General features: G+C 47.1%; 1 protein-coding gene and 1 long non-coding RNA gene across 2 annotated transcripts; both read right to left on the bottom strand.

Annotated features, from left to right (window-relative positions):
• Positions 1-55,747: 55,747 nt before the first annotated feature.
• Positions 55,748-58,695, bottom strand: LOC146020417 (uncharacterized). Its single transcript, XR_014450785.1, has 8 exons — positions 58,264-58,695; positions 57,601-58,181; positions 57,380-57,518; positions 57,130-57,305; positions 56,910-57,032; positions 56,690-56,812; positions 56,470-56,592; positions 55,748-55,894 (listed from the first exon to the last, which is right to left on the bottom strand). It is a non-coding gene; the product is annotated as an uncharacterized LOC146020417 (long non-coding RNA).
• A 36,818-nt stretch (positions 58,696-95,513) lies between these two features.
• LOC146020419 (CD63 antigen-like) lies at positions 95,514-227,726 on the bottom strand. The gene is made up of 7 exons (XM_083153540.1): positions 227,548-227,726; positions 198,879-199,067; positions 197,893-197,967; positions 169,546-169,641; positions 144,244-144,384; positions 96,353-96,436; positions 95,514-95,722 (listed from the first exon to the last, which is right to left on the bottom strand). The coding sequence occupies exons 1-7, from the start codon at positions 227,617-227,619 to the stop codon at positions 95,657-95,659; spliced, it is 723 nt and encodes a 240-aa protein (XP_083009666.1). The 5' UTR covers positions 227,620-227,726; the 3' UTR covers positions 95,514-95,656.
• Between the last annotated feature and the right edge of the window lie 60,632 nt (positions 227,727-288,358).

Raw genomic sequence — 288,358 nt, 5'->3', positions numbered from 1 at the left:
AAATAAGAGAAATGGGAGCATTGACTACTGCCAAAAATATCACTCATTGATTATTGCAATAGTCTCCTTACCGGTTTTCTTAGGAAAATACTCTCCTTTTAAATACAATCCATTTTAAATTCAGCTGTGAGGCATTCAACATCTGCTGATCTGCTCTATCAATCCCTCCACTTGTTGCCTATATTCTACTGTATTCAATATAAAATATGGTACTTATATGTTAGTTGGGCACCCACTATAGTTAGTACGCTCTTACGCCCACTATCCATGTCGGCATGGAGTTGATCTTATATAGTGTGGCGAGCACAGCGAGCTGCCGAAGCGTTGCGAGCAGACGCGTAAAACTAAGCAAATAGCTTAGTGGGCGCCCAACTAACATATAAGTACCTAAAATACTTCTACTCACATACAAAGTAATTAACCTGGCTACAATACAGTACTGTACATCTCTTTGCTTATCTCAAAATATATCCACACCCAACCTCTCCACTCTGCACAAGATCTGCCTCTCTCATCCTCACTCATTACTAGATCCCATTCACCATTGCAGGACTTTTGTCAGGCAGTACCCGCCCTATAGAATGCCCTTCCATGCACAATTATTTATTTATTAACAGTTTCTTATATAGCGCAGCAGATTCCGTAGCGCTTTACAATAGTAGACAGTGATAAAAACAAAGTGGGTAACAACAGACAGACTTGGAAGTAGGAGGGCCTTGCTGCAAGCTTACAATCTATAGGGATATAGGAGGGAAACACAAGGACATGCACCAGTAATAGCATATCAGTCCCACCAAGTTACATGTCCACAAGGGAAGCTATATAATACATAAGTGCCTCAGAGGGTTATGTGTGTAAAACTTAAATATGATAGGCTTGCCTGAAAAGGTGGGTTTTCAGGGAACACTTGAAAGTTTGGAGACTAGTGGAGAGTCTTATTGTGCGTGGAAGGGCATTCCATAGGAGGGGAGCAGCCCAATGAAAGTCCTGTAATAGTGAATGGGAGCTAGTGATCTGTGCAGAAGAGAGATGCAGATCTTGTGTAGAGCGGAGTGGTCGAGATGGGACATTGAGACTCTCCTCTAGGTGTGTGCCAGTGGTGCAATCGGGCCCAAATAGCATATCTCCCCATCTAATTGACACTGTCCCCACTTCAGATTTTCCTCTGAAAGGCGGTGCAACATTCTATACCATCCCCCAGTATATACTATATACTGTTGATAACTTAAACACATATCTCTACCGTTGTCTTAATAGATTACAGCTTGTAATCACTATCCAAGAGTGCCCCAAAAAAAGAGAGAGTCTTTTTCTCCTTCGTTCCCATATACATTTACTCTCTAGGGTGCACCTCCACGCTACCTACCTTGCGAGAACCTGTCTGACAGGCCTCCTTTACTATGTTCGAATTGTGGATTATTTGAATTGAATTAACTTGTACCATTTATACTGACCTCTGTTTACCTGTGCACTGATCTGTCCCCCACTTTCCCCTTCCCCTCACAAATATCTCCCAACAGTTCAGCTTAACGGAGCGGGACAGCGATTTTTGGGGGTGTGGACTGACAAAAAAGGGCGTGGCCTATACTCGCAGCACTGCTGCAAGGCCACGCCCCTGTTTTATTCTGCTGTGGTGGCATGCCCAGCAGCTCTGTAAGCTGCTGGGCAGCCCCCAGCCACTCTGCCTACAAGAATAGACGCTGTGTGCATGCGCACAGTGTGTATTCATGGATGACAAGCGGGGACTCCCAACTGTCCCCCACCCCCCCGGGTGCGGGACACCGTAAGACCAGGATATTTCCGCGATAAGCGGACAGTTGGGAGGTAGGAAATAGCATAGTGTATTTGGGTCCTTAAGCTTGCAAGCAGAGCCCTCCTACCTCTATATTGGCCTGTTACTACCCAGTTTTTTTTCCTATTGTTTACAATTGTAAAGCGCATGTAACTGCCCAGACAGCTCTGTCCTGGACCACTTCTTCTAAGGGAAGTGCCCTAGTGGTCCAGTGGTTTATGCGGCTGCAGCAGTGACCACAATCACAATGTTACTGTTAGACCAGCCGTGGCACATGATCAGGGCTGGATTAACAATGGGCCTGATGGAGCTACAGCTCCAGGCCCACTCTCCAAATAGACCCATTTTGTAGCTGAGGGCCAACTAGCCCAGCCCCGTGTCGCTAGCCCCCCGGGGACCGGAGATACCGCCAGGCAAACCTGGAAAGTTTTCCCCATAGGATAACATGGGACCCACTAATTCCGTCCTCCACCCGGTTCCAACGGCTGCCAGTTCCCCCTCCGGCATCACAGAAGCTCGAGGTTGATCTCAATCGAACCCAAATCACTGGGCCTTCAATCTGATACCTAGTCCATATGGTTTCATTGGTTCTAGAGATATTGCGGGTAAACCAATTTTTTTTTCAAGGCTAATAATGCAGGTGTACACTTGTAGGCATAGTGTGAACAAGATAGCGTTGAAAATTCGGGTCCAGATAATTCCGCTTTGGAGCAAACCGCGTTGATATGTATACCAAATGCCTTGCAATATCTCCTCAGCGAAAAGAGCTAGAAGGCCAATAATGCAGATTTACACTTGTAATCATAGTGTGAACAAAATAGCATTGAAAATTCGGCTCCAGCTCATTCCGCTTTGGAGCAAACTGCGTTGATATGTATACCATATGCCTTGCAATATCTCCTCAGCGAAAAGAGCTAGAAGGCCAATAATGCATAATTATGCTTGTAGGCATAGTGTGAACAAAATAGCATTGAAAATTCGGGTCCAGCTAATTCCGCTTTGGAGCAAACCGCGATGATATGTATACCATATGCTTGCAATATCTCCTCAGCGAAAAGAGCTAGAAGGCTAATAATGCAGGTGTACACTTGTAGGCATAGTGTGAACAAGATAGCGTTGAAAATTCGGCTCCAGCTCATTCCGCTTTGGAGCAAACCGCGTTGATATGTATACCAAATGCTTTGCAATATCTCCTCAGCGAAAAGAGCTAGAAGGCCAATAATGCATTTTTTTTTTTATTGCGTCTTTATTTTTATTTTTTTTCAATTACTCACAGAGACAACATAAAACATTGTACAGTGGTTAGAAAAAGAATTTACAAATATGTATAAAAGGCTCACATTCCAACTTTCGCTGTACAAAAAACATATACATGACAATCAACAATAACATATACATAGACAAGTTCATATTTTCCGTACCCCCTGACCTAGCCCGACCCCCATCTTCCGCCCCTCCACTACCCGTTGCACCTATCCCTTACTCCCTTTCCCTTCACCCCTCAAAACTCCACCGTACCAGGCTATATGGGGAACTCTTAAAAATACCGTATAGTGCCCTTGCACCGTTTTCCATAGCATTAGTGATTACTAGCCAATCAGATTATTCGTGCCTTATAAAACATGCTTATTGTTATTGATGTGTTAACTTTCTTTTTTTTTCTGTATTAAATAGTGTTGATAATTACTAACCAAACCTTTTTTACGTGACCTTCAAGCTTGTGGTTATCAAAAAAAAAAAAAAAAAAAAAAATTTTGTGAAATGGGATCCCTACTTTCTAGGGAAGTGATATAAGGCCTCTCTATTGTACGGACACTGTGTCTACATCTACTAACATGTTCTGACGTGCCTTACTATTCAATCTCTCACTATCTAAGACTCTGTGATTATTAGACCTATTCCAGTGACCCCATATACCATGGTACTTAGTAATCGTTCCCCGGGATGCATAAACAAATTTCTCATTTTCACTAGTCTGATTGACTAAATTCACCCATTCCCCATGGAGCGGAGCAAGGGGGGACATCCATCGACGGGCTATTATAACCTTTGCAAGTGCCGCTAGATTCTTTACCAATTGATTCATTTCCTGGCTGGTTGCCCTATCTTCCCCTGTCCCTAGAATTAGATTAGGTTTATTTAGGGCTCCTCGTGGGGCTCCTATTTGAGCCAGGGTTTTAATAATTTCTTCCCAGAATCTACTAACCATCTGGCAGCTCCATAGCAAGTGGTCAAATGAGGCCGCCGCCTCGCCACATTTTGGGCAATTATCGGACGCTGACCCTGCAAATTTTTTCTTTTTGACCGGTGTTATATAGGTCCTATGCAGGATGTTAAATTGGACCTGTTGCGTCCGCATCAAATTGGTCGCTTGCCGGGGACCTGCCAGGGCCTTCCTCCACCTATTCTCATCTATCTGGGGAATATCTTCAGTCCATTTAGCCCGAAGAGCTTCAAGTTCATCTGCTTGGGTGAATGAGTGTAGGTAGTGATACATTTTAGAAAGGCGCTTGCCCCCTACTAGTTGTTTAACACATTTTTTACATGGGGCTTCTTCCACCGTCCAGAATACAACCTTCCCGAATTGAGTCATGGCGCTTCTTGTTTGGAGGTATCTAAAAAAGAATTCCTTCGGTACCCCATACTCTGCTTGCACCTGGGAGAATGATTTTAACACCCCATCTTGACACCATTGACCTATTGAGCATATGCCATACAGTTTCCATATTACCCCCCCCTGTTGCTCCTTCAAATCTCTCATCGCAGGCAAAGAGAGAATGGAAGTGTCTGGGTCCAGCCCTACTGCCTTTGTTAGTTTACATGCCCATCTCCACACCTTGATGGCCTGGCTAACTATCGGGGGTAAGTCCCTTCGGAGCCCCCCTGCAAGGAGTCTCTGGAGAGGGGTGTAGTCTCGATCCAGACACTCCACAAGGTCTCGTAGCTCCGCTGGTTCCTCCCCGGGCCTAACCCATGCACACAGATGAACCATCTGTGCAGCCATGTAGTACGTTTTAAAATCTGGAAGGGCCAGACCGCCTTCTCACGGCTTGCAAGCTTCAAACAGGCTATCCTTTTAATAAACACCTCTCTTAGATAGGCCTTAAAGGCATCCCACACCACAATGTTTGAGGAGGACCCATCATTCTCCTCAAAGGATGTCCATTCTAACTCTGGGCTGTTTGTCCTTCCAAATAAATGTCGAGACCACACTCTTTATTTTCCTAAAGTGCTCATCCACGATAAACACCGGGGCATTTTGCACTATATACAGAAATTTGGGCAACACTGCCATTTTCACCAGATTTACCTGGCCTATTTGTGACAGCAAAAGCCTAGACCAACTACGGCATTTGGACTTGAGTTCCTTAATAAACAGGGTTAGGTTCTCAGCGATAAAATCTGCTGAGTTCCTAGTGAGCCATATACCCAGGTATTTAAATTTATCCACCTTGTTAAGTTGCAGCCCGTTCCCTTGATCTAGCCCCCCTTCTTTTTCTATCTGTATATAATTGGATTTGTCCCAGTTCATTGTAAGGCCAGAATATCCCCCAAACTCCTGTATAACCTTCAACACGCCCGGTAGCTCACCAGGCTCTTCCAGACCCACCATTAAATCGTCCGCATAGAGTGATACTAGATTTCTATTAGGAGCTCCACCCCCTTTCATCTCCCCCAGGGCTGTTCTCAGGACACACGCCAGGGGCTCCACCACCACCGCAAACAGCAGAGGGGATAGAGGACACCCCTGGCGCGTCCCCCTAGAAAGAGTGAAGGCGGAAGATGTAAACCCATTAATGGTCACTCTGGCTCTAGGCTTTTGATACAATACCGAAACCCGTTTAACAAAGATTTTGGGGTGCTTTTTCTCCTTCATACCTTCTGAAAATGAAAAATTTTGAGCCAGAACTGCATTTTTGTGTAAAAAAATGTAATTTTTCATTTTCACTGCCCAGTTGTATCAAAATTGGTGAAACCCCTGGGGGTTTGAAATGTACACTATACCCCTAGATGAATTCCCTGAGGGGTGTAGTTTGCAAAATGGGGTCACTTGTGGGGGGCTTCCACTGTATTGGTGCTTTGGGGGTCTTGCTAATGCGACATAGCACCCACCAACATTCCACCAGAATCTGTGCTGCAAAATCCAAATATCACTCCTTCCCTTCTGAGTCCTGGCACTTTTTGGTCACACATGAGGCATTGCCGTACTCGGGAGAAATTGGGGCACAGATTTTGGGGTGCTTTTTCTCCTTCATACCTTCTGAAAATGAAAAATTTTGAGCCAGAACTGCATTTTTGTGTAAAAAAATGTAATTTTTCACTGCCCAGTTGTATCAAAATTGGTGAAACCCCTGGGGGTTTGAAATGTACACTATACCCCTAGATGAATTCCCTGAGGGGTGTAGTTTGCAAAATGGGGTCACTTGTGGGGGGCTTTCACTGTATTGGTGCTTTGGGGGTCTTGCTAATGCGACATAGCACCCACCAACATTCCACCAGAATCTGAGCTGCAAAATCCAAAAATCACTCCTTCCCTTCTGAGTCCTGCCATGCACCCAAATGGTATTTTTTGGTCACATGTGAGACATTGCCGTACTCGGGAGAAATTGGGGCACAGATTTTGGGGTGCTTTTTCTCCTTCATTCCTTGTGCAAATGAAAAATTTTGAGCCAGAACTGCATTTTTGTGTAAAAAATGTAATTTTTCATTTGCACAGCCCAGTTGTATCAAAATTGGTTAAACCCCTGGGGGTTTGAAATGTACACTATACCCCTAGATGAATTCCCTGAGGGGTGTAGTTTGCAAAATGGGGTCACTTGTGGGGGGCTTCCACTGTATTGGTGCTTTGGGGGTCTTGCTAATGCGACATAGCACCCACCAACATTCCACCAGAATCTGAGCTGCAAAATCCAAAAATCACTCCTTCCCTTCTGAGTCCTGCCATGCACCCAAATGGTATTTTTTGGTCACATGTGAGACATTGCCGTACTCGGGAGAAATTGGTGCACAGATTTTGGGGTGCTTTTTCTCCTTCATTCCTTGTGAAAATGAAAAATTTTGAGCCAGAACTGCATTTTTGTGTAAAAAATGTAATTTTTCATTTGCACAGCCCAGTTGTATCAAAATTGGTGAAACCCCTGGGGGTTTGAAATGTACACTATACCCCTAGATGAATTCCCTGAGGGGTGTAGTTTGCAAAATGGGGTCACTTGTGGGGGGGTTCCACTGTATTGGTTCTTGGGGGGTCTTGCTAATGCGAAATAGCACCCACTAACATTCCACCAGAATCTGAGCTGCAAAATCCAAAAATCACTCCTTCCCTTCTGAGTCCTGCCATGCACCCAAATGGTATTTTTTGGTCACATGTGAGACATTGCCGTACTCGGGAGAAATTGGGGCACAGATTTTGGGGTGCTTTTTCTCCTTCATTCCTTGTGCAAATGAAAAATTTTGAGCCAGAACTGCATTTTTGTGTAAAAAATGTAATTTTTCATTTGCACAGCCCAGTTGTATCAAAATTGGTGAAACCCCTGGGGGTTTGAAATGTACACTATACCCCTAGATGAATTCCCTGAGGGGTGTAGTTTGCAAAATGGGGTCACTTGTGGGGGGCTTCCACTGTATTGGTGCTTTGGGGGTCTTGCTAATGCGACATAGCACCCACCAACATTCCACCAGAATCTGAGCTGCAAAATCCAAAAATCACTCCTTCCCTTCTGAGTCCTGCCATGCACCCAAATGGTATTTTTTGGTCACATGTGAGACATTGCCGTACTCGGGAGAAATTGGGGCACAGATTTTGGGGTGCTTTTTCTCCTTCATACCTTCTGAAAATGAAAAATTTTGAGCCAGAACTGCATTTTTGTGTAAAAAAATGTAATTTTTCATTTTCACTGCCCAGTTGTATCAAAATTGGTGAAACCCCTGGGGGTTTGAAATGTACACTATACCCCTAGATGAATTCCCTGAGGGGTGTAGTTTGCAAAATGGGGTCACTTGTGGGGGGCTTCCACTGTATTGGTGCTTTGGGGGTCTTGCTAATGCGACATAGCACCCACCAACATTCCACCAGAATCTGTGCTGCAAAATCCAAATATCACTCCTTCCCTTCTGAGTCCTGGCACTTTTTGGTCACACATGAGGCATTGCCGTACTCGGGAGAAATTGGGGCACAGATTTTGGGGTGCTTTTTCTCCTTCATACCTTCTGAAAATGAAAAATTTTGAGCCAGAACTGCATTTTTGTGTAAAAAAATGTAATTTTTCACTGCCCAGTTGTATCAAAATTGGTGAAACCCCTGGGGGTTTGAAATGTACACTATACCCCTAGATGAATTCCCTGAGGGGTGTAGTTTGCAAAATGGGGTCACTTGTGGGGGGCTTTCACTGTATTGGTGCTTTGGGGGTCTTGCTAATGCGACATAGCACCCACCAACATTCCACCAGAATCTGAGCTGCAAAATCCAAAAATCACTCCTTCCCTTCTGAGTCCTGCCATGCACCCAAATGGTATTTTTTGGTCACATGTGAGACATTGCCGTACTCGGGAGAAATTGGGGCACAGATTTTGGGGTGCTTTTTCTCCTTCATTCCTTGTGCAAATGAAAAATTTTGAGCCAGAACTGCATTTTTGTGTAAAAAATGTAATTTTTCATTTGCACAGCCCAGTTGTATCAAAATTGGTTAAACCCCTGGGGGTTTGAAATGTACACTATACCCCTAGATGAATTCCCTGAGGGGTGTAGTTTGCAAAATGGGGTCACTTGTGGGGGGCTTCCACTGTATTGGTGCTTTGGGGGTCTTGCTAATGCGACATAGCACCCACCAACATTCCACCAGAATCTGAGCTGCAAAATCCAAAAATCACTCCTTCCCTTCTGAGTCCTGCCATGCACCCAAATGGTATTTTTTGGTCACATGTGAGACATTGCCGTACTCGGGAGAAATTGGTGCACAGATTTTGGGGTGCTTTTTCTCCTTCATTCCTTGTGAAAATGAAAAATTTTGAGCCAGAACTGCATTTTTGTGTAAAAAATGTAATTTTTCATTTGCACAGCCCAGTTGTATCAAAATTGGTGAAACCCCTGGGGGTTTGAAATGTACACTATACCCCTAGATGAATTCCCTGAGGGGTGTAGTTTGCAAAATGGGGTCACTTGTGGGGGGGTTCCACTGTATTGGTTCTTGGGGGGTCTTGCTAATGCGAAATAGCACCCACTAACATTCCACCAGAATCTGAGCTGCAAAATCCAAAAATCACTCCTTCCCTTCTGAGTCCTGCCATGCACCCAAATGGTATTTTTTGGTCACATGTGAGACATTGCCGTACTCGGGAGAAATTGGGGCACAGATTTTGGGGTGCTTTTTCTCCTTCATTCCTTGTGCAAATGAAAAATTTTGAGCCAGAACTGCATTTTTGTGTAAAAAATGTAATTTTTCATTTGCACAGCCCAGTTGTATCAAAATTGGTGAAACCCCTGGGGGTTTGAAATGTACACTATACCCCTAGATGAATTCCCTGAGGGGTGTAGTTTGCAAAATGGGGTCACTTGTGGGGGGCTTCCACTGTATTGGTGCTTTGGGGGTCTTGCTAATGCGACATAGCACCCACCAACATTCCACCAGAATCTGAGCTGCAAAATCCAAAAATCACTCCTTCCCTTCTGAGTCCTGCCATGCACCCAAATGGTATTTTTTGGTCACATGTGAGACATTGCCGTACTCGGGAGAAATTGGGGCACAGATTTTGGGGTGCTTTTTCTCCTTCATACCTTCTGAAAATGAAAAATTTTGAGCCAGAACTGCATTTTTGTGTAAAAAAATGTAATTTTTCATTTTCACTGCCCAGTTGTATCAAAATTGGTGAAACCCCTGGGGGTTTGAAATGTACACTATACCCCTAGATGAATTCCCTGAGGGGTGTAGTTTGCAAAATGGGGTCACTTGTGGGGGGCTTCCACTGTATTGGTGCTTTGGGGGTCTTGCTAATGCGACATAGCACCCACCAACATTCCACCAGAATCTGAGCTGCAAAATCCAAAAATCACTCCTTCCCTTCTGAGTCCTGCCATGCACCCAAATGGTATTTTTTGGTCACATGTGAGACATTGCCGTACTCGGGAGAAATTGGGGCACAGATTTTGGGGTGCTTTTTCTCCTTCATTCCTTGTGAAAATGAAAAATTTTGAGCCAGAACTGCATTTTTGTGTAAAAAATGTAATTTTTCATTTGCACAGCCCAGTTGTATCAAAATTGGTGAAACCCCTGGGGGTTTGAAATGTACACTATACCCCTAGATGAATTCCCTGAGGGGTGTAGTTTGCAAAATGGGGTCACTTGTGGGGGGGTTCCACTGTATTGGTGCTTGGGGGGTCTTGCTAATGCGACATAGCACCCACCAACATTCCACCAGAATCTGAGCTGCAAAATCCAAAAATCACTCCTTCCCTTCTGAGTCCTGCCATGCACCCAAATGGTATTTTTTGGTCACATGTGAGGCATTGCCGTACTCGGGAGAAATTGGGGCACAGATTTTGGGGTGCTTTGTCTCCTTCATTCCTTGTGAAAATGAAAAATTTTGAGCCAGAACTGCATTTTTGTGTAAAAAATTTAATTTTTCATTTGCACAGCCCAGTTGTATCAAAATTGGTGAAACCCCTGGGGGTTTGAAATGTACACTATACCCCTAGATGAATTCCCTGAAGGGTGTAGTTTGCAAAATGGGGTCACTTGTGGGGGGGTTCCTAAATTTTAGCATCTTATAGTGCCTAGAAACCTACATGGTGCCTAAAAAATAATCTCATAAAAAGGAGGCTCCAAAATCAAGTAGGTGCTCCTTCTATTATGAAGCCTGTGGTTTGGTCAACGTGCACACTAGGGCCACATATAGGATATTTATGAAAACAAAAGAATTGGGGGAATCAATTTTTAGTCACATTTCTCTAGTAAAATCTACTGTGTCCTTAGAAAAATGTATTAAAATTGCAAATCTGCAAAAAAAATGAAATTTTGAAATTTCACCTACACTTTGTTTTAATTCCTGTGAAACACCTAAAGGGTTAACAAACTTCCAAAATGTTGTTTTGAATACTGTGAGGGGTGCAGTTTTTGAAATGGCATCATTTATGGGGGTGTCTCACATACAAGTCCCTCAAAGTCACATCAGAACTGAACTGGTCCCTAAAAAAATCAGTGTTTGAAATTTTCTTGAAAATTTGAGAATTTGCTATTCATATTGTAAGCCTCCTAGTGTCCAAAAAAATTAAAAGGAAGTTGAAATAATGATGGAAACATAAAGTAGACATATGGTCTATGTTAGTTATTAACTATTTTGAGTGGTATGATTATTTGTCTCACAAGCAGAAAATTTAACATTTTGCAAATTGCTAAATTTTCCATTTTTTTACGACATTTTGGTATTTTTCACAAAAAAACACAGACTGTATCGACCAAAATTTACCACTAATTTGAAGTACAATGTGTCACGAAAAAACAATCTCAAAATCACTGGGATAAGTAAAAGCAAAAAAAAGTTATCCCCACTTAAGTGATACATGTCAGATTTGAAAAAAAGGGCTCTGTCAGGAAGGCAAAAACTGGCTCTGTCAGGAAGGGGTTAGAGGGGGGAATGTGATCGATCATGAAATATCTGAGGTCATCCACGACATGTCCCGCATCCCTATAATGCCTGCGAACGGGCTGATCAATATCCTTCCCTCTCAACATCATGCAAATGGAAGACCTATGAGATCCCATTCTCTCCTTCAATTTTCGAGACATTTGACCCACGTAGTATAAGTGGCAAGGGCATGTAACCACATAAACAACATGGGTCGAATTGCAGTTAAGGACATGGCGAATGTCATACATTTTTTCAAAGTGGGATGTTTGAATGATTTTACTGCAATCATAAATTTGCAGGTCACACAGTGACATTTATAACAGCCTGGGGGCTTTCAGCTCACATTAGGTAAAGGCACATCACTAATGGACACGTCAGCATGCACCAAACGGTCTCTGAGGTTCCTCCCCCTCCTGTAAGCCAGGAGAGGTCTGACACCTAACAGAGAGGGTAGGTCACGATCGGTGCCCACAATGGGCCGTAATGGTTTCATGGCCCGACCTAGGATGGGACTGGCAGTTGTGAAAGAGCTGACAAAAGGAATAGTTTTGCCCTGTTCCTTCAATTTAGTTGTGAACAATTCCTGCCTGTTCTTAGAGAGGACAATGGCTTTTTGTTTGTTAAGGAGGTTGTAGCCCCATGCCACAAATTTAATAATCATCTTGTCCAGTTCTCCAGGGATCAGCTCCACACAATTAGTGATACGTGCCACCCTCATCATCTGTGAAAGAGGGAGGCCACGTTTCAAAGCTGGAGGGTGATGACTAGTGGCCCGGAGTAGCGTGTTACGGTCTGTTACTTTACTGTACACACTGGTCATAAATTTACCTTCCTGTAATGTTATAGAAACATCCAAAAAATTAGCTCGAACAGCATCATATGTACAAGTAAATTTAATGGGAAAGTCCCTATCATTCAGATCGGCCATCAATCTAGTGAATGCTGCAGCAACCCCTGTCCAAAGCAAAAAAATATCATCGATGTATCTCGTATACATGATGATATTACGAGATACAGTACATCGGGGTCAGAAAAAAACATATCATGTTCTACCATAAACATGTAAACATTGGCGTACGTGGGTGCTACGGAAGACCCCATAGCACACCCACGCCGCTGGAGGTAGAAGGACCCATCAAATAGAAAAAAATTGATTTTGATTAGGTCAGTGGTCCGCTTTTTGCTATATATGTAATGTTTTGTTCACTCATTATATGTATTTGTATGTATGTCTTCTCACTGTATATACCATATATACTCGAGTATAAGCCTACTTTTTCAGAACATTTTTTATGCTGAAAAAGCCCCTCTCGGCTTATACTCGAGTGAGGGTCCCACTTGAGTCAATAAGTTTTCCCAGTTTTTTTGTTGTGAAATTAGGTGCCTCGGCTTATATTCGAGTCGACTTATACTCGAGTATATACGGTATATAGACTGTCAGATATGCTGATTCCGCATGCTGTTGACCTGGTCCTGCCCAGCCTGTCTCGGCTGTCTAAGGCGGTGGAACGCACAGCAGGTTAACCGTGAAACGCAAGCTTGCGGTCACCACGGTAACGCTTTAGCGGCAGCCGGAAGTCCAGCTGAGAAGGCTTCCGGTAGATGGTGCACGCTGCGGGAGACGCTATGGACAAGTAAGACCTGGGGTGTATACATATGCACACTTTGTATGTGTCACTTTGCTGTAGGAGGTTCTGAGGAAAGGAGTACGCTCCTGAAAGTACTAAACCCTTAATACAGTTTTCACTGCAACTATACAGTCTCCGAGTGCCCTTCCTTTTGGAGTGTTATGGATTGTCTTTGAATGGCACTGGAGCAGATGCTGATTTAGAGTGCCGGCATAATGCAATATATTACAATGGGAGGCGCTGCTGAGCGTCACTAAGTTGCATGGCACCTAACTTTTGTCTTATTGGACTTTGAAACTAGCACAAGTCTGTGTGCATTACAGACATTACTTCACGCAACAGCCTGTCTTTCATTCACCGTGTCAGCAGCCGGCTGCATGGTGTTTGCTGTTTTTAAACCACAATTTTTTTTGGTGTACTGTTTTTCACAAATTTTTGTGTGGCACCTATTCAAGGCATCTCGGTTCAGCATGGAGCCGGACACTGAGTCGACATCAACCCAGGGTGCAGGATGCAATTTTGGGCCCACGTCCACACCAGCTGGGGACACCTTCAGCTTCACGTCGGCAGAGATTGACAACATTCTGTCCAAGGAATCAGTGGATCATACAGACCCGGGGTATAATGCAGAGGATGCATATTACCAACTGCTGAAAGCCAAAAAACGTGAAATTGATTACCAATTGCACAGTATTTCTTTATCGAATTATTATCGCGACCACAAGGTACCATGCGGGTTTAGGGTTAGAAATGTACCCACGATTGGAAGGAGCAATCCTGACTTCACCCGACGTTGGATCGCAATTTTGAATAAATGTGCATATGATCTGATGATCCTGGTAAATCATGAGGCTAACAGAGAATTGGATCTTACCCATTCTAAAATAACCACCTTGGAAACAGAATGCATGAAAATCTTGCAAGATGATAAAGAGAGCAACTGGCTGACTAAGCTTAAAACCCAATGCAATCAATATCGTACTGATTTGATGCGATTTAAGCGTAATAAGAAAATGGCTGTGGATAATGATTATGAGGAAAGCAAAGTTTAGCCATGGCTATATGGTGTAACGATCCATCTTCCTCTTTTCAGGGACAGGGAAGGAGACGGAGACCCACTTGCAGCCGCCCAAAAAGAAGTGTAATTGCAGCCGCCCACAAAACAGTTTAGCCGCCCAAAAAGAAGTTTCATTGCAGCCGCCCAGAAAACAGTTTAGCTGCCCAAAAAGAAGTGTAATTGCAGCCGCCCACAAAAAAGTTTAGCCGCCCAAAAAGAAACGTAAATTGCAGCCGCCCAAAAAGAAGTGTAATTGCAGCCGCCCAAAAAGAAGTGTAATTGAAGCCGCCCAAAAAGAAGTGTAATTGCAGCCGCCCACAAAACAGTTTAGCCGCCCAAAAAGAAGTGTGATTGCAGCCGCCCACAAATCAGTTTAGCCGCCCAAAAAGAAGTTTCATTGCAGCCGCCCACAAAACAGTTTAGCCGCCCAAAAAGAAGTGTAATTGCAGCCACCCACAAAAAAGTTTAGCCGCCCAAAAAGAAGTGTAATTGCAGCCGCCCAAAAAGAAGTGTAATTGCAGCCGCCCAAAACGAAGTGTAATTGCAGCCGCCCAAAAAGAAGTGTAATTGCAGCCGCCCACAAAACAGTTTAGCCGCCCAAAAAGAAGTGTGATTGCAGCCGCCCACAAAACAGTTTAGCCGCCCAAAAAGAAGTGTAATTGCAGCCGCCCACAAAAAAGTTTAGCCGCCCAAAAAGAAGTGTGATTGCAGCCGCCCACAAAACAGTTTAGCCGCCCAAAAAGAAGTGTGATTGCAGCCGCCCACAAAACAGTTTAGCAGCACAAAAAGAAGTGTAATTGCAGCCGCCCAAAAAGAAGTGTAATTGCAGCCGCCCACAAAACAGTTTAGCCGCCCAAAAAGAAGTTTCATTGCAGCCGCCCACAAAACAGTTTAGCCGCCCAAAAAGAAGTGTAATTGCAGCCACCCACAAAAATGTTTAGCCGCCCAAAAAGAAGTGTAATTGCAGCCGCCCAAAAAGAAGTGTAATTGCAGCCGCCCACAAAACAGTTTTGTCGCCCAAAAAGAAGTGTGATTGCAGCCGCCCACAAAACAGTTTAGCCGCCCAAAAAGAAGTTTCATTGCAGCCGCCCACAAAACAGTTTAGCCGCCCAAAAAGAAGTGTAATTGCAGCCGCCCTCAAAAAAGTTTAGCCGCCCAAAAAGAAGTGTGATTGCAGCCGCCCACAAAACAGTTTAGCCGCCCAAAAAGAAGTGTAATTGCAGCCGCCCACAAAAAAGTTTAGCCGCCCAAAAATAAGTGTAATTGCAGCCTTCCTGCCCCAGCCCTGACTCCCCCAGGTCAGGGAGATCACATTCTCACCCATGAAGATGGTGATGGTGACACAATTCTAAAAGAGGGCAGAGAACAATCTCTTGCACCTTAGACCACTGTGCTTGATACAAGACAGACCAGAGTCCACCTAAAGGTGTCGGCTAGTACAGCATCCCTAAAAGTTTCAAGGCTCCAAAAAAAAAGGCTGCAGTGGCAGACTCCCAAATTAATGCAGGGTGAGAGCTGCAACCAGCAGTGGGCGATTGGTGCAGCAATCAGTGGAATGCAAACAGGTTTATGCATTTCAAAGACAAGTACCTCATACGAATGACTCTCAGCAGTGGGCACCAGACCAGACAGGTAAAAAAAAGTTAAGCCGCCCAAAAAGAAGTGTAATTGCAGCCGCCCACAAAAAAGTTTAGCCGCCCAAAAAGAAACGTAAATTGCAGCCGCCCAAAAAGAAGTGTAATTGCAGCCGCCCAAAAAGAAGTGTAATTGCAGCCGCCCACAAAACAGTTTAGCCACCCAAAAAGAAGTTTCATTGCAGCCGCCCACAAAAAAGTTTAGCCGCCCAAAAAGAAGTGTAAAGGAGCCGCCCAAAAAGAAGTGTAATTGCAGCCGCCCACAAAACAGTTTAGCCGCCCAAAAAGAAGTTTCATTGCAGCCGCCCAGAAAACAGTTTAGCCGCCCAAAAAGAAGTGTAATTGCAGCCGCCCACAAAAAAGTTTAGCCGTGGTAAAAGAGAAAACTACACGGCGCTCGGAAATGGGAACCCCTAGCAGCCCTCACTCCTTGGGGAAAGTCTCGGTCCCCCTAGTATTATAGAAGTCGAAGTAGGAGAGGGGAGTGTTGGCGCTCTGGGGTTGTTTGGGGGAGGGAATAGTCTGATGTATGGGAAGTGGGGAGCTGGGAGCAATAACTGTGGGCTGGGTGTTGTGATAAATGAAGCAGGTAGCAATAACTGTAGGCTGGGTGTTGAGATGATGTAGAAACTGGAAACAATAACTGTAGGCTGGGTGTTGCTGGTGGAAGTGGTGGGGCGGTCCCCGAGTTGGGTTGAGGAAATGATAAACTGTCCCACGGTTAGGCAATGCCTGCTGGCTCACCGGTAGGTGATGGTATCACGGTACTCAGATCCCTTCACGTCAGATCCTGAAGTGGATGTGTGTACCTCCAAAAATAATATGAATGGTTCAGGGTATGCAGGTGGTAAGTAGGAAAAGGTAGTAGTAGCTTACTGTATGGTATCGATGTATCGGCTGGTGTCGATGGTACGTGATTGCCCCGGGTCCTGGCACGGTTCCGGAGTCTAATGTATCCGTGTGGTGAGTGAAAGAGGACTTGGGGGTGCACGTGTAGTAAATGAAAGGTGGACCGGTAGTATTTTAAAAGGTGCTAATTTATTGTGACTATTACAGACAGTTAGTACAACAAATTAATACCATTGAAAAGAAATTACCAGTGACAACTGGAGCAAATTAAGGTATAAGAAGGTAAGCAAATATTTACCAAATGAGGTGTAGCCAAACGCGTTTCATCCCAGATTGGGACTTTTTCAATGGCAGAACTGGAGTGCTGTGTCCTGCGGTTTAAATAGGCTGAATGTCTTCATTGCAGCTGAGGTGCCTGGCGTCCTAATCACTTCCGGGGGCGTGGAAATGAATTGCGCATGTGCACAGTCCTGGGCGCTAGAGCCACTGTCAATAAAGCTTACCAGGATCTGAAACAAAAAGATAGATGCGAACTCCTCAAGTACAAAGAGAAACATCTTCCCACACCCACCAGTGATAAAGTCTTCTTGATAACTGGCTACACTGATGCAGCACCACAATTCAAAGCCATTATCCACAAACATTGGCATCTCCTGCACCTAGATGAAAAACTACAAACCTTTCTACCACCAAAACCAGACATCGTCTTCAGGAAAGCCAAAGACATAGGGAGACAAATCACCAAAAACCATCTGACAACCAATGACACATTAACACAAACCACCCTAGACGGACACCCCGTCACCAAAGGCTTGCAGCACCACAATTCAAAGCCATTATCCACAAACATTGGCATCTCCTGCACCTAGATGAAAAACTACAAACCTTTCTACCACCAAAACCAGACATCGTCTTCAGGAAAGCCAAAGACATAGGGAGACAAATCACCAAAAACCATCTGACAACCAATGACACATTAACACAAACCACCCTAGACGGACACCCCGTCACCAAAGGCTTGTGGCAAATGCCATAGTTGTCAAATACTTCAATATAGGCACACCAAACCCACCACCACTTTCACATCAAACCAAACAAATGAACAGTTCACCATCTCCAAAACTCTCACCTGCAATACTAAAAACATCATCTACCTCCTAGAATGCCCCTGCCAAAGACAATATGTGGGCCGTACCATTCGCAAACTGCATACCCGAATAAGTGAACACATCCGCAATATAAAAAATGGACGACAACAGCACAGTGTCTCAGAACAAATTAGACTACAACACAACAGTGACCCTCAAGGCCTGAAATTTTTTTGCTATTGACCAAGTCACCCCACTCTGGCGTGGAGGGGACCACATCCAGAGGATCAACCGAGTTGAAAGCAGGTGGATCTTCAACCTGCAAACTTTGAACCCACAAGGTCTGAACATAGACCCTTAACACACATCAATTACCCTGAGGATCCTACCCCCTGTCTCCCTCTCCCACCTCCATCTGGTCCATCCCCCTCCCGCTCCCCTTCCCCATCGCCTCAGGCCCCCCCCCATTCCTCATATTATCACAGCACTATAATACCAATATGGTCATAGCTTCCCACCCATTGGTTCTGCTCATCACCCATCATCATTAAATCATTTATTTAATAATTTAAAGTATTTCCTCTATTATTCATCATACCCCATCATCTTATAGGTTTTTCTTCCCCCTTCCTTTACACTAATTGCCCTTACCACCGTATTTCCACACACCCTCTGCCATCGTCACCATTGCTCCGTCAGCTATACTCTCCCCCCTCCCCCCCTTTCTTATATTCCCATCATTAATATTTCCTTCATAATCCTATATCGCTTCCATCTCCGTTGTCACCCTCATATCAGGCCATTTAATTACATCCACAGTCTGCACAGTCCATTTACATTTTACTGGCCAGCAGCAGTCTCACTGCGCCCCTCACACACAATCAATTTATGTGCCTCAGTTACGCAGGCACTTCCAATCATTTACATTACAATTCAACCCTTTATACTACAACTCCCGGCAGCCACCGCCCGACACAGGCGCACTGCCCAGCCTCATCACCTTTGATACGCGCAGTTCGCCTTCCAACTACAATTCCCGGCAGCCACCGCCCGACGCAGGCGCACTGCCTGGCCTCATTATCCAGCATACGTGGAGGTCCTTTACTACATTTCCCAGCTACCCCTGCCCTGCACCACGTGCGATCACATCCGGCCGTCTCCTCCCGTCCTCCTAGCCCACCATCATTAACTACTACAATTCCCAGCTACCCCGGCCCCCTACACACCTCTGACCACATCCGGTCACTTCCCCCGTTATCATCTTAGCACCCGGGCGCCTTAACTGGTGCCCGCACATGCGCAGTCCACACCACATCCGTGATTAGACTACACTCCACAATTCGGGCTCTAGCGCCCAGGACTGTGCACATGCGCAATTCATTTCCACGCCCCCGGAAGTGATTAGGACGCCAGGCACCTCAGCTGCAATGAAGACATTCAGCCTATTTAAACCGCAGGACACAGCACTCCAGTTCTGCCATTGAAAAAGTCCCAATCTGGGATGAAACGCGTTTGGCTACACCTCATTTGGTAAATATTTGCTTACCTTCTTATACCTTAATTTGCTCCAGTTGTCACTGGTAATTTCTTTTCAATGGTATTAATTTGTTGTACTAACTGTCTGTAATAGTCACAATAAATTAGCACCTTTTAAAATACTACCGGTCCACCTTTCATTTACTACACGTGCACCCCCAAGTCCTCTTTCACTCACCACACGGATACATTAGACTCCGGAACCGTGCCAGGACCCGGGGCAATCACGTACCATCGACACCAGCCGATACATCGATACCATACGGTAAGCTACTACTACCTTTTCCTACTTACCACCTGCATACCCTGAACCATTCATATTATTTTTGGAGGTACACACATCCACTTCAGGATCTGACGTGAAGGGATCTGAGTACCGTGATACCATCACCTACCGGTGAGCCAGCAGGCATTGCCTCACCGTGGGACAGTTTATCATTTCCTCAACCCAACTCGGGGACCGCCCCACCACTTCCACCAGCAACACCCAGCCTACAGTTATTGTTTCCAGTTTCTACATCATCTCAACACCCAGCCTACAGTTATTGCTACCTGCTTCATTTATCACAACACCCAGCCCACAGTTATTGCTCCCAACTCCCCACTTCCCATACATCAGACTATTCCCTCCCCCAAACAACCCCAGAGCGCCAACACTCCCCTCTCCTACTTAGCCGCCCAAAAAGAAACGTAAATTGCAGCCGCCCAAAAAGAAGTGTAATTGCAGCCGCCCAAAAAGAAGTGTAATTGCAGCCGCCCACAAAACAGTTTAGCCGCCCAAAAAGAAGTTTCATTGCAGCCGCCCACAAAACAGTTTAGCTGCCCAAAAAGAAGTGTAATTGCAGCCGCCCACAAAAAAGTTTAGCCGCCCAAAAAGAAGTGTAATTGCAGCCGCCCAAAACGAAGTGTAATTGCAGCCACCCAAAAAGAAATGTAATTGCAGCCGCCCACAAAACAGTTTAGCCGCCCAAAAAGAAGTGTGATTGCAGCCGCCCAAAAAGAAGTGTGATTGCAGCCACCCACAAAACAGTTTAGCCGCCTAAAAAGAAGTTTCATTGCAGCCGCCCACAAAACAGTTTAGCTGCCCAAAAAGTTGTGTAATTACAGCCGCCCACAAAAAAGTTTAACCGCCCAAAAAGAAGTGTGATTGCAGCCGCCCACAAAACAGTTTAGCCGCACAAAAAAAAGTGTAATTGCAGCCGCCCACAAAAAAGTTTAGCTGCCCTAAAAGAAGTGTGATTGCAGACGCCCACAAAAAAGTTTAGCCGCCCAAAAAGAAGTGTGATTGCAGCCGCCCACAAAACAGTTTACCCGCCCAAAAAGAAGTGTAATTGCAGCCACCCACAAAAATGTTTAGCCGCCCAAAAAGAAGTGTAATTGCAGCCGCCCACAAAACAGTTTAGCCGCCCAAAAAGAAGTGTGATTGCAGCCACCCACAAAACACTTTAGCCGCCCAAAAAGAAGTTTCATTGCAGCCGCCCACAAAACAGTTTAGCCGCCCAAAAAGAAGTGTAATTGCAGCCACCCACAAAAATGTTTAGCCGCCCAAAAAGAAGTGTAATTGCAGCTGCCCACAAAACAGTTTAGCCGCCCAAAAAGAAGTGTGTTTGCAGCCGCCCACAAAACAGTTTAGCCGCCCAAAAAGAAGTTTCATTGCAGCCACCCACAAAACAGTTTAGCCGCCCAAAAAGAAGTGTAATTGCAGCCGCCCACAAAAAAGTTTAGCCGCCCAAAAAGAAGTGTGATTGCAGCCGCCCACAAAACAGTTTAGCCACCCAAAAAGAAGTGTAATTGCAGCCGCCCACAAAACAGTTTAGCCGCCCAAAAAGAAGTGTTATTGCAGCCTTCCTGCCCCAGCCCTGACTCCCCCAGGTCAGGGAGATCACATTCTCACCCATGAAGATGGTGATGGTGACACAATTCTAAAAGAGGACAGAGAACAATCTCTTGCACCTTAGACCACTGTGCTTGATACAAGACAGACCAGAGTCCACCTAAAGGTGTTGGCTAGTACAGCATCCCTAAAAGTTTCAAGGCTCCAAAAAAAAAAGGCTGCAGTGGCAGACTCCCAAATTAATGCAGGGTGAGAGCTGCAACCAGCAGTGGGCGATTGGTGCAGCAATCAGTGGAATGCAAACAGGTTTATGCATTTCAAAGAAAAGTCCCTCATACGAATGACTCTCAGCAGTGGGCACCAGACCAGACAGGTAAAAAAAAGTTTAGCCGCCCAAAAAGAAGTGTAATTGCAGCCGCCCAAAAAGAAGTGTAATTGCAGCCGCCCACAAAACAGTTTAGCCGCCCAAAAAGAAGTTTCATTGCAGCCGCCCACAAAAAAGTTTAGCCACCCAAAAAGAAGTTTCATTGCAGCCGCCCACAAAAAATTTTAGCCGCCCAAAAAGAAGTTTCATTGCAGCCTTCCTGCCCCAGCCCTGACTTCCCCAGGTCAGGGAGATCACATTCTCACCCATGAAGGTGCAGCAATCAAGTGGAATGCAAACAGTTGTATGCATTGAAAAGACAAGTCCCACATATGAATGACTCAGCAGTAGGAATAATGAATGGTGATGCAAGATGGAATTGTCCTTGGGCCCTCCCACCCACCCTTATGTTGTGAAAATAGGACATGCACACTTTAACAAACCAAACATTTCAGCGACAGGGCCTACAAAACTGTTGCTAAAATGATTGGTTTGTTTGGGCCCCCACACCAAAAAAACTATTCATAATATCTCCCTGTATAAACTGGCTCTACAGCAACAAGATGTCATCATCACTCATCATCATCATCCTCCTCCTCCTACTCTGATTCCTCGCCCCCTTCAGTGTGTACTTCCTCATTCTCAGAGATTATCAATTTGTCCCCGCTGGACTTCACAATCACAGGTCCGTTATAATCTCTGGAGGCAATTCCTGGTCTTCATTGAATAAGTGATAATTCATTTTTATAAACATCATTTTCTCAACATTTTTCGGAAGCAACCTCCTTCACCGCTCACTGACCAGGTTCCCCGCTGCACTGAATACTCTTTCGGAGTACACACTGGAAGGGGAACAACTCAGGTAAAATAGAGCCAGTTTGTACAGGGGTTTCCAAACTGCCTTTTTTTCCTGCCAGTACAGGTAAGGACTGTCTGACATGTCTACTTGGATGCTGTCACCAAAGTAATCATCCACCATTTTATCAATGTTGACAGCATCCAATGCACCGACAGTAGACATGTCAGCAATCATTGGCAGGTCCTTGAGTCCGGACCAGATGTCCAAACTCCCTCCTGCCTGCCCTGCATCCCCGCCAGCGGTTTGTGTGTATTCCTCTGACTTTAACAGACTGACCACCCTCGTATCCTGGCAAAGCGTATGGAGGGCTTCATCCACAATAGAGACATGCTTTGCGGAATAGCTCCACTTTAGCTCCTCCTTCACTTTCTCCAGCTGCTTTTGTAACAGCCTGATCAGGGGAATCACCTGACTAATGCAGGCAGTGTCGGAACGGACTTCACGTGTGGCTACTTCAAATGGCTGGAGAACCTTACACAACACGGAAATCAGCCTCCACTGTGCTTGAGTCAGGTGCAGCCCCGCTCCTCTGCCTATGTCGTAGGTGGCCGTGTAGGCTTGAATGGCCTTTTGCTGCTCCTCCATCCTCTGCAGCATATAGAGGGTGGAGTTCCAGCGCGTCACCACCTCTTGTTTCAGCTGATGGCAGGGCAGGCTGCGGAGTTTTTGCTCCCGCTCCAGCCTTTGGCAGGCAGTGGCAGAATGATGAAAGTGTTCACAAATTTTGCGTGTCACCACAAGCATCTCCTGCACACTCCTGTCATTTTTTATGAAATGCTGCACCACCAAATTTATTGTGTGGGCAAAACATGGCACGTGCTGGAAATTGCCCATGTTTAATGCCCGCACAATGTTTCTGGCGTTGTCCGACACCACAAATCCCCAGGAGAGTCTAAGGGGGGTAAGCCACAGGGAGATGATTTCCCTCAGTTTCTCTAAGAGGTTGTCGGCGTTGTGCCTCTTCTTGAAACCGGTGATACACAGCGTAGCCTGCCTAAGAAGGAGCTGGCATGCAGGAGATGCTGCTGCTGTTGCTGCTGCTGCGAAAGGCGATGCATCTACCCAGTGGGCAGTCACAGTCATATAGTCCTTAGTTTGCCCTGATCCACTTGTCCACATGTCTGTAGTTAAGTGTACAGTGGGTACAGCTGCATTTTTCAGGGTACTGAGGACACTTTTTCTGACCTCCCTGTACATCGCGGGTATCGCCTGCCTAGTGAAGTGGAATCTAGACGGGATTTGGTACCGGGGACACAATACCTGCATCAACCGTTTAAATCCAACTCCATTGATGGCGGACACCGGACGCATGTCTAACACCAACATAGCTGTCAAGGCCGCTGTTATCTGTCGTATTTCATCCTCATGGAAAATGACTGTTGGACGGTCAATTGCTTAATGAAAGACATAGTGGTCTTACGACTTCCCCTCTGGGATGGTGACTGACTTCCCCTCTGGGATGATGACTGACTTCCAGGAGCAGCAGCAGTAGTAGTAGGCGTAGCGCTGCAGGACCCTCCGGAGGAATCTATGGAGTCATTCATGCAGGCGAGATGGACTGCAGGACTCCCCCCTATCCGGATCGAGGAGGAATTTGTTGAGGAGGGAGTTGGTGGTGTGCTTTTCAGGCACTTGGCTCCAAACGAAGGACCAAGTGATTTAGGTGTCGCTGGACTGCTAGCTGCACTTTCTGGACTAAACACTGAACCATGACGCGTCTTTAGGTGACGTTGAAGGGAGGTTGTCCCTAGGTGGGCAAGATCCTTACCCCTGCTTATTGGAGTTTTACATAAGCTACAAATGGCAATACTTTTGTTGTCCGGATGCGGATAAAAAAAATTCCAGACCGCAGAGGTGGATTTATTGGTCCTTTGTCCAGGCATGACGATGGGCTTTTTCGTCCCATGGACAACAACTTTTTCCCCCACAGGTGCCTCATTCCGCCCTGGTGCGTCATTTAAGCAAACCAAGTCTCCATCCTCCTCGACAACTTCCTCCTCAGTGCCAGCTACATCAATATCCTATTCCTGGTGTACAACATCACCTTCACTAATAAAATCTGGAACTAGACTGTGGGTGATCCTTCCAGCATATGCAGAGGGCGTACTGCAAATGGTGGAAGGAGCCACCTCTTCATGTACAGTGATGGGAAGGTCCGGCATCACAACCACCGCCACCCTAGGACTCTCAGTGGGGATTTGGGATATGTCTTTAGAAGGATGAGTTTTTTCCAGATTTATTTTCTGAATTTTTTTCTGTTTTTTTTTTCTGAAATTTTTTCAGACTTTTTTGAGTCGGTGTCAGCCTAACTCTCTTTAATTTCCTATTGGGCAGGGAGAGAGGAGGAGGACTTTCCTCGTCATCTGAAGCTGCACCACTAGTCATGAAGTTAGGCCATGGCCTTAGCCGTTCCTTGCCACTCCGTGTCGTAAATGGCATATTGGCAAGTTTAAGTTTCTCTTCCAACGATTTACATTTCATATTTTTATTCCTTTTATGGAAGTTTGGTTTCGATTGTACATGCCCTCTGCTTTCACACTGGGCATCGGCCATGGCAGACGACGTTGTTGGCATTTCATCGTCTATGTCATGACTAGTGGCAGCAGCTTCAGAACTATGAGGAAGAGGATCTTCATCTTTTCTTTGTTTGTTAACCTCCATATTTTGGATCTCCATTATTATTGTGGAGTTATGTCACAGAACAGCGCCACTGGAGTGCAATTAATATATGTCAGTGAGTATGCACCAGCAGGCAGTTATACAGATACAGCAGTATTAGGCAATCCCCAGACCACAAAGGTAGATATACGGCAGTATTTATTAGGCAGTGAGCCCCAGACCACACAGGTACGGCAGTATTAGGCAGTGAGCCCCAGACCACAAAGGTAGATATACAGCAGTATTTATTAGACAGTAAGTCCCAGACCACAAAGGTAGATATACTGCAGTATTTATTAGGCAGTGAGCCCCAGACCACACAGGTACGGCAGTATTAGGCAGTGAGCCACAGACCACACAGGTATGGCAGTATTAGGCAGAAAGCCCCAGACCACAAAGGTAGATATACGGCAGTATTTATTAGGCAGTGAGCCCCAGACCAGACAGTAGATACAGCAGTATTAGGCAGTGAGCCCCAGACCACAAAGGTAGATATACGGCAGTATTTATTAGGCAGTGAGCCCCAGACCACACAGGTACGGCAGTATTAGGCAGAGAGCCCCAGACTACAAAGGTAGATATACGGCAGTATTCATTAGGCAGTGAGCCCCAGACCAGACAGTAGATACAGCAGTATTAGGCAGTGAGCCCCAGACCACACAGGTAGATATACTGAAGTATTAGGCAGTGAGCCCCAGACCACACAGGAACGGCAGTATTAGGCAGTGAGCCCCAGACCACAAAGGTAGATATACAGCAGTATTTATTAGGCAGTGAGCCCCAGACCAGACAGTAGATACAGCAGTATTAGGCAGTGAGACCCAGACCACACAGGTAAATATACAGCAGTATTTATTAGGCAGTGAGCCCCAGACCACAAAGGTATGGCAGTATTAGGCAGTGAGCCCCAAACCACAAAGGTAGATATACGGCAGTATTTATTAGGCAGTGAGCCCCAGACCACAAAGGTAGATATACGGCAGTATTTATTTATTAGGCAGTGAGCCCCAGACCACAAAGGTAGATATACGGCAGTATTTATTTATGATTTACACTTGTAAGCATAGTGTAAACAAAATAACGTTGAAAATTCGGGTCCAGCTCATTCCGCTTTGGAGCAAACCGCGTTGATATGTACACCATATGCCTTGCAATATCTCCTCAGCGTAAAGAGCTAGAAGGCCAATAATGCATATTTACACTTGTAGGCATAGTGTGAACAAAATAGCGTTGTAAATCCGGGTCAAGCTCATTCCGCTTTGGAGCAATCCGCGTTGATATGTATACCATATGCCTTGCAATATCTCCTCAACGAAAAGAGCTACAAGGCTAATAATGCAGGTGTACACTTGTAGGCATAGTGTGAACAAGATAGCGTTGAAAATTCGGCTCCAGCTCATTCCGCTTTGGAGCAAACCGTGTTGATATGTATACAATATGCCTTGCAATATCTCCTCAGCGAAAAGAGCTAGAAGGCCAATAATGCAGATTTACACTTTTAAGCATAGTGTGAACAAAATAAAGTTGAAAATTCGGGTCCAGCTCATTCCGCTTTGGAGCAAACCGCGTTGATATGTATACCATATGCCTTGCAATATCTCCTCAGCGAAAAGAGCTAGAAGGCCAATAATGCAGATTTACACTTTTAAGCATAGTGTGAACAAAATAAAGTTGAAAATTCGGGTCCAGCTCATTCCGCTTTGGAGCAAACCATGTTGATATGTATACGATATGCCTTGCAATATCTCCTCAGCGAAAAGAGCTAGAAGGCCAATAATGCATATTTACACTTGTAGGCATAGTGTGAACAAAATAGCGTTGAAAATTTGGGTCCAGCTCATTCCGCTTTGGAGCAAACCGCGTTGATATGTATACCATATGCCTTGCAATATCTCCTCAGCGAAAAGAGCTAGAAGGCCAATAATGCATATTTACACTTGTAGGCATAGTGTGAACAAAATAGCATTGAAAATTTGTGTCCAGCTCATTCCGCTTTGTAGCTAACCGTGTTGATATGTATACCATATGCCTTGTAATATCCCCTCAGCGAAAAGAGCTAGAAGGCCAATAATGCAGATGTACACTTGTAGGCATAGTGTGAACAAGATATCGTTGAAAATTCGGCTCCAGCTCATTCCGCTTTGGAGCAAACCGCGTTGATATGTATACCATATGCCTTGCAATATCTCCTCAGCGAAAAGAGCTAGAAGGCCAATAATGCATAATTATGCTTGTAGGCATAGTGTGAACAAAATAGCATTGAAAATTCGGGTCCCGCTAATTCAGCTTTGGAGCAAACCGCGATGATATGTATACCATATGCTTGCAATATCTCCTCAGCGAAAAGAGCTAGAAGGCTAATAATGCAGGTGTACACTTGTAGGCATAGTGTGAACAAGATATCGTTGAAAATTCGGCTCCAGCTCATTCCGCTTTGGAGCAAACCGCGTTGATATGTATACCATATGCCTTGCAATATCTCTTCAGTGAAAAGAGCTAGAAGGCCAATAATGCATATGTACACTTGTAGGCATAGAGTGAAAAAAATAGCGTTGAAAATTCGGCTCCAGCTCATTCTGCTTTGGAGCAAACCGCGTTTATATGTGTACAATATGCCTTGCAACATCTCCTCAACGAAAAGAGCTACAAGGCTAATAATGCAGGTGTACACTTGTAGGCATAGTGTGAACAAGATAGCGTTGAAAATTCGGCTCCAGCTCATTCCGCTGTGGAGCAAACCACGTTGATATGTATACCATATGCCTTGCAATATCTCCTTAGTGAAAAGAGCTAGAAGGCCAATAATGCATAATTACACTTGTAGGCATAGTGTGAACAAAATAGCGTTGAAAATCCAGGTCCAGCTCATTCCGCTTTGGAGCAAACCGCGTTGATATGTATATCATATGCCTTGCAAAATCTCCTCAGCGAAAAGAGCTAGAAGGCCTTATAATGCAGATGTACACTTGTAGGCATAGTGTGAACAAGATAGCGTTGAAAATCCGGGTCCAGCTCATTCCGCTTTGGAGCAAACCGCGTTGATATGTATACCATATGCCTTGCAATATCTCCTCAGCGAAAAGAGCTAGAAGGCCAATAATGCAGATGTACACTTGAAGGCATAGTCTGAACAAGATAGCATTGAAATTTCGGCTCCAGCTCATTCCGCTTTGGAGCATACAGCGTTGAAATGTACACCATATGCCTTGAAATATCTCCTCAAAGAGCTAGAAGGCCAATAATGCAGATGTACACTTGTAGGCATAGTGTGAAAAAAATAGCGTTGAAAATTCGGTTCCAGCTCATTCCTCTTTGGAGCAAACTGCGTTGATATGTATACCATATGCCTTGCAATATCTCCTCAGCGAAAAGAGCTAGAAGGCCAATAATGCAGATGTACACTTGTATTCAAATTGTGAACAAAATAGCGAGCTCATTCCGCTTTGGTAGCAAACCACGTTGATATGTATACCATATGCCTTGCAATATCTCCTTAGCGAAAAGAGCTAGAAGGCCAATAATGCAGATGTACACTTGTAGTCAAAGTGTGAACAAGATAGCATTGAAAATTCGGCTCCAGCTCATTCCGCTTTGGAGCAAACCGCATTGATATGTATACCATATGCCTTGCAATATCTCCTCAACGAAAAAAGCTAGAAGGCTAATAATGCAGCTGTACACTTGTAGGCATAGTGTGAACAAGATAGCGTTGAAAATTTGGCTCCAGCTCATTCCGCTTTGGAGCAAAACGCGTTGATATGTATACAATATGCATTGCAATATCTCCTCAGCGAAAAGAGCTAGAAGGCCAATAATGCAGATGTACACTTGTAGGGATAGTGTGAAAAAAATAGCGTTGAAAATCCGGGTCCAGCTCATTCCGCTTTAGAGCAAACCGCATTGATATGTATACCATATGCCTTGCAATATCTCCTCAGCGAAAAGAGCTAAAAGGCCAATAATGCAGATTTACACTTGTAATCGTAGTGTGAACAAAATAGCGTTGAATATTCAGGTCCAGCTCATTCCGCTTTGGAGCAAACCGCGTTGATATGTACACCATATGCCTTGCAATATCTCCTTAGCGAAAAGAGCTAGAAGGCCAATAATGCATATTTACACTTGTAGGCATAGTGTGAACAAAATAGCGTTGAAAATCCGGCTCCAGCTCATTCCGCTTTGGAGCAAACCGCGTTGATATGTATATCATATGCCTTGCAATATCTCTTCAGCGAAAAGAGCTAGAAGGCCAATAATGCAGATGTACACTTGTAGGCATAGTGTGAAAAAAATAGCGTTGAAAATTCGGGTCCAGCTCTTTCCTCTTTGGAGCAAACCGCGTTGATGTGTATACCATATGCCTTGCAATATCTCCTCAGCGAAAAGAGCTAGAAGGCTAATAATGCAGATGTACACTTGTAGGCATAGTGTGAACAAGATAGCGTTGAAAATCCGGGTCCAGCTCATTCCGCTTTGGAGCAAACCGCGTTGATATGTATACCATATGCCTTGCAATATCTCCTCAGCGAAAAGAGCTAGAAGGCTAATAATGCAGATGTACACTTGTAGGCATAGTGTGAACAAGATAGCGTTGAAAATCCGGGTCCAGCTCATTCCGCTTTGGAGCAAACCGCGTTGATATGTATACCATATGCCTTGCAATATCTCCTCAGCGAAAAGAGCTAGAAGGCCAATAATGCAGATGTACACTTGAAGGCATAGTGTGAACAAGATAGCATTGAAAATTCGGCTCCAGCACATTCCGCTTTGGAGCAAACAGCGTTGAAATGTACACCATATGCCTTGAAATATCTCCTCAAAGAGCTAGAAGGCCAATAATGCAGATGTACACTTGTAGGCATAGTGTGAAAAAAATAGCGTTGAAAATTCGGGTCCAGCTCGTTCCTCTTTGGAGCAAACCGCGTTGATATGTATACCATATGCCTTGCAATATCTCCTCAGCGAAAAGAGTTAGAAGACCAATAATGCAGATGTACACTTGTAGTCAAATTGTGAACAAAATAGCGAGCTCATTCCGCTTTGGAGCAAACCGCGTTGATATGTATACCATATGCCTTGCAATATCTCCTCAGCGAAAAGAGCTAGAAGGCCAATAATGCAGATGTATACTTGTAGGCATAGTGTGAACAAGATAGCGTTGAAAATTCGGCTCCAGCTCATTCCGCTTTGGAGCAAAACCGCATTGATATGTATACCATATGCCTTGCACTCCTCAACGAAAAAAGCTAGAAGGCTAATAATGCAGGTGTACACTTGTAGGCATAGTGTGAACAAGATACCGTTGAAAATTCGGCTCCAGCTCATTCCGCTGTGGAGCAAACCGCGTTGATATGTAAACCATATGCCTTGCAATATCTCCTTAGCAAAAAGAGCTAGAAGGCCAATAATGCATATTTACACTTGTAGGCATAGTGTGAACAAGATAGCGTTGAAAATCCGGGTCCAGCTCATTCCGCTTTGGAGCAAACCGCGTTGATATGTATACCATATGCCTTGCAATATCTCCTCAGCGAAAAGAGCTAGAAGGCCAATAATGCAGATTTACACTTGTAATCATAGTGTGAACAAAATAGCGTTAAAAATTCGAGTCCAGCTCATTCCGCTTTGGAGCAAACCGCGTTGATATGTACACCATATGCCTTGAAATATCTCCTCAGCGAAAAGAGCTAGAAGGCCAATAATGCAGATGTACACTTGTAGTCATAGTGTGAACAAGATAGCGTTGAAAATTCGGGTCCAGCTCATTCCGCTTTGGAGCAAACCGCATTGATATGTATACCATATGCCTTGCAATATCTCCTCAACGAAAAAAGCTAGAAGGCTAATAATGCAGGTGTACACTTGTAGGCATAGTGTGAACAAGATAGCATTGAAAATTCGGCTCCAGCTCATTCCGCTTTGGAGCAAACCGCGTTGATATGTGTACAATATGCCATGCAATATCTCCTCAACGAAAATAGCTAGAAGGCCAATAATGCAGATTTACACTTGTAAGCATAGTGTGAACAAAATAAAGTTGAAAATTCGGGTCCAGCTCATTCCGCTTTGGAGCAAACCGCGTTGATATGTGTACAATATGCCATGCAATATCTCCTTAACGAAAAGAGCTAGAAGGCCAATAATGCAGATTTACACTTGTAAGCATAGTGTGAACAAGATAGCGTTGAAAATTCGGCTCCAGCTCATTCCGCTTTGGAGCAAACCGCGTTGATATGTATACCATATGCCTTGCAATATCTCCTCAACGAAAAGAGCTACAAGGTCAATAATGCAGGTGTACACTTGTAGGCATAGTGTGAACAAGATAGCATTGAAAATTTTGCTCCAGCTCATTCCGCTTTGGAGCAAAACGCGTTTATATGTATACAATATGCCTTGCAATATCTCCTCAGCGAAAAGAGCTAGAAGGCCAATAATGCAGATGTACACTTGTAGGCATAGTGTGAAAAAAATAGCGTTGAAAATCCGGGTCCAGCTCATTCCGCTTTAGAGCAAACCGCATTGATATGTATACCATATGCCTTGCAATATCTCCTCAGCGAAAAGAGCTAGAAGGCCAATAATGCAGATTTACACTTGTAATCATAGTGTGAACAAAATAGCGTTGAATATTCGGGTCCAGCTCATTCCGCTTTGGAGCAAACCGTGTTGATATGTACACCATATGCCTTGAAATATCTCCTCAGCGAAAAGAGCTAGAAGGCCAATAATGCAGATTTACACTTGTAATCATAGTGTGAACAAAATAGCGTTGAATATTCGGGTCCAGCTCATTCCGCTTTGGAGCAAACCGTGTTGATATGTACACCATATGCCTTGAAATATCTCCTCAGCGAAAAGAGCTAGAAGGCCAATAATGCAGATTTACACTTGTAGGCATAGTGTGAACAAGATAGCATTGAAAATTCGGGTCCAGCTCATTCCGCTTTGGAGCAAACCGCGTTGATATGTGTACAATATGCCATGCAATATCTCCTCAACGAAAAGAGCTAGAAGGCCAATAATGCAGATTTACACTTGTAAGCATATTGTGAACAAAATAACGTTGAAAATTCAGGTCCAGCTCATTCCGCTTTGGAGCAAACCATGTTGATATGTATATCATATGCCTTGCAATATCTCCTCAGCGAAAAGAGCTAGAAGGCCAATAATGCAGATTTACACTTGTAAGCATAGTGTGAACAAGATAGCGTTGAAAATTCGGCTCCAGCTCATTCCGCTTTGGAGCAAACCGCGTTGATATGTATATCATATGCCTTGCAATATCTCCTCAGCGAAAAGAGCTAGAAGGCCAATAATGCAGATTTACACTTGTAAGCATAGTGTGAACAAGATAGCGCTGAAAATTCGGGTCCAGCTCATTCCGTTTTGGAGCAAACCGCGTTGATATGTATACCATATGCCTTGCATTATCTCCTCAACGAAAAAAGCTAGAAGGCTAATAATGCAGGTGTACACTTGAAGGCATAGTGTGAACAAGATAGCATTGAAAATTCGGCTCCAGCTCATTACGCTTTGGAGCAAACCGCGTTGATATGTGTACAATATGCCTTGCAATATGTCCTCAACGAAAAGAGCTAGAAGGCCAATAATGCAGATTTACACTTGTAAACATAGTGTGAACAAAATAACGTTGAAAATTCGGGTCCAGCTCATTCCGCTTTGGAGCAAAACATGTTGATATGTATACCATATGCCTTGCAATATCTCCTCAGCGAAAAGAGCTAGAAGGCCAATAATGCATATTTACGCTTGTAGGGATAGTTTGAATAAAATAGCGTTGAAAATTCGGGTCCAGCTAATTCCGCTTTGGAGCAAACCGCGATGATATGTATACCATATGCCTTGCAATATCTCCTCAGCGAAAAGAGCTAGAAGGCTAATAATGCAGGTGTACACTTGTAGGCATAGTGTGAACAAGATAGCGTTGAAAATTGGGGCAAGCTCATTCCGCTTTGAAGCAAACCGTGTTGATATGTATACCATATGCCTTGCAATATCTCCTCAGCGAAAAGAGCTAGAAGGCTAATAATGCAGATGTACACTTGAAGGCATAGTGTGAACAAGATAGCATTGAAAATTCGGCTCCAGCACATTCCGCTTTGGAGCAAACAGCGTTGAAATGTACACCATATGCCTTGAAATATCTCCTCAAAGAGCTAGAAGGCCAATAATGCAGATGTACACTTGTAGGCATAGTGTGAAAAAAATAGCGTTGAAAATTCGGGTCCAGCTCATTCCTCTTTGGAGCAAACCGCGTTGATATGTATACCATATGCCTTGCAATAGCTCCTCAGGGAAAAGAGCTAGAAGGCCAATAATGCAGATGTACACTTGTAGGCATAGTGTGAACAAGATAGCGTTGAAAGTTCGGCTCCAGCTCATTCCGCTTTGGAGCAAAACCGCATTGATATGTATACCATATGCCTTGCAATATCTCCTCAACGAAAAAAGCTAGAAGGCTAATAATGCAGGTGTACACTTGTAGGCATAGTGTGAACAAGATACCGTTGAAAATTCGGCTCCAGCTCATTCCGCTGTGGCGCAAACCGCGTTGATATGTATACCATATGCCTTGCAATATCTCCTTAGCGAAAAGAGCTAGAAGGCCAATAATGCATATTTACACTTGTCGGCATAGTGTGAACAAGATAGCGTTGAAAATCCGGGTCCAGCTCAGTCCGCTTTGGAGCAAACCGCGTTGATATGTATACCATATGCCTTGCAATATCTTCTCAGCGAAAAGAGCTAGAAGGCCAATAATGCAGATTTACACTTGTAATCATAGTGTGAACAAAATAGCGTTAAATATTCGGGTCCAGCTCATTACGCTTTGGAGCAAACCGCGTTGATATGTACACCATATGCCTTGAAATATCTCCTCAGCGAAAAGAGCTAGAAGGCCAATAATGCAGATGTACACTTGTAGGCATAGTGTGAACAAGATAGCGTTGAAAATTCGGGTCCAGCTCATTCCGCTTTGGAGCAAACCGCATTGATATGTATACCATATGCCTTGCAATATCTCCTCAACGAAAAAAGCTAGAAGGCTAATAATGCAGGTGTACACTTGTAGGCATAGTGTGAACAAGATAGCATTGAAAATTCGGCTCCAGCTCATTCCGCTTTGGAGCAAACCGCGTTGATATGTGTACAATATGCCATGCAATATCTCCTCAACGAAAAGAGCTAGAAGGCCAATAATGCAGATTTACACTTGTAAGCATAGTGTGAACAAAATAACGTTGAAAATTTGGGTCCAGCTCATTCCGCTTTGGAGCAAACCGCGTTGATATGTGTACAATATGCCATGCAATATCTCCTCAAAGAAAAGAGCTAGAAGGCCAATAATGCAGATTTACACTTGTAAGCATAGTGTGAACAAAATTACGTTAAAAATTCGGGTCCAGCTCATTCCGCTTTGGAGCAAACCATGTTGATATGTATACCATATGCCTTGCAATATCTCCTCAGCGAAAAGAGCTAGAAGGCCAATAATGCAGATTTACACTTGTAAGCATAGTGTGAACAAGATAGCGTTGAAAATTCGGCTCCAGCTCATTCTGCTTTGGAGCAAACCGCGTTGATATGTATACCATATGCCTTGCAATATCTCCTCAACGAAAAGAGCTACAAGGTCAATAATGCAGGTGTACACTTGTAGGCATAGTGTGAACAAGATAGCATTGAAAATTTGGCCCCAGCTCATTCCGCTTTGGAGCAAAACGCGTTTATATGTATACAATATGCCTTGCAATATCTCCTCAGCGAAAAGAGCTAGAAGGCCAATAATGCAGATGTACACTTGTAGGCATAGTGTGAAAAAAATATCGTTGAAAATCCGGGTCCAGCTCATTCCGCTTTAGAGCAAACCGCATTGATATGTATACCATATGCCTTGCAATATCTCCTCAGCGAAAAGAGCTAGAAGGCCAATAATGCAGATTTACACTTGTAAGCATAGTGTGAACAAAATAACGTTGAAAATTCAGGTCCAGCTCATTCCGCTTTGGAGCAAACCATGTTGATATGTATATCATATGCCTTGCAATATCTCCTCAGCGAAAAGAGCTAGAAGGCCAATAATGCAGGTGTGCACTTGAAGGTATAGTGTGAACAAGATAGCATTGAAAATTCGGCTCCAGCTCATTCCGCTTTGGAGCAAACCGCGTTGATATGTGTACAATATGCCATGCAATATCTCCTCAACGAAAAGAGCTAGAAGGCCAATAATGCAGATTTACACTTGTAAACATAATGTGAACAAAATAACGTTGAAAATTCGGGTCCAGCTCATTCCGCTTTGGAGCAAAACATGTTGATATGTATACCATATGCCTTGCAATATCTCCTCAGCGAAAAGAGCTAGAAAGCCAATAATGCATATTTACGCTTGTAGGGATAGTTTGAATAAAATAGCGTTGAAAATTCGGGTCCAGCTAATTCCGCTTTGGAGCAAAACATGTTGATATGTATACCATATGCCTTGCAATATCTCCTCAGCGAAAAGAGCTAGAAGGCCAATAATGCAGATTTACACTTGTAAGCATAGTGTGAACAAGATAGCGTTGAAAATTCGGCTCCAGCTCATTCCGCTTTTGAGCAAACCGCGTTGATATATATACCATATGCCTTGCAATATCTCCTCAGCGAAAAGAGCTAGAAGGCCAATATAGAAGGCCAATAATGCATATTTACACTTGTAGGCATCGTGTGAACAAAATAGCGTTGAAAATTCGGGTCCAGCTCATTCCGCTTTGGAGCAAACCGTGTTGATATGTATACCATATGCCTTGCAATATCTCCTCAGCGAAAAGAGCTAGAAGGCCAATAATGCATATTTACACTTGTAGGCATAGTGTGAACAAAATAGCGTTGAAAATTGGGGCAAGCTCATTCCGCTTTGAAGCAAACCGCGTTGATATGTATACCATATGCCTTGCAATATCTCCTCAGCTAAAAGAGCTAGAAGGCCAATAATGCATACACTTGTAGGCAAAGCGGAATGAGCTGGACCCGAATTTACACATGATCTGGTATTTCTGAAACCTGTTGTAACTCTTCCACTCAAACACCAAAAAGCAATGAAATTACAATTATTAAGGCTGACGCCTTAATGGATGTGTTCCCTGCGCAATACAGATATGGTAATCACAGCCTGTGGGTAAGTGCAGATTTAGCACTCTCACAGAGTGAGATTGCTGTCACTCACACAATGGTGGATCTGCTAATTCAAAGATTTGTGTGCTCATTGGAATACACACATGCAGTCTATGCAACTGAAGGTCTGAGCAGTTATGTGGGGCACTCATCCTAATAAGTACCTGCAATCATCTAACACTGTATAGCCCACTGAATTACTATAGTGTTCATTCTAGCACTCGCCATCTTTGAAAACACATGCAGTTTCTCTTCCCTGACTGGGATGTAGCTGTCTGCTGTAGTAATTCTAGCACAGTGTGGTCTGTATATCAGCACTGCAAACCAGACCTGTGCTAGAAACACTACAGCAGACAGCAACACCCCAGGCAGGATAGAGGAACTGCATGGGTTTTCAAAGATGGCAGGTGCTAGAATAAACACTATTACAAGAACTATCCCACTCAGGGTCCAACATCTTTCACACTCACTACATATATTCATTTCATTTAGTATTCACATGCAGTTACAAGAAACTTCTTTCATAATTGCAAAAACTATAATAAAACAATCACATCACTGTCTTACCTCCCCAATCTGTGCCACTGTTTTCCACCCATCCGCATTTGTTAGTCTCCCATCAGTGCTGCTTAGCCTTCTCACCATCTACGCATTTCTATTCCTCCTCATCTGCACCACACTGTCTCCTCCCCCAATCAGCACCACTTTTACCCCATCCGCTCAGCTCTGTCTTTTGCTCAGACTTTCAGTTGCATAGACTGCATGAGTGTATTCCAATGAGCACACAAATTTGTGAATTAGCAACTCCACCATTGTGTGAGTGACAGCAATCTCACTCTGTGAGAGTGCTGAATCTGCACTTACCCACAGGCTGTGATGGCGTACCATATCTGTATTGTGCAAGGAACACGTCCATTAAGGCATCAGCCTTAATCGGAATTTCATTGCTTTTTGGCGTTTGAGTGGAAGAGTTACAACAGGTTTAAAAAATTCCAGATCATGTGTAAGAAGCCTTAATGGGACATGTGAAACCATAAGGTTTTTTGTCAATGGAATTTCATAGCTTTTTTTCAATTTTTTATTTTTTAATTCAGAAATGTAAAATTTCACTGTAAGAATAAACATTGGGTTTTTTAAAATGTTTAACCATAACACACCCTTGGCAACAAGCATTACCACTGGCTACAAGCATTACAAACCCCTGGCAAGGAGCATGACACCCGTCCCAGAGCATGAAAGCTTTGGCAATGAAGACACCCATCCCATGAAACCCCTGGCAATGAGCATAACACGCAGTGTGTAGAAGCTATACTGTAGGACATAATGTATCACGGGCATTGCAGTGTGGGGCATATGGTGCAGGGGACATTACTGTATGGGGCTTAATATGGTGAAAAAATGTTCCTCCTATGGTGGCAAAGGTCTGTTGGTGCAGGGCCAAAAACTGGGGTGTAAGGTAGTCTTCTCCGGTGAGGCCATGCCCATTTTAATGAGACCACGCCCCTTGCCTGGGGCAAAGTTCAAATTACAAATGATATATACATGACACGATGACCCTACCAGGTCATGGATCAGCTTCGGGTGTGTGAGTATGTATGGATAGGCTACATGTATCTGTGTGTGCGCGTGTGTATGAATGTATGGATAGGCTATGGGTGTGTGTGTGTCAATGATGCCTACCTATACATTACATGCTGACCCTACCAGGTCATGGAACTTTACCAGGCTGGGGGTTCCTCCCGGAGGTGGCTACCAGTCTGCTCCGTCTGTCTGACTTGATGGTGTCCCCTCCAGCATTGAGTTCCAGGCAGCCACTCCCCTCTTCCCCGGTGTCCGCAGATGCTGAGCGGGAACACAGAGCCAGGCCTCCCCCTTCTGGCATGGCAGTGGTGCTGTCTCCAGAATGGATCGCCGGAGTTAAGGGAAGTGTCGATGGGGTGACCAGGGCGCCAGGCTCCCTGTGGAGGCTGCTGCGCATGTGCCTCCTCCCATGGTCCTCCCTGCAAAGGACCATGAGCGGAGCTACACACAACTCGTGCATGCTTAGCAGCCTTCCCGGGGCCATTTTGGTTTTGTGCAATGATCAAGTTTGTTTTTTTGGATATGATCAAATTCTGCTAAGAGAAATCAGACCTATTTTAATCTTAAAAAAAGGGAGGGAGGTAGTGAGTCACACCATACCTCTGGTGATATATTGAATAAAATAATAATAGCCAAGTAAAGCCGCATATGACAACAAGCAAACCAGATTGTAAGAAATAAAAGAAAACAATTGGAAAGCTGTCACAGCATTAGCAATTATACCTTTGATTAAAAATTTAAATTAAATGTAATATAGGTACCCTTTTCAATAATGGCACAAGACTCAGTTCAATTGAAATAACAAAAATATTTTATGAACACATAATAAAGTCATATACAAAAATATACATAAATCACATGTAATTAATGGTAAAACCATGTAACTTAAGGTGCTGGCGTCCCAATTACTTAAAAGTAATGAACGTATCAGCAGCAGACCTCACTTGATGCTCAGGTAGGATGGTGATGGAGCCGGCGGAAAAGAGCTGGGTCATGGTCAGAGCCCACAGCGGGCATAGGAATCCGCACTGGTACAGGCCGGTGCAGTGCCGGGGGTGCGGGAGTAGAAGCAGGGGTTAGTTGAGGTCTGACAGAGCAGGCAGTAGTAGGGAGGAAGCCGCAGTGAGAGACCAAGGCCTACACAGTTTGTGCAGGACGGGGAGGCAAGGTCGGCGGATGAGAAGTCCCAGAGCAGATGATGGCTACCGGTCACTGGTCGGCCGGGTGAGCGGTGCAGCAGGAGGTGTGGAGGGGAGAAGGCCGCAAGGGCCAGGGAGAGGGGGGACAGCGTACACATGGGGCACTTATGGGGTTATAGGCTGCGAGGTGTGTATGGTTAGGGTAATAGGCTGCGGGGGGGGGTATGGTTAGGGTTATAGGCTGCGGGGGGTATATGATTAGGGTTATAGGCTGTGGGGTGTGTGTATATGGTTAGGGTTATAGGCTGGGGGTGTATGGTTAGGGTTATAGGCTACGCGGTGTGTATGGTTAGGTTTATAGGCTGCAGGGTATGTGTGTGGTTAGGGTTATAGGCTGGGGGTGTATGGTTAGGGTCATAGGCTGCAGGGTGTGTGTTTATGGTATGGGTTATATGCTGCGGTGTGTGTGTGTATGGTTAGGGTTATAGGCTGAGGGGTGTGTGTGTATGGTTAGGGTGTTAGGGTTATATGCTGTGGTGTGTGTGTATGCTTAGGGTTATAGGCTGCGGGGTGTGTGTGTATGGGTAGGGTTATAGGCTGCGGGGGGTGTATGTTTAGGGTTATAGGCTGCGGGGGTGTGTGTATGGGTAGGGTTATAGGCTGCGGGGGGTGTGTTTGTGTATGGTTAGGGTTATAGGCTGGGGGGATGTATGGTTCGGGTTATTGGCTGCGGGATTGTATGGTTAGGGTTATTGGCTGCGGGGTGTGCATGGTTAGGGTTATTGGCTGCGGGGTGTGCATGGTTAGGGTTATAGGCACCGGCGGGTGTGCATAGTTAGGGTTATAGGCTGGGGGGGTGTATGGTTCGAGATATAGGCTGCAGGGGTGTGTGTGGTTAGAGATATAGGCTGCGGGGTGTGCATGATTAGGGTTATAGGCTGCGGGTTGTGTATGGTTAGGGTTATATGCTGTGGTGTGTGTGTATGGTTAGGGTTATAGGCTGCTGTGGTTAGGATTACAGGTTGCGTGGTGTGTATACGTGGTTAGGATTATAGGCTGCAGTATGTGTGTATGGTTAGGGTTATAGGCTGTGGGGGGGTGTATGGTTAGGTTTACAGGCTGCGGGTGTGTGTATGGTTAGGGTTATAGGCTGCGGGGTGCGTATGTGTGGTTAGGGTTATAGGCTGCGTGATTTGTATGTGTGGTTAGGGTAATATGTTGCGGGGTGTGTGTATGGTTAGAGATATAGGCTGTGGGGGGGGGTGTGGTTATGGTTAGGCACCAGCGGGTGTGCATAGTTAGCGTTATAGGCTGCGTGGTGTGTATGGTTAGAGATATAGGCTGCGGGTGCAGTGGCGGAACTACCGTGGGTGCAGGGAGTGCAGCTGCTATGGGGCCCGGCGGGTGGGGGGGCCCGGGCCCCATAGACAGCTAGCAAGCACTACCTGCATCGTCAGTGCACTGACCGCCAATATAATACTATCGCCGGCGCCGTCCGCCATTTTAGCCCCACTGTGAGGTGCTCTGGGCTGGCCGGGGGAGAAGTCAGGCAGTGGTGGACGCAGACGAAGTACACTTTGACCCGCGAGATGAAGCGTCATCATCTCACGGGTCTTCTGCTGCAGCAGCAGCTGCTGCTGCTGGTTATAGCCCCGGCCGCTTGTCCTGCTGATGAGGGAGAGAGTCTCGCGAGATGATGACATCATCATCTCGCGAGTTTGTGCACGCTGTGCTGCTGCTGCATACTCTGCTATGCAAGCCCGGCCGCGCGTATAGGGGAAAGACGCGCGAGATGATGACGACATCATCTCGCGAATCCGGAAGGGTGGACCCTCACCCTCACGTGCCTGCTGAGTACTGCCTGGCCCCTGGACCCACGTGCAAGAAGGACGCTGCCACAAAGGGATCTGGTGGAATCCAGATTCATCCTCCGGATCCGGCTGCAGTTGGGAGTGAAGACACCTGCTGTGTTCCCAATGATTCTGCTGAGGCAGAAGATGGGCCAGCTGCCTGCTCTCCTCCAAATGCCTGTTGGTGGAGGGGCACATAGGAGGTGCTGGAGTCCAGCCGTTCCATGAGGCTATGGATCTCTTGCTCTCCCTCAGAATGAGAGCCAGCCATGTTTGCAACACCATTTTGTGGTTCTAGCTCACCTTTATTTGTGTCTGTGGCGTACTTCATCCCCACCCTGTTTTTTTTTTTATTCGCGGCAGCATTCCGTATGGCAGCGTACGCCGTGCTGTTTGTGCGGCGCATAGGCCACGCCCATAGTAGCGGCAATTCGAATTTACAAAACCTGACGTACCTTCAAAGTCTAATTTCTGTGAAATGTTGTAAGATTTACTATAATGGCCACCTCCAACATTATAAAATCATTAATGCTATCTGTGAATGTTCATTAGTACTGTGCTGTTGTTGTGAATGTACAAAAAATCTAAGTAACCCAATCCATTTGGAAATCCACCCCACAAGTCATGAAATAGTCATAACTGATCAACGCGGTTTGCTCCAAAGAGGAATGAGCAGGACCCGGATTTTTAACGCTATCTTGTTCACACTATGCCTACAAGTGTACACCTACATTATTGGCCTTCTAGCTCTTTTCGTTGAGGAGATATTGCAAGGCATATGGTATACATATCAACGTGGTTTGCTCCAAGCGAAATGAGCTGGAGCCGAATTTTCAATGCTATCTTGTTCACACTATGCCTACAAGTGTACACATGCATTATTAGCCTTCTAGCTCTTTTCGCTGAGGAGATATTGCAAGGCATATGGTATACATATCAACGTGGTTTGCTCCAAAGCGGAATGAGTTGGAGCCGAATTTTCAACGCTATTTTATTCACACTATGCTTACAAGTGTAAATCTGCATTATTGGCCTTCTAGCTCTTTTCGCTGAGGAGATATTGCAAGGCATATGGTATACATATCAACGTGGTTTGCTCCAAAGCGGAATGAGTTGGAGCCGAATTTTCAACGCTATCTTGTTCACACTTTGACTACAAGTGTATATATGCATTATTGGCCTTCTAGCTCTTTTCGCTGAGGAGATATTGCAAGGCATTTGGTATACATATCAACGCGGTTTGCTCCAAAGCGGAATTAGCTGGACCCGAATTTTCAATGCTATTTTGTTCAAACTAGGCCTACAAGCGTAAATATACATTATTGGCCTTCTAGCTCTTTTCGCTGAGGAGATATTGCAAGGCATATGGTATACATATCAACGCGGTTTGCTCCAAAGCGGAATGAGCTGGACCCGAATTTTCAACGTTATTTTGTTCACACTATGCTTACAAGTGTAAATCTGCATTATTGGCCTTCTAGCTCTTTTCGCTGAGGAGATATTGCAAGGCATATGGTATACATATCAACGCGGTTTGCTCCAAAGCGGAATGAGCTGGACCCGGATTTTCAACGCTATTTTGTTCACAATATGCCTACAAGTGTAAATATGCATTATTGGCCTTCTAGCTTTTTTCACTGAGGAGATATTGCAAGGCATTTGGTATACATATGAATGCGTTTGCTCCAAATTGGAATTAGCTGGAGCCGAATTTTCAACGCTATCTTGTTCACACTATGCCTACAAGCGTAAATATGCATTATTGGCCTTCTAGCTCTTTTCACTGAGGAGATATTGCAAGGCATATGGTATACATATCAACGCGGTTTGCTCCAAAGCAGAATGAGCTGGAGCCGAATTTTCAACGCTATCTTGTTCACACTTTGACTACAAGTGTACATCTGCATTATTGGCCTTCTAGCTCTTTTCGCTGAGGAGATATTGCAAGGCATATGGTATACATATCAACGCGGTTTGCTCCAAAGCGGAATGAGCTGGACCCGGATTTTCAACGCTATCTTGTTCACACTATGCTTACAAGTGTAAATCTGCATTATTGGCCTTCTAGCTCTTTTCGCTGAGGAGATATTGCAAGGCATATGGTATACATATCAACGCGGTTTGCTCCAAAGCGGAATGAGCTGGACCCGGATTTTCAACGCTATTTTGTTCACACTATGCTTACAAGTGTACATCTGCATTATTGGCCTTCTAGCTCTTTTCGCTGAGGAGATATTGCAAGGCATATGGTATACATATCAACGCGGTTTGCTCCAAAGCGGAATGAGCTGGACCCGGATTTTCAACGCTATTTTGTTCACACTATGCTTACAAGTGTAAATCTGCATTATTGGCCTTCTAGCTCTTTTCGCTGAGGAGATATTGCAAGGCATATGGTATACATATCAACGCGGTTTGCTCCAAAGCGGAATGAGCTGGAGCCGAATTTTCAACGCTATCTTGTTCACACTTTGACTACAAGTGTACATCTGCATTATTGGCCTTCTAGCTCTTTTCGCTGAGGAGATATTGCAAGGCATATGGTATACATATCAACGCGGTTTGCTCCAAAGCGGAATGAGCTGGACCCGAATTTTCAACGTTATTTTGTTCACACTATGCTTACAAGTGTAAATCTGCATTATTGGCCTTCTAGCTCTTTTCGCTGAGGAGATATTGCAAGGCATATGGTATACATATCAACGCGGTTTGCTCCAAAGCGGAATGAGCTGGACCCGGATTTTCAACGCTATTTTGTTCACACTATGCCTACAAGTGTAAATATGCATTATTGGCCTTCTAGCTTTTTTCACTGAGGAGATATTGCAAGGCATTTGGTATACATATGAATGCGTTTGCTCCAAATTGGAATTAGCTGGAGCCGAATTTTCAACGCTATCTTGTTCACACTATGCCTACAAGCGTAAATATGCATTATTGGCCTTCTAGCTCTTTTCACTGAGGAGATATTGCAAGGCATATGGTATACATATCAACGCGGTTTGCTCCAAAGCAGAATGAGCTGGAGCCGAATTTTCAACGCTATCTTGATCACACTTTGACCACAAGTGTACATCTGCATTATTGGCCTTCTAGCTCTTTTCGCTGAGGAGATATTGCAAGGCATATGGTATACATATCAACGCGGTTTGCTCCAAAGCGGAATGAGCTGGACCCGGATTTTCAACGCTATCTTGTTCACACTATGCTTACAAGTGTAAATCTGCATTATTGGCCTTCTAGCTCTTTTCGCTGAGGAGATATTGCAAGGCATATGGTATACATATCAACGCGGTTTGCTCCAAAGCGGAATGAGCTGGACCCGGATTTTCAACGCTATTTTGTTCACACTATGCTTACAAGTGTACATCTGCATTATTGGCCTTCTAGCTCTTTTCGCTGAGGAGATATTGCAAGGCATATGGTATACATATCAACGCGGTTTGCTCCAAAGCGGAATGAGCTGGACCCGGATTTTCAACGCTATTTTGTTCACACTATGCTTACAAGTGTAAATCTGCATTATTGGCCTTCTAGCTCTTTTCGCTGAGGAGATATTGCAAGGCATATGGTATACATATCAACGCGGTTTGCTCCAAAGCGGAATGAGCTGGAGCCGAATTTTCAACGCTATCTTGTTCACACTTTGACTACAAGTGTACATCTGCATTATTGGCCTTCTAGCTCTTTTCGCTGAGGAGATATTGCAAGGCATATGGTATACATATCAACGCGGTTTGCTCCAAAGCGGAATGAGCTGGACCCGAATTTTCAACGCTATTTTGTTCACACTATGCCTGCAAGTGTACACCTGCATTATTGGCCTTCTAGCTATTTTCGCTGAGGAGATATTGCAAGGCATATGGTATACATATCAACGCGGTTTGCTCCAAAGCGGAATGAGCTGGACCCTAATTTTCAACGCTATTTTGTTCACACTATGATTACAAGTGTAAATCTGCATTATTGGCCTTCTAGCTCTTTTCGCTGAGGAGATATTGCAAGGCATATGGTATACATATCAACGCGGTTTGCTCCAAAGCAGAATGAGCTGGAGCCGAATTTTCAACGCTATCTTGTTCACACTTTGACTACAAGTGTACATCTGCATTATTGGCCTTCTAGCTCTTTTCGCTGAGGAGATATTGCAAGGCATATGGTATACATATCAACGCGGTTTGCTCCAAAGCGGAATGAGCTGGACCCGGATTTTCACCGATATTTTGTTCACACTATGCTTACAAGTGTAAATCTGCATTATTGGCCTTCTAGCTCTTTTCGCTGAGGAGATATTGCAAGGCATATGGAATACTTATCAACGCGGTTTGCTCCAAAGCGGAATGAGCTGGAGCCGAATTTTCAACGTTATTTTGTTCACACCATGCTTACAAGTGTAAATCTGCATTATTGGCCTTCTAGCTCTTTTCGCTGAGGAGATATTGCAAGGCATATGGTATACATATCAACGCGGTTTGCTCCAAAGCAGAATGAGCTGGACCCGGATTTTCAATGCTATTTTCTTCACACTATGCCTACAAGTGTAAATATGCATTATTGGCCTTCTAGCTTTTTTCGCTGAGGAGATATTGCAAGGCATTTGGTATACATATCAACGCGGTTTTCTCCAAAGCAGAATTAGCTGGAGCCGAATTTTCAACGCTATCTTGTTCACACTATGCCTACAAGTGTACACCTGCATTATTAGCCTTCTAGCTCTTTTCGCTGAGGAGATATTGCAATGCATATGGTATACATATCAACGCGGTTTGTTCCAAAGCGGAATGAGCTGGACCCGGATTTTCAGCGCTATTTTGTTCACACTATGCTTACAAGTGTAAATCTGCATTATTGGCCTTCTAGCTCTTTTCGCTGAGGAGATATTGCAAGGCATATGGTATACATATCAACGCGGTTTGCTCCAAAGCAGAATGAGCTGGAGCCGAATTTTCAACGCTATCTTGTTCACACTTTTACTACAAGTGTACATCTGCATTATTGGCCTTCTAGCTCTTTTCGCTGAGGAGATATTGCAAGGCATATGGTATACATATCAACGCGGTTTGCTCCAAAGCGGAATGACCTGGACCCGGATTTTCAACGCTATTTTGTTCACACTATGCTTACAAGTGTAAATCTGCATTATTGGCCTTCTAGCTCTTTTCGCTGAGGAGATATTGCAAGGCATTTGGTATACATATCAACACAGTTTTGCACCAAAGCGGAATGAGCTGGACCCGATTTTTCAATGTTATTTTGTTCACACTATGCTTACAAATGTAAATCTACATTATTGGCCTTCTAGCTCTTTTCGCTGAGGAGATATTGCAAGGCATATGGTATACATATCAACGTGGTTTGCTCCAAAGCAGAATGAGCTGGACCCGGATTTTCAATGCTATTTTCTTCACACTATGCCTACAAGTGTAAATATGCATTATTTGCCTTCTAGCTTTTTTCCCTGAGGAGATATTGCAAGGCATTTGGTATACATATCAACGCGGTTTGCTCCAAAGCAGAATGAGCTGGAGCCGAATTTTCAACGCTATCTTGTTCACACTATGCCTACAAGTGTACACCTGCATTATTAGCCTTCTAGCTCTTTTCGCTGAGGAGATATTGCAAGGCATATGGTATACATATCATCGCGGTTTGCTTCAAAGCGGAATTAGCTGGACCCGAATTTTCAACGCTATTTTATTCAAACTATCCCTACAAGCGTAAATATGCATTATTGGCCTTCTAGCTCTTTTCGCTGAGGAGATACTGCAAGGCATATGGTATACATATCAATGCGGTTTGCTCCAAAGCAGAATGAGCTGGACCCAAATTTTCAACGTTATTTTGTTCACACTATGCTTACAAGTGTAAATCTGCATTATTGGCCTTCTAGCTCTTTTCGCTGAGGAGATATTGCAAGGCATATGGTATTATTATTTATTTATTTATTAACAGTTTCTTATATAGCGCACACAGATTCCGCAGCGCTTTACAGAGCAAAGTTATAATCAAAAGCACATAACAAATTACAGTACAAGACAGTTTAGGACAAGTACATGGTTAATATGGATAGGTGCACCAGGGGACAGGACACTGAAGCAATTATCAGGGTGGCAAAGGTTTATATATTCTAAGAAAGGCACATAAGGAGAGAGGGCCCTGCTCGTGAGAGCTTACATTCTAAAGGGGAGGGTTAGACAGACTGGGGTGACACAGAAGGCGAAGAAGTGAGCTTAGACAGGTTAGGTTGAGAGATTGTCAGGTTTTATGCAGGAGGGTGGGAAGAGGTCAGCTTAGTCTTTAATATTTTAAGTCTAAAAAAGTGCTGGGTCATCCAAGAGTAGACAGCAGAGAGACAGTTGGAGATATGAGTGAGGATAGAGGGAGAGAGATCAGGAAAGGATCGGTAGATTTTAGTATTATCAGCATAGAGGTGGTAGTGGAAGTTAAGTGAGCAAATAAGCTCACCCAGAGAGGACATGTAGAGATAGAGAAGAAGAGGGCCAAGAATAAAATGTTGGGGGACACCTATTATCAATGGAAGAGCAGGAGAGGTGAAGTCATTAGAGGTACAGCTGTGCATTTTTAAAACAGACAGTGCATATGCAAGCAGAAAGAGTAATATTCAAAGTTTTAGCAGTTAAGAGTTGCACTTATGTTGATTGTAGTTTTCTTCAGTTTCTGTCCAGTTTAAGTCCAGGCTAAGTCTAGGCGACAGTGTGCGGTTGTATATTCCTACTTAGAATCTTCCTACTTTGAATTCTGACAAAATTTCTAAAGCCAGATTTCTATAGCCAGCCAAGGCTTAGTCAGCCTCCAATACTCTAATAAGTAGGTCTGTAAAAGCTGTTTCTAACTTCAGTAATTAAGACCGCACCCAATGCCCCTCTCCCACTAGAGAAAGTGAGCAATAAAACTGAGATAAGCAAATGGTGAGATGTTACAGACCATGTCCAAGTCACTAGTCAATTTTAAGTCACTATCTAATTTTAAAAAGAAATTTGTACATTTACCGAAGACAAAGCAGTATACTAATCACACTGATGCTAGTTCAAATATGACTGTTGCATGAATGGAATTTTACCTGCTAAGACAAAGCAGTATACTAATCACACTGATGCTAGTTCAAATATGACTGTTGCATGAATGGAATTTTACCTGCTAAGACAAAGCAGTATACTAATCACACTGATGCTAGTTCAAATATGACTGTTGCATGAATGGAATTTTACCTGCTAAGACAAAGCAGTATACTAATCACACTGATGCTAGTTCAAATATGACTGTTGCATGAATGGAATTTTACCTGCTAAGACAAAGCAGTATACTAATCACACTGATGCTAGTTCAAATATGACTGTTGCATGAATGGAATTTTACCTGCTAAGACAAAGCAGTATACTAATCACACTGATGCTAGTTCAAATATGACTGTTGCATGAATGGAATTTTACCTGCTAAGACAAAGCAGTATACTAATCACACTGATGCTAGTTCAAATATGACTGTTGCATGAATGGAATTTTACCTGCTAAGACAAAGCAGTATACTAATCACACTGATGCTAGTTCAAATATGACTGTTGCATGAATGGAATTTTACCTGCTAAGACAAAGCAGTATACTAATCACACTGATGCTAGTTCAAATATGACTGTTGCATGAATGGAATTTTACCTGCTAAGACAAAGCAGTATACTAATCACACTGATGCTAGTTCAAATATGACTGTTGCATGAATGGAATTTTACCTGCTAAGACAAAGCAGTATACTAATCACACTGATGCTAGTTCAAATATGACTGTTGCATGAATGGAATTTTACCTGCAATGAGAAGAGAATAAGACGGGAGTTATGCCACAGCAAGTCCAGGCTAAGTCTAGGCGACAGTGTGCGGTTGTATATTCCTACTTAGAATCTTCCTACTTTGAATTCTGACAAAATTTCTAAAGCCAGATTTCTATAGCCAGCCAAGGCTTAGTCAGCCTCCAATACTCGCTGGTATACAAATCAACGCGGTTTGCTCCAAAGCGGAATGAGCTGGACCCGGATTTTCAACGCTATTTTGTTCACACTATGCCTACAAGTGTAAATATGCATTATTGGCCTTCTAGCTTTTTTCGCTGAGGAGATATTGCAAGGCATTTGATATACATATGAACGCGGTTTGCTCCAAATTGGAATTAGCTGGAGCCGAATTTTCAACGCTATCTTGTTCACACTATGGGCGGTATTCAATGACCTGAATCGTTGGTCACAGCGATTCCGATTTTACATTCGCCAGCCATTCGCCGTTTTTTTGACGGCGATTCGCCACGCGTAGGGATTCTTCGGGAGTCGCCGGGACTAGCTGTGTCACCCTATTCAACGAGGCTGAGAATCGCCGCCCCCAACGGCGATTCTCAGCCGATCCAGCGTATCTGGTGACTGGGTGGAGGGCGGGTGTATATATTCCCGCTCTTCCATCGAATATATAAGTGACTTCCCTGCTGCGTAGCTCTGCTATTAGCTTTCAGCAGGGGTGGAGTGAGTTGCTGCAGCTAATAGTTCTCCCAGGACCCGTGGAGAGAGCGGAGTGTGGAGCGTGGAGCGGAGTGTGGAGTACATATTTTCTTTTGCAGGTGAGTATTGAGATGTATTTGTACTGCATTGCTATGGGGGTTTGTTGTATGGGGTGGGTGAGTGTTTGTTTGTTTGTTTGTTTGCAGTATGCTGTGTGTGTGTTATTCATTTTTTTTTTTTTTTTTGGTGCATGTAGCGGGTAACTTAGCTTGTGTGGGTAATGGTGTGTGCCCCCCGTTTTTTGGGGGGGATTTAAACTTTTTTTTGCTTGTTTGAGTGTTTAATTTTTTTTTTAACTGTGCTTGGTGCAATGTGCAGCCATGCTGCATGCTTGTTTGGGGTGCTGGAGTGTTGTGGCGGGTGCCCTTCATGCTTTGGGCGTGGTCGTGTGTCCCCATTTCAAAATGACTGCAGCAAAAACAAAGTAAAAAAAAAAAACCCTGCAGCCATTTTGAAATGGGGGCCCTGGGTCACGCCCATAGCATGTCGGGATCCCCCCCACTACACCCCAGCATCCCTGACAAGCATGCCTGCACTGTGCACCCCACTTGGGTTTGTCTCGCCCCTAAATGTCATTTTGACAAATTGCCTGTTTGGGGTTTTTTATTTGTAAATCATGTTTTTTTGTAAGTGGGTGCTTTGTACGGCCATGCTACATGCTTGTTTGGGGTGCTGGAGTGTTGTGGTGGGTGCCCTTCATGCTTTGGGCGTGGTCGTGTGTCCCCATTTCAAAATGACTGTAGCCCAAAAAAAAGAAAAAAAACAACCCTGCAGCCATTTTGAAATGGGGGCCCTGGGTCACGCCCATAGCATGTCGGGATCCCCCCCACTACACCCCAGCATCCCTGACAAGCATGCCTGCACTGTGCACCCCACTTGGGATTGCCTCGCCCCTAAATGTCATTTTGACAAATTGCCTGTTTGGGGTTTTTTATTTGTAAATCATGTTTTTTTGCAAGTGGGTGCTTTGTGCGGCCATACTGCATGCTTGTTTGGGGTGCTGGAGTGTTGTGGTGGGTGCCCTTCATGCTTTGGGCGTGGTCGTGTGTCCCCATTTCAAAATGACTGCAGCAAAAAAAACGAAAAAAAAAAAACCCTGCAGCCATTTTGAAATGGGGGCCCTGGGTCACGCCCATAGCATGTCGGGATCCCCCCCACTACACCCCAGCATCCCTGACAAGCATGCCTGCACTGTGCACCCCACTTGGGATTGCCTCGCCCCTAAATGTCATTTTGACAAATTGCCTGTTTGGGGTTTTTTATTTGTAAATCATGTTTTTTTGCAAGTGGGTGCTTTGTGCGGCCATGCTGCATGCTTGTTTGGGGTGCTGGAGTGTTGTGGTGGGTGCCCTTCATGCTTTGGGCGTGGTCGTGTGTCCCCATTTCAAAATGACTGCAGCCAAAAAAAACGAAAAAAAAAAACCCTGCAGCCATTTTGAAATGGGGGCCCTGGGTCACGCCCATAGCATGTCGGGATCCCCCCCACTACACCCCAGCATCCCTGACAAGCATGCCTGCACTGTGCACCCCACTTGGGTTTGCCTCGCCCCTAAATGTCATTTTGACAAATTGCCTGTTTGTTTTTTTTTATTTGTAAATCATGTTTTTTTTGCAAGTGGGTGCTTTGTGCGGCCATGCTGCATGCTTGTTTGGGGTGCTGGAGTGTTGTGGTGGGTGCCCTTCATGCTTTGGGCGTGGTCGTGTGTCCCCATTTCAAAATGACTGCAGCCAAAAAAAAAGATGAAAAAAAAACCCTGCAGCCATTTTGAAATGGGGGCCCTGGGTCACGCCCATAGCATGTCGGGATCCCCCCCCCCACTACACCCCAGCATCCCTGCACTGTGCACCCCACTTGGATTTGCCTCGCCCCTAAATGTCATTTTGACAAATTGCCTGTTTGGGGTTTTTTATTTGTAAATCATGTTTTTTTGTAAGTGGGTGCTTTGTGCGGCCATGCTGCATGCTTGTTTGGGGTGCTGGAGTGTTGTGGTGGGTGCCCTTCATGCTTTGGGCATGGTCGTGTGTCCCCATTTCAAAATGACTGCAGCAAAAAAAAAAGATGAAAAAAAAAACCCTGCAGCCATTTTGAAATGGGGGCCCTGGGTCACGCCCATAGCATGTCGGGATCCCCCCCACTACACCCCAGCATCCCTGACAAGCATGCCTGCACTGTGCACCCCACTTGGGTTTGCCTCGCCCCTAAATGTCATTTTGACAAATTGCATTAAAGTTGGGTAAATTCACAGTAAAGGTACAAAAATGTAAATTAATATTGCTTTATCTGTGTTTATATTCCGCAGGAATGTTTCATCGGACCAGGAGCGTGGAACCCCTTTCCCCTCTTTTTTCTATTTCAGGTGAGACGAGTCCAGTGGAGATGACTACAAGGGAGGAAGATGGTGATAGGATATCCACAAGTAATCCTGGCCGGCCGGTGCAGGACGAAATGGAACATGAAGGACGAGAAGGAGCACCTCAAGCAAGACAAACAACTAAAAGGAGAAGGACCCAGGTAACTTGTTTAAAACTTGATGAATACACATGGTTCGCAAAAACGCGCTATAGCGCGTATTGTACCCTAAAACGGTCCCAGGGGACTCAGTTTTCAAAACTAAAGGGGTCCTCGAGGACGCGCTGTACTAATCCTGTCAGCTGCCGCTGCGAGCCAATCACTGTGACTGCAGCGGCCGCTGGGACCCAATGAACAGTGGCCGCCGGCAGCCAATCACTGTAGGTTTTATACAGTTTGCTGCCGCTGCGCACCACGCACCCTGCATGAGAGCAGGTTAAGTTTTCAAACTCTGCATCCTAAGTCCACTCCGCTGCTGAGAGCGCGGGGGGGGGGCAGGATGGGATGCTGTAACAGCCGCTCTCAGCAGAGTAGATGAGCGCGCTGTCAGGGTGGCGGGGGACTGGATGTGGCTAATGTGACTCAGAGCAGCGTGTCAGCTATTCCAGTCCCCCGCCGCGTTGATAGCCCGCTCACCTACTCTGCTGAGCAGCATTGGTAGCCCCCCCCCAATGGCAACCAGCATAAAACGTCTCCTCCCCATGTGGCAACCAGCATAAAATGCCCCCATCCCCCGCAGCATGTGATCCAAGCAAGGAGCATGTAACCCCTAGAAACAAGCATGTAAATAACTAGCACTTATGTGCTATAATATATACTGGGCAGTACAGTGTGTGCTTTAATGTGTACTGGGCATTACGGGGTGTGTGCTGTAATGTGTACTACTATGTGACACCACTTCCCCCCCAAAAAACCTGCCATAAATTTTTAGCGCACGCCTTCGGCCCACACTATCCCTTTTTCAGGTTAAGTTAGTTTCTAGTATATATATGTACCTTTATGCGAGTGGGCCAATTGATACTCTCCCCCCCCCCCCCCCCACGACCCATATGTGCCATGCTAGGGAGAAGGGGAGAGGAGGATTTATTCCGTAGGGACCCACAAAAGGTCCGGTAGGACCCCAGTTTTTAGAAGTGAAGGTTCCCTGGGACCCACTTTTTTGGGTGGTTTTCGGGAACACTGCATACATCATGATGTTAATGTTTACTATATGCCAAATCCATGTGTCATTTTGCTGACACTGTTTGTTTTATAAAGGCTACAGACAGAACACTGGATGAACAACCCAGTGGTTCTGGGGTGCAACCACCTGTAGCAAGAAAGAAACCTGGCCGGAAAAAAAAGGTTCCCCTAGACCAACTTGCCGAGGGAGAAGAGAGCAACCCGTTCAATACTGCAGAAAGCAACGTGCTGGTTGAAATGGTCCACAAGTTCTATGACAAATTGTGTGGACCAAGAAGACAAGAAACAAGCAATAGAGAGCGAAAAAGAATATGGGCCTCGATTGCAGAGAAGGTTCATTTCATTATTTTTTTAACATAAATCCATGTAAAAAAAGTGCATTATTTTATTATTGTTTATAATGTGATGATTTGCATCTTCGATTACAGCAGTGAGTGGCAACGTAAGGCCGATCGACAAATGCCACAAACGATACAATGATTGTCGTCGGCAAACAAAACGGAAAATGGGACAAGTCAGGCAACATGCAATCGAGACTGGAGGCGGTTCTCCATTACAAGTTTCATGGCAGCCGTGGGAACTAGCCATCCAGGAACACATGAATCCAATCATGGTGGAAGGTGTCCCAGGCTCTGTGGAGTCCAATGTCCGCAGAGCAGAAGTGTTAAATGCTCAGGAAGCGCAAATTCCGCCAGCACAACGAAGAAGACGGAAGACAACACCTGCAGGAACAGCGCCTTCGCAAACTCAACAGCAGGGTAATTAAATGTACTACTTTGCTCTCTCTAAAATTATTTTGCAACTTTATAAAATGTGTATTCTCATTACAACAGTTGTCCATGCTGAAGAACGGACAGAAGACACCCATGTAAGCCAACCGGCTGAAGAACCCTCAACACAGGATGAGACCATCACCCTGGATCTGTACTCGGTCAGTCAGTTTGAATCTTCCATTCAAACAGAAGACACCTATCCAGGATTAGAAGACAGCAGTTTGCAAACCCCACTGGGAGAAGAAGGATCTACAGCAAGTGGAGGATTGGCCCATCAGCTTCCCAGCTATCATCATTCCATCCAGGACATCAAGGAAGCGTCTGAAGAAGAGGAGGAGGTGGATCCCACCAGACCAACACTGATGGATTGTAAGCTTTTGCCATTTGTTTGTAACCTTGGGGTTTTTTTTTTTTCTTGGATTTTTTTATTAAATTGTGTGGAATTGATCAAATTATTTTTCTTTTCCATTTTTTTTAAAGCCGGAATGCAGCTCGTGGAGGACATCCAGAGAGAACAGGCTCCAACGCGCGTCCATAGAGTCCGGCAATTGGCATCTGAAATAGAAGATCATCAGAACCAGTACCGGATCATGATGGAGCAGAGGATGACAGCCATGGAGAAGCATCTGGAAACACTGGCCACAACGATGTCCGACATCGAGCGAAGACGCCAGGAGGATTGGGCCGAAATAGAGCGAAGACGCCATGAAGACTGGGTGGAATCAGAACGCCGACGTCGAGAGGATAACCAGGTGATGATGACCGGGATCTACAAGTTGGTTGAGAATGCAGCGTGTCAACAGGAGACCCTAAGGCAAATCTCCACCTGCCAGACGCAAATTGCGGCAAGCTGCATGATGATCGCCAGTTCCCTGCAGCAGAGATACAATCCGGACAACGTGGGACAACCAGCGAGAGCCACCCCTTCAACGTGGATTCCACCATCTTCAACAAGTCGGCATCAGGAGCCTGCGCATCTCCAAACATCGTGGCCCGGATCTTCTCAGGCATACCAAGGGTACGCTGGAATGTATCCACCTCCTCCACACTCCAGCCAAAGACCAAGGACGCCACCACATCGCACATCTCCTGCACGAGCTTCAACCGCCCAAAGGCCGGGACCGGCAGAGGAGGACCCTGCACAGTGAACACGGTCGCATATTTCCATTTATTTTATATGTTGTTTGTTTTTATGTTAATATACAAAGCTTTCTTTTCTCCTACTTTCAGTTTGTCTTTTCTTATGATTATTTAACCCTTGCAAATTATTTTTACAGCTGTGTTCACTAAGGAGTTGGGCGTAACAGTTATGCAATGCATGCGCGTGCATGCATTGATAATTGTTGGGAAATGATGAAAGCTCCTTACATTTGGTGGATGTAATAATGGGCCATAAAAAGAGCAATCTGATCCCACATTTTTACCCTTGCAATGCAATCTTTAAACCATTTGCTCACATTTATCAAAATTACACCCAGTGCAGACACCATTTTTTTTTTTTTTTTTTTTTCAGTGGCGGTGCATTGGAAATTGATTGTCACCTCCTGAAATAACAAACCGGGAGAATGCCAAATCTACATGCCTATTGGTGAGTAATATGCAAGCACACCCTCTGAAATCTTTCTTGTCCCCAAATCATGTCCCTTGTGCTAACGCACAGTCCAGTCGCATTTGAAGTGTGGCTGGCTTGTGCGTTACCACAACGCTTACTCAGCACCGGTGCCCACAACTTGCAAGTGACATCTTGTCCCCAAATCATGTCCCTTGTGCTAACGCACAGTCCAGGCGCATTTGAAGTGTGGCTGGCTTGTGCGTTACCACAACGCTTACTCTGCACCGGTGCCCACAACTTGCAAGTGACATCTTGTCCCCAAATCATGTCCCCAAATCATGTCCCTTGTGCTAACGCACAGTCCAGTCGCATTTGAAGTGTGGCTGGCTTGTGCGTTACCACAACGCTTACTCAGCACCAGTGCCCACAACTTGCAAGTGACATCTTGTCCCCAAATCATGTCCCTTGTGCTAACGCACAGTCCAGTCGCATTTGAAGTGTGGCTGGCTTGTGCGTTACCACAACGCTTACTCTGCACCGGTGCCCACAACTTGCAAGTGACATCTTGTCCCAAGCAGGTTTTTTAAACCAATAATAAATTTTTGCTCTCCTTTTTTGTCATACCGACAGTAAAGATGAATAATTGACACCGGGATAATCTTTACAATGGTATTAATTTATTTTGCAATAAAGTTAAATAAAGTTTTTCAAATAAATGGACTGGTTTATTGCTTATGAATGTTATTAAAAAGGTTTCAGATGAGTGTTATTCCATTTTTCAGTTGTGAACCTTTTCTTTTGAAACGCCTGAAAAAAATGATAAAGGGTCAGTGTTAGATAAATAATAAAGGAATTTTTTTTTTTTTTTTTACAAGCAGTCAAGCTAGGAGTTTCCAGATTGGTGCTGGTTTACAGTCACTGCTTTTTGGGTTTATATTTCACTGACACTCCTGCTTCTAAGCTTTTCCTAAAATTTGTCTTTGTTGCAAAATACACCAAAATAGATTTCTGAAGGTGTGTCAATGAAATATTTGGAGCAATCACCGCCGTCTCATGACAGTGGCGATTGAGCAAAATAGCAAATTGCTGGGCCAATTATAGGGTGATAGTTTCAGAAAGCGAATGATTTTGGGAGAGTGTTCCCATAGCTAAGAATAATCAATCAATTATATGGTCAAATCAAAGTGATCGCTATTTTCAAATGTGAAAACTCTCCCAAAATCCGACAAATACTCAAGCTAGCCATATTACATTTGACATGAACTGGTTTCATGGACAATAGGTAAATGAACATGGATAATTTATTGATGACAAACACCATTCCTTAACACCAACACTAGTCATCATACTTATACAGGATAGCCAAGTGGAGCCATACTCACCCCAGATTTGGTTTTAATGAATGTGCTCGCTCATGACAGGTACACCCTTTGGTCCAGCAGGTCTTGTACACTTTAGGGGTTCACCCGCAGCAGACTTCCCCGGCCAGAGACCAGCAAAAGAAACTGCAAAGAAGAAAGAAGGGGTTAATGATTAGTGACTGTATCCTATAGCCTCCCACCACCAGTCCCCCACCCATCACCCACGTAGAGCCATACTCACCCCAGATTTGGTTTTAATAAATGTGCTCGCTCATGACAGGTACACCCTTTGGTCCAGCAGGTCTTGTACACTTTAGGGGTTCACCCGCAGCAGACTTCCCCGGCCAGAGACCAGCAAAAGAAACTGCAAAGAAGAAAGAAGGGGTTAATGATTAGTGACTGTATCCTATAGCCTCCCACCACCAGTCCCCCACCCATCACCCACGTAGAGCCATACTCACCCCAGATTTGGTTTTAATAAATGTGCTCGCTCATGACAGGTACACCCTTTGGTCCAGCAGGTCTTGTACACTTTAGGGGTTCACACGCAGCAGACTTCACCAGCCAGAGACCAGCAAAAGAAACTGCAAAGAAGAAAGAAGGGGTTAATGATTGGTGACTGTATCCTATAGCCTCCGACCACCAGTCCCCCACCCATCACCCACGTAGAGCCATACTCACCCCAGATTTGGTTTTAATGAATGTGCTCGCTCATGACAGGTACACCCTTTGGTCCAGCAGGTCTTGTACACTTTAGGGGTTCACCCGCAGCACACTTCCCCGGCCAGAGACCAGCAAACGAAACTGTATATCCACCAGATTTTAGGGTCCTGCAGAAAGTATTAAGCAGGAATAGGCTGCGGACAAGAAAGAAGGGGTTAGTGACACCTCACAGGGCCCAAACCCTTCCCCCAGGTGGAGCGATACTCACCGGGTAACTGCACAGTAGCCCTGGGAAAGGCATCACACACCCACACCTGCCTGCAGCCGTCACACATCAGGGGTTCATCCGCTGCACACAGGATCCAGCTGCTTTTAGGGTCCTGCAGAAACTATTAAGCAGGAATAGGCTGCGGACAAGAAAGAAGGGGTTAGTGACACCTCACAGGGCCCAAACCCTCCCCACCTTCCCCCTGGTGGAGCGATACTCACCGGGTAACTGCACAGTAGCCCTGGGAAAGGCATCACGCACCCACACCTGCCTGCAGCCGTCACACATCAGGGGTTCATCCGCTGCACACAGGATCCAGCTGCTTTTAGGGTCCTGCAGAAAGTATTAAGCAGGAATAGGCTGCGGACAAGAAAGAAGGGGTTAGTGACACCTCACAGGGCCCAAACCCTCCCCACCTTCCCCCTGGTGGAGCGATACTCACCGGGTAACTGCACAGTAGCCCTGGGAAAGGCATCACGCACCCACACCTGCCTGCAGCCGTCACACATCAGGGGTTCATCCGCTGCACACAGGATCCAGCTGCTTTTAGGGTCCTGCAGAAAGTATTAAGCAGGAATAGGCTGCGGACAAGAAAAAAGGGGTTAGTGACACCTCACAGGGCCCAAACCCTCCCCACCTTCCCCCAGGTGGAGCGATACTCACCGAGTAACTGCACAGTAGCCCTGGGAAAGGCATCACGCACCCACACCTGCCTGCAGCCGTCACACATCAGGGGTTCATCCGCTGCACACAGGATCCAGCTGCTTTTAGGGTCCTGCAGAAACTATTAAGCAGGAATAGGCTGCGGACAAGAAAGAAGGGGTTAGTGACACCTCACAGGGCCCAAACCCTCCCCACCTTCCCCCTGGTGGAGCGATACTCACCGGGTAACTGCACAGTAGCCCTGGGAAAGGCATCACGCACCCACACCTGCCTGCAGCCGTCACACATCAGGGGTTCATCCGCTGCACACAGGATCCAGCTGCTTTTAGGGTCCTGCAGAAAGTATTAAGCAGGAATAGGCTGCGGACAAGAAAAAAGGGGTTAGTGACACCTCACAGGGCCCAAACCCTCCACACCTTCCCCCAGGTGGAGCGATACTCACCGGGTAACTGCACAGTAGCCCTGGGAAAGGCATCACGCACCCACACCTGCCTGCAGCCGTCACACATCAGGGGTTCATCCGCTGCACACAGGATCCAGCTGCTTTTAGGGTCCTGCAGAAAGTATTAAGCAGGAATAGGCTGCGGACAAGAAAAAAGGGGTTAGTGACACCTCACAGGGCCCAAACCCTCCCCACCTTCCCCCAGGTGGAGCGATACTCACCGGGTAACTGCACAGTAGCCCTGGAAAGGCATCACGCACCCACACCTGCCTGCAGCCGTCACACATCAGGGGTTCATCCGCTGCACACAGTATCCAGCTGCTTTTAGGGTCCTGCAGAAAGTATTAAGCAGGAATAGGCTGCGGACAAGAAAAAAGGGGTTAGTGACACCTCACAGGGCCCAAACCCTCCCCACCTTCCCCTTGGTGGAGCGATACTCACCGGGTAACTGCACAGTAGCCCTGGGAAAGGCATCACGCACCCACACCTGCCTGCAGCCGTCACACATCAGGGGTTCATCCGCTGCACACAGGATCCAGCTGCTTTTAGGGTCCTGCAGAAAGTATTAAGCAGGAATAGGCTGCGGACAAGAAAGAAGGGGTTAGTGACACCTCACAGGGCCCAAACCCTCCCCACCTTCCCCCTGGTGGAGCGATACTCACCGGGTAACTGCACAGTAGCCCTGGGAAAGGCATCACGCACCCACACCTGCCTGCAGCCGTCACACATCAGGGGTTCATCCGCTGCACACAGGATCCAGCTGCTTTTAGGGTCCTGCAGAAAGTATTAAGCAGGAATAGGCTGCGGACAAGAAAAAAGGGGTTAGTGACACCTCACAGGGCCCAAACCCTCCCCACCTTCCCCCAGGTGGAGCGATACTCACCGGGTAACTGCACAGTAGCCCTGGGAAAGGCATCACGCACCCACACCTGCCTGCAGCCGTCACACATCAGGGGTTCATCCGCTGCACACAGGATCCAGCTGCTTTTAGGGTCCTGCAGAAAGTATTAAGCAGGAATAGGCTGCGGACAAGAAAAAAGGGGTTAGTGACACCTCACAGGGCCCAAACCCTCCCCACCTTCCCCCAGGTGAAGCGATACTCTCCGGGTAACTGCACAGTAGCCCTGGGAAAGGCATCACGCACCCACACCTGCCTGCAGCCGTCACACATCAGGGGTTCATCCGCTGCACACAGGATCCAGCTGCTTTTAGGGTCCTGCAGAAAGTATTAAGCAGGAATAGGCTGCGGACAAGAAAGAAGGGGTTAGTGACACCTCACAGGGCCCAAACCCTCCCCACCTTCCCCCTGGTGGAGCGATACTCACCGGGTAACTGCACAGTAGCCCTGGGAAAGGCATCACGCACCCACACCTGCCTGCAGCCGTCACACATCAGGGGTTCATCCGCTGCACACAGGATCCAGCTGCTTTTAGGGTCCTGCAGAAAGTATTAAGCAGGAATAGGCTGCGGACAAGAAAAAAGGGGTTAGTGACACCTCACAGGGCCCAAACCCTCCCCACCTTCCCCCAGGTGGAGCGATACTCACCGGGTAACTGCACAGTAGCCCTGGGAAAGGCATCACGCACCCACAACTGCCTGCAGCCGTCACACATCAGGGGTTCATCCGCTGCACACAGGATCCAGCTGCTTTTAGGGTCCTGCAGAAAGTATTAAGCAGGAATAGGCTGCGGACAAGAAAAAAGGGGTTAGTGACACCTCACAGGGCCCAAACCCTCCCCACCTTCCCCCAGGTGAAGCGATACTCACCGGGTAACTGCACAGTAGCCCTGGGAAAGGCATCACGCACCCACACCTGCCTGCAGCCGTCACACATCAGGGGTTCATCCGCTGCACACAGGATCCAGCTGCTTTTAGGGTCCTGCAGAAAGTATTAAGCAGGAATAGGCTGCGGACAAGAAAAAAGGGGTTAGTGACACCTCACAGGGCCCAAACCCTCCCCACCTTCCCCCAGGTGGAGCGATACTCACCGGGTAACTGCACAGTAGCCCTGGGAAAGGCATCACGCACCCACACCTGCCTGCAGCCGTCACACATCAGGGGTTCATCCGCTGCACACAGGATCCAGCTGCTTTTAGGGTCCTGCAGAAAGTATTAAGCAGGAATAGGCTGCGGACAAGAAAAAAGGGGTTAGTGACACCTCACAGGGCCCAAACCCTCCCCACCTTCCCCCTGGTGGAGCGATACTCACCGGGTAACTGCACAGTAGCCCTGGGAAAGGCATCACGCACCCACACCTGCCTGCAGCCGTCACACATCAGGGGTTCATCCGCTGCACACAGGATCCAGCTGCTTTTAGGGTCCTGCAGAAAGTATTAAGCAGGAATAGGCTGCGGACAAGAAAAAAGGGGTTAGTGACACCTCACAGGGCCCAAACCCTCCCCACCTTCCCCCAGGTGAAGCGATACTCTCCGGGTAACTGCACAGTAGCCCTGGGAAAGGCATCACGCACCCACACCTGCCTGCAGCCGTCACACATCAGGGGTTCATCCGCTGCACACAGGATCCAGCTGCTTTTAGGGTCCTGCAGAAAGTATTAAGCAGGAATAGGCTGCGGACAAGAAAGAAGGGGTTAGTGACACCTCACAGGGCCCAAACCCTCCCCACCTTCCCCCTGGTGGAGCGATACTCACCGGGTAACTGCACAGTAGCCCTGGGAAAGGCATCACGCACCCACACCTGCCTGCAGCCGTCACACATCAGGGGTTCATCCGCTGCACACAGGATCCAGCTGCTTTTAGGGTCCTGCAGAAAGTATTAAGCAGGAATAGGCTGCGGACAAGAAAAAAGGGGTTAGTGACACCTCACAGGGCCCAAACCCTCCCCACCTTCCCCCAGGTGGAGCGATACTCACCGGGTAACTGCACAGTAGCCCTGGGAAAGGCATCACGCACCCACAACTGCCTGCAGCCGTCACACATCAGGGGTTCATCCGCTGCACACAGGATCCAGCTGCTTTTAGGGTCCTGCAGAAAGTATTAAGCAGGAATAGGCTGCGGACAAGAAAAAAGGGGTTAGTGACACCTCACAGGGCCCAAACCCTCCCCACCTTCCCCCAGGTGAAGCGATACTCACCGGGTAACTGCACAGTAGCCCTGGGAAAGGCATCACGCACCCACACCTGCCTGCAGCCGTCACACATCAGGGGTTCATCCGCTGCACACAGGATCCAGCTGCTTTTAGGGTCCTGCAGAAAGTATTAAGCAGGAATAGGCTGCGGACAAGAAAAAAGGGGTTAGTGACACCTCACAGGGCCCAAACCCTCCCCACCTTCCCCCAGGTGGAGCGATACTCACCGGGTAACTGCACAGTAGCCCTGGGAAACGCATCACGCACCCACACCTGCCTGCAGCCATCACACATCAGGGGTTCATCCGCTGCACACAGGATCCAGCTGCTTTTAGGGTCCTGCAGAAATTATTAAGCAGGAATAGGCTGCGCACAAGAAAATAGGGGTTAGTGACACCTCACAGGGCCCAAACCCTCCCCACCTTTAGCCAGGTGGAGCGATACTCACGGGATAACGGAACCGTAGCCTTGGGATAGCAGCCACGCATCAACACCGGCAAACATCCACAACACTGGAAAAGAACAGTAGAAAACCGAAGGAACAACGGCAACAGGCCAAAAAACTAACGCGCCCAAACGGAACTCTGGAAAACATAAATTAATGAAAAGTGTTAAATATCATACAACTAATCAAACAAGCAACACACTTTGGACTACAAATACTCACATTGGGCAAAATACGACCGGATGAGTCGAGCTCTCGCATCCACTCGTTCATTCATACCGGCGAGCAAAGCTGTTGAAAGGTCCCCATGCCGGAAAACCGCAGCATCCACGGTCACCGGCAAACGGTTTGCAATGCAAATGTTGTGTAAAATACAACATGCATTAATTATGCCGCAAACCTTTGCCGGTGAGTATAAAAGGGCTCCGCCGGTCATGTCTAAACATCTGAACCGGCTTTTAAGGACACCGAAGGTTCGCTCAATTACAGCCCTCGCTGTCGTGTGAGCCCTTTGGTACCTTTCAGCAGCTTCGCCCACAGGATCAGATAATGGGGTCAGGAGCCAGTCCTTATTGGGGTAACCCGCATCACCTATGGAAACCAAAAAAAAAAATATTACATTATAAACAATGTTTGGATTTGAAGACAAATCAAACCCCCCCCCCCGCAAAAAAAAACTACTTACCTAACAGCCAGCCGTCCGGCATTCGGCCGTGCTCGAAATCGGCATACAGGGCGGACTGGCTTAAAATTAACGAGTCGTGGGCCGACCCAGGAAAACCCACAAGGAGGTTGGTAATCTTCATTTGGTGGTCGCAAACCACCTGAACGTTCATCGAGTGGAAGTGTTTTCGGTTCCGAAAACATTCCTCTGATGCACGCGGTGGTTTGAACGCCACATGGGTGCAGTCAATCGCGCCCAAGACACTGGGAAACTTCCATTTTGGGAAAAAAACAAATTTGATCTCATTCCATTCGCTGTCTTGATCAGGAAATTTAATATACTGGGTCGTTAATTTGCGGAATGCCTTTATGACCTGTGCTATACAGCGGGAGAGGGTTGGCTGTGAATAACCGCATGTTTGGCTTAAAGTGGGCTGGAATGTGCCCGACGCAAAAAAATGCAACGCACCCAACAGTTTCTGGAAACCGGTGAGTGCGTGATTGCCCCGTTTCCGTGCTACCAGGTCTGGCTCCATGAGATCGTACAGCATATGGATTGCCACAGACGAAAGGCGATAATTAGAAATCACCTCCGCCTCGGTGAGATCACCCAGTTCACGCCTAGTACGAAAGTGGCGTGGACGTGGGACTGAAACCCGCACAGACTCACCTAATGGAGCTATCGCCGGAATACTAGTGTCAAGTTCCATCATATCTGCCTCCTCCTCCACACTGGCATTCAGCATGAAAACAACAATAGTATCCCTGAACAGCTCCATTACTGTAGTCAGTGTTAAAGAAATTGCAGTGAAATGCAAAAAAACGCAAATTACCCTACAAAAACGTTTCCAATACAGCAGACTGCAAAAGGTGGGGAGAAGAATCATGGGTAATTGAGGTGAACCATGGGTAAGAACAGTGCTTTGTGGGAGAAAAAAAAAATACCAGAAAAAAATAAATATATATTTATATAGCACTTCTACAACCATCAAATCACACAAGGGCAGCAAATAATAATAGATTACACTTGCAGAGTTAAATTGAACACTTAAAACCAATTATTTCACAGGTTCATATAAAAGTTCACCATAAAAAGATGACGAGGGACACTCGGTGAGGAACGGCGATATCAAACAAGAAATAAGAATCGCCAACTTCTCATTGAATACACTTTTGGCGATTCATGGCGAATCCCGTCGACTCCCGGCGAATCCCCATGAAAATTCCTATTGACAAAAACCGGCGATTTGTAGCGAATCACATATGGCGAATGGTGCTTCATTCGCCGGTCGTCATCGGCGAATAGACGTCGTTGAATAGGGTGATTCGCTTTTTCTGCTCCAAAAATCGCCGGCACGCACGAAAAAAACACAGATTCGCCATAAAACTTGGCGAATCTGCCTCATTGAATACCGCCCTATGCCTACAAGCGTAAATATGCATTATTGGCCTTCTAGCTCTTTTTGCTGAGGAGATATTGCAAGGCATTTGGTATACATATCAACGCGGTTTGCTCCAAATTGGAATTAGCTGGAGCCGAATTTTCAACGCTATCTTGTTCACACTATGCCTACAAGCGTAAATATGCATCATTGGCCTTCTAGCTCTTTTCACTGAGGAAATATTGCAAGGCATATGGTATACATATCAATGTGGTTTGCTCCAAAGCGGAATGAGCTGGACCAGAATTTTCAATGTTATTTTGTTCACACTATGCTTACAAGTGTAAATCTGCATTATTGGCCCTCTAGCTCTTTTCGCTGAGGAGATATTGCAAGGCATATGGTATACATATCAACGCGGTTTGCTCCAAAGCAGAATGAGCTGAACCCGGATTTTCAATGCTATTTTGTTCACACTATGCCTACAAGTGTAAATATGCATTATTGGCCTTCTAGCTTTTTTCGCTGAGGAGATATTGCAAGGCATTTGGTATACATATCAACGTGGCTCCAAAGCAGAATGAGCTGGATCCGAATTTTCAACGCTATTTTGTTCACACTATGCCTACAAGCATAAATATGCATTATTGGCCTTCTAGATCTATTCGCTGAGGAGATATTGCAAGGCATATGGTATACATATCAACGCGGTTTGCTCCAAAGCGGAATGAGCTGGACCCGAATTTTCAACGGTATTTTGTTCACACTATGCCTACAAGTGTACACCTGCATTATTGGCCTTCTAGCTCTTTTCGCTGAGGAGATATTGCAAGGCATACGGTATACATATCAACGCGGTTTGCTCCGAAGCAAAATGAGCTGGAGCCGAATTTTCAACGCTATCTTGTTCACACTTTGACTACAAGTGTATATCTGCATTATTGGCCTTCTAGCTCTTTTCGCTGAGGAGATATTGCAAGGTATATGGTATACATATCAATGCGGTTTGCTCGAAAGCGGAATGAGCTGGACCCGGATTTTCAACGCTATTTTGTTCACACTATGCTTACAAGTGTAAATCTGCATTATTGGCCTTCTAGCTCTTTTCGCTGAGAAGATATTGCAAGGCATATGGAATACATATCAACGCGGTTTGCTCCAAAGCGGAATGAGCTGGAGCCGAATTTTCAACGTTATTTTGTTCACACTATGCTTACAAGTGTAAATCTGCATTATTGGCCTTCTAGCTCTTTTCGCTGAGGAGATATTGCAAGGCATATGGTATACATATCAACGCGGTTTGCTCCAAAGGAGAATGAGCTGGACCCGGATTTTCAATGCTATTTTCTTCACACTATGCCTACAAGTGTAAATATGCATTATTGGCCTTCTAGCTTTTTTCGCTGAGGAGATATTGCAAGGCATTTGGTATACATATCAACGCGGTTTGCTCCAAAGCAGAATGAGCTGGAGCCGAATTTTCAACGCTATCTTGTTCACACTATGCCTACAAGTGTACATCTGCATTATTAGCCTTCTAGCTCTTTTCGCTGAGGAGATATTGCAAGGCATATGGTATACATATCATCGCGGTTTGCTCCAAAGCAGAATTAGCTGGACCCGAATTTTCAACGCTATTTTATTCAAACTATCCCTACAAGCGTAAATATGCATTATTGGCCTTCTAGCTCTTTTCACTGAGGAGATATTGCAAGGCATATGGTATACATATCAACGCGGTTTGCTCCAAAGCAGAATGAGCTGGAGCCGAATTTTCAACGCTATCTTGTTCACACTTTGACTACAAGTGTACTTCTGCATTATTGGCCTTCTAGCTCTTTTAGCTGAGGAGATATTGCAAGGCATATGGTATACATATCAACGCGGTTTGCTCCAAAGCGGAATGAGCTGGACCCGGATTTTCAACGCTATTTTGTTCACACTATGCTTACAAGTGTAAATCTGCATTATTGGCCTTTTAGCTCTTTTCGCTGAGGAGATATTGCAAGGCATATGGTATACATATCAATGCGGTTTGCTCCAAAGCGGAATGAGCTGGACCCGGATTTTCAACGCTATTTTGTTCACACTATGCTTACAAGTGTAAATCTGCATTATTGGCCTTCTAGCTCTTTTCGCTGAGGAGATATTGCAAGGCATATGGTATACATATCAACGCGGTTTGCTCCAAAGCAGAATGAGCTGGACCCGGATTTTCAATGCTATTTTCTTCACACTATGCCTACAATTGTAAATATGCATTATTGGCCTTCTAGCTTTTTTCGCTGAGGAGATATTGCAAGGCATTTGGTATACATATCAACGCGGTTTGCTCCAAAGCAGAATGAGCTGGAGCCGAATTTTCAACGCTATCTTGTTCACACTATGCCTACAAGTGTACACCTGCATTATTAGCCTTCTAGCTCTTTTCGCTGAGGAGATATTGCAAGGCATATGGTATACAGATCAACGCGGTTTACTCCAAAGCGGAATTAGCTGGACCCGAATTTTCAACGCTATTTTATTCAAACTATCCCTACAAGCGTAAATATGCATTATTGGCCTTCTAGCTCTTTTCGCTGAGGAGATATTGCAAGGCATATGGTATACATATCAACGCGGTTTGCTCCAAAGCAGAATGAGCTGGACCGAAATTTTCAACGTTATTTTGTTCACACTATGCTTACAAGTGTAAATCTGCATTATTGGCCTTCTAGCTTTTTTCGCTGAGGAGATATTGCAAGGCATTTGATATACATATGAACGCGGTTTGCTCCAAATTGGAATTAGCTGGAGCCGAATTTTTAACGCTCTCTTGTTCACACTTTGACTACAAGTGTACATCTGCATTATTGGCCTTCTAGCTCTTTTCGCTGAGGAGATATTGCAATGCATATGGTATACATATCAACGCGGTTTGCTCCAAAGCGGAATGAGCTGGACCCGGATATTCAATGCTATTTTGTTCAAACTATGCTTACAAGTGTAAATCTGCATTATTGGCCTTCTAGCTCTTTTCGCTGAGGAGATATTGCAAGGCATATGGTATACATATCAATGCGGTTTGCTCCAAAGCGGAATGAGCTGGACCAGAATTTTCAACGTTATTTTGTTCACACTATGCTTACAAGTGTAAATATGCATTATTGGCCTTCTAGCTCTTTTCGCTGAGGAGATATTGCAAGGCATATGGTATACATATCAATGCGGTTTGCTCCAAAGCGGAATGAGCTGGACCAGAATTTTCAACGTTATTTTGTTCACACTATGCTTACAAGTGTAAATATGCATTATTGGCCTTCTAGCTTTTTTCGCTGAGGAGATATTGCAAGGCATATGGTATACATATCAACGCGGTTTGCTCCAAAGCAGAATGAGCTGGAGCCGAATTTTCAACGCTATTTTGTTCACACTATGCTTACAAGTGTAAATCTGCATTTTTGGCCTTCTAGCTCTTTTCGCTGAGGAGATATTGCAAGGCATATGGTATACATATCATCACGGTTTGCTCCAAAGCGGAATGAGCTGGACCCGAATTTTCAACGCTATTTTGTTCACACTATGCCTACAAGTGTACACCTGCATTATTGGCCTTCTAGCTATTTTCACTGAGGAGATATTGCAAGGCATATGGTATACATATCAACGCGGTTTGCTCCAAAGCGGAATGAGCTGGACCCGAATTTTCAACGCTATTTTGTTCACACTATGATTACAAGTGTACATCTGCATTATTGGCCTTCTAGCTCTTTTCGCTGAGGAGATATTGCAAGGCATATGGTATACATATCAACGCGGTTTGCTCCAAAGCGGAATGAGCTGGACCCGGATTTTCAACGATATTTTGTTCACACTATGCTTACAAGTGTAAATCTGCATTATTGGCCTTCTAGCTCTTTTCGCTGAGGAGATATTGCAAGGCATATGGAATACATATCAACGCGGTTTGCTACAAAGCTGAATGAGCTGGAGCCGAATTTTCAACGTTATTTTGTTCACACTATGCTTACAAGTGTAAATCTGCATTATTGGCCTTCTAGCTCTTTTCGCTGAGGAGATATTGCAAGGAATTTGGTATACATATCAACGCGGTTTGCTCCAAAGCAGAATGAGCTGGACCCGGATTTTCAATGCTATTTTCTTCACACTATGCCTACAAGTGTAAATATGCATTATTGGCCTTCTAGCTTTTTTCGCTGAGGAGATATTGCAAGGCATTTGGTATACATATCAACGCGGTTTGCTCCAAAGCAGAATGAGCTGGAGCAGAATTTTCAGCGCTATCTTGTTCACACTATGCCTACAAGTGTACACCTGCATTATTAGCCTTCTAGCTCTTTTCGCTGAGGAGATATTGCAAGGCATATGGTATAAATATCATCACGGTTTGCTCCAAAGCAGAATTAGCTGGACCCGAATTTTCAACGCTATTTTATTCAAACTATCCCTACAAGCGTAAATATGCATTATTGGCCTTCTAGCTCTTTTCGCTGAGGAGATATTGCAAGGCATATGGTATACATATCAACGCGGTTTGCTTCAAAGCAGAATGAGCTGGACCCAAATTTTCAAAGTTATTTTGTTCACACTATGCTTACAAGTGTAAATCTGCATTTTTGGCCTTCTAGCTCTTTTCGCTGAGGAGATATTGCAAGGCATATGGTATACATATCAACGCGGTTTGCTCCAAAGCGGAATGAGCTGGACCCGGATTTTCAACGCTATTTTGTTCACACTATGCCTACAAGTGTAAATATGCATTATTGGCCTTCTAGCTTTTTTCACTGAGGAGATATTGCAAGGCATTTGGTATACATATGAACGCGTTTGCTCCAAATTGGAATTAGCTGGAGCCGAATTTTCAACGCTATCTTGTTCACACTATGCCTACAAGCGTAAATATGCATTATTGGCCTTCTAGCTCTTTTCACTGAGGAGATATTGCAAGGCATATGGTATACATATCAATGCGGTTTGCTCCAAAGCGGAATGAGCTGGACCAGAATTTTCAACGTTATTTTGTTCACACTATGCTTACAAGTGTAAATATGCATTATTGGCCTTCTAGCTTTTTTCGCTGAGGAGATATTGCAAGGCATATGGTATACATATCAACGCGGTTTGCTCCAAAGCAGAATGAGCTGGAGCCGAATTTTCAACGCTATTTTGTTCACACTATGCTTACAAGTGTAAATCTGCATTTTTGGCCTTCTAGCTCTTTTCGCTGAGGAGATATTGCAAGGCATATGGTATACATATCATCACGGTTTGCTCCAAAGCGGAATGAGCTGGACCCGAATTTTCAACGCTATTTTGTTCACACTATGCTTACAAGTGTACTTCGGCATTATTGGCCTTCTAGCTCTTTTCGCTGAGGAGATATTGCAAGGCATATGGTATACATATCAACGCGGTTTGCTCCAAAGCGGAATGAGCTGGACCCGGATTTTCAACGCTATTTTGTTCACACTATGCTTACAAGTGTAAATCTGCATTATTGGCCTTCTAGCTCTTTTCGCTGAGGAGATATTGCAAGGCATATGGTATACATATCAACGCGGTTTGCTCCAAAGCGGAATGAGCTGGAGCCGAATTTTCAACGCTATCTTGTTCACACTTTGACTACAAGTGTACATCTGCATTATTGGCCTTCTAGCTCTTTTCGCTGAGGAGATATTGCAAGGCATATGGTATACATATCAACGCGGTTTGCTCCAAAGCGGAATGAGCTGGACCCGAATTTTAAACGCTATTTTGTTCACACTATGCCTACAAGTGTACACCTGCATTATTGGCCTTCTAGCTATTTTCGCTGAGGAGATATTGCAAGGCATATGGTATACATATCAACGTAGTTTGCTCCAAAGCAGAATGAGCTGGACCCGGATTTTCAATGCTATTTTCTTCACACTATGCCTACAAGTGTAAATATGCATTATTGGCCTTCTAGCTATTTTCGCTGAGGAGATATTGCAAGGCATATGGTATACATATCAACGCGGTTTGCTCCAAAGCGGAATGAGCTGGACCCGAATTTTCAACGCTATTTTGTTCACACTATGATTACAAGTGTAAATCTGCATTATTGGCCTTCTAGCTCTTTTCGCTGAGGAGATATTGCAAGGCATATGGTATACATATCAACGCGGTTTGCTCCAAAGCAGAATGAGCTGGAGCCGAATTTTTAACGTTATTTTGTTCACACTATGCTTACAAGTGTAATCTGCATTATTGGCCTTCTAGCTCTTTTCGCTGAGGAGATATTGCAATGCATATGGTATACATATCAACGCGGTTTGCTCCAAAGCGGAATGAGCTGGACCCGGATTTTCAACGCTATTTTGTTCACACTATGCTTAAAAGTGTAAATCTGCATTATTGGCCTTCTAGCTCTTTTCGCTGAGGAGATATTGCAAGGCATATGGTATACATATCAACACGGTTTGCTCCAAAGCGGAATGAGCTGGACCCGAATTTTCAACGCTATTTTGTTCACACTATGCCTACAAGTGTACTCCTGCATTATTGGCCTTCTAGCTGTTTTCGCTGAGGAGATATTGCAAGGCATATGGTATACATATCAACGCGGTTTGCTCCAAAGCGGAATGAGCTGGAGCCGAATTTTCAACGCTATCTTGTTCACACTTTGACTACAAGTGTACATCTGCATTATTGGCCTTCTAGCTCTTTTTGCTGAGGAGATATTGCAAGGCATATGGTATACATATCAACGCGGTTTGCTCCAAAGCGGAATGAGCTGGACACGGATTTTCAACGCTATTTTGTTCACACTATGCCTACAAGTGTAAATATGCTTTATTGGCCTTCTAGCTCTTTTCGCTGAGGAGATATTGCAAGGCATATGGTATACATATCAACGCGGTTTGCTCCAAAGCGGAATGAGCTGGACCCGAATTTTCAACGTTATTTTGTTCACACTATGCTTACAAGTGTAAATCTGTATTATTGGCCTTCTAGCTCTTTTCGCTGAGGAGATATTGCAAGGCATATGGTATACATATCAACTCAGTTTTGCTCCAAAGCGGAATGAGCTGGACCCGATTTTTCAATGTTATTTTGTTCACACTATGCTTACAAGTGTAAATCTGCATTATTGGCCTTCTAGCTCTTTTCGCTGAGGAGATATTGCAAGGCATATGGTATACATATCAACGCGGTTTGCTCCAAAGCGGAATTAGCTGGAGCCAAATTTTCAACGCTATCTTGTTCACACTATGCCTACAAGCGTAAATATGCATTATTGGCCTTCTAGCTCTTTTCGATGAGGAGATATTGCAAGGCATATGGTATACATATCAACGAGGTTTGCTCCAAAGCGGAATGAGCTGGACATGAATTTTCAACGCTATTTTGTTCACACTATGCCTACAAGTGTACACCTGCATTATTGGCCTTCTAGCTCTTTTCGCTGAGGAGATATTGTAAGGCATATGGTATACATATCAACGCGGTTTGCTCCAAAGCGGAATAAGCTGGACCCGAATTTTCAACGCTATTTTGTTCACACTATGATTACAAGTGTAAATCTGCATTATTGGCCTTCTAGCTCTTTTCGCTGAGGAGATATTGCAAGGCATATGGTATACATATCAACACGGTTTGCTCCAAAGTGGAATGAGCTGGAGCCGAATTTTCAACGCTATCTTGTTCACACTATGCCTACAATGCCTTGCAATATCTCCTCAGCGAAAAGAGCTAGAAGGCCAATAATGCATATTTACGCTTGTAGGCATAGTGTGAACAAAATAGCGTTGCATAATGTGTAATGGTGGGCACTGAGGTGGGTTGCATAATGTGTAATGGTGGGCACTGAGGTAGGTTGCATTATGTGACCCACCTCAGTGCCCACCATTACACATTATGCGACTTGCATAATGTGTAATGGTGGGCACTGAGGTGGGTCGCATAATGTAAAATGGCGGGCACTGTGATGGGCCGTATAATGTGTAATGGGCACTGCATTATGATATGGGCATCACGGTGTTATGGGCATCTATTATTTCTGGTGAGCTGGGCAAATAATGTTATAATTTATTGCTGCATTTTTCTGCATACGTGGGTCGCATAATGTGTAATGGTGGGCACTGAGGTAGGTCGCATTGTGACCCACCTCAGTGCTTACCATTACACATTATGCGACTTGCATAATGTGTAATGGTGGGCAATGAGGTGGGTTGCATAATGTGTAATGGTGGGCACTGAGGTGGGTTGCATTATGTGACCCGTGACCTCAGTGCCCACCATTACACATTATGCGACTTGCATGATGTGTAATGGTGGGCACTGTGGTGGGCCCCATAATGTGTAATGGGCACTGCGTTATGTTATGGGCATTACTGTGTTTTGCATAATGTGTAATGGCGGGCATTGAGGTGGGTCGCATAATGTGTAGTGGCGGGCACTGAGGTGGGTCGCATAATGTGTAATGGCGGGCACTTAGGTGGGTCGCATAATGTGTAATGGTTACTGCGTTGTGTTGCGTAATGGGCATTACGGTGTGTTGCATAATGTGTAATGGGCGTTGCGGTGTGTCGCATAATGTGTAATGGCGGGCATTGCTATGTGTGACAATTTGTGTGAGGGCCATTACCCCTTGAAGCAAAGCACAATTTTTGGGGGGGAATGTATATGTATTCTTTTTTTTTAAATATCTATTGAAGGGGCACACTGGTACTCTTTGCACATTCTTTTTGAGATTTGCAATGTGCAGGAGTGTATACAGTATTTATAGAAAATATTTGTCCATTTACATTGTCCCTGCCCCAGTAGAGTTTACAATCTGTGTAATTCAGCATGAAATTGAGCAATTATTCATAATACATTCATAGATAAAATTCTTATATGAAAGTGAACTATTTCAATGTGCTTTTCTCAGATTCATCAATTGATGATGCGCTTGCTGTAAGAGCCAGACAGAGTTCATCAATCCAGCCGGTGGCTGTATGAGTCTGCAGGTCTGCTGCCAATCTGGAGCCACAGCTCCTGATTGTCAGACCGTGAGTTACGCATGTCTCACGATCTGGCGCTAGTTTTCAAACTGCCACGGCGGACCTGTCCTGCTCTTAGCCAGGTGGATTTATGATCTCTCTGCTCAGCATTTACTGTTGTCCCCCCATGGCAGCCTAGCATGTTAAAGCCCTGGCAATGCTTAGTTACCCCTGGCACAGCATGTTAAACCCCTTGCAATTTACATTTACCCCTGGGCACAGCATGTTAACACCCTGGCAATGAACATTTACCCCTGGCACAGCTTGTTAACCCCCTGGCAATGAACATTTACGCCTGGCACAGCATGTTAACCCCCTGGCAATGAACATTTACCCCTGGCACAGCATGTTAACCCCCTGGCAATGAACATTTACCCCTGGCACAGCATGTTAACCCCCTGGCAAAGAGCATGCAACCCTGGCATCAAGCATGAAACTTATAGCATTGAGCACGTAGGTAAGCTGAACATATAAGACATAATATGTAATGGGCATCACGGTTTGTGTTATTATATGTAATGGGCATTATGGCATGTCGTATAATATATGTAATGGGTGTTTGAAGGTAATAGGCATTACTGTGAACATTTTTGAGATAGAGATACAAATATATATGTATATGCATACTCTTCTTTTTTCACTTTTCTGTAGAAAACATTTTCATAATGTCAAATTACCAACATCAGAGTGGTGCACAGAAACGTAAAAAGAAAAGGGAAGACAGTTTAAGAATCCAAAAAATTCCTAAAATAAGCACTTTTTTTTTCATCTGCTAAAGATACAGTTGAAAAGTCTCAAGTAATTTCTGCTGAGGTTATTTTAGATACTGTTAGCCCCACTGATTCTGAATACGCTCATTCCAGCCAGTCTCCTATGCATGTTCATGACGTATCAAAAGCAGGAGTCAGTGGATGTAGTAGTGTTGCAGAGCTTGTGGAAAGTGAATATAGCACATCCGGACTATCTGAATTAGTGTTCACTGGGGAACAAGCTGGACACTCAACTTCAGAACCAGAGTTCACTGGGGATCAAGCGGCACACTCAACTCCAGAACCAGAGTTCACTGGGGAACAAGCTGGACACTCAACTTCAGAACCAGAGTTCACTGGGGATCAAGCGGCACACTCAACTCCAGAACCAGAGTTCACTGGGGAACAAGCTGGACACTCAACTTCAGAACCAGAGTTCACTGGAGATCAAGCGGCACACTCAACTCCAGAACCAGAGTTCACTGGAGAACAAGCTGAAAAGTCAATTCCTGATGTAATAGATTGTAATACTGTTGCTGTACGTTTTATAACTGATAGGGCTAATTACCCTGTTACAATCATGGACCCCAGTGTTAAGCATTTTATAATTGCCGATGGTCCTTGCAGACCTCCTGGTCCATTTCCAAGAGACAGGCAAAATAGGAGATGCTTCTCGGCACGCTATTATGAAAGAGTCACTAAAACTGGACTTAAACTTCCAGTTACTTGGCTGTGCTACTCCCCAAAATTAAATGCAGTATACTGTGAGCCATGCTGGTTGTTTGGGGATCGTAAAAAGCAAGGTTTTGAACCTGCTTGGGCCAGAGGAATTCGCAAATGGCGCAGCCTGTCCTCAAAAATTCAGGCTCATGAAAACTCAAAAGCTCACATTGACGCCTGCATGGTCTATGACCAATGGAGGAAGAAGGGGACGCTTGATGAAACATCTGAGAATCAAATACGATAAGAACAAAGTTTTTGGCGGAAGGTTCTTCACAGGATTATTAATGTGACCCTAACTATGGCAATGGCTAATTTAGCTTTTAGGGGTCACCGGGAGCAATTAGGCTCCATAAATAATGGTAATTTCCTTTCCATTATAGAGTTGCTTGTGGATTATGATCCTATTCTAAAGGAGCTACTACAGTTACCCCATGGCTCTGTGAAATACCTAAGCCCAAAAATTAGAAACAAAATTATATCCATCTTGTCAAAGAAGGTACAGAAAGAAATTGTGACCTAAATAAAACAGGCCCAGTTTTATTCGATAATCATGGATACAACGCAGGACATAGCTAAAGTTGACCAGTTGAGCCAGATTATCAGATATGTTTCTATTGACAGAGATGCAAGCCTGAGAGCAACTTCTGTAAACATCAATGAAGTGTTTTTGGGTTTCCATGCTATAAAAGATCAGAGTGCTGCAGGTCTGGAAAAATAAATAATTGCTTGCATAGAAACCAAGGGACTATCATTAGATAGATGTCGAGGTCAGGGGTATGATGGGGCAGCTACAATGAGTGGCATCTATTCTGGCGTTCAGGCACGAATTTTACAGAAAGAAGAATGTGCCCAGTATGTTCATTGTGCCTCACACAACCTTAATTTGGTTCTACAAGATTCAGTTGCTGGAATCAAAGAAGTAGCAAGTTTTTTTGATGTGGTTCAACACGTGTATACCTTCTTTGGGGAAAGCATACAGAGATGGGAAATTTTGTCAACATTTTCTAGTGAATCCTCGCTCTCATTAAAAAAGCTATGTCCTACCCGTTGGTCATTGCGTTATGACTCTCTTCTTGCTTTGCGGTTCCGGTTTGTAGACATCTTGCAAGCATTGTCCAAAATTATTCTACTATCCAAGAAAACAAAGGAAAGAGATGATGCCACGAGTATTAAAAAGAAAATGGAGTCTTTCCAGTTTGTATTTCTAATTGTCCTGCAGACAACAATTTTGAACAGTGTGAATTCAGTATCAAAAATGATTCAGGCCAAAGACATGGATTTGTCCAAAGCATCCCAGCTAATTAAGAATGCTGCGGAGTCACTTTCCACTTTCCGAAGCAATTTTGATATTGCTAAGCAAACCTCAGTCGCTCTTGCAGAAAAGTGGAGGATTCATACACACTTTGAAAGCAAGAGCGTTGTCAGTGTTAAGCGTCACTTTGATGAGTTGTGTGTGGATGAGAGATTGGCAGATCCTGAGCAGCACTTCAAAGTTACAGTTTTTTATCGTTGTTTAGACATAATAACACAACAGCTCTCAAGCCGATTTCGTGGTCTAAACCTGGTTGTCCAAAATTTTTAAATTATTCAGCCTGCAACACTAGCTTTGACATCAGATGATGACCTATTCAATGCCGCATCAGCTCTTCAAATGAAATACCACAATGATCTATCACCTGACTTTCCTGGTCAGCTCCTTAGCTTCAGATCTGCACTTCAGGAGGACATTTATACATGTTGCTCTGTGAAAGACCTTGCGCATCTCCTGTTGGTTGAAAATGGCGCTCTTTCTTCTACACTACCAGATGTGTGCATAGCATTGCTGCTATTCCTAACCCTTCTGGTGACAGTAGCAAGTGCAGAAAGATCATTTTCTAAGCTAAAATTCATCAAAAGTTACTTGCGGAGCAGCATGTCAGAAGAAAGACTTTCTGGGCTTGCAGTACTAAGCATTGAAAATGAAAGGGCTAGAAAACTAAACCTGGATGACATTGTGACACGTTTTGCTGAAGTAAAAGCACGTCGACGTGTTTTCTGAGTAATGCTCTTGTATGTTAGTAAAAAGTTAATTGGGAGCAGGGCCGGCGCCACCACTAGGCAAATCTAGGCATTTGCCTAGGGCGCCGGCCACTGGAGGGCGGCATTTTGTGCCGCCCGGTTACCTGTCCTACGGCGCTGTGTATTTAAATCTGGCGGCGGAGGCAGCGGGGGTCCCTGCAGTCCATTAGAAATCACGAGCGCTATCCGCCGGGCTATGCGGAAGCGCTTCTAGTGTGAAAACTCTGGCAGCATGGTGCACGCTGATCTCAGCCAATCAGCGTGCTGCCAGTGTTTTCACACTAGAAGCGCTTCCGCATAGCCCGGCGGATAGCGCTCGTGATTTCTAATGGACTGCAGGGACCCCCGCTGCCTCCGCCGCCAGATTTAAATACACAGCGCCGCAGGACAGGTACACCCCCCCCCCCCGGCACCGGGGCGCCCCCACCCCGACTCGCCTGGGGCGCTCCCTGATTGGGAGTTGGAAAGTTTTTTTTATACAGTTGGGAACGTTTTACTAACATGTTTCCAGTTGAACTATTCTGACAGTTTTAAGTTAAACTAACACAGTTTTTCAAAAAACAAAGTTAATATACTGGTTTTCATGTACAGTGTGGTCCCATGAATGTGAAACACCCTTATAAAGAGAAATTAGTAAGGACATATTAATATAGCATCTACACACATATTACAGTTGTTGGCGGAAAAAACTTTAGTGTATTTAACCAGTATGGAGGCCATCTTGAAATAAGCCATTTTGGATGCAACTCTAATCTTTTAATTGGGAAGGTAATCCTGTGATATATATGGAGTTTTCTTTTTGCAGGTATTTACTTTATTAACAATGCCATTAAAACAAATTAATTTCCTTTTTGTAAGGGTGTTTCCACACTTATGTACCACTCTGTATTTATATTACTTTTACCCCAGGCCTGTTTATAGCTGCTGCTGCTGCTACTGGTAAACAAGTTCCTCCTCTTAAATTTATAGTGAATCATATGTTCTCCAATATTATTAACAGAAATTAGTCTCTGATGTTCTTGGTGGTGCCTTTTTATAAACAAGAGAACACACAATTATATACGTTTGTGCAGAGCCAGCTGTACACAGGAATGGGGGAAAAGGAAAGCTAAATCTAAGTGCATTTCTAATTGTCATTCTCTTGTTTAGATTACTCCAAGTTCCAGTTTGATGCCAGTGTTTTGTTAAAAAGTAAGTATACATTATATTCAACTTCCTTTGAGCTCTTATTCTATTTTAAAGGAAATGTATAATGCTTACTGTTCATTCTAGCACCCGCCATCTTTGAAAATCCTTACAGTTCCTCTTTCCTGCCTGGGATGTCGCTGTCTGCTGTGGTGTTACTAGCACAAATCTGGTTTGCTTATCAGTGCTGATATGCAGACCACACTGCTAGAAACACCACAGCAGACAACGACACCCCAGGCAGGGAAGAGGAACTGCATGGATTTTCAAAGATAGCGGGTGCTAGAATGAACACAAATGTTTACCATTAAAATAAGTGAAAAGACCAAAATTAATTTGATTGCTTTTCTTTCTTTTTTTTTACAGGTTCATTATTATATATTTATGTTACAAGTTTAAAGTGAAGTAATTCTCTGGGAATAAGGATATAGATCTGCTCCTGGTTTCAAGTAAGTTTTTAAAAACTGGCATTTTAATGTGTAAGAAGGAATGCATGAACATGAACAAAATGCTATAGTGCTTAATTGTGTTTTATTTTATTTTATCGCGTTTAGGTTTTCTGTATGAGAGTGAAAGTTTCATTACCTTCTATCAAAGCTTTTGGAGTGTTGGGAAATTGCTGATCTCGTAATAGTTTTAGGTGAGTTCCAAATGCCTATATTTTTTTTTATATAGTGCTACATATACAAAAACATGAAATAAGGTAATTTACGAATGGTTTATTTATGTTTTGCAGAATCTAAATCGGATTCTTCAGTACATCCAACATCTGCATTCTCAAATGTTTTATTTAAATTGTAGTAATTAAATCATTTTCAAAATAAAAAAAAATTATTATTACGTTGGCTAATGTCATTGAAACATTTTTTTCATATAATATGATGGTAATAACTGACACTGGTAAAGACCTGCGGAGGGGGGGCCCCATTATAAATTTTGCTATGGGGCCCACAAAGTTCTAGTTACGCCTCTGTGCGGGTGTGTGTGTGTCGTTAGGGTTATAGGCTGCTGGTGTGCATGGTTAGGGTTAAAGGCTGCAGGGTGTGTATGTTAGGGTAATAGGCTGCAGGGGGGTGTATGGTTAGGGTTGTAGGCTGGGGTGTGTGTGTATGGTTAGGGTTATAGGCTGGGGTGTGTGTGTATGGTTAGGGTTATAGGCTGCGGGGTGTGTATGGTTAGGGTTATAGGCTGCGGGGTGTGTATGTGTGGTTAGGATTACAGGTTGCATGGTGTGTATACATGTTTAGGGTTATAGGCTGTGGGGTGTGTGCATGGTTAGGGTTATAGGCTGAAGGGGGTGTGCATGGTTATGGTTATAGGCTGTGAGGTGTATGTGTGTATGGTTAGTGTTATAGGCTGTGGGGTGTGTGTATGGTTAGGGTTATAAGCTGGGGGAGTTGTATGGTTAGGGTTACAGGCTGCATGTGTGGTTAGGGTTACAGGCTGCGGTGTGTGTATATGGTTAGGTTTATAGGCTGCGAGGTGTGCATATGGTTAGGTTTATAGGCTGCGAGGTATGTATATGGTTAGGTTTATAGGCTGCAGGGTGTGTGCATGGTAAGGGTTATTGGCTGCAGGGGGTGTGCATGGTTAGAGATATAGGCTGCGGGGTGTGTGTGTGTGTGTGGTTATGGTTAGGCACCAGCGGGTGTGCAGAGTTAGGGATATAAGGCTACGTGGTGTGTATGGTTAGAGATATAGGCTGCGGGTGTGTGTGTGTGGTTAGGGTTATAGGCTGCGGGTGTGCATGGTTAGGGTTAAAGGCTGCAGGGTGTGTATGGTTAGGGTAATAGGCTGCGGGGGGTGTATGGTTAGGGTTGTAGGCTGGGGTGTGTGTGTATGGTTAGGGTTATAGTCTGGGGTGTGTAAGTGTGGTTAGGGTTACAGATTGCATGGTGTGTATACGTGTTTAGGGTTATAGGCTGCAGGGTCTGTGTTTGGTTAGGGTTATAGGCTGCAGGGGTTGTGTATGGTTAAGGTTATAGGCTGCAGGGGCTGTGTATGGTTAGGGTTATAGGCTGCAGTGTGTATGGTTAGGTTTATAGGCTGCAGGGTGTGTGTGTGTGTATGGTTAGGGTAATAGGCTGCAGGGGGTGTGCTTGGCTAGGGTTAAAGGCTGTTGGGTGTGTGTATGGTTAGGGTTAAAGGCTGCATGGTGTGTATGTGTGGTTAGGGTTATAGGCTGCGGGGTGTGTGTATGGTTAGGGTTATAGGCTGTAGGGTGTGTGTGTGTTTGGTTAGGGATAAAGGCTGAGGGTGTGTAGGGTTAGGGTTCTAGGCTGTGGGGGTGTGCATGGTTAGGGTTATAGGCTGTGGGGTGTGTATGTGTGGTTAGGGTTATAGGCTGCGGAGTGTGTGTGTGGTTACAGTTATAGGCTGCGGGGAGTTTATGGTTAGGGTTATAGGCTGGGGGGAGGTGTATTGTTAGGGTTATAGGCTAGGGTTATAGGTGCATGGTTAGTGTTATAGACTGCAGGATGTGGCAATAGGCTGCGGAGTGTGTATGGTTAGGGTTATAGGCTGGGGGTGGGGGGGAGGTGTATTGTTAGGGTTATAGGCTGCAGAGTGTGTATGGTTAGGGTTATAGGCTGTGGGGGGTATGCATGGTTAGGGCTATAGGCTGCGGCAGGTGTGTATGGTTAGGGTTATAGGCTGCGGGGGGTGTGCATGGTTAGAGTCATAGGCTGCAGGTGTCTATATGGTTAGGGTTATAGGCTGGGGGTGGGGGGAGGTGTATTGTTAGGGTTATAGGCTGCAGGGTGTGTATGGTTAGGGTTATAGGCTGTGGGGGGGTATGCATGGTTAGGGTTATAGGCTGCGGCAGGTGTGTATGATTAGGGTTATAGGTTACGGGGGTGTGCATGGTAAGGGTTATAGGCTGCAGGGGGAGGTGTATGGTTAAGGGCTATAGGCTGCGGGGGGGAAGGGGTGTTTATGGTTAGGGTTATAGGCTGCGGGGTAGGTGGTTGGTTAGGGTTAACGGCTGCGTGGTGTTTGTATGGTTAGGGTTATAGGCTGCAGGGTGTGTGTATGGTTAGTGATGGTGGGGCTAGATTGTGTAAAGGTGGTCACCCATGGTAACACGGGAGTCTCATTAAGTGGTTTGTTCATGGGAGTCAATAAGGTGTTGCGGTCCAAGGCCATCACCTTTGCCCTGGTCGTCAATAGGTCATTTAAGGGGTAACCCCTAGCCACAAATCGATCAACCATCGCAGCCATCTGCAAGGATACATCAACTGGATTTGACACTATAAGCCTCACACGCAGCAACTGCGAACAAGGAAGGCTCCTAATGGTAGATCTCGGGTGACAACTTGAAAATTCTAGCAGATTATTTCTATCTGTACTTTTTTTTTAAAGATTTGTACTAATGTTACCATTTTCCAATTTGATGAGCACATCAAGAAAACTTATTTGTCGCTCATCCTGAGTAAATGTACATTTGATCGGATCTGGACTAGCATTGTGCAGCTGCAAGTATTCACATTAATCACGTGGGGGCCCCTTCCAAAAAATTAAAATATCGTCGATATAACGATTATAGTACTTAATTCTGCTCGAAATTTCTGGTCTGGTAAAGAAAAAATTATTTTCAAACTCAAACATGAATATATTTGCATATGAGGGCGCTACCGCAGCCCCCATCGCAACTCCGATGTTTTGGAGATAGAAATGATTATCGTGAAGAAAAAAAATTCTTTGTCAGTACCAATTCCATGAGTTCTTTTTTTTATATTCATAATCTTTTTATTAATTTTCTGATTCATATAAAAAACACAAAAAATACACAAAAAGACATACACATAACAAACATATATCCAATATAGGCAGCTTATTCATATATGTGGCAGTATACCATTTGTTGCTTAACTTTAGCCGTGGCGGTGGCTGAGAATTACCAGCATATTAAACTCATAGGAAGCTAGGGCGGGCGTGGACATTGACTCATTTATATTTCAGCATACCAGTACTTCTGGAGGGATGCATCTATTGGTGGCACGATGACTTCAATTTTACACCTTCTATATATTATTTTCTAAATATTGTTAATTACTAACCAACTGTGCGTTTGTTACTATATCTCATCTTATTGCTACTTATTCTACTATTCCCATAGCCTTAGATTCGGCCGGTGTGTTTATTTGTGCTTTTTAAATCATCTTTTTATGTCGCCGTTTACAGCGACTTCCTTCTACTCTCCGCGTGTGTTTGAAATGTCTATCTTTTTCAGTGTCCATTGTGTCTAGTTCGTTGTGATTCTTTTCCGCTGTACAGTTAACTGCCACGGATCGTGATTTATTTAACTCGCAATTTTCTAAATCTGTATTGTGCTTTGTGTTTTTACTATTATTTTTAATCTAATTTATAGTGCTAATTTTGACTACTTGTTATTCGACTGTCGCTTAAAATATCCAACTATCGGTTGTGCTGTTGGCAAACATCGGGTGTGATTTTATTCTTTAATACATTTCTAAATCTATTCTGTGCTATTGATTTTCCTTTTACTTTTAATCAACCCTTTAATACCCATTTAACTACTTATTATTCTACTATCCTTTATGAGTCATCATGCCTCCAATATATTGACGAATTCCACGTGTACCATACTTTTGTGTATACATTCAGAGTTTTCCTACTTTTATATACATATTTTTCTTGTCTAGCTGTATAGTTGACAAGGGCCTTCCAGGCCTGGAAGTCTGGTCCTTTATCTGACATCCACGCTCTAGCAATGATGACCTTCGCTAGGGCGCACAGGTTGATAATATAGGATTTATCCCCCGACTGTAATCTAGTTCCATTCATCACACCTAATATGCAACATTTTGCCGTCATCGTTTCTTCGGGAATTCCCGTATCTACCAGCACTTGCACAATTTTACCCCAGAGAGTGGCCACTTCCGGGCATTCCCATAATAAATGAAAGAAAGTACCCGTGTCTCTTTTACACTTTGGGCATGCACTTGAGGTCCGCCCCGCAAATTTCATCGTCCTGGGCATTGATAAATATGCCCTATGGAATGTAAATAGTTGGACTTGTTGCACCCGGAGCACATTTGTTGCTTTAGATATTACTGACTTCGCGTTATTCCACTCCTCCTCCCCTATTGGTCCTAGGTCACCTTCCCACTTCTCTTTCAATTCACTCAGACCATCACAACTTTTATACCGGTTGATACATTTATATACTCTAGATACCAATTTTGTTTTATCACTTGATTTTAGTATTACTTTTATTGGTGATTCTTTAAATATTGGGGGAGTATTGGGAAACTGTACCTCGAGAGCATGCCTCAGCTGTAGGAAACAGAAAAAATATGTCTGCGGTAGAATATATTCATCTTTTAATTCAGAAAAGGACTTGATCCCATCTGCATTGTATATCTGACTCAGGGTAGTAATTGTATACGGCCTCCAGACCTTTCTGATCTGTAGCTCACAGTTCGCTTAACATCCTATTATCTTCAATTGGGTGGTCTAGGTCTATGTGTTTAAATTGTATGCACCTGTTGGCTTCCCTCCAGATTTTAACCGCCTGGATCACTAGCGGGGGATCTGATATCATTAGCTGTCCCTGTAGGATTTTGTGAAGAGGGCTAATTCCCGGATTCACTGAGGCTACCAGAGCTGCAGTTATTTTACTATTCTGCTCTTCCACCATCCAGCACTTAATTTGTGCCAGTTGGGTGGATATATAGTAACCTCTGAGATCCGGGAGCCCCAATCCTGCCTTCGCTTTATCTCTCCAAAATACTTAATCGAATTTTTGCTCTGGCCCCATTCCATATAAACGATGACATCATACTGGTCATTTTTCTAAATAAAGGATTGGGGAGAAATATCGGGGAATGATGCAACACATAGGTTTACTCTATCAGTTACAGTCAATTGTAATCTTCGCCATACCTTAAATTTTATCCCCATATATTCCAGTATTGGCTGGAGATTTAGTTGTATAAATTCTTTTGGATCCTTAGAGACCACAATCCCTAAATACTTAAATGTTGATACCCAATCTAACGGATATGGAGAGGGGAGTGTAGGGCGGATTTTGCCATCTAGCGGAAATATATGTGATTTGCCCCAATTTATTCTAACTCCGGAGTAGTTCCCAAATTCTTGTATTAATTTTAAGACGGGGGGGAGAGAGGTGCTATAGTCCGAGAGGTATATAAGCAGATCATCCTACTTATATACCTACAGTATATTGCATTATTTTGGCATTCTCCTTTTCTAACGTGTTTAGCCATGCTCTTTGGGCCTCCTGCCATTCCTTACGTGTGTCATCAGTATTATTCAATAAGTAATTTGCTTCTGAGTCATCACATTTTTTCTCCATTTCGGAGATTTTATTTCTACTCTCCCGCTTTTGACAAATTTGACCGTGTTAATCGTGACTACTCTGAGCAGAATGTGTATAGGTGGCTCTCTGGCCCGCACAGACCTCAGAAACATGACCGCAGACCTAAGAGACGTGGCTATCGCACCACTACCGATGTCGACACCTCCAGCGATGCAGCATCATCAGCGGGTGAGACACTATCTAACAAACAACAGTCAAAAAACTACCAGCGCCCACCACCGGGAGTTAGAACCCGAGCCATAAGAGAAAAAGACAGAGACCCCAAAAAGAAGAGGTGGACAAGGTCATCGCAGCACAAAATCTCGCTCGCTGCAAGAAGATGTGACATTCAACATCTCTAACCGCATACTGTCAGCAAGTGAGATGGCAGTACTCAATAAAGGCTTATCTTTCGTACCTACCAATAAATGTAATGCCTTTGACTGGAAGGTAGAGAATATCAAGCTCAACCGCAAGTTACGCTTAAAAGAATTCTTTAGCCGGAGCGACACATTACCGACACCGTGTCCACCTTCCATTTATGATGCATTTAAGAGAAGTTCCAAATTTGACCCCCCCTCGTCCAATTCAACCATTCTCAGCTTCAATCGCATACTGGAGAATAAAGTGAATGCCCTACAGAGCGACGATAAGACCCGCAAATTCTCAAACCTGTCGAGAGATGAGTGGACGGCTCTTCAGAACCTACGCTCTTATGATGATATAATGATACTCCCTGCCGACAAAGGGGGTGGTATCGTTATATGGGATATTAACAACTACAAACAAGAAGTGTACTCGCAATTGAACACGGACACATATGAACACTTGTCCCACGATCCCTCCAAACAATACAAGACTGAATTGGAAACTCTCCTAAATGAAGCAGTCTTGAACAGATACATACCACCCACAGTGAGAGATTGGCTCTTGATTGAATCACCCAGGGTACCTTTACTATACTGTTTACCCAAGATTCACAAAAATCTGCTATCCCCTCCCGGCAGACCGATAATTTCAGCCCGGCAATCATTATACAACAATGTCTCCTCTTTCTTGGACTTCTTCTTACAACCAGCAGTCCAAAATACCCCGACCTACCTACAAGACACTACCGCCTTGCTTAACAAATTGAAATTGTTCCAGACCATTCCCGTGGGGACTTGGCTAGTGACTTTAGATATCAGTAGTCTTTACACTAGTATACTTCATCAAGAAGGAATTGAGGCATCCAGAAAATTGCTGGAGAATCACTCAACATATGCAGGTCCCCCTAAGGAGCTGATGATGAGACTTCTGTACCTCATACTTCATCGAAACTTCTTCCTATTCAACGGCCAATACCACCAACAGTGCACAGGCTGCGCTATGGGATCCCCGGTAGCGCCGTCATACGCTAACGCCTACATGGCTGATATTGAAAAAACATTGTTCCTTGACAGCAACCTGGGAACGAAAATTTCCTTCTACACCCGCTATATAGACGACATCCTGCTGTTTTGGACAGGAACCCAAAGTGAATTTGAATCAGCCCTTACATCCATCAACTTAATGGATTGTCCTATAAAATTCACGCATGAGATGAGTCTGTGCTCAATTAATTACCTTGATGTATGCATCTCTGTCCTCAATGGCACTCTCTCTACAGCCATTTACTCCAAAAAGACTGACCGCAACACCCTGTTGCTAGCCCAAAGCCACCATCCCCCAGCCCTCAAAAGAGGTCTGCCCTTTTCTCAATTGCTCAGAGTGAAAAGGATCACTAGCTCTGAGACAACCCTCCAGCACGACCTGAACAGGATGGAAACCAAATTCTACGAAAGAGGGTACTCTAAGGAGACTCTGAAAGGGGCAAGAGCTAAACTGGATCTCATATCGAGAGAGGACACTCTCCAGAAGAGAAGGTCCAAGAAATTTCCTCCTGACACCTTAGGGTGGGTGCGTTCATACAATACCGCTGATGACCATATCCACAGTACAGCACTTAACTTGTGGCCTGCTTTACAACAAGACAAAGACCTGAAAGCCTTGAAGAAAACAAGACTCATGTCATGTTTTACCAGAGGAAAGAATATCAGAGACCTGGTTGTCCGGACAGACATTTCCAAGAGATTGCCCCCTGGCACTCAGCAGAAACCTGCTGGTTGTTATTGCTGCATGGGATGCACGACCTGCAGTGCGATGATAGCATGCAGAACTTTTTATCATCCACACACTGGACGAAAAATTCCCATCAGACATGCACTTACTTGTTCTTCCACGTATGTTGTGTACCTTATAACCTGTCCGTGCGGTCTCGGATATGTGGGAAAGACCATCAGGACTTTTAAGGAAAGGATTGCCTTACATCATACTGCTATATATGGAAGAGGAGGCAACGCCACTATACCCGCCAAGGCAAGCAGTGGCAGAAGAAGGAGTCGTTTAGGCAGACCCCCGAAGAATTACAAAACCTAGTCAAATCTATCTGACTATGACCTCAATCCTATTGAACACCAAGTATTAATGAAAGGATTGTCATTTGTGCCTACCTATCCCCAAAACCCCTTGCAGTGGCAAATTGAAAAATACCGTTTACATCGCCAACTCAAACTAAAAGAGTATTTTGCTAAACCCAAAGATCTAACAGACGTCGTGCAGGAGGAACAGCTTCCCCCTAAAATTGTTAAATTAATGACAAAATCATCTTTTGGCCCGTTGTCATCGAATGCATCGATTCAGACATTTACTCGATTGTTGGAACAACAAACCAATCAAATAATTACACAACCTCCAAGAGTCCAGAATAATATGTCTAAAGATGAATGTACGGCACTTTCTAAACTCTGTTCAAACAAAGATCTCATTTTCCGCCCGGCGGATAAAGGGGGCGCATTAGTAATCCAGAATCTACAGGACTACAAGGACGAAATAATGCAACAGCTTTCAGATTCTGAGACCTATTTGAAGCTTCAAGGTGACCCTACAGCTGCCTATACCAAAGATTTATCGACACTTCTGAAGTATGGCCTGGACAAAGAATTTATATCTGAGAAATTGCACTTCTACCAGCCCATCCATTTGTACCAGTGCTATATACAACTGATAAAGTGCACAAAACTCTTAATAAACCGCCAGGAAGGCCGATAATATCAGCCGTTAATTCTTTATTCCAGCCTGTAGCCCTGTACTTAGATTCTATTATGCAACCATTAATTCATGTCCATCCCTGCTTTTTATTGGACACGAATACCCTGCTTAGACGCCTTGCGGATCTTATGGTTTTGCCTAAAGATATTGTACTGTGTAGCACGGTCATCCCTCATGATGGGGTATTGGTGGCAGTGAGGAGACTTTTTGAACATACTGGGACATTTATTGGCGAGAAATTGGATTTTCATATCAACTTATTGGAACCAATTTTGACTAAAAATTACTTCTTATATGACAACTGCTTCTACCTCCAGTGCCGTGGGTGTGCCATGGGTTCTGCCATGGCACCTGCCCACTCTAACATTTACATGTTTGAAGTAGAACAGTCGATATTTTTCAACGACATCGATATATCGGGAGAGGTATTTTTCTACTGCCGATATATCGATGATCTGCTGATATTCTGGAAGGGGCTTGCTGAGAGATTGATACAGATCATTGATTGTCACAGACAATCTGAGAGATCACCCTGTGAAACTGACACACACGGTCAGTTCTGATAACATCCAATATTTAGATGTGAATATTGCTTTAAAAGAGGGAGTGATTTGTACCTCATTATATAGCAAGCCTACAGATAGAAACAATCTGTTGAGGTCCGATAGTTTCAATCCCAAACCCCTTAAACGCGGCCTTCCATACTCCCAGCTATTATGCATCAAACGAATCACGTCTGATCCAGATGTGGCAAACTCTGAAATGGATGCTATGATAGCTAAATTTGCCAATAGAGGGTACCATATAGAGCAATTGAGATGTGACAAACAGCGAGTACTTGAACTAGATAGAACTGTACTCATTAATGAACCAGCCAAACAGAAAACCAAAGGGGACATGATCCCGTGGGTATGCCTATATAACCCTGCTAGTGAAAACATTAATCTACTTTCCAAAAAATGATGGCCCATTATTCAAGGTGACAAGGATTTGGGGCTAGCTGACACCAGAATGCTAGCCTGCTACACCAGAGGGCGTAACCTTAGAGATATTCTGGTGAGAGAAGATATCTCTAACCTCACTAGCCAGACCAATGAATATGCCAATACCCGCAAAGGGTGAATCAGGTGTACCTGCACTACATGCTCACAATGGTGTTTATAAGGTAAGATTGTTATGTATGTCTTTGTTATACCGGACGAAAATGCCGCATTAAACGGGCATTGAAACGTTGTACCACATCGTGGTCTGTGTGTTCTTTATTGTTGAGAAGCCGCCTGGTGTGCTATACCTCCCCCCTGCTGTGCTGTTTGTATGGGCACCCGGCACCGATTACAATTATATGGAGAGCCGGATCCCTGTTTGAAATATATATATATATATATATATATTATGCGATGCAAATGCAAGCAGCGGCACTCCCAGGACTTTTCAAAAAGCTTTTAATGTGATCCCGACGTTTCGGGGAACTGGGTCCCCGTTTTCAAGGTGTAAAACAACAATAAATTGTGTACAAAGAAGTCCTACCTTAAATACAACTGGCAGGAGAGGTGCAGGTGCGCTCCGTCCGTAGTCCGCCCCAGCTGGCTTCCGGGCAGTTTGGTTTCCGGTGACGTCCGGATAGTGACGTCTGCAATGTGTATATGTTGCTAGGATACGCTGGACGGTTGTAGTACCCATTCAGCCGTCTCTGCTGCTGCCTTATCTGCCGCTGTGTGGCGGCTACGGAGGGGGCTATAAATAGAAAAAACATAATGCAGGCAATAAGTGATTTGTATATTAACTGTAAACATCAACAGTGCACAGTGATAATAAGATAATAAACTGAAAGATATGGAAATAATGTTATAGAAAAATGTATATAACACGTAAAAATTGCTAATGTCTGTATCCTTCTGGTTCTGCATCAATAGACTATATATGGCTATTGCATCAACAAACCGGGCACCTCTCCTGGATAGGAATCTGGGCATTACTATATGCAATAGATGAAAAGACCTCACGTATTTTTTTTAAAAAACACTATTTTTTGAAAACTGTTTTTTAACTATATGATCTACGTGACTGTAAATTGAGGACTATATAAAGATGTTCCATGTTAGTCTCTCATTGAGTCCTTTGGGACTGCAGGTATCAAGCTGGAATATCCATTTCATTTCTCGTTGGAGCAAAAGTCCTGCTCGGTCCCCTCCTCTCATGGTGCGGGGGATATGGTCGATGATCATATGTTTTAAGTCTGCAACTGTATGTCCCTTTTCCAAAAAATGGCGGGCTACTGGTTGGTCCGAATGTTTCTTTATGCTGGCTGCTTTTATTGCCGACCTATGTTGGGCCATTCTTTCCCGTACTGTACAAATAGTTTTTCCCACATATAGCAGTTTACACGGACATGTTATTATGTAAACTATGTGGGTGGATAGACAGTTGAGCACATGTCTGATTTTGTATTCCTTGTTTCTCGAGGTGTTAGAGAATGTGGTACCTGTAATCATATGATTACAGGTTGTACATTTCAAACATTTGTAACAACCTGGGCTACGTGATAAAAAACTGCTGGATTTCACCTGATTTGTAAAGTTTGAAATGTCTGTATGTACCACATGGTCTTTTAGATTTTTCCCTCGTGTGTAGCACACCATAGGTCTTCTTTCTCTCATACTGGGTAGTTCCTGGTCCGATTTTACGATTGGCCATAGTGCTCTAGATGCCCTTGGGAGTATCACGCTTGATGTATTATAGCGTGAAACCCATGGAATTGTTGTGTTCCCGGTTTTTGATTGATGGGTTAGCAGGTCTGTTCTTTTCATTTTTAGTACCTCTGCCTTCTGGGTTTGCAACATTTTATTATCATATCCCCTCTCCAGGAATTTTTTGATCAGTTTATCCAATTCCATGGGTAATGTATTTGGGTTACTTGTTATTCTGGCTGTACGTATCATTTGGGACCTAGGAAGTCCATTGATTAGTGGTTTTGGGTGGTGGCTATTGTGACGAAGCAGAGTGTTTCTGTCTGTAGGTTTACTGTAAACAGATGTTAACAGAGCCCCCTCTTTTATTGTTACTTGTACATCCAGGTAATTTATGGTGGTTTTAAAACCACCATAAATTACCTGGATGTACAAGTAACAATAAAAGAGGGGGCTCTGTTAACATCTGTTTACAGTAAACCTACAGACAGAAACACTCTGCTTCGTCACAATAGCCACCACCCAAAACCACTAATCAATGGACTTCCTAGGTCCCAAATGATACGTACAGCCAGAATAACAAGTAACCCAAATACATTACCCATGGAATTGGATAAACTGATCAAAAAATTCCTGGAGAGGGGATATGATAATAAAATGTTGCAAACCCAGAAGGCAGAGGTACTAAAAATGAAAAGAACAGACCTGCTAACCCATCAATCAAAAACCGGGAACACAACAATTCCATGGGTTTCACGCTATAATACATCAAGCGTGATACTCCCAAGGGCATCTAGAGCACTATGGCCAATCGTAAAATCGGACCAGGAACTACCCAGTATGAGAGAAAGAAGACCTATGGTGTGCTACACACGAGGGAAAAATCTAAAAGACCATGTGGTACATACAGACATTTCAAACTTTACAAATCAGGTGAAATCCAGCAGTTTTTTATCACGTAGCCCAGGTTGTTACAAATGTTTGAAATGTACAACCTGTAATCATATGATTACAGGTACCACATTCTCTAACACCTCGAGAAACAAGGAATACAAAATCAGACATGTGCTCAACTGTCTATCCACCCACATAGTTTACATAATAACATGTCCGTGTAAACTGCTATATGTGGGAAAAACTATTTGTACAGTACGGGAAAGAATGGCCCAACATAGGTCGGCAATAAAAGCAGCCAGCATAAAGAAACATTCGGACCAACCAGTAGCCCGCCATTTTTTGGAAAAGGGACATACAGTTGCAGACTTAAAACATATGATCATCGACCATATCCCCCGCACCATGAGAGGAGGGGACCGAGCAGGACTTTTGCTCCAACGAGAAATGAAATGGATATTCCAGCTTGATACCTGCAGTCCCAAAGGACTCAATGAGAGACTAACATGGAACATCTTTATATAGTCCTCAATTTACAGTCACGTAGATCATATAGTTAAAAAACAGTTTTAAAAAAATAGTGTTTTTTTAAAAAAATACGTGAGGTCTTTTCATCTATTGCATATAGTAATGCCCAGATTCCTATCCAGGAGAGGTGCCCGGTTTGTTGATGCAATAGCCATATATAGTCTATTGATGCAGAACCAGAAGGATACAGACATTAGCAATTTTTACGTGTTATATACATTTTTCTATAACATTATTTCCATATCTTTCAGTTTATTATCTTATTATCACTGTGCACTGTTGATGTTTACAGTTAATATACAAATCACTTATTGCCTGCATTATGTTTTTTCTATTTATAGCCCCCTCCGTAGCCGCCACACAGCGGCAGATAAGGCAGCAGCAGAGACGGCTGAATGGGTACTACAACCGTCCAGCGTATCCTAGCAACATATACACATTGCAGACGTCACTATCCGGACGTCACCGGAAACCAAACTGCCCGGAAGCCAGCTGGGGCGGACTACGGACGGAGCGCACCTGCACCTCTCCTGCCAGTTGTATTTAAGGTAGGACTTCTTTGTACACAATTTATTGTTGTTTTACACCTTGAAAACGGGGACCCAGTTCCCCGAAACGTCGGGATCACATTAAAAGCTTTTTGAAAAGTCCTGGGAGTGCCGCTGCTTGCATTTGCATCGCATAATATACTGTTACTCCGGAGGGCACCCAGGCTGAAGTTATCTCATTCCAGGGAGTGCCGGGCTGAAAACCCACTATATATATATATATATATATATATATATATATATATATATATATATATATATATATATATATATATATATATATATATATATATATATATATATATATATATATATATATATAATTGCAGCAGGATCCGGCTCTCCATATAAGTAAATCAGCGCCGGGTGCCCATATAGCATAACAGACAGCAGGACAAGGAAGATATAGCACTCCAGGCGACTTGATGAAGGAAATACTCACAGACCAGTTAAGGTTCACAACGTTTCAATGCCCGTTAACGGGCATTGAAACGTTGTGAACCTTAACTGGTCTGTGAGTATTTCCTTCATCAAGTCGCCTGGAGTGCTATATCTTCCTTGTCCTGATATATATATATATATATATATATATATATATATATATATAGATATATATATCTATATATATATATATATATATATATATATATATATATCTATATCTATATATATATATATATATATATATATATATATATATATATATATATATATATATATATATAACAAGATACCCAGCCGCAAAAGTCCTCAGAGGGAAATATGTCCACAGTATCAGTCAATGTGTGCAATCTTCTTCCAAAGGATCGTACCAAGATCCGAGTAGTACACTTGCAAAAAACCAGAGAAGAGACGCAACCATGAGCATATAATTCAAGACAAAATTTACTGCACAATAAGGCTCACGTACTTTGAAAGTTAAAATGAATATGCTTGCCAGCCTAGTAGAAGCCTAATCTCGGTGGACCTCCTCGAATTATGCCAAAGCACCGCCACTCAGCCGCAGACCCAGGGATCTTTGAACCAAGCCTCAGGAAATTCGCCGCACACGATCGGGAGCACCGGGACCACAGGTGGAAGACAGGACGTCAGCAAGAATAAGCCACTCCCAACGCGTTTCGACTACGGTCTTCGTCAGGGGGTGTGGTTAACTCAGGTACGTATCCGTCTTTTATACTCTATTCTATCCACAGGTGTAATCATTTATCTAATTCACTAATTATCAAGAGTGCCGGCAAGCAACAACAGCAAAAAATTAACATACAGATTTACAACAATACACAGCAGGCTGACACCCAGCAACAAATAAACATACATCCAAACTCACTTATATTTCATAGATTCATAAAAACATATATATGTATATAAAAATAGAAAAGTACAAAAATAGAAAAATACATTAATAAAAAGTTGATTAAAAATCATTAATGGTGTATATGAAACTTGGTGCCTGATCTCAGCCTGTAACAACAAAATATACATTAACAGCAAGAAATTATATATATACAATTATAACATGCAGTATTGCAGTCTTGGTGATACAATATAAAAGAACAAAATCTATATAGCAGCATTTGATGAAGCGCATTTACATAATTAATTTTTCAAAATTTATATCTATATATATATATAGACACACTTTAGCAGCAAACATGATAGTTAGAAGAGATATATATTAATAATACAAAGAAGATGATAAAAGAGTGATTAGAACATAGTATCAGATATTCATATATTGTTGTAAATCTGTATGTTAATTTTTTGCTGTTGTTGCTTGCCGGCACTCTTGATAATTAGTGAATTAGATAAATTATTACACCTGTGGATAGAATAGAGTATAAAAGCCGGATACGTACCTGAGTTAACCACACCCCCTGACGAAGACCGTAGTCGAAACGCGTTGGGCGTGGCTTATTCCTGCTGACGGAGTGACGTCCTGTCTTCCACCTGTGGTCCCGGTGCTCCCGATCGTGTGCGGCGAAGTTCCTGAGGCTTGGTTCAAAGATCCCTGGGTCTGCGGCTGAGTGGCGGTGCTTTGGCATAATTCGAGGAGGTCCACCGAGATTAGGCTTCTACTAGGCTGGCAAGCATATTCATTTTAACTTTCAATGTACGTGAGCCTTATTGTGCAGTAAATTTTGTCTTGAATTATATGCTCATGGTTGCATCTCTTCTCTGTTTTTTTGCATATATATACAGTATATATATATATATATATATATATATATATATATATATATATATATATATTCAAACAGGGATCCGGCTCTCCATATAATTGTAATCAGCGCCGGGTGCCCATACAGCATACAAACAGCACAGCAGGGGGGAGGTATAGCACTCCAGACGGCTTCTCAACAATAAAGAACACACAGACCACGATGTGGTACAAGACCACTGTGCTGGTCTTGCAAGTGGAATAAAGGTGCTGTAGCGATTGAGATAAAAGTTAAGTACTTTATTTGCTGGATTGCAAGGAAAATAAACAAAAGGGAGGTGGTGTGGGGCTTGGGCTGAGGACAGGGGTGGAGCGTGAGGGCACCCCTGTCACTCAGTGGGGCTGATGGAGGAAAAAGTTCCACTGATGATGAAAAGTTCCAATGCTGAGGTACCGTGGCGCGGGAGACTGGCGTCCCGTCCTCCACGCGGTACACGCTTACATTGTTTCCTAGGTCCCTCGATGTTAAGCTCTCGTGCCTGTGTCAGTAGATGTTCCCCACGGATCAGGAGCGGCTTGCAGAACAGGACGGCGTCGTCGGACTCCGCCTGCTTGCTGACCGAATCCCGAGCCGGGTGCTGTGCGCTCGACTCCAAGGATGGAGGAAAAAAACACCTCCGGCCATCACATTCAGAACACAGCTACTCCCTGAAGAAGACCGTAAGGTCGATACGCGTTGGAGAAACACAGCCCACAGCCTACTTCCTGACTAAGTCTCCTCCATCCTTGGAGTCGAGCGCACAGCACCCGGCTCGGGATTCGGTCAGCAAGCAGGCGGAGTCCGACGACGCCGTCCTGTTCTGCAAGCCGCTCCTGATCCGTGAGAGCCGTGGGGAACATCTACTGACACTTAACATCGAGGGACCTAGGAAACAAGGTAAGCATGTACCGCGTGGAGGACGGGACGCCAGCCTCCCGCGCCACGGTACCTCAGCATTGGAACTTTTCATCATCAGTGGAACTTTTTCCTCCATCAGCCCCACTGAGTGACTTTGCCCCCCCTGCCCTCACGCTCCACCCCTGTCCTCAGCCCAAGCCCCACACCACCTCCCTTTTATTTATTTTCCTTGCAATCCAGCAAATAAAGTACTTAACTTTTATCTCAATCGCTACAGCACCTTTATTCCACTTGCAAGACCAGCACACAGGGGCATATAGATATCATCCAGCATTTAGTGCTGTACAGCAATATCGCAACAATTATAAAGAGCATACACAAGCGCAGGTCTCCGCAACCCCCGTTCTCATACTGTATTTGGAGGGTGGCCACCCCCCCCTTTTGGAGACCAGCAGCTACCGATAGACCACATCAGTGAGCGCAGTGTCAATCTCACAAAGCCCCATATATATATAATTGTAACCCAATAAGTGAATGATGTACCTTACATTGGAAGATTTAATTTTTATTTTAAAGCAAACAACTGACCAGTGAGCAATCATGAAGTATTGCAGTTTATCCAGAGCTGACAGAATTTACTGTACACCAAACAAGTGATATTAATGACTCATTAGTCTTCTATTCCTGTCACATAGACACATACTTCTTTTGTAGGATCTTTGCAAGTAAACAGGAAAACAGAATGCCAAGTATCTGGGGACAAGATAGAACAGCCACTAGTAAATGAACATTCACTGAGCCAAAATGCATTACCCTATACCACGATCTTCTAAAATACACAACCCTGGTTTACATGCATGAAGTACTGAATGGTTGTAGTGCTAGTTCTACTCCAACCAGTTTGTCTGGAGCCTCATTCTCAACAGAAATATTTGCACATTCTTGGGGTTTGGACATTGACCCATATTCCATTGCTGTTGTAGTACATGCTTATGTGGGTACTGACAGGGGCGGATTGGCCCACCGGGACACTGGGCAATTTCCTGGTGGGCTGGTCCAAACCCTCTTCTATCGGGCTGTATTGCATGTTTTCCGGGCCAGACTGGACCATTCTGCCTGTGCAGTGGCCATGCTGAAGGCACAAGAATCATTTATCTCTAGCTCTACAAGCATCAACTCCATATGCAACACATATAGGAACAGACACAACACACATAACCACTGAAATTGCACTCGGGTGAATCATCCCTTGATCCACAACCTAGTTATGACTAATATGTATAAATAATGTACAATTATCACATAAATCCACCACTAATGCACACATTTTTTAACCTTTGTTTGGTGCTACATTTTTTAAAAAACTTGCAGAGCAGTGCTTACCTGCGAGATCCCCAGACCAACACCAGCTGCACCAATAACATTGATGTGTTCTGAAATCCACTTCTTCATCTTCCCCACACAGCCCTGCAAGAGAAAAACCTAACAATTATTGTCTTCTAGGCATTATACTTCATACTTTATTATCTCAGCTCTGTATACATCATACCTTAGAATTAGTTTTACCTATATTAGACACTAGGATGAACCAGTTACAGATGTACCGGGTGTCATCTTTGCAGGCGCCGCCATCTGACTGACGCGCGTGCGTCCCCCACGCACGCGCGTCACAGTATCCGGGCGACGGGGCGGTGAGGCGGACGCATTACTGTCCGCCTCCCGCTCGAGGGGCAGGGGGGGGACCCAAGGAGGCTACGGGGGGTGCGGTCGCCCGGTGTGGGCACCGGGCGACCGAGGGCAGCACCATCGGAAGAGGACACGCGCGCACCTCGTGCGCGCGCGTCCCCTTCCGGCATAAAGATGGCGGCGGGGCAGGGGATGGCGATGGCGACGCCATCACCTGCAAAGATGAGACCTGACCCATCTGTACATGCATCTGACCCATTTCCCAGTCACCACCCATTTTCAATACATTGCTCATTGTTCTTTGCATGCTATTGAAAATCACAACTGTGACTCTGCACAAACACAATTGGGACACATGCGATGTGACCTGGACACTTTCACAGCAACAACTGCACCATAGTTGCCTACCCTCCTGTATTCTGCAGGAGACTCCCTGAAATTGCAGCAATCTCCCTCTCTCCCTCAGTCTAGCAATCTCCCTCATTTCACCTAGCCCACTGTTACATTTTGGGGGAAAATGGAATGAGAGATAGATACATTTACATTGAAACATCAGCACCATTTCCCAGCACTTTACCAAGTATAGTAGCTCTGGGGCTCATGCACCACTCAGTTATAGCAGTACACACCAATGATTCTAGATGCCTTGTAGACAATATTTTTTCACAATCTCTCCATATATGGAACTAGACACACCCTTTGGGTGGAGCATGACATAATCTCCCTGAAACTCGTTTTCAAAAGTAGGCAAGTATGAACTGCACAGCTATGTCAGAAATTAACATGGTGTGCGACTCAGAATCAGGCTCAATATGTGAAACATTTGATTAAAACAGTTCCTTTTAAGCCTGAATAGGTTATTCTAGACTCTATAGGCCAAGCATGTCCAAACTGTGGCCCTTCAGCTGTTGTGAAACTACCAGTCCCATCATGCCTTGCCATAGTTTTGCTATTAGGGCAGTGGTTCCCAAACTGTGTGCCGCGGCTCCCTGGGGTGCCTCAAGACACTTGCAGGGGTGCCACGGGTGGGTGGTCCAGGACCAATTCAAATTATTTATGAACAATTACTTATGGACAAAACCAGTGCTGGTGGCTGCCAATCATAAAATGTGTGTACAATCAGAAGCAAATCCTGCCCTTTAACACATAACTGAAGCTAAGAATCACATATAATCCCAATCTACTTCATTTTATATATATATTTTGGGGCCTAGGGGTGCCACAGAAAAATTCTGATACTCTAGGGTGCCGTGATTCGAAAAAGATTGGGAACCCCTGTATTAGGGGATGCTAAAACTATGGCAAGGCATGCTGGGGTGTGTAGTTTCGCAACAGCTGGAAGGCCACAGTTTGGACATGCCTGCTATAGGCAGTAAATGAACCACAATGTATAGCGAAAGATGATTAATGTCACTTTCACACTGCCTAAATGTTTTAAAAATCTGAATTTTGAAACTGTATTTAAAACGGGTCTGAGCCTTCACATAGATTACCGTTTTAAATACCATTCACATCAGTCAACCCGTTTAATCCCCTGAACACATTTCAAGGTAGCCAGCCTATCACAGGTCTGTAGTCTGTTGTATTTACTAAATACCGTTTCAGAGCCATTCTCACTGCATAAAAAACGGCTCTGAAACGTGTAGGACTCTGCTTTTTAAACGTTTTGAAATACCGGTTATCTTTAACCGGTAAATGAACTCTGGTGCTTTCCCACTGCATCCTTAAAACGTTTTAAAATGGAAAAAAAAATGTAAATTTACCGTTTAACAAGTGCAGTGTGAAAGGGGTATAATTGTTTGTTGTATTTAGTATGGCAGAAAGGAAAACAATTTTGCAGGGTTGGATAGGGAGCTGCCCTACTTAAATGTCCACATTTTTTAAAGGCCTATTTCTTATAGGGAATGTTATCTAGGATATAATTGGTATTTGGTAATGTAAATTAAATACACCATTGAATTAATTATATTACATTAGGTGCATTCCGATGCCTCAATATAAAGAAGTGGTTGGAGTCAAGTTTTAAACAAATCCAAAATATATACTGTATTCTCTTCCTAGAGAGTGGAATTGCTCAAACTCTAATGTCCAATACTAAATATTTACCTCTGTGCACAAAAATATAATCCTGCCTGCATTCAATCATAATAATAAAAAAAAATAAGAAATATATTATTTTTATTATTATTAAGCAGTTTACTCCCAATGGGACGCAGTGTGATTTACATTTAAAAATAAAGAGGATACAAAAGTAACTGAAATGAGAAAAAGTACTGTATGTGGGTTTGTTTTTATAGGGACTAAAAGGAAATTTGAAATGTTTAAAAAAAAATAGGTAAGTTTGGAGTCTGCTTTTGCTTCTAGGACAGGGTTGCTGAATTTTTCTGTCTCCTCTCCGTTAGAAGCCCAGAGAGGAGACTTCCAGCTGCAGTTCAGGGTGTGTGTGAGTGTGTGTGGCTTAAGCTTTACGTCATTAAGCCCCGCCCCAGGATGTTAAAAAAACCCAATTCACGGATCTCTGTGGAGGGGCGGGCCCAGGATGTTAAAAAAACCCAATTCACGGATCTCTGTGGAGGGGGCGGGGCTAAAATTATGCTATTGTGGACAGTTTAGCCCCGCCCCCTCATCTGAGACCCACAGATTGCCGCATTTAAATCCAGAAGTATGGGGGAAGACGCCGCAATCGGGGGATGGCGTGGGGGTCACCCGGAATCCGGGAGGGTTGCCCACCTTTCCGGGGGGCCGGGAGGAGGACCCGATTTTCGGTATCCTCCCGGCCATTCCTGTTCTAGGACTAGAGGGGAAGCCTGTTCCATAGAGTCAAAGCTACATAGATAAAAGCTTGATCTCCAAATGAATTAAGGGAGATTCTAAGCACTACCTAAAGACTTTCATCTACAGATCACAGTAGTTATCTCTTTGCACAGTAAAGAATCAGAAGCTTCAGCAGTTAAATCTATATTATTTTTTAACATAACATTTATTAAAATGGCACAAAAATATAACGTTACAGTATATATAATAATCAAAAATTTAACATACTCAATAGGAATAAAACCAGACTACAGTACAGTGATCAGGGGAAGAAGAAACAGGGAGATGGCGAGGCAGACCACGAGAAGAGAAGGAAGAAGAGAATTACACAAAGGTAGAAAAAGATAGAGATATTCACCAGGTTAAAGGATGAGGAATGTCATCCTAATTTAAATGGATATGAAGTGTTTTGTGAAGAGTTAGGGGCCCCAAACCGGTTCAAAAGATTTGGAGGAATTCCTAAATCTACGGATCAATGAGAGAGATAATCTCACTTGCCAAGGCGTTAGCACTCTCATAGTTGGGGGGAAGTGGACAGGAGGCTGGTGCAAGGGTACGCCCAGCGTTTTATAGGCATCCCCATGAAAATGCTGGGCATTCCCCTGGGAACGCAGGCGGGTCTAGACTGACTTTTATGAAGCAAATAGAAAAAAAAAACATTTGATGGTCAGCAACCATCAAATTATTTTTTGCTTGTGCAGCCACATAAATGTGTAAGCATACACATCCCCTTGCATGCAGTTGTATTTATTTTATTTATTAACCGTTTCTTATATAGCGCACACATATTCCACAGCATCTTACAGAGTCCCTGCCCCTATATACGGAACTACATGTACACACACACACACACAGACATTCTAGGGTTAATTTGTTGGGAGCCAATTAGCCTACCAGTATATTTTTGGATTGTGGGAGGAAACCGGAGTACCCGGAGGAAACCCACACAACTACGGGGAGAATATACAAACTCTGCACAGTTAGGGTCATGGTGGGAATCGAACCCATGACCTCAGTGCTGTGCGGCAATAATGCTAACCATTACACCATCCGTACTGCAAATGTGGGGATTTGCACGGCGGGGAGCCAGGCATTTACCTGTTCGCCAGGCTGCAAACATACGCAACCTATCAGGTCTGAATCAGGCATATATTACCATATGTAGATCAACCTATAAGAAATTGAGCAGGAGCCAGTGTTTTCCTAAATCTTCATTCAATCATCCAAGCAATGTAATGGGGGTCATAAACAACTAGAGATTAAACATTTGTTTGGGGACCGCCTTAAGCTGTCCCCATGGTGCAATGTGCTAAGCAATTTTGAATATAATGATATAGTCAAAATTGCCTAGCAAGTTAGCCAGACACCATCTGTACACTGCGGGCAATAGCAATATGTGGGTCCGCAGCGCCAGTATTGTCCGGCAGAACAGTCTGTGCAGGCAAGGAGATTTTGACAATGCTACATAGTTTAGTGTATTTGGCCTTTGGCCAATTCACCCATGGCCTTAGTCAAAATCACCCATGGTCTTAGTCAACACAAGCCATGGGCTAAGTCAAATTCAGCATAGTCAAAATCGCCCATGCCTCGCCCCATCTGTACGAACCTTAAGACATATAGTTTCGAAATTTATATGGGGGTCTATGAGTGATATGCTGGTTTACCTCAGAGTGGATGTGTCTAAACTGCAGGAATTAATAAAATTCCATAAAAAAAAAAAAAAGTATGGCCAGCTTAGATTAAGTTCTGAAAATCAAGTTTCCATCTTGAACAAGGTCATTAGAATATATTATTCTTCACTCCCTCCAATGTATGAGTGAATTTCTGAATTCAGAATGGGGGAAGTTGGGATTATGAAACAAGAAACAAGTGTGAAAGGATATGGGGCAGTCAAGTATAACCAATTAGCACAGTCCTATACAATCAGTGAGTGAGCTACAATTGGATGGAAGGAAAATCAATCTACAGTGTTTGCCCTAATTTCTTCACACATTATTTGCGCTCTACGATGTCACCATTACCATACATGCCATTACCATAAACACTGAATGAGTTAGGCAGCAATGTACAGGTGTCATAAATTAATCAGTACATTCTCCTCATGTATCTGACTAACATGAATTTCGAAAATATAGTTCTACTGTATGTCAGCAAAAAGGGACAGCAAAAAGGGACTGGAATGATTAACTTTTATTTCAACAATGTCAGCATTCTCACAAATCCTTGCCAGAGGTTCAGAGATTAGGACAAGAATTAAGGGAGAAAGAGGACAATTTTGCCACGTGAAATTAGCAATCTATCTCGGTTACCCATGACTATGGGCCTTATTTTCATTCATTCTGTCCTCTGTGTGTATGGGAGTGCCCAGCGTTCCATGGGCGTTGCCATGAGAATGCTGGGTCGTTCCCAGGCTAGTGAGGCGGTGACGGAAATGCAGGGGGCGGGCAGCTGACATCACCGGATGTCAGCTGCCTGTCCTGTCCTTGCACAGGGCACCCGCAGTTTAGAGTGACTGTATATAGGTTACTCTGAACTGCGGGCATGGGAGAAATCATTCGATGGACGGTGACCATCAAATGATTTCTCCCTGCCTGCGAATGGATGATTATGTATATCATCCATTCGCAGCCTTGAGGGGGGGGGGGGGGGCGGCCGGCACTGCGGGCGGAGGGCGGCATCTGATGGACTTGCAAGGCTGTGAATTTTGCAGCCTTGCGAGTCAATCAGAATAAGGCCCTATGGCCAATGGTAAATGATACTCTATTATATCCTTAATACATTTTAAATAGTATCCATTAGAGTACCTATTTTCTCCATAACCCAAACTAGTTTGCATATATACTATCTTTAAAAATCGTAACTTACACATTGCACCGGACACCATCATTCTCCTTACATCACACAATGTAATACCCCTTACACCATAAGCCACACACCATAATGCCCCTTACACAATAAGCCACACCGTAATGTCCCTTACACTATAGGCCACACAACATAATGTCACGTACATTATACGCCAAATACAGTGGCGGGCTGGGCCGGGGGGCAGGGTGACATGTGCCCCCCAGGCCAGTACAGATTTGCAGCATGAGGGCCGCCGTGCTTGTCTCCCGGCTGCCAGTGTCATCCTGCAGCTGCTGCATACTGTGCACACTGACTGCTGCTTCCTGCCAGCAGATCAGCTCTCCGTACTCTGCAGTAGCCCCGCCCCCTGTTCTCTTCCTCTCAAAGTTTCCTCCTTCCTCCCTGGTCTCCCTGCTGCTAAATGGAACCACACAGGAGAAGGCTGGGCATGATCATGATAGCAGAGTAGCAGACAGAGCAGACAGAGCAGACAGCAACAGAGCACTACGTAGAGGTACTCCCTGCCCCCTGCAGTCTCTCCCACCATCATCCTGTCCACCTGAAAGCTCTCCCACCATCATCCTGTCCCCCTGCAAGCTGTCCCACTGACACCCTGGCCCCTGTAGGCTCTCCCACTGACACCCTGGCCTGCTGCAGGCTATCCCACTGACACCCTGGCCCTGCAGGCTCTCCCACTGACACCCTGGCCCTGCAGGCTCTCCCACTGACACCCTGGCCCTGCAGGCTCTCCCACTGACACCCTGGCCCTGCAGGCTCTCCCACTGACACCCTGGCCCTGCAGGCTCTCCCACTGACACCCTGGCCCTGCAGGCTCTCCCACTGACACCCTGGCCCCTGTAGGCTCTCCCACTGACACCCTGGCCTGCTGCAGGCTCTCCCACTGACACCCTGGCCCTGCAGGCTCTCCCACTGACACCCTGGCCCTGCAGGCTCTCCCACTGACACCCTGGCCCTGCAGGCTCTCTCACTGACACCCTGGCCCTGCAGGCTCTCCCACTGACACCCTGGCCCTGCAGGCTCTCCCACTGACACCCTGGCCCTGCAGGCTCTCCCACTGACACCCTGGCCCTGCAGGCTCTCCCACTGACACCCTGGCCCTGCCCGCTCTCCCACCATCACCCTGCCCACTCTCCCACCATCACCCTGCCGGCTCTCCCACCATCTCCCTGCCCCCTGCATGCTCTCCCACCATCACCCTGCCTGCTCTCCCACATCACCCTGACCCCTACAGGCTCTCTCACCATCACCCTGCTGGCTCTCACCATATGCTTGTCCCCTGCCCACTCTCCCACCATCACCCTGCCTGCTCTCCCACCATCACCCTGCCCGCTCTCCCACCATCACCCTGCCCACTCTCCCACCATCACCCTGCCCACTCTCCCACCATCACCCTGCCCGCTCTCCCATAATCACCCTGCCCGCTCCCACCATAACCCTGCCGGCGCTCCCACCATCACCCTGCCCCCTGCCGGCTCTACCACCATCACCCTGCCTGCTCTCCCACCATCACCCTGCCGGCTCTCCCACCATCACCCTGCCCCCTGCCGGCTCTCCCACCTTCACCCTTCCTACTCTCCCACCAGGATTAATACATCTGTACCAAAAGACACTAAGCTGGTACCCCCCACTGACTCTATACTTATAGCAGCAGGTGTAATTGGGTGCAGTGCAATTAGACTGTACCAGCTGGATCCCCACAAAAGTGGCACCATTTATTTTTTAATTTTAAAATATAGTGCCCTAACTCTGGGGCCACTTGCTTGTGTTTGCCCCCCAAACTGATATTAGCCAGCCAGCCCCTGGCCAAACACCATAATGCCACTTACACATTATATACACACACATATAAAAAGCCCAGAGACTTAAATTTATAACAATAATAAAAAGGCCTGCCATATGTTTGTTTTGTTGATAGGCTGTACTTTCAATATGGGGGGTGGGGGGGGGGGGAGGCTCCAGGTTTCTCTCTCTCTCTCTCTCTTGGGCTACATCTACACATCGCTTTTTAGCGGGTCTCATTCAGCGGGACCCGCTGTGCTCCAAGGAGCCTGCACACAGGCTCCTATGCAGCCTTCTGCACATATGTGGTGGCGATGCAGCCACCAGATCCTCCCGCAGCATGCGGTAGTACAAGATGGCGGAATGACCGGATCTCAAGGTGAACACATACATTTCAATGTACGTGTTCACACAGTGTGGCAATTCCCCTTAGGATCCAATCGGCTGTGGCGGTCCGGGTCCCCCTCATTTGCAACAGTGGCGGTGGTCCGGGTGCCCATCCATGGTGGCAGCATTGGGAAAAAATAGGATTTTAATACCTACGGGTAAATCCTTTTCTAGGAGTTCTTATGGGATACAGGGAAGTCGTTCATAACGATGGGGAAAAGAGGGTTTCCGTAGGAGACAGGCACATATAAACTTTTATACAGGGTGTACTGGCTCCTCCCCTCTGCTCCCCTCCCATCTAGCCAGTTAATAGAAAACTGTGCCGAAGGAGAAGAACAATATGAGAGGAATATGTTTAATATTTAATGTGGTGAGATTCATCCAGCACACCCAAACATAACTTTCAACATACAGATATCCTTGTAGCGACCACAAAACACGTGGGAGTCTCAGGGCCTTATAATATGTCAACTATTGACAACATTTTTAACACTTTGTGTCCCAACTGGGACAACTTTATAAGAAATGTCACCTAAGTGACAACACTCATGAACAGCTGAGTTACATGATGTAAACGATAAGGTTATTCTGGTAACCTCCACCCTTGTTAACCGTCAAAGGAACCAGGGTAATGAAAAGACCCAATAGTGGTCCACAGCTCACCAGAGTGAGTAAGGCAGAACTCCGCACAGAGGCGGGCGCCCTGTATCCCATAAGAACTCTGAGAAAAGGATTTACCGGTAGGTATTAAAATCCTATTTCTCTTACATTCTTATGGGATACAGGGAAGTCGTTCATAACGATGGGGATATACCAAAGACATCAGAACGGGCGGGATTGTGCGGAGAATGCCGCAGCACCGCTTGCCCAAACTGACTATCTTCAGTGGCCAAAGCATCAAATTTGTAAAACTTGACAAAAGTGTGTTGGCCTGACCATGTAGCAGCTCTACATAATTGTAAGGCCGACACTCCTCAGGCAGCCGCCCAGGAAGTCCCCACTGAACGAGTTGAGTGGGCTTTCACCCCAGCAGGCATAGGAAGATTTGCCACCACATAAGCCTGTTTTATGGTTGCACAGATCTAGCGTGCAATAGACTGCTTGGAAGCAGGGCGCCCGATCTTTTATAAGACAAAAAGTCCTTCAGTCTTATGAATTCTTGCCGTTCTCCGGATATACACACGGAGAACCTGAACCACATCCAAAGCGGTCGGCACCTCAGACTGAGGGCCACTAGCAGGAACCACAATTGGTTGGTTCACGTGGAATGCGGACACCACTTTGGGAAGAAAACGCGGATTAGTGCGTAATTCTGCCCTGTCTTCATAGAAGATCAAATAAGGGCTCTTGCAGGTTAACGCCCCCAGCTCAGAGACCCGCCTAGCCGAGGCTAAGGCTAATAAGACCACCATCTTCCATGTAAGATATTTTAAATCTATTTCCTCCAGCGGTTTGAACCAGGAGGATCGAAGGAACGTCAGAACGACATCCAAGTCCCATGGTGGAGTTGGGGCCACAAAAGGAGGCTGTATATGCAAGACGCCTTGTAGAAACGTCTGCACTTCAGGTATATTAGCCAGCTTCTTTTGGAAAAAGACAGACAGTGCAGATACCTGCACTTTCAAGGAGCCTAAACGTAGGCCCAGATCGAAGGAATCTGAGGAATCTATCAAGTTTAAATGCCGCCGGAGCAAAACTTCCCTTGTTCACACCATCCTACATATCTCTTCCAGATATGGTGGTAATGTGCAGCCGTTACCGGCTTCCTAGCACTCGTCATGGTCTTGATGACTGATGTGTGAAATCCTTTCTCTGTTAGGATCTGCCGCTCAACCTCCAGGCCGCCAAACGAAGCTGCTCTAAGCTTGGAAGATGCACGGCCCTTGCATGAGCAGGTCTCTTTGCAGAGGTAGACGCCACGAGTCCCTTTGAAGACTTAGAAGATCTGGATACCATGTTCTTCATGGCCAGTCTGGAGCCACTAGGATGACCTCGGCTCCGTCTCTCCTTATCTTCCTTAGCACCCGAGCCACTAGGGGAATCGGTGGGAAGACATAAATCAGGCTGTTGAACGCCCACAGTATGGAGAGGGTGTCCACCCTCTCCATACTTCTCTCGCCCTGGAGAAGTACCTGGACACCTTCCAATTGTGTCTTGATGCCATCATGTCTACTAGTGGGTTCCCCCACCGAGCCACCAGAGCACTGAACACCTGGTGGTGTAGGCTCCATTCCCCGGGGTGAAGCTCGTGGCGACTGAGAAAGTCGGCTTCCCAGTTGTTCACCCCGGGTATGAAGATGACCGACAGAGCCTGACAGTGACTCTCTGCCCATGACAGGATCTTTGTTGCTTCCCGCATGCAGGACCTGCTTTTGGTCCCGCCCTGCCTGTTCAGAAACTCCACAGTAGTGGCATTGTCTGATTGGATGCGGACCGCATGTCCGCTGAGGAGAGGGGCCGTCTCCAGGAGTGCATAATACACTGCACGTAACTCCAAGTTGTTGATATGGAGACGTGTTTCCAAGAGGGTCCATTTGCCCTGAAAGGACTGACCCATGGTCACAGCACCCCATCCCAGGAGGCTCGCATCCGTGGTGACTAAGACCCAATCCTGGATGCCAATCCTTCACCCTGCCAGCAGGTTGGGCGCGTGGAGCCACCACTGGAGTGAGTCTCATCCGAGACGACAACACAATCTTCCGATGCATCTGAAGATGTGAACCGGACCATTTGCTCAGTAGATTGAGCTGGAAGATCCTGCTGTGGAACCTCCCGAATTGGAGGGCCTCGAAAGAGGCCACCATCTTTCCTAGAAGGACAATGCACTGATGCACTGACACCTGGGGTGTTTTCAAAAAGTCTGTGACCAGCTGTTGAATGGCCACAATCTTTTCTTGTGGCAGGAACACTCTCATGAGAGCCATGTCCAACACCATCCCCAGGAACAGGAGTCTCTGAGAAGGGATCAGAGAGGACTTTGCTAAATTTAGGAGCCAACCGTGACCCAACAGGGTCTGCATGGTAATCTGTAAGGCTGCCTGCAATTCCTCCGACGGCGAGCCTTTACAAGCAGGTCGTCCAAGTATGGTATTACACAGATCCCTTGTTTCCTGAGAACCACCATCATCTCCGCCATCACCTTGGTGAATATGCGCGGGGCTGAGGACAGGCCGAACGGCAGTGCGCAGAACTGACAGTGATCGTTCAACAGCGCAATCCTCAGGTACTTTGATGCCACTGTCATGTCACCCAGAAGGCCTTCCTGAATCTGGGAGGCCCATGGGTACTTGTGTATTTTGGCGGTGCCCATCGCATTGCATACCATAAGGCATGCGATGGTATGCGATGCGACGCAATATCGCGCGATACTGTACAATGCCATACAATTTTAAAATTGTTTGACATTGTATATGGCATACAATGCCATACAATGCGATGCGATGCGATTAAACATTGTATAAGCACCCTAATGGGTGCTTACAATGTTAAATGCACCCCCACTATAAACGTGAACCCGAAGCGTGGCGAGCGCAGCGAGCCCGCGAGGGGCGGCAGTACGCGTCCTCCGACCTTTTCATACCCCACTATCCACGTCGGCGTGGAGTTGAGAATAGAAAGTGTGGCAGGCGCAGCGAGCCTCCGAGCCCGAAGCGTGGTGAGCGCAGCGAGCCCCGCGAGGGGACGCGGATACCTGTGAAGCCCGCGAGGGGACTCTGATACCTGTGAAGGTATCCGCGTCCTCTCGCTGCGCTCGCCACACTTTCTATTCTCAACTCCACGCCGACGTGGATAGTGGGGGTATGAAAAGGTCGGAGGACGTGTACCGCTGTGCTCGCCACGCTTCGGGCTCACGTTTATAGTGGGGGGTGGTGTGTGGGTGCATTTAACATTGTAAGCACCCATTAGGGTGCTTAAAAGCACCCTTTAGGGTGCTTATACAATCTTTCATCGCACAGGGGGCAAAAATCGCGTTGCATCGCATGCCATTGGGTGCATGGCATGCGATGCGATTAAAACATTGCGCGATGAAGATCGGGGGCGCCGCCAAAATACACAAGTACCGGCCTATGTATATATCGACTTTGCCATATAACAGCTTGCTAAAACTGGATGCTGGCACGCGCCACTAGCAGTGAAAATGGACTTAAGGGTATTTTCAACCTTTCTGTCCGTGGTGTCTTTCAGAGAGGAAGACCCTGGCACTGGAAGCACCATCTTTTTTGCTAAACAAGACACAGAGGAATCCACCTCAGGTGGCTCCTCCCACACTTTCCGTCCCGCAGGATCAAATGGAACCGTGGTTGTAAATTTCTTAGCAACTTTAAACCTCATTTCTGGGTTTTTCCACGCTGACTTAAAAGTAGTCTCCAAGTCAGTCTGCTCAGCATAGGCGAATCTAGAATTATGGTAATGGGTGGTCCCAGATCTAGAAACAAGAGAAGGGAGACCTTTGCGCGGCACAGCCGCGCGGCAAAAAGGGGGCGTGGCCTCATGGGAAGGAGGCGTGGTATCACAAAAAAGGGTGTGGTATTACACTTTAGACCATACACAGTAATGCCCATTACATATTTTAGCAAACTCCGTAATACCCATTACACATAAAGCCACACGCCATAATGACAATTACACATAAGACCACACACCATAATGCCCATTACACATTGTGCCACACATCATGATGCCCATTACATACTATATAACAAGCCATAATGCCCATTACATATTTGCCACATAAGTGCCGCTTACCTACGTGCTCATTGCTAGGGGGTTCCTGCTTAATGGCACCATAGCACCCATTACACATGATGCCGCACACCATAGTACCCATTACACATGATGCCGCACACCATAGTACCCATTACACATGATGCCACGCACCATAGTACCCATTACACATGATGCTGCACACATAATGCCCCTTACACATGATGCTGCACACATAATGCCCCTTACACATGATGCTGCACACATAATGCCCCTTACACATGATGCTGCACACCGTAATGCCCCTTACACATGATGCTGCACACCGTAATGCCCCTTACACATTAAGCCACACATTATGCGTAATGCCCCCACATACCGCCACTTGTAGCGTCCCTTAAGCAATGCCCCCAAAAGTGCCACTTACTGTAAATTTTTATATGAGCCTTCGCTGCTGCTGCAGGGAGAGATGGAGAGTGGTGCAGCTGCTTCTATGGGGAGAGGAGCAGTGCAGAGCACGCACCCACTCCCCTCCTGGTGTCCCCTCTAGCCGAGTGGACATTTGAAATATTGTGCGCGCTGTTGTTGTGCGTGACATCGGGGGAGCACGCCCAGCGCCGGCACCACATGATTAAAGGGGGGCGGGCTGAGGTGAAAGCGGGGAGAAGAATTGGAGCGGAAGCTGCAGGGGTGACATTCATTGACAGCTGGGCAGAGAGCAGGGTGCTGCCTGGCTGTATTCTGAGCACTGCAGGTCACGGCTATTTGAAATAATACCCCTTTCACAACAGAAAATGCAGGGATTTACCCGGGAATATGGTCCCAGGATCATGCAGGGACATTCCGAGGCTGACCCCTTATACACCAGCCTAGTCCCTGCATTTTCTGGTGTGAGGGGGAGAGAAAACCACTCCCCTCTCCCAACCCCCCTTTAACCAACCAGCTATATCTTCGGAACCAACTGACCCATTTACATGAGACCAGTATCATATTGAAGAAATTTTGAGTTGGCTTCGAATGATTTTGATACCGTGAAACTGGGCTGTTTGGTTCCAGAGAAATCTGCCCTCAAAGAACATAAACGGTCATGAAATTACATTTAAGAAAAAAAAAAAAAAAAACGGTTTAACCTCAATATCCCTGGAACCAATTAACCCATATGGATCCAGCCTGGTATCAGATTGAAGGCCCAGCGATTTGGGTTCGACTGAGATCAACCTCGAGCTTCAGTGATGCCGAAGGGGGAACTGGCAGCCGTTGGAACTGGGTGGGGGTCGGAATTAGCGTGTCCCATGTTATCCTATAGGGAAAACGTTCCAGCTTTGCCTGGCAGTATCTCCGGTTCCCATGGGGCTAGAGACACGGGGCTGGGCTCGTTGGAAAGCCCAAGCCCTCAGCTACAAAATGGGCTAATGGGTGGTCCTGTGCACCCCCGGACCACCCCCTAGATTCGCCTATGCTGCTCAGGGAAAACAACCTGCTGTCCTGTGTGCTACTTTGCTGTCCAGTAAGCTGTGGGGGAACCCCACTACTTTGAGGGGACATGCATGGCCCACAAGTAACTTGTGAGGAAGAAGCTGGCACAAACTTATCACTACACACCATACATGTAAGTTTCCTCATCATTGTGACAAACAAACAATCTCCCCTCACACACAGAGCAAACACAGTGGATATGCAGTGTGATTTAGACACAGATAATTACTATGTGTAGGACTATCTGACCAGTCTATAGCTTAACAAGCTAGTGGGGTAGTGTACAGAGGGTAATGGAGGAGACCAATACACCAAACAACCTGAGCTCTCCAATTTTAAGAGCTGGTATACAGTACAGTAATATAACAGTACTTTCAGTGTAAGCAAGCAAGTGCACAAGTACACAAGCTATAATGCTTGGTGACCAGCGCTCAGGCACTAACATACATATGGTGTGATATGCGTGTACTGTGAACGTGCTGTGACAGACAAGTCTGTGAGCCAGTGTTAGAAAAGCAATCTTATTTATTGAAGAGGAGTAAACAAGAATGACTGTACTGTTGTGCTCTGTGTAGCAGCAGCTGTTGATAGCCGGGGCAGGGCTAAAGGACACAGCGTGCTGGTGACACAGTCACCTGTATGAGAATGCACAGTCGGGTAGGGGAGGGGGGGTAATGATGGGTGGGGGCAAGTAGGGGGTCGGGGAAGAACAGTGCGGTGGTACTGGGTGTGGGCGGTGCCCAGTTAGTCCCGGACTGACAATGCAGGAGTGAAACAGCTGGATGCCCACAACGGGGGGAGTACAGTCCTGGGTCAAGGAAGGTGGCAGGGTGTCGTCAAAGGCTGGCGTCCCAAGCACCTCCGGCGGTGCACCGTGCACGTACCTGATACCCGCTTGATCTTCTCCCGTCTGGAGGGTCCTCGGCGATGTCCACGGCTTGGAGACTGTACCGGCGTCTGCTGCAGGGGAAGACGCCGGCTGTCGATCCACGCCGCTTCTACAACAAACAGCCGCACTTCCGGGTTCTGCCGAGATCGCGTAATCGGAGGTGTGAGCTGGTTGGTGGAGCAGGGTGGGCTCGACTCCTGGATAGGAGGAGACTTAGAAGCTTGTAGAATGATGTTGTATAGTATGATCCAACGCGTTTCTGCCCTTGTGGGGCCTTTCTCAAGGATACATGGGGTTGCTGGTGAGAATGGTTTATAGGGGTTGTTAGTCACTCCCCCTTGGTGGGTGGTAGCCATAGGTTCCCGGGGCTGTCAATCAGAGAGGTTGTGTAGTCAGCTGATTGCACGGAGTTCTGTGTCAGTTTCATCTCTGTGCAGCAAAAGTTACACTGCATTGTGTGCATATATTGGTATCCATTTTGGAGATACTGTTCTGTTTAAGGTGATTAGCCTATGGGTGATGCCATATATCATCTAGAGGCTGTTCCCAGGTTAAAGTCTATGTTCAGCCCTTTAGGTGCTAATGTCTGCAATTGGAAAATCCAAAAAAGTTCCCTTCTGTCAAGTTGTTGGGCAAAGTCCCCTCCCCTCCAATTTTTCTTAGGTGCTTCTATAATGGTGAATTCTAGTCCCTTGGGATTGGAGTGATGTTTTGCTTTGAAATGTGAGGACACACTATGTTGATCAAAACCTCTTTTAATGTTCCTCACATGTTCATACAGTCTGGCACTCAAAGACCTAACAGTTCTACCCACATACTCTAGATTGCAGGGACATCTTAAAAGGTATATGACACCTGTAGTATTGCATGTGAAGTGTTCCCTATGTGCGAATGTCCTGTCTATTGTTGTGGAGTGCCAGGTCATCTGTTTTTTGGTGGTCAAGTCTTTGCATGCCTTGCACCCTGAGCATCTCCCACAATAAAAGAAGCCCTTGCTATCGGTTAGGGTCGTCTGTTTGATGGATGTGGGTTTTAAGTGATTTTTGGTCAGTTTTTGTTTCAGGTCTGGGGCTTTTCTGAAAACTACTGTCGGTCTGTTTTGTACGTGCATGGTGAGGTCAGGGTCTTCGCATAGGATGTGCCAATGTCTGTTTAGAATTTTTTTGAGCGGGTCAGCTGCTTGGTTGTATTGGGTAATGAAGAGTATTTTATTGTTGTCTGTGGTTTTGTTTTTGTCTTTTACTATCAGTGTCTCACTACGTTCCATTTTAAGTATGTCTTGTTGTGCTTTTGTAACTAATTCTGAGTCATAGTTCTTATCTAGGAATTGTTGTCGCATTTCTGTCGATTGTAGTTCATAGTCAGATGTTTTGGAGCAGTTACATCTTAACCTGTGAAATTGTCCTTTTGGTATGTTGCTGAGCCAGGGTTTGTAGTGTCCACTGTTGTATAAAATGTAACAGTTACATTTTATACAACAGTGGACACTACAAACCCTGGCTCAGCAACATACCAAAAGGACAATTTCACAGGTTAAGATGTAACTGCTCCAAAACATCTGACTATGAACTACAATCGACAGAAATGCGACAACAATTCCTAGATAAGAACTATGACTCAGAATTAGTTACAAAAGCACAACAAGACATACTTAAAATGGAACGTAGTGAGACACTGATAGTAAAAGACAAAAACAAAACCACAGACAACAATAAAATACTCTTCATTACCCAATACAACCAAGCAGCTGACCCGCTCAAAAAAATTCTAAACAGACATTGGCACATCCTATGCGAAGACCCTGACCTCACCATGCACGTACAAAACAGACCGACAGTAGTTTTCAGAAAAGCCCCAGACCTGAAACAAAAACTGACCAAAAATCACTTAAAACCCACATCCATCAAACAGACGACCCTAACCGATAGCAAGGGCTTCTTTTATTGTGGGAGATGCTCAGGGTGCAAGGCATGCAAAGACTTGACCACCAAAAAACAGATGACCTGGCACTCCACAACAATAGACAGGACATTCGCACATAGGGAACACTTCACATGCAATACTACAGGTGTCATATACCTTTTAAGATGTCCCTGCAATCTAGAGTATGTGGGTAGAACTGTTAGGTCTTTGAGTGCCAGACTGTATGAACATGTGAGGAACATTAAAAGAGGTTTTGATCAACATAGTGTGTCCTCACATTTCAAAGCAAAACATCACTCCAATCCCAAGGGACTAGAATTCACCATTATAGAAGCACCTAAGAAAAATTGGAGGGGAGGGGACTTTGCCCAACAACTTGACAGAAGGGAACTTTTTTGGATTTTCCAATTGCAGACATTAGCACCTAAAGGGCTGAACATAGACTTTAACCTGGGAACAGCCTCTAGATGATATATGGCATCACCCATAGGCTAATCACCTTAAACAGAACAGTATCTCCAAAATGGATACCAATATATGCACACAATGCAGTGTAACTTTTGCTGCACAGAGATGAAACTGACACAGAACTCCGTGCAATCAGCTGACTACACAACCTCTCTGATTGACAGCCCCGGGAACCTATGGCTACCACCCACCAAGGGGGAGTGACTAACAACCCCTATAAACCATTCTCACCAGCAACCCCATGTATCCTTGAGAAAGGCCCCACAAGGGCAGAAACGCGTTGGATCATACTATACAACATCATTCTACAAGCTTCTAAGTCTCCTCCTATCCAGGAGTCGAGCCCACCCTGCTCCACCAACCAGCTCACACCTCCGATTACGCGATCTCCGCAGAACCCGGAAGTGCGGCTGTTTGTTGTAGAAGCGGCGTGGATCGACAGCCGGCGTCTTCCCCTGCAGCAGACGCCGGTACAGTCTCCAAGCCGTGGACATCGCCGAGGACCCTCCAGACGGGAGAAGATCAAGCGGGTATCAGGTACGTGCACGGTGCACCGCCGGAGGTGCTTGGGACGCCAGCCTTCGACGACACCCTGCCACCTTCCTTGACCCAGGACTGTACTCCCCCCGTTGTGGGCATCCAGCTGTTTCACTCCTGCATTGTCAGTCCGGGACTAACTGGGCACCGCCCACACCCAGTACCACCGCACTGTTCTTCCCCGACCCCCTACTTGCCCCCACCCATCATTACCCCCCCTCCCCTACCCGACTGTGCATTCTCATACAGGTGACTGTCACCAGCACGCTGTGTCCTTTAGCCCTGCCCCGGCTATCAACAGCTGCTGCTACACAGAGCACAACAGTACAGTCATTCTTGTTTACTCCTCTTCAATAAATAAGATTGCTTTTCTAACACTGGCTCACAGACTTGTCTGTCACAGCACGTTCACAGTACACGCATATCACACCATATGTATGTTAGTGCCTGAGCGCTGGTCACCAAGCATTATATATTATTCTCTGAGTTGGGACCCACTCGACACAGCAGCCGGCAAATCTAGGTTTGAGCGCCACCATCAACTATTATTAACAAGTACACAAGCGCTGAAAACCTGATGCTGACTCTGCTAGCAGATTCCCTCTGTTCCACACCGCTGAGGAGTGTTTGGAGCAGTACAATGGTGTTTTCAGCAGCCAGGGAAGAAGCAGGAAGCAGGTTTTGGCGCCCTCACAGAGCTATGGTCCCGCTCTGGGTAAGCTCCGCCCAGCGTAATGGCGCCGGAGCTTACCTGCATTGTTATACTGAGACTGACATTAAAAAATGTCCTACCCGTGGTAAACTGCCCTGGACAGTACAGGAGGCAGTACCCTGTCCCAGTGTATGCGGGGGGTTGCGCGGTCCCTATGCAGGGCACCGCCAATACTGCCGCCACCATCTTGCAGCACAGTAACCCGGGGGCCCCACAGCAGGGGACCCCGGGGTAGTACTCACCACACGACGTCTTCAGACTGGACTAGGGGTGTGCGGCATGCCAGGGGTGTGCGCACTGCAGCGCAATGCCCACGGTAACATCACCCACGCAGGACAGTGGTCCTGTGGCAGGGACAGCTCGGAACCATGAAGTGGCCTGCAGCTGAACCCTTCCCCCAGTCTCCCACGACGCAGGACTGCTGTTAAGTCCAAAACAGCAGTCCCAAAATAATAAAGAAATTAAACAGAAGACAAACTCTCTGGAGCTCTTCCTGATGCGTGCTTCTCCTGAGGCACATTTTCTTAAACTGGCTAGATGGGAGGGGAGGAGCCAGTACACCCTGTATAAAAGTTTATATGTGCCTGTCTCCTACGGAAAGCCTCTTTTCCCCATCATTATGGACGACTTCCCTGTATCTCATAAGAATGTAAGAGAAATTATAATTTCAAAATGGCAGCTGCCAGCCAATCACGTCTTGCCGCCCCCTTGAGCTGGCTATATTAGCCAGCATGAGACTGGGGGGGCAGGCAGTCCGACGGAGAAGGAGGAGCAGAGAAGAGCTCCTGAAGACGCCTAAGCCCTGGGGATGCAGTACCCATGCAAAAGAGCTTAAATGGTCTCTACCCTCTGGGTAAAGATGCCGTGGGGGCCCCATGGGAGTAGAAAGAAGAAGCAGTTTTATAAAATATTTTAAAACCTGTGTTAATGTTTTTAATTTTAATATTTACTTTACAGGGGATTTATAGGTACCAATGGGCCTTTAATGCCCCACATGCTGACTTCACATGGTTCTCTCCACTGGGTGGTAGGTGCAGGGTTGATAGCTGGTTTATAAAGTAATATCGTTGTTCTTTACAGTAGGACTGCAGGTCCCAGCAAGCCTGCCCCACATGGTTCTTCTAAGTACCAGAATGTGAGGCAGGCTTGCTGGGACCTGCAGTCCTTTTGTAAAAAACAATATTACTTTGTAAACCAGCTATCAACCCTGCACCCACCACCCAGTGGAGATGGGGATCCCCACCTCCCAAGAACTGGCTGCCTGGGCTGACTAGTTAGAGTGGGTAATGCTTTGGCCACGGGACCCCTCCAATGGTGTCCCCTGGCTATGGCATTACACCCCCTGCTGGTGGAGCCCAGTGCTGGTCCCTAAAATATGGGGGACCCCCTACTCATTTTATTCCTGCCAAAACTGCATCCTGCCAGATCGCAATGTGTAGACACACAAAGCTACATCCTGCTAAAAAGCTCTTGCTAGATTGCATCTTGCTAAAATGCAATGGTGTAGACACTGTGCATTAGGATCCACACGCTGAGGCAAGGTTCCTGCTCATTCTGCTCTGCAGTCTGCGCGCCCAGCCAGTCACTGATCCGCAGGCTTCTGAGTGAAACCCGAATGGACAGCTGAGTCCTTCTATATGCACTGGCGGCTGTCAATCACACTAATCCCCCAGAGAGGATGACTATTGGAAAACTCCAACAATTACCAAAGGCTGATTATATATGCCTCATTTCCTGCAGGTACTGCTTATAACAGTCTCCCATATACAGAGGTAAATAATTTTTGGTACTTATATGTTAGTTGGGCACCCACTATAGTTACTACGCTCAAACCCCCACTATCCACCGAGCCTGAAGCGTGGAGAGCGTAGCGAGCCCCGTGAGGGGATGCGGAAAACTAAGCAAATAGCTTAGTGGGCGCCCAACTAACATATAAAGTACCTAATTTTTTAATTAAAACCGATTCCTTCACTGTTCCATAGTCCCCAAGGTGCCCCACTTTTACTTTCTATTTTCTAATCTGAGGTGGGCATCCCTCCTGGCGGTGGCAGCTGGAGCACTGGTCATACTCTGAGTTTCTCAAAGCGTCTGAGATTTTTTTCCTTCATTTGGCTGTCAATCACAGCAGCAGGTGCAGTAATATTGTTACGCTACTGCTTCCATGGATTAATCACATATCAAAGAAAATGAATGATATCAATGAATAGAGGTGTGATGCACTTCCTACAGCGCTACTTTCTGAAGTAGAAATCAATGTGTAAATATAAAAATAAAAAGGTCCTGCATAAATCCCTGCATATGGAAACCGTCTTCTACAGCCCTGGAAAAGAAACCTTTATATACATTATAAAGCACCTGATAATGCGAGTACTGGTATGATATGGTTTCTTCAGAATCCGATAAGGAAAGTTTGGAAGGAACGTACCTCTAACTGGCAGCTGGTACTGGGGTTGTCAGCCCCAGGACAAAGTATACTAGGAAGAAAAGGGGTGTACCAGCGCCGGCTGTAAATAGTGAATCGATACACTCAGTATAAAATATAGTAACAATTTAATTCAAATATACACATAAAAATAATTTTTGTTTTACATATGGAATTCCATTATTGCAAACATTGATAAATAAAAATCAGGTAGTAGAGCATATTACCACTGAAGGTGCTTAGAGATATATTTGGGATATGTCTCCTTTAGGTGTAGAGCGACAGATGATTGACCAGGTAGCCCATATTTTCCAGAATTGAAATGGTGGTAGATGTTAATGTCCACGTTCCCAACAGGGGTTGTTATTTGGAGGTAAACCTGAATAAACAAGCCGTTCTTGGGTCGCCTCGGATCAGCTTCCGGATACACTTGCATAGGATATATTTGTAATCCCAATAGAATGGTGTTTTTTCTTCCTTTTTGGATCAGTATAATTTGTCCATGGAAAAGTCCATCAATTGTGTTGGTAATAGCTCAGAAAATATATATCTTTCAGATGGCTCAACGCGTTTCCCTGAGGAAAAGTCCCCCAGCTTCTTCAGGAGCAGAAGTAAAAGCATGTAGTTTGGGAGGTGTATTTATACCTCTGTAGATAATTGTGTACAGGGAACACCTGTGTCTGTTTGCAAATCTTTTAAATACACTTTGTTATAAGATCATATATATCTAAAATAATAGGAGGCAAACCTACATACACTGGCACATCAAAAGGAGAGAGAAATTTACATTGTTACATTTTATATACATAGAAACCTTTTCATTATATGAATAGAGTTGTTCCGCATCACGTAACTTTGGTGTGGGTCACGTGGTGCGGGAGGCTCCGTGACTGGGCATTAGCTGTTTGTCCCGTGTCACAGGCTATCAGGACATTGGGAAATATCGTGCGTCTCAAGGTATTGATTCAGCCACTAGATAGTGGACTCTCATGTGGGAGCGCACATGGCGGATAGCGCCAGATCCCACATCTCGTGTGCAGTATCTCACGCCAGCTGTGTGGTCGTCATGGAGATTGTGACGTCCATTTTTTGATGTCCAATCGCTCCAGATATAGTGCACCACGTGACTTCAGTAAGTCACTCCCTGGTGCCGTCTGGATCGTCGCTATGGTAACATAGTGGCGTCTGTTGTGATTCAGAGAATCGAATCGCCATATGTTATCTGGGCTGTTTTTGGTATTAACAGAGAGAAAGGAATATTTTGGCAGTTCATATATACATAGGCATTAGTATATTCAATTGTAGTGGTGTTTATACATAGAGATATCGACATTCTTCACCCATTTTGTGTCGATATAGATATTAAGGAGCAAAAGTGAGAATAAGAATAAGAATAAATATACATATGAAAATAAAATAAAAAGGTAAAAATGAATTGAAATTATATATATACTCCCATGTACATATGTATTTGCATTGTTTAGTATATAGTCTGTTTCATCAGTTTAGGGGACACATATATATATATACACCTTTATCGGGGCATTAGTCATTTTGATATACTTAAAAGAGACATACATGTATGGATTCATCAATCCCATTGGTATCCTATATGGAGATTTTCCTCCTTACACACACCGTCATGTCTATGCAGTGGACATATAAGGGCTATCATGCATCCAAGATGGGGGCACAGTATCCACAGCCAGATCGTCACAGTGCGCAAGCTGAGGACATATATGTCCCCCCTCTCGATGATGGACCCATGGTTTGCTCCAGATGTGCACTACAAGACTGAGTTTAATTCCATATTTTCATTAAGACCGTCTGGATATAGGGAATTGAATTTGAGCATCCAGTATATTTCCCTTTGGCATAATTTTTTATATTGATCGCCCCCTCTTGCGGTGGGGTCAATTATGGATAGTTTAGAATGATCCCCATTGTGTGCAGAATTGAAATGACGTGGAACACTGTGTGTAGTTTTCTTATTTATTATGTTTCGGCGGTGCTCCATTAATCTGGTGTGGAGACTTGTTGTTCGGCCGATATAGTGTAGATTGCATCCACAGTTAAGCAAATATATGACATATTTTGACTTGCAATTGATGAAATGATTTATGTCAATTTGTTCTTCTGTATTGTGTATATTTATAGTTGTCACCTTTCTGGGGATATGTGTGCACATAGTGCATCTTTTGTGGCCGCATTTATAGAAGCCCTTGGGTTTAGATGTTAACCAATCGGTGTCACCCTTGGAATTTTGTGAGGTTTTGCATTTTTTGAGATGACTGGGTGCCAGTATAGTTTTGAGAGAGGAATGCTTTCTATATACTATACGGGGCTTGTCTGGGATGATCATGTTTAGTATTTTATCTTGCTGTAGAATTCTATGATTTTGGAATATAATCTTTTTTATCGAGTTGGCACAATTATTATATTTACATACAAATGTCAGGTCCATTTCTTCCTCTTCTCTGCTTGGGGTATTCTTTTTCTTTTCTTTTTTCTTTAGTAGATCTACCCTATCCATATTTTCTACTTCCCTATATGCTTTGTCTATCAGCATTGCTGGGTATCCATGTTTTGAAAAGTTTTCTTTTAAAGTTGTGGCCTGTGTTAGGAAGGTATCCTGTTTAGTGCAGTTGCGTTTTATCCGCATGAATTGGCTCTTTGGAATATTCTGTTTCCAAGGTAGATGGTGTGCACTATTGTAATGTAAATAGGAATTTGTATTTACCGGTTTATTGTAATTTTGAGATATAATATGGTTCTGGTTGGTTTTGAGGGTTATATCCAGAAAATTAATGGTGGTCTTGTCAAAATGAGAAGTGAAAGATAGATTATATTGGTTGTGATTAAGATGTTCTATACCAACATACCACACACTCTAGGGTGTGAGGTAATTAAAAGAAGATTACAAGATGATGAGAACCTCAGCTGTGAACATAGAGAATTCATACTCGATTCTAATCACTTTATTCTTTCTCACAATAATTTTCTCTTTCTGGACACACATTATCTTCAGGTGAGGGGGACGGCCATGGGGACCAGGTTCGCCCCCAGCTATGCCAACCTCTACATGGGCAAACTTGAGGACGCCCTTGTTTGGGGAGGGGCATGGGGGGCAAATCTGGTTTTCTATGGCCGTTATATAGATGATCTCTTTATAATTTGGAATGGGGACCTTGACACTGCCACTCAATTTATTGAACATCTTAATCACAACCAATATAATCTATCTTTCACTTCTCATTTTGACAAGACCACCATTAATTTTCTGGATATAACCCTCAAAACCAACCAGAACCATATTATATCTCAAAATTACAATAAACCGGTAAATACAAATTCCTATTTACATTACAATAGTGCACACCATCTACCTTGGAAACAGAATATTCCAAAGAGCCAATTCATGCTGATAAAACGCAACTGCACTGAACAGGATACCTTCCTAACACAGGCCACAACTTTAAAAGAAAACTTTTCTAAACGTGGATACCCAGCAATGCTGATAGACAAAGCATATAGGGAAGTAGAAAATATGGATAGGGTAGATCTACTAAAGAAAAAAGAAAAAGAATACCCCAAGCAGAGAAGAGGAAGAAATGGACCTGACATTTGTATGTAAATATAAAAATTGTGCCAACTCGATAAAAGAGATTATATTCCAAAATCATAGAATTCTACAGCAAGATAAAATACTAAACATGATCATCCCAGACAAGCCCCGTATAGTATATAGAAAGCATTCCTCTCTCAAAACTATACTGGCACCCAGCCATCTCAAAAAATGCAAAACCTCACAAAATTCCAAGGGTGACACCGATTGGTTAACATCTAAACCCAAGGGCTTCTATAAATGCGGCCACACAATATGCACTATGTGCACACATATCCCCAGAAAGGTGAAAACTATAAATATACCCAATACAGAAGAACAAATTGACATAAATCATTTCATCAACTGCAAGTCAAAATATGTCATATATTTGCTTAACTCTGGATGCAATCTACCCTATATCGGCCGAACAACTAGATGTCTCCACACCAGATTTATGGAGCACCGCCGAAACATAATAAATAAGAAAACTACACAGTGTTCCACGTCATTTCAATTCTGCACACAATGGGGATCATTCTAAACTATCCAGAATTGGCTTAGAGACTATTGACCCCACCGCAAGAGCATATACTGGATGCTCAAATTCAATTCCCTATATCCAGACGGTCTTAATGAAAATATGGAATTAAACTCAGTCTTGTAGTGCACATCTGGAGCAAACCATGGGTCCTCAGCTTGCGCACTGTGACGATCTGGCTGTGGATACTGTGCCCCCATCTTGGATCCATGATAGCCCCTATATGTCCACTGCATAGACATGACAGTGGGGATGCGGTCATTTGGTCTACTGCATTATGGTAGAAAGTCATTAGGTCGAATCCATTAGGTCGACATGCTAAAAGGTCGACATGACTCTAGGTCGACATGGGAAAAGGTCGACATAATTCTAGTTGAAAGGTCATTAGTTCGACAGGTCATTAGTTCGACAAGGTCATTAGTTCGACATTGTCTATGTCGACATTCACAAGGTCGACATGGAGTTTTTCACTGTTTTTTGAGCCAACATGTGCCGACAGGCGGTATTTCATGCCCTACCATCCACTAGGGCGTGGCGGGAGAATAAAATAGTGTGCCGAGCGTAGCGAGGCACCGTGCCCGACGCATAGCGAGCGCAGCGAGCGATGCGAGGGGATGCAGTGCACTTTAAACTGTGTCCATGTCGACTGTGTTGACATTCAGGTAAAAAAACAGTGAAAAACCCCATGTCGACCTTGTGAATGTCGACATAGACAATGTAGAACTAATGACCTTGTCGAACTAATGACCTGTCGAACTAATGACCTTTCGACCTAGAATCATGTCGACATTTTCCCATGTCGACCTAGAATCATGTCGACCTTTTAGCATGTCGACCTAATGGATTCGACCTAATGACTTTCTACCATAATGCAATAGACCAAATGATCCCAACCCTGACAGTGTGTGTAAGGAGGAAAATTTCCATAAAAGATACCAATGGGATTGATGAATCCATACATGTATGTCTCTTAAGTATATCAAAATGACTAATGCCCCGATAAAGGTGTATATATATGTGTCCCCTAAACTGATGAAACAGACTATATACTAAACAATGCACATACATATGTACATGGGAGTATATATATATATATATATATATATATATATATATATATATATATATAATTTCAATTCATTTTTACCTTTTTATTTTAATATGTATATGTATATTTATTCTTATTCCTATTCTCACTTTTGCTCCTTAATATCTATATCGACACAAAATGGGTGAAGAATGTCGATATCTCTATGTATAAACACCACTACAATAGAATATACTAATGCCTATGTATATATGAACTGCCAAAATATTCCTTTCTCTCTGTTAATACCAAAAACAGCCCAGATAACATATGGCGATTCGATTCTCTGAATCACAACAGACGCCACTATGTTACCATAGCGACGATCCAGACGGCACCAGGGACTGACTTACTAAAGTCACGTGGTGCACTATATCTGGAGCGATTGGACATCAAAAAATGGATGTCACAATCTCCATGACGACCACACAGCTAGCGTGAGATACTGCACACGAGATGTGGGATCTGGCGCTATCCGCCATGTGCGCTCCCACATGAGAGTCCACTATCTAGTGGCTGAATCAATACCTTGAGACGCACGATATTTCCCGATGTCCTGATAGCCTGTGATACGGGACAAACAGCTAATGCCGAGTCACGGAGCCTCCCGCACCACGTGACCCACACCAAAGTTACGTGATGCGGAACAACTCTATTCATATAATGGAAAGGTTTCTATGTATATAAAATGTAACAATGTATATTTCTCTCTCCTTTTGATGTGCCAGTGTATGTAGGTTTGCCTCCTATTATTTTAGATATATATGATCTTATAATAAAGTGTATTTTAAAGATTTGCAAACAGACACACGTGTTCCCTGTACACAATTATCTACAGAGGTATAAATACACCTCCCAAACTACATGCTTTTACTTCTGCTCCTGAAGAACTTTTCCTCAGGGAAACGCGTTGAGCCATCTGAAAGATATATTTTCTGGGTGTGGTATGATTCACCGACAGTCGGGATCCCGACAGTCATTATCCCGACATCGGGATCCCGACTGCCTGGTCTCAGACAGCGTGGCCAGCGCAACAAAGCCCCTTGCGGGCTCGCTGCGCTCGCCACGCTGCAGGCACGGTGGCGAGCTACGCTCGCCACCTATAGTATTCTCCCTCTATGGAGGTCGTGGACCCCCACGAAGGAAAAAAGCAGACAGCCGTCGGGAACCCGGCCGTCAGTGTTTTAACAGGTCGGGATCCCGACGTCGGGTTAATGGCTGTCAGATCCCGACTGTCGGGACCCCGTCCGGCAGCCATATTTTCTGAGCTATTACCAACAAAATTGGTGGCCTTTTTATGGACAAATTATACTGATCCAAAAAGGAAGAAAAAACACCATTCTTTTGGGATTACAAATATATCCTATGCAAGTGTATCCGGAAGCTTATCCGAGGCGACCCAAGAACGGCTTGTTTATCCAGGTTTACCTCCAAATAACAACCCCTGTTGGGAACGTGGACATTAACATCTACCACCATTTCAATTCTGGAAAATATTGGCTACCTGGTCAATCATCTGTCGCTCTACACCTAAAGGAGACATATCCCAAATAGATCTCTAAGCACCTTCAGTGGTAATATGCTCTACTACCTGATTTTTATTTATCAATGTTTGCAATAATGGAATTCCATATGTAAAACAAAAATTATTTTTATGTGTATATTTGAATTAAATTGTTACTATATTTTATACTGAGTGTATCGATTCACTATTTACAGCCGGCGCTGGTACACCCCTTTTCTTTCTTCAGAATCCACTTACCTTGATGTGTTTGAATAACTTTTTTGTAGAAGTGAGTGGGGTACGCTTATACTATATAATACCAAAGCTTAATGTAGAGTACCGGCTGGTACGTCCAACTACTCACCTTAATTGAAGAATATTTAAATCAGAGTTCGATGAATCTACACATATTGTACTCCTTTGCTTTTTCATGTACACCTGACTGAGACAATCAGACCTGTCGACACATTGCCGACACCAGCAAAAAGCATAACAGATAAGAATATTTTTTTATTTACACATTGATTTATATAAAACTCACAACAGAAAGTAGTGCCGTAGGAAGTGCATCATACCTCCATACCTCATCTTCTAGGTTTTTGGGGGGAACAGGACCTTTTTGCACACCTCCTGGTAGCAGCAACTTTTTTAGAAGTGCGTAGGCCCTACAAAAATTATTATTATTATTTTTTTTGTTCTTTAATCTTTTTATTTTTCATTTAAAACGCATTATTTTTTACAGGTTCCAAGTCTACATACTATTTGCATGGCTTAAATAACTTGACAGTTGTTATTACATATCACCTGAAAAAACATACACACATTAAACATATACATACACATTACAAATAAAAAGAAAAGAAAAAGAAGAGGGACAGTGAGGTGCCTGAACTAATAACTACAATTTTGCCTGATTAGGGAGAATCTAAGAGCCAATTGTTATCATTACATTTATGTGAGTTTGCTCTTAACTTTTATAATGCCTTTTATAATGCCTTGGCTCGCAGAACCTTTATGTACATATGTTAGTGTAAACACCTGAAGAGGGGTTACCTTATGGATGCGGTGGGGGTCGTGCTTCCCCGATCCCACGGGTTTAAGTCTGGAGTCTTCTCGTGATGCAGGAATGGACACAGGACAATCGACAACAGGATTAGGTTGACCTTTTATTCTAAAACCGGTCACTGCGACCGTCAACCTCTTTCACGTAATGAATTAACAATATTTTCGCAACATCATAATACAATAAAGGCAGTATACCTAAATCTATGCAAAAATAGCATTAACACACTCAATAATGCATGACCCACGGTGACGTACCACACCAAGACTATGGAATTACATTAACGAATAACTTTAGCACATTACGTCACAATAATACATGTCTAACCTTAAGTACCCGGGTACACTCTCTGTTAATAAGACCGGTCAGTCCTGACGGAGGCCTATGCATAGGACTTAATATGGTTGGTTACTTTCAGTTTGGTCCTTGGTACCACCAGGTGGCACAAGTGGTCCATTAACTATGCTTTAAAGGTGAAAAGTAAGCTATCACAAATCCTGATAGATTATCCTAGCTTCTCCAGGGGATTGCACTAAGTCCACTACGGTGGCAACTCTGGGAGGCTGCTATAAGGAATGGGCAAGGACGGTGAAGGGGGAGGTCTTGGGGAAGGCTTTGAAGATCTTGCGTCCGGCTGGGATCAGTAAGTCTTCACCAGTGCTGTGTACCCTCCTGGGACTGCTAGTGTGGGCGCCTAGACGTTGCCACAATCAGCTACACAGGACTACTGGCCACTGGCCTGCACTGTGACTCTCTATGCGGCCTCAATGGGTGCAACCCTGTCATGCGCTAGGGGTGTCCATGGGTCCCTGACCCTATAATGTGCCTGGCGGGCGATATAATAGGGGTGGTAGGCAGTGTGCAGTAAGGTACCTGTATCGGCTGCAGGTGCTGGTTCCAACCAGTCTCGATCTCCCGGACTCTGTCACCGCTGATCTGTCCCTGGTGACTGCATCAATGGTGCCTCTGCTGTCCAGGCTCTGCTGCTGCTTGCACCATGCTGCTGGGCTCTGGCTACTGTGCTCTGTGCTACCCACGTGCTGGCTGCTGGGCTCTGTGCTGCCCACGTGCTGGCTGCTGGGCTGGCACTTAATATTTACTGTAGGGCTCTGGCAGCTTGACACTGTGACTGCTGTGTTCTCTTGAACAGTTTGCACGCTGCCTGACTGGCTCCTTCTCTCACAGGCTGGGCTGCCACTCATTACTGGAGCTCTGTGCTGCTCAAGTGTCTGGCAGGTCAGGGGTCACAGGTGCCACACTGCTGTCTTCCTCTCTCTAGGTTGCCCAGTGTCTTTCAGGCTGCATGGAGAAGTCTCCTCTCTCTCTCTGCTAGCTGCTAACTTCCTCAATCACGCTGGCTCAGGTCACCTCTGACCTCTCTCTTCCTGTCACACTCCAGCCTGTCTGTGTTTAACTCTTTAGGTCTGAGCTGTGCCCAGGGCTGGCAACAGAAATCTTGGGGCCATGTACAATGATATTTCTGGGGCCCCCCACCTAATCCCAAATCCACACAACCCTCTTCTGCATGAGCCTCACCTTCACAAAAGAATGCCGAGCACTACCAGCAGGCAGGGCAGGTCGTTCGCAGAGTGCGTAACAGACGACCCACGCATGCGCAGTAAAAGTACAGGAGCCAGAGACTGAGGTAACAGCACCAGCAGGAGGGGGGGATTACAGCTGTGCGCCCCAGGCCATACGCACACACAGAGTAGATGGCCGAGTGGCAGGGTGCACACACAGTAGACGGCAGTGGCACACGGTGAGTCAGTCAGCCAAAAACAGATGGTACACAGTAACGGCCAGGCCCCAAAGGTCACTGACAGGCCAGCTAGTACAGGCAGTAGCCATGCCGGGGCATGGAAACTCTGGGGCCCTTCAAATCTCTGGGGCCCGTCACACTTGTCCCCCTTGACCCCCCCTGTCGCCTGCCCTGGCTGTGCCTAGTGCTGGGGTATATTAACCCCTGGTTAACTGGAATGCACGGCACCTATTATACCACAGTTATGGGGTGTTACATCCGCCCATACTTTTTTATGTGCGTGTCCTCACGCCACGCTCTCGGAGACATAAGTCCGAACCTTTCAAAGTTTTGAATCCGTAAAGTCTCTTTCACAGTCCGAATACTTTCAGTAAGAAGAGCAACCTACCGACAGCTATAACAGTGTCAACGTAAATGAACAATCTACATATATACATAAATATATAACATCAGAACGGCATGAGATTATTACAGCTGGAGCTTATTCTCGGTACCGGGCTGGAGTACTCTACAGGTTCTGTGGTCAGTATAGCCGGGATGGACGGTATGCTCCACCCTACGTTCAACAGCAGTTCCTGCGGGCACCTGGGCATGCTCCCAGGGGCGACGGTAGAGGCCTCCGTCTGTCGAGAGTATGACTTAGGCTGGTTGCGATGTATCCAGTGCAGTCGAGTCCCATCCGGTTCTCCGCTTTGGTGGACTTCGATTGCTGCCGTCGGGCTCTTGGCGGCCACGTCGGGCTCGGCCTCCCATTTATGGTGAAATCTACGCCGTGGATGACTGTTAACAATAGGGGTGAGGTGATTCCACTCCTCTTCAGCGACCAGCTTCTCTCCTCTATTGGCGGGGACAAGGTTCACTCCTGAGAGTAGATGCCGTGAGACTGGGCTGAGGGAAATCGGTGCCTCCATCTGTCCACTTTGGCACCAATGGGCACGCCTGCGGAAAGGACGCCTGTCGGGGGCCCGGCCGGTTTCTTCTCTCTGGCACCCCACCTGGACCAGTCACGTTCACCGCTTTGGCACCCTTTTCCTCCTCCACCACCTCGAACTCCACCGTCTCGCCTTCTCTGAGACTGCACCAACGTCTCCGCGAGTGGCTCTTCCTTAGGGCCGTTCGGTGGACAAAAACGTCGTCCCTTGTGTCGTTCCGGTTGATGAAGCCATATCCCCTTCGGATGTTAAACCACTTGACCATCCCTTGGGTACGCGGGGCCAGCACTCTCTTCTCCACTTGGCTCCCCTGGACGCAGATTATGTGCTGTTGGGCGGTCTTGGTTAACTGGTTCCTGTTTTAACGCTGCAATCAGCTCTTCAGGGCAATTCCTTAGTATGTTCATGCCCAGGATGATGGGGGCAACTCTCCCTTTCCCGCAGGTGATCACTAAATACCCCTGCCTGGGTAAACGTGTTCGTCCAATCTGCAAATCCGCTTCCCAGTACCCGTTGCAGACGACCTCTCGGCCATTGGCAGCGACCACCTTCTCTTGCGTGGGGGGCTGTCTAAACTGTACTTTTCCCCAATACTTTTGGAGAGTAGGCAACTGTATCATGGATACCTGTGACCCGGTGTCGATCATGGCCACTGTCTCCATCCCGTTGATCACTACTGGGATCCTCGGGCATTGTCCTACATATTGGGCCCACCATTCCTCCGGGTCTGAGTCTACTCCCGGTGTTCTCCCCGAGGTTCGGCCCACTCCCTCGGGGCATTGAAGTTTAAATGGTCGGACGAGGGGCAGTTTCTCTCGACGTGCCCGGCCTCCTGACAGTGCCGACAGATGGGCCGACCTTGATGGTCGAATTGGTATGAGGCTCGCCTCCCATATTCTCGGGGTGGGTCCCATCGATTCCGGTTCGATTGCTGTCCTTCTGTCTTCCATCTGGCCTCCCCGCGGTTTGACGCGGTTTGCTGTGTCAGCTGGCGCATGTCTCGCTGCATTGCAGCCATCCCGAGGGCCAGGTCTTCCAACTGGCGCTGGAGGGATTGGTCTGGATGACCCGCTGGCGGTTGGCCACTCTGGATGGTCTGGTCTTTCAGTCGGCCGACTTGTTCAGAGTTCGTGGCCACGGTTCCTCGAGCCCTCGCCATCTCCGGATATTCTATCTCGCGGTCCGGCCTGTGGTGTGTCCATCCTGGGATCGGATTATACTCTGCGTCGACTAAATCCTGTTCGTGACGCCAGAGAATTGTAAACACCTGAAGAGGGGTTACCTTATGGATGCGGTGGGGGTCGTGCTCGCCGTCTGGAGTCTTCTCGTGATGCAGGAATGGACACAGGACAATCGGCAACAGGATTAGGTTGACCTTTTATTCTAAAACCGGTCACTGCGACCGTCAACCTCTTTCACGTAATGACTTAACATTATTTTCGCAACATCATAATACAATAAAGGCAGTATACCTTAATCTATGCAAAAACAGCATTAACACACTCAATAATGCATGACCCACGGTGACGTACCACACCAAGACTATGGAATTACATTAACGCTTAACTTTAGCACATTACATCACAATAATACGTGTCTAACCTTAAGTACCCGGGTACACTCTCTGTTAATAAGACCGGTCAGTCCCGACGGAGGCCTATGCATAGGACTTAATATGGTTGGTTGCTTTCAGTTTGGTCCTTGGTACCACCGGCTGGCACAAGTGGTCCATTAACTATGCTTTAAAGGTGAAAAGTAAGCTATCACAAATCCTGATAGATTATCCTAGCTTCTCCAGGGGATTGCACTAAGTCCACTACGGTGGCAACTCTGGGAGGCTGCTATAAGGAATGGGCAAGGACGGTGAAGGGGGAGGTCTTGGGGAAGGCTTTGAAGATCTTGCGTCCGGCTGTGATCAGTAAGTCTTCACCAGTGCTGTGTACCCTCCTGGGACTGCTAGTGTGGGCGGCTAGACGTTGCCACAATCAGCTACACAGGACTACTGGCCACTGGCCTGCATTGTGACTCTCTATGCGGCCTCAATGGGTACAACCCTGTCATGCGCTAGGGGTGTCCATGGGTCCCTGACCCTATAATGTGCCTGGCGGGCGATATAATAGGGGTGGTAGGAAGGGGCGCAGTGTGCAGTAAGGTACCTGGATCGGCTGCAGGTGCTGGTTCCAACCAGTCTCGATCTCCCGGACTCTGTCACCGCTGATCTGTCCCTGGTGACTGCATCAATGGTGCCTCTGCTGTCCAGGCTCTGCTGCTGCTTGCACCATGCTGCTGGGCTCTGGCTACTGTGCTCTGTGCTACCCACGTGCTGGCTGCTGGGCTCTGTGCTGCCCACGTGCTGGCTGCTGGGCTGGCACTTAATATTTACTGTAGGGCTCTGGCAGCTTGACACTGTGACTGCTGTGTTCTCTTGAACAGTTTGCACGCTGCCTGACTGGCTCCTTCTCTCACAGGCTGGGCTGCCACTCATTACTGGAGCTCTGTGCTGCTCAAGTGTCTGGCAGGTCAGGGGTCACAGGTGCCACACTGCTGTCTTCCTCTCTCTAGGTTGCCCAGTGTCTTTCAGGCTGCATGGAGAAGTCTCCTCTCTCTCTGCTAGCTGCTAACTTCCTCAATCACGCTGGCTCAGGTCACCTCTGACCTCTCTCTTCCTGTCACACTCCAGCCTGTCTGTGTTTAACTCTTTAGGTCTGAGCTGTGCCTAGTGCTGGGGTATATTAACCCCTGGTTAACTGGAATGCACAGCACCTATTATTCCACAGTTATGGGGTGTTACATTAGTATAGATTCTTAATACAAGTATAGAGATATATAGGACAAAACAACAACTCCGTTATATAGGCCCCTGTATATTTAAATCCTAGCTGTTCTAGCAACATTATCATATATTGAATTTATACTACGAACGTGCTTAATTCAATGTGTTCTATAATTAATAATTTATATATTTTTATTTTATTTTTTATACTACTCGACATGTGCAATTCTGTTGCCATTTTTTTTAAACAATACTATCGGCAATTTTAACGTATTACTTATATGTGTAGTGACTTTTCATTATACATATAAAAGAAAGAGAAAAAAACAACAACAAAAAAAAAAGACCTTCAATTTCCAGTTTTACAGCTTATACCTATCCTTTTTGCTTTGTACCCTATTTTACCTATTTATTGAGAAAACCGAAAACTTGCTGGAATATAACCGGAATTGTGCCATCTGTGCCAAATTTTTATATACCTATCATTTTTTGCCCTACACAAATAAATATATTTCTCGTGTAAAACCGTGAAGTTAACCAGTGGTATGAATGCTGCAAAATCCGGGCCATCCTTTGATAACCATGACCTAGCTATCAATAATTTGGCCAGTGCACAAATGCTGGTTATATATATATTTTATCATACAGTACTTGTCTATTGTCCCCCCTGGACAGATGTGTAAGACACAGCATTTGGGGTTTAGTATATTACCAGGAATTCCTGTACTAATCAGAACCTGTTTTACCTTATCCCAAAATGTTATCAGAGTTGCACATTCCCATGTTAAGTGCCAAAAGGAACCGGGCATACTTTTACATTTGGGACACAATGGTGAAGTTCTACCCCCCATTTTCACCAGCCTTGTTGTAAAAAGATAGGACCTGTGCAAAATATACAGTTGCACTTTTATAGAATTAGTAGCTATCTCTATTGAAGCCATGAGCATACCCCATTCATCAGCTGTCATAGAACCTATATATACTGCCCATTTTAGGCTAAGCTTGCTTAACCCATCCTCACTCTTTGCATCCTGCAGTAAATTGTATAACCTTGAAACCCCCTTTTTTTTCTTTACCCTTTAAAAAATTTTTTATAGGGGATATCAAAAAACGTGGTGTTATATTTTTAAATTGGGCCATAAGGGCAGTTTGCAACTGGAAAAATAAAAGAAAAGTGATCTAGGGAGTGATAATTTGTCAACCAATTGCATGAAGGATTTTAGCCCACCAGGACCATATAACTAACTCATGGATTTAATCCCTTATTGTCCCCATACCTTTTCTAGCTGAAGTTCTTTCAGTTCTTTAAAGCATTTGTAATCTGCTATAGGGTGATCTATTTCTATATCTGAAAATTGTACTATATTACAGGCTTCTTTCCATATCTTTACAGCTTGTACTACTAATGGTGGGTCGTCTTTAGATATACCACCCTTCAACAAATACTGCGTTGGTGTACAGTTGAAGTCCCTTTGATCTACTAGCAACCTGACTAGGGTATTGTTGGCATCATCCATTACCCAATCTCTTAGGTGCATTAGCTGACCCACTATATAATACAGCCTAAAGTTAGGAAGGGCAATCCCGCCCTTTCCCTTCTTCCTCATTAATATATTCATCTGGATTTTAACCCTTTTATTATTCCATATAAAAACGAAGAGATTAAACTATTCATTTTATGAAAAAGGGATACTGGCAAATAAACTGGTGACTGCTGTAGGACATACAGAATTTTGGGTAACATAATCATCTTTATTAGATTAACCCTCCCCGTCATGGTAAGTAATAATCTACTCCATGTTTTAAGTTTTACAATAAGGTCATCCAACAATGGTTGTATATTCAGTTGGACAAATTCAAACGGGTCTCTTGAGATCCTAATACCAAGATATTTAAATGACTCGGTCCATTTAACTAGTAATGTCGCTCTGGGAGTGGATTCCTCCTGCTCCTTCAGAGCTAGAATACTATATTTATTTATATTCACCTCAAAGCCAGAGTAGCTATCATGTGTTTTAATCAGGTGTAACACACAGGGAGCAGATTTTATGTAATCTGAATATTAACAGATCATCTGCGTATAGTGCGACCGTGTCACTAATCTGTCCGGCTCCAAACCCAATCATTTCTGAATGTGCTCTTATTGCACAGGCAAATGAAAAAATTTGGTGACAAGGGGCATCCCTGCCTTGTCCCTCTGGATAGGGGAAAGGCAGTGGAAGTCCAACCATTCACCGAGATTCTAGCTGTTGGGTTTGAATATAGCAACTGATCCCATTTCAGATATTTTGGCCCAAACCCGAATGCTCTCATTACGACCCATAAATATTCCCAATCTACTGCATCAAATGCTTTAATTGCATCTAGTGACATTATTGCTGGATTATTCACCCTGTTTTGTGGTATTTGTAGATGCCTAAACACTTTTCTTATATTAATGGAGGTCGACTTGCCAGGCATAAATCCTGTTTGATTAGGATGGATAATTTTTTCTATATGCCTATTCATCCTTGTTACCAATATCTTTGCTAATATTTTAGCCTCTGATGGAAGTAATGATATTGGCCTATAGGCTTCAAGGTCTGTAGGGTCCTTGCCCGGCTTAAAAAGAAGAAGAATTTTAGCCTCCATCATGGAGTTGGGGCATATACCAGCCCCAAAACCGGATGTGAACATTTCCAACAATAATGGAGCAAAAACCTCTATATATTTTTTATATATAGCAATAGGAATGTCATTGAGGGGGCCTTAACCCCTGGCAGGGCTTTAATAGCTATGATCTCTTCCAACCCTATAGGGCCCTCTAAATCATGGCTATCTTCTGCTGTAAGAGACGGGAGATCTAGTTTATTTATATACTCTGGTATCTGGGATTCATTATATGGTGATCTTGATTCATAAAACTTGCTAAAATAGTCCCTAAACGTTATTCCTATGTCAGCTGTTTTATACTGCAATATCCCATACTTATTCAGTATCTTAGATATGGAATTTATGAGTTTATCTGCTTGAGCCAAGTATGCTAAATAGCTGCCAGATTTATCGGAGTTTGCATAAAAATATTGTGAACACATGCTGGCATGTGTGGTTTCTCTACAGCTGGAGGGTCACAGTTTAGCCATGACTGCTGAATTAGAACAACACCTAACAGCTCAGCAGGTCGTCTCCTCTTCTTTTCCAAGGCATGTGGAAATGAAATTGCTGTTTGACATCTTCTGGTGCTCCCACAAAGTGCAGCTTCTACACTCCCAAAACCCACTTTGCAGCCTCCCAAATACCACACATCCCACCTGCACACCCCACTGACCTCATCCAGTGCCTGGGGGTGTAGCTGCAAAGCCGGGGGACTGATATATCCATCCCTGCAGGTTGCGGCCTACCACCAGCACGAAGCCGGGGCCTCAATTTCTGCTGCAGCCCAGAGAGGGGGCGCTCGTTGCCGGACCGCCAGATGCCCGTTTTAAGCACCCCAGACGGGATACCTGCAGCTGGCAAGACAGCCCAGCCCCTAAGGTGAGCTTGCCCCTCGTAGGGGGACTTGCCCAGAGGTTTTATTTAGCCCTGGCACACTGCCAAAACCGGATCACACAGGACGCGGCGGCCATCTTGGTTGTGGCATTCCATAAAAGCAAGTGCACAAACGTTATCCAGAGACTGTTTTCAAGCTGCTGCCCATATAACACCAATTATTAACACATCCCTAGCCTGTCCCCTGTTAACACCTGGAGAGGAGTGGGGGAGGTCTCTGAGGTGCAGGCTGAGGCACGCAGAGAGCAGGCAGCCACAACATAAGGGGAGACACTAAGTGTCCAGAAATATTCCCCCTACCTGTGTTGTGGGCACAAGGCTGCTGGAAACGCTCACATTCACCATTAGAGGTGTAATACCCACCCCAACTCTGCAATACCCTGGAAGCGTTCTGACCCTCTAACATACAAATACCCCCTGATCCACACCTAGAAACATATCAGGTGCAAAGCAAATCAGCAAATAAGCACAAACCCACCATTTTTCTATAATTATACTGCTCTGCTATTGCTCAGGGATAACACCTCTCCTTATACAAGAGCGCCACCTGGTGCTTCATTCCTAATTTGGCACCTTTCATCTTAAAACACTAACTACAATGCCTGTGATGTAATCGCTAAGGTGACCCCCTTCCAGAAATGAGATGATGAGACGCTGCTGAGTCCTATGCACGCGTAGGCCTCTTTTTCCCTGGGGGATATGACCGACGGTCATACATGATGTAAAACACACGCAAAGCCTGACCTACTGCTTCACTACCTGAACTCTGTATATCACGTTAGCTCCTCTAAGGCTAAAAATCACATGGGTAAACGGGGGAGAAGCCTCTCAAAGGTAAAAACCCCTAAAGGCCCAAGCTCCACCCCTCAGCCTGACCTGCGCCACTTCCTGAGATCTCCTGAGCCTCAAACGACTCCACTAGACGATACCCCGCGTCCATCTACCTCCCCACCTCCGTGCTCCTCCTCACAGGAAACAAACACTGAAATGGCTTCCGACGGAGCTCCCGACCTTCCCACAATAATGCTACTCCTTAAATCGTTACCAACGAAACAGGAGCTACCATCAAAAAAAGACTTTGAGCTACTTGAGATACGCCTCCAAGAAACAGTTCGCAAAGAGGTAGCGGAGCTCAAAACAGATATATCTGTGCTATCAAACAGACTAACTCTTGTGGAAGAAAGCAAGGACACCCTGTCTGAAGAACTACATGCCCTAAGAGATACAGTACGGCTCCAAGCCACGGGGATATTAACATTACATCAACAACTGGATGAAATGGACAACAGAGGGCGCAGAAACAACTTGAGAGTCCGAGGTCTACCAGAAGACATCCCAACCCAGAGCTTGACTGATGTTTTGACCAAGATCTTTAATGAAATCCTGGAAGGCGACCCGAGCTCCAGTATTACATTTGACAGAGCACACAGAGCATTAAAACCTAGGGGAGACCCCTTGGCTAAACCCAGAGACGTGATATGCAGACTTCACTACTATTCTCAGAAAGAGGAAATACTGCGTAAACTCCGCAATTTAGATGAAGTGGACTTTAACGGTAACAAGATCCAAATATTTCAAGATCTATCGTGGCGCACCCTACAGCTCCGCCGCCTTCTTAGACCTCTAACAGAAGCTTTGCTCTCAAAGGACAGGAAGTACAAATGGTTGTTCCCGTTTGGTCTACAATCAACCCATAACGGCAAATCTGCAATATTCCGGGACCGCCCTGATTTAGACAACTTTTGTACAGTGCTAGAAATCTCCGCTCCAGACCTACCCAACTGGGATGAAACCTATTTGATCCCTCCACCTCCTAGATCTGATCCCACCGAGAGGGGCTTCCAACCGACCCGCAGTTCCAGACGTCAGCAGAGGAGGAGACCCCAAAACGAAACACAAGAAGTTACTTGACTTTCATTATAACCAGGTTTAATTTTTTCTTCTTACTCTTGTTATGTTTGCTTGAATAAGCTGGTGATTCATCCCAATCACCTAGTAAACTTAGGTACTAGTGCACCATATTGTTAAAAGGGACATCGATCGGGATCAGTTGGTTATGGTTCTGATACGTGTTCATAGTAACCCTTTACTGTTATAGTCTAGGTTAAAGTTACCAAGATACTAATTGAGGTGAGGACTGTTTAATCACCTTTTCTACAGAGTTCAGATAAGTCATTCTCTCCACTGGTTGGATGAAAGATATACGATAGTGTTTCCAATCTCAAAACCGGTCAGAATGTTAGCTTAATCAACCATTTTATAGTCTTTGTTCATTGCCTTCACTGTCCTTCTATCTCAGATAAGATATTAGTATGTCCCTCTTACACCGAGGTTTGAACAATAGACTCCTAATGTTTTTTTTTTGTATAGGTGTGACCGTTGGCACTATTCCCCCAGTGCCCCAATACCGCAAGCAATTTTCCTAAGCATGCGGAGACACTTATTTGCCCTCCCCATGCGTCTTAGGAGCGGTATTTTCCCAGATGTGTTTTTTACTACTTTGTTACTCACTTTCTATTCTTCTGCCTTTCTGTTTTCCTCCTCTTACTCTACCTCCCCTTTCTGTCCTTCCTCTTACTCCACCCCGCCACCTTATTCCCGGGAACCACTCTTGCAACCACCACTACTTGTCACGCTGTGCCTAAATCATTATCTAGAGCTCTGGATCACAGCTGAGAACTCCTCTGACCCTCTATGTGATGAATCCAACTCTTAAAATTATATCTATCAACGCTAAGGGTTTGAATGTTCCAGAAAAAAGATCCAGACTCCTAAGAGAGCTCAGAACGGACAAAGCAGACATTGCCTTTATCCAGGAAACCCACTTCCAGGAGGGCAGAGCACCAACTTTACGCAATCGAGACTATACTGACTCATATTACAGCAACAACAGCCTGGGTAGGACACTGGGAGTGGCAATACTTTTTCATCGTAAACTTTCCCCATCTAATGTGGAAACCCATGTTTTAGCTGAGGGACGGGGCTTATTAATTAAATGTAAAATATCCAATCAAACCTTTACATTTGTAAACTTATATGCTCCAAATTCTAATCAACATTCCTTTATCGACAACATGCTCAACCAGATATATGCCCTGAAGGCGGGTGTTATGATTATCGGGGGGGACCTAAATTGGCTAATGCACCCATCACTAGATTCATCCTCTTCCCACTCGACCCGGCCAGACAAATGGCACCGCAAAGTGTGCCGGTCCTTACATGAACACCAACTAGTTGACACTTGGAGGTTACGTCATCCAACGGATCGCGACTACACCTTCTACTTACATCCTCATGACACCTACACTAGGATAGACTACCTCTTAATAGATCATCAGCACCTACATATGTTGGTTGACGTGGAAATCGGACATATTACATGGTCAGACCATGCCCCCGTCTCCCTTACCCTTAAGTTTTCTCAAAACCAGCCCACTTTTCGCACATGGCGACTAAATGAACTTCTTCTTCAAGACTCCTATTGCACTGACCAATTAAAACAATGTATTGTTGAATATATCAAACTTAACGACACTCCTGACACCTCAGCGGTTACATTGTGGGAAGCACACAAATGTGTCATTAGAGGGAAACTAATACAACTCGGCACATATGTTAAAAAACAAAAAGAGGAACAAAAAAAAAGGTTGTTGCAAACAATTCATAACCTAGAAACCAAACATAAGTCCTCCTTATCGCATGAAGTACTCCAAAAACTTACTGAAACTAGACACACCCTTAACAAACTCATGTCAGATAAGATCAAAATGGACTACACTAAATGCAGAAGCCGCTTTTTCCAGTGGGGCAACAAGCCTAGTAAAATGCTGGCAAAAGCACTGAGGGCGCAAAGGGCCTCCATGCATATACAAGAGGTTGTAGATGACAGTGGACAGAAATGCCACTTGACATCTTACATTGCGAAGGCTTTCCAGACCTATTACTCCAAACTCTATAACCTGATGGATGGCTCTCCTGATGCCTCCTGTCAAATAACCGACGATACACTCCTGACCTACCTTAGGAACTCGGCCTTCCCAAAGATCTCAGAGGCTGAGGCGAACCACCTAGACAGGCCTTTCACTCAAGAGGAACTGAATGAGGCGATTAAGCGTATGCCATCAGGTAAAAGTCCAGGGCCGGATGGCCTCCCGATCACATACTACAAAACTTTTAGTGAGTCCTTGCTGCCCATTATGCTCTGAGCTTTTAATGCGATAACAGATACAATGTCTTTCTCAGCCCAGTCACTAGAAGCCTATATCACCGTAATACCCAAAGAAGATAAAGATCCTTCCCTCTGCCCCAGCTACAGACCCATCTCCCCTCTAAATGTTGACCTAAAATTATACGCTAAATTAATTTCTAACAGACTAAAGCTACTGTTACCTGACCTAATCCATACTGACCAGGTGGGCTTTGTGTTGGGTCGTGAAGCTCGTGACAACACCACCAAGATGTTAAACCTAATCCATCAATCAACCCAGTCCTCTGCCCATACAATGCTACTATCCACCGACGCCGAAAAGGCATTTGATCGAGTGAACTGGAAATTTATGAAATGCCTACTCTAACACATAGGATTAAAGCCCACTTCCCTACATAGGATAATGGCACTCTACAGTAATCCCACTGCCAGAATTAGGGTCAATGGAAGCTTATCAGACCCAGTGATTATTTCGAATGGAACACGTCAAGGCTGCCCATTATCCCCCTTGATTTTCGTTCTATGCATGGAGGCCCTAGCGAGATCCATACGTGCAAACCCTAACATTGCAGGTTTGCGGATAGCGGATAAGGAATACAAATTAGCATTATTTGCCGACGACCTCTTAGCAGTTATTACCAACCCAAGGGTCTCCCTACCAAACCTAATGAAGGAGTTCAAAGTCTTTGGAGACTTATCCGATTTTAAAATCAATTACAGCAAATCGACTGCTCTTAACCTCACCATCCCCTCAGACACACAAACTCATCTGCAGCAGATGTTCCCATCTAGATGGAACCCCACATACATCAAATATCTAGGGGTTCTCCTTCCGAAACATCTTGCATCGACATACTCTCTAAACCTCAACCCGACAATTACTAAACTCCGACACGACCTTTCCTCATGGTCTTCCAAAGGCATATCTTGGTTGGGGAGGATCAATGTAATAAAAATGAATGTGTTACCCCGTATCCTCTATCTACTACAGGCACTGCCGGTCCTAATCCCTAGGGGATGGTTCGTAGAACTTCACCGGATGGTCCGAAATTTTGAATGGAGTGGTAGATCTCCCCGATTCAGACAGGACTACTTATATAGAAGGAAACATTTGGGGGGCTTCCAACTCCCCCATTTTTAAACTTACTATGTAGCCATTTTGCTAAACAGAATTTACGAATGGGCCAACCCTAAAACAACAAGACAATGGGTGGCCATAGAAAACTCATTTTATAGGACTCCCCTGGGGACTGTGCCATGGCTGCCTCGCATACCCAAGATCACACACCCGACTATAGGCCCAACCCTTGAAATATGGAAACGAAACAGAGGTAAGAAATACATTTCATCAGTATACTCCCCTATGACACCACTGTTTGATAACCCGAAGTTCTTACCAGGAGACTCCAAAATAGCTTTCAAGTCATGGTATGAGGCAGGCATCTCGAGAATAGGCCAACTATACAATTCTTCGGTTGTGTTGCCATTCCCAGAGGTTCAATCCAAATGGCTCCTCCCCAATAAGGAAATTTGGAGATACCTCCAAGTCAAACACTTCCTCCAGTCTAAGGAAATGAAGGAGGCAGGTTCTAGAGACCTAACGCCCTTTGAACAACTAGTTTGTTCACAGAACATGTCATCGCATATTACAGCACACATATACAAATACTTAATTGAAAATCAATTTTCCACAGACTGGGAGAATGACCTGAACCTGACAATTAGCGGGTCACAGTGGACTTCCATTTTTGAGAAGTCATGGAGCAGCTCCACTAACACACTCACTTTAGAAACCCACTTCAAAGTTATTTCCCGTTGGTACCGCTGCCCATCCGTGCTTTCCAAGATGTTTCCGGGGGTCTCGGCAACTTGTTGGAGATGTGTTTCTGATCTTGGCTCCCCAGTACACATTTGGTGGACATGCCCGACATTACGACCCTTCTGGAACAATGTGATAGAGATCGCAAAAGAAATACTGGGTCCAGAGATTCCAGACAGTCCAGAATACTGGCTACTCAACCTACACCCCTCCCCCCTATCAAAATATAAAAAATCTGTACTGAAATATCTCAATAGCGCAGCGAAGGCAGTCATACCAGTCCATTGGAGATCCACCTCCCCTCCATCCCTCTTAAACTGGTTCCAAAGAATAGAGCTTTACAGATCGATGGATGACATTATAATGTCCTCCCCAGACAAATTCCAAACATATTCCATGATCTGGCTCCCTTGGCTAGAATTCTGTGAGACAGACAAATACAAAAGTATTGTTAACAAGCCTCAACCCCCGTCTTGAGCCCAAGCACACAAATAGGAAACAGCGCAATCCCTGCCAGACGCTTTAGCTGGTTCCCACACCCAACTTCTTCCCCTTCCCCTTGTTCTCTCTTTCTTTCCCCCATTCTCCTTCCTTCATAATATATTACTGAGACATATTTTCTGTTAAAACTGCACACAGCAAGTTCATGCTTAAAATGTTTATTGGGAATTATATTCAAATGTAATGCTTTTCCTCATGTCACATTCCTGATTTATACTTGACTATAATACTTTCTTTTTTGTGACAGATAAGATTGTTTAAGTATGAGCCTTTCAAAAAAGAAAAGAAAATGTTCCCACTGTTGTAACCTTTCATTTGTATTCTAACTCAAATAAAAATGTAACATGCAAAAAAAAAAAATATTGTGAACTATATTTCATAGATTTAGCATTTTCTGCTTTAATATAGTCTAACCAAATCTCTTTGGCAGTATCCCAGGCTTTTTTGTCCTCTGTAGTTTTTTCGGTAAAATATTTGGCTTCACATAGATTACATGCCTTTTCTAAATCCAATATTTTTTGCCTACCTGCCCGTTTAATCTCCCCCGTCTTCTTTTTAAGTGTACCTCTTATCTATGCCTTGAAGGAATCCCAAATAGTAGCATCTGATAAGGATACTCTGTTTATTGTCCAAAACTCCCTCTATTGACCTAACAGCGCCCTCGTATCACCCATACTGGCTAGCCAGGAGATGTTAAATTTCCAGAATGTACAGCCCCTGTCAAATAGATTCTGCCAACTCTATTACTAGTGGGGAGTGATCTGAAATACCCTTGTTTTATACACTACCTCAGATACCTAGGGCCGCAATTTCCTAGAAATAAAAACCAAATCAATTCTTGAGAACGCAATATAAGATGTCGAGAAGCAAGAAAATTAAATTAGCTCTGGGTTTCATTCCCCTCCAAGGGTCCACCCAGCCCATATCTCTTATAAAGTTCCCAAAACCTTTACTTCCACTATTACAGCTACTACTACCCTGATCTTTCTTCCATCTGTCAAGCCGAGAATCTATTACATTGTTAAAGTCGCCTAGACAGACAACCGAGATATCTGGCAACATTGTCACAAAATCTGCTGCAGATGTCGAAGGAGAACAGGAGAGGGATTTAAACCGCAAGAAGATGGACATGTAAAGCATTTGTGGTACCCCAGAACTGGGGATATCCCCTTTCTTTCTGTATCAATTGCCCTTTTGTTTGCCCACTACCAATATGGTGGGCTCATGTATGCTGGATCTCGGGCTAAATTTCTGGGACCCTTTTTAATTGGTGGTTCAGAAGGGCGCAAAAGCAAGGGGGCGGCTCTGCCTGTTTCTAGGCAGATTATGGTGTATCAACTTGCCCCTGAAGAGTGAAAAGGAGGCTGGCGCCAAATGAAGGAGTGAGGAGAGTGTGGCCCAGTGCGTGAAGAGAAAAGAGATGCGCTGCCGGTTGAGAGACGGAGAAGGGCGGCGGGACAGGTTGAGTGCCGGGCAGAAGGGAGTAGGAGCCGAGCGGGACTCACCGAGCCGACATGTCCGGGCAGGGGTGGATGGCTGAGCGGGACGCAGCGTGAGGCAGAGAGTGCACGGAGCGGGGGAGAGCGCAGTGCACACAGCGTGGAGCGGAGGTTCCGTGTAAGCCTCCAGGCAGCAGCGGAGGTCAGGAAGTACAGCTGTGTGTGCTCTGATGTGTGGTGAGCGACGCGCAGCCAGTTGAAGGAGGCCTCCGGCACCCACACTCGGCAGCCACAGCGGGACTGGACTCTGAGGCAGGGAGAAGCAGAGACCAGCTTTGCAGCCACAGCCTTACCCAAGTGCCCAGCAGAGGTTCCAAGTGCCCAGCAGAGGTTCCCAGTGCCCAGCAGTTCTGAGCACCGAGTAAGCACGACCGATAGCGGGTTCTTCGCTCCTTAGTGACCGGCAGGAGCTGGCAATGGCACCAGTACCTCAGGTATTCCACAAATTCCCCACTCACCCACCGCCACTCCAGCACCAGCCAAAACCCTGTCCTCAGCGCAGGTAGTGGGATGCCACCCTAGCCCCTCCATTCAGGAACTATACCCACAGACGCCACCGTTCTTGGCTAGCGACAGACCCTTAACCACTGGCCCCGTTACAGATAACCAGCCCCCCTTTCAAACAGGCCCCGCATCCTGGCCACTACGTGGGGCTGTTGCCTCCAGGAACTTTCCCAACTCTCGTAACTAGTGCCGCCTTGGGACCAACCAGAGGACGCCCAGGCCTGGGATTGTTTCTTCTGTCAGAGACTGCTGTATCGCTCCTGGTGATATATTGTGGTGCACCTAGGCCAAAAGGTACCTAACTCTAGGAAGACTGCGCAGTCTAATTGGGGATAGTGTATTGTTAAATCTCAGACGGGGAACTCCCTGAGAGAGTTGTTCTTTATGTCTATATTGTTATTGCCAAGGTACTCCACAGCATATTGTACACATTGCGGCCAAGTGCTTATGGTGGGCCCCATGGTGCACAGTATCTGCTGGGGTTTTGTGTCATGGTCTAGTTACGTGCATCTTTGGCTTACAATTGTCTATCTGTAATTTTGGGATTTGCGTACCGTGCGAGTTGTGGCCTGCACAATAGGGCCCCATAGCGCACGGTATACACCTATTATACCATTCGTCTGAAGTGTTGTTGTACATTTGCCTTGGGATCCTGTGTTACTCTTTAACGGTGACCCGTGAATCAGAGCCTCAAAATAAAGCATTTGTTCACCGTCCTCACGTGTGGTGAACCCATCATTTCGTCAGTGGGTGTGTGGGGTTGCTGTCCCTTGGGGTTCCTCGTCCCTTTGCCCTCAGAGTTAAGGCGAGTGAAGATAGAAGAGCATCAGAATAGGGCCTTCCTGGCGAAGGCGACGAGTGCAAGGTACCGTTCACAACACACCTGAGTTTGGCAACATTACACATTGATAATACAATCTAAGAAAATATACCGTCCACCCCGGTCAATTTACAAAAAAAATGTACTTCAATTTATGACATTAATGAAGATTGTCCAGTTTGGTAGGTCAGAGTTCCTTAATGATTCAAGTTGTAAAGTTCAACACTTGAATACAAAGGTAAAGTGAAGGTTTTATTTCTCAAGTTCATGGTTAATTCCATAATACAGACCATCAAACATACTGTATATTTATTACTCTATCCATATAGTTGGTAGGAGGAGGGGGATACAAAAACAAACAAACAAACAAAAAAAATACATAAAAAAAGAAGGACAGCCCCCCATTGATGAAACTATGCCAGTAATTAGAAATTGAAAAAACTCCAGTGAGACAATCATGCTACTTACCTCTTGGTACAGTTTGTCAGTATTTCCCAATGCATCATCTCCACACTTCTGCTGGATTGTCCTGCAACAACTGAGGGGCACGGAGTTTGAAGAGCTGGTGTTAAACCAGTCTGTAAAATTATTTGCGCCACAACACTGGAACTACAAAAAGAGTAGGGTGTTTTAAATGCTTTCTAGTGGCAAAAAGATGTGCAAACAGAACAGATACTAATAATTATGAAATGAGCATATACAGTACAACCAGAATTTAAGACACATGGGGGGAAATTTAATAGGATGAGAGATTCAGAAAGTGAGAGATTTGGTGAGAAGTCTCCAGTTTTTTAAAAGTGGCAATCATTTACACTGCTAAACCAGTTTGATTTTGCTGTGTAAATGATTGCCGCTTTAAAAAAACTGGAAATTTCTCACCAAATCTCTCACTTTCTGAAACGCTCATCCTATTAAATCTCACCCAAAGTTCTCAATGTATATATTGCACTTGACAAAGATACTGGGGCTTGGTACATTTGGACAACAGTTACAGTATATTGACATGCAGAATGTCAATCATGATCATGTCGGGTGCGGATTGTTTAGAAAGACAGTCCATAGGTTTACCCCCAAAAAGTCGAAATGCAATAGGTCAGCAGAGTCAAAAGATTGACATGGGAAAGGTCAACATCTCAAAAGGGTCAAAATGTCAACATAAAAAAGTAGACACATCAAAAGATAGATATTAATTTTAACTTTTTTTGTGTCAATGTCGACAACTGTTGACATGGTCCCCCAATTAGTGTGATGCTCACTGCGCTTGCCATGCTTCCGAGACTGATCTAAGGAAGGGTGACAGGGGCGGTCATTCGGGGCCCCCATGCATTATGGGCCCCCAAACTCTCCTCCATCTGTTTGGTCACTCCAACATTAGCCCCCCCCCCTCCCATGGGCCTGTGAGTGGCATCCCATGAGCACTACAAGGTGCCGTGGTCATATTTAGTTCCCTCCTTCCCAGGGTCCTGCTGCCTGACCGCAGCCCTTTCTGGGACTGGAAGCAGCAGCAGTCTGGAATGTGGAGCTCCCACAAAGCGGCACCCGTTCCCTAAATCGAGATCCCAAATTGCCAGAACAGTGGCTCCTTCTGAACCCCAGGGGTGCAGATAACATAGCTTTTCTCATGCTTCCCACTTCTTAGACACCCCTAGACATTTCAGTAAGTGTCCCTGCCATCTCTGTCCCTGCATCCCAGCAGTCACTGTCCCCGTCATCTCTGTCACTGTCCTGGTGTCGCTGTAACTGACCACATTATCTCTGTCCCTGCAGGGACAATGGCAAAGTGGCATAATGTGAATTTTGTCTCAATTTGTCTGAATGTTCGCTGCATCAGAGTGGCATAATGTGGATTTTGGCATATTCAGCGTGGTAAAATGTTAATTTTGGTTGAATCTGGGTGGCACAATGTGAATTTTATCTCAATCTGTGTGAATTTTGGTCAATCCAGGTGGTATAATGTACAGTTTGGCTCAATCTGGGTGGTATGGTGTGAATTTTGTCTCATACTGTGTGGCTTAATGTGAATTTTGGCTCATTCCTTGTTGCATAATGTAAATTCTCCCCTGATAAATTATACTTTATTTTTACAACCACCATTATATCACTTTTATTAATAGAGGCCCCCACAGACCTTAATCCGTCCACATGGATGGTAAAGTAAGAGCAAGCTAGTAAAAACAAATCATAAAAAACTCATGTTGACCTTGTCATGTGTCTACCGTTTTTAATGTCAACATTTTGACCCTGCCAACCCTTTGGGGTACCTATTGACGGTCTATCTAGACACTGTACATTTATCAACTGGAACCAGACCATATCTACATGGATATGCCAACATGATGAACTGTCGACAAACAATTTCCTGGAGATCTAGCAGTGCCTTACCTTGTCCTGGCAGCTCCAGCATCATCCTGGTACACACACACACACACACTATTGGGATAGTGGTCACAATACTTGCACAGTGGCTGTGAAAGGAACTCTTAAGCTGGCTACACACTGAGCAATATGTCATCTGATCGGACAAGTATATCGCTCAGTGTATACACATGCTCTTGTGGTCGCTATACATTAGGTGTGTTGTGATGCACATCAAATATACAACATCACTATCGATACCATACATGTTAATGAAGAACAGAACAGTGATCATCCCTTCCTTCATTAACCTCACTCTAGTGTGTATGGGTGATCTGAGCTCAAGGGGATATTGGAATGGATCTTTGTCACCAGGGCTAGATTATAAATGGTGCGGGTGGACATGCAGCTCCAGGCCCCCCATCAAGAAAGTTCAAAATGGGACCTACCTACTGTACCTACCAACCCCCATGGAACTATCTGAACCAGCTCCAGACTTTGCCTTATTCCAGTGGATATCATTGCATTGGCCTCCCACCAACAGGATAAGCTCAAGCAAACCTCGTTTGGTGAACTGGAAACCATTGCCATTTGTCCAGTTAACCCACCACAGGAGCATTCCCACCTACTCAAATCGGTTGGTAGATGGTAACAACTTTTCTTTAAAGCCATCTGAAAGGTGGATCTCTTCTAAGAATAGGCAAGTGTGTCCTCAGTTATTCTGCATATATCAATGCAGGACATAGAATAATGTAAAGTCAGCAATGTGAAAAAGTTCCGCGATCAGGCACAGTGTTTATTTATTGAGCATATTAAATAAGTGTTGAAGGGGAGGGAACAAGAAATTAGTCAGACAGAACGCCATTATCTCAACAGATAGCCAAAGGGTTGCAGAGGCGTAGGGAGGGTGGAGCCAATGGAGTACATGCTCCGGGCACCCACCGAAGGGTCACAGGGTGCCGCCCCCCCCCTATTCTACAAATGAGCCATGAGTCTGAGACTCACTTAGCCAAGTTGCTTTGTGCTTGCAGCTGCCTTGCTACCCGGCGCCTACCTGGCTAGCCAATAGGCGCTTGTGATCCAGCAGCCAAATAGCAGGGCAGGCTCAGACATTTTGTAGCCAAGGCTGCCTGCAGACCCCCTCGTGCTCCCCCCCCCACACACGCACAAACATACACACATTTGTGCCCCCCAGCAACCCCCGTGCTCTGCCGCCCCCTTTGGCATAGAGCATACTGTGCTGTCACCTGTAATATATATTGTAGCCTGCCCTCTGACCCCTCCTTACCTGTCGCAGCATACCCTCTGACACCTACCTACTTGTCTCAGTCTGTCCTCTGACCCCCTCCTTTCCCTACACAGCCTGCCCTCTGACCCCGCCCTACATACATATATTTGTTGCTGTCCTAGGGGTCCTCTGGAGCCATGCTCCCAGAAGCCCATAGAATCTAGGGCAGTGGTTCCCAACCCTGGTCCTCAAGTACCTCCAACAGCGCACATTTTCCAGGTCTCCATACAGAATCACAGGCAAAATAATCAGGTCCACCTGTGGATCTTTTACAATGTGACTGAATAATGAGTGCACCTGCTGGGTGACCTGGAAAACATGCACTGTTGGGGGTACTTGAGGACCAGGGTTGGGGGTATCCTGCACTATCCTCTATCATAGTCAGTTTCACCTTTTGTCATCTCTATGTCTCAGTGGATTCGTTTCTCACATAAGACCTGGGGGCATCGGGGTTGGAGCCAGCATAACCAGCTCCTTCGAACGCGGCTACTAAAGGTGAATCCTAGCACTGCACTCGTCCGCCAACCACAGGGAGAGACAATAGAGCATAGGGTTCTGACTTGCGTGGTTACAGGGCCGGTGCAAGGCACCGGAGCGCCCCAGGCGAGTCGGGCTGGGGGCGCCCCGGTGCCGGGGGGGGGGGGGGGGGGGGGGGTGGTGGTGTGTGTGAGGTGTGGGGTGGTACCTGTCCTACCGGCGCTGTCTATTTCAATCTGGCGGCGGAGGCAGCGGGGGTCCCTGCAGTCTATTAAAAATCACGAGCGCTATCCGCCGGGCTATGCGGAAGCGCTTCTAGTGTGAAAACTCTGGCAGCACGCTGATTGGCTGAGATCAGCGTGCGCCGTGCTGCCAGAGTTTTCACACTAGAAGCGCTTCCGCATAGCCCGGCGGATAGCGCTCCTGATTTTTAATATACTGCAGGGACCCCCGCTGCCTCCGCCGCCAGATTGAAATAGACAGCGCAGGTAGGACAGGTACCCGGGCGGCATTTTCCGCCCTCCAGTGGCCGGCGCCCTAGGCAAATGCCTAGGTTTGCCTAGTGGTGGCGCCGGCCCTGCGTGGTTACCTCTGAGAGTCATAACAATAATTCATGAGGTGCTGCTAAGTCTGCCGTATTAATCTAGGGGTGCTGCCACTTTTGTTTATTAATTGTGTCACCATGCACAGCAGCATAACTAGAACTGTAGCTCCCCCCTGCCCTAAAAAAATTCTGCCCCCCCTCCCTAGCCAAATGCGCTGACAGCGCAGCTAGTAAACACTGACAGCGCAGGTACATACACACTGAACAGTACCTGCGCTGCTTTAATCCATCAGGGCCCGTGAGGCGAGCATCCTGCTCTCTACAAGATGGCAACGCAGTTAGGAAGGGGGGGTGGCCATGGTATAAGGGGGAGCGGCGGGCAGGGTGGAAGGAGGAAATGTCTGGCTGTCTGTGTGGGGATGCTCAGTGACCCACCCCATGAGCGGTTCATGGGGTGGGTCACTGAGCGTCCTCAGACAGAAAGAGAGACAGACAGAGCGAGAGCGATCTGCATATCCGACCTTATTGGCTGCTTCTGCAGAGATCACACAGGGCTCCTGACAGCCTCCGTGAGCACCTGGACCCTGCGCTCCAGTCTCTTTGTTTGAGGGCAATCTTATTTAAAACTTAACGTTTAATAATATATTTATTAAAAAAGTTTATGATTTCATAATAATGAAACAAACACATACATGACATACAAAACATAAAATATAGATGATCTCTTTGAGATGTATGTAAATCTGGTTAATCAATAACAAACTTTAAACAACCAGAGTTCACTCATAAGTAAAGGAATGTCAGTCTGACAGTAATTGGATATTGTGGTAGAGAATACCACAATAGGTATGGTAGGTATGTGGCGAGAGGTGTCGCAATATAAGATGAGGGGTGTCACCATGTTCCCAGTATCAGTCCAGGGAAGCTGCCTGCTTATTTTAATTAAAATAAAAATATATATATATTTTTTTTCTGCAAATGTCCTGTATAATTTCAGGGGATCTGCCCTTTTCATTTTTGATTAAAAGAGAATTTAATCTTTGGGATGCGCGTTCTTTTGGAAATGACCGAACGCCACGCACGGCGGACATTCTGAGAACACACGCCCACAGCTCATCCGCATCCGCTCGGACTTGCTAAGAAGAGGGAGTGTCTTCAGACTGCATCCAAACGTGCGTGTGCGGTGGGTGTATTTGCGCAAACCTCAGTAATCTTTTTCGGAAGTCATGCTTCAGCAACATGACACACTTATCCAATTAGGGTACCTCGTAACATATATATATATATATATATTTTAAATGTAATCAATTACTTCCTAATTGACACTTAAACACATTACTTGCACTTTAGATGAATCCTTACATCATGTTAAGTGGTATTACTTCATTGTTGCCCCTTTACCTGTGTTTTATGTATGCATACTATATATATTAATTGCAAGTCAAATGCAATCATTCAAAATGTTCAAATTGTGATTAACACATAATAAATGTAAAATACCTACAGTTTAAAACACAGTACGTGTGTGTGTGTACATCATTATGCATACCGGCTAACGTTATTTTTATTAAAAAATAATTGAATTTTGTGTCATGCAATGAATTGGTCACTATAATAAAAGGTACTGAAGATCGCTGTGCAAACACACACACATACACACCACCACACCTTCAACACCATTTATTCATTACCCTTCACTTTATTACACTTTATACAAACACACATCTCTATACAGTATATACCTTTTGCAAGTGCCATAAATATATAACACAATTTACACATATACTGTTAAATTAAACAAAAACACAGACAACTTCTAACTCTCAACAACTGTTTATTATTACAAAATAAGAAATAAAAAATTAAATGAGGAGGTCCGTTAGGTCCTGCAGGTCTTGGGCCAGCATTAGGAGGTGCTCCCTCATTCTTGTAAGGGCACCTCGGACGCCCTCGTGGCCTTGTCTCTGGTAATCTGTCGGCATGTTAAAGGGGGTTAAACATTACTATTACATTATATATTCATGTATACATTTTACATTGTGATCCATAAAATATGTCAAAATGACCTACAGCATAAAAAATCATAGATACACACAATTACATAGGCTACTGCTTTCAACATTAAACTAAGTACTATGATGACACACACACAGTGGTTTACTGTATAAAATCTGTTACTTATACCAGAAATTTTCAATGTAGGTTTAAAAAGGCCACCTACACTTGAACCTCACTCAAACTTGTCAAGCCTTACCAGTCAGCAATGTACTATAAAGCCTCAACCATTATAAGTTCTTCTCTTTTTGAATAAATATAATCTATACACTATGTCAATGCAATGTGGTCAAGTTGTGGCTCTCATTCCTGTCTTTCTGTAATCTATACTAACCCATGTGTGATGTTGCTGCTGCTTGTGAAGGCTAATACTATCAGGGTTTCAAAATGAATATCCAACATGCTAATGGATACAATGTGCCTACCCTGGTTTACAATTATCTATAGAAGCAAACCATTTTTGAACAATGTCCCCCATACTCCATTTATGCCATAGTCCATAGTGTAATTAAAAATACATAACACATACCACTAATCAAGTACATGAGGCATAATGTATACGTACCACTTTCTCAACCTCTGCACCCATTTGTTCCCCCTGGTTGGTGGGTGGAGGGTAGTTGGGTGGTGGGAGTGGGAATTCGGTTTGAGCAGGGTAGGTGGGTGGTGAAGGGAGGCTGAAGGAAGAGGTTTGGGAGTGGGTAGGATAGTGGTCATGGGTATGGGTTTGGGAGTGGGCATCCTCCTCACGGGCCTGTCTTGCTCTTTCCCATGCTGTGTAAATAAGATACAATAGAGCAATGGATGAGTGACAATTAAGGGACATTAATTTATTAAACAAATTCAATATTCATATACAACTACAACCACATGACTGCATGTCAATGAGGAAGTATCACACATATAGTATATGCCATTTAAACCTTATTGACACCCACTTAAACTCATTGAATTATATTAGTTAATAATGTGAAAACTAATGCATACACTGGCAATTATGTATTTATAGTGGAAAAACTCACATCTCCCAATCCGGCGCCTCAAACGCTGGAGGAGCTCTGGCTGGCACCTCCGCAGATCGGACCATCGCCTCTCCAGCTGGGCGACGGTCCTATGCACATGTGTACGGGCGAATATCCTGCGCCGGGCAGCAACATACGCCCGGCGCTTATCCCTATTTGAGGGCCAGCCCGGCCCAGCCTTCTCTTCATTACGGAGACTAGGGCCATCAGCTCCGCATTGGAGAACGGTGCAGCTCGTGCACAGGAAGCCATCTTACCTATGGCGCATTAAAAACAATCATGTCCTCTGATTGGTTGGTAAGAGTGTTATTTGGTATTAACTTTATTGATCATATTTATATGAACAGTGTGTATGCGCAACAAGAATCGGAGAAAACATCGCATCGCCAAGCAACGCATGCCATCGCATAGCTGGGCTTCGCATTACATACTGTATGCATTTATGTATATGCGTACATTTAATCAAATACACATAAACATATGTGCAGCTCTCCAGCCTACACCATTATATTTGACACATTATTGACCTCAGCTGCCTGCCTTAACCCCTTCCCGACATTTGATGTATATATACGTCATGGCCGGGATGTACTTCCCGACACATGACGTATATATACACGTCATGACTTTAAACTGTCACCGCGTCTAGGGACGCGGTGACAGAGGGACGATGTCTGCTGTCTCTGACAGCAGACATGTCCCAGCATGCCCAGGGGGGGCGGCGATGCCTCCCCCCCGTCGGCGATCGCTGTGATTGGCTGTTCAATGTGAACAGCCAGTCGCAGCGTTTTCCTGTGTTACCGGCGAATCAGACGCTCGGTAACACAGGGATCAATCACCGCCGGGTGGGAGGGGGCGTGAGGGGGTCACCAGTGATGACCACACCTCACCCCACCTGCCCCCAAGGCTGTGATTGGTCCGTCGGACCAACGGACCAATCACAGCCATGGCACGTGATTTAAACTAACGGTGACTGCGCTGCAGACGCCATTCCGGTCTGGAATTGCGTGCAGAGCGGTAACCGTGCCAATCTGTCGTGATACTGACCTGATCCTTGCCTGATACTTACCTGATCACCGCTGGTAGCGTGCTGCCAGCAGCTGGATGCTTCCTGGATCTTGTGACTTCCTGTGTGCTGCTGCTGCAGTGTCATAGAGTCACAGATAGTGAGAGATAGTGAGAGATAGTGACAGAGAGTGATAGAGAGTGATATATTTTGTGTCTGCTGCCCCCCCTTTTGTGCTGATCAGTATATCTGTGCTGATCAGCAACTTTTTGGGGGTGCAGGTTTTTTTTTTTTAAATATATATACCTGTCAGTTGCACCAAAGGTTGTGCTGCCTGTGCAACTGACTGCTGCCCCCCCTTTTGTGCTGATCAGTATAAGCTAAGTGATCAGCACCTTTTTTGGGGTCCAGGGTTTTTTTTTTTTATATATACCCTGTCAGGTTGCACCCACAGTTGTGTGCCTGCTGCCCCTCACTGCTAATCAGTGTTGCATCACTGCATCACGGATCTGCAGTTTTTTTTTTTTGGAGAGTGCAGTGGGGTTTTGTTTTTACACCCACGTTGCTTTTGTGGGTGTCCTGTGGCCGCTGAGCGCTGATCAGTGACATACATCACTGAACAGCATTTTTGGCACAGGGTTGATATAATTTTTTTTCTGCAGTTTTTTTAAATTGTTTTTTTTTTTGGAGAGTGCTTTGGTTTATTTTTTTTTAATTGTTTTTACACCCACGTTGCTTTTGTGGGTGTCCTGTGGCCTCTGAGCGCTGATCAGTGACATACATCACTGAACAGCATTTTTGGCACAGGGTTGATATAATTTTTTTTCTGCAGTTTTTTTAAATTGTTTTTTTTTTGGAGAGTGCTGTGGTTTATTTTTTTTTTATTGTTTTTACACCCACGTTGCTTTTGTGGGTGTCCTGTGGCCGCTGAGCGCTGATCAGTGACGTACATCACTGAACAGCATTTTTGGCACAGGGTTGATATAATTTTTTTTTTTTATTGGGATCAAATTCCTGTATAAAGTATTTTTTTTTCTGCACTACATACACACTACACACTACATACCCCCCGTGTTGAAATAAAGTTTGTACCCCCCCTACACTATACACGTGTTGAAACATTACACTTACAGAAACACAAAAATAAAAATGGCATCCCAAATGTCATCCCAAATGTCATCCCAGTCATCCAGAAGGATGTATTCAGTGGAGGAGGCATATGCCATGCTTGCCTCTGACTCTGACACAGCCAGTGATGCAAGCGGGGAATTTGAAGGATTCGTCTTAACCTCATCTTCCTCCTCTAGTGATGAGGGACCCCCTCAAAGACGCCCCCGTAGAGCAGCTGAGACCCCCCCCAAATGATTGATCCCGTATGGACCCCGCCACCAGACAATTTTGAGCCCCAGGTTCCTGAGTTTTTGGCCATCCCAGGAATCCAATTTGATTCAACAGGTCTCAGAGAAATTGACTTTTTCAAATTATTTTTCTCTGATGATTTTATAAATTTAATGGTGGACCAAAGTAATTTATATGCCCAGCAGTTTATTGCTCAAAACCCCACGTCATCATTTGCTAGGTGGACCCCTGTAGATGCAGTAGAGATGATGACGTTTTGGGGTCTGGTGTACACCCACAGGTTTAGGGTATATGAAGGGAAGGATTCAAGGATTGAACCGCCAGAATGCCCCCCCTCCCTCGTAGGTGTTAGTGGAAAAATTGTCTGGGATTTAGTGCACCCCTTCCTGGATAAAGGTTATCACCTCTATGTGGATAACTTTTACACTAGCATCCCCCTGTTTAAGGCCCTTGGTTCAAGAGGTACAGCAGCTTGCGGTACTGTGCGCAAGAACCAAAGAGGCCTCCCAAAAACGCACATTGCCCAAGTACTGAGAAGGGGTGAAAGCAGGGGAATATGCACCGAAAATATGTTGTTGGTCAAATATAAGGACAACAATTCACGGAGACAGTACCACCTCCGTCCCTGTACGAGGTACCAGTACCCACACCTCAAAACCGAATTGTATCCTAGATTACAATAAGTACATGGGCGGAGTGGATCTTTCAGATCAGGTACTGAAGCCGTACAGTGCCCTGCGGAAAACAAAAATCTGGTACAAGAAGCTGGCCGTGTATATCATCCAGATGGCACTGTATAACGCTTACGTGCTATTCCGTTCTACCAGCCAGAGGGGGACATTTATGCACTTTCAAGAGGAAGTCATAAAGGGCCTAATATTTGGGAACCAGCAGGCAGAGGGCCCCAGTACTTCTAGTACTGGCCCCTGTATTGTACCAGGGCAGCATTTTCCTAACGAAATCCCCTCCACTGCAAAAAAGGGCAGGACACAAAAAAGGTGCAAAGTTTGCTATAAAAAGGGAAGAAGAAAGGATACTATTTTCCACTGTGAAACTTGCCCCGACAAACCCGGCCTATGTATAAAGGAGTGTTTTAAAATATACCACACATCTATGGATTATTAGGTTCATCATTTCACCGTGCTTCGGGGGTCTTGCTAATGCCACATAGCACCCACCATTCATTCCACCAGAATCTGTGCTGCAAAATCCAAAAATCACTCCTTCCCTTCTGAGTCCTACCATGCACCCAACTGGTATTTTTTGGTCACATATGAGGCATTGCCATACTCGGGAGAAATTGAGGCACAGATTTTGGGGGTGCTTTTTCTCCTTCATACCTTATGAAAATGAAAAATTTTGAGCCAGAACTGCATTTTTGTGTAAAAAAATGTAATTTTTCATTTGCACAGCCCAGTTGTATCAAAATTGGTGAAATCCCTGGGGGTTTGAAATGTACACTATAGCCCTAGATGAATTCCCTGAGGGGTGTAGTTTGCAAAATGGGATCACTTGTAGGGGGGGTTCCACTATATTGGTGCTTCGGGGGTCTTGCTAATGCGACATAGCACCCACCAACATTCCACCAGAATCTGTGCTGCAAAATCCAAATATCACTCCTTCCCTTCTGAGTCCTGCCATGCACCCAAATGGTATTTTTTGGTCACATGTGAGGCATTGCCGTACTCGGGAGAAATTGGGGCACAGATTTTGGGGTGCTTTGTCTCCTTCATTCCTTGTGAAAATGAAAAATTTTGAGCCAGAACTGCATTTTTGTGTAAAAAATGTAATTTTTCATTTTCACTGCCCAGTTGTACCACAATTGGTGAAACCCCTGGGGGTTTGAAATGTACACTATAGCCCTAGATGAATTCCCTGAGGGGTGTAGTTTGCAAAATGGGGTCACTTGTAGGGGGGTTCCACTGTATTGGTGCTTCGGGGGTCTTGCTAATGCGACATAGCACCCACCAACATTCCACCAGAATCTGTGCTGCAAAATCCAAATATCACTCCTTCCCTTCTGAGTCCTGCCATGCACCCAAATGGTATTTTTTGGTCACATGTGAGGCATTGCCGTACTCGGGAGAAATTGGGGCACAGATTTTGGGGTGCTTGGTCTCCTTCATTCCTTGTGAAAATGAAAAATTTTGAGCCAGAACTGGATTTTTGTGTAAAAAATTTTATTTTTAATTTTCACTGCCCAGTTGTACCACAATTGGTGAAACCCCTGGGGGTTTGAAATGTGCACTATACCCCTAGTTGAATTTCCTGAGGGGTGTAGTTTGCAAAATGGGGTCACTTGTGGGGGGGGTTCCTAACTTTTAGCATCTTATGGTGCCTAGAAACCTACATGGTGCCTAAACAATAATCTCATAAAAAGGAGGCTCCAAAATCAAGTAGGTGCTCCTTCTATTATGAAGCCTGTGGTTTGGTCATCGTGCACACTAGGGCCACATATAGGATATTTATGAAAACAAAAGAATTGGGGGAATCAATTTTTAGTCACATCGCTCTAGTAAAATCTACTGTGTTCCTTAGAAAAATGTATTAAAATTGCAAATCTGCAAAAAAAATGAAATTTTGAAATTTCACCTACACTTTGTTTTAATTCCTGTGAAACACCTAAAGGGTTAACAAACTTCCAAAATGCTGTTTTGAATACTGTGAAGGGTGCAGTTTTTGAAATGGCATCATTTATGGGGGTGTCTCACATACAAATCCCTCAAAGTCACATCAGAACTGAACTGGTCCCTAAAAAAATCAGTGTTTGAAATTTTCTTGAAAATTTGAGAATTTGCTATTCATATTTTAAGCCTCCTAGTGTCCAAAAAAATTAAAAGGAGGTTGAAATAATGATGGAAACATAAAGTAGACATATGGTCTATGTTAGTTATTAACTATTTTGAGTGGTATGATTATTTGTCTCACAAGCAGAAAATTTAACATTTTGAAAATTGCTAAATTTTCCATTTTTTTACGACATTTTGGTATTTTTCACAAAAAAACACAGACTGTATCGACCCAAATTTACCACTAACTTGAAGTACAATGTGTCACGAGAAAACATCTCAAAATCACTGGGATAAGTAAAAGCAAAAAAAAGTTATCCCCACTTAAGTGATACATGTCAGATTTGAAAAAAAGGGCTCTGTCAGGAAGGCAAAAACAGGCTGCGGCGGGAAGGGGTTAATCACCTCTTACTTCAAATAAATATATTTCTAAAAACTATTTATATTTGCATTAATAAACCCATCACCAACGCATACAAATCTGACAGGCCCAAAAAATTATGAAAAACAATATACTCACCAAGCATGGATGTAAACATCAACTAAAATATGGAACAAAATTATAAAGTTAAACATATCTGTACAAGGTATACATTTTACCAACAACATTGGTCACCCAAAACAAGACACTACAAACATTAAAAACAGTGCAATTGCATTTTTACAAAATAGCCCATGGTGCCTATTGTGACCTTGTGAAACCACATTTATTACTTTAGATGTTTTTATTATGACTAAATAGTGGATGGTCTTTGCAACATTTAAACATGTACCTGAAGAAATGTGTAACCACAGAGTCCCGCAGGTGGTATCCCCTGATGTTTTCCGGGGTGCAGGATGGGGGGCAGGGCACCCTCTTGCGGCTCTGATGTTACCTCCCACTCATTAAAAGGGACATTATGCCGCACAGCGCTATTGTGAAAAAAACAACATACCGCCACAATCCTCGACACAATTTCAGGGGAGTACTGCAAGTCCCTACCAGTGCGGTGGAGCACACGAAAGCGACCCTTTAATAGGCCAATTGTGCGCTCCACCACTTGCCTGGTGGCAACATGCGCCCCATTGTATGCCTCCTGTGGTCCCGGTGTTGGGGAGCTGTACGGTGTGAGCAGCCAGGGTGTACATGGGTAACCGGAGTCCCCCAGAATCCACGCATCACGGCCTTCAAGCTCTTGGAGTCTTTGTCAAATCCCGGTTTGTCGGATAACATGAGAGTCATGGGCACTTCCGGGAAACTTCGAGTTGAAGGCGAGAATTTCCATGGATGGTCCACATACCACCATCACGTTGAATAAGTGGAACATTTTGCGGTCCCCATCACATTAGGGAAGCCAGCAATTTGATGGAATGCCTGCTGGCTCCTGTGAAGGGTCTTGTGCAAAAGACATGGCCATGATGTGCCCCTTGCGCCTAAACATGGCTGACATCACGCGCCTCAGGATTCTGCAGAAAGCATGCTGGGATATCCCAGCAAGTACTGCCACTACTTGCTGGAACGATCCTGAGGCGCAGAAATGCAACACCGCCAACAGCTGAGTGTGAGGCGGTATTTCCGTCCTGACCGATGATGATGATATTTCTAGAATCACATGTGGGGGTAACCGGTACCTAGTAAGTACTTCATCATCGGGCATCCCAAAGAGTGTCACCCGTGTGCGAAAGATTCTTGCACGTCCTGGCCTCCTTTGGCGACGATTGGGTGGAGCCGCAAGTGCCCTCAGCCCATGGACCATATACAGCAGTGGTAGCCAACCCTAGCCCTCGAGAGCTACCAACAGTTCACATTTTCCAGACAACCTAGCTGCTGCACAGCTGCACTCATTAATTACTGACATTTTAAAAGATACACAGATGGAGCTAATTAGCTCACTTGTGATTCTGTGAGGAGACCTGCAAAACATGCACTGTTGGTAGCTCTCGAGGACTAGGGTTGGCTACCCCAGATATACACCATTGCTGCTTCCGCAACCTAAAGAAAAATATTACAATAAAAAGGTACACCTAAGCAAAGAATAGGCCACAAAAAACTATAGTAGAGTACAGGTGATGGCCACCCGGTCAGCTCAAGAATATCCATAATGATCTACAAATATGAAAACATAGAACCTCAGACAACAAGTGCTATATCAATATATTTCTAACACACATGCTACACTTTACCAATAATTAACTAATATATTGAAAACATGTAGTTAGTACAAGCATGTATTCATATACATGGAGGTGGGTGATTTAACAATATAAAAGATTAAAGATGTCAAAGGGAGGCCAGGTAACATGATTGCTTTATGCAAACAATGATTTCCTGCACAAATAGAGTGTGATATGTTAAAACCTTTTGGAAAAATTATGAATCTAAAATTATAATTTGTACAAATATCGAAATTAAACATGTAGAAGCTTACCTTTCACCTGTCCACACTGCATATCTAGATTCACAAGTACATAGCATCAAGCCAGTATGTATCACAGGTAATTTGGATGAAATTAGTGATTACTATGTGTTGTGGAATGGCTTAGAATCTGGAATGGGTTAGTTACATTTGTTGTACCTATAATACAAGTGTTGCACATTACAATTCCCCAATCACATATTGTATGTATTAAAGGATAAATGTGCAGGGGCGAGATTTATTGTGTTGACCGTTTTTCCGAAAATGCGATTTTTGCTCAAATCGCCCTGTATCGCCGGTTTTTAAAAATCGCATTTTTGCTGCGAAATCGCATATTTAATGAGGTGTGTATTCCGGCATGAAAAGTGCGAGAAAGTGCGATGTAGGGCGATTTTCGGGATGAAAAGTGCGATTTTTTTAGTCATGAAAAGGTGCGATTTTGTTAAAATGTGCGATTTTGTGTTAAAAAAAAATAAAATAAAAATTGGCGTGAGGTCCCCCCTCCTGTACATAACCAGCCCCGGGCTCATTGAGCCGGACCTGGTTCCAAAAATACGGGGGACAAAAAGCGTAGGGGTCCCCCGTATTTCTGAAATCAGCCCCGGACTCTTGGACCGGTCCTGGTTCCAAAAATCTGGGGGTCCCCCGTATTTTGAAACCAGCACCGGGCTCCAACAGCCCGCAGTGTCTTGCCACAGCCGGGGGACACTTTTTACACAAGGTCCCCCGGCCGTACCATGAGCACCGTGGCTGGTCAGCCTTGGACGGGGTACCTGGAGAAGTGGGGACTCCCCCCAATAAAGGGGTCCCCCCCTCAGGCTTCACCCATCCAGGGCTGAAGCCCGGGGCTGTCACCGGCGTCCCTGGCCATTGGACGCTGGCCTGATATGGTTAAATTCACATTCTTAACATTGCTTAATACAGGAGAACTACAAGTGCCAGCAGACCTCCCCCGCATGCTGGGACTTGGAGAACCACAAGTCCCAGCATGCGGGGCATTAATGGGCCCGCTGGGACTTGTAGTCCACCTGTAAAAAGAATGTTAAAAGAAAACACACACACAGAAAAGTAAAACTTTATTACATACATACACACACACACACACACCTCACTTTTACACCGCTATACATACCGATCCAGGATCCAGCGCTGGTCTCTCTGCAGCAGAGCCGGACAGCCCGCACTGACAGCGGGCTGAACCGGCTTGCTCCGATGCAGCTAACAGCTTCTGTCGCAGGCTGAGAGCATGATTGGGCGATGCATCTCCATGGAGACGCATAGCTCAGCCCTGATTGGCTGAGCTATGTGTCTCCATGGAGACACATAAGCCGGAGACGCTCTCAGCCTGTGCCGCGCTGGGACAGCGCGACAGAAGCTGTTAGCTGCATCGGAGGAAGCCGGTTCAGCCCGCTGTCAGTGCGGGCTGTCCGGCTCTGCTGTAGAGAGACCAGCGCTGGATCCTGGATCGGTATGTATAGCGGTGTAAAAGTGAGGTGTGTGTGTATGTATGTAATAAAGTTTTACTTTTCTGTGTGTGTGTTTTCTTTTAACATTCTTTTTACAGGTGGACTACAAGTCCCAGCGGGCCCATTAATGCCCCGCATGCTGGGACTTGTGGTTCTCCAAGTCCCAGCATGCGGGGGAGGTCTGCTGGCACTTGTAGTTCTCCTGTATTAAGCAATGTTAAGAATGTGAATTTAACCATATCAGGCCGGCGTCCAATGGCCAGGGACGCCGGTGACAGCCCCGGGCTTCAGCCCTGGACGGGTGAAGCCTGGGGGGGGACCCCTTTATTGGGGGGGTCCCCACTCCTCCAGGTACCCCGTCCAAGGCTGACCAGCCACGGTGCTCATGGTACGGCCGGGGGACCTTGTGTAAAAAGTGTCCCCCGGCTGTGGCATGACACTGCGGGCTGTTGGAGCCCGGTGCTGGTTTCAAAATACGGGGGACCCCCAGATTTTTGGTCCCCCGTATTTTTGGAACCAGGACCGGTCCAAGAGTCCGGGGCTGGTTTCAAAAATATGGGGGACCCCTACGCTTTTTGTCCCCCGTATTTTTGGAACCAGGTCTGGCTCAATGAGCCCGGGGCTGGTTATGTACAGGAGGAGGGACCTCATGCCAATTTTTTTTTTTTTTTATTACTTTTACACATATTTAACCAAAGAACCATACACAGACCACAATGATCTGTGCATGGTTCTGACAAAATCGCCAGTCAGGATCAGGTCTATTTTTTTTTGGAACTTTAGACCATTTTTTTTGGCGATTTCCAAATTCGCATCTCATTAAAAATGCGAATTGTATCTTTTTCAATGGGGAAAACATCTGGATGCGAATTCCGGAGTTAAAAATAATCGCACTTTCAGAAAGTGCGATTTCGCGGCAAAAAGCGCGATTTAGCGGCAAAAAGTGTGATTTATGACGCAAATCGCCACCCATTAAGTAGTCGATTTGGGAAAAAATGAAAAAACGTCAGTTTTTGCGAAAAAAATCGCCAAAAACCCAACATCGATCTCTAATAAATGTCACCCCAGGTGTGCAATGATTAAATTCAAAGAATATGTATAGAAAATGCAACTCTAAAATTGACGCCTGTATTCTTTGGGAGGGGCGTGGCGTTTGCGCCGCAAAAGCCTAGTGCTATACGCTGCCGTACAGTACGCTGCCGCACGATACAATGCAGTACAGAACGCTGCGTGGGGGGGATGTACGCAAATTAGGAACATGAGTATATATAGGTGTGCTACAATAAGGATACTTTGCTGCTAACATGTCTGGATCAGAGTCGGAGAATGCAACTTCTGACCATGACCTCATCCTGGCTCAGCTGGAGTCCATAAAAGCCAATGTGCGTAGGAGGCCCAATGTGTCCCTCAGAAATGGCCAGCAAATGGGTAATGGTTCTGCAGGCTCATCTTCTGCAGGCGCATCTTCTGCCTCAGCAGAATCATTGGGAACATAGCAGGTGGTTTCCCAAGAGAGTAGCCAGGCCAGCACTTCGAGATCAGCAACTGGTAAGTGTGGCCGGAAGAGGACTACAGGGGAAATACCAACAAAGAACAAAGCATTCCAAGAGGAGGAACTACAAATACTGGTACCCCGTGCACGGGATTGGATTGAGTTGACACACAAGAGGTTGACACCCACATCGAAGGAGAAGATTTGGGACGATATCACTGCGGAGATTAATGCAGTTGCACCACAAATACGCGTGTAAAGAAAAGGCAAGTTTTACTGTGTACAGCACAGTTAGGCGTACTTATTACAAATACACATGTACATGTGCTAGCACACACATTGATATGAGAGTGAAAAGGTGTTTTTTGGGTACATTGTTTTTTCAAAGGTGACCTTTTATCAATGAGGACCAATATGCAAGACATCAATTAGCAAGCAAGTGTAGCTAAAAAGTGTGCGGTGTTGGCCCCACGATTAGCTATTTATGGTTTTATGTAATTCTTCATAATATACTGTACAAACCCCGCACAGTTAGGCCCATGCAGGGTATTGAAGCCATGGCCTCACTGCGGTGAGCCAGTAATGCTAACCATTACAACATCCCTACTGGCCCTAATTAAAGCAGTAAATATAAACAAACAAGATGATACGTCTAATTTTCAAAATTCTGACCATCGAACTGAAGTGTTAGAGGTGGTGTCGTTTGCACAGTGCAGCATTGAATGGGTGCCAAATTTCTATTTTCCTTAGTTATTGTGTGTAACCTCTTTCAGTGTACTATTGTATGAACTACAATATATAAATATTGCAATACAGGTAATGTGTTTATACAAAAGGTAGTTGCGAATGACAGCTCAGGTTGCTATGCGAAACCCACATTATTGCCATGTCACATATTCAAATATATAAGATGGCGACTGTGAATGTATAACAATATGCTCAATGGGCATGTAAAACGTGAGCATTTTTCATTGAGAAATAATTTAAAGTTATGTTGAATGAAGCATCATAAAAATAAAAAAATAAAAAAATCGGTTGGATATAACAATGCATGCAATTACAAACTCCAGGTAATGTAATAATTGTTAATCTTTGGTTGCAGGTGGCATGATTTCAAAAGCAACCTCAAGAAGAAACTGACCGCACGTTGGACACACAGCCAGACCACTGGGGCTGGCCCCATGCCATCCAGACTTAAGCTCACCTCCCTGGAGCAGTTGGCCGAGGCCTGCGTGGCTACAGAGGAGATCCAGGGAGTGAGCAACATGGATAGCGAGGCCCCAGTGGATGTATTCGTGGCTGAGCTTGAAGGTAAATTGTTAGCATGACATAACAACATTTTGATAAGTTTCAAGGAATGTGTTGTAATTTTACCTTTGTATTTCAGAGCCAGCTCCAACGTGCGGCAGTGACCTTCCTGAGGAAGCGATAGTGGCAGTGACATCCATGCCACAGTGCAGCAGACTCCACCAGCCACACAGGGTGTTGGAGTGTGGACGCAGCTGCTGAATACGTTTCTGCAGCAGGGAGAGGCAGCAGCAGAGCGGCAGAGTAGGCCCCAGGAGGTCATGAAAGCTATTGTCGACACGCAAAAGGCAATAGCTGGCAGCCAGCAGGCAATATCTGGCAGCCCGCAGGCCATTGCCAGAGGCGTAGGGAGGGCGGAGCCACCGGAGCTCAAGTTCCGGGTGCCAATTGGTCGAATGGCGCCGCCGACCCGCCCCCCCCTCCGCAAATGATCCCAGTCTGCAAGTGTTACGCAAGCAGCTGCATTACTATACTAACGGGCAGCGTGCGCAGCGCCGGCGGCTGCCCTGCGCCTGCCGCCAAGTGTCACGGACGGTGAGGCCGGGCGGCGGGCTGACACTCCGACATGTCCTCTCCTCTCTCTGAATTGCTGCTGCTGCTCGGTCCGAGCGGGCGGCTTCCGGGCAGCGCAGCACTGTACAGACCCTCCCAGAGTCAGTGTCACCTGCGTACAGACCCTCCCAGAGTCAGTGTCACCTCCTCCCTGACTACAGCAGCGCGTCATCAGCCTGGAGGAGGAGAAGGTGTTTTGCTGCCGCCCGTGCCTGTGCCCCTAACTTATTCAAGGTGGATTTTTTTTTCCCACAGTTAAATTATGTTGTTACAATAAACATAGGGGGGTGGGGGGCCCTGCTGTGCTGTATTTATCTTTATATGTATATATAGTTATTTACAGCATGTTATATAGCGCAGCAGATTCCGTCAGTGTCTTATATAGCGCAGCAGATTCCGTCAGTGTCTTATATAGCGCAGCAGATTCCGTTACAGCATCTTATATAGCGCAGCAGATTCCGGTACTGTGTCTTATATAGCGCAGCAGATTACGTTACAGCGTCTTATATAGCGCAGCAGATTCCGTTACAGCGTCTTATATAGCGCAGCAGATTCCGTTACAGTATCTTATATAGTGCAGCAGATTCCGTTACAGCGTCTTATATAGCGCAGCAGATTCCGTTACAGCGTCTTATATAGCGCAGCAGATTCCGTTACAGTATCTTATATAGTGCAGCAGATTCCATTACAGCGTCTTATATAGCGCAGCAGATTCCGTTACAGCGTCTTATATAGCGCAGCAGATTCCGTTACAGTATCTTATACAGTGCAGCAGATTCCGTTACAGCATCTTATATAGCGCAGCAGATTCCGTTACAGCACTTTATATAGCGCAGAATATTCCGTTACAGAGTCTTATATAGCGCAGCAGATTCCGTTACAGCGTCTTATATAGCGCAGCAGATTCCGTTACAGCGTCTTATATAGCGAAGCAGATTCCGTTACAGTGTCTTATATAGTGCAGCAGATTTTCCGTTACAGTATCTTATATAGTGCAGCAGATTCCATTACAGCGTCTTATATAGCGCAGCAGATTCCGTTACAGCACCTTATATAGCGCAGCAGATTCCGTTACAGCGTCTTATATAGCGCAGCAGATTCCGTTACAGCGTCTTATATAGCGAAGCAGATTCCGTTACAGTGTCTTATATAGTGCAGCAGATTTTCCGTTACAGTATCTTATATAGTGCAGCAGATTCCATTACAGCGTCTTATATAGCGCAGCAGATTACGTTACAGCGTCTTATATAGCGAAGCAGATTCCGTTACAGTGTCTTATATAGTGCAGCAGATTTTCCGTTACAGTATCTTATATAGTGCAGCAGATTCCATTACAGCGTCTTATATAGCGCAGCAGATTACGTTACAGCACCTTATATAGCGCAGCAGATTCCGTTACAGCGTCTTATATAGCGCAGCAGATTCCGTTACAGCACTTTATATAGCGCAGAATATTCCGTTACAGAGTCTTATATAGTGCAGCAGATTCCGTTACAGGTTGTTATATAGCGCACCAGATTCCGTTACAGGTTGTTATACAATATAGTGCAGCAGATTCCGTTACAGCGTCTTATATAGCGCAGCAGATTCCATTACAGCACCTTATATAGTATAGCAGATTCCATTACAGCATCTTATATAGCGCAGCAGATTCCGTTACAGCACCTTATATAGCGCGGCAGATTCCGTTACAGTGTCTTATATACGCAGCAGATTCCGTTACAGTGTCTTATATAGCGCAGCAGATTCCGTTACAGCGTCTTATATAGCGCAGCAGATTCCATTACAGTGTCTTATATAGGGCAGCAGATTCCGTTACTGTGTTTTTTTAAGTTTCTTTCTTTTCAAATGTAACATGTCAACACATGTTAGCCAAGCCCCCAATTCATTACCGGGGGGGGGGGGGGGGCCGCGAAATATGCCCTTGCTCCGGGCACCATGTCGCCTAGCTACACCGCTGGTCATTGCTGAGCAAGCTGTTTGGCAAAATGACCTGCTGGTGCGCCAAAATGACCTCCTCCGCCATAATGTGCTTGTGGCGGAGTTAATATCCACCAATAGGGCCCTATTATCTGTCGCTTCTGCTGCTGATCCACCATCAGCACTCCCTGCTGCCGGAAGGGAAACACCAACATCCCCTTCCACAGCAGCTGCTCCCCCCAACCCACCAGCACAATGTGCCCGTGGACGAAGAGCTGCTGCACGTGGCCAGGCCCCTACCAGGGCCAAACGTGCCCACAAATAATGTGGCATCCGCATTAATCTCCGCCCTTATGTTGTCCCAAATCTTTTCTTTTGCTGTGTGTCAGCTTCGGCTGTGCAATCCAATCCCGTGCAAAGGGTACCCACATTTGGTGGACCTTCTCTTGGAATATTTTGCTTTGTTCCCCTGTTGCCCCCTGTCTGGTTCCATTACTGGCTGCTGGTCTCGAAGTGTTGTTCCTATAATTTCTTGTGAAGCCACTTGATGTGTTCCTAATGATTCTGCTGTGGCTATGTGTAAAATTTTATACACACTTTATTATTTACCCTTATGTTCCCATGTGAAAAGTAACATGGGGAAACAATGTTATGTGTTATTATTTATTAAATATTTTTTATCTCACACATGTGTGCTGTTTCAGATTAATGTAATAGGCAGATTTGCATTTAGCTTTGGTTTACAGAGTTATGTCCATTGCTTGCAGTGTAAATGTGGGTCAGATACCAACAATACTGTTGTGTTTGCAGCATATACAGGGCCGGCGCTACCCACTCAGCAGCTCATGCAAAGCAGGGAGGCACCATGCTGAAAAGGTGCTGTCTCCCTCCCTGCTCTGCTAAACCCTCACTGTCCCTGCCTCCTGCACAGGGATTTGCTGCCTGCACCGCAAGTGCACACAGCCTGCATGCCACCCACAGTGCCTGTCTGACAGCGGGCGGCAGTATGGAGAAGCTGAGCACTGTCCTCCTCCTGAAACCTGCCCCCTCTTCCTCACGGACATTTGCGCTGAGGCATGTAGCGCTCTCTGTGAATGCCTGGATGACATGTCATGTCCGGATCCGCCCCCTACCCATTGCTCCCTGCGCCTGTCAGCTGTCAATCAAATGACGAACAGGCAGCAGCGCCGCCCTTCCTTCCCTCTTCTCAGTGTGCTGTGCCAGTGCCAGTGCCACTACCAGTCTTCAACACTCTGGCCCCACTATCTCCTCCCCTCTTCTTCCATCTTTACATACTTTTTGTACTGCTTTTGGATCACATCGCACATACATTGCATGCATGCCGTGTGATGCGATCTAGCCCATAACATATGTGATTCTCGCAGCATGTATGGGCACCTTTAGTGCCTGAAAAAAAATTTGCGGACACAGCACTGAGATGGTGTATGCATACATGTACATGCAAAGGAGATCCTCCATAGGATCGCATGTTGCATACGCTCCCACCATCGGGCTGCAGCTTGTTGCAATGGCAATGTGAAAGGGCACAAAATGTATGGTTTGCAGGAGGGCACCGGACACCCTAGCACCGGCCCTGAGCATATATTCTAGTATTTTGTAATGGCCCATTTAGCCAGCAATGCTTCCATTTGAACCTGTGAAAGGAGTTTAATCACTAATGACTAGATGAGTGGATTGTAATGTGGTCAGCTGCGAGTGTTTAAGGTGCAGCCGTACTAATTGCGCGGTCCAAATGCCTAGCGCATGAACCATTGCCTTCCGAGAACTGAAACTTGCTTATTGACACCGCAAATTTCTGCCGTGTTGGTTCACTTGCACTGGGTGTCCAGTCCGAATGCACGCCTACCACTGTTCGTGCACTCCCACGTGTACGCCCAGTTTTGCCCACTTTGAAACCGCGCCCTTGTGTACGCCCACATGACGCTCATATTTCCCGAGAGAGTTCGGTGCACATTTGTAGACGGTATTGGTGAGAACGAGTGCGAAGACACTGCATTGCACATTGCGTTGCTTGTGCATGCGCAGGTAGCTACCAATCGCCCTCCGAAAGAATTCGGAATGGACCGCACCAACCCATAGTAGGTAGGGCTGAATAAAGACTTGCGTCACTTCAGCTGTCACAGGACAGGTCCTTTAGCCCACTTGGATTTAGACCTAACCATTTAGAAAGCTGGATGCTGGTGTCCTCACTTCCAGTTCCAGTATGAACGGAAGTGTCCCACCGTTTCAGAAAAGATGTAAAATCCTGGAATTCATTTTTTTTGGGTGGGGTGGCGGGTGGTGTTGAGCAGTGGAGGCTCGTACCTTTTGGTAGTAATGTGATGCAGCTCCCCTGCCACCGCCTCTGCTCCTCCTGGTCCCTGCAGCGTTCCCGGCACCTGTGCTATGATTACAGGCACCGAGACTGGCGCATGTGCAGTACAAACCTCTGTACAGTGCATGCAGCCAGCTTCTATAGGCTGTTTCGGCAACAGCCCATAGAAGAGGGAATCATGGTCCCGGCACCTGTTTAATACAGATGACAGGCACCGGGACCGGCGCCTGTGCAGTACCAATGTAGTACGTGCATGCGCAATCTTTGTATTTCGCTCGCCAAGATACCGATATAGGAAGTCTCTGCCAGTCACAGTGAAGCCAGTGCAGTCTCACAGACTGCATCTGGCTTCATTACAGTGGCAGATTTTACCTGGGGGGGGGCTGCAGCCCATAATTAAAACCCACCATTATTTATACGGCAGACTTGGCTCAACACAGGAATTATACGGCAAAGATGATGGCACCCCTGAAGTTAAAAAAAAAAAGCAAAAATTTTTTTTATTCTCCGTCTAATAAAAGGGCAGCTCCCCGGGAACTATACTGCTGATTTTAGCCCAGAAATTAAATGACACACTTGGCTCACCCCAGGAATTAAATGACACGCTTGACTCACCCCTCGACAAATAGAGCATACTTAATAAAGGGGAAGAAGCAAGGTTGGAAAAAGGGGGCCTCAAACGGATCCTCGCTTGCTTTGCTCACCACACTTCGGGCATGGTGGCTTCGCTCGCCACCTGATTACTAAAGGCTTAAAAATGCTTCAGATTTTTGAAAAAGTGCTCACTAACTGCCCAGCCACAATTGAGAAAAACCATGGTCTTAGGTAGACTACACCAATTCAGATTTATGCTCTCCTAGTAATGCCCACTTACTCTTTAAACAGTCAAGTCTCAAGGTCCTCTTCTCCTCCCAGTGCTCAACTCCCTGGTATATTTTTCATTACTTTTAACTATCATCTGCCCATCAACCTCTCCTCCCTCTCGGTCCTTGACTTTTGCAACCCACTTCATATCTAAAATTCACTCCTTTCCCCAGCACCCCACCCACTCCTTTCCCAGCTTTCCCCGACATCTTACCAACTCTGACTTCCTTTTCCCACTGTATAGATATCACCACAAAGACATCGCATCAATGCTACTAGGCTGTGTACACTCGCACCCATGGGTTTCCCATTCACTACATACAGCTGTATGTGAAGAAGCAGTCATGGCCCTCATGCAGTCTCACTACACCGTTCTAACTCCCCCTTGACCCTATTACCCCCATCCCCCCATTTGCTAACCTTAACCAAAAACAACAAATTATAAAAAGGATTTGCCAATCCAGTATAAAATCCTTCCACTTCATATAATAAATGATCTCTCTTCCAGCGTAAATGTAGATTTAGAGTCTGGGGACACTTACCTCTTGCTGCACCCCATCCACACCACGTGTCACTTGCTGGTCTGTTTCGTACTTATTCAACAATTTCATGAATCTCTGGAGAACATTACTTTGTAGCTATGTGGAAATAAACCAATTAATATATAAAGCTGTCAATTTCTGGCAAGGACAATTAAAACTTGTTTATCATGGGATTCCTATAGCTAACATAGAAACAGAGTTTGATGGCAGATAAGAACCACTTGGCCCATCTAGTCTGCCCTTTTTTAAAACATGTTTCCTCAAACCATATTTGGTCCTTATTCTTTTGTAAGGATATCAATATGCCTATCCCAAGCATGTTTACATTTTTCCCTTCTCTGCTCTAAGGTATACATATTAAGATCTATTAGTCTTTCCTGGTACATTTTGTGATGAAGGCCATAAACCATTTCAGTTGCCCTTCTTTGTACAGTCTAATGTATTTATATCCTTCTGGAGATATGGCCTCCAGAACTAAACACAGTACTCTGGATGAGGTTGTACCAATGACCTATACAGTGGCATTTTTACTTCTTTCTTTCTACTGCCGATACCTCTCCCTATGAAACCAAGCATCTTACTTGCCTTCTGCATTGCATTGTTACATTGCCTACCTGCCTTTAAGTTCCCTGAAATAGTGACACCTAGATCCCTCTCTTCCGCTCTTCCTCTGTAGTTTCCATTATAATGCTATTTATACTGTATTTAGTCTTTGGAATTTTGAGACCCAAGTGCATGATTTTGCAATTTTTGGCATTAAACTGTAGTTGACTATTCCTCTAATCTACCTAGATCATCAATCATTTGTTTTACTCCTCCTGGTGTGTCTACCCTGTTGCATACCTTTGTGTCATCTGCAAAAGGCACAGAGGAAAAATCTAGCAACCAACCCTGAATAGGGGAGGTAACTATGGGGAGCGCTAGGTATGAGAGGATATCTCAGCCTCTGATAAAATAACAGGTTAGTGAAACCTGTATAATTGAGTAACAAAACAAAAATGGATAGCAGTGCTCTGTGCCCAGAAAATGAAAAGTAAATTGGATGATCTGTACAAATATTTATTAATAACACATCAAAGTTAATATATTCTAAAACCAGAACAGGCTAAAACAATTGATTATAAACAATGCCCATGTCCACAGTAAAGCAGAAAATCTGAAGGGAGAGTCTGTTCCTAGTACACCCAAATTTTGTAAACAGATTAGGATAGTTACCACTTCTGGCAAAATGATAAAGTATTTGTCGATACACCGTCCATAAGTCCAAGTGGCCAGCCCAAATTACCAAAGTCCACTGGCAAATTGAAGTATGGGTGGTGTGAAGACATGGATTCTCTGATCACTCAGGTAAACAGTTTAGCAACATGGCAAAAGCCCTTTATTATATATATATATATACATACATACATATATACACACATACATACATACATACATACACACACACACACACACACACACACACACACACACACACACACACACACACACACACACACACACACCGTGCACTACAACAGTCACAATTACCAGCCAGGAAGGTATCTTACTTACTAGTCCCCACAGTAGTATATGATTACCGGTGCTTGCGTTCCTTTGCTACACAAGCTGGCAGTATTTTTGAGTCCCCTGGCTTGGGATACCAGCTCACACAGCGCCCTGAAATGTCCACACTGACGGCACCGCAATGCCTAGTCCGCTTCTGTCTGTCAGAAGTCCAACTCTCTCTCTGCACCTCCTGTGCTGATCTCTGGGGCCTTCACACTCCCTCCCCAACACTGTATTCCCTGGGAACCCCACTTCCATCACCTCTGGTGCATCTGGACAGTGGCTTGCTTCCCCCTCCTCCACCCACAAAGTGCGAAACTGCTGAGTTACCTCCAAACCTGGGACCTCTGAAATTCTCTGGAACGCGGGCAAGTCTTCCGTAACGGCCTCACTGTACATGCCAGGAAATTCCAGCACTTTAATCTCTATGTGGCCTCTAGTGGTCCTGTCCTGAGTACCGTATTTATCGGCGTATAACACGCACTTTTTTCCCCCTGAAAACAGGGGGAAAAGATGGGTGCGTGTTATACGCCGATATGCGTGCTATACGGCGGTAATTTCATATAATAGGTGCGCGCCAGTGATGTCCAGGTGTGCACCACTGGCGCAGCACCTCTACCCCACACCTCCGATCAGCTCCAGCCCCCCCCCTGTCCCTGTGCTCCGGCGATCGGAGCTTCCCCGATCCCCCCGGCCCGCCTGTCACTTTACAGTGACGTCGGCGGCAGGCTCGGGTAATGTCGGCCAGGCTCGGGGGGACTCGGAAGCGCTCAGGCACCCGAGTCCTCCCGAGCCGCGAACATCCCCCAGCCTGCCGCCGACGTCACTGCTAAATGTGACAGGCGGCTAGGAAGGGGGAGAGAGGCAGCAGGGAAGCTCCGGCGTACTAACGCCGGAGCGGAGGCGAGGGGGGGGCGGGCTGCTTCTAACCTTCTGTGGTGGGTTTTGCTGGGGCAGGATAAACCTGCCCTGGTAGGTTTGTCCTGCCCCAGCACAACCCACCACCCAAGGGGTTAAAGCTCCTCCCTGCACAGTGACTCCTTCCTCCCTGGCTACAGCAGCGTCTGTAAAAAAAAAAAAGTTTTTATTTAGAAATTTAACTTTTTTTCCTGAGATTTCCCTTTTAAAATGAAGGTGCGTGTTATACGCCTGTGCGTGTTATACGCCGATAAATACGGTAGCTTCTTCACTCATGACAGAGAAAAGTGGTAACAGGTGGTGCCTCCTGACACCCACCTGGATGTGTGAGTCTCCGTTATCTTTCAAAGCCTCAGTCCACTCGGCCATATCCAACGGAATGTGTTCTGACGCTACTACTTCTTCCACTGGGATGAGACGGGGTTGCCAGCAGCACCCTTGGGCATCCCCCTGATCGATGACAGCCTCCACCAGACTAGCACACTGGGCAGCTGGTTCGAGTGTCATTGGTAGACTAGACTTCACCTGCAGGGGTAGGACCCCGACGCTTACAGACTCCTTGGTACCCATGACACCGACCTCTTCTTGGTACTGGCATTCATTCACCATTTCCTCCCATGCTAACTGTTGGCAAACGATACCTCGCAGCTCACACTCGGAAACCAACTCTTCTCGGTTCATCCTCTTTAGTTGGTCCACTGGTCCCACTGGCAGCGACTCAACTATATTCTGTATAGCCAAGGGCATGGCAGATGCGCAACACATCTGCTCCTCAGATATTCCTTGTACAGGGTAGTGCAGGGAAGCATTCTCTGCACTTATCTGTACTGTAGGACCCAGACATCCCTGTCTCCTGTGGGGGTCCAACACATCCCGCTTCATGGTCTGTTCATGCCACCTTAGAGTAGATTCTATCAACAGATTGCTTGAGCTCTCCATCCTCTGACCCAGTTGCTGGCCTTGCGACTCTTCTCCATAGGAAACTTCAACCTTCATGTTGTGTTGCTGGCACCTTCCCTGAGGTACCTTCTGATGGGCCAGGGGGGTCTGTAGAATGGTAGCTGCTGGTGCAGCAGTTTGCACTGTGTAAGTGTTACCCGCATCCGATCATCAGGCGTTGCATCATCTCCCAGCACCTCTAGCCGGGCCTGTAATACCTCTGGGGTCCTTTCAAACTGTTCTCTAACATTTCCCTCTCCAAGGGATTTCAAGCGGGGGTGCACTGACCCTCGGGATCTCACCTCCGATCCTCCGCTCTCGCTGCGGTTCTTGGCATCGAATGTCCCGGCTGCAGGTCTCAACCATTTCATCATGTATTCCTCCTCGTCCGACTCCTCATCATCATAACAAGGGTGTTCTTGATCCCATAGCACCAATTTTGCAATTAGGGATCCTTTTACATCCATAGCATTCCTCTTAATGCCTCTTGCTCGGCAGATTACCTGTAGGGCACGCTTGTTCAGGCTTTTGTAGGCTTCTGTTCCTGCCTCCATACTGCTGGCAGTCCAAACGTACTGTGACATTTCTCACAACTTTTCAGCAAGATACCTGGCTACTGTGTGCCAAACTGTTTACAAGGCTCTTAGGTGTCCTCCGCTGACACCTCGCCTAACCTTACCCAGGGTACACTGGGACTGAGTGATCTTGTATAGCAAAGTGAAGTTTAAAGGCCCCAACGTAGAGAGTTTTTATAAAACAACGTTTGCCGATTTAAAAATTCTCTGAAGAATCAAGCTAGACAACACTAAAAAGAAATCCAGATTGAATCTTAATCAAAGAGTAATGAAGGCCCATAAAAACCTCATCTCAGACAATACTATTGTAATCAAGGAGGCCGATTAAGGGGGTGGCCTCATAATACAAAATAGGGAAGACTATATTACAGAGGACACCAGACAACCTCTTATTTTACAATAAATTATAAAAAGATCCAACTGTAACCTTTTTGGCTGAACTGTCTTTGCTCCTTGACCAGGCACAGGCCGACAGCCATATCCAGGAGGAATCTAAATTTTTATTTCCCTTGCATCCAGTTGTGCCCATATATTACCACCTCCCAAAGATTCACAAATCCCTCACGTCACCCCTGGGCAGACCTATTATTTGTGTTATTGATTCACTTACTTCTAATTTATCTTACTTTGTTGATTCTTTTTTGCAACCTCGAGTATCCACTCTCAGGCCCCATATTAAAGATACCACCTCCTTCCTGAGAGTCATTGAAGACTGATTGGAAGGATTCATACCATTTCCTCACACTAGACGTGACAAGTCTTTACTCTACTCTAATATTCCGCATGATCTGGGATGTCAAGTAATAGAGAATAGATTGAATCAAGATGGGGACCTGGGAGTGGAACTCCAACAATTTATATTGGACTGTATTTCATTCATACTTCACCACAATTATTTCCTATTTCAAAGCACTTTTTATTTACAGACCATGGGTACTGTCATGGGGACCAGGTTTGCGCCGAGTTACGCCAACCTCTATATGGGTGAATTAGAAGAACTCCTCAAGATTGTCACACAAAAAAATCATATAAAAGAAGTAGGAATGCCAGCTTATCTCCATTTCCAGAGTGAACATTACCCCCTTGGAAAAGGAGTATTCCCAATGGGCAGTTCATTCGCCTTATGAGAAATTGCTCCTCCCTACAGGACTTTGAACAACAGGCAGCTTCTATGGCCACCTCAAAATCAAACAACAAGGGTACCCATCCCCTCTGGTGGACAATGCCCTTCTATAGGCCACATCCTCTGACAGGACATTACTTTTGAAACCCAAGAAGTCACCACATAAAAAGAATACAGATCAAGATGTAGGGGTGCAGGTCATATGACCATGACTACCAATGAGAAACGGCAGTTGCCGTGGATATGGAAACGAATACCTCCATTCTAGGTTTTGTTTTTATTACAATAAACGTTTAAATAATCTGCATTTTAGTTTTCTGGATATGCATTCATGCCTGGTTCTATATGAAGGTCTGCCTCTTGCTCTAGGATATTATTATTCTATGGTGTTGACATAATTGAATGATCTATGATGATTGATTGTGTTAGGAGTCCCAGTGGACTGCAAGACTGATTGAAATATACTTGCTGGAGGAACAGACAAACGGAGGCAGGATTGATGAAACTCACTACATTATCAGGATAATCAATCAGGAACAGGTAAAGGCATCAGAACTCAGGTACAGGAACAAGGTAACATGACTCGGGTACAGGAACAAGGTAACAGGCAAGCTACAGCATTACAGACATGGCTGAGAAAGCCATCACTGGCCCTGAGCTCAGGGCAAATGCAGTTTTTAAACCAGAGCAGACCAATCGCTGCAGCACACAGAGACAGGCCCCTTAATGATCAATATGTGCTGCAGCTGGGAATGGCATTCCGAGAGCAGCCCAGTCCAGCTGATTACACCAGCTGGAACTGCTATCAGAAACCACAGTTCTGGAGACACAAGGAGGATTACTATTCGCACAGGACCCTCATGAGTTAGAGGATTATGGGTGGACCCCTAATAGTACATTAACTATCCAGTTACAGATACTGTGGGGGGTGTGCTACCACTGGACATCAAAAATGACACATATGACACAAGAAGAAAAAGTATGTCCTATGTGGTGCACCTACTAGGACTCACACGAATAAAAATTAACTTTTATTTCACAATTTAAGAAAGCAAAATATAAAAAAACACACAAACAAAACATATATAGTTACATAGTTACATAGTAGGTAAGGCTGAAAAAAGACTTGCGTCCATCTAGTTCAACCTGGTATAGATATCCATTGCTGATTTGGTAGGTTCTGATATTTTACAGACAGATTATATTTCTTATTTGTACCCAAGGATGTTTTTCTCCAGTAAATGTTTGTCCAACTTTGCCTTGAACGCATTTAATGAGCCAGCCATTACCACCTCTCTGGGAAGAGAGTTCCAGAGTTTGACTGTTCTGACCGTAAAGAAATTCTTTCTACTAGCTGAATGAAATCTTTTTTCTACTAATCTATACTCATGTCCTCGTGTCCTAAAAACCACCACACAACTATCACCTCTGTGCACCTCCACACAGGGAATTCAGCCAATAAGACACTATAATATTAAATTCAATTGCTACAAGAAGTGTCAGCTACCCACCTCTGTACCTTTATATATTAAAACACAGTCATAACTTTGTGTGGAGCCAGTGAGCCTCCGTTTTTTAAACACATAGCGTATATGTTTTGTTTGTGTGTTTTTATATTTCGCTTTCTTAAATTGTGAAATAAAAGTTAATTTTTATTCGTGTGAGTCCTAGTAGGTGCACCACATAAGGACATTTTTCTTCTTGTGTCATAGAAACCACAGTTCTGCAGGCAGAAACCAACAGCAGCACCTCTGGCCACACAGAGGTACTGCAAGGTGAATATAACAACAGCAGCACCTCTGTGCAACCAGAGGCACCGCAGACCAAACAAGACATAAATGGCAGTCCTGACAGATTGTTTGGTCATGTGACCTTAATGCTTCAGATATATACCGACACATGCCCACAAGCACTATACCTTTGCTAAAGCTGTCAGGAGTGGCGAAATGAGTCAGGTAGTGCTGCCCACCCTCCACCTACTCACTTGGGATCGTAGTCCGGACCAGCCCTACAGGATTCCTGACAATTGTCTTTCCATTTGGGAGGCCTTTGAATTCATCATTTGGTGCACCAGTGTGTCTCCCTCTTGCTATACAAGACCCACCCATCCTTCAATTTGCTAGTGGACTTCGGTAATTTGTGGCAACCTTAAGCCGACCACTTGGACTTATGGATGGGGTCTCTACAAATACTTCATCATTTTTCCAGGAGTGGTAACTATCCTAATCTGTTTACAAAATTTGAGCATACTAGAACGGACTCTCCCTTCAGATTTGCTGCTTTACAGTGGACATGGGCATGGTTTATAATCAATTGTTTTAGAATATATTACCTTTGATGTGTTATTAATAAATATTTGTACAGATCATCCAATTTACTTTTCATTTTCTGGGCCAATATCCCACAGAGCGCTGCTATCCATTTATTTTTGTTGTTTTGTTCCCTCAATTCCATTTGCAATATCACCAATAAAGATATTAAAAAGCACTGGTCCAAGTACAGATCCCTGTGGTACTCCACTTGTAACCTTTCCCTCCTTTGACTGTACTCTGTTTACTACAACTCTGTTTTCTGTCCTGCAACCAACATCTTATCCATTAAACCATCTTAGAATCCAATCCCAAACTTTCAAGTTTATTTAACAGTCTGCGATGTGGGACAGTGTCAAAAGCCTTACTAAAGTCTAGATGAGCTTCATTTACAGCCCCAACTTGATCTATTACTTTAGTCACCCAGACAAAAAAATTCAATAAGATAAGATGTGTTTGTCATTACTGTATCTTCCCCCAGTAAACCCATGCTGTTTCGGATCCTGTAAGTTGCAGGTTTTGAGATATTCTACAACTCTTTGTTTTAAGAGTGTTTCCATCAATTTCCCTACTACTGATGTAAGGCTCACTGGTCCATAGTTGCTTATGGCCCTTATTCAGATCTGATCGCAGTACAAATTTGTTCTCAAAATGGGCAAAACCATGTGCACTGCAGGTGGGGCAGATGTAACATGTATAGAGAGAGTTAGATTTGGGTGGGGTGTGTTGAAATTGAAATATAAATTGCAGTGTAAAAATAATGCAGCCAGTATTTATCCTGCACAAAATAACTCCCCCAAATCTAACTCTCTCTATACAGGTTACATCTGCTCCACATGTAGTGCACATGGTGTTGCCCATTTTGAGAACAAATATGTACTTCGATCAGATCTGAATAAGGGCCTATATCTTCCTTGCTTAAAACTTTTGTGCAATGGGACTACATTCGCTGTTTTCCAGTCCTCTGGGATTACTCCAGTAGCTAGTGACTGTTTGAATAATTCTGTTAATGGTTTTACCAGCTCCCATTTAAGCTCTTTTAGTATCCTTGGATGCATCCCATCTGGCCCCAATTGATTTATCCACTTTCAGTTTTGAGAGTTCTGTTAGGATTTTTTCCTCTGTGAATCTGTTTTTTCCCTAATTTTTCTGACTATAATAATTGCAACTTAACTGTGGCCTCTTCCCCTCTCTTTCAGCAGTGAATACGGAGCAGAAATAATTATTAATATGATCTGCTATTACATTATCCCCATCAAGAAAATTTCCACTCTCTGGGCCTTATTCAGATCTGAGCTCAGTACACATTTGTTCAGAAAATGGGCAAAATCATGTGCACTGCAGGGGGAGCAGATGTAACATGTATAGAGAGAGTTAGATTTGTGTGAGTTATTTTGTTTCTGTGCAGCGTAAATACTGGCTGTATTATTCTTACACTGCAATTTAGATGCAAAAGAGAAAAGAGAAAGTACTCTCTATTTTTGGGGGCACGCTTTTAAATTTAAAACTTAACGTTTAATTATAGTTTCATTAAGATAAAGTTAGACATGACAAGACAGACATACAAAAAACATGTACAATTCTTGAGACTCAAAAAATGACCGAGTTCTCTATTAATTATTGAGGTACCACAATATATGAAGTGGACCGCGAATATTTATTATTGTGGTAAAATACCTTATTTTGCACCGAAATTTTTAGTTTTTAGGTCATTATTATTTTCTATTGACAGGAAGATTTTTGATATACGGAGAAAAAAGGGGGGAAAGGGAAAAGAGAAAGAAAGAAAAAAAGAAGAAGGGAGGAGAGAGGAAAAAAAGGGAAAAGAGGGAGGAAGGAGGAGGGGAAGGGTCAAAGAAGATAATAAATAAATAGTTGGGCTGTAATTCCCTCTCTGTTAGAGTGGGCGACTCCCTGATTAGTCGCCCACTCTAACAGAGAGGGAATTACAGCCCAACTATTTAACACCCTTATCTGCAACTGTCGCATGGTAAGACTCGCTCAATTGCACAGTCTGGTTTAGCCAGACATACAGAGCAATCAGCAGCAGTCACCGTGATCACAATCAAACTGCAGGGGTGTACTGACACTTAATTTGTTCTTATCAATCTCTTCTTCTCACTTCCCTTCTTCTTTGACCCTTCCCCTCCTCCTTCCTCCCTCTTTTCCCTTTTTTTCCTCTCTCCTCCCTTCTTCTTTTTTTCTTTCTTTCTCTTTTCCCTTTCCCCCCTTTTTTCTCCGTATATCAAAAATCTTCCTGTCAATAGAAAATAATAATGACCTAAAAACTAAAAATTTCGGTGCAAAATAAGGTATTTTACCACAATAATAAATATTCGCGGTCCACTTCATATATTGTGGTACCTCAATAATTAATAGAGAACTCGGTCATTTTTTGAGTCTCAAGAATTGTACATGTTTTTTGTATGTCTGTCTTGTCATGTCTAACTTTATCTTAATGAAACTATAATTAAACGTTAAGTTTTAAATTTAAAAGCGTGCCCCCAAAAATAGAGAGTACTTTCTCTTTTCTCTTTTGCATCATTTCTTACTCTCAGGGGAGCACCTCCACAATATTTATCAATGTACAACGCATATTAGACAATATAAAATAGTGGATCATCTTATATAATTATATCTGATACATATCCCATATACCTAAAAGTGGTACTGGTGCACAGGTTTTCTTTCCCAATCTACCTTTCCCCATGTTGTAACTGCAATTTAGATATCAGTTTCAGCCAGGGGCGGATTGGCCATTATATCGACCGGGAACTTTCCCGGGAGGCCAACGGTAGTGAGGCCGAAATATGTGCATGCAGCGCAAACAACTAAACAAGAACCGACAAATGTACAGCTCAGCTCACATCCGGCCAGGCTGACTGCTCAGCGGTACGCGGCGTCACTGGCAGGCTCAGCCTCAGCCCAGTCCCCGTGTGGCCTCGCCTCCTCCGACTGTCCCTGTGGCTGCAGTCGGAGTGGAGATTCTTCCCAGAGTGGCCCCGCTTCCTCCCGCCCACTGTTCTCCTTTCAGGCTCTCTCTGTGCGGCGCTGCTGTCCACTGCCCCACCTCCTCGAGTCCTCTATGGTTGTTGTTCCATCAACCACATTGATCGGTGCCCTGCTACTGTATGCGGGACTCGGAGAACAGCGTGCGGGAGGAGGTGGGGCCGCAGGGGGCACTGGGTCGGCGACTCGAGAGGACTCGGGAGGCAGAGCTTGGAGAGAGAACAGCGGGCGGGAGGAGGTGTGCTTGGCTGGGACTGGACGCAGGGTCGCAGATTCCTGTGTGAAGGTGTCACTGCCGCCCCCTGCAGCGAGACCACCAACGTGCCAGTGAGACTATGGAGCTGGGAGCAGGATTGGGAGCAGTGCCAGTGCCCCATCGGAAGAAGCGGCAAACTGAGGCCCGCCCCGGAGTAGTGGCTGATTGAAGTCACCACCCCTGGTAAGGCGGTGCCTGTGTGACTGTGAATGTGGAGTGGGGGATTAATATATATGGGGGGGTTGCTGAGTCGAAGTATATATATGATTAGATGGATATAAGAGAGGCAGTGTATATTTGCATATATAAGGATGAGAGTGGAGGTAGGTGCATGTATGTATATATGAGACCATCAGTGTATGTATGAGAGCAGCAGTGTATGCAGGGGCGGATCCAGGATAAAATGACAGGGGGGGCACCATGATAAAAGAGGGTTTAGGTAGGTGAAGGGCGGTGTTAGTGGTGCCAGTGTACATGCTAAGAGACCGGCAGAGAGAGGGTGGGAATGGGATTAAAAATAGGCCCTGGCATTTAAAGTACGCAGGCCCACCATGGTGACAAAAGTGAAGGATGTAGTTGTGCGCACGCCGAAGGCGCGCTCCGGAAAATGGGGTGTGGCCACTCAACAGGGGCCCATACTAGACCCCATTATACTTGCCCCTTACACATGATGCCAAATGGAATGAGCCAAAATTCACATAATGCCAAATGGATTCACTATACGTTTCATAGACAGGAACATTGTCCACCAAAGGCGCGCATTAAACATTTACACCATAATGTCCATTACACGTTAAGTTACACGCCATTATGTCCATTATGTATTATGTCAAACACCATAATGCCTATTAAAAATTATGCTACATAAGTGCTGCTTATCTACATGCTCATTGCCAAGGGTTCCATGCTCATTGCCAGAGGTTCCATGCTCATTGCCATGTGGGATTAAATGCTCATTGCCAAGGGGAATACATGCTCGCGGTAAATGGGGGACAGCCGCCAGGCAGAAGTGATAGCCACTGACAGTGGCAGAGCCTGGCTGTATTAAGAGCACTGCAGGTCCCGGCTATTTGAAATAATACCCCTTTCACACCAGAAAATGCATTCCCAGGTTGGCCCCTTTTACACCAGCCTAGTCCCTGCATTTTCTGGTGTGAGGGGGAGAGAAAACCACCCCTCCCCCCCTTTAACCAGTTATCTTATTTAACCTGCTATATCGGAACCAACTGATCCATTTACATGAGACAAGTATCATATTGAAGAACTTTTGAGTGGGCTTTGAATGATTTTGGTCCAGTGAAACTGGAACGTTTGGTTCCAGAGTAATCTGCCCTCAAAGAACATTTACAGCCATGAAATTACATTTCAAAAATAAAAAAAATTAGTTTACACGTAATATCCCTGGAACCGATTGACCGATATGGACCAGCCTGGTATCATATTGAAGGCCCAGCACCCACAAGCTTCTGTGATGCCAGGGGGGAAACTGGCAGCCGTCGGAACCGGTTGGGGGTCGGAAATTGACGGGTCCCATATTATCCTATGGGGAAAAAATGTTACAGCTTTGCCAGGCGATATCTCTGGTACCCGGGGGGCTAGAGACACAGGGCTGGGCTCGTTGGAAAGCCCTGGTCCTCAGCTAAAAATTGAAATGGCAGGGGGGAACGTGCCCGGGTGCCCCCCCCTGAATCCGCCACTGAGTGTATGTATGTATAAAAGTGGTGGTATGAGTGGCAGGGTGTATGTATGTATGAGAGCGGCAGGGTGTATGTATGTATGAGCGCGGCAGGGTGTATGTATGTGAGCAGCAGGGTGTATGTATGTATGTATGTATGTATGTATGTATGTATGTAGGAGAGCGGCAGGGTGTATGTTTGTATGTATGAGAGCAGCAGGGTGTATGTATGTATGTATGTATGTATGAGAGCAGCAGGGTGTATGTATGTATGTATGCATGTATGTATGTATGAGAGCGGCAGGGTGTATGTATGTATGAGAGTGGCTGGGTGTATGTATGTATGTATGTATGTATGTATGTATGTATGTATGAGAGTGGCAGGGTGTATGTATAAGAGCGGCAGGGTGTATGTATGTATGAGCGCGGCAGGGTGTATGTATGTGAGCAGCAGGGTGTATGTATGTATGTATGTATGTAGGAGAGCGGCAGGGTGTATGTTTGTATGTATGAGAGCAGCAGGGTGTATGTATGTATGTATGTATGAGAGCAGCAGGGTGTATGTATGTATGCATGTATGTATGAGAGCGGCAGGGTGTATGTATGTATGAGAGTGGCTGGGTGTATGTATGTATGTATGTATGTATGTATGTATGTACTGTATGTATGAGAGTGGCAGGGTGTATGTATAAGAGCGGCAGGGTGTATGTATGTATGTATGTATGTATGTATGAGAGCGGCAGGGTGTATGTGTGTATGAGAGTGGCAGGGTGTATTTAAGTATGAAAGCGGCAGGGTGTATTTAAGTATGAAAGCGGCAGGGTGTATTTATGTATGTATGAGAGCGGCAGGGTGTATGTATGTATGTATGAGAGCGGCAGGGTGTATGTATGTATGAGAGCGGCAGGGTGTATGTATGTATGAGAGTGGCAGGGTGTATATATGTATGTATGAGAGCGGCAGGGTGTATATATGTATGTATGAGAGCGGCAGGGTGTATATATGTATGTATGAGAGCGGCAGGGTGTATGTATGTATGTATGTATGAGAGCGGCAGGGTGTATGTATGTATGTATGTATGAGAGCGGCAGGGTGTATGTATGTATGTACAGTATGAGAGCGGCAGGGTGTATGTATGTATGTATGTATGAGAGCGGCAGGGTGTATGTATGTATGTATGTATGAGAGCGGCAGGGTGTATGTATGTATGAGAGCGGCAGGGTGTATGTATTTATGTATGAGAGCGGCAGGGTGTATGTATTTATGTATGAGAGCGGCATGGACCAGGTGTATGTATGTATGTATGTATGTATGTATGAGAGCGGCAGGGTGTATGTATGTATGTATGTATGTATGTATGTATGTATGTATGAGAGCGGCATGGACCAGGTGTATGTATGTATGAGAGTGGCAGGGACCAGGTGTATGTATGTATGAGAGCGGCAGGGTGTATGTAGTAGTACGTTTATTTATAAGGCGCCGCAAAGTGTCCGCAGCGCCGTACATAGCAAACAAAAAAACAAATTACAAGGTAACGTACAGGGTGTGTTGAAAGATACAGTATAAATAGGGGTATAGCTGGTAGAACTAAAATCAGCATCAGTTCAGAAGTAGGTGTCAAAATTGTCAAGGAGACTGAAGATGAAGTAGAGGAAGGGAAGAAGAGGACAGGAGCACAGGTGAGGTAATGAGGTAGGGTGAGTACGTGAGGAAGGAGGGCCCTGCTTATAAGAGTTAACATACTAAAAATAGGTGGGTGGACGAACGAAATACAATAGGATAAGTAGGAACGGAGGGGAACGGAGGCAGGATAGGAGGAACAAAAGTGGTTAGGAGGAGGGATAGGCTAGTCGAAAAAAGTGGGTTTTGAGGGAGCGCTTGAAGGAGGTAAGGGAATCAGATAGCCTGATGGGTGGCGGGAGGTTGTTTCAGTGCAGGGGGGCAGCGCGAGAGAAATCTTGGACACGGGAGTGGGAGGAGGTGATTAGGTGAGAGGTCAGTCGGCGGTCAGCGATGGAGCGAAGAGGACGGGAGGGAGTGTGGATAGAGATCAGTGAAGAGAGGTAGGGAGCTGTGGAGGAGGAGAGAGCCTTGTAGGTGGTGGTGAGGAGTTTAAAGAGAACTCGGAAAGGAATGGAGAGCCAGTGAAGAGATAGACAGAGGGGGGAGGTGGAGGTAGAGCGGCGGGAGAGGAAGATGAGCCTAGAAGCAGCGTTAAGAATGGATTGGAGAGGTGCGAGGCGGGTGAGAGGTAGCCCAGAGAGAAGGATGTTGCAGTAGTCAAGGCGGGAGATGACAAGAGAGTGAATGAGAATTTTGGTCACGTCAGTGGAGAGGAATGGTCTGATGCGTGAGATGTTGCGTAGGTGGAAGCGGCAAGACTGTGAGAGAGCACGAATGTGGGGGGTGAAAGAGAGGGAGGAGTCAATGATGACACCGAGGCAGCGCGTTTGGTCGGTGGACGTGATCTCGGTTTCACCAATGCTGATGGAGATAGTGGGAGAAGAGGGGATGTTCGGGGGATGGAAGATTAGAAGTTCAGTTTTAGCCATGTTTAGTTTCAGGAAGCGTTGGGTCATCTAGGCTGAGATGGCCGTGAGGCATTCGGAGACCTTGGACAGGAGTGATGGGGATAAGTCGGGGGAGGAGAGATAGATTAGGGTATCATCAGCATAAAGGTGGTAATGAAAACCATAGGAGCTGATGAGGGTGCCCAGAGAGGTGGTGTAGAGGGAGAAGAGGAGAGGGCCAAGGACTGACCCTTGGGGAACACCGACTGGCTGGGGGGTAGTAGGAGAGGAGGAGCTCAGAGTGGAGACGGAGAAGGAGCGATCGGAGAGGTGTGAGGTGATCCAGGAGAAGACCGTGCCAGTGATGCCAAAGGAGCAGAGGGTGTTGAGCAGGAGGGGGTGGTCAACAGTGTCAAAGGCAGCTGACAGATCAAGCTGGATGAGGATAGAGAAGAGGCCTTTGGATTTAGCCGATAGTAGATCGTTAGTGACTTTGGTCAGGGCAGTTTCAGTGGAATGTAAAGGGCGGAACCCGGATTGGAGGGGGTCTGTATGAGACGTGGCAGGGACCATGTATGTATGTATGTATGAGAGCGGCAGAGACCATGTATGTATGTGTGTATGAGAGCGGCAGGGACCGGGTGCATGTATTTAGGAGAGCGGCCATTATTGATTTGTAGACGCCCACATAAGGCCACTGCCAGAAATTTTCCAGGGCCACTTTTAGTCCCCAATCCGCCCCTGGTTTCAGCACACCCCACCCAAATTTAACTCTTTGCACAGGTTACATCTGCTCCTCTTGCAGTGCACATGGTTTTGCCCATTTTCCGAATAAATGTGTACTGAGCTCAGATCTGAATAAGGCCCTCTGTCTTTAGTCTTATTACTCCACTTTACCCACTGACTGGGCCATTTTCTCTTCATCCTGTGCTTTTGAACATCTGATTACCTTCTTAGCCTCCTTCGGTCTAACAAGATATTTGTCCTCATTATTTGCGTCTGCTTAGATTTATTAAAGGCCAACTTTTATTGCTGTTGGCATCTCTGGAAAATGTTTGTGTGTCACATACAGGGCCAGTAAGATGCATAAAGCTTATTTGAAAGGTATTCTTGTCCAATATATATTTTTATATAAAAATAAATAAATAAAAGAAACATGAAATGTAAATGCAGCATTTAAAAGCGGAGGGCCTGGCAACTTGTGGTTGGAGGGCATATTTATAACATTCGGTTGGGTGTGCTCAATAAAACCATACTCTAATACCGGTATACACACTGGGGTGGGTTTAGACAGTACAAGACAAACAAACAGGGAACATGAATATGAACAGTCCAGTGTTGTTCCTCCTTAATAGCTGGTGGATTGCCAAGTCTTTTTGTGGGATTTATTTGTCCCTTTTATAAGTCAGTGACAAACTTGTATTTCCCGTGAGTAATGTAAGTTCACCCGATTTTGGTGGCTTACCAGGGTGCTGTGGGTGGCTTGAGGGTCTGCTGGTAGACTTCCCAGATGGGCTGCGTGATGCTGCACAGATCCAGTGGGATCCATCGACTAGTTTCACCTTGCGGCTTCTTCAGGATGCTGAATGGTCTGGTGCCTCTGCCACTCCTCTTTATATATGTGAAAGCTGGGGCTAGATGATGTTCACTTCCGCCCTGAGTGTACGGCGTCACTTCCGCCCTTAGTAGTGTGATGTTCGCGTCAATTTTCAGCTTGTATTCTCTGAGCGCCCTCCCGCTTGCTGTCTGTCGCGGGAGAGTGCTCGGCGTCACTTCCGCCTTTTTAGGGCTCTGTGTGTCTGCCAGTATACGCCGGCGATTCGTCACTTCCGGTACTCGCGTACCGCAGTGTGTTCCGTTGCTATGTAGCGTATCTCTACACAGCCAATCTCCTTTTCTTAAAGGGGGGGGGAGTTGCTTCTTTCCAGTTCATTAAGCTTCTCTGTGCTTTGTTCTAAGTCGCCCGAAGGTATTAGCCCAATGATACGGGCGCTTGGGACAGTGTCCGCCATGTTTGAACCTGGCAAATTTTACTTTTGCCAGTATGGAGTTTGTGAATATTGCACGGTTTAACATTTAAGACATACAAACATAAATGACACATGAGGTAATAGACACTTAAAGTGAAGTTATGGACCACGATCGAGCTAAACATTGTATTTATGGATATAAATATATAAATATGAACATGTAAATTACATTGTGGATGCCGATATAAAATAATAAAATAAAAAATTAAAATAATAATGTGGGAAAAGAACACAATAAGGCTATGTAAAATGGTCTTAAAACTTTATTAATAAATTAATTATGCAATAGGTATATATGTTGATGCCGAAAATTGGTATAATCGATAATTGAGTATTTTAAATCAGTATTATGATGTATGGATATATGGTAAAATTGATGATAAAAATATGTATATAAAAATTATAATAAGGTTAAAGATAAAAATCAAAATAGAAATATACGCAAATATTAAAATACAGATAAGAATAAATGCCAATATGAATCCCGGACACCAGTGGTGGGAATTAAGAGGTTGAACTGGGGGTGGATCGGTCGAGGTAGTTTGGCTATATGTACATTGGTCTGCGATTATGATCAAAGAGCAATATATCTATGTGTGTGTGTTATTTTGCTTTTATTGTTATTATTTGTGTTTTTATTTTATGAAGGGGGTGATCTCCATGTCGATGTTCAAACCATTGGGTGAGAGGGTTCCCATGGTGTAGATCATTCTACTTTCCTCTTTTGTTAGTAGATCGTCTTGGTTCCCTCCTCTCCATGGTGCAGTCACTTTCTTTAAGCCGATGAAGTTAAGCGAACTTGGGTTGCTGTTGTGCTTCTCTTTGTAATGGATAGGTACGCTGTGGTTGTCTTTGTTAACATGTAGACAACCCCTGCGGTTTGGCACGTGATCCTTTCTTTTATGGTGTACTTCTTTTTGTTTGTAGATGATTCGACATATTTGATGATTTGCAGACCTTTGTTCTTTGTTTTTCTGCCTGCTGTGCATGTGGCACTTCTAGAGAAGCCCACGGTATGTGTGATGCTTCTTAGCCCTGTTGTTTCCATGGGTTTCAGGTGGCTTCTTATGAGGGTTGATCTGATGTCATCTGTTCGCTTATATACTATCCGGGGTTTCTGGGGGAGGAAGTCCTTCAGCTCTTCGTCTGCCCTCAGGATGTGCCAATGTTTCTTGAGGCTTTTTTCTAGTTCTTTGCTTTGGGCTGAGTACTCGGAAATGAAGAGTATTTCGTCTTTCTGGTTCTCCTCTTTTTGATTATACTTCAAAAGTTTTTCTCTCTCCATACCTGTTACTCTTGCCTTTTCTTTTTCCAAAAGGGCATGGTCATATCTCTTCTCTTTGAATTTGTTCAGGAGTTCGTCTGCCTGGGAGCTGTAGTCTTCTGGTTTGGAGCAGTTCCTACGGATCCTTCTTAGTTGTCCCCCAGGAATATTCTGAATCCAGGTCTTGTGGTGATTACTTCTTGCATCTAGGTAGTTATTCTTGTCCGTAGGTTTAATGTATGTTCTCGTCTCTTTTCGTTTTCTATAAAGATTTCCAAATCCAGGAAATTGACTTTGTGTCTGTTGGAGCTGTCTAGTAAATTCGAGATTGATGTTGTTCTCATTAATCATATTTATAAATGATGTGAGTTCTTCCTCATTTCCTCTCCAGACAATGATCACATCGTCTATGTATCTTGCCCATAGGCTCAGATGCTCGTGATGGGGGTTGTTCCAGATAGTTTCTTGTTCCCATTGCGCCAGGAACAGATTTGCGTATGATGGGGCAAATTTTGTCCCCATCGCTGTTCCCTGGCACTGTACATAGAAATCATTCTCGTACCAAAAATAATTGTGTGATAAAATGAATTCTATTGCATCTAGTATGAAGTTGATGTGGTTGGGGTTTATGTCTGAGTCTTTTTCCAGTCTTTGTCTGACATTGGTGCACCCATCTTTATGTCTGATACTTGTGTAGAGGGCCTTGATGTCACATGTTGCTAATATAAACCCTTCCATTCCACTTCTTTTAGGAGGTCCAGAACATGTGTTGTGTCCTTGATATATCCTTTCTGTTTTATCACAATCGGTTGGAGGAAGTAGTCTATGTAGCCGGATAGGTTCGAGGTTAGTGAGCCTATTCCGGCTATGATTGGGCGTCCCGGTGGGTGTTCCACACTCCTTGTGCACCTTTTTCAGAAGAAGTTCAAGTTCTTTTATGAATCTGTTGGTTGGATTACTCGTCAGTTTTTGGTACGTATCTGTGTCGTCTAATTGTCTCTTTGCTTCTTTGTGGTATTCTGCTCTTTCCATGATTACTACCCCTCCCCCTTTGTCTGCAGGTTTTATCACGATTTCTTCATTCTTTTTCAATCCTTTGAGGGTCATGTTCTTTGCTTTTTTTCTCCAATTTTTCTGGAATCTTCTCTAAATCTTTTTCCACCATTTTCTGGAAGGTGTGTATCATATGACTTTTCAGATGCCTCGGATAGAATGTTGACTTTGTTTTGAAGTTGGTGTGTGTCTGGGACGTCTGTGTTTCTGTGAGGTTCTCGTTCTGTTTCTCTTGGTCTTGTTTCTTCATTCTTCCAAAATATTTCTTTATTCTTCCAAAATATTTCTTTAATGTGAGCTTTCTTATAAACTTCTGAAGATCTATGTAGGTTTCAAATTTCTTGATGTTGTTTGCGGGGGCGAATTTCAAACCTTTTTGGAGGACTATCTTCTCTGTCTCTGTTAGCACGTGGTTGCTCAGGTTGAAGATGCCTTCATCGTTCCCCTTTTCCCATTCCCCTTCTTTCTGTTGTTGTTGTTCCTCTTTTTTCTTGGTTTTTCTTCCTCCTCGCTTTCCTCGCTTGTAGATGTGCTCCTTTTCCTCCTTCTTCCTTTCTTGGGGATTGCTCCCTGTTTCATGTGTTTGTAATGGTCTCCCTTGGCCATGGCTAAAAAATGGACCATATTCTCATCTGCCGAAACTTCCTCTACTGTTAGGATGGGGTGTTTCTGGTCCAGTCCAGGAGTGTGTGTGCTGAGGTGTTATACTCTTCCTCTTCTTGGTCTTTTCTTCCTTGGTTGAAGCTGTTGATTAAAGTCTGTTCGCTTGGATATACCTTGTGGTGTTCATGTGATACTGGGTCTTGTTCCGCTCTTCTTCTATGGTATGTATCATATCTTCCCCGAGTTTCCTCGTGCCTTTGGTACTTGTTGTATTGATTGTATCTCCCTTGTTCTCTCTGGTAGTTCTCTCTATTGTCTCTCCTTTCATAATGGTCATTTCTGTTGTTGTATTTGTCTGATGGTCGTGGGTTTTCTTTGTTGTTTCTGAAGTCTTGCCGGTATGGTCGGTTGGTTTCGTTCTGGGCGTTTCTTCTGTAGTATTGTCTCTGTTGGTTTTCTTCATTCGCCCTATTTTCTTTTCTGTTAGTCCACCAATTTCTGTAGTCTGATTTGTAATCCTCTATGTCCCGTGTGAACTTCTTCTTTTTTTGCTCTATTATTTCTGTTTCTATCCTTCTTAACTTGTTGTTTGTTAGTTCTTCCAGTCTTTTGAAATCTTCAGGTCTTCTCAGGGGTTCTATCTTTTTATTAATACTTTCCATTTCTTTCGTGATGTCTCTAATCGACTCTTCTCTGTCTTCTATGATCAATTTCATTAATTTGTTGGAGCAGTCATCTAGTGTGTTGTTCCATCTCTTAAGGAATTTGTTGTTGTTTGGATGGAAGGTGGGTTTCTTAAGGATCCTTAGGCCTCTTGGTATCATTTTCTGTTCCAAGTAGCGGCTCAATGTTGTGCTCTCCCACCATTGTTTTATTTCTATGGTTTCCAGCTTCTCCAATTTTAGGTAGAGGGAGCAGAAGTTCTCTTCCTGCGTTTGGAGTTCTTCTTGTGTCCTTTGGTGTGTTGTGCATGTGAACGTTTCCAATTGTCTGTATCTTTCTTCCCTGTTCAGGGTCATGATTTTTTTTTTGGCCTTGGTTTAAGCTGCAATGCCTCTGAGTAGTAGATCAGATAGTAGGGCAGAAGTTGGGGATAGAGGTGTGTGCTATAACCCAAAGTGTTGTTGCTGCTGAGTACAGGTATACTACAAATACCTTAGGAATAGTGTTTGTCTGGTCAGGGGGGTGTACTCTGCACCACAAAACACGTGCCAATAAATGTAATGTATCACTGGGTATTTTCAAAATAAAATAACTTTATTTAGAAACGGATGTATATACATACAATCTAAAAATCTATAATGGGGGGCATATTTATAACATTCGGTTGGGTGTGCTCAATAAAACCATACTCTAATACCGGTATACACACTGGGGTGGGTTTAGACAGTACAAGACAAACAAACAGGGAACATGAATATGAACAGTCCAGTGTTGTTCCTCCTTAATAGGTGGTGGATTGCGAAGTCTTTTTGTGGGATTTATTTGTCCCTTTTATAAGTCAGTGACAAACTTGTATTTCCTGTGAGTAATGTAAGTTCACCCGATTTTGGTGGCTTACCAGGGTGCTGTGGGTGGCTTGAGGGTCTGCCGGCAGACTTCCCAGATGGGCTGCGTGATGCTGCACAGTTCCAGTGGGATCCAAACCTTGTCCAGGTCATCGACTAGTTTCACCTTGCGGCTTCTTCAGGATGCTGAATGGTCTGGTGCCTCTGCCACTCCTCTTTATATACTTGAAAGCTGGGGCTAGATGATGTTCACTTCCGCCCTGAGTATACGGCGTCACTTCCGCCCTTAGTAGTGTGATGATCGCGTCAATTTTCAGCTTGTATTCTCTGAGCACCCTCCCGCTTGCTGTCTGTCGCGGGAGAGTGCTCGGCGTCACTTCCGCCTTTTTAGGGCTCTGTGTGTCTGCCAGTATACTCCGGCGATTCGTCACTTCCGGTACTCGCGTACCGCAGCGTGTTCCGTTGCTATGTAGCGTATCTCTACACAGCCAATCTCCTTTTCTTAAAGGGGGGGAGTTGCTTCTTTCCAGTTCATTAAGCTTCTCTGTGCTTTGTTCTAAGTCACCCGAAGGTATTAGCCCAATGATACGGGCACTTGGGACTGTGTCCGCCATGTTTGAACCTGGCAAATTTTACTTTTGCCAGTATGGAGTTTGTGATTATTGCACGGTTTAACATTTAAGACATACAAACATAAATGACACATGAGGTTATAGACACTTAAATTGAAGTTATGGACCACGATCGAGCTAAACATTGTATTTATGGATATAAATATATAAATATGAACATGTAAATTACATTGTGGATGCCGATATAAAATAAAATAAAAAGATAATAAAAATAATAATGTGGGAAAAGAACACAATAAGGCTATGTGAAATGGTCTTAAAAATGTATTAATAAATTAATTATGCAATAGGTATATATGTTGATGCCGAAAATTGGTATAATCGATAATTGAGTATTTTAAATCAGTATTATGATATATGGATATATTGTGATCATTATCTGGAGAGGAAATGAGGAAGTACTCACATCATTTATAAATATGATTAATGAGAACAACATCAATCTCGAATTTACGAGCAGCTCCAGCAGACAAAAAGTCAATTTCCTGGATTTGGAAATCTTTATAGAAAACGAAAAGAGACGAGAACATACATTAAACCTACGGACAAGAATAACTACCTAGATGCAAGAAGTAATCACCACAAGACCTGGATTCAGAATATTCCTGGGGGACAACTAAGAAGGATCCGTAGGAACTGCTCCAAACCAGAAGACTACAGCTCCCAGGCAGACGAACTCCTGAACAAATTCAAAGAGAAGAGATATGACCATGCCCTTTTGGAAAAAGAAAAGGCAAGAGTAACAGGTATGGAGAGAGAAAAACTTTTGAAGTATAATCAAAAAGAGGAGAACCAGAAAGACGAAATACTCTTCATTTCCGAGTACTCAGCCCAAAGCAAAGAACTAGAAAAAAGCCTCAAGAAACATTGGCACATCCTGAGGGCAGACGAAGAGCTGAAGGACTTCCTCCCCCAGAAACCCCGGATAGTATATAAGCGAACAGATGACATCAGATCAACCCTCATAAGAAGCCACCTGAAACCCATGGAAACAACAGGGCTAAGAAGCATCACACATACCGTGGGCTTCTCTAGATGTGCCACATGCACAGCATGCAGAAAAACAAAGAACAAAGGTCTGCAAATCATCAAATATGTTGAATCATCTACAAACAAAAAGAAGTACACCATAAAAGAAAGGATCACGTGCCAAACCGCAGGGGTTGTCTACATGTTAGAATGCCCCTGCGGCCTACAATACATCGGAAAAACAAAAAGAAAACTCCATACAAGAATTCAGGAACATATTTGCAATATACAGAACAACAAAGACAACCACAGCGTACCTATCCATTACAAAGAGAAGCACAACAGCAACCCAAGTTCGCTTAAATTCATCGGCTTAAAGAAAGTGACTGCACCATGGAGAGGAGGGAACCAAGACGATCTACTAACAAAAGAGGAAAGTAGAATGATCTACACCATGGGAACCCTCTCACCCAAGGGTTTGAACATCGAAATGGAGATCACCCCCTTCATAAAATAAAAAACACAAATAATAACAATAAAAGCAAAATAACACACACACATAGATATATGGCTCTTTGATCATAATCGCAGACCAATGCACATATAGCCAAACTACCTCGACCGATCCACTCCCAGTTCAACCTCTTAATTCCCACCACTGGTGTCCGGGATTCATATTGGTATTTATTCTTATCTGTATTTTATTATTTGCGTATATTTCTATTTTGATTTTTATCTTTAACCTTATTATAATTTTTATATACATATTTTTATCATCAATTTTACCATATATCCATATATCATAATACTGATTTAAAATACTCAATTATCGATTATACCAATTTTCGGCATCAACATATATACCTATTGCATAATTAATTTATTAATACATTTTTAAGACCATTTCACATAGCCTTATTGTGTTCTTTTCCCACATTATTATTTTTATTATCTTTTTATTTTATTATTTTATATCGGCATCCACAATGTAATTTACATGTTCATATTTATATATTTATATCCATAAATACAATGTTTAGCTCGATCGTGGTCCATAACTTCACTTTAAGTGTCTATTACCTCATGTGTCATTTATGTTTGTATGTCTTAAATGTTAAACCGTGCAATAATCACAAACTCCATACTGGCAAAAGTAAAATTTGCCAGGTTCAAACATGGCGGACACAGTCCCAAGCGCCCGTATCATTGGGCTAATACCTTCGGGCGACTTAGAACAAAGCACAGAGAAGCTTAATGAACTGGAACGAAGCAACTCCCCCCCCTTTAAGAAAAGGAGATTGGCTGTGTAGAGATACGCTACATAGCAACGGAACACGCTGCGGTACGCAAGTACCGGAAGTGACGAATCGCCGGCGTATACTGGCAGACACACAGAGCCCTAAAAAGGCAGAAGTGACGCCGAGCACTCTCCCGCGACAGACAGCAAGCGGGAGGGCGCTCAGAGAATACAAGCTGAATACATCACACTACTAAGGGCGGAAGTGACGCCCTATACTCAGGGCGGAAGTGAACATCATCTAGCCCCAGCTTTCACGTATATAAAGAGGAGTGGCAGAGGCACCAGACCATTCAGCATCCTGAAGAAGCCGCAAGGTGAAACTAGTCGATGACCTGGACAAGGTCAGCCACCAAAACCGGGTGAACTTACATTACTCACAGGAAATACAAGTTTGTCACTGACTTATAAAAGGGACAAATAAATCCCACAAAAAGACTTCGCAATCCACCACCTATTAAGGAGGAACAACACTGGACTGTTCATATTCATGTTCCCTGTTTGTTTGCCTTGTACTGTCTAAACCAGGGGTGGGGAACCTTTTTTGTGCCAAGGGCCGTTTGTATGGGGAAAAAATCCTTCGGGGGCCATATGTAAAAATGTATCTTACAAATTGTCCTGCTGCAGCCGTCCCACGCTTCGGCGGCTGCCGCTGAATAGGACTGACAGTCTCCAGTTGCTGTTGATTAAGAGGAAACTTGCGAGAACTACCGACCTCTCACGAGAATTCCCCTCTACTTGACTCCCGGCAAAGCTGCCTGGTGGGTGGGAGGGCTACTCAGACGGCTACGGGGGCCGCATACGGCCCCAGGGCCTGAGGTTCCCCACCCCTGGTCTAAACCCACCCCAGTGTGTATACCAGTATTAGAGTATGGTTTTATTCAGCACACCCAACCGAATGTTATAAATATGCCCCCCATTATAGATTTTTAGATTGTATGTATATACATCTGTTTCTAAATAAAGTTATTTTATTTTGAAAATACCCAGTGATACATTACATTTATTGGCACATGTGTTTTGTGGCGCAGAGTACACCCCCCTGACCAGACAAACACTATTCCTAAGGTATTTGTAGTATACCTGTACTCAGCAGCAACAACACTTTGGGTTATAGCGCACACCTCTATCCCCAACTTCTGCCCTACTAACTTGTGGTTGGAGTAGTAGCAGTTGGTAATCAATTTGTATATGGCAATGCAGATGCAGAATCCACTGATCAGGAAAAGCAGGGTGATTTTCTCTACTCAGATTTCCTGCTAGACAAACTAGGCAGGTAGGTGCAGTCAGAGGAGGCAGTGATTTTGATTACAATTATACAAAGAATGTACCTATGACACATTCTGTGTCATAAGTATTTTCTTTATATTATTTTAGTAATTTGTAACATATAAACTATTATAAATAAAATTTGTATAAATTAGTTTGGGAGGCACAGATAAGCGGTGCTTCTTGCTGATAAGTGTAAGGGGATGAGGCAGGGAGTGGGGCTAAGCCGTGGGCTTACAAAGACCATTAAAAAAAATGGTAAAAGCAGCACTTGTAGAAGTGCTTCATTGACAGGGGCTGCTGTGATTGGACAGCAGATCCAGCTGCTGTCCAAATCACCACAGCCACTGTCAATTAAGCTTCAAGAAGTGCAATTGTACCCCTTCTTCGGGCCGGGGTCACTTATCCTCGGCATCATTAGTCAGAATACAGATGCTGACATCCCAAACGAAGGAGAGGATCCCAACAAGTATACTCACCTGCCCCCCTAAACCTCCCCTCCCTGCAGCCTAACTCTCCCTCCCATTGTCTAAACCTAGCCCCGGTACCTCGCCACCTAAACGTAACCCCCTCATCCTACAGCCTAGCCCTTCCTGCTAAGTGTCCACCTCTAACCCTCCTTAACCATAGATGAAACCAAATCCCCCCTGCTAACCTTAAATCCCCCCATTAGTGCCTAAAACTCAGGTTTCCAGAAGCTGTAGCGTGTGGCTGGGGGAAGGGGCTTTCCCGGCCACACAGTAGAGCCACCGGCATCCTGAGGGGAGGGGGTGGGGCAGCAGCATTCAGGGAGATTCTAGGTACTGTTAGAAGTCCTTCAACGGATCATAGTAATCAAGTAGGACAGTAAGGAGTCAGAAGCTGCTGCAGGTACCTTGGACCCTGGTCATAAAGGGTCTTGAAAGTGAGTAAGCCAATCTTGGAAATGATTCACCATTTTACAGTTAGCCAGTGAAGGGAGTAGAGAATGGGAATTATGTGGCAAGAGCGGGGCTGATTGGTTAATAGCCTGGTGGGTGCATTTTGTACCAGCTGCAAGTGGTGCAATTCTTTTGAAGGGAGACCCAGGTAGAGGACATTGCAGCAGTCTAGGCATGATGATATAAATGCATGTATGACTTTAGGCAGGTCTTCTGTTAAGTGCTTGATTCTGGCTAGGTTTCTCAGATGAAAGAATGAGGATTTGATTGTGGCTGACACCTGGAGTTTAAGTGTCAGGCCACTATCCAGTACAAAACACAGATTCGGCACATGATCAGGGTTTTTTAGTGCTGTGCCCCCCTGCAAAAGACCTGTCACTTGGCTATGCTGCCATTTTGTCCTGTAATTTATCATCATGACTTCTGTTTTATCTGGGTTCAGTCTCAGCCAACTGGCACTCATCCACTCCTGGGAGCTCCGATAGGCAGCCATTTATGGTTGTTATTGTGTTATCAGTGCCTGGATCAAAGGACAGGTACAGTTGTGTATCATCTGCATAGCCATGACTTCTGAATAGGTCACCCAGTGGAAGCATGTACAGTATACTGAAAAATGCATGGGAGATAGTAAAGAACCCTGTGGGACACCACAAGCCAATGGCACTGATGGCGAAGCGTATACGCCCAATGAAACTCTGACCTGCCAGCGAGAAAGTATTTGAACTAGCTAAGGAATGTGCCACCTAGACCACAGAAATTCTTCAGGCGCTCCATTAGAAACCCATGGTCAAAGGTGTCAAATACTGCAGACAGGTTCAGAAGGATTAAGATTGAACAGTCTCCTCTATCTCTTGCAATTAGAATATCATTGAGCACACATAACAGCTGTTTCTGTGCTATGTCTTCTCCTGAATCCTGACTGGAATGGATCAGAAATGTCATGGGTTAACAGGTGGTCTCTAGTTGAGATGCAACCACTTTCTCAATAACCTTTCCTAGAAAAGGAAGATTTGATACTGGCCTGTAGTTGGTCATTCAGTCAGGGTCTAAATTAGATTTAGAAGGCAGATGTCTTACATCGGCAAGCTTGGTAGGTTGGTATCTTTTGGAGTCACTGTGGGGATTCCAGCCCAATTGATAGATACTTTACCTTCAAATAATTTTGCAAACTCATTGCATCTTGACTGGTAGAGGGTTACATCAGGCTGTAGGCATGCTGGTTTGCAAAGCATCTCCACTGTATGGAAAAGCTGAGCGAGCCTACTGTGGGAGCCTCTCCCTCCAGCAATCCAAATAACTATATTTTTGCTGCTGATTGCAGAAGGCATCGATAGATTACCTACCAACAAATGCTCAGCTACAGAATTGCATACAAATCTACTGTAAATCAGTATCTAGGTCTTTTGGAAGTGGGCTTAATACCTGTGTCCCATTAAAAATAAACGGACTGCCCATATACAGTGGATAAAACCATTTATGTGTGTACAAATGTTTTTTAACCTATCAAAGAACATCTAATGAACTTTGTGAGTGTGGGCAGGTCCATGTGACATCATAACGTAATGCGGGAATGTTTTAAATGCCCAAAAATATCTTTATCGGGCTTTTGGGACCTGCTGGGCCCTAGACAGGTGCCTAGGTTGCCTTTTGGAAAATCCAGCTCAGGCTAGAGCCATCTTCCCAGTGATATTTGGGAAGCTACTGCATGTGCACTACAGAGCAAAGACTGTCACAGTGGCAGTGTCTTTACTTACAATTTGATGGTGCAAACTTTCTGATGATATTATTTGGAAAATTCTGTTTACCTTAACAACAGGTATACTAAGGAGGGGGGAGGGGTCAGCGGATCGATCCCCTCCAGCACCTCAGGTAATTAGTACCACACCACCATCCCCACTGGACATAGGACTGAATTTCTGCAGAACTACTGTATCACTTACCTTGTCTCTGTATGAATAGGCTGATATTCCAACAAGAATCTCGACAATGAAAATAAAAAGCATAACCCCTGTAAACTGAGAGAAACAGTCAGAGTCTCAGTGCCATCTAGTAGTGAATGTGTATGCAAGTTACTATATTGCACCATCATGAAAGGAAACAATTGTTTCCTTTCATGATGGTAAAGGAGGATATTGTGAATAAGTTTGACAATTAAATGGCATAGCAAAAGCTAGGAATTACATAGTATACACACTGATAAAACAATATTTTAAAGGAAAGAAGAAACATATGAATATTGATTAGTAGGATGTCATTGTCTGCATAGCCAAATACTAATGCCCCAGATTTATTGTCCTGAATTAAACACACATCTTTGTTCATTTCTAAGGTTTAAATTCCATCGAACAATTATATACACTTTGTGAAAATAAGATGACAATGATGTTCTTAATGATGTACTGTAAATCATTTAATCCAGTGGCATAAATTTGTCCAAGTTGCCCGGAGGCAAGAACCTGTAACCTGTCTTACAGGGGGCAGACACCTTACTGACAAAGCTATTTGCTCCTGCACAGTAAGTATGAAGATTCTGAATATGTATTTGTTATTTCAAAACTATTAGGCAGAGCTATGTAGTGTAATAACTTCATAGAGTTAGAATTCTCATGCTTCCTATGCATGAGAAAATATCTCAAATCAGTAAGGTGTCTGCTTCTAGTGGAACAGGTCATGAGTTCTAATACAGAGTGTGACACTTGCAAAAATGATGCGAGTGTGAGGTCTTTTGTCCTGCTAGGAGCGGGAGTCAGCCACAGAAGCAATATCAATGACTTTCAATTAACTGTTTCAAACTTGCAGGGAAGCCCGGTGGCAGATGACTACATTGTTTCCGAGAGTTATGCCTCCGATTCAATCCTAATCTTATTTACCTGGATCAAATTCCACACTTCTATAATAATAAAGCCACAGAGAATAGGCAACTTACAGTTTTGATCAAGATGTGGTTTTCCTTTATTGCTGCCAATGCGCCAAACCCAGACAAGAAGATAATAACCATTCCCACAATAGCCAGAACCAGAGGGGCCCCAGCAGAGGTCTCTGATATGACCAAAGAAATATCTGATAGTTGTGTCTGTACCGAGGCTCCGAGACAAATCAGCACAATACCGGTTACCTAACAGAAGACTAGAACATGTCAGATGGCAAACATCATAAAAAAACAAAGCATCACAACAAGTTTACATTGATTAATTAAACAGCCTGTAAAATACATGTATTATTTTCATAAACCATTTTTTTTTGCAATATAGTGTGCACTATTGTGGTGCCCTTCATAATTCTTCACCTGAAGAATTTATCCATATCTAACAAATATGGTCACTGAAATTTAGTCCGCGCATGCATGGCACCATCTTGTCAATGATTTTGAGCAGTGGAGTCTACCTTATGCAAGGGTGTGGAAGAACACAGATCAATACTCCAGTGACCAGCAGTGGACCTTTCAGGGTTCAGGGCTTGTTGAGGCAGTCACATAGATTAGCAATGGGGATGCGGTGCAATGCGATGTATCCCTGATGCTTTTTCCTATATGCATTTTCTAAATTACAACTCCCCGCGGCAGGCTGCGGAGGGCTGCCACGCACACCAGATCCTTCCCCACGAGGCCCACTACCTTATGCATCTGCAATTTTTGGTAATCTTCAGGGCTACCTGAATTGGCCCTAATGTACATTTTTGAACAAACTAACCACTTGTTTTGTGTGAAGCCATTTGTATATAATGGAATTATTTATTTTGACTGCATAATGCACCTTGAAAAATGTGCTTTTAAATAATAGGTACTCTTTACCTAGCACGGCGCCCATCGCGGGCCAAAGGAAGGTACTCTTTACCTAGAATGGCGCCCGCGATTGGCATCGCGGTCATCGGGGGTAAAAAATCGCGGGCATCGCATGCACTAAAAAACTGGTGCAACGCGATGCCCGCGATTTCCCATAGGGATCAATGTTAAAAGCGTCATTGGACGCGATTTTAGTGTTCAATGCCTCAATGCCCGCGATTTTTCCATAGGAAACAATGTTAAATGGGCCACAGAGCCCAAATAGTCCCCCTGAAGTCTGAAATGGCCCCCACAATTGTTAACGCCACCCCACGATCAACGTGAACCCGAAGCGTGGCGAGCGCAGCGAGCCCGCGAGGGGCGTCGGTACGCGTCCTCCGACCTTTTCATACCCCCACTATCCACGTCGGCGTGGAGTTGAGAATAGAATAGTGTGGCGAGCGCAGCGAGCCACCGAGCCCGAAGCGTGGCGAGCGCAGTGAGCCCCGCGAGGGGACGCGGATACCTTCAAAGGTAAACGCGTCCCTTCGCAGGTATCCGCGTCCGCTCGCCACGCTTCGGGCTCGGTGGCTCGCTGCGCTCGCCACACTATTTTATTCTCAACTCCACGCCGACCTGGATAGTAGGGGTATGAAAAGGTCGGAGGACGCGTACCGCCGCCGCTCGCCACGCTTCGGGTTCACGTTGATCGTGGGGTGGCGTTTACAATTGTAGGTTCCATTTCAGAGTTCAGGGGGACTATTAGGGCTCTGTGGCCCATTTAACATTGTTTCCTATGGACAAATCGCGGGCATTGAGGCATTTAACACAAAAATCGCGTCCAATCACACTTTTAACATTAATCCCTATGGGAAATCGTGGGCATCGCGTCGCACCCGTTTTTTTACTGCATGCGATGGCCGCGATTTTTTACCCCCGATGACCGCGATACCAATCGCGGGTGCCGTTCTAGGTAAAGAGTACCAAATAATACCTTTGCCACATGACTAAATGATGTGAGTTTTTTTTGTCACCATAACAGATGTGTGTAATTGGCAGCAAGAGACAGACACAGTATTTCTCTGCTAAACTGTGTAACAATATGTATCTGCATAACAATTAATGTTATACTGTTTGGCTGTGAAACACTGTATAGTAGTAAACTACTTTAGTTGATTAGGTTGAAAAAAAAAAAAAAAAGACATTAGTCCATCAAGTTCGAACTGTGACCCTTATTCAGATCAAATCGCAGGACAAATTTGTTCTCAAAATGGGCAAAACCATGTGCACTGCAGGTGGGACAGATGTAACATGTATAGAGAGAGTTAGATTTGGGTGAGTTATTTTGTTTCTGTGCAGGGTAAATACTGGCTGCATTATTTTTACACTGCAATTTAGATTTCCGTTTCAACCCCCCCCCCCCAAAAAAAATCTAACTCTCTCTGCACATTACATCTGCCCCACCTGCAGTGCACAGGGTTTTGCCCATTTTGAGAACAAATTTATACTGCAATCAGTCTGAATAAGGGCTTATATTTGATTTCCTGCGGTGCACAGGTTATAATCTTAAAATTTGGAAATAGACCAAGGTGACATTAGCTAGCTTTATAAAGCTATAATCTGCAAAGACCTAAAACGACTGTTCTTATTCCTTTCTGGGTACACTATTATACACGAATAATGGTTATATCGCTCTCCCTTTTCCCGGCAGAATATTCCAGAATCGCTTTCTTCAAAGGGTATGAAACTTTTTCTCCTCTAACCTTAGGGGGTGCCCACATGTGCAATGTACAGTCCTCATGGTAAACTTGTTTTGCAAATAGTCACATTTTTACATACAGAATATAGGCATGCTGTATATCCATTAATCAGCAAAAGCTGATTGTGCATAACATGCTTTTAAAAAATTATATTTGCAATTTTAAGCTTAGATTTTTTTATGTTTATTTTAAAATGTACTCTAACAGTGTACTTGTAAGTTAATTTTAACACTGCCAACTCAAACAAACCAGTTCTAATTATGTCTGACGTTATAAAGCTGTTTTGTGTCAGAGTTACAAACTCGATTCCCATTACATTGGCCAAGTTGTATGTTTAACCCCTTCAGTGGCAATCCAGAGAATTTTCTGGGCTGTGCCTCAGTGTCCAGTCTGGCAAGCCTGAAAATTCTCGGGATTGCCACTGTTTTAGAGCCGGGCCCGACTCCCTCCCCTCCGGCTTTTCTATTGAACTCTCCGGCGCCGGCTTATGACATGCCGGCTTCCGGGGGCAGGGCCAGGCAGCGGCTTATTGACAGTTCAGCTGCACTGCCCGGACCCAGGGAGACAGTGGTGGGGTTTTTATTTTAGGAAGTGCTCCCCATGAAAATCTTGCCCAGTGGGGAGAGCTCCCTTAAAAAAAAAACATGGACAAAAGAACTGGATCTTACTTTTTACTGACCACTCATATAAAGAGCAGAAAGCTTCTGACCTTTAGTGAACTTGACGCCATTACATTTGCCGATTTTGGGTACAATTTTTTTTTTTAAATCACGAAAATCAGACCTAACTCATCTCTTATTGCATCCTAGGATTGATCTCAACAGGGATGCTCTTTGAAACTACATTATCTTGGCCTCTACAAGCTGCAGCAATGCAGAACAATAGCTGCAGATGCACTTCTTAAATAACAGATGGATGGCAGGGATGCCTCCTCAAAACATCCACATAACACACAGCATAACATGCTAGAAACAATGGCCGTTACTGAGAGATGCAAGTATAAAACCCAGTAAAACAAGGGTATCAGCATCTTATTAGTATTTAAAAATTGTATTTCTATAGTAATTGTATTTATAATGGTTGTCCTTCTATCCTTTCTCTTGTGTTGTATCAGTAGAGGAAACTGCATAGATATAGGGGGATCAGGTAGCCATTTAGGTTCTCTTCCATTCAGACATTATAATATCCATAGTATGCCGAGTCAGTGGTGTAACTATAAATTATTTTACTCCCCCCGACTCCTCTCCATTGTGTTTTCCCAGTGGGGAAACGGTCATCTGTCAGACCAGACTTAGGTAGACAGTCATTAGGTCGACCCGGAAGGTCGACTGTCCCCAAGGTCGACAGGGTTAAAGGTCGACATGGGCCAAGGTCGACATGGGCCAAGGTCGACATGGGCCAAGGTCGACATGGGCCAAGGTCGACATGGGCCAAGGTCGACAGTCATTAGGTCAACATGAGTTTTTCACTGGTTTTTGAGCCGACATGTGGCGACAGGCGGTATTTCATGCCCTACCATTCACTAGGACGTGGTGGGAGAATAAAATAGTGTGCCGAGCGCAGCGAGGCACCATGCCCGAAGCATCGCGAGCGAAGCGAGGGGCTGCGGTTCAACTCCAACTGTGTCCATGTCGACTGTGTCGACATTCGGGTAAAAAAACAGTGAAAAACGCATGTCGACCTAATGACTGTCGACCTAAAACCATGTCAACCTTTAGGACAGTCAACCTTCCGGGGTCGACCTAATGACTGTAGACCGAAGTCTGTTCTGACAGATGTACCGCTTCCCCCCAGTGTGTGTGACGGGATGACATCATAAGCATAAGGGAGAAGCTGAAGCAGGAGAGAGGCAGAGAGACTAGCAGACTGCTGCTTCCCCTGGCTCCGATGTGTCCCAGGCCACCCCAGCACGCCCATCCGCCTGCCCACCCGCTCACCCATCTGTCTGGCCATCCTGTACATAGTAGCCAAAAGCCGGCTCTGTGTACAGTGTATTGAATCAGTGGGGGGGGGGGGGGGAGATTTGTCATCTCTGTCATGGCCACGCCCGTGCTGTGGCTGACTCATCTCCGATGCTCAGCCAGCAAGCAGTGGAAGGCAGCAGCATCTCAGTGCATCGAGCGGGTGCCAGCGCCCACACAGACCCTGCTGCCGCTCGCTCCCCCAAGCAGCAGCTGGGGCTGCCTTACAGTAGTTACGCCACTGTGCGGAGTGCTTCTGTATAGGTTCTTACAGTTCCCCCTCAGCAATAATTATAATAATAATTTAGTGTTCAATGCCCGCAATTTTTCCATAGGAAACAATGTTAAATGGGCCACAGAGCCCAAATAGTCCCCCTGAAGTCTGAAATGGCCCCCACAATTGTTAACGCCACCCCACGATCAACGTGAACCCGAAGCGTGGCGAGCGCAGCGAGCCCGCGAGGGGCGGCGGTACGCGTCCTCCGACCTTTTCATACCCCCACTATCCACGTCGGCGTGGAGTTGAGAATAGAATAGTGTGGCGAGCGCAGCGAGCCACCGAGCCCGAAGCGTGGTGAGCCCCGCGAGGGGACGCGGATACCTTCACAGGTAAACGCGTCCCTTCGCGGGCTTCACAGGTATCCGCGTCCCCTCGCCACGCTTCGGGCTCGGTGGCTCGCCACACTTTTTTATTCTCAACTCCACGCCGACGTGGATAGTGGGGGTATGAAAAGGTCGGAGGACGCGTACCGCCTGCGCTCGCCACGCTTCGGGTTCACGTTGATCGTGGGGTGGCGTTAAGAATTGTGGGGGCCATTTCAGAGTTCAGGGGGACTATTAGGGCTCTGTGGCACATTGTTTCCTATGGACAAATCGCAGGCATTGAGGCATTTAACACAAAAATCGCGTCCAATCACACTTTTAACATTGATCCCTATGGGAAATCGCGGGCATCGTGTCGCACCCGTTTTTTTAGTGCATGCGATGGCCGCGATTTTTTACCCCCGATGACAATCGCGGGCGCCGTTCTAGGTAAAGAGTACCTTCCTTTGGCTGCACAGCCTAGTTTTCTTTTCGATTTTTAGAAAACGGGGAGTGTGCATTGAATCGAATGCAGATCGAAAGTGTCCTAAAAACCATTCGATGTGGATTTGATTTTGCTTTTATAAGCAAAATCGAATTGAAAAAAAAAAAAAAAAACTGAAGCCTGTGCACTCTGAAGAAAGTGGGTGGGTAGCTGACATTTGGTGACGTGACCTGGCTTCCCCCAGCACCATTGGTCCATTAGTATGAGAACGCCCAACATTCCCATGGGAATACAGGGCCATCTTAACAGCAGTGTGGGCCCCTGGGTAAAGCAATGCACTGGGGCCCTTACCCATTCTCCCCTCCTAGGGGTGGGGGGTGCTATCAGCATCTTTGATGTCCCACGGGTGACAGGGGGTGCTCTATCTTCCATTCAACATGTTGGACCTGGAGCAGTAATTTCTGCTAATTACTCCTTTACTGCATAGGAGGTGGGAGGGTGAACACTAACGTGTGGAAGGGGGCACTGAGCTGAATGAAGGGTCCCTTGTAAATGACTTCCAGGGAGGCAGGGGGTGTTTTATATGCAGGGTAGGGTTGGGTCATGGAGTGGGCTTAATATTTGTCATTTTCCGGTGGAAGGGCAGCTTGTTTGACTGCAGAGATCGCCATTATCTGGAAATAGATTTCTTAGGCTTCAATAGTATAAATACCTAGAGTCACAACTTTCAGGAGATGCCTGGAACTTGGGGATCAGAGATCAGGAGCCAGATGAATCCATTGACAAAAATATAAAGCTGTATACCAGACGTTTGGGGAGCTGGAGCAGGGACCGGCTGCTGGAAGGCTGATATATCTAGTTCTGGGCATGATAGAGACGAGCCGCTAGTGTCGACAGAAAGGGGAGAGACCCAGCTTTTGAAAAACTCTAAGTCAGAGAAAACCTGAGAAATATGACTGGGAATTGCAATTAACAGGTCGGATGTGGACTTGGATATCTCTAGTTCCCCAGTGCCGATTTTCAAAATTCTGGTATCCCTGGAAAAGGGGATCCTCCGCTATCAGCATAGGGCCCTTATACACCTGAGGCCTCTGGGCAAGTGCCCATTAAGCCCATACGTACAGACGGCCCTGTGGGAATGGCCATGTAACACTGGGTGTTGCCATATGCAAATGAGCCCCCAGCTGCAGCACGCCCCTCGTCTGCACACTTGAGTGCGTGCACCCAGCATACAATCTGTTGGCCGTGGACGCACGCACCCGGCATATGTACATACGTGTCACGAACCCACCGGGTCGCCTCTGCAGATATTACAATGATTTTAAAAGTACACACAATAATACAACTCAAATAAAATAAAAGGGAAAAAGGACAGAACTGTATCTTTCACCCAAGAACTCATTCTGTAGTGGGGGGGTCTCCACATAAAATCTGTGGTCGCTTCCAGCTAGCTTGCTGTTCCCTCAAGAAGTAACACTCAAAAAGAGAGTGGTTTTATCTGCAGGCTCCCTCATCCCTCCCACCCTTGGGATTATGACGCTTTGCCTGCTGTACGTAGTGAATGTCCCTAGATAATGGATCTTCTACAGTACATGCAGAATTTGACTGCTGTTTTCAAAGTGAATGATACCAATTCCTCATGTGATAAGAGACCTTTAGTGGAGGGGGTGGAGCACCTTTGGTCTGTTGCCTGGTCACTATTGCTCTAACCCCCAATCTGGTTTATGAGTGGTCTCAGATCTTATCTGACATCCTACCTTCAGAGAATTCTACAGATTGTCACTCTGAGGCAATGTCCACAGTGCTTACACTCTGCAGGGGTCACATTAAGTTTACACAACTTCTACATGACATGATCTCACACATAATAATAGCAGACATGATTTTACAAACAATACCAGAAATACATTGATCTCACACATAATAACAGAAGACAGGATTTAACGAACAGACTACATGAAATGCCTTCTTCTGACACATAATAATTGGAGGCAGGATTTATTCGATCCATCACCTGATCGGATCCTGACACCTCCCCCTTTAAAATGGCGCACAAGGGCGGTGACCCACGTCACTGTCTAATCAGTGCGCTTTTAACTACACCACCTGGATAGGTTGCAGTAGTCTCTACTAACACTTCCCTATCCTTGGCCTCCGCTGCTAGGGCGGGCAAGGGGTCTGGTTCCTGATCCTCACCCAGGAGATGGCAAACTACAAGCACACAGGTGTCCTTGCCCCCATAGCCTTTTTCCATCTTGGCTGTCATTGACACAGCCCACCCCAGCTGTGCATCGCATTCCTGCACACAGATTCTCCCCTGCCACTGGTAGTTTGGCTTGACTCACTGAGATCAGTACCAGCCCCTTCTGCAAAACCCCAAACAGGCATTCCCCTGTGGTGTAGGCATTCCAGAACCTCTGCTTAGCTTCGGCAGCCATAAGGTGACTTCAGGCCAATGCTAGCAGAGATTATAAAGTTCCTTGAAATAACATAAAGGTAAACCATAAATGTGATGGACATCATTTCTGCCATGGCCCTAACATGGTTATCCTCGCCCCCTGGGACTCGTAACTCTGCATGTTTAACTATACCACAAGTGTGGAGCATTCTCCCAGCATTACATACAAATTTAAACATGTCCTCCCCCCAGAACCTCTCAGGAGCCGACTAACCACTCACTCCACGCCTCACACCTTATGCTTGTGTGAGGAGATTCGCCTGTTTCTGCCAGGGGGAATACCAGCAGGTCATTGTCCCCTGTCTTTGAAACATCCCAGCTCAGCCTTTCAGAGGTTAATAAAGCTGAGTGCTGTGCTTTGTGGGCCCTTCCACCCTTCTATTTACACACAGCAGCTTCACCACAAGACCCTGGCTCTATTACTGAAACAACCTTGTTACTGTACCCATGGGTATATTTCCCACTTCCCAGGTACGGGTTAGCCGCAGTGGGAGGTGGCTCATCTGGTACGTTCAGGGTATCCTGTGCAGGGTTGGTTCTTAGTTCTGTGTGGAAAGCCAAGCTTTCCATGGCAGTCCAGGACACCTTCCCGAGCCTGACATTCCCTCCCAGACTCGCAGCTTCTGTGGCTGGGGTGGTGTCACTGAGTTTCTCCTGACAGGTCTCCGTTATCCAATTAAGCTGGAAAAATACACTCTCTGGGGGATTCTCAGTGTCTGGAGAAAACCCCTGCTGTGTTCCTGTATCAGTGTTTGTGTGGCTGCAGGAAGGAGGGGGGTTTGAGGGGGAAGCTGCAGTATTGGCCTGTCTCACCCATGCTGGGAGAGAGTAGTAGCCACAGCTGCCCACAAACACCCCTCATCCAGTGTTACCCTGACCACATCGCTACATCGCTAACTGCTTTAACCGCAGTGCATACCAGTCCCACCTGGACACTTTTTATACCTGGTACAACAATATAAGACATTACATCATCAACATTAACACCATGCTCATGGTCTGGGGAATCGTCCTGGGATACCTGCAAATTAACATGTGCATCAACAGTTCATGGGATTATTCCTGCTGGCTTGCAATTACACAGTGGCATAATATCAGGATCCCATGGTCTCTGAGAAGGAATTGGGTTATCTGAGCATGTTGATAACATTGCCTAATTGTCAGTCACAGGCTCTGCCCGCACTCAACCCAGATCTGTTCGCTTTGTGCAATCAGTGTCCTCTGGCCCCAGATCACAACTAGGCCTCACTGGAAGGACAGGGTTAACTTCTAGCACAGCAACATGAATTATATCACCAGCAGCACTAGGTGTCTCATTCCCAACTAGATTAGGGCAACCACTTACCCCCACATACTGGCAAGAATTACTCCAAATACCTGTCTCTCTCACCCTCAGCTCCTACCTCCATCTCAATAGAAGTTACAGCATTATCACAGATCATCCCAGGAGCTTCACACAGAATCACAACATTGCAATGCATGGTTACATACTACCTGCGATGCATCATAAGGGTTAGAGACAGTTGGGACAATATGGGAAGATATATGTGAAGTTTGTAAAAGTCCCAAATCAAAAGTCCCACACACATTGGTGTGCATACAGTCAGACAGTCCCATTTCTCTTTCCAAAATAGTCTCTTCCCTGTGTACTTCCACTACACAGTCAGCCTCTTCCGGCCACAAATCTTGAGCAACGGGTGGGAACATGCTGCTCACATCTTCCCGCAGTTTAAACTGGGCCTTGTGATGAGAGGTCTTATGAGCAGGTTCCATGATGACTGTAATAGGAAGAAGTACATTTTCCTGGTGGGGCAAACTGCCCACATCCCTCAGCTAAACTGGGTCTTGTGAGGTGCTGTCTCTGGAGCAGGTTCCACAACGATTGTAGCAGGCTGGGGTACCATTTCCGTGAGGGAAACCCCGGTAGGCTGGGCCGTTGGTTCCAGAGCTGGTGATAGAAGCTGTTCCAGGCGCTGCCATTCAGCATCTACCAAGCTGCACTGCTCCTTACACCATGGGGTATCAAGCTTTTTACAATCATAGGCATATTGCTTTGGTATTTCAACACATTCCGTCAGGTCTCTCAGCAACATCCAAGGACTCGTATACCCGCCGAAAATCAAGGCTCAATACATGCAGAAAACATTGCTCTCATCTCCCTGTTGAAATCGTTGCGGCAGGAGAGACCTTGCAGCTGACATTATTTAGCGAGTTCTTCTGGGCTCATAAGGTTAAACGGATAATCCCTACCATATGGGTCAGAATACTCACTGGGCTCTTCTGGTGCTGTAGGGCATGGGTCCTCAAACTGCGGCCCTCCAGATGTGAAACTACAAATCCCAGCATGCCTTGCCACAGTTTTGCTATAAGGGAGTGTTAAAACTGTGACAAGGCATGCTGGGATTTGTAGTTTCACAAAATCTGGAGGGCCGCAGTTTGAGGACCCATGCTGTAGGGGATTGGTACTCTGCAGTCTCCCTGACTGCCACACATCCTACATTCTCCCTGGTGCTAGCAGAGATGGACCTCTGAGCATCTGTGGTAATGTCCAGGGCCAGCTCATTATTCACAACCAAACTGACACTCACTTGGCTTCCTCCGTCTGCTTCCAAGACAGGGAACTGTGCATGACGCGGTCCGGTGAAATTGCGTCATCGGTCACTTGGGACCTCTGTCCCTTGTTAGGCTCCCTACGATTGATAACAGAGTCCGCATCTTGATCCAACACATTATTTACTTCCGCAGACAGTAAAGGTTCAGTACGAAGCCCATTTCCTGCTAACTCAGTAGCCACGGCAGATAAAGTCTCAAGTAAAGGTTAGCCATCACGATGCTCTGTATCATCCTCCACTGGTTCACCAACAGCGATCAGGCCTCTGAGCCCCACCAGCTCCAACTGGTACTCACACTCGGCAATGTCCACAGTGCTTACACTCTGCAGGGGTCACATTAAGTTTACACACATATTACATGACATGTGTTAGGAACCCGGGTGTCCTCACCGAACCTAACTCCGTTGTCACTTAGTGGGATTGGCGGACGAGTGCAAATACTAGGCTTCACCACTAATAGCCGCGTCCGAAGGAGCCCGTTAGTCAGGCTCCAACCCCGATGCCACCTGGTCTTACGAGTGACAACGCGGCCGCCAAGGCCAGAGGTGAACAAGGGGAAAACTGAGACCCTATCGGCGAGGACCAACCGGCCCTACTGAGGGGGTGTGTGAGTGCCACACCCAAACTAAGACCCCCTATGGGAAAACACAGTAACCAGTGGTGTAACAATACACAAAGGCTGAAACAATATAAATACCGACTGGTGTAACAATACACAAAAGCTGACACAATAAGAATAACTGGTGGGCGTAACAATACACAGAAGCTGACTCAATATAAATAACTGAATGGCAAGATAAGAGAACAGGGTAAACCCCAACTTATCTGAACCCCCACAGGCAGACTGCCTGGGCAAAGATCAGCCAGGAAAAGCGGCCAGGAGATGGACACTGGAACGCTGAATAATCCAAGACAGGGACACTGCAGCCGAATGAATATCAAAGGAGACAGGATCCTGGAACCGGGAACACTCTAGACGCTGAGTCAGGAACTATAACCGGCGTCTGAGTGTCCCGGACCAGAGGTTTAAATAAGGCGCCAAAAACAGATCAGCTGTGAGCGGTGCACCCCTTCCTACCCACGGCCGCCTGGCGTCCCCCGTCGCCTAGGCAACCGCTGCGGCAGGGGAGGAAGGGGCTGCGCCTGAGCCGTAGGAAGCACGTCCCTGTCCGGCGGAAGTGTGTGCCTAGTGACGCGGTGGCGTCCCGGCTGCCTAGCAACAGCCGGGACGTACCGCCCAGAGGCTGCCGGGGACGCGTCAGCGTTGCCCGTGCAGCATCTCACAGTGACGCGGCGGCGTCCCGGCTGCCTAACTACTGCCGGGACGCGCCGCCTAGAGACTGCCGGGCACGCGCTAGCGTTGCCCGTGCAGCTTCTAACAGTACCCCCCCCTTGAGGAGGGGTCACCGAACCCTTCGACCCAGGTTTGGACGGAAAAGTCTTGAAAAACTCTGCCTTGAGCCTGGGTGCATGCAGGAATCGCTCGGGCACCCAGGACCTCTCCTCCTCTCCGAAACCCTTCCAATGGACCAAGAATTTGACTTGACCCAGAACGATCTTGGAATATAATATTTGTTCCAAGACAAATTCTTTATGAGCTTGAATGATGACGGGTTTACGGTTCTGTGCAGGCCCAGACTGAGAAGTCATTGAGCCTGGTTTGAGAAGGGAACAATGAAAGACATTATTGATCCGTAAAGTTCTGGGGAGCTGTAATCTGAATGCTACTGGATTGATCTGTTCCGTAAATCAGAAATGGCCCGATAAACCTGGGTCCCAATTTAGGGCATCTCTGGCGTAGTTTTATGTGACGAGTAGACAACCAAACCTTCTACCCCACTCTGAACAAACATGGCCTCCTGTGTCTGTCAAAAAAGATCTTAGAGCGTGCCGAAGCCTGTCTGAGAGCAAGATGCACCTTTTGCCACGACTTTCTAAGGAGAGACACAGTAGAAGAAGGAGGATCTAGAGGAAACTGTGGGAACCATAAAGGAGTTGCACTTGGGGTGGAACCCATAATTACACAAGAAAGGCGAGCTTTTGGAAGCCACATGATAGGAGTTATTATAAGCAAATTCGGCCAATGGTACCAGCTCTGCCCAATTGCTCTGACACTTGGAAACGAAACAACGTAAATATTGCTCCAAGGCCTGATTGACCCTTTCGGTCTGTCCGTTGGACTGTGGGTGGTAACCAGACGAGAGACTGACCTGTATCCCTAAACAAGAACAAAAGTGTCTCCAAAACCTGGCCACAAACTGAGACCCCCTGTCCGAAACTATATCCACGGGAAGACCATGAAGTCTAAAAATATGGGTAATAAACAACTGTGTTAATTCTTTGGCCGTGGGAAGTTTATGCAAAGGTATAAAATGTGCCATCTTGCTAAAGCGATCGACCGTAACCCAAATGGTGGTAAAGTGAGCAGATGGAGGGAGGTCGACAATGAAATCCATGGAAATATGGGACCACGGCATTTCTGGGATGGGCAAAGGAAGAAGTGTACCCACAGGTGAAATTCTGGAAGATTTATGACGAGCACAAACAGAACAACAAGAGATGAAACGAGCAACATCCTGTTTCATGGTGGGCCACCAGACTGCTCTGGACAAGTGTTCAAGGGACTTAGTAATGCCAGGGTGTCCAGAAACTCTACTGGAATGAAAGTCCTTGAGGACCAATTCTCGCAAGTGTTTGGGGACAAACAGGCGATCTTGTGGAGTCTCTTGAGGAGCTGAAGATTGAGAGGCAAGAACACGGGAGGCCAGATCCTGGGTCAACCCAGCAAAAATCATGGAAGGCGGAACAATGGATGCTTCTTCCAACCCGGCACTCTGACAAGTCTGGAAACTGCGAGATAGTGCGTCTGCTTTGATGTTCTTGGGGCCTGGTCTGAAAGTAATGATAAAATGAAACCTGGTAAAGAACAGTGCCCACCGGGCTTGTCGCGGATTTAAACGTTTGGCCGACTCAATGTAAGCTAAGTTCTTGTGGTCAGTGATGACGGTGATGAGGTGCTTGGCCCCCTCAAGCCAATGACGCCACTCCTCAAAAGCCCACTTAATGGCCAATAACTCGCGATTTCCGACATCATAATTTCTTTCAGCTGCGGAAAACTTGCGGGAAAAGTAAGCACAAGGATGAATCTTTTGATCAAGGACATTTCTTTGAGAAAGGACCGCTCCGGCCCCTATGTCCGAGGCGTCGACTTCAACAAGAAAAGGAATCCTGGGGTCCGGATGAAGCAAAATATGAGCAGAACTGAAGGCTTCTTTCAACCTGTCAAAGGATTCTACGGCACGCGGAGACCAATTTTCCGGATCTACTCCCTTGCGGGTCAACTCAATAATGGGGGCGACAATATCAGAAAAAGAACAGATGAATTTGCGATAATAATTGGAAAACCCTAAAAACCTTTGAATAGCCTTAAGGTTGGTAGGACGAGCCCAAGACATGATGGCCTGGACCTTACCTGGATCCATTGAAAAACCCTTGGGAGAGATGACATAACCCAGAAAAGAGACTTGAGACACTTCGAATTCACACTTTTCGAGTTTGGCATAAAGTTGATTCTCCCGCAACTTCTGGAGGACCATACGGACATGTTGCCGATGTTCAAGAAGGGACTTGGAAAAAATTAAAATGTCATCTAGATAGACTACTGCAAATAGGCCCAGGTAAGGCTGCAGGACCTCGTTGATAAAGTCTTGGAAGACTGCAGGAGCATTGGCCAAGCCAAACGGCATTACAAGATACTCGTAATGGCCCGTGTGAGTATTAAAGGCTGTCTTCCACTCATCTCCTCTTCTAATCCTAATGAGATTATACGCCCCTCTAAGGTCAATTTTAGAGAAGACCTTTGCCTCCCGAATCTGGTCAAATAATACTGAGATGAGAGGCAAAGGGTAGGAATTCTTGATGGAAATCTTGTTCAGAGCACGATAGTCAATACAAGGACGTAATGAACCATCCTTCTTCTCTACAAAGAAAAAACCTGCGCCTACGGGAGACTTTGAGGGACGGATGAACCCCTTTTCAAGGTTCTCCTTAATGTATGAATCCATGGCCTGGGATTCAGGTCCGGAAAGGGCATATAGACGTCCCTTGGGTAATCTAGCATTGGGGATTAAGTCTATGGCACAATCAAAGGAGCGGTGAGGGGGCAACGAATCCGCTTCTATTTTAGAAAAAACATCGGCAAAGTCTCTGTACGGCAAAGGTAGGGAAGAAAGGACAGACTGGACCACACGGAGAGGAAGAGAAAGACAATGGTCAGAACAGGAGGACCCCCAACGTGTGATCTCCCCCGTGGTCCAATCTATGCTGGGGTTATGCTTCTTCAGCCATGGTAACCCCAGAACGAGTGGCGTGAGTGGACAGTGGAACAACAAAAAAGAAATCTCTTCGGAGTGAAGAGCCCCCACCGAGAGCCGAAGAGAAGGAGAACATGCAGTTATCCTGCTGTTAGAGAGTGACTGACCATCTAAACCACAAACCGACAATGTATTGGCCAAGGGAATGGGCTCGAGCCCCAGCGAACAGACCAACCCTTCGTCAATAAAATTGCCGGCTGCACCGCAGTCAATAAAAGCAGCGATTACGATGGTGCGGTCACCACTAGAGACGGACACCTGAATGAGAATAGAGTCTAGGGGAGATAAACGGGATAGGCCTAGGTGAGTTCCCTCTAACTCACTTAGGCCCTGTCTTTTCCCGCCTTCAATGGGCAGACAACAGCACGGTGACCCTGGCCCCCACAGTACAGACAAAGACCCTTGAGCCTCCTACGATTCTTTTCAGCGGCAGACAAACGGGTGGCCCCAATCTGCATAGGCTCATCCCCGGCCAAGTCCGAAACCTCTCCCTGAGGAGATGAGGGAAGTACTCCAAATTCCCTCTCTCTATGACGTTCCCGAAACCTCCGGTCCACCTTGATAGCTAGTTCCATAACTCCATCAAGGGAGGTAGGAGTGGGATAGTGGACCAAGGCATCCTTGAGGGTTTCAGAAAGGCCAATTCTGAACTGACTACGCAGCGCGGGGTCATTCCAACCTGAATCAATGACCCACCTCCTGAACTGAGTACAATACGCTTCTGCGTTACCCCGACCCTGCCGTAACGCTCTGAGGTTAGACTCTGCAGAAGCGGCACGGTCCGGGTCATCGTACAGTACCTCCATAGCAGTAAAGAAGGCATCTACCGAGGCGAGGGCCAAGGATGCTGCAGGTAGCCCGAAAGCCCAGGTTTGTGGGTCCCCTTGCAAAAGAGAAATCACCATCCCCACCCGCTGGGTCTCAGAGCCGGAGGACACAGGGCGGAGTTTAAAGTATAACTTACACGACTCCCTAAAGTTAAAAAACTGAGACCGGTCCCCAGAAAAACGGTCAGGGAGACTCAACTTGGGTTCGAGGTTTCTTGGCGAGGATAACACCCCATGAACCCGTTCCTCTTGTGAATTAACCCGAAGGGTTAATTCCTGGAGTTTCTGAGTAAGAGTATGCATCTGCCCCACCAGAGCGGGGCCCTCAGTTTGCTGAGCCGGATCCATGGCAGCAAGACAGGAGTCTGGGGGTGAAGTATTGGGCCGGTTATAATGTTAGGAACCCGGGTGTCCTCACCGAACCTAACTCCGTTGTCACTTAGTGGGATTGGCGAACGAGTGCAAATACTAGGCTTCACCACTAATAGCCGCGTCCGAAGGAGCCCGTTAGTCAGGCTCCAACCCCGATGCCACCTGGTCTTACGAGTGACAACGCGGCCGCCAAGGCCAGAGGTGAACAAGGGTAAAACTAACTGAGACCCTATCGGCGAGGACCACCCGGCCCTACTGAGGGGGTGTGTGAGTGCCACACCCAAACTAAGACCCCCTATGGGAAAACACAGTAACCAGTGGTGTAACAATACACAAAGGCTGACACAATATAAATACTGACTGGTGTAACAATACACAAAGGCTGACCCAATATAAATACCGACTGGTGTAACAATAACACAAAAGCTGACACAATAAGAATAACTGGTGGGCGTAACAATACACAGAAGCTGACTCAATATAAATAACTGAATGGCAAGATAAGAGAACAGGGTAAACCCCAACTTATCTGAACCCCCACAGGCAGACTGCCTGGGTGAAGATCAGCCAGGAAAAGCGGCCAGGAGATGGACACTGGAACGCTGAATAATCCAAGACAGGGACACTGCAGCCGAATGAATATCAAAGGAGACAGGATCCTGGAACCGGGAACACTCTAGACACTGAGTCAGGAACTATAACTGGCGTCTGAGTTTCCCGGACCAGAGGTTTAAATAAGGCGCCAAAAACAGATCAGCTGTGAGCGGTGCACCCCTTCCTACCCACGGCCGCCTGGTGTCCCCCTTCGCCTAGGCAACCGCTGCGGCAGGGGAGGAAGGGGCTGCGCCTGAGCCGCAGGAAGCACGTCCCTGTCCAGCGGAAGTGTGCGCCTAGTGACGCGGCGGCGTCCCGGCTGCCTAGCAACATCCGGGACGTACCGCCCAGAGGCTGCCGGGGACGCGTCAGCGTTGCCCGTGCAGCGTCTCACAGTGACGCGGCGGCGTCCCGGCTGCCTAACTACTGCCGGGACGCGCCGCCTAGAGACTGCCGGGCACGCGCTAGCGTTGCCCGTGCAGCTTCTAACAACATGCCCTGATCTCACACATAATAGCAGACATGATTTTACAAACAATACCAGAAATACATTGATCTCACACATAATAATAACAACAGAAGACATGATTTCATGAACAGACTACATGAAATGCCTTCTTCTGACACATAATAATTGGAGGCATGATTTATTCGATCCATCACCTGATCGGATCCTGACAATGCACATAAATGACTCTGCGCATGCGCCCACCATCGATTCTCTTACAAATATTCTGGTCTGTGCGAACAGACCAGAATAAGGAACCATGTGTGAAGGAAATGGGCTCGGGGATAGCTGAGGATAATACTGAGGCTGTGTGGGCAGAGAACTGAAAATAAAAAAAAATGAGACTAGTACGTCAGCTAAAAGCGTGGATTTCCTAAACTTACTTTAGGATCAGTATATCACAGCATTGGTAGAAATACCAACTTGTAATGGGGCATTATTGGATTTAGTATTAACAAAAATAGCTTTAGTATCAAACACCAAAGTAAATAGAACATCTGGGAAACAGTGACCACATCATTGTCTTACTGGAAATCAGTTTCTGTAAGCAACAATATAGAAGGACCATCTAATATATTCAACTTTAGGAAAGTTAAAACTTTGAATTATTCATGGAATTTTAAAAGAACATTGACTGGGATGCCTAATTTTGAAGGGGGGAAAAAATGCAGAGGAAATGTGGGAAACCTTCAAAAAATGTGCTAATTACACTAACAAATATATTCCAAAAGGTAATAAGGGTAAAATCACCAGGAAAAAGCAGCCATGATTGGACAACAACAAACAATAAGATAAGAGCATTTAAAAATGAAAAAGCTAATGGGAATGAGGAGGCATTCAATAAGTACAAACTATTAAATGCAATTTACAAAAAGCTAATCAAAGTAGCTAAAATGGGAAAATGAAGAGCGTATAGCCACTGAGAGCAAAACAAAGAAGTTTTTAAAAACACATAAATAGCATGACATGAATAATAAAAGAGAACATAGGCCCATAACCAATACCAATGGAAATAGCTTTACTAAGAATAAGGAAAAAGAAGAACTGTTAAATAAATTTCTTATTGGTGTTTACTAGGAAGGAGCAGACAGTGAAACCCACATATGAAAAGCTCACTAGAACTTAAATATTGAATTTACGACAGAGGAGATAAAAAAAGAGGCTCAGCACAATAAAAACAAACAAATCCCCAGGTCCATACTGGATTCATCCTAGGGTTCTAATGGAATGAAGGGAGGAACCAGAAAACCCTCTGTATAACATTTTCGGGAACTCCTTTTCATCTGGTAAGATGCCTAATGGCTGGACGATAGTAGAGGTAGTACCAATATTTGGAAAAGAAAAAAGGGAAGACGCAAGCTTAACATTAATAGTGGGAAAATATTTGAGGGAATTTTAAAGGGATGGTATCCAAAAACATTTAGAGATGCATAGCATAATCAGTAATAACCAACATGGGTTTGTAAAAAAGAAAAAAAAATAATAATTGTGCCAAAACGTGATTAATAAGCTTTGATGAAGAAGTCAGCAATGACTTAGACAGTGGAAATGCTGTAGACATGGCCTTCCTGGATTTTGCTAAGGCTTTTGATACAGTGCCACATAAGAGGTTGATAAATAAAAAGGAGGATTTGGGACTAGAAGTAAAAGTTTGTTTGTACACTATGTTGAGCAACAGATGGGACATTCTTTTCTTAAAATATTTCCGCCTGTGTTTTATCTATATCAGGGCCGGCGCCGGCCACTGGAGGGCGGTAGTGAGCCGCAGAGGAGACCAGGAAGTCAGAAGAAAGCGGACAAGCTGCAGCAGTAAGGGACACCCAGCCAATTCAATGAAGAGGTGAGTACAACAACCCCAATCCCCACCCCTGACTGGAGCCTACCCGCAGTCAGTGCCCGGCGCTGCCCTCCCCCCATGCTGAACAGCAGCAACCTGCTGCTTCCCCCCGTGGAGCGCGGTAGATAGCTCCCGGCGCCCGCTGCCCTCCCCCCGTGCTGAACAGCAGCAACCTGCTGCTTCCCCCCCTGGAGCGCGGTAGTTAGCTCCCGGCGCCCGCTGCCCTCCCCCCCTGCTGGACAGCAGCAATCAGTCGTCAAGGGTGAGGAGGGGGGGGGGGGTGTCGGAACGGGTGAGGTGGGGGGGTCGGAGCGGGTGAGGCGGGGCGGGCGGCGGACTGCTCGCCTGGGGCGCTGACAGGGCTTGCACTGGCCCTGATCTATATTTGAATTTTATGTTTTATTTTTTTATAAATGCATGTGTTCATATTTAATGGTGACTTAATTATTGATAATAAAAATATTGGTCTTCTTTCATCAAACAAGCGCCACTTTATTGTGTACGCTTGTTCTATTTTTTGGGGACTGACAATCCCATTACCAAGTGTCTGCTATTGACAAAGTACATTGAGTAGTGCCTGCCCACGCTACCTAGGTAGCACACCCTTCTGGACGGATAGAAAACTGGCTGCATAATAGAGAACAGAGGGGGAAAGTTACTAAGCAAAATACACCTAAAATAGGTGTATTCGTATATGCTAAATACACCTAGGCGTATTAATATTTTCAGCATTTACTGTGCCGAAAATGCACCTATTCATGGCACTTTCGTATTTGTATTTACAAATACGAATGTATACGCCATCAAATGAATATGAATAGTAATCCCCTTTCATTCGAATGGCAATTTCTAATTTACGCCGCTGGAGGCTGGATTGGTAAGTATAATGGTGTAAAATTAGTATATGTGTAATAAATTATGGTACTTGTTTCCTAGCAAGGCACCCGTCGTAGGTGATCGCATACCTTAACTTAAGGTATGCAATGGACGCGACCGACGCAATTTTAGGGCTATTTTTAGCCTTTTCCCCCGACAATTAAAAAAATCGCGTCCATCGCATGCCTTAAGTTAAGGCATGCGATGCGACGGACGCGAATTTACATAGGGAACAATGTTAAATGGTCCAATGGACCCGATTTTTCATTGTATACCCACCCTTATGGGTATTTTACATGACAAATGCCCCCCCATTGTTAACGCCACCCCACGATGAACGATCAACCCGAAACATGGCGAGCACGAGCCCGCGAGGAGCGGCGGTACGCGTCCTCTGACCTTTTCATACCCCCACTATCAACGTCGGCGTGGAGTAGATTCTATATAGTGTGGCAATCCACTGAGCCCGAAGTGTGGCGAGCGCAGCGAGCCCCGCGAGGGGCCGCGTAATATCTGTGAAGTAATGCGCGTGCGCTCGCCACACTATATAAAAATCTACTCCACGCCGACGTGGATAGTGGGGGTATGAAAAGGTCGGAGGACGCGTAACGCCACCGCTCGCCACACTCAGGGTTGGCGTTCATCGTGGGGTGCCGTTAACAATGGGGGGGATTTGACCCATCAGGGTTGGTAAACAATAAAAATTGGGGTCTGTGGGGCACTTAACATTGGGGCCAATGTAAAATCGGATCTCAGGGACCATTTTACATTGATTCCCATGTAAAAATAGCATTGATCGCATCGCATGCGATTTTGGTTGCATGCGATGCGATTTTTGGGGTCCCGATCGATTTTTTATCGCTGGCGCCGTGCTAGGAAACAAGTACCTAAATTATTACTGTACCTTTCTCTGTGTCTGTAAAAAGACTTGGGACTTGTAGTTCACCTGTAAAAAGTTATGTTTTTTTATTTTACTCGTATCAGCCCCGGGCTTCAGCTCTGGACGATTGAAGCCTGGTGGGGGGGGGCTTTATTGGGTCCCCATTCCCCCATGTACCCCGCCCAGGGCTGACCAGCCTTGGTACACATGGTACAGCCGGGGACCTTATGGAGACTAAAATCACACATATTCATGACTAAAATTCGCACCATATCACATTTTTTTGCCGCAAATTCACATGTCATTAAATAGTCAAATTCTTCCAAAAGAAAATGTGATTTTGAAAAATGTGATAAGGTGCGATTTAGGAACCTTACCAAAAATTGCATCCTATTAAATCTCACCTCTAATGTTAAGACCTGTCCTGGCCGTCAAATTTGTTACCCCCAGCATGTACAATTAAAAATAGGGGAAAACCCCAATTTACCGCTAAGGTTCTAACCGGATCCAAAACCCACGACCACCTAAGGCCCCCCAAAAAATAGCAATTCAGGGAAATTGCATACATCCAATGACGAAAATGAAAATTACATCTAGTACAGATATGAATGGGCCACAAACCATATAATTTGTGGATCTAACCGCATACATGCAAAAGAATTGTGTAGACAATTAATAAGGGTAATGACCCTGCTGCAAGAAAAAGGAGGAACAATGCTAATAACCTGCTAACCTAACCTAGCGCATGCTTCAAAAGCTAATGTGATGAATGGAAAGGGTGGGGGTCGCCCAATTTGACTTGATGCAAAAAACGCAAAACTTCCACCAGCCGGCAGTAGTCATAAAACTGGCGGTAACACAAAAAATGAATCAAGACCCCCCAAACACATTTGAAGTGATCGGCTAATCCTCAGAAGTGTGCACTGGTAAGTGAAGGCCTGATGTAATGTCGAAACGCATCAGACCTCTAACTCCCCAGTGCCCGGATATTGACATTGGACCAACCCGCCCCAAGCAGTGCCGATGCGGAAGTGTACCATATTCATCCAGGGATAGACACAAATGCAGTATACAGCATTCTAAGACCCACCGAAAGTGGTAACAAGTCAAAGGCAACCCATCTAAGTGGATGAGCCAACCTTCGCTAGCATGGGGCCTCACGTCTGAATATGCCCCAGCCGCAAGCACTGGACAGATAATGATTGCGACCCATCCGAACCCAACGATCCCTGCCCACTAAATCTGTCTTCAAACCCTGTATCCTACACCATAAACTGTCAGGCCGAATGATGACATGGCTTGTCAGCATGGACAGAGCTGCTGCTCTTGATGCAGACACCAGTTCCCTCACCCTAAATGTACCATGATAAGCTGAGACAAAGGCCATCCTGAAAAGTAATCTGAGGAGCAAATAGACCTCAAGAATCCCAAAATCTGTCTTAACAAAATGCCGTCAATGGGCCTTCCTTTGCTTTCACACTGCACCTTAACCCAGGTAGTTGTCAGCACCTCAGATGCGCCCTAGGTTATTTTGGCAATTTTAAAGGGTTATTAGAAACTGTTCACATAGTATGGCACAGACAATAAGTGCCTTTTAGCTTTCATTTTTAATTTTAATGTCTGTGGAGCGATAGACAGTCCAATGCTCCACCCAGCTAGGCTCCTTATATGCACCAGGTGCGTATGGCATGACAAGATGACATCACACTGCACATATATCATCACACCTGCCAGCATGCCAGTGCACTCTATCCCTCCCTCCTGTTGTGTGCTAAATGGTGAAAGAGGAAGAAGGACTGATTCTGTGCGCTCCTTTAAGGAAGAGAAAATGCCTGGTGGGGCAGATATGTAAAGAGTAGTCCCCAATTTAAAGTTCAACTTTGTTAAATAAGTTTATTAGTACTGCACTAGCAGGCTATCCTGCAGCATGAGTCACTGACTGTGTGGCTATTACATTTCATGCCACTCACCATAATGCCCATTACATATTATGCCAAACACTGTTATGCCAATTACACATAATTGCTGCTTATCTCCATACCCATTGCTAAGAGTTACATGCTCGATGCCAAGGGTTTACTGCTTGTTGCCACATGGGGTTACATGCTAATTTTCCAGGGAAATTACATGATCATTGCCTATGGGGGATTACATGCTCGTTGCCACAGGGTGTGTGTGTGTGTTACATGCTCATTGCTTGAGAAACCACACAGCCAGCACTAGAGAAGAGACACCTATAGCGTCTGTCTCCAAATATACGGTGACCATCTTTGGAGGCAAGCAAGGTCTCTGTATGCTGACAGCGACTCTGCGTCCCTGAAGCGCCTTTCTCACCCCCACCAGCAGACCTCGGCTACGGGGTGATATTACCCTCACACAAATGTAGTATGTATTACCCTCACACATATGTATTACCATCACACACCTATCACCACTCTCTCACACAAATCCTCCCTTCCTCCTGTCCCCACTCAACACTGATAGCTCCATCACACAAGTCCCTGTACACACACACACGTGTGTTCAGATCTGGCCTGCTGAAGCTGCTCTGTATTGTAGGCCCGCCAGCAATCTGAATACATCATTGCTTTTGCATTTGACAAATAAGCTTTCGTCGACCTCGACTATCTTGCCGGGACTGCCAATTTGCCTTTCGGGCTGTGCAATTAAGTCCATAGTGCAGATCTCATGCATCAAACAGTTGTACTGCACTGTGGTTTTATTAGACAACTGCAGTTCACGATGACAATAATCTACAGTTGTCAGCTCCACCGCCCATGAATATATAAAGCAGACAAGGGTCAGGAAGGGTAAACGGGATGCAATGCGCCGCTCTGAGGCTCACCTTCTTGCGACATACTTTAATGTGGCAGCGCCACATGCACTCTTTCATTGATAGGCGCATCGGATGCCCGTTCACACAATTGTGCCACTGGAAAAAACAAACAGCCTCCTCCTCTGACTTTGGCAAGGTGAATATGCGCACAGATTCACCAGCCATCACTGTCACTCGTTCGCGTTTTCTGCTCTCCCTGATGCAGCCATTAATGTCAGTTATTCAGCTCTGACAGGTACCGGGAACACTTACGCAATTTCCCACTGACTACGCAATTTGCGCAGCCTACGCTTATTCTGAAAGCACAGCTACGGTACCCACCAGACATCCCTACCATATTAACTACTTAGATCACATCGCATTGCACTTAAATGGGCTGTGCGAGGCAATTTCCCTACGCTAGCGTACATATGTTAATTGGGCGCCCGGCAAATACAAAAATACCCCTTTTTATAGTGTGGGGCCGAGAATTGTACTCCATATTCAAGGTGAGGTCTAACCAATGCTTTGTACAGTGGCATAATTACGTTTGATTCCCGTTTAATACATGCAAGAATTTTGTTGGCCTTTTTTGTTGCTATATTACATTGAGCACTACACCCCAGTTTGTTCCTTTTCAAGTACTGAATTACCCAATTCCTCCCTGCTTCGGTTATAACTAGCATACTGGTTATGTCTCCCAAGGTGCATAACCTTGCATTTATCCACATTGAATCTCATCTTCCACTTTTTTGCCCAATCATCTAGATTGTCAAGATCATTTTGAAGCGTGGTGACATCTTCTTATGATTGTTTTGTGTCGTCTGATATGTCACAGCACTGTCGGAATCGCAAAAAGTCACCATATCACACTAGTGGATGGCCGCTGGATACACTCCTAAAGATTTATCTGTCCAATCTGCCTGGTGGGGAAATAAATTTGGTAATGTATGGGAGTAAATGACATCAACTATTCACTCCCCAATGCTGGAAAATGAACAAAACCAATTGATTTAACGGTACTTGTTTCCTAGCACGGCACCCATCTCGTTGATTGTATGCCTTAAGTTTAAGGCACTTAAGGCATACAATCAACGCGATGGACCCGATTTTGTGTCAATCACCAGCTAATTTGCTGGTGAAAGACAAAATCGGGTTGATCGCGTCCATTGCGGCCCCTAATAAGGGGCCGCGATGCGACCGACACGATCAACGCGATTTTCCCATAGGGAACAAAGTAAAATTATTTTTAAAGGGAAAATAGGGTTGATCGCGTCGGTCACGGGCCATTATAATGGCCTGCGATGCGATCAACCCGATTTTACATATGGCCAATTTCACATTGAATATGGTTAAAAAGTATGTTTAATGCCCCCCCCCCATTGTTAACGCCACCCCACTATTGACGCCAACCAGGGCCGGTGCACGTTTTTTTGGCACCCTAGGCAAAACATTTGCCTACTCCTCCCCCCCGCTCACCGACATCACAAATCACCATTGTTGTGTCGACATAGTGATTGCTGAACATTGGACAACCCACTATTGGTATAAAACCTTTACTTTCTCCCTGTGCCAGTCATCACTTAAAAGGTGTGCAGTGAAATGTACAGCTAAAACTATAAACATATTCACTGGTAAAATGATGTGCAGTGCTCCCATTCATCTCCAAAGCAATGTTTCCTAAACTTTTTAAATAAAATAATTAGCATATAAAGCACACTGCAATTGCTGGGAGATGTAGTTCTCCATGATAAAACAATTACTGCATGCACAATGCCCCTGCAAATAAAGCTCTCTCAAGCATATATATTACCCTCACACAAATGTAGTATGTATTACACTCACACACCTATCACCACTCTCTCTCACAAATCCTCCCTTCCTCCTGTCCCCACTCAAAACTGATAGCTCCATCACACAAGTCCCTGTACACACACACACGTGCAACAACTCACCATGGTGTCAGAGGGAGGGATCAGGCACTGGGCTGGCTGATTCAGGGAGGGCAGTGGGCACCTCCAGCAATGTTTTCTATGGTGCACTCTTCTGGCAATAAGCCTAGTCCCATGGGCTTCGGGAACTCCGCCTCCAGGGGGCAGGGCTTATACACTTCACAGTGACAGAGGAGGGACAAGGAGGTGCTGTACGTACTGTAAGTGAGTGTTTTATGCTATTACAGTGTACCCCCTTCTGCCTCCCCTCACCTCTAAATGCAGTCATTGCAGTTTGCACAGCCACAGACAGTCAGTGCGAGTGCAGTAGTTTAGTGCTGACAGTTTGCTCTCTATACAGGGCTCTGTAGTTGGCCCTGGACAGACACTAGTTGATTTCTGTGGACCTGAAGGCATACCCCCCGCAGAGTTCACTACTGAGTGGCGGAGGCACGCAGCGTCCCTGCTCTGCAGAGTCAGTGTCTCTTGTACTGTAAAAACACAGTCACACTCTCCACAGCAGCACAGCAGCATGTCCTGCAGCATGGCAGATCTGCCAGCAGTGCCCTGCCTCTGAGGAAGGTACGGGGGCTGGGTAGCTTAATGATGTAGACGGGCACTGTAGCATCAGAGGGTATTAGACTAGAGCGCCGCTGGTGGGGTTGCTGCTAGTGGATGCGGGCATCTTCTGCTTAATTGCTTCCACATCTCCCAGGCACCGCAGAAATAATTTTTCTTTAAAGCATGGTGCAGGGAGAAAAGTGATAGTCGCTCATGGGACCTGCTGATTCCATTATATGTTGGGCAGAACAATGGGCGCCCTCTAGTGGCCAGCACCCTAGGCAGCTGCCTAAAGCTGCCTAGTGATAGCGCCGGCCCTGACGCCAACCCGAAGCGTGGCGAGCGCAGATTGCCCGTGAGGGGTGGCGGTACGCGTCCGCTGACCTTTTCATACCCCTACTATCCACGTCGGCGTAGAGTCGATTTTATATAGTGTGGCGAGCTCAGCGAGCCACCGAGCCCTGCGAGGGGACGGGGATACCTGTGAAGGTATCCGCGTCCGCTCGCCACGCTTCAGGCACTATATAAAATCAACTCCACGCCGACGTGGATAGTAGGGGTATGAAAAGGTTGGAGGACGCGTACTGCTGCGCTCGCCATGCTTCGGGTTGGCGTCAATAGTGGGGTGGCGTTAACAATGGTGGGGGGCATTTGAAACATGAGGGGGGTTTGGTATTAAAGTGGGGGGTCTCAGAGACCATTTTACATTGATTCCAATGTAAAAATCGGGTCGATCGCGTCGCATGCGATTTGGTTGGCATGCGATGTGATCGACCCGATTTTTCCGACCTGATGGATACAATCAAAATCGGTATCGCCATGCTAGGAAACAAGTACCACAAGAATGGCCGAGAGCCTCCTGGAAATTGGGTCTGCCTCCCAGCCCCCGGGAAGGTGGGCAAGTCTCCCGCATTCTGGAAATTGCCCCCGCTCCCCCTTGCCCGCTGGTTTAATTACCTGAAATCCCGGGTCTGAGGAGAGGGGGCAGGGCGAAAATGACGCTATCACAGTATTTGGTGTCATTTAAGCCCTCTCCGCAGCCCACAAATAATGGAGTTTTCCGACATAGGGGGCGGGGCCGAGTGATGTCAGCCTTGCCTCCGACCCCATGACGTGTTACCTCTCCGGGCTTCTCCCAGAGAGGTTAAATTGAAAGTAGGCAAGTATGTAATATCTAGGTTATATAGTCAATATGGTTAAGCAGGCGACACAAGCAATTGGTTGACATGACAAGCGTCAACATGAGCTTTTTATTTTTATTCATACTTTACCATCCACTTGGACTCCGATTGTGAATGGCAAGCATGCTGAGCAAACAGAGCCATGCAAGGGGATGCAGTACACTAATTTGGGGTCCACAAGCTTCAATTTCAACATAGAAAAACTCATGTGAACCTTTTCATGTGTCGGATTAGACCTTGTCTGACAGCTATACCATAATTTTAAAGTTGAAATTTGTTTTTGGGAACAGCCATATACAGATCTTGGCTTTTTTTCTCAATTTGTCACAACATGTAAAACACGGCTTAGCTGTTTTTCCAAATGTAGCAAGTGGGTGGATTCTGAAAATTGTTTGCAGCAGTAGAATTTATATAAAGTAATAGATTAGAGGTGGAAATTTTTAGAAAAATCACAAAGCGTGACTTTTGCAGAGTCCAAGGTGTGCCAAATTGTGCCATACATGGTGCAGTAAAACCAAGATGTATGTGGACACATCTGTAGTTATCTCCAGTGAACCGTAAGGATCTATGAATACAAAACAGCTCTAATAAGTTAAAATGATTTATATTTATTTCTATTTGTGCATATTCATGCAAACCTTGTGTCCTGATATATTGCCAGCAGGCAGGCCCGCCAAGATAAATCTTGGGTCCCGGTACAACAACTTCTTGTGGCCCCTAGGGACGGAGCTCCCCGCACACTCTGTTGACCCTTGTAAGTTCCACTTACCTAAATGCTCCTTGCTATAAGCTTCATGCTTGATACCAGGGGTTAACATGCTCTACCAGGGGTTAACATACTCGTTGTCATGGGTTTACATGCTCTGCCAGGGGTAAACATGCTCTGCACCATGGGAATAACATGCTATGCGCCATGGGATTAACACGCTCTGCCAGGGGTAAACTCCCAAATCACGGGGCGAGCTCTCAGCAGGCCCTGGAATCGGAGAGCGGAAGGACCTCTGTGATGCTGCTGCCCCCATGCCAGCCCACTTCCGCACTCCCAATGCCACCACTGAAAAGTTGACTACTCAGACCTAGCGCACTCGCCACCAAATAAAAAAAAAAAACCTGTGTGTCCAGACCCGGGTAAACTGTACCTGCTTCCCCCCTCTCCCCTCTCCCCACCCCTGCCAGCAGGCTAATAAACCACATAAAATAACAGCAATAAATGGACAATTTCTAAATAAATAACTATAATTAAAAAAAGTTAATTCTCTTACCCAAAAAAACAGGATTATACAGAAGAATCCAGCTTTGATACAGACGAGTTTGTCTATAGAATCTATTTTCATCTTTGCAGCAGTTGAACAAGATCAGAAATGTATAATATGCTATTTCTTTGACTCAAAGGCTGACACTGTGCCTAAGCAGAGTCCAACTACTAACTTCATCTAAAAAGCAAACGAACATCAATGAGCATTTAACGAATCAGGTGAAAATTAACCACTTCTGTGCACTGAGCCACAATAATTATCTGCTGGGAAACAGATGAAAGAGATAGAACTATCTATCTATCGATATATATATATTCTATATATCTATATCTATATATATATATATATAGATAGATAGATATATATATCTATATCTATATATATATATATATATAGATATATATATATATAGTGTGCAGAGGGCCGGCACTCAGTCTAGTCCTTGTGGTTAAGCTGCCGGGGTGCAGGAGGGAAAAGTAGATAGCTGGGCAGAGTCTGGAACTCTCAGGGTCTCATCAAAAAAGAAGACACAATACAGCATTGGTGGGTCAACGTTTCGGAAGTCGGTTTACTTCCTTTTTCAAGACAAAACTATTGCACATTTTTGTCTTGAAAAAGGAAGTAAACTGACTTCCGAAACGTTGACCCACCAATGCTGTGTTGTGTCTTCTTTATTGATGAGACCGTGAGAGTGCCAGACTCTGCCCAGCTATATATATATATATATATATATATATATATATATATATTTATCAAACATTGATGTGATAGCTATGTGTATTGCAGCCATTTTCAGCGATAGTGGTAGGACCTGCAGAACAGTGGGGTCCCTTGACGGGGGCTGCAGGCTTAAATGCATTGATCAATTCATGAACCAAATCTCCACTATTTATTATCAGTTAATTTAGTGTGTGCAGAGCCCATCCAATGTCTGTTTAAACAATGTGGTCACAAGCCATAGGGCACCCCAAAACTAGGAAAGGTGAGTGCCGATGTTAAGTGTATATATTATTTATATATATATATATATATATATATATATATATACAGGACTATTTTTCAGCAGGCTCCAGCAGGAACTGAGGCCCTTATTCTAGTTCGCTCTTTCTGACAAAATACTTAAGCAGCCCATACACGTCCCGATGTGGGCGTGCGTTGTGGGCTGCAATAGCAGGGATCACATTGCATTGCATGTGCATGCGTTGTGCATGCAATGCGATGCAATTTGATGAAACCTAAGTACAAAAAGTATGTGCAAGCACATACTTTTTGTACTGTGCGATGATGTGCGTGGGAGCGCGCACCTCAAAGCACACATCAGCTCAGCACACTTAGCAGCGTGTATAGGGGGCTTTAGATGGACAAAACCATGTGCACTGCAGGTGAGGCAGGTGTAAAACCCCACCCAAATCTAATTATCTCTGCACAAGTAACACCTGCCTCACCTGCAGTGCACATGGTTTTGTCTATCTAAGAAATATTTTGTCAGAAAGAGTGAACTAGAATAGGGGCCACAGTTCCTGCTGGAGCCTGCTATAAAATAGCCCTGTATATATATATATATATATATATATATATATATATATATATATATATATATATATATATCCATACCTCCCAACATGACCCCCTCTAGTGCTGTGTACACACGGGGGCGATAGGGGCTATAATCGCTGGGAATATGGTCGCAGGCGACCATATTGCCAGTGATAGAAGTGTGCCCCGGCGATAAATCGCCGGGTGCGCGCTACCGTTTTCTGCCCCATTGTAATCACTAGTCGCAGGAGCTTGCTAATTACCTCTGCGGCTCCCCCAGCAGAGGTTCCTTTTCATCAGTGACCATCTCTGGTCGCAGATGAAAAGGAGACACTGAGCAATATATTGCTCAGCAATATATTGCAAGCAATATATTGCTAGCAATATATCTCCCCCCGTGTGTACGCACCTTAGGAGGGATACAAGGCTCTGATTCTAGACTTCCCTCTTGATGCATGATTGCCATCACCTTCTTTGAACAGGTTAAGTGATAATAAAGGTGTTTCAACACAGGTGATGGCAGTCATAAATATATATATATATATATATATATATATGTGCAAAGTGGTATGGCCTCTGCACCTTCAGTGTTTCTTTTAAAAAGATTGTTGGTGATGTGACAATCCTTCAAATGGTATTATGTTATGCATACCAGCAAGCAGTGGAAGATTCACATGTAGCAGTGTCTCTCTCTTGAATGGGTCTCCCTCATTCCTCTCTGTCGTCTCAATAGCACATTTCAGACATGAGGGAAGTTACACGGAGAGTGTGTTATCATTTGCCCCAAAAGAGATAATTAAGTGACTTTTGTGGGGAGATTATTAACATTATAAGTGCTTGTGCATGAAAAATCAGTTGGTGAACTACGCCTCCTTGTGGTTAGGTTTAAATGCACATGGTGATCACCTTGTGAAAAAAAGCAAATTGGTTTAAATGAGAGATGTGCGGGCTCGGATTTCAGAGATCCGAGCCCCCACGGACGTCATCATTCCGAGCACGATTCCGAGCAGCGCTCGGAGATTCCCGCCTGACTCGGGTCCGTCCGCGTGATTAGAACGTCATCTCCCGGCGTCGGATTTCGCGAGGCTTTATAAGCGGCTGCTGTGCCCGCCATCTTCACTCCAGTCAAGTAGTGGGTTGGGAGAGGGTGTGTTGGTGCTGCTGCTGGGGATTAAACTTGAGGTTGACCTTGAGCGCAATATTTTGCAATCGCTGGTGCTGTCTCTCAGTGCTGCTGTGTAGTCTAACTGTGTACTTGTAGTACGACTACTGTCTCCTCTGTGCGGTCTACCTCTGGTGTGCTGTGCTGTAATTAATTATTTTATTCGCTGGGGCTGTCTCCCTCAGTGCTGCTGTGTACTCTGTTCTCTTCTGCATAGGAGAACAGTCTAACTGTGTACCTGTAGTACTACTGTCTCCTCTGTACTGGGGCCTACCTTTGGTGCTGTGCAGGCTGCAATATTATATTATATATTAATAATTAATTAATTATATTATATAGTCCACTGGTGCTGCCTGCACTGAATCTGCCAGTATTATTTAGTTACTCAATCCACTGTTGCCACTGACAGTGCTACTGCCTACCTAGTGTACCTACCTAGTACATACTAGGCTGCTACAGGTTCATCTAATTTAATTCAAAAATAATACTTGTGCTGTGTGGGACTGTAAAAAATAATTGCATGCTGCTGGTGCACTGACGTGTGCCACTGCCAAGCAGTCCCTAATAATTAGTTATTATAAATTCTGCTGGTGCACAATAGTAGTATTTCTGACGTATCTATCTACCTGTCTTGTGCCTAGTAGGACTGTCTTATCTACCTGTCTGGTGCCTAGTACTGCCATATCTCCTGTTAAGTTTGGGGCTCACTGCCTAATACTGGCATACCTGTGTGGTCTGGGGCTCACTGCCTAATAAATACTGCTGTATATCTACCTGTGTGGTCTGGGGCTCACTGCCTAATAAATAAAATACTGCCGTATATCTACCTGTGTGGTCTGGGGCTCACTGCCTAATACTGCCGTATCTATCGTCTGGTCTGGGGCTCACTGCCTAATAAATAAAATACTGCCGTATATCTACCTGTGTGGTCTGGGGCTCACTGCCTAATACTGTTGTATCTACTGTCAGGTCTGGGGCTCACTGCCTAATAAATACTGCCGTATATCTACCTTTGTGGTCTGGGGCTCACTGCCTAATACTGCCGTACCTGTGTGGTCTGGGGCTCACTGCCTAATACTGCCGTACCTGTGTGGTCTGGGGCTCACTGCCTAATACTGCCGTACCTGTGTGGTCTGGGGCTCACTGCCTAATACAGCCGTACCTGTGTGGTCTGGGGCTCATTGCCTAATACTGCCGTACCTGTGTGGTCTGGGGCTCACTGCCTAATACTGCCCTACCTGTGTGGTCTGGGGCTCATTGCCTAATACTGCCGTACCTGTCTGGTCTGGGGCTCACTGCCTAATACTGTCATACCTGTGTGGTCTGGCGCTCACTGCTTATTTTGCCGTGTCTACCTGTCTGGTCTGGGGCTCTCTGCCTAATACAGCTTTATCTGTGTGGTCAGGGGCTCACTGCCTAATACTGCCGTGCTTGTGTGGTCTGGGGCTCACTGCCTAATACAGCCGTACCTGTCTGGTCTGGGGCTCACTGCCTAATACTGCCGTATCTACTTCTCTGGTCTGGGGCTAACTGCCTAATACTGCCGTACCTGTGTGGTCTGGGGCTCACTGCGTAATGCTGCCGTACCTGTGTCGTCTGGGGCTCACTGCCTAATACTGCCGTATATGTGTTGTCTGGGGCTCACTGCCTAATACTGCCGTATCTGTGTGGTGTGGGGCTCACTGCCTAATACTGCCGTACCTGTGTGGTCAGGGGCTCACTGCCTCATACTGCCGTACCTATGTTGTCTGGGGCTCACTGCCTAATACTGCCGTACATGTGTGGTCTGGGGCTCACTGCCTAATACTGCCGTATCTACCTGTCTGGTCTGGGGCTCACTGCCTAATGCTGCCGTACCTGTGTTGTCTGGGGCTCACTGCCTAATGCTGCCATACCTGTGTGGTCTGGGGCTCACTGCCTAATACTGCCGTACATGTGTGGTCTGGGGCTCACTGCCTAATACTGCCGTACCTGTCAGGTCTGGGGCTCACTGCCTAATACTGCCGTATCTACCTGTCTGGTCTGGGGCTCACTGCCTAATACTGCCTTACCTTTGTGTTCTGGGGCTCACTGCCTAATACTGCCGTACCTGTGTGGTCTGGGGCTCACTGCCTAATACTGCCGTACCTGTGTGGTCTGGGTCTCACTGCCTAATACTGCCGTATCTGTGTGGTCTGGGGCTCACTGCCTAATACTGCCGTACCTGTGTGGTCTGGGGCTCACTGCCTTATATTGCCGTATCTACCTGTCTGGTCTAGGTCTCACTGCCTAATACTGCTGTACCTGTGTGGTCAGGGGCTCACTGCCTAATACTGCCATACCTGTGTGGTCTGGGGCTCACTGCCTTATATTGCCGTGTCTACCTGTTTGGTCTGGGGCTCACTGCCTAATACTGCTGTACCTGTGTGGTCAGGGGCTCACTGCCTAATACTGCCATACCTGTGTTGTCTGGGGCTCACTGCCTAATACTGCCGTTCCTGTGTGGTCTGGGGCTCACTGCCTAATTCTGCCGTACCTGTGTGGTCAGGGGCTCACTGCCTAATACTGCCATACCTGTGTTGTCTGGGGCTCACTGCCTAATACTGCCGTACCTGTGTGGTCTGTGGCTCACTGCCTAATACTGCCGTATCTACCTGTCTGGTCTGGGGCTCACTGCCTAATGCTGCCGTACCTGTGTTGTCTGGGGCTCACTGCCTAATACTGCCGTACCTGTGTGGTCTGGGGCTCACTGCCTAATACTGCCGTGCCTGTGTGGTCTGGGGCTCACTGCCTAATACTGCCATACCTGTCTGGTCTGGGGCTCACTGCCTAATACTGCTGTATCTACCTGTGTGGTCTGGGGCTCACTGCCTTAGACACGTGTCTACCTGTCTGGTCTGGGGCTCACTGCCTAATACTGCCGTACCTGTCTGGTCTGGGGCTCACTGCCTAATAATGCCGTACCTGTCTGGTCTGGGGCTCACTGCCTAATACTGCCGTACCTGTCTGGTCTTGGGCTCACTGCCTAATACTGCCGCACCTGTGTGGTCTGGGGCTCATTGCCTAAGACTGCCGTACCTGTGTGGTCTGGGGCTCACTGCCTAATACTGCCGTACCTGTCTGGTCTGGGGCTCACTGCCTAATACTGCCGTACCCGTGTGATCTGGGGCTCACTGCCTAATACTGCCGCACCTGTGTGGTCTGGGGCTCATTGCCTAAGACTGCCGTACCTGTCTGGTCTGGGGCTCACTGCCTAATACTGCCGTACCTGTGTGGTCTGGGGTTCACTGCCTAATACTGCCGTACCTGTGTGGTCTGGGGCTCATTGCCTAATACTGCCGTACCTGTGTGGTCTGGGGCTCACTGCCTAATACTGCCCTACCTGTGTGGTCTGGGGCTCATTGCCTAATACTGCCGTACCTGTCTGGTCTGGGGCTCACTGCCTAATACTGCCATACCTGTATGGTCTGGCGCTCACTGCTTATATTGCCGTGTCTACCTGTCTGGTCTGGGGCTCTCTGCCTAATACAGCTGTATCTGTGTGGTCAGGGGCTCACTGCCTAATACTGCCATACCTGTGTGGTCTGGGGCTCACTGCCTAATACTGCCGTACATGTGTGGTCTGGGGCTCACTGCCTAATACTGCCGTACCTGTCTGGTCTGGGGCTCACTGCCTAATACTGACGTATCTACCTGTCTGGCCTGGGGCTCACTGCCTAATACTGCAGTACCTGTGTGTTCTGGGGCTCACTGCCTAATACTGCCATACCTGTGTGGTCTGGGGCTCACTGCCTAATACTGCCGTACCTGTGTGGTCTGGGGCTCACTGCCTAAAACTGACGTATCTGTGTGGTCTGGGGCTCACTGCCTAATACTGCCGTACCTGTGTGGTCTGGGGCTCACTGCCTTATATTGCCGTGTCTACCTGTCTGGTCTGGGGCTCACTGCCTAATACTGCCGTACCTGTGTGGTCAGGGGCTCACTGCCTAATACTGCCGTACCTGTGTTGTCTGGGGCTCACTGCCTAATACTGCCGTACCTGTCTGGTCTGGGGCTCACTGCCTAATACTGCCGTATCTACTACTCTGGTCTGGGGCTCACTGCCATATACTGCCATACCTGTGTGGTCTGGGGCTCACTGCCTAATACTGCCGTATCTACCTGTCTGGTCTGGGGCTCACTGCCTAATGCTGCCGTACCTGTGTTGTCTGGGGCTCACTGCCTAATACTGCCGTACCTGTGTGGTCTGGGGCTCACTGCCTAATACTGCCGTACCTGTGTGGTCTGGGGCTCACTGCCTAATACTGCCATACCTCTGTGGTCTGGGGCTCACTGCCTAATACTGCCGTATCTACCTGTGTGGTCTGGGTCTCACTGCCTAATACAGCTTTATCTGTGTGGTCAGGGGCTCACTGCCTAATACTGCCGTATCTGTGTGGTGTGGGGCTCACTGCCTAATACTGCCGTACCTGTGTGGTCTGGGGCTCACTGCTTTATATTGCCGTGTCTACCTGTCTGGTCTGGGGCTCACTGCCTAATACTGCCGTACCTGTGTGGTCAGGGGCTCACTGCCTCATACTGCCGTACCTATGTTGTCTGGGGCTCACTGCCTAATACTGCCGTACATGTGTGGTCTGGGGCTCACTGCCTAATACTGCCATACCTGTGTTATCTGGGGCTCACTGCCTAATACTGCCGTACCTGTGTGGTCTGGGGCTCACTGCCTAATACTGCCATACCTGTGTGGTCTGGGGCTCACTACCTTATATTGCCGTGTCTACCTGTCTGGTCTGGGGCTCTCTGCCTAATACAGCTTTATCTGTGTGGTCAGGGGCTCACTGCCTAATACTGCCGTATCTGTGTGGTGTGGGGCTCACTGCCTAATACTGCCGTACCTGTGTGGTCTGGGGCTCACTGCTTTATATTGCCGTGTCTACCTGTCTGGTCTGGGGCTCACTGCCTAATACTGCCGTACCTGTGTGGTCAGGGGCTCACTGCCTCATACTGCCGTACCTATGTTGTCTGGGGCTCACTGCCTAATACTGCCGTACATGTGTGGTCTGGGGCTCACTGCCTAATACTGCCGTATCTACCTGTCTGGTCTGGGGCTCACTGCCTAATGCTGCCCTACCTGTGTTGTCTGGGGCTCACTGCCTAATGCTGCCATACCTGTGTGGTCTGGGGCTCACTGCCTAATACTGCCGTACATGTGTGGTCTGGGGCTCACTGCCTAATACTGCCGTACCTGTCAGGTCTTGGGCTCACTGCCTAATACTGCCGTATCTACCTGTCTGGTCTGTGGCTCACTGCCTAATACTGCCTTACCTTTGTGTTCTGGGGCTCACTGCCTAATACTGCCGTACCTGTGTGGTCTGGGGCTCACTGCCTAATACTGCCGTACCTGTGTGGTCTGGGTCTCACTGCCTAATACTGCCGTATCTGTGTGGTCTGGGGCTCACTGCCTAATACTGCCGTACCTGTGTGGTCTGGGGCTCACTGCCTTATATTGCCGTATCTACCTGTCTGGTCTAGGTCTCACTGCCTAATACTGCTGTACCTGTGTGGTCAGGGGCTCACTGCCTAATACTGCCATACCTGTGTGGTCTGGGGCTCACTGCCTTATATTGCCGTGTCTACCTGTTTGGTCTGGGGCTCACTGCCTAATACTGCTGTACCTGTGTGGTCAGGGGCTCACTGCCTAATACTGCCATACCTGTGTTGTCTGGGGCTCACTGCCTAATACTGCCGTACCTGTGTGGTCTGGGGCTCACTGCCTAATTCTGCCGTACCTGTGTGGTCAGGGGCTCACTGCCTAATACTGCCATACCTGTGTTGTCTGGGGCTCACTGCCTAATACTGCCGTACCTGTGTGGTCTGTGGCTCACTGCCTAATACTGCCGTATCTACCTGTCTGGTCTGGGGCTCACTGCCTAATGCTGCCGTACCTGTGTTGTCTGGGGCTCACTGCCTAATACTGCCGTACCTGTGTGGTCTGGGGCTCACTGCCTAATACTGCCGTGCCTGTGTGGTCTGGGGCTCACTGCCTAATACTGCCATACCTGTCTGGTCTGGGGCTCACTGCCTAATACTGCTGTATCTACCTGTGTGGTCTGGGGCTCACTGCCTTAGACACGTGTCTACCTGTCTGGTCTGGGGCTCACTGCCTAATACTGCCGTACCTGTCTGGTCTTGGGCTCACTGCCTAATACTGCCACACCTGTGTGGTCTGGGGCTCATTGCCTAAGACTGCCGTACCTGTGTGGTCTGGGGCTCACTGCCTAATACTGCCGTACCTGTCTGGTCTGGGGCTCACTGCCTAATACTGCCGTACCCGTGTGATCTGGGGCTCACTGCCTAATACTGCCGCACCTGTGTGGTCTGGGGCTCATTGCCTAAGACTGCCGTACCTGTCTGGTCTGGGGCTCACTGCCTAATACTGCCGTACCTGTGTGGTCTGGGGTTCACTGCCTAATACTGCCGTACCTGTGTGGTCTGGGGCTCATTGCCTAATACTGCCGTACCTGTGTGGTCTGGGGCTCACTGCCTAATACTGCCCTACCTGTGTGGTCTGGGGCTCATTGCCTAATACTGCCGTACCTGTCTGGTCTGGGGCTCACTGCCTAATACTGCCATACCTGTATGGTCTGGCGCTCACTGCTTATATTGCCGTGTCTACCTGTCTGGTCTGGGGCTCTCTGCCTAATACAGCTGTATCTGTGTGGTCAGGGGCTCACTGCCTAATACTGCCATACCTGTGTGGTCTGGGGCTCACTGCCTAATACTGCCGTACATGTGTGGTCTGGGGCTCACTGCCTAATACTGCCGTACCTGTCTGGTCTGGGGCTCACTGCCTAATACTGACGTATCTACCTGTCTGGCCTGGGGCTCACTGCCTAATACTGCAGTACCTGTGTGTTCTGGGGCTCACTGCCTAATACTGCCATACCTGTGTGGTCTGGGGCTCACTGCCTAATACTGCCGTACCTGTGTGGTCTGGGGCTCACTGCCTAAAACTGACGTATCTGTGTGGTCTGGGGCTCACTGCCTAATACTGCCGTACCTGTGTGGTCTGGGGCTCACTGCCTTATATTGCCGTGTCTACCTGTCTGGTCTGGGGCTCACTGCCTAATACTGCCGTACCTGTGTGGTCAGGGGCTCACTGCCTAATACTGCCGTACCTGTGTTGTCTGGGGCTCACTGCCTAATACTGCCGTACCTGTCTGGTCTGGGGCTCACTGCCTAATACTGCCGTATCTACTACTCTGGTCTGGGGCTCACTGCCATATACTGCCATACCTGTGTGGTCTGGGGCTCACTGCCTAATACTGCCGTATCTACCTGTCTGGTCTGGGGCTCACTGCCTAATGCTGCCGTACCTGTGTTGTCTGGGGCTCACTGCCTAATACTGACGTACCTGTGTGGTCTGGGGCTCACTGCCTAATACTGCCGTACCTGTGTGGTCTGGGGCTCACTGCCTAATACTGCCATACCTGTGTGGTCTGGGGCTCACTGCCTAATACTGCCGTATCTACCTGTGTGGTCTGGGGCTCACTGCCTTATATTGACGTGTCTACCTGTCTGGTCTGGGGCTCACTGCCTAATACTGCCGTACCTGTCTGGTCTGGGACTCACTGCCTAATACTGCCGTACCTGTCTGGTCTGGGGCTCACTGACTAATACTTCCGTACCTGTCTGGTCTTGGGCTCACTGCCTAATAATGCCGTGTTTGTGTGGTCTGGGGCTCACTGCCTAATACTGCCGTACCTGTGTGATCTGGGGCTCACTGCCTAATACTGCCACACCTGTGTGGTCTGGGGCTCATTGCATAAGACTGCCGTACCTGTGTGGTCTGGGGCTCACTGCCTAATACTGCTGTACCTGTCTGGTCTGGGGCTCACTGCCTAATACTGCCGTATCTACTACTCTGGTCTGGGGCTCACTGCCATATACTGCCATACCTGTGTGGTCTGGGGCTCACTGCCTAATACTGCCGTACCTGTGTGGTCTGGGGCTCACTGCCTAATACTGCCGTACCTGTCTGGTCTGGGGCTCACTGCCTAATACTGCCGTACCTGTGTGGTCTGGGGCTCACTGCCTAATACTGCCGTACCTGTGTGGTCTGGGGCTCATTGCCTAATACTGCCGTACCTGTGTGGTCTGGGGCTCACTGCCTAATACTGCCCTACCTGTGTGGTCTGGGGCTCACTGCCTAATACTGCCGTACCTGTCTGGTCTGGGGCTCACTGCCTAATACTGCCATACCTGTGTGGTCTGGGGCTCACTGCTTATATTGCCATGTCTACCTGTCTGGTCTGGGGCTCACTGCCTAATACAGCTGTATCTGTGTGGTCAGGGGCTCACTGCCTAATACTGCCGTACCTGTGTGGTCTGGGGCTCACTGCCTAATACTGCCGTACATGTGTGGTCTGGGGCTCACTGCCTAATACTGCCGTACCTGTCTGGTCTGGGGCTCACTGCCTAATACTGCCGTATCTACCTATCTGGTCTGGGGCTCACTGCCTAATACTGCCATACCTGTGTGTTCTGGGGCTCACTGCCTAATACTGCCGTACCTGTGTGGTCTGGGGCTCACTGTCTAATACTGCCGTACCTGTGTGGTCTGGGGCTCACTGCCTAATACTGCAATACCTGTCTGGTCTGGGGCTCACTGCCTAATACTGCCGTATCTACCTGTGTGGTCTGGGGCTCACTGACACATATTGCCGTGTCTACCTGTCTGGTCTGGGGCTCACTGCCTAATACTGCCGTACCTGTGTGGTCTGGGGCTCACTGCCTAATTCTGCCGTACCTGTATGGTCTGGGGCTCAATGCCTAATACTGCCGTACCTGTGTGGTCTGGGGCTCACTGCCTAATACTGCCATACCTGTCTGGTCTTGGGATCACTGCCTAATACTGCCGTACCTGTGTGGTCTGGGGCTCACTGCCTAATACTGCCATACCTGTCTGGGGCTCACTGCCTAATACTGCCATATCTACCTGTGTGGTCTGGGGCTCACTGACTTATATTGCCGTGTCTACCTGTGTGGTCTGGGGCTCACTGCCTAATACTGCCGTACCTGTGTGGTCTGGGGCTCACTGCCTAATACTGCCGTACCTGTATGGTCTGGGGCTCACTGCCTAATACTGCCGTACCTGTGTGGTCTGGGGCTCACTGCCTAATACTGCCATACCTGTCTGGTCTTGGGATCACTGCCTAATACTGCCGTATCTACCTGTCTGGTCTGGGGCTCACTGACTTATACTGCCATACCTGTGTGGTCTGGGGCTCACTGCCTAATACTGCCGTACCTGTCTGGTCTGGGGCTCACTGCTTAATACTGCCGTATCTCCCTGTCTGGTCTGGGGTTCACTGCCTAATACTGCCATACCTGTGTGGTCTGGGGCTCACTGCCTAATACTGCCGTATCTGTGTGGTCTGGGGCTCACTGCCTAATACTGCCGTACCTGTGTGGTCTTCGGCTCACTGCCTAATACTGCCGTACCTTTTAGGTCTGGGGCTCACTGCCTAATACTGCCGTACCTGCGTGGTCTGGGGCTCACTGCCTAATACTGCCATACCTGTGTGGTCTGGGGCTCACTGCCTAATACTGCCGTACCTGTGTGGTCTGGGGCTCACTGCCTTATATTGCCGTGTCTACCTGTCTGGTCTGGGGCTCACTGCCTAATACAGCCGTACCTGTGTGGTCATGGGTTCACTGCCTAATACTGCCGTACCTGTGTGGTCTGGGGCTCACTGCCTAATACTGCCGTACCTGTGTGGTCTCGGGCTCACTGCCTAATATTGCCATACCTGTCTGGTCTGGGGTTCACTGCCTAATACTGCCGTATCTACCTGTGTGGTCTGGGGCTCACTGCCTTATATTGCCGTGTCTACCTGTCTGGTCTGGGGCTCACTGCCTAATACTACCGTACCTGTGTGGTCTGGGGCTCACTGCCTAATACTGCCGTACCTGTGTGGTCTGGGGCTCACTGCCTAATACTGCCGTACCTGTCTGGTCTGGGGCTCACTGCCTAATACTGCCGTATCTACTTCTCTGGTCTGGGGCTCACTGCCTAATACTGCCATACCTGTGTGGTCTGGGGCTCACTGCCTAATACTGCCGTACCTGTGTGGTCTGGGGCTCACTGCCTAATACTGCCATACCTGTCTGGTCTGGGGCTCACTGCCTAATACTGCTGTACCTGTCTGGTCTGGGGCTCACTGCCTAATACTGCCGTACCTGTCTGGTCTTGGGCTCACTGCCTAATACTGCCGTGCTTGTGTGGTCTGGGGCTCACTGCCTAATACTGCCGTACCCGTGTGATCTGGGGCTCACTGCCTAATACTGCCGCACCTGTGTGGTCTGGGGCTCATTGCCTAAGACTGCCGTACCTGTGTGGTCTGGGGCTCACTGCCTAATACTGCCGTACCTGTGTGGTCTGGGGCTCACTGCCTAATACTGCCGTACCTGTGTGGTCTGTGGCTCACTGCCTAATACTGCCGTACCTGTTTGGTCTGCGGCTCACTGCCTAATACTGCCGTACCTGTGTGGTCTGGGGATCACTGCCTAATACTGCCGTACCTGTGTGGTCTGGGGCTCACTGCCTAATACTGCCATACCTGTCTGGTCTGGGGCTCACTGCCTAATACTGCCGTATCTACCTGTTTGGTCTGGGGCTCACTGACCTATTTTGCCGTGTCTACCTGTCTGGTCTGGGGCTCACTGCCTAATACTACCGTACCTGTGTGGTCTGGGGCTCACTGCCTAATACTGCCGTACCTGTGTGGTCTGGGGCTCACTGCCTAATACTGCCGTACCTGTATGGTCTGGGGCTCACTGCCTAATACTGCCGTACCTGTGTGGTCTGGGGCTCACTGCCTAATACTGCCATACCTGTCTGGTCTTGGGATCACTGCCTAATACTGCCGTATCTACCTGTCTGGTCTGAGGCTCACTGACTAATACTGCCATACCTGTGTGGTCTGGGGCTCAATGCCTAATACTGCCGTACCTGTCTGGTCTGGGGCTCACTGCTTAATACTGCCGTATCTGTCAGGAACCAGTCTGTTTTGTTTTCTGTCAGTTTCTGTTTGGCATTTTGACTCACTGGTGACCTCCAGTGGCAGGTCTGTTGCCATTACAGCTTTGTGTTCTGGGAGCTTAGTTCATTCACTAGGCTGTGAGATATTAAGCTAATCAAACACTAGCATGGGAGCTCCCTGAATCTCAGGTGTAATTAATCACCTGAGCCCTTTATAGGGCAGGCTCACCTGCAGTATTCTGCCAGTGATAGCTTCCTGTTTACCCATGTTTAGTTCCTGTGGAGAGAACTCTGTCAGCTCTCAGCTTCGCTACCTGGTTCCCTGTTACGTCTGCTGTTTGGATCTTAGGATTTATCCTCTGCAGCTCATTGCTCACTGAAGCATCGGCCTGTATTACCCGGTCCCCGGAGCATTGTTGCTCCAGTCTTTGAAGTGTCTTGGTGTATACTCCTGCTCTCTTGTCTCCCAGCCTGCTTGGATCATCATCCTGTCCTGGGCCAGAGCCTGCACCTGTCCACGTTACCTCTCTGCCTGTGGGTCACGTAAGTGCTCCGTTGGAGCCTGCTGGTTATTCCTTATACCATCTTTGGCCCGCCGTGGCCTTACCCTCCCCGGGAGGTTATCCTATTGTTTCCTCTGCGTTCCTCCCTCCAGTTCTGTCTCCCCAGTGTCGTCAGGCAGGGGTTCCCCTCTTTTCCACCTTTCCCTGGTTTTGGGGAGTAGTTGTCGTATTCTGTGTTCCCCGTGTATTTGGCGTTTGCGACTGGGTCGCTCTGTCCCGTCCTTGGCCCGGTGCCGGTCAGTTAGGGTTTTTTTCCAGCTAGGCCCGTTAGTCAGTGTTTCCTCTTGTGTCGCCCCCTGGTGGTCATTTTCCCCTTGTCATTTCCTAACACCTGGCTGCATCGGGGTCTGAGCCGGCTTAACCAGCTCATTCGAACGCGGCGGCTACAGGCGAAGCCTAGCTCTCTGCAGGGGTTTACCACCTACCCGGGGGACTCAATAGAGTCAGAGTAGGTTTCGCTGTGGCCGTCCTAAACAGCGGTCCCAGCTGCTGGGCTCACGCCTATCTGTCCGTCTTCCGCAGTCTGGGAGGTCACGTGGTGCCTCGCCAGGCAACGTGACACCCCCCTCAGTCCACTGCGTCACGGGGTGCTTCGCCAGGCACCGTAACAGTATCTCCCTGTCTGGTCTGGGGTTCACTGCCTAATACTGCCGTACCTGTGTGGTCTGGGGCTCACTGCCTAATACTGCCATACCTGTGTGGTCTGGGGCTCACTGCCTAATACTGCCATATCTGTGTGGTCTGGGGCTCACTGCCTAATACTGCCGTACCTGTGTGGTCTTCGGCTCACTGCCTAATACTGCCGTACCTGTTAGGTCTGGGGCTCACTGCCTAATACTGCCGTACCTGTGTGGTCAGGGGCTCACTGCCTAATACTGCCGTACCTGTCTGGTCTTGGGCTCACTGCCTAATACTGCCGTATCTACCTGTGTGGTATGGGGCTCACTGCCTTATATTGCCGTGTCTACCTGTGTGGTCAGGGGCTCACTGCCTAATACTGCCGTACCTGTGTGGTCAGGGGCTCACTGCCTAATACTGCCGTACCTGTGTTGTCTGGGGCTTACTGCCTAATACTGCCATGCCATACCTGTGTGGTCTGGGGCTCACTGCCTAATTCTGCCGTACCTGTGTGGTCAGGGGCTCACTGCCTAATACTGCCGTAACCTGTGTTGTCTGGGGCTAACTGCCTAATACTGCCGTACATGTGTGGTCTGTGGCTCACTGCCTAATACTGCCGTATCTACCTGTCTGGTCTGGGGCTCACTGCCTAATGCTGCCGTACCTGTGTTGTCTGGGGCTCACTGCCTAATACTGCCGTACCTGTGTGGTCTTCGGCTCACTGCCTAATACTGCCGTACCTTTTAGGTCTGGGGCTCACTGCCTAATACTGCCGTACATGTGTGGTCTGTGGCTCACTGCCTAATACTGCCGTATCTACCTGTCTGGTCTGGGGCTCACTGCCTAATGCTGCCGTACCTGTGTTGTCTGGGGCTCACTGCCTAATACTGCCGTACCTGTGTGGTCTGGGGCTCACTGCCTAATACTGCCGTGCCTGTGTGGTCTGGGGCTCACTGCCTAATACTGCCATACGTGTCTGGTCTGGGGCTTACTGCCTAATACTGCCGTGCCTGTGTGGTCTGGGGCTCACTGCCTAATACTGCCGTACCTGTCTGGTCTGGGGCTCACTGCCTAATACTGCCGTATCTACCTGTCTGGTCTGGGGCTCACTGCCTAATACTGCCGTACATGTGTGGTCTGGGGCTCACTGCCTAATACTGCCGTACCTGTCTGGTCTGGGGCTCACTGCCCAATACTGCCGTACCTGTGTGGTCTGGGGCTCACTGCCTAATACTGCTGTACCTGTGTGGTCTGGGGCTCATTGCCTAATACTGCCGTACCTGTGTGTACTGGGGCTCACTGCCTAATACTGCCCAACCTGTGTGGTCTGGGGCTCATTGCCTAATACTGCCGTACCTGTGTGGTCTGGGGCTCATTGCCTAATACTGCCGTACCTGTCTGGTCTGGGGCTCACTGCCTAATACTGCCATACCTGTATGGTCTGGCGCTCACTGCTTATATTGCCGTGTCTACCTGTCTGGTCTGGGGCTCTCTGCCTAATACAGCTGTATCTGTGTGGTCAGGGGCTCACTGCCTAAAACTGCCGTATCTGTGTGGTCTGGGGCTCACTGCCTAATACTGCCGTACCTGTGTGGTCTGGGGCTCACTGCCTTATATTGCCGTGTCTACCTGTCTGGTCTGGGGCTCACTGCCTAATACTGCTGTACCTGTGTGGTCAGGGGCTCACTGCCTAATACTGCCGTACATGTGTGGTCTGGGGCTCACTGCCTAATACTGCCGTATCTACCTGTCTGGTCTGGGGCTCACTGCCTAATGCTGCCGTACCTGTGTTGTCTGGGGCTCACTGCCTAATACTGCCGTACCTTTGTGGTCTGGGGCTCACTGCCTAATACTGCCGTACCTTTGTGGTCTGGGGCTCACTGCCTAATACTGCCGTACCTGTGTGGTCTGGGGCTCACTGCCTAATACTGCCATACCTGTGTGGTCTGGGGCTCACTGCCTAATACTGCCGTATCTACCTGTGTGGTCTGGGGCTCACTGCCTTATTTTGACGTGTCTACCTGTCTGGTCTGGGTCTCACTGCCTAATACTGCCGTACCTGTCTGGTCTTGGGCTCACTGCCTAATACTGCCGTGTTTGTGTGGTCTGGGGCTCACTGCCTAATACTGCCGTAGCTACCTGTGTGGTCTGGGGCTTACTGACTTATATTGCCGTGTCTACCTGTCTGGTCTGGGGCTCACTGCCTAATACTGCCGTACCTGTCTGGTCTTGGGATCACTGCCTATTACTGCCGTACCTGTGTGGTCTGGGGCTCACTGCCTAATACTGCCATACCTGTCTGGGGCTCACTGCCTAATACTGCCATATCTACCTGTGTGGTCTGGGGCTCACTGCCTAATACTGCCATGCCTGTCTGGTCTTGGGATCACTGCCTAATACTGCCGTACCTGTCTGGTCTTGGGCTCACTGCCTAATACTGCCATACCTGTCTGGGGCTCACTGCCTAATACTGCCATACCTGTCTGGTATTGGGATCACTGCCTAATACTGCTGTATCTCCCTGTCTGGTCTGGGGCTCACTGCCTAATACTGCCGTACCTGTCTGGTCTGGGGCTCACTGCTTAATACTGCCGTATCTCCCTGTGTGGTCTGGGGCTCACTGACTTATACTGCCGTACCTATTAGGTCTGGGGCTCACTGCCTAATACTGCCGTACCTGTGTGGTCTGGGGCTCACTGCCTAATACTGCCATACCTGTGTGGTCTGGGGCTCACTGCCTTATACTGCCGTACCTGTGTGGTCTGGGGCTCACTGCCTAATACTGCCGTAGCTACCTGTGTGGTCTGGGGCTCACTGCCTAATACTGCCGTATCTACCTGTCTGGTCTGGGGCTCACTGCCTAATGCTGCCGTACCTGTGTTGTCTGGGGCTCACTGCCTAATACTGCCGTACCTGTGTGGTCTTCGGCTCACTGCCTAATACTGCCGTACCTTTTAGGTCTGGGGCTCACTGCCTAATACTGCCGTACATGTGTGGTCTGTGGCTCACTGCCTAATACTGCCGTATCTACCTGTCTGGTCTGGGGCTCACTGCCTAATGCTGCCGCACCTGTGTGGTCTGGGGCTCATTGCCTAAGACTGCCGTACCTGTGTGGTCTGGGGCTCACTGCCTAATACTACCGTACCTGTGTGGTCTGGGGCTCATTGCCTAAGACTGCCGTACCTGTGTGGTCTGAGGCTCACTGCCTAATACTACCGTACCTGTGTGGTCTGGGGCTCACTGCCTAATACTGCTGTACCTGTGTGGTCTGGGGCTCATTGCCTAATACTGCCGTACCTGTGTGTACTGGGGCTCACTGCCTAATACTGCCCAACCTGTGTGGTCTGGGGCTCATTGCCTAATACTGCCGTACCTGTGTGGTCTGGGGCTCATTGCCTAATACTGCCGTACCTGTCTGGTCTGGGGCTCACTGCCTAATACTGCCATACCTGTATGGTCTGGCGCTCACTGCTTATATTGCCGTGTCTACCTGTCTGGTCTGGGGCTCTCTGCCTAATACAGCTGTATCTGTGTGGTCAGGGGCTCACTGCCTAATACTGCCGTACCTGTGTGGTCTGGGGCTCACTGCCTAATACTGCCGTACATGTGTGGTCTGGGGCTCACTGCCTAATACTGCCGTACCTGTCTGTTCTGGGGCTCACTGCTTAATACTGACGTATCTACCTGTCTGGTCTGGGGCTCACTGCCTAATACTGCAGTACCTGTGTGTTCTGGGGCTCACTGCCTAATACTGCCATACCTGTGTGGTCTGGGGCTCACTGCCTAATACTGCCGTACCTGTGTGGTCTGGGGCTCACTGCCTAAAACTGCCGTATCTGTGTGGTCTGGGGCTCACTGCCTAATACTGCCGTACCTGTGTGGTCTGGGGCTCACTGCCTTATATTGCCGTGTCTACCTGTCTGGTCTGGGGCTCACTGCCTAATACTGCTGTACCTGTGTGGTCAGGGGCTCACTGCCTAATACTGCCGTACCTGTGTTGTCTGGGGCTCACTGCCTAATACTGCCGTACATGTGTGGTCTGGGGCTCACTGCCTAATACTGCCGTATCTACCTGTGTGGTCTGGGGCTCACTGACTTATATTGCCGTGTCTACCTGTCTGGTCTGGGGCTCACTGCCTAATACTGCCGTACCTGTGTGGTCTGGGGCTCACTGCCTAATACTGCCGTACCTGTATAGTCTTGGGATCACTGCCTAATACTGCCGTATCTACCTGTCTGGTCTGGGGCTCACTGACTTATACTGTCATACCTGTGTGGTCTGGGGCTCACTGCTTAATACTGCCGTATCTACCTGTCTGGTCTGGGGCTCACTGACTTATACTGCCATACCTGTGTGGTCTGGGGCTCACTGCCTAATACTGCCGTATCTGTGTAGTCTGGGGCTCACTGCCTAATACTGCCGTACCTGTGTGGTCTTCGGCTCACTGCCTAATACTGCCGTACCTGTTAGGTCTGGGGCTCACTGCTTTATATTGCCGTGTCTACCTGTCTGGTCTGGGGCTCACTGCCTAATACTGCCGTACCTGTGTGGTCAGGGGCTCACTGCCTCATACTGCCGTACCTATGTTGTCTGGGGCTCACTGCCTAATACTGCCGTACATGTGTGGTCTGGGGCTCACTGCCTAATACTGCCATACCTGTGTTATCTGGGGCTCACTGCCTAATACTGCCGTACCTGTGTGGTCTGGGGCTCACTGCCTAATACTGCCATACCTGTGTGGTCTGGGGCTCACTACCTTATATTGCCGTGTCTACCTGTCTGGTCTGGGGCTCTCTGCCTAATACAGCTTTATCTGTGTGGTCAGGGGCTCACTGCCTAATACTGCCGTATCTGTGTGGTGTGGGGCTCACTGCCTAATACTGCCGTACCTGTGTGGTCTGGGGCTCACTGCTTTATATTGCCGTGTCTACCTGTCTGGTCTGGGGCTCACTGCCTAATACTGCCGTACCTGTGTGGTCAGGGGCTCACTGCCTCATACTGCCGTACCTATGTTGTCTGGGGCTCACTGCCTAATACTGCCGTACATGTGTGGTCTGGGGCTCACTGCCTAATACTGCCGTATCTACCTGTCTGGTCTGGGGCTCACTGCCTAATGCTGCCCTACCTGTGTTGTCTGGGGCTCACTGCCTAATGCTGCCATACCTGTGTGGTCTGGGGCTCACTGCCTAATACTGCCGTACATGTGTGGTCTGGGGCTCACTGCCTAATACTGCCATACCTGTCTGGGGCTCACTGCCTAATACTGCCATATCTACCTGTGTGGTCTGGGGCTCACTGCCTAATACTGCCATGCCTGTCTGGTCTTGGGATCACTGCCTAATACTGCCGTACCTGTCTGGTCTTGGGCTCACTGCCTAATACTGCCATACCTGTCTGGGGCTCACTGCCTAATACTGCCATACCTGTCTGGTATTGGGATCACTGCCTAATACTGCTGTATCTCCCTGTCTGGTCTGGGGCTCACTGCCTAATACTGCCGTACCTGTCTGGTCTGGGGCTCACTGCTTAATACTGCCGTATCTCCCTGTGTGGTCTGGGGCTCACTGACTTATACTGCCGTACCTATTAGGTCTGGGGCTCACTGCCTAATACTGCCGTACCTGTGTGGTCTGGGGCTCACTGCCTAATACTGCCATACCTGTGTGGTCTGGGGCTCACTGCCTTATACTGCCGTACCTGTGTGGTCTGGGGCTCACTGCCTAATACTGCCGTAGCTACCTGTGTGGTCTGGGGCTCACTGCCTAATACTGCCGTATCTACCTGTCTGGTCTGGGGCTCACTGCCTAATGCTGCCGTACCTGTGTTGTCTGGGGCTCACTGCCTAATACTGCCGTACCTGTGTGGTCTTCGGCTCACTGCCTAATACTGCCGTACCTTTTAGGTCTGGGGCTCACTGCCTAATACTGCCGTACATGTGTGGTCTGTGGCTCACTGCCTAATACTGCCGTATCTACCTGTCTGGTCTGGGGCTCACTGCCTAATGCTGCCGCACCTGTGTGGTCTGGGGCTCATTGCCTAAGACTGCCGTACCTGTGTGGTCTGGGGCTCACTGCCTAATACTACCGTACCTGTGTGGTCTGGGGCTCATTGCCTAAGACTGCCGTACCTGTGTGGTCTGAGGCTCACTGCCTAATACTACCGTACCTGTGTGGTCTGGGGCTCACTGCCTAATACTGCTGTACCTGTGTGGTCTGGGGCTCATTGCCTAATACTGCCGTACCTGTGTGTACTGGGGCTCACTGCCTAATACTGCCCAACCTGTGTGGTCTGGGGCTCATTGCCTAATACTGCCGTACCTGTGTGGTCTGGGGCTCATTGCCTAATACTGCCGTACCTGTCTGGTCTGGGGCTCACTGCCTAATACTGCCATACCTGTATGGTCTGGCGCTCACTGCTTATATTGCCGTGTCTACCTGTCTGGTCTGGGGCTCTCTGCCTAATACAGCTGTATCTGTGTGGTCAGGGGCTCACTGCCTAATACTGCCGTACCTGTGTGGTCTGGGGCTCACTGCCTAATACTGCCGTACATGTGTGGTCTGGGGCTCACTGCCTAATACTGCCGTACCTGTCTGTTCTGGGGCTCACTGCTTAATACTGACGTATCTACCTGTCTGGTCTGGGGCTCACTGCCTAATACTGCAGTACCTGTGTGTTCTGGGGCTCACTGCCTAATACTGCCATACCTGTGTGGTCTGGGGCTCACTGCCTAATACTGCCGTACCTGTGTGGTCTGGGGCTCACTGCCTAAAACTGCCGTATCTGTGTGGTCTGGGGCTCACTGCCTAATACTGCCGTACCTGTGTGGTCTGGGGCTCACTGCCTTATATTGCCGTGTCTACCTGTCTGGTCTGGGGCTCACTGCCTAATACTGCTGTACCTGTGTGGTCAGGGGCTCACTGCCTAATACTGCCGTACCTGTGTTGTCTGGGGCTCACTGCCTAATACTGCCGTACATGTGTGGTCTGGGGCTCACTGCCTAATACTGCCGTATCTACCTGTGTGGTCTGGGGCTCACTGACTTATATTGCCGTGTCTACCTGTCTGGTCTGGGGCTCACTGCCTAATACTGCCGTACCTGTGTGGTCTGGGGCTCACTGCCTAATACTGCCGTACCTGTATAGTCTTGGGATCACTGCCTAATACTGCCGTATCTACCTGTCTGGTCTGGGGCTCACTGACTTATACTGTCATACCTGTGTGGTCTGGGGCTCACTGCTTAATACTGCCGTATCTACCTGTCTGGTCTGGGGCTCACTGACTTATACTGCCATACCTGTGTGGTCTGGGGCTCACTGCCTAATACTGCCGTATCTGTGTAGTCTGGGGCTCACTGCCTAATACTGCCGTACCTGTGTGGTCTTCGGCTCACTGCCTAATACTGCCGTACCTGTTAGGTCTGGGGCTCACTGCTTTATATTGCCGTGTCTACCTGTCTGGTCTGGGGCTCACTGCCTAATACTGCCGTACCTGTGTGGTCAGGGGCTCACTGCCTCATACTGCCGTACCTATGTTGTCTGGGGCTCACTGCCTAATACTGCCGTACATGTGTGGTCTGGGGCTCACTGCCTAATACTGCCATACCTGTGTTATCTGGGGCTCACTGCCTAATACTGCCGTACCTGTGTGGTCTGGGGCTCACTGCCTAATACTGCCATACCTGTGTGGTCTGGGGCTCACTACCTTATATTGCCGTGTCTACCTGTCTGGTCTGGGGCTCTCTGCCTAATACAGCTTTATCTGTGTGGTCAGGGGCTCACTGCCTAATACTGCCGTATCTGTGTGGTGTGGGGCTCACTGCCTAATACTGCCGTACCTGTGTGGTCTGGGGCTCACTGCTTTATATTGCCGTGTCTACCTGTCTGGTCTGGGGCTCACTGCCTAATACTGCCGTACCTGTGTGGTCAGGGGCTCACTGCCTCATACTGCCGTACCTATGTTGTCTGGGGCTCACTGCCTAATACTGCCGTACATGTGTGGTCTGGGGCTCACTGCCTAATACTGCCGTATCTACCTGTCTGGTCTGGGGCTCACTGCCTAATGCTGCCCTACCTGTGTTGTCTGGGGCTCACTGCCTAATGCTGCCATACCTGTGTGGTCTGGGGCTCACTGCCTAATACTGCCGTACATGTGTGGTCTGGGGCTCACTGCCTAATACTGCCATACCTGTCTGGGGCTCACTGCCTAATACTGCCATATCTACCTGTGTGGTCTGGGGCTCACTGCCTAATACTGCCATGCCTGTCTGGTCTTGGGATCACTGCCTAATACTGCCGTACCTGTCTGGTCTTGGGCTCACTGCCTAATACTGCCATACCTGTCTGGGGCTCACTGCCTAATACTGCCATACCTGTCTGGTATTGGGATCACTGCCTAATACTGCTGTATCTCCCTGTCTGGTCTGGGGCTCACTGCCTAATACTGCCGTACCTGTCTGGTCTGGGGCTCACTGCTTAATACTGCCGTATCTCCCTGTGTGGTCTGGGGCTCACTGACTTATACTGCCGTACCTATTAGGTCTGGGGCTCACTGCCTAATACTGCCGTACCTGTGTGGTCTGGGGCTCACTGCCTAATACTGCCATACCTGTGTGGTCTGGGGCTCACTGCCTTATACTGCCGTACCTGTGTGGTCTGGGGCTCACTGCCTAATACTGCCGTAGCTACCTGTGTGGTCTGGGGCTCACTGCCTAATACTGCCGTATCTACCTGTCTGGTCTGGGGCTCACTGCCTAATGCTGCCGTACCTGTGTTGTCTGGGGCTCACTGCCTAATACTGCCGTACCTGTGTGGTCTTCGGCTCACTGCCTAATACTGCCGTACCTTTTAGGTCTGGGGCTCACTGCCTAATACTGCCGTACATGTGTGGTCTGTGGCTCACTGCCTAATACTGCCGTATCTACCTGTCTGGTCTGGGGCTCACTGCCTAATGCTGCCGCACCTGTGTGGTCTGGGGCTCATTGCCTAAGACTGCCGTACCTGTGTGGTCTGGGGCTCACTGCCTAATACTACCGTACCTGTGTGGTCTGGGGCTCATTGCCTAAGACTGCCGTACCTGTGTGGTCTGAGGCTCACTGCCTAATACTACCGTACCTGTGTGGTCTGGGGCTCACTGCCTAATACTGCTGTACCTGTGTGGTCTGGGGCTCATTGCCTAATACTGCCGTACCTGTGTGTACTGGGGCTCACTGCCTAATACTGCCCAACCTGTGTGGTCTGGGGCTCATTGCCTAATACTGCCGTACCTGTGTGGTCTGGGGCTCATTGCCTAATACTGCCGTACCTGTCTGGTCTGGGGCTCACTGCCTAATACTGCCATACCTGTATGGTCTGGCGCTCACTGCTTATATTGCCGTGTCTACCTGTCTGGTCTGGGGCTCTCTGCCTAATACAGCTGTATCTGTGTGGTCAGGGGCTCACTGCCTAATACTGCCGTACCTGTGTGGTCTGGGGCTCACTGCCTAATACTGCCGTACATGTGTGGTCTGGGGCTCACTGCCTAATACTGCCGTACCTGTCTGTTCTGGGGCTCACTGCTTAATACTGACGTATCTACCTGTCTGGTCTGGGGCTCACTGCCTAATACTGCAGTACCTGTGTGTTCTGGGGCTCACTGCCTAATACTGCCATACCTGTGTGGTCTGGGGCTCACTGCCTAATACTGCCGTACCTGTGTGGTCTGGGGCTCACTGCCTAAAACTGCCGTATCTGTGTGGTCTGGGGCTCACTGCCTAATACTGCCGTACCTGTGTGGTCTGGGGCTCACTGCCTTATATTGCCGTGTCTACCTGTCTGGTCTGGGGCTCACTGCCTAATACTGCTGTACCTGTGTGGTCAGGGGCTCACTGCCTAATACTGCCGTACCTGTGTTGTCTGGGGCTCACTGCCTAATACTGCCGTACATGTGTGGTCTGGGGCTCACTGCCTAATACTGCCGTATCTACCTGTGTGGTCTGGGGCTCACTGACTTATATTGCCGTGTCTACCTGTCTGGTCTGGGGCTCACTGCCTAATACTGCCGTACCTGTGTGGTCTGGGGCTCACTGCCTAATACTGCCGTACCTGTATAGTCTTGGGATCACTGCCTAATACTGCCGTATCTACCTGTCTGGTCTGGGGCTCACTGACTTATACTGTCATACCTGTGTGGTCTGGGGCTCACTGCTTAATACTGCCGTATCTACCTGTCTGGTCTGGGGCTCACTGACTTATACTGCCATACCTGTGTGGTCTGGGGCTCACTGCCTAATACTGCCGTATCTGTGTAGTCTGGGGCTCACTGCCTAATACTGCCGTACCTGTGTGGTCTTCGGCTCACTGCCTAATACTGCCGTACCTGTTAGGTCTGGGGCTCACTGCCTAATACTGCCGTACCTGTCTGGTCTGGGGCTCACTGCCTAATACTGCCGTACCTGTGTGGTCTGGGGCTCACTGCCTAATACTGCCGTACCTGTGTGGTCTGGGGCTCACTGCCTTATATTGCCGTGTCTACCTGTCTGGTCTGGGGCTCACTGCCTATTACGACCGTACCTGTGTGGTCTGGGGCTCACTGCCTAATACTGCCGTACCTGTGTGGTCTGGGGCTCACTGCCTAATACTGCCGTACCTGTCTGGTCTGGGGCTCACTGCCTAATACTGCCGTATCTACTTCTCTGGTCTGGGGCTCACTGCCTAATACTGCCATACCTGTGTGGTCTGGGGCTCACTGCCTAATACTGCCATACCTGTGTGGTCTGGGGCTCACTGCCTAATACTGCCATACCTGTGTGGTCTGGAGCTCACTGCCTAATACTGCCATACCTGTCTGGTCTGGGGCTCACTGCCTCATACTACTGTACCTGTGTTGTCTGGGGCTCACTGCCTAATACTGCCGTGCCTGTCTGGTCTGGGGCTCACTGCCTAATACTGCCGTACCTGTCTGGTCTGGGGCTCACTGCCTAATACTGCCGTACCTGTCTGGTCTTGGGCTCACTGCCTAATACTGCCGTGCTTGTGTGGTCTTGGGCTCACTGCCTAATACTGCCGCACCTGTGTGGTCTGGGGCTCATTGCCTAAGACTGCCGTACCTGTGTGGTCTGGGGCTCACTGCCTAACACTGCCGTATCTACTTCTCTGGTCTGGGGTTCACTGCCTAATACTGCCGTACCTGTGTGGTCTGGGGCTCACTGCCTAATACTGCCGTATCTGTGTGGTCTGTGGCTCACTGCCTAATACTGCCGTACCTGTCTGGTCTGGGGCTCACTGCCTAATACTGCCGTACCTGTGTGGTCTGGGGCTCACTGCCTAATACTGCCGTACCTGTGTGGTCTGGGGCTCACTGCCTAATACTGCCGTACCTGTCTGGTCTGGGGCTCACTGCCTAATACTGCCGTATCTACCTGTGTGGTCTGGGGCTCACTGACTTATATTGCCGTGTCTACCTGTCTGGTCTGGGGCTCACTGCCTCCTACTACTGTACCTGTGTTGTCTGGGGCTCACTGCCTAATACTGCCGTGCCTGTCTGGTCTGGGGCTCACTGCCTAATACTGCCGTACCTGTGTGGTCTGGGGCTCACTGCCTAATACTGCCGTACCTGTCTGGTCTGGGGCTCACTGCCTCCTACTACTGTACCTGTGTTGTCTGGGGCTCACTGCCTAATACTGCCATACCTGTCTGGTCTTGGGATCACTGCCTAATACTGCCGTATCTACCTGTCTGGTCTGAGGCTCACTGCCTAATACTACCGTACCTGTGTGGTCTGGGGCTCACTGCCTAATACTGCCGTACCTGTGTGGTCTGGGGCTCACTGCCTAATACTGCCATACCTGTGTGGTCTGGGGCTCACTGCCTAATACTGCCGTATCTGTGTGGTCTGGGGCTCACTGCTTAATACTGCCGTACCTGTGTGGTCTTCGGCTCACTGCGTAATACTGCTGTACCTGTTAGGTCTGGGGCTCACTGCCTAATACTGCCGTACCTGTGTGGTCTGGGGCTCACTGCCTAATACAGCCGTACCTGTGTGGTCATGGGCTCACTGCCTAATACTGCCGTACCTGTGTGGTCTCGGGTTCACTGCCTAATACTGCCGTACCTGTCTGGTCTGGGGCTCACTGACTAATACTGCCGTATCTGTCTGGTCTGGGGCTCACTGACTAATACTGCCGTACCTGTGTGGTCTGGGGCTCACTGCCTTATATTGCAGTGTCTACCTGTCTGGTCTGGGGCTCACTGCCTAATACTGCCGTACCTGTGTGGTCAGGGGCTCACTGCCTAATACTGCCGTAACTATGTTGTCTGGGGCTCACTGCCTAATACTGCCGTACATGTGTGGTCTGGGGCTCACTGCCTAATACTGCCGTATCTACCTGTCTGGTCTGGGGGTCACTGCCTAATGCTGCCATACCTGTGTTGTCTGTGGCTCAATGCCTAATGCTGCCGTACCTGTGTGGTCTGGGGCTCACTGCCTAATACTGCCATACATGTGTGGTCTGGGGCTCACTGCCTAATACTGCCGTACCTGTCAGGTCTGGGGCTCACTGCCTAATACTGCCATATCTACCTGTCTGGTCTGGGGCTCACTGCCTAATACTGCCGTACCTGTGTGTTCTGGGGCTCACTGCCTAATACTGCCGTACCTGTGTGGTCTGGGGCTCACTGCCTAATACTGCCGTATCTGTGTGGTCTGGGGCTCACTGCCTAATACTGCCGTACCTGTGTGGTCTGGGGCTCACTGCCTTATATTGCCGTGTCTACCTGTCTGGTCTTGGGCTCACTGCCTAATACTGCCATTCTTGTGTGGTCTGGGGCTCACTGCCTAATACTGCCGTACCCGTGTGATCTGGGGCTCACTGCCTTATACTGCCGCACCTGTGTGGTCTGAGGGCTCATTGCCTAATACTGCCGTACCTGTCTGGTCTGGGGCTCTCTGCCTAATACAGCTGTATCTGTGTGGTCTGGGGCTCACTGCCTAATACTGCAGTACCTGTGTGTTCTGGGGCTCACTGCCTAATACTGCCATACCTGTGTGGTCTGGGGTTCACTGCCTAATACTGCCGTACCTGTGTGGTCTGGGGTTCACTGCCTAATACTGCCGTACCTGTCTGGTCTGGGGCTCACTGACTAATACTGCCGTATCTGTGTGGTCTGGGGCTCACTGCCTAATACTGCCGTACCTGTGTGGTCTGGTGCTCACTGCCTTATATTGCCGTGTCTACCTGTGTGGTCTGGGGCTCACTGCCTAATACTGCCGTACCTGTGTGGTCAGGGGCTCACTGCCTAATACTGCCGTAACTATGTTGTCTGGGGCTCACTGCCTAATACTGCCGTACATGTGTGGTCTGGGGCTCACTGCCTAATACTGCCGTATCTACCTGTCTGGTCTGGGGGTCACTGCCTAATGCTGCCGTACCTGTGTTGTCTGTGGCTCAATGCCTAATGCTGCCGTACCTGTGTGGTCTGGGGCTCACTGCCTAATACTGCCGTACCTGTCAGGTCTGGGGCTCACTGCCTAATACTGCCATATCTACCTGTCTGGTCTGGGGCTCACTGCCTAATACTGCCGTACCTGTGTGTTCTGGGGCTCACTGCCTAATACTGCCGTACCTGTGTGGTCTGGGGCTCACTGCCTAATACTGCCGTACCTGTGTGGTCTGGGGCTCACTGCCTAATACTGCCGTATCTGTGTGGTCTGGGGCTCACTGCCTAATACTGCCGTACCTGTGTTGTCTGGGGCTCACTGCCTAATACTGCTGTACATGTGTGGTCTGGGGCTCACTGCCTAATACTGCCGTATCTACCTGTCTGGTCTGGGGCTCACTGCCTAATGCTGCCGTACCTGTGTTGTCTGGGGCTCACTGCCTAATACTGCCGTACCTGTGTGGTATGGGGCTCACTGCCTAATACTGCCATACCTGTGTGGTCTGGGGCTCACTGCCTTATATTGATGTGTCTACCTGTCTGGTCTGGGTCTTACTGCCTAATACAGCCGTACCTGTCTGGTCTGGGGCTCACTGCCTAATACTGCCGTACCTGTCTGGTCTGGGGCTCACTGCCTAATACTGCCGTACCTGTCTGGTCTTGGGCTCACTGCCTAATACTGCCGTGTTTGTGTGGTCTGGGGCTCACTGCCTAATACTGCCGTACCTGTGTGATCTGGGGCTAAATGCCTAATACTGCCGCACCTGTGTGGTCTGGGGCTCATTGCCTAAGACTGCCGTACCTGTGTGGTCTGGGGCTCACTGCCTAATACTGCCGTACCTGTCTGGTCTGGGGCTCACTGCCTAATACTGCCGTATCTACTTCTCTGGTCTGGGGCTCACTGCTTAATACTGCCATACCTGTGTGGTCTGGGGCTCACTGCCTAATACTGCCGTACCTGTCTGGTCTGGGGCTCACTGCCTAATACTGCCGTACCTGTGTGGTCTGGGGCTCACTGCCTAATACGGCCGTACCTGTGTGGTCTGGGGCTCACTGCCTAATACTGCCCTACCTGTGTGGTCTGGGGCTCACTGCCTAATACTGCCATACCTGTGTGGTCTGTGGCTCACTGCTTATATTGCCGTGTCTACCTGTCTGGTCAGGGGCTCACTGCCTAATACTGCCGTACCTGTGTGGTCTGGGGCTCATTGCGTAATACTGCCGTACCTGTGTGGTCTGGGACTCATTGCGTAATACTGCCGTACCTGTGTGGTCTGGGGCTCACTGCCTAATACTGCCCTTGTGGTCTGGGGCTCACTGCCTAATACTGCCATACCTGTGTGGTCTATGGCTCACTGCTTATATTGCCGTGCCTACCTGTCTGGTCTGGGGCTCACTGCCTAATACAGCTGTATCTGTGTGGTCAGGGTGTCTCTGCCTAAAACTGCCGTACCTGTGTGGTCTGGTGCTCACTGCCTAATACTGCCGTACATGTGTGGTCTGGGGCTCACTGCCTAATACTGCCGTACCTGTCTGGTCTGGGGCTCACTGCCTAATACTGCCGTATCTACCTATCTGGTCTGGGGCTCACTGCCTAATACTGCCGTACCTGTGTGTTCTGGGGCTCACTGCCTAATACTGCCGTACCTGTGTGGTCTGGGGCTCACTGCCTAATACTGCCGTACCTGTGTGGTCTGGGGCTTACTGCCTAATACTGCCATACCTGTCTGTTCTGGGGCTCACTGCCTAATACTGCTGTATCTACCTGTGTGGTCTGGGGCTCACTGACTTATATTGCCGTGTCTACCTGTCTGGTCTGGGGCTCACTGCCTAATACTACCGTACCTGTGTGGTCTGGGGCTCACTGCCTGATACTGCCGTACCTGTGTGGTCTGGGGCTCACTGCCTAATACTGCCGTACCTGTATGGTCTGGGGCTCACTGCCTAATACTGCCGTACCTGTGTGGTCTGGGGCTCACTGCCTAATACTGCCATACCTGTGTGGTCTTGGATCACTGCCTAATACTGCCGTATCTACCTGTCTGGTCTGGGGCTCACTGACTAATACTGCCATACCTGTGTGGTCTGGGGCTCACTGCCTAATACTGCCGTACCTGTGTGGTCTGGGGCTCACTGCCTAATACTGCCATACCTGTGTGGTCTGGGGCTCACTGCCTTATATTGCCGTGTCTACCTGTCTGGTCTGGGGCTCACTGCCTAATACAGCCGTACCTGTGTGGTCATGGGTTCACTGCCTAATACTGCCGTACCTGTGTGGTCTGGGTCTCACTGCCTAATACTGCCGTACCTGTGTGGTCTCGGGCTCACTGCCTAATACTGCCATACCTGTCAGGTCTGGGTCTCACTGCCTAATAGTGCCGTATCTACCTGTGTGGTCTGGGGCTCACTGCCTTATATTGCCGTGTCTACCTGTCTGGTCTGGGGCTCACTGCCTAATACTACCGTACCTGTGTGGTCTGGGGCTCACTGCCTAATACTGCCGTACCTGTGTGGTCTGGGGCTCACTGCCTAATACTGCCATACCTGTCTGGTCTGGGGCTCACTGCCTAATACTGCCGTATCTGTCTGGTCTGGGGCTCACTGCCTAATACTGCCGTATCTGTCTGGTCTGGGGCTCACTGCCTAATACTGCCGTACCTGTCTGGTCTTGGGCTCACTGCCTAATACTGCCGTACCCGTGTGATCTGGGGCTCACTGCCTAATACTGCCGCACCTGTGTGGTCTGGGGCTCACTGCCTAATACTGCCGTATCTACTTCTCTGGTCTGGGGCTCACTGCCTAATACTGCCGTACCTGTGTGGTCTGTGGCTCACTGCCTAATACTGCCGTACCTGTCTGGTCTGCGGCTCACTGCCTAATACTGCCGTACCTGTGTGGTCTGGGGCTCACTGCCTAATACTGCCGTACCTGTGTGGTTATGAGGATCACTGCCTAATACTGCCGTACCTGTGTGGTCTGGGGCTCACTGCCTAATACTGCCATACCTGTCTGGTCTGGGGCTCACTGCCTAATACTGCCGTATCTACCTGTGTGGTCTGGGGCTCACTGACCTATTTTGCCGTGTCTACCTGTCTGGTCTGGGGCTCACTGCCTAATACTACCGTCCCTGTGTGGTCTGGGGCTCACTGCCTAATACTGCTGTACCTGTGTGGTCTGGGGCTCACTGCCTAATACTGCCGTACCTGTGTGGTCTGGGGCTCACTGCCTAATACTGCCATACCTGTCTGGTCTTGGGATCACTGCCTAATACTGCCGTATCTACCTGTCTGGTCTGAGGCTCACTGACTAATACTGCCATACCTGTGTGGTCTGGGGCTCACTGCCTAATACTGCCGTACCTGTCTGGTCTGGGGCTCACTGCTTAATACTGCCGTATCTCCCTGTCTGGTCTGGGGTTCACTGCCTAATACTGCCGTACCTGTGTGGTCTGGGGCTCACTGCCTAATACTGCCATACCTGTGTGGTCTGGGGCTCACTGCCTAATACTGCCATATCTGTGTGGTCTGGGGCTCACTGCCTAATACTGCCGTACCTGTGTGGTCTTCGGCTCACTGCCTAATACTGCCGTACCTGTTAGGTCTGGGGCTCACTGCCTAATACTGCCGTACCTGTGTGGTCTGGGGCTCACTGCCTAATACTGCCATACCTGTGTTGTCTGGGGCTCACTGCCTAATACTGCCGTACCTGTGTGGTCTGGGGCTCACTGCCTTATATTGCCGTGTCTACCTGTCTGGTCTGGGGCTCACTGCCTAATACAGCCGTACCTGTGTGGTCATGGGCTCACTGCCTAATACTGCCGTATCTGTGTGGTCATGGGCTCACTGCCTAATACTGCCGTATCTGTCTGGTCTGGGGCTCACTGCCTAATACTGCCGTACCTGTCTGGTCTGGGGCTCACTGCCTAATACTGCCGTACCTGTCTGGTCTTGGGCTCACTGCCTAATACTGCCGTGCTTGTGTGGTCTGGGGCTCACTGCCTAATACTGCCGTACCCGTGTGATCTGGGGCTCACTGCCTAATACTGCCGCACCTGTGTGGTCTGGGGCTCATTGCCTAAGACTGCCGTACCTGTGTGGTCTGGGGCTCACTGCCTAATACTGCCGTATCTACTTCTCTGGTCTGGGGCTTACTGCCTAATACTGCCGTACCTGTGTGGTCTGGGGCTCACTGCCTAATACTGCCGTACCTGTGTGGTCTGGGGCTCACTGCCTAATACTGCCGTACCTGTCTGGGGCTCACTGCCTAATACTGCCGTATCTACCTGTGTGGTCTGGGGCTCACTGACTTATATTGCCGTGTCTACCTGTCTGGTCTGGGGCTCACTGCCTAATACTGCCGTACCTGTGTGGTCTGGGGCTCACTGCCTAATACTGCCGTACCTGTATAGTCTGGGGCTCACTGCCTAATACTGCCATACCTGTCTGGTCTTGGGATCACTGCCTAATACTGCCGTATCTACCTGTCTGGTCTGGGGCTCACTGACTTATACTGCCATACCTGTGTGGTCTGGGGCTCACTGCTTAATACTGCCGTATCTCCCTGTCTGGTCTGGGGCTCACTGCTTAATACTGCCGTATCTCCCTGTCTGGTCTGGGGTTCACTGCCTAATACTGCCATACCTGTGTGGTCTGGGGCTCACTGCCTAATACTGCCGTATCTGTGTAGTCTGGGGCTCACTGCCTAATACTGCCGTACCTGTGTGGTCTTCGGCTCACTGCCTAATACTGCCGTACCTGTTAGGTCTGGGGCTCACTGCCTAATACTGCCGTACCTGTGTGGTCTGGGGCTCACTGCCTAATACTGCCATACCTGTGTGGTCTGGGGCTCACTGCCTAATACTGCCGTACCTGTGTGGTCTGGGGCTCACTGCCTCATATTGCCGTGTCTACCTGTCTGGTCTGGGGCTCACTGCCTAATACAGCCGTACCTGTGTGGTCATGGGCTCACTGCCTAATACTGCCGTACCTGTGTGGTCTGGGGCTCACTGCCTAATACTGCCGTACCTGTGTGGTCTCGGGCTCACTGCCTAATACTGACATACCTGTCTGGTCTGGGGCTCACTGCCTAATACTGCCGTATCTACCTGTGTGGTCTGGGGCTCACTGCCTATTACGACCGTACCTGTGTGGTCTGGGGCTCACTGCCTAATACTGCCGTACCTGTGTGGTCTGGGGCTCACTGCCTAATACTGCCGTACCTGTCTGGTCTGGGGCTCACTGCCTAATACTGCCGTATCTACTTCTCTGGTCTGGGGCTCACTGCCTAATACTGCCATACCTGTGTGGTCTGGGGCTCACTGCCTAATACTGCCGTACCTGTGTGGTCTGGGGCTCACTGCCTAATACTGCCGTACCTGTCTGGTCTGGGGCTCACTGCCTAATACTGCCGTATCTACTTCTCTGGTCTGGGGCTCACTGCCTAATACTGCCATACCTGTGTGGTCTGGGGCTCACTGCCTAATACTGCCATACCTGTGTGGTCTGGGGCTCACTGCCTAATACTGCCGTACCTGTCTGGTCTGGGGCTCACTGCCTAATACTGCCGTACCTGTCTGGTCTTGGGCTCACTGCCTAATACTGCCGTGCTTGTGTGGTCTGGGGCTCACTGCCTAATACTGCCGCACCTGTGTGGTCTGGGGCTCATTGCCTAAGACTGCCGTACCTGTGTGGTCTGGGGCTCACTGCCTAACACTGCCGTACCTGTCTGGTCTGGGGCTCACTGCCTAATACTGCCATATCTACTTGTCTGGTCTGGGGCTCACTGCCTAATACTGCCGTACCTGTGTGGTCTGGGGCTCACTGCCTAATACTGCCGTACCTGTGTGGTCTGTGGCTCACTGCCTAATACTGCCGTACCTGTCTGGTCTGGGGCTCACTGCCTAATACTGCCGTACCTGTGTGGTCTGGGGCTCACTGCCTAATACTGCCGTACCTGTGTGGTCTGGGGCTCACTGCCTAATACTGCCGTACCTGTGTGGTCTGGGGCTCACTGCCTAATACTGCCGTACCTGTGTGGTCTGGGGCTCACTGCCTAATACTGCCGTACCTGTTTGGTCTGGGGCTCACTGCCTTATATTACCGTGTCTACCTGTCTGATCTGGGGCTCACTGCCTAATACTACCGTACCTGTGTGGTCTGGGGCTCACTGCCTAATACTGCCGTACCTGTGTGGTCTGGGGCTCACTGCCTAATACTGCCATACCTGTGTGGTCTGGGGCTCACTGCCTAATACTGCCGTACCTGTGTGGTCTGGGGCTCACTGCCTAATACTGCCGTACATGTGTGGTCTGGGGCTCACTGCCTAATACTGCCGTATCTACCTGTCTGGTCTGGGGGTCACTGCCTAATGCTGCCGTACCTGTGTTGTCTGTGGCTCAATGCCTAATGCTGCCGTACCTGTGTGGTCTGGGGCTCACTGCCTAATACGGCCATACATGTGTGGTCTGGGGCTCACTGCCTAATACTGCCATACCTGTGTGGTCTGGGGCTCACTGCCTAATACTGCCGTACCTGTCTGGTCTGGGGCTCACTGCCTAATACTGCCGTACCTGTCTGGTCTTGGGCTCACTGCCTAATACTGCCGTGCTTGTGTGGTCTGGGGCTCATTGCCTAAGACTGCCGTACCTGTGTGGTCTGGGGCTCACTGCCTAATACTGCCGTACCTGTCTGGTCTGGGGCTCACTGCCTAATACTGCTGTATCTACTTCTCTGGTCTGGGGCTCACTGCTTAATACTGCCATACCTGTGTGGTCTGGGGCTCACTGCCTAATACTGCCGTACCTGTGTGGTCTGGGGCTCACTGCCTAATACTGCCGTACCTGTCTGGTCTGGGGCTCACTGCCTAATACTGCCGTACCTGTCTGGTCTGGGGCTCACTGCCTAATACTGCCATACCTGTGTGGTCTGGCGCTCACTGCCTAATACTGACGTATCTACCTGTGTGGTCTGGGGCTCACTGCCTTATATTGCCGTGTCTACCTGTCTGGTCTGGGGCTCACTGCCTAATACTGCCGTATCTACCTGTGTGATCTGGGGCTCACTGCCTTATATTGCCGTGTCTACCTGTCTGGTCTGGGGCTCACTGCCTAATACTGCCGTATCTACCTATCTGGTCTGGGGCTCACTGCCTAATACTGCCGTACCTGTGTGTTCTGGGGCTCACTGCCTAATACTGCCGTACCTGTGTGGTCTGGGGCTCACTGCCTAATACTGCCGTACCTGTGTGGTCTGGGGCTCACTGCCTAATACTGCCATACCTGTCTGTTCTGGGGCTCACTGCCTAATACTGCTGTATCTACCTGTGTGGTCTGGGGCTCACTGACTTATATTGCCGTGTCTACCTGTCTGGTCTGGGGCTCACTGCCTAATACTACCGTACCTGTGTGGTCTGGGGCTCACTGCCTGATACTGCCGTACCTGTGTGGTCTGGGGCTCACTGCCTAATACTGCCGTGCCTGTGTGGTCTGGGGCTCACTGCCTAATACTGCCGTACCTGTGTGGTCTGGGGCTCACTGCCTAATACTGCCATACCTGTCTGGTCTTGGGATCACTGCCTAATACTGCCGTATCTACCTGTCTGGTCTGGGGCTCACTGACTAATACTGCCATACCTGTGTGGTCTGGGGCTCACTGCCTAATACTGCCATACCTGTCTGGTCTTGGGATCACTGCCTAATACTGCCGTATCTACCTGTCTGGTCTGGGGCTCACTGACTAATACTGCCATACCTGTGTGGTCTGGGGCTCACTGCCTAATACTGCCGTACCTGTCTGGTCTGGGGCTCACTGCCTAATACTGCCGTACCTGTGTGGTCTGGGGCTCACTGCCTAATACTGCCATACGTGTGTGGTCTGGGGCTCACTGCCTAATACTGCCGTACCTGTGTGGTCTTCGGCTCACTGCCTAATACTGCCGTACCTGTTAGGTCTGGGGCTCACTGCCTAATACTGCCATACCTGTGTGGTCTGGGGCTCACTGCCTAATACTGCCGTACCTGTGTGGTCTGGGGCTCACTGCCTTATATTGCCGTGTCTACCTGTCTGGTCTGGGGCTCACTGCCTAATACAGCCGTACCTGTGTGGTCATGGGCTCACTGCCTAATACTGCCGTACCTGTGTGGTCTGGGGCTCACTGCCTAATACTGCCGTACCTGTGTGGTCTGGGGCTCACTGCCTAATACTGCCGTACCTGTGTGGTCTCGGGCTCACTGCCTAATACTGCCATACCTGTCTGGTCTGGGGCTCACTGCCTAATACTGCCGTATCTACCTGTGTGGTCTGGGGCTCACTGCCTTATATTGCCGTGTCTACCTGTCTGGTCTGGGGCTCACTGCCTAATTTTACCGTACCTGTGTGGTCTGTGGCTCACTGCCTAATACTGCCGTACCTGTGTGGTCTGGGGCTCACTGCCTTTTATTGCCGTGTCTACCTGTCTGGTCTAGGGCTCACTGCCTAATACTGCCGTACCTGTGTGGTCAGGGGCTCACTGCCTAATACTGCCGTACCTATGTTGTCTGGGGCTCACTGCCTAATACTGCCGTACATGTGTGGTCTGGGGCTCACTGCATAATGCTGCCGTACCTGTGTGGTCTGGGGCTCACTGCCTAATACTGCCGTGCATGTGTGGTCTGGGGCTCACTGCCTAATACTGCCGTACCTGTCTGGTCTGGGGCTCACTGCCTAATACAGCCGTACCTGTGTGGTCTGGGGCTCACTGCCTAATACAGCCGTACCTGTGTGGTCTCGGGCTCACTGCCTAATACTGCCTTACCTGTCTGGTCTGGGGCTCACTGCATAATACTGCCGTATCTACCTGTGTGGTCTGGGGCTCACTGCCTAATACTGCCGTACCTGTGTGATCTGGGGCTCACTGCCTAATACTGCAGTACCTTCCTGGTCTGGGGCTCACTGCCTAATACTGCCATACCTGTGTGGTCTGGGGCTCACTGCCTAATACTGCCGTATCTACCTGTGTGGTCTGGTGCTCACTGCCTAATACTGCCGTACCTGTCTGGTCTGGGGCTCACTGCCTAATACTGCCGTACCTGTGTGGTCTGGGGCTCACTGCCTAATACTGCCGTACCTGTGTGGTCTCGGGCTCACTGCCTAATACTGCCATACCTGTCTGGTCTGGGGCTCACTGCATAATACTGCCGTATCTACCTGTGTGTTCTGGGGCTCACTGCCAAATACTGCCATACCTTTCTGGTCTGGGGCTCACTGCCTAATACTGCCATATCTACCTGTGTGGTCTGGGGCTCACAGCTTATATTGCCGTGTCTACCTGTCTGGTCTGGGGCTCTCTGCCTAATACAGCTGTATCTGTGTGGTCAGGGGCTCACTGCCTAATACTGCCATACCTGTCTGGTCTGGGGCTCACTGCCTAATACTGCCGTATCTACCTGTGTGGTCTGGGGCTCACTGCCTTATATTGCCGTGTCTACCTGTCTGGTCTGGGGCTCACTGCCTAATACTACCGTACCTGTGTGGTCTGGGGCTCACTGCCTAATACTGCCGTACCTGTCTGGTCTGGGGCTCACTGCCTAATACTGCTGTACCTGTCTGGTCTTGGGCTCACTGCCTAATACTGCCGTACCTGTGTGGTCTGGGGCTCACTGCCTAATACTGCCATACCTGTGTGGTCTAGGGCTCACTGCCTAATACTGCCATACCTGTCTGGTCTGGGGCCCACTGCCTAATACTGCCGTATCTACCTGTGTGGTCTGGGGCTCACTGCCTTATATTGCCGTGTCTACCTGTCTGGTCTGGGGCTCACTGCCTAATACTACCGTACCTGTGTGGTCTGGGGCTCACTGCCTAATACTGCTGTACATGTGTGGTCTGGGGCTCACTGCCTAATACTGCCGTACCTGTGTGGTCTGTGGCTCACTGCCTAATACTGCCGTACCTGTCTGGTCTGGGGCTCACTGCCTAATACTGCCGTACCTGTGTGGTCTGGGGCTCACTGCCTAATACTGCCGTACCTGTGTGGTCTGGGGCGCATTGCCTAATACTGCCGTACCTGTGTTATCTGGGGCTCACTGCCTAATACTGCCGTACCTGTGTGGTCTGGGGCTCATTGCCTAATACTGCCATACCTGTCTGGTCTGGGGCTCACTGCCTAATACTGCCATACCTGTGTGGTCTGGCGCTCACTGCTTATATTGCCGTGTCTACCTGTCTGGTCTGGGGCTCTCTGCCTAATACAGCTGTATCTGTGTGGTCAGGGGCTCACTGCCTAATACTTCCGTACCTGTGTGGTCTGGGGCTTACTGCCTAATACTGCCGTACTTGTGTGGTCTGGGGCTCACTGCCTAATACTGCCGTACCTGTCTGGTCTGGGGCTCACTGCCTAATACTGCCGTATCTACCTGTCTGGTCTGGGGCTCACTGCCTAATACTGCAGTACCTGTGTGTTCTGGGGCTTACTGCCTAATACTCCCATACCTGTGTGGTCTGGGGCTCACTGCCTAATACTGCCGTACCTGTGTGGTCTGGGGCTCACTGCCTAATACTGCCGTACCTGTGTGGTCTGGGGCTCACTGCCTTATATTGCCGTGTCTACCTGTCTGGTCTGGGGCTCACTGCCTAATACTGCCGTACCTGTGTGGTCAGGGGCTCACTGCCTAATACTGCCGTAACTATGTTGTCTGGGGCTCACTGCCTAATACTGCCGTACATGTGTGGTCTGGGGATCACTGCCTAATACTGCCGTATCTACCTGTCTGGTCTGGGGCTCACTGCCTAATGCTGCCGTACCTGTGTTGTCTGGGGCTCAATGCCTAATGCTGCAGTACCTGTGTGGTCTGGGGCTCACTGCCTAATACTGCCGTACATGTGTGGTCTGGGGCTCACTGCCTAATACTGCCGTACCTGTCAGGTCTGGGGCTCACTGCCTAATACTGCCGTATCTACCTGTCTGGTCTGGGGCTCACTGCCTAATACTGCCGTACCTGTGTGTTCTGGGGCTCACTGCTTAATACTGCCGTACCTGTGTGGTCTGCGGCTCACTGCCTAATACTGCCGTACCTGTGTGGTCTGGGGCTCACTGGCTAATACTGCTGTATCTGTGTGGTCTGGGGCTCACTGCCTAATACTGCCGTACCTGTGTGGTCTGGGGCTCACTGCCTTATATTGCCGTGTCTACCTGTCTGGTCTGGGGCTCACTGCCTAATACTGCCGTACCTGTGTGGTCAGGGGCTCACTGCCTAATACTGCCGTACCTGTGTTGTCTGGGGCTCACTGCCTAATACTGCCGTACATGTGTGGTCTGGGGCTCACTGCCTAATACTGCCGTATCTACCTGTCTGGTCTGGGGCTCACTGCCTAATGCTGCCGTACCTGTGTTGTCTGGGGCTCACTGCCTAATACTGCCGTACCTGTGTGGTCTGGGGCTCACTGCCTAATACTGCCGTACCTGTGTGGTCTGGGGCTCACTGCCTAATACTGCCATACCTGTCTGGTCTGGGGCTCACTGCCTAATACTGCCGTATCTACCTGTGTGGTCTGGGGATTACTGCCTTATATTGACGTGTCTACCTGTCTGGTCTGGGGCTCACTGCCTAATGCTGCCATACCTGTCTGGTCTGGGGCTCACTGCCTAATACTGCCGTACCTGTCTGGTCTGGGGCTCACTGCCTAATACTGCCGTACCTGTCTGGTCTTGGGCTCACTTCCTAATACTGCCGTGTTTGTGTGGTCTGGGGCTCACTGCCTAATACTGCCGTACCTATGTGATCTGGGGCTCACTGCCTAATACTGCCGCACCTGTGTGGTCTGGGGATCATTGCCTAAGACTGTCATACCTGTGTGGTCTGGGGCTCACTGCCTAATACTGCCGTACCTGTCTGGTCTGGGGCTCACTGCCTAATACTGCCGTATCTACTTCTCTGGTCTAGGGCTCACTGCCTAATACTGCCATACCTGTGTGGTCTGGGGCTCACTGCCTTATACTGCCGTACCTGTGTGGTCTGGGGCTCACTGCCTAGTACAGCTGTATCTGTGTGGTCAGGGGCTCACTGCCTAATACTGCCGTACCTGTGTGGTCTGGGTCTCACTGCCTAATACTGCCGTATCTACCTATCTGGTCTGGGGCTCACTGCCTAATACTGCCGTACCTGTGTGGTCTGGGGCTCACTGCCTTATACTGCCGTACCTGTGTGGTCTGGGGCTCACTGCCTAATACTGCCATACCTGTGTGGTCTGGGGCTCACTGCCTAATACTGCCGTATCTACCTGTGTGGTCTGGGGCTCACTGCCTAATACTGCCGTACCTGTCTGGTCTGGGGCTCACTGCCTAATACTGCTGTACCTGTCTGGTCTTGGGCTCACTGCCTAATACTGCCGTACCTGTGTGGTCTGGGGCTCACTGCCTAATACTGCCGTACCTGTGTGGTCTAGGGCTCACTGCCTAATACTGCCATACCTGTCTGGTCTAGGGCTCACTGCCTAATACTGCCGTATCTACCTGTGTGATCTGGGGCTCACTGCCTTATATTGCCGTGTCTACCTGTCTGGTCTGGGGCTCACTGCCTAATACTGCCGTATCTACCTATCTGGTCTGGGGCTCACTGCCTAATACTGCCGTACCTGTGTGGTCTGGGGCTCACTGCCTAATACTGCCGTATCTGTGTGGTGTGGGGCTCACTGCCTAATACTGCCGTACCTGTGTGGTCTGGGGCTCACTGCCTTATATTGCCGTGTCTACCTGTCTGGTCTGGGGCTCACTGCCTAATACTGCCGTACCTGTGTGGTCAGGGGCTCACTGCCTAATACTGCCGTAACTATGTTGTCTGGGGCTCACTGCCTAATACTGCTGTACATGTGTGGTCTGGGGATCACTGCCTAATACTGCCGTATCTACCTGTCTGGTCTGGGGCTCACTGCCTAATGCTGCCGTACCTGTGTTGTCTGGGGCTCAATGCCTAATGCTGCAGTACCTGTGTGGTTTGGGGCTCACTGCCTAATACTGCCGTACCTGTCAGGTCTGGGGCTGACTGCCTAATACTGCCGTATCTACCTGTCTGGTCTGGGGCTCACTGCCTAATACTGCCGTACCTGTGTGTTCTGGGGCTCACTGCTTAATACTGCCGTACCTGTGTGGTCTGGGGCTCACTGCCTTATATTGCCGTGTCTACCTGTCTGGTCTGGGGCTCACTGCCTAATACTGCCGTGTTTGTGTGGTCTGGGGCTCACTGCCTAATACTGCCGTACCTATGTGATCTGGGGCTCACTGCCTAATACTGCCGCACCTGTGTGGTCTGGGGATCATTGCCTAAGACTGTCATACCTGTGTGGTCAGGGGCTCACTGCCTAATACTGCCGTACATGTGTGGTCTGGGGCTCACTGCCTAATACTGCCGTATCTACCTGTCTGGTCTTGGGCTCACTGCCTAATGCTGCCGTACCTGTGTTGTCTGGGGCTCACTGCCTAATACTGCCGTACCTGTGTGGTCTGGGGCTCACTGCCTAATACTGCCGTACCTGTGTGGTCTGGGGCTCACTGCCTAATACTGCCATACCTGTCTGGTCTGGGGCTCACTGCCTAATACTGCCGTATCTACCTGTGTGGTCTGGGGATTACTGCCTTATATTGACGTGTCTACCTGTCTGGTCTGGGGCTCACTGCCTAATGCTGCCATACCTGTCTGGTCTGGGGCTCACTGCCTAATACTGCCGTACCTGTCTGGTCTTGGGCTCACTTCCTAATACTGCCGTGTTTGTGTGGTCTGGGGCTCACTGCCTAATACTGCCGTACCTATGTGATCTGGGGCTCACTGCCTAATACTGCCGCACCTGTGTGGTCTGGGGATCATTGCCTAAGACTGTCATACCTGTGTGGTCTGGGGCTCACTGCCTAATACTGCCGTACCTGTCTGGTCTGGGGCTCACTGCCTAATACTGCCGTATCTACTTCTCTGGTCTAGGGCTCACTGCCTAATACTGCCATACCTGTGTGGTCTGGGGCTCACTGCCTAATACTGCCGTACCTGTCTGGTCTGGGGCTCACTGCCTAATACTGCCGTACCTGTGTGGTCTGGGGCTCACTGCCTAATACTGCCGTACCTGTGTGGTCTGGGGCTCATTGCCTAATACTGCCGTACCTGTGTGGTCTGGGGCTCACTGCCTAATACTGCCCTACCTGTGTGGTCTGGGGCTCACTGCCTAATACTGCCCTACCTGTGTGGTCTGGGGCTCACTGCTTATATTGCCGTGTCTACCTGTCTGGTCTGGGGCTCACTGCCTAGTACAGCTGTATCTGTGTGGTCAGGGGCTCACTGCCTAATACTGCCGTACCTGTGTGGTCTGGGTCTCACTGCCTAATACTGCCGTATCTACCTATCTGGTCTGGGGCTCACTGCCTAATACTGCCGTACCTGTGTGGTCTGGGGCTCACTGCCTTATACTGCCGTACCTGTGTGGTCTGGGGCTCACTGCCTAATACTGCCATACCTGTGTGGTCTGGGGCTCACTGCCTAATACTGCCGTATCTACCTGTGTGGTCTGGGGCTCACTGCCTAATACTGCCGTACCTGTCTGGTCTGGGGCTCACTGCCTAATACTGCTGTACCTGTCTGGTCTTGGGCTCACTGCCTAATACTGCCGTACCTGTGTGGTCTGGGGCTCACTGCCTAATACTGCCGTACCTGTGTGGTCTAGGGCTCACTGCCTAATACTGCCATACCTGTCTGGTCTGGGGCTCACTGCCTAATACTGCCGTATCTACCTGTGTGATCTGGGGCTTACTGCCTTATATTGCCGTGTCTACCTGTCTGGTCTGGGGCTCACTGCCTAATACTGCCGTATCTACCTATCTGGTCTGGGGCTCACTGCCTAATACTACCGTACCTGTGTGGTCTGGGGCTCACTGCCTAATACTGCCGTACCTGTGTGGTCTGGGGCTCATTGCCTAATACTGCCGTACCTGTCTGGTCTGGGGCTCACTGCCTAATACTGCCATACCTGTGTGGTCTGGCGCTCACTGCTTATATTGCCGCGTCTACCTGTCTGGTCTGGGGCTCTCTGCCTAATACAGCTGTATCTGTGTGGTCAGGGGCTCACTGCCTAATACTTCCGTACCTGTGTGGTCTGGGGCTCACTGCCTAATACTGCCGTACTTGTGTGGTCTGGGGCTCACTGCCTAATACTGCCGTACCTGTCTGGTCTGGGGCTCACTGCCTAATACTGCCGTATCTACCTGTCTGGTCTGGGGCTCACTGCCTAATACTGCAGTACCTGTGTGTTCTGGGGCTTACTGCCTAATACTCCCATACCTGTGTGGTCTGGGGCTCACTGCCTAATACTGCCGTACCTGTGTGGTCTGGGGCTCACTGCCTAATACTGCCGTATCTGTGTGGTCTGGGGCTCACTGCCTAATACTGCCGTACCTGTGTGGTCTGGGGCTCACTGCCTTATATTGCCGTGTCTACCTGTCTGGTCTGGGGCTCACTGCCTAATACTGCCGTACCTGTGTGGTCAGGGGCTCACTGCCTAATACTGCCGTACCTGTGTTGTCTGGGGCTCACTGCCTAATACTGCCGTACATGTGTGGTCTGGGGCTCACTGCCTAATACTGCCGTATCTACCTGTCTGGTCTGGGGCTCACTGCCTAATGCTGCCGTACCTGTGTTGTCTGGGGCTCACTGCCTAATACTGCCGTACCTGTGTGGTCTGGGGCTCACTGCCTAATACTGCCGTACCTGTGTGGTCTGGGGCTCACTGCCTAATACTGCCGTGTTTGTGTGGTCTGGGGCTCACTGCCTAATACTGCCGTACCTATGTGATCTGGGGCTCACTGCCTAATACTGCCGCACCTGTGTGGTCTGGGGATCATTGCCTAAGACTGTCATACCTGTGTGGTCTGGGGCTCACTGCCTAATACTGCCGTACCTGTCTGGTCTGGGGCTCACTGCCTAATACTGCCGTATCTACTTCTCTGGTCTGGGGCTCACTGCCTAATACTGCCATACCTGTGTGGTCTGGGGCTCACTGCCTAATACTGCCGTACCTGTGTGGTCTGGGGCTCACTGCCTAATACTGCCGTACCTGTCTGGTCTGGGGCTCACTGCCTAATACTGCCGTACCTGTGTGGTCTGGGGCTCACTGCCTAATACTGCCGTACCTGTGTGGTCTGGGGCTCATTGCCTAATACTGCCGTACCTGTGTGGTCTGGGGCTCACTGCCTAATACTGCCCTACCTGTGTGGTCTGGGGCTCACTGCCTAATACTGCCATACCTGTGTGGTCTGGGGCTCACTGCTTATATTGCCGTGTCTACCTGTCTGGTCTGGGGCTCACTGCCTAGTACAGCTGTATCTGTGTGGTCAGGGGCTCACTGCCTAATACTGCCGTTCCTGTCTGGTCTGGGGCTCACTGCCTAATACTGCCGTATCTACCTATCTGGTCTGGGGCTCACTGCCTAATACTGCCGTACCTGTGTGGTCTGGGGCTCACTGCCTTATACTGCCGTACCTGTGTGGTCTGGGGCTCACTGCCTAATACTGCTGTACCTGTCTGTTCTGGGGCTCACTGCCTAATACTGCCGTACCTGTGTGGTCAGGGGCTCACTGCCTAATACTGCCGTACCTGTGTTGTCTGGGGCTCACTGCCTAATACTGCCGTACATGTATGGTCTGGGGCTGACTGCCTAATACTGCCGTATCTACCTGTCTGGTCTGGGGCTCACTGACTAATGCTGCCGTACCTGTGTTGTCTGGGGCTCACTGCCTAATACTGCCGTACCTGTGTGGTCTGGGGCTCACTGCCTAATACTGCTGTACCTGTGTGGTGTGGGGCTCACTGCCTAATACTGCCATACCTGTCTGGTCTGGGGCTCACTGCCTAATACTGCCGTATCTACCTGTGTGGTCTGGGGCTCACTGCCTAATACTGCCGTACCTGTCTGGTCTGGGGCTCACTGCCTAATACTGCCGTACCTGTCTGGTCTGGGGCTCACTGCCTAATACTGCCGTACCTGTCTGGTCTTGGGCTCACTGCCTAATACTGCCGTGTTTGTGTGGTCTGATGCTCACTGCCTAATACTGCCGTACCTGTGTGATCTGGGGCTCACTGCCTAATACTGCCGCATCTGTGTGGTCTGGGGCTCATTGCCTAAGACTGCCGTACCTGTGTGGTCTGGGGCTCACTGCCTAATACTACCGTACCTGTCTGGTCTGGGGCTCACTGCCTAATACTGCCGTATATACTTCTCTGGTCTGGGGCTCACTGCCTAATACTGCCATACCTGTGTGGTCTGGGGCTCACTGCCTAATACTGCCGTACCTGTGTGGTCTGGGGCTCACTGCCTAATACTGCCGTACCTGTCTGGTCTGGGGCTCACTGCCTAATACTGCCGTACCTGTGTGGTCTGGGGCTCACTGCCTAATACTGCCGTACCTGTGTGGTCTGGGGCTCACTGCCTAATACTGCCCTACCTGTGTGGTCTGGGGCTCACTGCCTAATACTGCCATACCTGTGTGGTCTGTGGCTCACTGCTTATATTGCCGTGTCTACCTGTCTGGTCTGGGGCTCACTGCCTAATACAGCTGTGTCTGTGTGGTCAGGGGCTCGCTGCCTAATACTGCCGTACCTGTGTGGTCTGGGGCTTACTGCCTAATACTGCCATACCTGTGTGGTCTGGGGCTCACTGCCTAATACTGCCGTACCTGTGTGGTCTGGGGCTCATTGCGTAATACTGCCGTACCTGTGTGGTCTGGGGCTCACTGCCTAATACTGCCCTACCTGTGTGGTCTGGGGCTCACTGCCTAATACTGCCATACCTGTCTGGTCTGGGGCTCACTGCCTAATACAGCTGTATCTGTGTGGTCAGGGTGTCTCTACCTAATACTGCCGTACCTGTGTGGTCTGGGGCTCACTGCCTAATACTGCCATACATGTGTGGTCTGGGGCTCACTGCCTAATACTGCCATACCTGTCTGGTCTGGGGCTCACTGCCTAATACTGCTGTATCTACCTATCTGGTCTGGGGCTCACTGCCTAATACTGCCGTACCTGTGTGTTCTGGGGCTCACTGCCTAATACTGCCGTACCTGTGTGGTCTGGGGCTCACTGCCTAATACTGCCGTACCTGTGTGTTCTGGGGCTCACTGCCTAATACTGCCGTATCTACCTGTGTGGTCTGGGGCTCACTGCCTAATACTGCCATACCTGTCTGTTCTGGGGCTCACTGCCTAATACTGCCGTATCTACCTGTGTGGTCTGGGGCTCACTGACTTATATTGCCGTGTCTACCTGTCTGGTCTGGGGCTCACTGCCTAATACTGCCGTACCTGTGTGGTCTGGGGCTCACTGCCTAATACTGCCATACCTGTATGGTCTGGGGCTCACTGCCTAATACTGCCGCACCTGTGTGGTCTGGGGCTCACTGCCTAATACTGCCATACCTGTCTGGTCTTGGGATCACTGCCTAATACTGCCATATCTACCTGTCTGGTCTGGGGCTCACTGACTAATACTGCCATACCTGTGTGGTCTGGGGCTCACTGCCTAATACTGCCGTATCTGTCTGGTCTGGGGCTCACTGCTTAATACTGCCGTATCTCCCTGTCTGGTTTGGGGCTCACTGCCTAATACTGCCGTACCTGTGTGGTCTTGGGCTCACTGCCTAATACTGCCATACCTGTGTGGTCTGGGGCTCACTGCCTAATACTGCCGTACCTGTGTGGTCTTCGGCTCACTGCCTAATACTGCCGTACCTGTTAGGTCTGGGGCTCACTGCCTAATACAGCCGTAACTGTGTGGTCATGGGCTCACTGCCTAATACTGCCGTACCTGTGTGGTCTGGGGCTCACTGCCTAATACTGCCATACCTGTGTGGTCTCGGGCTCACTGCCTAATACTGCCATACCTGTCTGGTCTGGGGCTCACTGCCTAATACTGCCGTATCTACCTGTGTGGTCATGGGCTCACTGCCTAATACTGCCGTACCTATGTTGTCTGGGGCTCACTGCCTAATACTGCCGTACATGTGTGGTCTGGGGCTCACTGCCCAATACTGCCGTATCTACCTGTCTGGTCTGGGGCTCACTGCCTAATGATGCCATACCTGTGTTGTCTGGGGCTCACTGCGTAATGCTGCCGTACCTGTGTGGTCTGGGGCTCACTGCCTAATACTGCCGTATCTACCTGTCTGGTCTGGGGCTCACTGCCTAATACAGCCGTACCTGTGTGGTCTGGGGCTCACTGCCTAATACTGCCATACCTGTGTGGTCTCGGGCTCACTGCCTAATACTGCCATACCTGTCTGGTCTGGGGCTCACTGCCTAATACTGCCGTATCTACCTGTGTGGTCTGGGGCTCACTGCCTTATATTGCCGTGTCTACCTGTCTGGTCTGGGGCTCACTGCCTAATACTACCGTACCTGTGTGGTCTGGGGCTCACTGCCTAATACTGCCGTACCTGTCTGGTCTGGGGCTCACTGCCTAATACAGCCGTACCTGTGTGGTCTGGGGCTCACTGCCTAATACTGCCGTACCTGTGTGGTCTCGGGCTCACTGCCTAATACTGCCATACCTGTCTGGTCTGGGGCTCACTGCCTAATACTGCCGTATCTACCTGTGTGGTCTGGGGCTCACTGCCAAATACTGCCATACCTGTCTGGTCTGGGGCTCACTGCCTAATACTGCCGTATCTACCTGTGTGGTCTGGGGCTCACTGCCTTATTTTGCCGTGTCTACCTGTCTGGTCTGGGGCTCACTGCCTAATACTACCGTACCTGTGTGGTCTGAGCCTGCCTAATACTACCGTACCTGTGTGGTCTGGGGCTCACTGCCTAATACTGCTGTACCTTTCTGGTCTGGGGCTCACTGCCTAATACTGCCGTACCTGTGTGGTCTGGGGCTCATTGCCTAATACTGCCGTACCTGTGTGGTCTGGGGATCACTGCCTAATACTGCCCTACCTGTGTGGTCTGGGGCTCATTGCCTAATACTGCCGTACCTGTCTGGTCTGGGGCTCACTGCCTAATACTGCCATACCTGTGTGGTCTGGCGCTCACAGCTTATATTGCCGTGTCTACCTGTCTGGTCTGGGGCTCTCTGCCTAATACAGCTGTATCTGTGTGGTCAGGGGCTCACTGCCTAATACTGCCATACCTGTCTGGTCTGGGGCTCACTGCCTAATACTGCAGTATCTACCTGTGTGTTCTGAGGCTCACTGCCTTATATTGCCTTGTCTACCTGTCTGGTCTGGGGCTCACTGCCTAATACTGCCGTACCTGTGTGGTCTGGGGCTCACTGCCTAATACTGCCGTACCTGTGTGGTCTGGGGCTCACTGCCTAATACTGCAGTACCTGTCTGGTCTGGGGCTCACTGCCTAATACTGCCATACCTGTGTGGTCTGGGGCTCACTGCCTAATACTGCCGTACCTGTGTGGTCTGGGGCTCACTCCCTAATACTGCCGTACCTGTCTGGTCTGGGGCTCACTGCCTAATACTGCTGTACCTTTCTGGTCTTGGGCTCACTGCCTAATACTGCCGTACCTGTGTGGTCTGGGGCTCACTGCCTAATACTGCCGTACCTGTGTGGTCTAGGGCTCACTGCCTAATACTGCCATACCTGTCTGGTCTGGGGCTCACTGCCTAATACTGCCGTATCTACCTGTGTGGTCTGGGGCTCACTGCCTTATATTGCCGTGTCTACCTGTCTGGTCTGGGGCTCACTGCCTAATACTGCCGTACCTGTGTGGTCTGGGGCTCACTGCCTAATACTGCCGTACCTGTCTGGTCTGGGGCTCACTGCCTAATACAGCCGTACCTGTGTGGTCTGGGGCTCACTGCCTAATACTGCCGTACCTGTGTGGTCTCGGGCTCACTGCCTAATACTGCCATACCTGTCTGGTCTGGGGCTCACTGCCTAATACTGCCGTATCTACCTGTGTGGTCTGGGGCTCACTGCCAAATACTGCTGTATCTACCTGTGTGGTCTGGGGCTCACTGCCTTATTTTGCCGTGTCTACCTGTCTGGTCTGGGGCTCACTGCCTAATACTACCGTACCTGTGTGGTCTGAGCCTGCCTAATACTACCGTACCTGTGTGGTCTGGGGCTCACTGCCTAATACTGCTGTACCTTTCTGGTCTGGGGCTCACTGCCTAATACTGCCGTACCTGTGTGGTCTGGGGCTCATTGCCTAATACTGCCGTACCTGTGTGGTCTGGGGATCACTGCCTAATACTGCCCTACCTGTGTGGTCTGGGGCTCATTGCCTAATACTGCCGTACCTGTCTGGTCTGGGGCTCACTGCCTAATACTGCCATACCTGTGTGGTCTGGCGCTCACAGCTTATATTGCCGTGTCTACCTGTCTGGTCTGGGGCTCTCTGCCTAATACAGCTGTATCTGTGTGGTCAGGGGCTCACTGCCTAATACTGCCATACCTGTCTGGTCTGGGGCTCACTGCCTAATACTGCAGTATCTACCTGTGTGTTCTGAGGCTCACTGCCTTATATTGCCTTGTCTACCTGTCTGGTCTGGGGCTCACTGCCTAATACTGCCGTACCTGTGTGGTCTGGGGCTCACTGCCTAATACTGCCGTACCTGTGTGGTCTGGGGCTCACTGCCTAATACTGCAGTACCTGTCTGGTCTGGGGCTCACTGCCTAATACTGCCATACCTGTGTGGTCTGGGGCTCACTGCCTAATACTGCCGTACCTGTGTGGTCTGGGGCTCACTCCCTAATACTGCCGTACCTGTCTGGTCTGGGGCTCACTGCCTAATACTGCTGTACCTTTCTGGTCTTGGGCTCACTGCCTAATACTGCCGTACCTGTGTGGTCTGGGGCTCACTGCCTAATACTGCCGTACCTGTGTGGTCTAGGGCTCACTGCCTAATACTGCCATACCTGTCTGGTCTGGGGCTCACTGCCTAATACTGCCGTATCTACCTGTGTGGTCTGGGGCTCACTGCCTTATATTGCCGTGTCTACCTGTCTGGTCTGGGGCTCACTGCCTAATACTGCCGTACCTGTGTGGTCTGGGGCTCACTGCCTAATACTGCCGTACCTGTCTGGTCTGGGGCTCACTGCCTAATACAGCCGTACCTGTGTGGTCTGGGGCTCACTGCCTAATACTGCCGTACCTGTGTGGTCTCGGGCTCACTGCCTAATACTGCCATACCTGTCTGGTCTGGGGCTCACTGCCTAATACTGCCGTATCTACCTGTGTGGTCTGGGGCTCACTGCCAAATACTGCTGTATCTACCTGTGTGGTCTGGGGCTCACTGCCAAATACTGCCATACCTGTGTGGTCTGGGGCTCACTGCCAAATACTGCCATACCTGTGTGGTCTGGGGCTCACTGCCTAATACTGCCGTACCTGTCTGGTCTCGGGCTCACTGCTTAATACTGCCATATCTCCCTCTCTGGTCTGGGGTTCACTGCCTAATACTGCCGTACCTGTGTGGTCTGGGGCTCACTGCCTAATACTGCCATACCTGTGTGGTCTGGGGCTCACTGCCTAATACTGCCGTATCTGTGTGGTCTGGGGCTCACTGCCTAATACTGCCGTACCTGTGTGGTCTTCGGCTCACTGCCTAATACTGCCGTACCTGTTAGGTCTGGGGCTCACTGCCTAATACTGCCGTACCTGTATGGTCTGAGGCTGACTGCCTAATACTGCCATACCTGTGTGGTCTGGGGCTCACTGCCTAATACTGCCGTACCTGTGTGGTCTGGGGCTCACTGCCTTATATTGTTGTGTCTACCTGTCTGGTCTGGGGCTCACTGCCTAATACAGCCGTACCTGTGTGGTCATGGGCTCACTGCCTAATACTGCCGTACCTGTGTGGTCTGGGGCTCACTGCCTAATACTGCCGTACCTGTGTGGTCTAGGGCTCACTGCCTAATACTGCCATACCTGTCTGGTCTTGGGATCACTGCCTAATTCTGCCGTATCTACCTGTCTGGTCTGGGGCTCACTGACTAATACTACCATACCTGTGTGGTCTGGGGCTCACTGCCTAATACTGCCGTATCTGTCTGGTCTGGGTCTCACTGCTTAATACTGCCGTATCTCCCTGTCTGGTCTGGGGCTCACTGCCTAATACTGCCGTACCTGTGTGGTCTGGGGCTCACTGCCTAATACTGGCGTACCTGTCTGGTCTGGGGCTCACTGCCTAATATTGCCGTACCTGTGTGGTCAGGGGCTCACTGCCTAATACTGCCGTACCTGTGTTGTCTGGGGCTCACTGCCTAAAACTGCCGAACATGTGTGGTCTGGGGCTCACTGCCTAATACTGCCGAATCTAACTGTCTGGTCTGGGGCTCACTGCCTAATACTGCCGTACCTGTGTGGTCTGGGGCTCTCTGCCTAATACTGCCGTACCTGTGTGGTCTGGGGCTCACTGCCTAATACTGCCGTACCTGTGTGGTCTGGGGCTCACTGCCTAATACTGCCATACCTGTCTGGTCTGGGGCTCACTGCCTAATACTGCCGTATCTACCTGTGTGATCTGGGGCTCACTGCCTTATATTGACGTGTCTACCTGTCTGGTCTGGGGCTCACTGCCTAATGCTGCCGTACCTCTCTGGTCTGGGGCTCACTGCCTAATACTGCCGTACCTGTCTGGTCTGGGGCTCACTGCCTAATAATGCCGTACCTGTCTTGTCTTGGGCTCACTGCCTTATACTGCCATACCTGTCTGGTCTGGGGCTCACTGCCTAATACTGCCGTCTCTACCTGTGTGGTCTGGGGCTCACTGCCTTATATTGACGTTTCTACCTGTCTGGTCTGGGGCTCACTGCCTAATACTACCGTACATGTGTGGTCTGGGGCTCACTGCCTAATACTGCCGTACCTGTCTGGTCTGGGGCTCACTGCCTAATACTGCCGTATCTACATCTCTGGTCTGGGGCTCACTGCCTAATATTGCCGTACCTGTGTGGTCTGGGGCTCACTGCCTAATACTGCCGTACCTGTGTGGTCTGGGGCTCACTGCCTAATACTGCCATACCTGTCTGGTCTGGGGCTCACTGCCTAATAATGCCGTTCCTGTCTTGTCTTGGGCTCACTGCCTAATACTGCCGTACCTGCGTGGTCTGGTGCTCACTGCCTAATACTGCCATACCTCTCTGGTGTGGTGCTCACTGCCTAATACTGCCGTACCTGTGTGGTCTGGGGCTCACTGCCTAATACTGCCATACCTGTCTGGTCTGGGGCTCACTGCCTAATACTGCCGTATCTACTTCTCTGGTCTGGGGTTCACTGCCTAATACTGCCGTACCTGTGTGGTCTGGGGCTCACTGCCTAATACTGCCGTACCTGTGTGGTCTGGGGCTCACTGCCTAATACTGCCGTACCTGTGTGGTCTGGGGCTCACTGCCTAATACTGCCGTACCTGTGTGGTCTGGGGCTCACTGCCTAATACTACCGTACATGTGTGGTCTGGGGCTCACTGCCTAATACTGCCGTACCTGTGTGGTCTGGGGCTCACTGCCTAATACTGCCGTACCTGTGTGGTCTGGGGCTCACTGCCTAATACTGCCATACCTGTCTGGTCTGGGGTTCACTGCCTAATAATGCCGTTCCTGTCTTGTCTTGGGCTCACTGCCAAATACTGCCGTACCTGTGTGGTCTGGGGCTCACTGCCTAATACTGCCATACCTGTCTGGTCTGGGGCTCACTGCCTAATACTGCCATATCTACCTGTGTGGTCTGGGGCTCACTGCCTTATATTGACGTGTCTACCTGTCTGGTCTGGGGCTCATTGCCTAATACTGCCGTACCTGTGTGGTCTGGGGCTCACTGCCTAATACTGCCATACCTGTCTGGTCTGGGGCTCACTGCCTTATATTGTCGTGTCTACCTGTCTGGTCTGGGGCTTACTGCCTAATACTACCGTACCTGTGTGGTCTGGGGCTCACTGCCTAATACTGCTGTACCTGTGTGGTCTGGGGCTCACTGCCTAATACTGCTGTACCTGTGTGGTCTGGGGCTCACTGCCTAATACTGCCGTACCTGTCTGGTCTGGGGCTCACTGCCTTATATTGTCGTGTCTACCTGTCTGGTCTGGGGCTCACTGCCTAATACTGCTGTACCTGTGTGGTCTGGGGCTCACTGCCTAATACTGCCGTACCTGTCTGGTCTGGGGTTTACTGCCTAATACTGCCGTACCTGTGTGGTCTGGGGCTCACTGCCTAATACTGCCATACCTGTCTGGTCTGGGGCTCACTGCCTAATACTGCTGTATCTACCTGTCTGGTCTGAGGCTCACTGCCTAATACTGCCGTACCTGTGTGGTCTGGGGCTCTCTGCCTAATATTGCCGTACCTGTGTGGTCTGGGGCTCACTGCATAATACTGCCATACCTGTCTGGTCTGGGGCTCACTGCCTAATAATGCCATACCTGTGTGGTCTGGGGCTCACTGCCTAATACTGCCGTACCTGTGTGGTCTGGGGCTCACTGCCTAATACTGCTGTACCTGTGTGGTCTGGGGCTCACTGCCTAATAGGGCCGTACCTGTGTAGTCTGGGGCTCACTGCCTAATACTGCCATACCTGTCTGGTCTGGGGCTCACTGCCTAATACTGCCGTATCTACCTGTGTGGTCTGGGGCTCACTTCCTAATACTGCCATCCTTGTGTGGTCTGGGGCTCACTGCATAATAAATACTGCTGTATATCTACCTGTGTGGTCTGGGGCTCACTGCCTTATATTGCCATGTCTACCTGTCTGGTTAGGGGCTCACTGCCTAATACTGCCGTACCTGTGTGGTCTGGGGCTCACTGCCTAATACTGCCGTACCTGTGTGGTCTGGGGCTTACTGCCTAATACTGCCCTACCTGTCTGGTCTGGGGCTCACTGCCTAATACTGCCGTACCTGTGTGGTCTGGGGCTCACTGCCTAATACTGCCGTACCTGTCTGGTCTGGGGCTCACTGACTAATACTGCCGTATCTCCCAGTCTGGTCTGGGGCTCACTGCCTAATACTGCCGTACCTGTGTGGTCAGGGGCTCACTGCCTAATACTGCTGTACCTGTGTTGTCTGGGGCTCACTGCCTAATACTGCCGTACATGTGTGGTCTGGGGCTCACTGCCTAATACTGCCGTATCTACCTGTCTGGTCTGGGGCTCACTGCCTAATGCTGCCGTACCTGTGTGGTCTGGGGCTCACTGCCTAATACTGCCGTACCTGTGTGGTCTGGGGCTCACTGCCTAATACTGCCGAACCTGTGTGGTCTGGGGCTCACTGCCTAATACTGCCATACCTGTCTGGTCTGGGGCTCACTGCCTTATATTGACGTGTCTACCTGTCTGGTCTGGGGCTCACTGCCTAATACTGCCGTACCTGTCTGGTCTTGGGCTCACTGCCTAATACTGCCGTAAATGTGTGGTCTGGGGATCACTGCCTAATACTGCCGTACATGTGTGGTCTGAGGCTCACTGCCTAATATTGCCATACCTGTCTGGTCTGGGGCTCACTGCCTAATACTGCCGTAAATGTGTGGTCTGGTGATCACTGCCTAATACTGCCGTACATGTGTGGTCTGAGGCTCACTGGCTAATACTGCCGTACCTGTGTGGTCTGGGGCTCACTGCCTAATTCTGCCGTACCTGTGTGGTCTGGGGCTCACTGCCTAATTCTGCCGTACCTGTGTGGTCTGGGGCTCACTGCCTAATACTGCCGTACCTGCGTGGTCTGGGGCTCACTGCCTAATACTGCCGTATCTACATGTCTGGTCTGGGGCTCACTGCCTAATTCTGCCGTACCTGTGTGGTCTGGGGTTCTCTGCCTAATACTGCCTTACCTGTGTGGTCTGGGGCTCACTGCCTAATACTGCCTTACCTGTGTGGTCTGGTGCTCACTGCCTAATACTGCCGTACCTGTGTGGTCTGGGGCTCACTGCCTAATACTGCCATACCTGTCTGGTCTGGGGCTCACTGCCTAACACTGCCATATCTACCTGTGTGGTCTGGGGCTCACTGCCTTATATTGCCGTGTCTACCTGTCTGGTCTGGGGCTCACTGCCTAATACTACCGTACCTGTGTGGTCTGGGGCTCACTGCCTAATACTGCCGTACCTGTGTGGTCTGGGGCTCACTGCCTAATACTGCTGTACCTGTGTGGTCTGGGGCTCACTGCCTAATACTGCCGTACCTGTGTGGTCTGGGGCTCACTGCCTAATACTGCCGTACCTGTGTGGTCTGGGGCTCACTGCCTAATACTGCCGTACCTGTCTGGTCTGGGGCTCACTGCCTAATACTGCTGTACCTGTGTGGTCTGGGGCTCAGTGCCTAATACTTCTGTACCTGTGTGGTCTGGGGCTCACTGCCTAATACTGCCTTACCTGTGTGGTCTGGGGCTCACTGCCTAATACTGCCGTACCTGTCTGGTCTGGGGCTCACTGCCTAATACTGCCGTACCTGTGTGGTCTGGGGCTCACTGCCTAATACTGCCATCTCTACCTGTGTTGTCTGGGGCTCACTGCCTTATATTGACGTGTCTACCTGTCTGGTCTGGGGCTCACTGCCTAATACTACCGTACCTATGTGGTCTGGGGCTCACTGCCTAATACTGCCGTACCTGTGTGGTCTGGGGCTCACTGCCTAATACTGCCATACCTGTCTGGTCTGGGGCTCACTGCCTAATACTGCCGTACCTGTGTGGTCTGGGGCTCACTGCCTAATACTGCCGTACCTGTCTGGTCTGGGGCTCACTGCCTAATACTGCCGTACCTGTGTGGTCTGGGGCTCACTGCCTAATACTGCCATCTCTACCTGTGTTGTCTGGGGCTCACTGCCTTATATTGACGTGTCTACCTGTCTGGTCTGGGGCTCACTGCCTAATACTACCGTACCTGTGTGGTCTGGGGCTCACTGCCTAATACTGCCGTACCTGTGTGGTCTGGGGCTCACTGCCTAATACTGCCATACCTGTCTGGTCTGGGGCTCACTGCCTAATACTGCCGTACCTGTGTGGTCTGGGGCTCACTGCCTAATACTGCCGTACCTGTCTGGTCTAGGGCTCACTGCCTAATACTGCTGTACCTGTGTGGTCTGGGGCTCACTGCCTAATACTGCCGTACCTGTGTGGTCTGGTGCTCACTGCCTAATACTGCCATACCTGTCTGGTCTGGGGCTCACTGCCTAATACTGCCGTATCTACCTGTGTGGTCTGGGGCTCACTGCCTAATACTGCCGTATCTACCTGTGTGGTCTGGGGCTTACTGCTTAATACTGCCATACCTGTCTGGTCTGGGGCTCACTGACTAATACTGCCGTATCTACCTGTCTTGTCTGGGGCTCACTGCCTAATACTGCCGTACCTGTGTGGTCTGGGGCTCACTGCCTAATACTGCCATACCTGTCTGGTCTGGGGCTCACTGCCTAATACTGCCGTATCTACCTGTGTGGTCTGGGGTTCACTGCCTAATACTGCCGTACCTGTGTGGTCTGGGGCTCACTGCATAATAAATACTGTCGTATATCTACCTGTGTGGTCTGGGGCTCACTGCCTTATATTGCCGTGTCTACCTGTCTGGTCTGGGGCTCACTGCCTTATACTACCATACCTGTGTGGTCTGGGGCTCACTGCCTAATACTGCTGTACCTGTGTGGTCTGGGACTCACTGCCTAATACTGCAGTACCTGTGTGGTCTGGGGCTCACTGCCTAATACTGCCGTACCTGTGTGGTCTGGGGCTTACTGCTTAATACTGCCATACCTGTCTGGTCTGGGGCTCACTGACTAATACTGCCGTACCTGTCTGGTCTGGGGCTCACTGACTAATACTGCCGTATCTCCCAGTCTGGTCTGGGGCTCACTGCCTAATACTGCCGTACCTGTGTGGTCAGGGGCTCACTGCCTAATACTGCCGTACCTGTGTTGTCTGGGGCTCACTGCCTAATACTGCCGTACATGTGTGGTCTGGGACTCACTGCCTAATACTGCAGTACCTGTGTGGTCTGGGGCTCACTGCCTAATACTGCCGTACCTGTGTGGTCTGGGGCTTACTGCTTAATACTGCCATACCTGTCTGGTCTGGGGCTCACTGACTAATACTGCCGTACCTGTCTGGTCTGGGGCTCACTGACTAATACTGCCGTATCTCCCAGTCTGGTCTGGGGCTCACTGCCTAATACTGCCGTACCTGTGTGGTCAGGGGCTCACTGCCTAATACTGCCGTACCTGTGTTGTCTGGGGCTCACTGCCTAATACTGCCGTACATGTGTGGTCTGGGGCTCACTGCCTAATACTGCCGTATCTACCTGTCCGGTCCGGGGCTCACTGCCTAATACTGCCATACCTGTCTGGTCTGGGGCTCACTGCCTAATACTGCCGTACCTGTGTGGTCTGGGGCTCACTGCCTAATACTGCCGTACCTGTCTGGTCTGGGGCTCACTGACTAATACTGCCGTATCTCCCAGTCTGGTCTGGGGCTCACTGCCTAATACTGCTGTACCTGTGTGGTCAGGGGCTCACTGCCTAGTACTGCCGTACATGTGTGGTCTGGGGCTCACTGACTAATACTGCCGTATCTCCCAGTCTGGTCTGGGGCTTACTGCCTAATACTGCCGTACCTGTGTTGTCTGGGGCTCACTGCCTAGTACTGCCGTACATGTGTGGTCTGGGGCTCACTGCCTAATACTGGCGTATCTACCTGTCTGGTCTGGGGCTCACTGCCTAATGCTGCCGTACCTGTGTGGTCTGGGGCTCACTGCCTAATACTGCCGTACCTGTGTGGTCTGGGTCTCACTGCCTAATACTGGCGTATCTACCTGTCTGGTCTGGGGCTCACTGCCTAATGCTGCCGTACCTGTGTGGTCTGGGGCTCACTGACTAATACTGCCGTATCTCCCAGTCTGGTCTGGGGCTCACTGCCTAATACTGCCGTACCTGTGTTGTCTGGGGCTCACTGCCTAGTACTGCCGTACATGTGTGGTCTGGGGCTCACTGCCTAATACTGGCGTATCTACCTGTCTGGTCTGGGGCTCACTGCCTAATGCTGCCGTACCTGTGTGGTCTGGGGCTCACTGCCTAATACTGCCATACCTGTGTGGTCTGGGTCTCACTGCCTAATACTGCCGAACCTGTGTGGTCTGGGGCTCACTGACTAATACTGCCATACCTGTGTGGTCTGGGTCTCACTGCCTAATACTGCTGTATCTACCTGTGTGGTCTGGGGCTCACTGCCTTATATTCACGTGTCTACCTGTCTGGTCTGGGGCTCACTGCCTAATACTGCCGTACCTGTCTGGTCTGGGGCTCACTGCCTAATACTGCCGTACCTGTCTGGTCTGGGCCTCTCTGCCTTATACTGCCGTACCTGTGTGGTCTGGGGCTCACTGCCTACTATTGCCATACCTGTCTGGTCTGGGGCTCACTGCCTAATACTGCCGTAACTGTGTGGTCTGGGGATCACTGCCTAATACTGCCGTACATGTGTGGTCTGGGGCTCACTGCCTAATACTGCCGTACCTGTCTGGTGCTCACTGCCTAATATTGCCGTATCTACCTGTCTGGTCTGGGGCTCACTGCCTAATACTGACGTACCTGTGTGGTCTGGGGCTCACTGCTTAATACTGCCGTACCTGTGTGGTCTGGGACTCACTGCCTAATTCTGCCATACCTGTCTGGTCTGGGGCTCACTGCCTAATACTGCCGTATATACCTGTTTGGTCTGGGGCTCAATGCCTAATACTGCCGTGCCTGTGTGATCTGGGGCTCACTGCCTAATACTACTGTACCTGTGTGGTCTGGGGCTCACTGCCTAATACTGCCGTACCTGTGTGGTCTGGGGCTCACTGCCTAATACTGGCGTACCTGTGCTGTCTGGGGCTCACTGCCTAATACTGCCATACCTGTCTGGTCTGGGGCTCACTGCCTAATACTGCCGTACCTGTGTGGTCTGGGGCTCACTGCCTAATACTGGCGTACCTGTGCTGTCTGGGGCTCACTGCCTAATACTGCCATACCTGTCTGGTCTGGGGCTCACTGCCTAATACTGACGTACCTGTGTGGTCTGGGGCTCACTGCTTAATACTGCCGTACCTGTGTGGTCTGGGACTCACTGCCTAATTCTGCCATACCTGTCTGGTCTGGGGCTCACTTCCTAATACTGCCGTATATACCTGTTTGGTCTGGGGCTCAATGCCTAATACTGCCGTGCCTGTGTGGTCTGGGGCTCACTGCCTAATACTGCCGTACCTGCAAGGTCTGGGGCTCACTGCCTAATACTGCCATACCTCTCTGTTCTGGGGCTCACTGCCTAATACTGCTGTACCTGTGTGGTCTGGGGCTCTCTGCCTAATACTGCCTTACCTGTGTGGTCTGGGGCTCACTGCCTAATACTGCCGTACCTGTGTGGTCTGGGGCTCACTGCCTAATACTGTTGTATCTACCTGTGTGGTCTGGGGCTCACTGCCTTATATTGCCGTGTCTACCTGTCTGGTTTGGGGCTCACTGCCTAATACTACTGTACCTGTGTGGTCTGGGGCTCACTGCCTAATACTGCCGTACCTGTGTGGTCTGGGGCTCACTGCCTAATACTGGCGTACCTGTGCTGTCTGGGGCTCACTGCCTAATACTGCCATACCTGTCTGGTCTGGGGCTCACTGCCTAATACTGCCGTACCTGTGTGGTCTGGGGCTCACTGCCTAATACTGCCTTACCTGTGTGGTCTGCGGCTCACTGCCTAATACTGCCGTACCTGTCTGGTCTGGGGCTCACTGCCTAATACTGCCATACCTGTGTGGTCTGGGGCTCACTGCCTAATACTGCCGTACCTGTGTCGTCTGGGGCTCACTGCCTAATACTGCCGTATTTACCTGTGTGTTCTGGGGCTCACTGCCTTATATTGCCGTGTCTACCTGTCTGGTCTAGGGCTCACTGCCTTATACTACCGTACCTGTGTGGTCTGGGGCTCACTGCCTAATACTGCTGTACCTTTGTGGTCTGGGGCTCACTGCCTAATACTGCCGTACCTGTGTGGTCTGGGGCTCACTGCCTAATACTGCCGTACCTGTGTGTTCTGGGGCTTACTGCCTATTACTGCCATATCTGTGTGGTCTGGGGCTCACTGCCTTATATTGACGTGTCTACCCGTCTGGTCTGGGGCTCACTGCCTAATACTGCCGTACCTGTCTGGTCTGGGGCTCACTGCCTAATAATGCCGTACCTGTCTTGTCTTGGGCTCACTGCCTAATACTGCCGTACCTGTGTGGTCTGGGGCTCACTGCCTAATACTGCCATCTCTACCTGTGTTGTCTGGGGCTCACTGCCTTATATTGACGTGTCTACCTGTCTGGTCTGGGGCTCACTGCCTAATACTACCGTACCTGTGTGGTCTGGGGCTCACTGCCTAATACTGCCGTACCTGTGTGGTCTGGGGCTCACTGCCTAATACTGCCATACCTGTCTGGTCTGGGGCTCACTGCCTAATACTGCCGTATCTACCTGTGTATTCTGGGGCTCACTGCCTTATATTGACGTGTCTACCTGTCTGGTCTGGGGCTCACTGCCTAATATTGCCG

Source organism: Crinia signifera, chromosome 7 (assembly GCF_055691185.1).
Source record: "Crinia signifera chromosome 7, ASM5569118v1, whole genome shotgun sequence".
NCBI lineage: Eukaryota > Metazoa > Chordata > Amphibia > Anura > Myobatrachidae > Crinia > Crinia signifera.
Note: the sequence above shows the minus strand (reverse complement) of the source record. Positions and strands in the feature narration are given on the sequence as shown.

Bases quoted from the DNA above. Each gene is read 5' to 3' on its own strand.
- LOC146020419 (XM_083153540.1), bottom strand. From the start codon at position 227,619: ATGAAAATAGATTCTATAGACAAACTCGTCTGTATCAAAGCTGGATTC. The intron at 169,642-197,892 runs GTAAGTGATACA...ATTTCCACATAG, and splicing joins CCTATTCATACAGAGACAAG to CTACAAAGTAATGTTCTCCA. The intron at 95,723-96,352 runs GTAAGCACTGCT...TCTTGTCCCCAG, and splicing joins TTGGTCTGGGGATCTCGCAG to ATACTTGGCATTCTGTTTTC.